At 37.8% G+C, this 288,358-nt stretch overlaps 7 protein-coding genes across 8 annotated transcripts in view; 3 read left to right on the plus strand and 4 right to left on the minus strand.

The window, feature by feature from the left end:
- Nucleotides 1–27,207: 27,207 nt before the first annotated feature.
- On the minus strand, nucleotides 27,208–50,582 carry LOC139730701 (protein dispatched homolog 1-like). The gene is made up of 6 exons (XM_071641567.1): nucleotides 50,480–50,582; nucleotides 44,939–45,611; nucleotides 39,164–39,287; nucleotides 38,392–38,629; nucleotides 34,928–37,374; nucleotides 27,208–27,306 (listed from the first exon to the last, which is right to left on the minus strand). Exons 1-6 carry the CDS (start codon nucleotides 50,580–50,582, stop codon nucleotides 27,208–27,210), a joined length of 3,684 nt encoding a protein of 1,227 aa, XP_071497668.1.
- A 4,572-nt stretch (nucleotides 50,583–55,154) lies between these two features.
- Nucleotides 55,155–63,945, plus strand: LOC139730702 (uncharacterized). The gene is made up of 4 exons (XM_071641568.1): nucleotides 55,155–55,299; nucleotides 61,116–61,705; nucleotides 62,716–63,166; nucleotides 63,485–63,945. Exons 1-4 carry the CDS (start codon nucleotides 55,155–55,157, stop codon nucleotides 63,943–63,945), a joined length of 1,647 nt encoding a protein of 548 aa, XP_071497669.1.
- Nucleotides 63,946–66,583: 2,638 nt separating this feature from the next.
- LOC139730710 (tubulin gamma-1 chain) lies at nucleotides 66,584–89,719 on the minus strand. Of its 2 annotated transcripts, XM_071641577.1 has the most exons (13): nucleotides 89,618–89,719; nucleotides 85,558–85,670; nucleotides 83,985–84,152; nucleotides 82,213–82,281; nucleotides 80,976–81,055; nucleotides 80,018–80,144; nucleotides 79,151–79,237; nucleotides 76,017–76,172; nucleotides 74,737–74,892; nucleotides 72,889–72,963; nucleotides 70,899–70,985; nucleotides 70,191–70,382; nucleotides 66,584–67,597 (listed from the first exon to the last, which is right to left on the minus strand). In XM_071641577.1, exons 1-13 carry the CDS (start codon nucleotides 89,664–89,666, stop codon nucleotides 67,574–67,576), a joined length of 1,383 nt encoding a protein of 460 aa, XP_071497678.1. In that variant the 5' UTR covers nucleotides 89,667–89,719; the 3' UTR covers nucleotides 66,584–67,573. The 2 variants fall into 2 exon arrangements, with proteins under 2 accessions (XP_071497678.1, XP_071497677.1); XM_071641576.1 differs by lacking the exon at nucleotides 66,584–67,597 and having other exon boundaries at nucleotides 70,145–70,382.
- Nucleotides 89,720–95,367: 5,648 nt separating this feature from the next.
- Nucleotides 95,368–223,153, plus strand: LOC139730717 (uncharacterized). The gene is made up of 14 exons (XM_071641583.1): nucleotides 95,368–95,509; nucleotides 139,789–139,924; nucleotides 142,365–142,482; nucleotides 202,749–203,371; nucleotides 207,717–207,872; nucleotides 210,181–210,340; nucleotides 211,345–211,469; nucleotides 212,333–212,548; nucleotides 213,706–213,816; nucleotides 214,897–214,995; nucleotides 215,595–215,766; nucleotides 216,402–216,559; nucleotides 218,118–218,171; nucleotides 220,819–223,153. Coding segments are annotated over exons 1-14 (4,362 nt in total). The 5' UTR covers nucleotides 95,368–95,507; the 3' UTR covers nucleotides 223,051–223,153.
- A 21,976-nt stretch (nucleotides 223,154–245,129) lies between these two features.
- LOC139730703 (uncharacterized) lies at nucleotides 245,130–251,752 on the minus strand. Its single transcript, XM_071641569.1, has 6 exons — nucleotides 251,578–251,752; nucleotides 249,513–249,578; nucleotides 248,674–248,820; nucleotides 248,242–248,346; nucleotides 246,934–247,029; nucleotides 245,130–245,254 (listed from the first exon to the last, which is right to left on the minus strand). The coding sequence occupies exons 1-6, from the start codon at nucleotides 251,750–251,752 to the stop codon at nucleotides 245,136–245,138; spliced, it is 708 nt and encodes a 235-aa protein (XP_071497670.1). The 3' UTR covers nucleotides 245,130–245,135.
- Nucleotides 251,753–259,388: 7,636 nt separating this feature from the next.
- Nucleotides 259,389–276,403, plus strand: LOC139730711 (ras-related protein Rab-18-B-like). Its single transcript, XM_071641578.1, has 7 exons — nucleotides 259,389–259,523; nucleotides 268,329–268,384; nucleotides 269,622–269,683; nucleotides 270,161–270,233; nucleotides 271,078–271,196; nucleotides 272,277–272,402; nucleotides 274,053–276,403. Exons 1-7 carry the CDS (start codon nucleotides 259,453–259,455, stop codon nucleotides 274,164–274,166), a joined length of 621 nt encoding a protein of 206 aa, XP_071497679.1. The 5' UTR covers nucleotides 259,389–259,452; the 3' UTR covers nucleotides 274,167–276,403.
- A 7,531-nt stretch (nucleotides 276,404–283,934) lies between these two features.
- The window catches only part of LOC139730705 (ceramide kinase-like protein), a 22,401-nt gene continuing 17,977 nt past the window's right edge, over nucleotides 283,935–288,358 (minus strand). Inside the window, 2 exon segments of the mRNA XM_071641570.1 lie at nucleotides 283,935–284,767; nucleotides 285,581–285,726. Of these exon segments, the coding sequence (XP_071497671.1) occupies nucleotides 284,686–284,767; nucleotides 285,581–285,726 (228 nt within the window). The 3' untranslated portion in view covers nucleotides 283,935–284,685.

The following is a 288,358-nucleotide window of genomic DNA, read 5'->3' on the forward strand; positions in this document are numbered from 1 at the left end:
GTTCAGGTAAAATCGATTAAGGAAGAAAGGTTTACGGTAAAACCACGTGCATGTCGTCCTTGAAAGGATTGTTGTTGTTTGGCGGAAGAAGACTATAGAAAGATTAGAGTGAAAGAAGGAAGCGGCATAGGGAGTGTGTAAGGAAGGCAAGTAGTAACAGTGGAAGGGCAGCGGTGAGCTGAAAGTTGAAGTTGCACTGAGCGAGATGGGGGGGATAGGAGACAAGGCCAGTTTTAAGGAAGAATGGAGTGAGAACCAAGTAAAGGTTTCAGAAGTCAGTGGGAGAAGAAAGATGAACAAGAACGACGGGAGGACAGGGGAAAGGAGGAAGTTGGAAAATTATGAAGACAAGAGTGCTGTAGGTGTGAACGGAGTACCAAGAAACGAAGTGAGAAAAAAAGAAGTCGAAAATTAAGATAAGTAAGAAAGGGGTGGATCATAATTATTGTCAAGAATGACTCCTGTGGGAAGCAGCTGCGGGAGGGAAACGATAGTAATTAAAAGTGTTATTTTTACAAAACAGTTTTTGAATTGTCTGTATAGGAATATGCAAATGAGTTGATGATGTCATCGCCTCACAACCTCGACTTTTTTTTACAAGCGCAATTATACCCCAGCCTCTAATCCTTTTATATCTGACTAATTATTATTTTTATTCAATTATCATTCGCCAAAGAATAACTCTTTCTTCTACTTTTTTTAGCATGAAAAATTGGTGAATTTTCGTCAATTTTTTTTTAACGACCAATGGAATATTATGAGGTGATGACATCCTCTGCTCACTCATATGGATGTCTACATCAACTGTTTTGTAAATACTGGATAATCTTTAATGTGTTCTTCCTCTGCCTTTCATTCGAGTATGATAAGGCTTTCTTTGTTGTGCTTGTAAAATATTTGTCTTTTTTTTGAAAATCAAGTTATTTCTGGTCTAAAATTTTCATGTAAGCTAACATGGTTTTGTATTTTATAATACCGAGATTACTTGATGGCTCTTCATCTTCTTCATTTTCCTGGTGATCTCAAGAGTACTCAAGTGTATTATCGTACTTTGTTTTGTGAGTTAGTGACCAAGTATGTACACAGAATAAGGGAAATCTTCTACAGATACTATATATATATGTGCACCTTAGATTCCGAATCTCTTGTCTAGACGATAGTGACAGCAGCATGGTTATTCAATAAGTGACTACATCATGACATCATGAATAAGTGACTACATCATGAGTTCCGTAGGCGACATACATCCTTGGTGTTTGCATCTATGCAAGCACAGACGCGACACTATGCATAGAGTTAGTTAAGCATACATTGCGTTGAGTTAGTGATTTTACTAAAAGATCTGACTACCTTTTCTTCTTTTTTCATTCTTCTCTACTTCTTCTATGATTTGATACATTCAATTTGTTATTATTGTTCTTAATAAGGAAAAGTATTTGAAAGCTGGCACGCTCCAAGAAAAAAAAAGGGGGGGGGAAACGAATGATGGGGTTCCAGTCAACGACGCGACTCCAGACGCGACTCGAAGCCACCTACTCTTTCCGTACAAGCCGATGGAACTTATACATGAACAGACACTGTACAGCTGTATAGGACCTAAATACGAGAGATAATTACCTAGTGCAGAGGGGATATATCGTTTCATACAACATAAGCTCAAAGCGGTTTTAGTATGGATTGCAATGAAGGGAATTCATACCGAATATATCCATGTATGTATGATGAAACAATATTCTAATTCCGTAGATCTCTAATGGACTTTGAATGTATGATTAGCATTTAAGGAACAAATCTGTGTAGTGATCTCGGACAAGAAAAATATTTTCAGCTAGCAGTTTAGTATTCGAAGTATCAAAAATACGTCTACTTATTATGCAATACGCGTTCTACTTTCCAAGGGCTCTTCAAACAGAGAAAATGCAGAATTGCCTTAAAGGAGCACCTTAAAAACGGTTGATATTGATATTCGCTCGAAATTAGTTATTTTTGGGAAGTTGTGAAGGGCCATCCTGTCTGGTAGAAAAAGAATGAATTAATCGATTTTTATGTGTTTGAAAGTTTGTGTGGTGATGTAAATGAGGAATCAGAGAGGTTTGCGGTAACACCATGTGTATGTAGTCCTTGAAAGAACTGTTTGGCGAAAAAAGACCCTATAAAGAGGAGAGTGTAAGGAGGGAAGCGACATAGGGAGGGTGTAAGGAAGGCAAATAGTGACAGTCAAATGGCAATGGTGAGCTGAAAGTTGAAGTTGCAGTAGCGGAGATGGGAAAATAGGAGACAGGGACATTTGTAAGGAAGAATTGTGAGAATCAGGTCGGAAGTCGATGGGGGAGGAGAAAGATGAAACAAAAAAAGAGTATGAAGGGGGAAGGAGAAGGTTGGAAACTCATGGAGAGGTGAAAACAAGATGTATCATGAAACAAAGCGAGAGAAAACGAGGACGAAAATTACCTGAAGTAAGAATCATTCTACCCCCTTCCGCCATGTACTCGTCACCAAAACTATCCGACACCTTTTTCACACTATCGCAAACCTACACATGTAATCCAACTCTACTGCAACCCTACACACGCCAACAACTATCTTCACTACCGCTCATCAGCTCAGTGACAAAGAGCACCTACAATACAACAAGAACTCAAACAAATAACAAGCATCCTAACCATAATCAGCTAATTCCCTAATCACAAATTCAACACAAAAGCATATACCATATACTAATCAAAATTCATATACACAACACTGTTGCACAAGGCACTGGACTTCTCATTAACCCCTGTCCATCTGGCTTGTTCTCATAAACAAACCATCCAACAATATCACACACTCTCTCGCTCCAAAGAACATCCCTCTCCTACCTTCTGTTTCTCATATCCCAACCCCAATTCCCCACAGCAGCAACCCGCACTTCGTCCACGCCGCCCACTAGGTACTAATCCTATCACTGGTTCCAGCAGATACCCCAATCATCCACAGCACCCATATCCACCTCATCCACTGATCTCTTCCCTCTTCGGGGTAGAGATCAGCATGGGCCCATCTACTTCTGGTTCTACACTCCGCCCACGAACCACCAACACCGTATTAATTAGTCCTCCCGGATGCACTCCCGGATCTACTTAACAATAAAAGCGTTCCAACAACAATGAACCACCTGGATCTCATCAACGATCACAACGTACCACACACTCATTTCTGACGAAAGACAGCCAATCTGCCTGAAAAGTCATGTACTTAGAGTTATCCATGTCGCCATAAACTTTTTGGGAAGTCGACTTGGCGAGGTAGTCTATGTCGCCACATATTAAAATTAATAAATCGGCATGGTAAGTTTATCTTGACATGTTGACATGATATGAATGTTAAGTCGACTTTACAGGATGAAGTAACTCGCCATGTTGTCCAGTAGAATGGCACTTAAAAGCTTTCGTGTCTCCAATGATCACAACGATCTATCAGCACACCAAGATTCCACCGGTTTCACATTCTTCTTGTTCCCTCGTTCTTTATGACACATCGACCGCTATGTACTATATTTGTATTTCTTTTTGTTTATATCCAAGCTGGACATTCTGTACTATTATATTTCGTTATATTTATGTATTTTCCATCGAGAAATACGAAAATAGTAAAAATTGAAATTGAACAAAAAATGAAATTATGGCAGGGAGGCCCTTTCTGATTATGGCAATGGTATCACGCCCCGATTGTGGTAGTCTAAAGCGAAGAGTGAGGGATAAATATTGGACGGAAAGAGAGAATGGTTGAGACATGGACCTACCACACACATGGACATTCATCGCTGGTTAATTAATTCGTGCACTTGTTTCTGTCAAAAGCGTCACAAAAGCATTTTGAACATGCTTTCCTACTTTAATCCAGTCTTGTCCACCGACAGCCAGCCCGGATAAAAGACAAGACGGCGCTTTGAGAAATCTAAGAACTACATGCGCAGAAGATAATAACTCTCTTAAATCAAGAAAAATGCATGTGCAGTTGTGGTGTATATTGCGAAATCATCGCTAAAGCAATTTCGTTTGCGAGATACAAGTACTTTACAAGAAAAAAAAATAATTAGGCAGGTTGACTGTGGTTTGAAATCTATTTTTCCCCATTTGTCGCACATTGTTTCAGAGTAAACATGGACAGTAACAGTTAGACGATATGCTTGTCTCGCCATCCAGAAAAGCATCTTGTGTCTCTCATAAATCTCAACATGCAAACTACGGACGCTTATATCTTCATAGTGGAGAAATTAAACAATAAAGTAACAAATAACAATATTAGTCTTGTTTGTAGTGAGTAAAAATTAGCTCTATTTACCGGTTACATCCAAAACTTACTTGCTGTCAGTCATGTCTGTCAATGACCTTACCAACACCCAGCAAGGTAGCGTGGGCAAGACTTCCAACGTTCAAATCAAGAAATGGATAAAAATTCCATCTCACGGAGCAATCAAGAGCACTCTTATGTAGCCCTCGGCTCGACTCGTCTGCAAACTACACTACCGACTGTATATTCGGAATCGCACAATCTCAGACATGTTTAGTCCAGTATTCATGTTGATGATAACGTACAAGCTTCTCTTCATGTAGAATATAAGTCGAGGAAAATGTCAAACGTAATGCCAAACTGACTGTCTTGACATATTTGATCTGAATAGAAAAAAAAAGAAGCCAAGACTCCAGCGACACGAACCCTTCATTTGATGAAGTCAAAGAGTTTTGGGGAAAAGGGGTCGCCTCTCTTGTCATGCAGGGACACTTCTTGAATTATTAATTAAACTGAATTCAGTTGAATCGAAATGAATTATTTCATTTCCATAGGGCACAAAATAGTTCTTTTCACAGGTATGTATCATAAACTTATATGCAAAAGAACAAAAAACAAACGGACAAGCAAATGGAATGCAGCGTTCTTTCCATTAACTGTTAATAACCCCCCAAAATGCAATTATAAAAGACAATACAAACATAATACGTAAGTCGTGGAGCCCACCCCCTCCCTCCCTGAGAATAATGGAACAATAACTTGGTTAACGAACATGCAAACAAAACATACTATAAATAACCATAATGAAATGAAATGAATATAATATGATCCAAAACTGCATCGTAGGCTTCTTGTCCAGACTATATATATATATATATATATATATATATATATATATATGTGTGTGTGTGTGTGTGTGTGTGTTTATAAATATTACGTTTGTGGGATGTGAGTCGGTGGGGAATTTGATGTGAAGATAGTCTTTTAAGACTTCTTAAATCTTGTACAATTAGAAAAAATAAACCGTTAATGCTGATTTAACCTGGCGCTGGATCCTGATTATCTTTCCAATAAGTGTACTGGGCTTTTTGTCACTTTTATCACGAGAGCGTCAATCATACACTGCAAAAAGTCCGGTGTTAAATAGTGAACACCGAGCTGGTGTTAAATTTTCGGTGCTCATTTCTGGTGTTGAATTAACACCTCCGGGTGTCATTTCCAAATTTTAAACTGTTTTTTGAAGAGTCTCTTAGTAACTGCACTTCTTGTTGATTTTTAATTCAAACAAGACGATCAAGAATTTTACATTAAAATACTAGATTTTTGAAAAAATGTGAAAATAAATTTACACCACAGTAACACCAGCTGGTGTGGTCTCTTATTGAAGCTGGACGGGTGCTAAACCATTGATATTAACACCAACAAATATCAAATCAACACCATGTGGTGTCATTTTTGAATTAACACCAGTACAGTGTCAAAATAACACCAGGTACAGTGTCAAATTAACACCACGAAGTGTCAGGTGTACACTTTTCAACACCATCACAGTGCATTTTCAACACCTGTGGGTGTAGTCTCCATTCCAATGACGGATATAGATGGGAAAAACAATGTCCGTTTTTGTCTCTGTGGTAATTATGAAACGTTGTAACAAGAACTATACGTTGTACGAGAACTATGTATGACATTTTTTTTTCCACGCAGTAATTGTGGTGACGGAAAGTAAACAAATCTATACATAGACCTTGTTGGTCGTCAAGGAGAGGTCCATTTCTTCCGGCACTGTTGTAGAGAATAAGAGAGATAAACATGTCCTGACTGCAAAATGGGCAATACCATTTTAGCCTGATATCACCGATACAGACGGAAAATCAGACAAATACGCACATCTTCATGAAGATGTCTAATCACGCTGGTATAAACGCAATCTTACTTCGAAACCGACTCCGGAGGAACAGTAGCAAAAAAAACAACAACAAAAAAAAAAAAAAAAAAAAAACACACACACCTCAGCTCCACATTAAGTTTCGTAGATAAAGATGAAAAAAAAGGAAGGTTATGTCTAAGTTCGGTCTAAGATATCAAGAGTTACATCGTATTTCACCTTTAATCCCCGAAAAGAACCTTTTTGGAACATCAATACTCCGCTGACACAATACAAAATAAGAATTAGGTTAGGCTGATTACAAGAGATATTTCATCCGACACAATTATAACCCAAAATATCGGTGCTTACAGTTTTAAAAATGGAAAGACAAAATGGAAGCCAGGAAAGGAGATAGTAGGGTGTTCAATGTATCAGAAAGAATTTGGAAGTGAGGAATAAGAGAAAAAAAATGGAGGCCAGAGAGAGAGACGGGGGGGGGGGGGGCAGTGAGAAAAGGGAACCAGCAAGATGATGGGGGGGGGGGGGGGGGACAGTAGAGGGAAGGAAAGCTACTATATGTACTCGTGGTTGAAACGCATTCTTCTGATTCACAGGAATTATCATTTATTTTACTCAAGAAGGCAGACAAATTCAGCCTTGCAGTGACGTATTTGTAATCGTGATACAGGGCTAAAAACATTAATTATTAAAGAGGACATCAAGATATTATAATAGGTTATTTTGATATCTCTATACGCTAGTATCTTGGTATCCGCTTCGAAATTATGGCTTGGGTCTGTTTTGCATTTTGCCTGTGCCAATAAATTGTATCTTTTGGTTGTTATTACAGGTGACAGCCTAGGCTTTGTTACCTATTTTTAGGTGGCATTATAAAGAATGTTTAACAACTCACACACACACTCACACACGCACACACACGCACTCACAAACACACACACACACACACATATATACACACACACACATATATATATATATATATATATATATAATTTCATGATCATTGTACACTACATGTATAGTAGTGGTGCTGAACCTGCTCCTGCAGCCACAAAATAATTAATTCTTCGGGTGGGATAAGCTATTTCATGGGTCGATGAGAAAAATTTGCCAAAACAGGCATGTTGGTTTAATTTATTGAGATATAAGCATTGTAGTGGTGTGTAATGATCATTCACGCAATTTTGAATAGTGCTTGACAGCATATCCACCTGACAGCAACAAAGTGTTCATCAAAGTCTAGTATTTGCCAACAATGATAGATATAGTTTGTTACTGCATACAATGCATGTGAAATGGTGCTTCTCCGATTGTTGATTGAGAGATGTCTGTGGTCACCTATTCTATTTAAATTATTTCTTTGTTTGAACATGAATTCTATGAATCGTTCCGTAGGGCAAGCTTCTGCATTACGTCTCTTTGAAAAGGGTGAAGTTCCTAAACAACTGAGAAACAAGAAAAGTCATTTTCCGAAACGCGCACATGAGTTAATTATACGGAAGGGCTGATAGAAAGTTATAGAGCTGAGGAAATCTGTGCAGTAAGAGCGCCACGTGAACGGACGACACGACTGCCACACTCACCGACACACACGCGTGATTGCTGCAGGAGAGGAATCACACCATAATACTTCTACCCAGACGCAGACACTCCATACTGCAGACCAATGTTTGGTTGTACGAATTAAGTAATGTAGGAATGTACTTTTAGTCCTTTTCAAGCATGCCAACAATCTGTATGAAAAAAAAAAAAAGGTTATTAACAAAGCATACATGCAACATGTTCATGTACTCATGAATTACCAGTATTCTTAATAATCCCTAAACACATTCGGAGAAGGTATATTATTTACCGTAAACATAACCTCCAGCTCTACCTTCAATAATGTGCTTTTAAAAAAATGGCTGCACATACACCTCCGTTCTAGTGAAACCGTCGCGTCAGTCGCGAGCAACTTACGGTTCGGCCTATCACGCGGTTCGAAGTGCTTGGCTGAGAACCTTATGGAGTCACATTACATGTATTTACTTAGCCACCTAAAGGCCGTGTCACACCTTTCCGGGCAAGCCTTGCGTGCGACTTATGAAGAACAATTTTTACGTGTCCAGATGAGATACGTACAAGATACCAACTGCGGAGAGCTCCGGGGAGTAAATTTGTTTCCCGCAAGTCAAGCCGCAATATTTCCCCAGATACGGTTTGACAAGGCATGAATGAAAATTGTAAACATTCTTGTTCGCCCGCTGAAAATCTTCTAACGTTACGTGCTGGAAACTACCTCCTCGCCACAAGCCCGCGTAGCTTGCCCGGAACGGTGTGACACGGCCTTAAAGGTCCCCTCACACCTGAGCGAATTGCCTGAAATATGACTTGCGATGGCTGGCGAAAGGCATTTTTGGAAAAATCGTTTTCAATGGTAATTGATAGTAAATCATATTTACCCTTCGTGTTTGGGTTCGTACACCTGAACTAACAGTTGCGATTATTCAAATTCGCACGGGATTTTTGAACATGTTTAAAATTTCCCGACGAATTGAAAAAACGTCTGTCATTTGCATCTCTTATTTAGTCTGCGGTAATCGTTCGTTTATCGTTCGTGTGCTATTGTCACGCATAGTCCCTCATCGCGCTTTTGCCAAGGTGGACCGATTTCGAAAGGACCCTAAACGAAGCAACACGATGACTAAATATGACTTGCGCATAGAAACGAGGATACTATGACAAACGTATTTTCGCTTGCCATCTTCTATGCGAAAGGAAACCAAGATTGACTTTTACTAAATTTGAATAGCGATGCATACACGAAGGCAAGTCTAAGAGATACTATGACAAACTATGGATTGCGATGTGATACAAATACGAGCGAATGACCTGACGAAAATATTGGCGAATGCTGAGCTGCTCTCTGTGACCAGCCACTCACCACGCTACTCATATATAAACATTCCACCCGAAAATGTCAAAGTTTCTTCAGAAAAATGGAAGATGCAGCCCGCCTCATTTTATGTTTCTGTGAATGTATACTGCTCAATGCAATTACTCATGATGTGTATCTATGTGTGTTCTAATATAGTTTTATTTGAGTGCACTTGTTAATCTTTGTCTTTGCACTTTTAAAATTTGTATTCAATTTGTATTAGATTGAATGCGGAAATAAATCAAATTAAATCAAATCAAATCAAATCAAATCAATATAAATGAAACTTGTTCATTTTTGCAAGTTTTACTTTTGTGCTTTGGGAGAGAAAAAAAAGTGTTCACTCATGCGAACAATTTCCCTTTGTATTAATTCACCAGGTTGACAACCAATTAAATAACCTTGAATTTGGTATATAAAACACCAGTACTGTATTAGCCAAATAATCCATGAGAAACATGAGCTTGAATAAGTGTTTACCTTCTTTTTTTGCTGAGTGTATATATACACTCAGCAAAAAAAAAAGAAAAAAACACTTATTCGAGTTCATACTTTTCATAGAAAATTTTGATGAAAATTAATGTATATTACATAATACCAAATTGAGGTAATTCAATTGGCTATCAAACTAGTAGGTCAATATAAAAGGGAAACGTTATGCATGAGGAAACGCATTTGTTTTTGTCCTCCAAAGGCAAAAATTGACCTGTTGGCTTTCATTTGGAAATGCCCTTCAAGATAACAATGATAACAAAAGACCAGTTTAACAGAGTGGGAGACATGAATGAAATAACAAAAATAAGTTTTGGTTCTCTTTATGTCTCTATAACCTCAAACAAAATCAAAGTTAAAAAAAAAACTAAAGTGGGAAAATAAGACTTTTCTGTCAATTTAAACTTCAAATGACATAGGAAGTAAGGGCACAATGATGATTAAATGAACAAAATATCTTCATTTATTTCTTTTAATGTCGTAATTTAAGAATCCATGAGACAAATTCAACAAAAAATATGATTTATGATTTTCCTAATTTGAGAAATTGTTGTTTATATTGCTTCTGTTCGCATTTCATCTTAATTTGGATATGATAGAAAATTCTTCAGTTTCCTTTAAAAGGTATAATCACCGGATGATTTCTCTGGCTGCACTGAAATCTGGACAGACGGACGTGGCCCCATTTCATAAAGAGTTGATTTGATGACAACTCTTTGCTGGAATGACAATTGTCATGGTAACGACAAGAATACAACTTCCTGATTGGCTGTTTGCTGTGGGAAGTTGTCATTCCAGCAAGAGTTGTCATCCTAACATCTTTAATGAAATGGGGCCCTGATCGCTTTTATACTCCCCGAGGAGCGCATACAAACGTACGAGAACGCCTGATCTATTCTTTCGTCTTCGTTTCCAATCGCACGTCATATCAAACCATTGCTCATTGTTCGTTCGTCTTATCGGGTCATATCAACCCTTCGCTCGCCTTCGGCCGCAATTTACTCAAAAAAGTGAACTGAAAAATCGTTATCCTTCGCGTGCTATACTTATCCTTCGCTTACCGTTCGTTAATTATACTTGACTTTAGTTTATAATCGGATGATTTGAAGGCAACTTTATTTGAAATCGTTGAATTCGCGGGCATTTCGTGCGTTTTACCCACTCGTCCCCCTTCGTCCCCCTACATTCGCTCAGGTGTGAGGGGGCTTACGGTATAAGATAATAGATACACCGATGGCTTGTCTGCACGGGCAATTTACTCCGACCGGCTAGTCGTGGTAGCGAGATACCCTTAGAAAACTTAGGAGTATCTTGGTCGGAGGAAGAGGTCGTGGTAAGTTCCCCCGACCGGAGGAAGTTACTACCACGACCTTGTTCAGACGGGCATTACTCCGACCTTTCCTCCGACCTTCCTCCGACCAAGCTTCCTCCGACCCTTTCTCCGAAGATACTCCGACCAAAACTGCCTTCGTCTGAACACAGCTCAGGCTGTCAGCTGATTGTAATACACATAAATGCATATAACAGAGTCTGCGGCATATATTCACCACCATCTAATCGAAGGTGAACACGGAACATAACAGTCAACAAGTAATTGCTAGCTTTCCAAACTGGAAAGCTTTCTTACTATACATGGTTTCCAAGAGTGATAGAATGCAAGGAACTTCATCCAGTGCTTGGCGTTTGCTTGCATTAGTAATTATCATTTATCAATCATCGAAGTAATTATAAAAAGAATGAGAACTTTTCACATTCAAACATTTCACATTCAAATTACAAGTCGGCAATAAAGGCAATATTACAGTCGAGAAAACTATCAATTATACCAGAATTCAGTTACCGATACTGCGCAGGAAATAAAGCATGTTCATGCTCACTTACGGTTTGTTGACAAGAAGCTCGCAAATAGCAGGATCAGCCAATATCCAGAGTAGACAATGCAGATGCCAAGTTATAAGAAGGCGTGAACTGCCACGACCCATTTAAGATTCAACATGCTACCTTCACCCACGCCATCAGATGCCTAGTGAGGGAAACTACAACAAGCTCGCTGCTGCTGCTGCTATACTACTAATAAAACCAGACGAACAAGATCTTTCTTTCCTCTAATGTTGAGCTTTTAGACACTTAAATCTACTGCAGCTCTGCCAAGGAAAACTCGATGAATACACTTTAGTCGAAGAAACCCTTTCACCGCCTTTAGATCAACTTGACATTAAATCTTCCTGAGAACCCAGGTTTTCCCTCTCACTTTCCTCGAAACCCATCGATGCCGAAACAACAAGTTACCCAGAGACTCAGTTTCATTAGGTATAATATTCCAAACTGGTATTCAACCTGTTAGTCTATCGGGCAATAATAGAAACGGTAATGCCCATGCTTTACTGTCATGCACCTGTGCCGAAATACTCGTGCGGTTTAAGAGCGAGGAGCGCTGGCTCTAGATGTCGCATGCTCATTAGCATGCAACTGGGATAGACAGGACTTGTGACAATGATAAAGCCATGAAATGCTGGAAGAGACGCACATAACGACAGGGCAAGTGCAGATGTTGCTACCAGTGAATTGCTAATCTATCTTCGCTAACTATAATAGAGGTATATGACTAAAACATTCCGGCAGATTCAGTCCCGCATGGCAGTACTAGATAAGAGTTTCTCGAGGAACAGCAAAGGAGACCAAGAAAATGTCTGCGAAAGTTAAACTTTGTATATTTGCTACTATCAACGGTTGACACATTGACACATAACACTGCACGCAGGTTCTAAGGTATATTGTATGGAGACTATCCTTTCCTGGGCACTCTCAATGCGGTCAAACATTTTGCTGAATACCATGTAATCGTATCATTTGTAATCATATTGGCTGTTAACATGTGGGAGTCTTGGTTATCAAAAACAAAATGGCAAATCTATTTTTTTACAGATGATGTAGCTCAGTAAATGCTTACCTCGGTTAGGCAAGGCGATGCCACATGTCAACACAAGCATCAGATGAATCTTAACACCTGGAAGATCACTGCTCGATTCAGCTGAGTCAAGGATCACTGCTCGATTCAACTGAGTCAAGGAAAAAAGACATGGTTTTCAGCGTTTTGGTATTTATCATAGAACAATAAGCTTTGGAAACTGACCACCAACTCTTCACTCAGTTTCCATGCCGTTTGTTCGGAATCGGCAGGTTTTAAAGAAGGGAATTATACAGAAATTTGCAGAAGGTTGAGAAAGTGTAATTTACACTTGGGAAAGGCAACTCACATAGTCAATGGCAAATCCTATCAAAGGAAGTGAAAATATAGAATGATAGATACAATGATGACAAAAAAGTGCTTAATCAACACTGAAAAAAATTATTAGAATTCTAATTCGCTGTAATTCTAGTTTACCACAGAGATAGCAGACTGAAACCCTTGTATATGTCATATGTTTTACATGACACATTTAAGAAACATGAGGAATGCAAACACGCATTTTGTCTCGAAGTCTTATCCCACAAATGTAGGTATATTTCCTGACCTTATCCCTTTATAGTACAATGAATTACCTTTTTATGGATAAGGTATTGGACGTTTGTTTGTCTAGTCGGTTATTTTTTTTTTTTGCCTCAACATGGCATGAAAACTGCAGGTCATGACACCACATGTCCTGTCTCCCCTATCCTTTCATGATCAGCTGTTGGTACTAAACAACACAAGGGAAATCTTATATTCAAAATGATTTCTTTTGTGGGAAATGTAGGACATAATATTTTCATTATGCTGTTCCTTCTTAACATCATTGCTCAGTGAAAACGGTATAACACTGGACTATACCACAGCTTTCTTTCTTAATGTACGATTTCAAGAAAACGTTTATGCTTGTTTCCATTTATTTTGATTGACTGAAGTCAAGTTGAAGAGAGAAATAAACTGTACTCCATGTCTAAGTCGATTGTAATTAAACAGTTTGAAATCACACGAACCAACCAGTGAAAGTTTCATTGCACTTGACAAACAAGTTAAGATTATAAATGTCAAAATTTCGAGCTGCACATACATGCATGGAAACATTGACATCAATCACAATAAAGTATTTATGCAGGTGAAATAACGGAATTATCATTTTTTTTTGTACGTGCAAAACATAATATTTGTTTTGGAGTTAAATTCTAAGAGAAGGAAGTATGTTCAGATTTGTTGTTTTCGCAGGTCATCAGGAGATTCCTGATTCTGTGTGACAATGAATAGCATCTAATGCATCAAAAAAGTTTCCTTCAAACGTCCATTCCGTGCCAGCTGTATTCCCTCTCACGTAATAATGCTTTTAACACCAATAAATGATATCACATGGAACTAGCGTTTACCTGACTTGCAACGACACTTTCCATAACGTTACCTGTTGACCACAATTTGACAAGTACATGCGGAACGTCGACAACAAAAAGGGAGATTTTCATTAACAACACACTTGAATGTAAGTGCATGTATCATGAAAAAAATTTGCCTTTTATAACAGATCATAGTGTGAAATGCCAAAAGGCAATATTGATGGGAAATCGTATCTCCCATAAATCAGTCATAAGTTTCTACATCTGTCATACTAAGTTTTCCTCCCCTCCACTCCTATACCATACCCCTATCTCAAGCGTCACCCATCTCGCTGTATAGTCCAATATCGTACCCATAGGAGCAAAATGTACACATAATCATTTTAAACATTAGAGTTGAAGTGAGCATTGTATGTGTTAAGAAAGGATTCTAGACCTACAATTTTGTGGTGAAAGTGCGATATGGTATATAATCGTTAAAAAAAAAGATCTGCAGCAAATTGTATCCTTCCGGAAATGGGATCTCTGTTTTAATAGTTATATACATGAAGAAAGTATTTTTGAATAAAATCTCCATAGCTTTCTATTAATTCCTGTTATATCATACGATATTCCTGCTTAATAACAATTTAAGATCAATATCTATAATGCAATGATTCATGTCGTACATAAATGAGGACAATAGGAAAGGAAACGTTTCTGCAACTCCTTGCTCAATCAACGAATGGTTTTGATGACAGATGCCTAGAATATTTTGTTAGTTTCTTGATGACGCGGTCTCTATCAACATACGATCCAATTTGGCATCATATTATTGTGAGGTTCAACTTTTCAGCCGCCTTCAACACACCATCCTTCAAAATATCACTGACTGTGGATGAAGTCATTTCCTTTCCTTCGATTTTCTATTGATCAATATCATTACCTCCTGATATTTTTTTCATCACTATATTCCTCCATCTGTACATGTGCCATCCCACCCTTTACCCCTCTCCCTTGTTTGTGTGTGTGTTTTGTTGTTGTTATTGTTGTTGTTGTTGTTGTTGCATTAATTATCCAATTTCCTCTTTCGATATCCTTACCAAATGCTTGTATACATTGCCTTAAAACGTCCATAGTTATTTCTCATAGTAACGCGGCTGGATACTATGTGAAAACCAGCTGGGGTTAATCCCAAACTCACAATCATGCCTTATTTCAACATCTCAACGACATCATGGAGGTATTGATGAAAACCGTAGAGGACGGTTTGCAGCAAACTCTCTCCTTATCACCGATAAAGAGGTAATGCAAAACCGCCCCACAAACTTTAAACCTTTATGTCTCGCCTACCACTGCCTGGAGATTGGTCTTAAGAGAAATTCTGGCACTCGTCCTCATTTCCGTTTGGGAGAAATTGAGGCAACGTGGCCCTGTACACCAAAATGGATGCCGGAGTCACTGTACTAAGCAGTCGCTGTAACCTATTATCATCAATCCGCAGGGCTTCCGTAACGCAACACCCGCGATAAGCGACATTTGAGAATATAAAAATGTAAATAACGTTCGTGTTGCATACCCTGTGCTTTTCCATTATTTTCCTTTGTCAAATAAGGAAATTTAGAGAGAATGCCTTGTCCGCATCTTCACGAATATGCTCCCAAATCTGCGCTCTCACAAAACTCTGTGTACATTCTCTACCGTTATAAGCAGCCATTTTCTACCTTCTTCTAGTAAGTTGGAATGCAAATACCGATCCGCCTATTTGCATACTTCTTGAGTATCATACTCTATTCTCAGTGAATTGCGATGATGTATATGAACAAATCAGTTATATAACGAACACGTTCAAAGAATCTACTAGTATGTCCTAGCGGTGATACATCTGCCTACATCAGAGAAGAAGAACCTACCTTGAAATCTACCTAAACACCGATTAAGGTGATGAGTTAATCTATCAAAATTATAAATCGCCTGCTTCCAGAGAAAGGATATGGGTTCTACCATTGTTATGTCCAAGGCCTACTCCTCTTTGGAAGATAAGAGGGAGCACTATCACCGATTACCAGTTATGCTGTGTTGGAGTTTGAAAAAAAAAAATAATTTGTTATTCTGTACTCCAACTTTTTTTTTTTTAAATCTACGCTTTACGCTAATAAACTGTTTTAATGGTACATACAATTTTGATTATTTTCTCTATTCTTCATATTTTTTCCTTTTCTTGTGGGTTTTCCCGCAATGATTGAAATTAAAAGCTATACTTGTGTGCATCTTTTTATATTTTTAACTGTACTGATTAGACGTGTAACTCAAATCAAAATAACGTTGTGTGGCTAAGTTTTGTGGCAAACTACAGCTGCCAATGGGCCCTGTCCAGAATTTTTAGTGACAGTACTAAGCAAGCGTTAGCGCCAAGGGGAACCAGTGCATACAGCACTCTACCACGGAATCAAATTTCCCCTTTATTACTTAATACTTGGTAACAATACTAGGGGACTGCTTCAACGCTTACGACGTTTTAATGTCCCTTGTTATACTGAGGTTGGGAAACTCAGCTAAAAGGGATACACGTGCAGTCAATTAAAGGACGCATTTTAAGGTCTTTAAAGACAGTTAAGATCACGAAAGGTAACAGCACGAACGCTCTTTGCCTATGTCTTATTTGCGGAAGACATCCAGCTTCCAAACTGTATGTACGTCCTTGTTAAACATTCAACTCTATAATGCACTTTCCCACTCTCTTCGTCCCCTTTCCTTTCCGCATAAAAGTAGGGCTACCCACTAGCTACATTGAAGTGATTTTTTTTTTTATAATTGATCTAAAGTTTCGACTTACGATGATAATGATCATATCTCAATAGCAATCGCTCATTTTGCTCAACAACAAGAGTTTTATATGAGAAAATTCTGACCCCAATCCCCTCGGACTGGACAAAACTGAAAAGTTGTGCTATATTTGCAGTCTTCAAGATCATTCACACTAAGAAGAGACATCTTTTGATCTAACGACGTATGACAAAGAAGGTACATCGTATCTACAAAATGTTGTATCTCTATTGCGAGCACTGAGACGATTGTACCGAACAGAATATTTGTATATCAGGAAAGTTCATTATACCTGATTGTTTTGGGGGTGTTTTTTTTTTTTGCGAATAGATCAGGAGAGTTCTTAGTCTTTGAGTGAGACTACGTGTCACTTTGTAGTTAGTTCTCTAACGGCTACTGACAGACCAAACAAAACAAAACTTATTAATCGGTGTACCAATAACAAGAAACACGCAAGCAATAACAAATTTTATAGTGCATTGATCAATTCAATTCAGTTAAATTCAATTTTTATTTTCCACTCAAGGGGTAGAAAAGTAGCAAATCACAACTAAGATTTCATTAATTCTAATCAGCTTCGTGATGCAACAAATGAAACAAAGATGAAAAGAGATCATATTTACAGCTTAAATACAAGTTATGAAATTACAGATTAAAAACAAGTCATGAAATTATGTACAATTATGCAGTATTCTGTTCCTCAGAATCCTCTAAATCTTATACTAGTATCATATGTCGTGCTAGTGAATGTTCTATATTGGGAACCTTTTAAAATATACTCTCTAAAAAAATCGAGTGAAAATATTCACTCTTAAAAGAGTGAATACAAAAAAAGAGTGAATTTAGAGTGAAATTAGAGTGAATCTTGAGTGAAAATTTTCATTTTCACTCATTTTGGAGTGACCTCAGGGATCACTCGAAGATTTTGGAGTGATCCCTGAGGTCACTCTAAAACGAGTAAAAATGAACATTTTCACTCAAAATTCACTCCAATTTCACTCTAAATTCACTCTTTTTTGTATTCACTCTTTTAGGAGTGAATATTTTCACTCGATTTTTTTAGAGAGTATATCAACGATATTGTAAGTTCATCTGTGCTTCTCAGTTCTATACTTTTTGCAAACGATAAAAACATTTTGCATTCCCATAAAATTGTTGAAACTCTTATCACAACCACTTAATTTAGGAGACTTTAAAGTATAAATCTCAGTGGTTTATTTGTAATAAATTATCGTCAAATATTTTAAGACAAATATTATAAGATTAAGATATCATAATTTCTTAGATGTTGATTGTAGGCCTACTTACTATTGTATCATTTGTGTTGACAAGTATCCAAGTGTCGAAAAAAGAGGATTTCTGTTTTAACGCATTGTTATCAAAACAAATTTGTTGTGGAATGATCACATGCGGGATGTGCGTACCTCAATCTTTAGAGGTGTCGGAATTGTTTGTACCGCCTGAAGGAGAAAAAAAAACAACTTTGTTTCTAACAAGTCCTTGAATATTTTGTACTGTTCCCTTATATTACTGTGTAATTATTACCTACCGTCACATTGTGGGAAAATTGAAATGCGTATGTTTGTGGGCTCATGGAGTAAATCAAAATCAAATCAAACTTTTCTTCACTTTCGGATTTATGAATTCTATTTCATTTTCGGATTAGTGCAACAAATATTCGAACAAACGAAACATATTCCATATATCAGATAAACGAACCTACAAGTGTAGGAATTTTACTTGTTCTGACTCACACCTTCGAAATGATGAGCATCACTGCTTTACTAGCTTCTTCAATTTTTTCCTTAACTGCTTTACTAGCTTCTTCAATTTTTTTCCTTAACATTCTAGGACATGGATGATAAACATACAGAAAAAAATAGAGGACAGAGATATCCTTTCCCCATAAAAAAAAAAAATGCTCACAGCCCTCTGATGACGTCACTCGTTTGATTGTCTTAACTTTTCGACAACGTAGCTTTCTCTTATTAAACACGACTTGTTGCTTTCATAGATCCACTCTGTCTTAAGCATGATAAAAGAACGGTGACATCATGATTTGTCTATACATCATTTAATCATGATTTGTCTGTACATCATTTAGATCACTATCTAAATGTAACTATTGGTTTTTTTTACCCCAACAGGGTATTTATTGCCTCCATAATTCAACATTTTATATCACATTACACAAAAAATTGAAAAAAATACAATGAGCTTCAAAAGGGGTTCCTGAGATCAAAAGGAAACCACAAACTATTTACACAATATACTTCATTTGCTTTGGTAAATTATAATATGTTTTCTTACTATTCAGATCTTCCTCTATTCTTTTACAAATGTCTCTTCCAAACAAATGTTGCAAATTAGTTTCACGACATTCTTTTCCGGTTTTATTTCTTAACAGTATATATTTATAAATACACCAAAAGGCAATTGTCAAAAACAAATCTAATTCAGTCTCTTTATGGGCTTTTAACAGATGCATTCCTGTTATCTTAAAATCAACTTTGTATATAATTTTAATTATAACTGTTAGATACGAAAAGAAAAACTTATTCAATTTACACTCAATAGACGCATGTAGATTATCTTCATCTACACCGCAATGCTCACATTTTCCATCTCTTTTGATTTGCCATCTGTACAAATTCTTTTTTACTGGTAGTAGATTATATAAAATCTTAAAATTAAATTCTTTCAATTTGTTTTCTTTACAATAGCACAAGTTTCTTTTGAATATATTCATCCAATCAAATGATGAGTCGAATATCTTTTCCCAGTATATACAACATCTGATACTATCGGGACATTGTGTACACAATAGTTTGTAAAACTGTTTGGTTGAAACATCTTGAATGCTTCTTTTCTGCTCTCTTCTTCCTATTCTTATTTTAGGAATTTCCAATAACCTGTTATGAAACTTTATACATGATTCCGCGTAATTACTTATCCATGCTTTTGGGATAGCCTGGCGTAATAAAATATAATCAAAAATTAGTGTTTGCTTACTTTTCTGTCGTTTAAGTTGATACAAAATGTCTGGAATGGATATAAACTTACCATTCTTAAAAAAGTCTTTAAAAAATACAATTCCACTTTGATACCAACCATCATAAAATAAGGTCTTTTTATGAAAGGTTACATTTTTATTATGCCACAAAATTTTATATTGTACTCCGTGTGCCATGGGTTGAAATTTTAAACAAATATCATTCTTTAACATTAACCAAGCTTCTAATATTTCAATATAAAACAATGGGAGTTGATCTTTACTTATTCTCTTCATATTCAAACAATCCAAATTAGAATTTAGTAACAATTCTAATCCACCGAAAAAGTTATACCAATAAAAACACATTTTACCCCATGTTCCTTTCGTTGCACCTATAGTGCGACCAAGCCATCTCAATCGGAAACTGAGTTTTTGCTTAGAAAGATCGATCACTGTTTATTAACGCCTCCTTTTTCAAACTCTGTAATCATAATAGTTCGTTTCACTTTTTCAGTTTTTGCTTGCCAAATAAAAATATATAACAGATTATTCAATCGTTTCAATATTTTCTCAGGAATTGTGTCAACCATAAGTATATGAACTATTTGACTTAAAGCTAAGGTTTTTACAATAATCAATCTACCAAAAAGAGTAAGTTTTCTTTTTCTCCAATTATCCAAAAGTCTTTGCAATTTCGTAAGTTTGTTTTCCGAATTCAATGCTCGTGCTTTATTCATATCAGGTGAAACATGAAACCCTAAGTACTTTTTGGGTGTGTCTGTCCACACTAAATCAAGATCATCGAGTGACCATTTTGACTTGGCAGCTCCCAGCCACATAACAGATGTTTTACTCTTATTCAGTTTTGGTCCTGCTACATTTCCAAATAATTCCAACTCTTCACTTACTTTTTCTAATGATTGTTTATCTGAAACAAAAAATAAAGTGTCGTCTGCATATTGTAGTAATTTTACTTCAAAATTTTCCTCCATTTGTAAAACAGAAATACCATTTATACACTTGTTATTTCTTATTCGGGTCGACATAAATTCTGCAGCAAGCACAAAGAGTAAAGCTGAAAGTGGACATCCTTGTCTAATGCCTCTTTATATTGAGAAAGACTCAGATATCCAGCCATTTACTAACACTGAGCTGCGAATATCTGTATACAGTATTTTTATCCATGTCTGAAAAATATTACCAAAATAAAACTTGTTTAAACACAATAACACAAAATCAAAATCAATTACATCAAAAGCTTTTGAAAAATCTGCCATCATTATTGCACCATCTATTCCTTTTCTTTTCATATATTCAATAATATCGATTGTCATTCGTATACTAAAAGCGGATAATCGATTTTTTATATAACCAGTTTGATCTTCATTTACAATTTCACTAATCACTGATTGCAAGCGTGTGGCTAAAACTGCGGCAATTATCTTGTAGTCGCAGTTCAACAGTGTAATTGGTCTCCAATTTTCTAAATATCGCTGATCTCCTTTTTTATAGATCAATGTTATGAGTCCATGAGTAACTATTGTTTGTTGTGTCGCGGAAGATCCATGTTTCACAACGGTATAGTAACTTGAATATTGGTATATTTACGGCCATATGGTGTCACTCTATAAGATTTCCCGGCCAACTTCGTAAAGTCGTTATTTATTTAAGTTTCATGTGCATTGAAATTCGTATGTCACGAGCGGTGTTGTTCAAACGATTTCACGTCTAATGATTTCAAATTCGTTTTTAGTCACCCAAATCAATGGCCACGAGTTCAAAATCGGATGTTGGCATTCAATTTCGTGTTTGAGCGTGAGTTTCCAAGTTTGTGCATTTCAATTATTGAGATGGGCTCGACAAATAGATGAAGCACTTTCAATTTCGTTTTTGAGAGAGCAATTTTCACAATTGAGCATTGAATTTCGTACTACACGTATACTTATAAATAAGCAAGAGTGGATATGTCCAGTTAATCATTGACTGTGACTTTTACTTTTTTATCTTAAACTCATAATCATGATTTCCATTTATTTGAACATCCAATTCATTTCTTTTCGCAAGACTTGTTATGTAAACTTCATTATAAAATCCTTATTTCATCGTGTCATCAGATGACTTTCTTTATCACTGATTTATATATTCATTTTCTTTAAGATCTTCATATTGTATCTGTAATCTTCGTTTGACATCTTTAGTTTAGGTATGATCATACTGCTTTGTGATCTTCAGATTACATACTTTGCATCATCATGTGTGGTCCACATGTAAACAATTTTGATATTACATTTAAAACACAGTACAAGCAATGTAATATCTAATGGACATCGTACAGGTTTGATATGAATGCTCCTTTTATGGACTAGTTTGCCCACATGCCAGTTTGAATTTGAATACTCGGAAAGAGCTGGCAACAGGTGCAGACGAAGTTGAATAACCATTATGGAAAATGAAGGCACATCCAATGAATTAGAATGCGCAAAGTAATGCGAAGTCGGTTGCCATATTAGTCCATTTGAACGAAGAAACACGATTTTGAATAACGGTATTTCGATGCCTGAGTAAATTTGACGAAAATGAATGCTAAACTGAATGACAAAACAATAAAATTGGCCGGGAAAATATATAATAAGCAGAACGCGGAACCGTAGTCTCGAAATAAACTCTATAATGATACCACTTTAGTCTCTTTACGCTCGTGTTTGACAGCAAAATATGTTATGTTTTAGGTTCAAATACTGTCTGACCGTGTATGATATCACCAAAGGATCAAGTGTCTCATATTTTGTCCCCCGTTGTATTACTCAATCAAGACACGCATTGTCATTACTGAATGAAAAATCGGCAGATGTGGTATAAACACTATTCGTCTTTGTAGAGCTGTTTAGATGTTCTTATATTATGCTCAGTGTGCAACACGAAAATGGTTTCACTTGCCAAGTTATTAATTTGTGAAGATCATGGCGAATGTTGCAAAACACATTTAGCCATTAATCGTCAAATCAATAAAACAATATTGTAAGCACTATCGAAGAGCTCCCACAGTAATCTTGTTTGTTTGTTTGTTTGTTTGTTTGTTTTTAGGGGGGTGGATAAAAAGGAATTGTTTTCTTTTATCACCTTTGTTTTCCATTGGTCCATTCCTAGTGTGCTGTTTCATAATATACACCACTGCATAATAATATTACAAAAGCGCTGTTCCTTCTGTCCAAGTTTAGAGTATTTACATATCAAATACTCGAGGGCGTGCTAACCCTTTTCAGAGTACCGACTGGGCCGTAACCTTAGGTTTGCCTAAGATGTTCTTACTGCCTCTGATGTTCTTCAAATACATTGGCATTGTTGTAGATGCGCAAATTTTGCTCTGTAAATAAAAAGATATTGACACGGTCAAATTGCATGTCTACTGGGTATTATGCGAATAAAGAAAAACTGAAAACGCTATGTATGCAGGAACGCCGAAAAATAATTTTACTGTATCATACTTCTACTGTATGTTGGAACTCGGTGCATGTTATTGACAACTCACACTAGTTAACATTACAACATTATTTAATTTGGCTCAAAGAGTTGCCTTTACACAATCTAAAGAACAACATTAGATGATTATATAGAGGGGGTATCTCACCGGGCTTGAAACTAGTTCGCGACTAGCTCGCGACTCTAGATTTTGCTAGTTGCAGAGACGTCTCCGCGACGTCTCCGAGACGTCTCCTAAAAATTACAGAGTCTCCGATTAGTCGCCTGTTAGTCGCAAGAAATTTGAACAGGTTCGATTTTTCGCGAAGTCTCCGCGACGTCTCCGAGACGTCTCCATCAGTCGCGGAGACGTCGCGGAGACTAATCATATCCGCGACTGCTGAGACGTCTCCGCGACGTTTCTGCGATGTCTCAGAGACGTCTCAGAGACGTCGCCGAGACCTGCTGGAGACCAGAAAAACTGGTGAGGTCGCGGAGACGTCTCCGCGACGTCTCCGCGACTCTATTTGACGCTGTTTGACCTACTTAAAAACCACGTGACATATCTGCTTGCTGACATCCTGCCTAGATCAAGCCAGGTGATCCTGCAATGGCTCCCTCATATTTGAAATTTTTTTGGCACCTACCATCTCGTCTCAGAGACGTCTCCTTGGTGAGACCGCAAGACATTTTTATGTTGGAGACGTCTCCGCGACTGCTGCGACTGATAAGTTGGAGACGTCGCGGAGACGTCTCCGTTGGTGAGATACTAGCTTAAGATAAATAATTTTCTATTCGTGTGTTGTTTATGAATTTTATCTTTAGTATGATTTTGTCATAACTGTTTTATTTTTGTAACACTAATTCTGCTTTTAGGAAAAAATGACATTATTTTGATGAAGTGTGAAGCGTTTTTCTGATGATTATTTCATAAAGTAGGATATATTTCCAGTCGAAAACTGATAGCGTTAAATACAAAAAGTTGATATAAATACTACAAATATGAATACCGCGACGAGTTAATACAAAAATATATTGACTGACTAATTGAACTCCTAGATTAACAAAAGATGGAATCTAAATCATTATGGACTTAGATTCATCAATTTCTCGGTTATAGAAATTGTCGCGTTTTCGGAAGTGCGTACAGATTTGGTTCTTCAATTACTTGACATTAAAATGGAAAAATCATTTAAATAATTGTTAATCTAAGAAAGAAAGGAAAGAACACTCTACGTAAGGTTGTATTTGCTGAGATTTGGATTATTTGTTATATAGGTTCTATGCACATCCACTTAAACAATCTTATACTGATAAAGTTCTAAAGTAGAGAATGCTACTTGTAAAGTAAGACTAGAAGCTAGGATCCTATTACGTGTTCTTTCTGTACAGTCATTGTTAAGCTGCATTAAGATAAAGATAATATGATGAGATGTAACCACTATAGTGACGCACTCATGAAGATTCAGTAGTAAAACATTTCGTCCATGGGAATGCTGTCAGCGCTCTGCGCTGCGCTATCTACAAAATACACAGACTTTGTTCCGTTCCCATTGCCGATATGGGTGACAATCTGAGGGTCCTGCGTAGTGGAAAGCACATTGCCGTCAGTGTACAGGTTTCCGTTGCTTATTCCGTTCTCTTGAGGATCGTCGTTCAATTCCTTTGCCAGCTCTTGGTCACTTTCTTCCTCCATGTCTTTTTTGGAAACACCGTAGTCCACCCAGGAGTTTCGTTCACTCATACGAATGCAAACACCCATGAGAATCACAAGAAAGGAAAGACCACCTATACCAATCCCAACTGCCATAGGTATGACATAGGCTGGACGTGACTCTCCCTCTGATGGTTCCGTTGGGGTATCTGTTGACGGTCCATTTGTAGGGATAAACTCAGTAGGGGGTTGAGATTCCGTCTTAACGTCGGATACGGGACGCTGAGAGCGTGATGTTAAAAGTTGTGTTGTTGTCAATGTATCTGTCGTCGGTGGAGTAGTAGGAGACGATGATGCCGTTGACTTCATTGCAGTCAATACAGTCGGGGTTTTTGTAGACATTGCCGTCGACGCCATTATGGTCGTTGCACTTGCAGTCGATGTTGCTGTTGTCTTATCTGGTCTAACATTATTGTCATTTGTCAAAAAAGATAAAGTTGTTGTTCCACTTACAGGAAAAACGGTCGTCTGAGACGGCATCTGACTCTCTTCGGTTTCTGTGGACTGTGAACCTGAAAGTGTTGTCCTGGAAAAGTTTTCGCCGATCGTTGTTCGTAGAGAAGTCAGAAGAGTCGGAAGAGATGAAGTCAAGTCTGAGGAAGGCACCTTTGAGACAGTAGGGGTCAGGGTATCAGTATCAATTATCTGCGTACTCCTCGAATCTTCTGTTTGATTTCCTGCGGTAACGGTATCGAGCGTGGACGGATATGACGTAACTTCTCCTTCAGTAATATTAGACTGATCGCGGCTTACGATAATGATATTGGTATCCAAAGGTGTTCCAGACATATCTGTTATCTCAACAGTATAAACTCCCAGATTTTCATCAGTGAGGATTGATACAAGAAGGGATCCATCTGCGTTTACAGTGTAAGGTTCGACTGTGTCATTCTGCTGCAAAGTGGAGCCGTCCGGTGTAGTCCAGGTGATCCTGATATCAACACTGAATGGAAACTGTGGTTCAAGAATCAGCTCCTCCTGAGTGCCAATTACTACATCAAAGTTATTTCTACTGATTATATTCGTTGTAAGTACGCTTACAAAAGCTGGGTTAGTTTCTTGATTGTCTGTTACCATTTCGGTTCTGGGTTCAAGTGAGGGCGCGGTGCTTGTGTCAGAGAGTTCGGTTGCAGCTGTCGAGTTGGCTGGAGTAGAGATCTCTCTTTCACTGTCGGTTACGGGTTGAGTAGTCAGCGTTGATTCGTTTGCCTGGTCTTCAGTTATTTCAGTTGCTGGTCCTCTTGTGTCAATAGCTGGTTCTTGTTCGTTAGTAGTTGATTCCGCTGTGTTACTAGAGGGGTCCGTGGTGTCAATAGCCACTGCTGTTGCGTCAGTTGCCGGTTCTTCTGTGTCAGGATCGGGTTCTTCTGCGTCCATTGTTGGGACCACAATGGTAGTAGCGGAAGCAATGGTGTCAGTAGCACGTTCTGTGGTATCGGTCGCTGATTCTATTTCGTCAGTAACTGATACTATTGTCTGAGTAGCAGATTCTGCGCTGTAAGTTGCCGGTTCCGCTGTGTCAGTAGTGAGTTCCGTCGCCGTGTGAGTAGTGAGTTCTGTCGCCGTGTCAGTAGTGCGTTCTGTCGCCGTGTCAGTAGTGACTTCTGTTGCCGACTCAGATACCAGCTCTGAGGTGACACCTAAATCCGACGTTGTAATTGTGGTCAAAGTAATCTGCGGCATTGTCGGTCCCGTTATATCCACACAACCAAGGTCATTTGCCTGTAAAGAAGATAATGTCATTCCAGAAAGTCCTGCAGGTGTAGAACACGTTGCTGATGTGCTACCGCTGTTTGGCAAAAGCCATTGTAGTGAGCAATCACAAACTAAAGGATTATTGACTAGGGTGACTTCAGGCCTGTCGATGACGTTTGTTTCCCTACCAAATACTTCGGCATTTAGTGTAGTGAGTCTGTTAAAGTTTAGGTTCAAAGTCATGAGAGCAGACAGATCAGAGAAAGCATCCTGAGCTATGTTAGAAATTCTGTTTCCTTCGAGGTCGAGAACGGTTAGCGTACCAAGACCTGAAAATATTCCGTTTGAAATTGATGCTAGGCTATTAAAGCCTAGATGCAATTCCGTTAAATTTGTCAATTGAGTAAACGCGCCTTCAGTTATCCTTCCCACGCCCGTGATTTCGATGCGCAATAGTTCCAGAGTAGAAATACCACTCAGCATGCCTTCGTTGATTTCAGTAATTCTCGAAGCAGATTGCAGGGACAAATCACGAAGATACTGTAAACTGCTGAACGCTCCTGGCTCGATGAATTCCAGATTTCGTGATGCAAGACTAAAACGACGGAGGTTCGGCAAATTTTCGAAATCCTGCGAGCTCAGGTTCCGTATACTATCAGATACTACATCCAAGATTTCCGTTGTCTCTGATATGTCGGCCGGTAATCTTCCATCTGGAAAATTGGTTTGACAGAGCACGCGAGGAGGAGCATCAGGTTCCCCTGTTGGAAGACAAAGACATATGGAAGGACAAGTCTGACCTGTCGCCTGAGACACGAAAAGGAGCAGAAGAACCAGGGAAGCAGCGGTACAGCACAGTCTAGTTGGGTACGACGCCATCCTCAGCCACAATTCACGAAGGCGCGCAACAAGAATGTTGATTTTCACACCTGTAACAAAGTAATAGACAACAAAGAACAATAACTAATAAATGTGTGGTTGTTTGGTGCATTTTAGTATCAAAACTGCAGCAGCAGGGGCAAGTAAAATATACAAGAGTAATTCTTCTTCCTAGCGCCTAGGTCTATTCATAATTCCCCTATGCAATTAATAAGTGGTTGATGTCAAGTATGTGTAATGTTAGCGTCAGGATTAATGAAGTAATGCGTGATAGCAACGGCGACACAATACCTGATGAATCTTCTGATTCAGAGACAGTAAAAGATGTCAAACACTCTGAATATGGGAGTTTTACCAATGGAAACAAGGCAGATCAATATTGGAAATATGATATCTACGGAGCAAATGCCCGCGGAGCATAAGATATGTTCTTCTTTGTCACCATTGAGGGAAGTTGTAAAAAGTGCCCCTGTCTAGAGAATTTTACTCTTCATGGACACTATCAAAGTTCAGGGTGTCGGCGACGGCCTGCGATAAGAGGTAGATTCTAAGACTGCAGACAATTGTTTAACAAGAGGCTCGAGCTCAACACTGTCTAAGAATATTTTTTGACACAAACGTAATGCAGTGGGAACAGAGAAAATACATGACAATTTTTAGTTTGGAGCAGTGAAATGTTATTGGACTGCTATCACGAAAAAAGAACTTGACAGTATGTTTATCAGAAAGATAAAGCTTCATTTCAGACCTATTAGAATTCAATACAGGCATGATTGATCGTTATTTAAAATTTTATAGCATATCTTCATCATTCTCTGATTTGTATAGAGAATATTTAGCTTCATGTAGATTGCCAAGTCAATATTACAAAGTGTTTATTCATCCAGAATATCGGAAATAGCTCAGATTTGAACGGGAAGATCAATTATGAAATTACTAAAGTCAGTACTTGGATGCCCCAAGCAACAGGGTAACTCAGCTTTAGTTTTTCTTGATAATAGCCATTGTGGGGAAAAGCAAATAAGATGCAGAAGATGTTTTTACTGCTACCATAGCTCTCCTGTCTAAATTAGGGTTTATTGCACACCCTTGAAAGGCAAGACTTGAGCCTTCTCTATAATCAGAATATCTTAGATTCAAACCAAACACCCCTGATATGAGAATCGTGATTTCCACAGATTGAAAAAAGAGGTTGTTAAGAGTCGTGCAAGCGGATGACCAATAGCTCAAAGTCATCCGTTTGGATAGTTGTAAGATGTTGGTAAAACTAATTGCTACGTGACAAGGTATCCGAAATGGATCTTTCTATCACTGTCTATTGCCAGGCTTTGGAAACAGCAACGCCTGAGTCAATGAAACGTACCGGTAATAGTGACCATTTTGAATGACACACTCAGAGAATGCAAAGTGTGAGCTGGAAGTGTGGTATCGGGGTTTTATATTGGCCCATCAGACAATTCCTTCGTGAAATAATAAAAAAAAGAATGACTCTAAAAAGTACGCAATGGTGACAGTTGAGAAATTCGAGGGTTATACATATTCATCTCGACTCTATGTAGCACAGGGGGCATATGAATTGATGCTCACGGAACTTGAACTTGAACAATTATCGAGGACTGTTAGCAGTTCGGTACGGACTTTCAAAACCTCTGTTGGTTGCATGTATACTCTCCACAATTTTGTTCGACAATGAACACACACACGTTGATCATTAGCTACGTCTACGAATGCTCTTCTTCTCGCACTGGATATAAATAATGAAGGAGCTACACTGGTGCTGTACATGGTCGGGACCCCTTTTCGCACTCTATATATAAATAGATAAATAGATAAATATATGTATATATATACATATATATATATATGTATATATATATATATATATATATATATATATATATATATATATATATAATATAATGATAATATGGTCCTATTTACCCAGGGTAGCCTCTTCAGTGTTGCCACTGTTCTACCAGAGGGCCCTGCTATTATAATTACCCTAGCGTTGCCAGGGTATATATATATATATATATATATGTATATATATATATATATATATATATATATATATATTATATACATATATATATATGTATATATATATTATATATATATACATACATATATAAATATGTATATGTATGTGAATATATACAAAGGAATATGTGATCAAATTATCATTATCAATAAGACAGTAGGATTTACACATTTTTATCAGAGTGACAGTTATCTATCAAACTGTATGACATGGAGATAGGAAAGCAGTGAAGAATCGATACTTACTGTACCATGTGCTCTTTATTCACTCACTGAGACTCGTAGATGAGCGAGACCTTCGATGGAAATGAAATGAAACGGGGTTACATTAATTTTCTTTCATTAAGCGTACACTTGATAGGAGTTGAATTGTGATCAATGCCACATGATAAACTTCGTGCTATCTATTTTCTGATTGCAGAGCAGTATGATCGTGTGATGCAATTTATGTTTATCAGTAATGTTCATGAAAATACACAATTAATATTCGTTCGTTTATTGGCAAACACATCAGTCAAATACTGTTAAGATATTCACAATAATATTGCCATAACATATCAAGTCATCTTCAGATAGTCGCACGCTATAAGACATGATTCGACGGGAATTACAGTATTCACGTAGTCTTATGACCTTGGACTCCTAATGCATGTTACATTTTTTCGTTTTTTGCGATCCCTTTTTTGATGGCTTCGAACAGAATTTTCCAAATCAATGTTTATTTAAGTAACGTTTATTTCCAGATCTGATTTAGAATAATAGAAAGAATTATTACTCCTTACCTGATGACAGAAACATCGATGTCATTGATGGCGGTATCCACATCAGATTTCAACGATTCGTTCCAGACGCGCAGAGCAAACTTTTTCAACGATTCGTTCTAGACGCGCAGAGCGAACTAAGTGATCAGTACTCTGAAGAATGTCAGAAAGGCGTTGTCAACGCTCCTCCTATTTAACAAAGAATATTTGTGTTTATATTCATCTTTTTTTGGTAGTCTCTCTCTCTCCCTCTCTTTTCTCAGTGTAAATCTTTTTTTTTTTTAGTGTCGCTGTCTGTCTTTCTTTCTATCCATCCGCATCTTATCTTAATGTCTTTGATATTTACTTCTTCAGTGGCAACGCAGTGTTTGATCGGTCAATAACATACATTCTGAGAGCTTGGCGATTATTGTAAAAAAAAAAAGGCTCATGTAAACATCATTTCAAAGACAAGTTCATAAGGGGTGGAGCCACAATGGACCTGCTCTGAGAGTGAAATGTGTCTTTGGGGATTTGAGCAGGGTTGCCCATGAGGGCTATTTGATCGCTCCCCCAAGTTGTAATACGACTGCATAACAGTCCTATCACTCGTTGATTTGTATTGGAGTGTCTCTATTTACTCGTCGTGCTTTCAGCAGATCCTGAATGTAAAGCTCTTACATCCGAAAGCTTCTCAGAGGTGTCCGACCCAAAATTATTTTTTTTTTTGGTCGCCCATCTTGTACAGATATTTTACGCATTCCACACAAGAGCACATCGACCTCTATGTTCGATTTGATGAAGATTACAATTACCAGAATTTATTGTACTAAATTCAAAGAGGTATTGTTTAGGACAAGTTAGATACTGAGTTTCACGTGAACGGCATTGAAATGACAAAAAAATGTATCTTCAGGTTGAATCTCATTCATGTCTGTAACATCTGTATAGCTAGCAAAAGTGTTCGCATACTCTTTTTAGTGCAATGTAGTGTGGGTCTTCATCTTTAATGTAAGTTGCAGTACGTAGGAAACAAAGAATTCTACAATGTTTGGAGCACACATAATACTGAGTATACGTTATAAAACTAGTACACCTACTTCATTTGATATTTTCCAACAAAATTGCATCTTGGTGCAAGGATTCGTGAATGAAGTCGTGCTGATCGAATCACTTTGTGTGTGTGTGTGTGTGTGTGTGTGTGTGTGTGTGTGTGTGTGTGTGTGTTTGGTTATGTTAATGGGAAGTGCTGAGAGTCACTATCAACATAATATGTTTTATTATAAGTCTTTATGCCTACATAGAGTGCGAAAAAGGGGTCCCGGCCGTAACAGAACCAGTGTAGCTCCTCGAACTATAGCTACGTCCGTTAAATGCTTCACCTTGTCGCACTGCATGTATACTAAGTATTGACTTTTTACACATCCCATCATGCCCGCGCAACCATTAACCATTAACAACAATAACCCATGTTGTGAATGTAGGTTAGTATTAGAAATTCAGTTCCCATGTTAGGCTTGTTTCTAGATTGTTATTCTAGTAAAATTTATTTCATGATCACAATCATGTTATCACCTTCGAGGAAAATTCTTTATTTGCATGCGCTGCACTAGCAGCATTAATAAAATCATGCTATACCTACTACACGTGGACATTCATCGCTCCTTGATTTATTCATGCAACTATTCGTGTCAAAAGCGTCACAAAGTATGATAGGATCATGGTCCTACTACGCACATGGAATATGAACGAAGGTTTTTCTTTGATTCATCACCATCGCCACCAACCGATTATGCGTACATGTATACCATACTGAGTACTTTCAGATGTCTGGACAATGACGATTGTGAAATTGTGCATCGTCACTGACAAAAGCACCGTTTCCTTCATTTCGGTTTTATTTGGCTGAGGTTCCTTTTCAAACTCAACTGCATTTGAATGAAAAGCAATGATGGGGAGCAGCAAGCCTAAAAACATGACAATTTTTGTGTTAAAAATAGTTATTACTGAAGTGGACACGCGCGGACACGCAATGTAACGTTGCTTAATGGTGAGATATACATGTCGTCTGCCTTTACTGGCCATGTTTACTCTAAAACAATGTGCGAAAAAAGAAAAAAAAATAGATTGCAAATCTCAACTGACCTGCCAAAATATTCGCTTTCTCTTGTAAAGTACGTGCATTTGGCAAATAGAATAAGTTAAGCAATGATCGTCCAATATATACAACTGCACATGCATTTTTTTTTCATTTTAGAGAGTTATTAACCTCTGTGCATGTACTTTTTTTTATAGATTTCTTTAAACGCCGTCTTGTTTATAATTCAGAATACCTGTCATGATGAGATCAAAGCAGGAAAGTATGTTTAAAATGATGTTGTGACGCTTTTGACAGAAAGAGGTGTTTGAATTAACAAACGAGCAATGTAAGTGTCCTTGTGTATTTTTAACAACTCCGTTATGGGATCAAAGACTTCTGTTCATAATCCAGAAGTGTATAGTAGGTCCATGATATTGGGAAGTAGGCTACTTCTTTTCCTGTTAGTGTTGTTCACTGTTTATTTTGTTTTATTTCTAGTCATTTTTGGTTTCCCTGCGGGTGTAAAGGAGGAGGCAATTGAATCTGCATTCGGCACATTTGACTTTGAATGCAGACCTGCATAAGGTTAATACCTGTATTTGGCGAATAATTGTTCGGTTACATCTGGTAAGTTTTGAAAGTTGATAACCTATTGAGAAAAAAAAAATAATTCAACAAGTGATTTCTGGACTTAGTAGCACTTGAAAGCAAGAAACATACAAGTGTAACAACCGATATCTGTAGAGTTAGCTTACTGTTAATAATCCATTACACGCAAACAGGCTAATAGACTTCTTCATTAAGGTGTCAGTATAAAATCGTACAATAGTTATTACCACATACCAAATACACAAACAAACACATATACACAAACAACGAGATTGAAACCATTCATGTTTTAGATGATTTATTACATCGCACATAAATTTTAGTCCATTATGTCTTAAATTCTTAATCGACCAATATATGACATAAAAACGACGTATATTGTGGTTAAAGGTTTGATCGAAATGATAATAACTTTCACACTGAAGAATACAACAAGCATATCAAAGGATAACTAGACAAATATGAAATCGGAAACTACGAATATAATGAAGCCCCAGATGACGTCGATGTTCTGTAAGCTGTCAAAATGTTTACATGAAAGGAAACTGACTTTGTAAAAAATAATATTAACAGTGACAACATGGAAAACATAAATTCAAGCATGAATTGGCTGTTAAAATATCACAAATAGCAGGATCGATATGACATCATTTTGTAACATCGAGTTCCATAAAGTGATCTACAGCGATAAATCATTGGCATTGATATACTATTGCTACAATGTAGATATTGACAAAAATATTGCACTAAGATTATTTCTCGTCGACTTTGATATCTAAATATATCAACTTTTTAAAACAAAATCAGTATTACGATTTCAATACCTTGACTTAAACAATAAATTGGAAGCACTGTATTGTCATCGATCAAACTGCAAATATTGTTAATGTGAATGAATTTGCGTATGACATTAGTAGTGTTAATGGAGAGTTGATGATATACAATCATGTAAATAGCACATTATGCTTAAAGCACATTATACTTTTATCTAAACAAAAATAACTTCTGTACCTGTCATATATAGTAAACCTACATGATAGTACGGGCCCGTAACTAGGGGGTGTTCGGTATTTACCCCCCCCCCCCCCCCCCCCATCCTCTGTGAAAATGTGAAAACTTCTCTCCACAGTTCCAAATGCTAATGAGTACATTAATTTGCAGATTTCGTAATGAAAAATAATCACATCGATTTAAATAACCTTGGCAGGTTGGACCTAAACATTGTCAAATGACGAAATACTAAATCGTCTTACTTTTTGGATTTAAAATTTCCCAAATATCCCACCAAAGGTGGGATTTCCAAAAGAAAAAAAAAATAGGCAAAAGCTCCCTCGTATGGGAGTACGGTATCCCCCCCCCCCCCAACAAACACACAACATCCCCCGCTCGGTCGCTGCACCTGGATATTACATTTTCACAAACTTGATTACTTCATGAGAAATCATGTAATTTGTTTCGGCGCTTTTTCTCACAACTTGAATTAGTAAAGTTTACAAACATACCCCACCCAGACTATGCCCTGCTCGGTTGCTTCACTCCACTCAGAAAGTTCTATTTTATCTGATTTTGACCCCCTCCCTCCCCCCCCCCCCAAAAAAAAAAATTGCTACAGTGTCATAACATGGGTACCGAAGATTTTGTTCGGTGCAAGAACAGTTTTCTCATGGCAAAAATATATACAATAGTACTTAAGCGGAAATATTTGTAACTTCCATTAGAAATGTAGAATTCATTTGAAAGAATAGAGTTCCATGAAGAATCACCATATCAGAACTCCAGGGTTGCAGATTTGAGGAAGGAGTAGTCAAGTAGCTTCATTTCCTACCCCGACGGAAAATCGTCGCTATACCAGGGATCGATGTCTTTACTGCTCTTTTAAGCATCTGCTGTGAAAGCCCCAAATCACCTTTTTTTCGTGTTCACATTACTGTCGGAATATTGGAAAGTGTAAGATGGCTTTACTTCTTTCCCCATGCGCCTATTTTCATTTACCCCACTGCAACAAGAGTGGTCTTTTCTGCTTTGTAGGTTTACTTGCAAGCAGTTATTTTCGGGGCCAATCACCCTGCAGAGAGACATAAAAAAGAGGGTGGAATAGGCTAAACTTACCGTCATTACTAACATTAAAAAAACGCCGATTTGCTGATATGAAAGAACAGTGGCTGGAAGCATGCATGCACCTGCGACAAAGGTGGAAAGTGCCGCAGTGGATATGGCAGACGTTAGTTGTTTAACTGCGTACGTGGAGCGGGAGATGCGGTCACCAGCCGGCGCGATCCTGTATGCTACGCCATAATGAATCGTGAAATCCACAGACAGCCCTACTGCAAGGGTCATCACTGTGGACTCCACAATATTTAGTTCCCAACCCATGAAGACTAAGGTACCAATTGTAACAAACACTGTACCCGCAATGGACAACATAGCATAGAGTGTGATCAAGATATTCCACGTGGTGAGAAGAAGGACGAGGGCTGCTACGCCAAGGGACATGCCAATGGAGAAGGGTGTCCCGGTAACAAGACTGTGCTGAAGGTCGAAATAAAATAGTTGGTTTTCTGTGAAGCTGGCAAACCAACCTCCGGCAAGAGACTCGGGAGCCTCATTCATTGTTTCCTGGCCCCAATTATCAACTGTGGAATAAAAATTGTCAATACTTGCATAGACCAAGGAATAGCCAGTGGTACTTGTGAATGACAGCAACAATCCTTTGAGTTTATCGTCTTCCCCGAAACGAGCAGCCTGCTCCAGATTTCGTTGGGACAGAAGAACAGCTGAGCACTGTTCGAATAGCGCACTGTCATAAGGAAATTCATGCTGGTTACAACAAGGAAAAACATCTGCACCCACGACCGGACTGAAACATGGACCCTCCATCATTGATTTCAAAAGATCGATGAAACAAAAATCATTGGTAGTGTCCTCCTCGGAATAAAATGACTGGTTTCTTATTGAGGAGCAGAACTGTAGAAGCCATTCTTGTGATTGCGGGGCTGATATGTTGAAGGAATCATCTAATACAAGATACCCCCTGTCATTTGGGTCCCACTGATTACCATTGTCCTTGGGTTTGACACCCCACAGAAACATGATCGGCATCTTGTTTTGAGCAACGCGTTCAAAATCAAAGACAGGTTTAAAGACTTGATCGTACTGTTCAAGGTAATCAGAGGAGACGAATACTTGAAATTCAGGATGGGATGGAAGATTTAGTTTCGGGTAAACAAATATGGCACACCCACCGCCAACACCGATTAAAATGAAGAGCACAATCCAAAGGTAGCTTAACTTGAAAACCAACTTCGGTATCATTTCCTCAAAAATGAAGCGCGCTGCAGTCTTAACCCTTTTCTGAATTTTACGGAAGACAGTAATTTGTGATTTAGGTGTTTCTCTTCGACAACATTTTTCAAAGTATTTGGCCTCAATTATTACAATGGCAGGGAGCCAAGTGACGGTGAACAAGAAGTTGACGAGTACAGCACAGCCTGCGTACACCGAAAAGCATTTGATGGTGGTGATGGAGCTTGTAACGCTAAAAAAGAGAGCGGAAGAGGTTGTGAAACTCGTAACAAACATGGTGACAGAAGCATGACGGAGCGTCTCGTGAAGAACTACCACCATGAGCTCCTCCTTCTTGCCGTGTCTCTTGCGTAAAGACCTCCAAATGTCAATGTACACAAAAGTGTCATCTGCGCCTATACCTAGAAGCAGGACACTGGCGAGGACGTTAAGGAATGGAAAAAAAGGAAGCCCAATGACCATGACATACAGAAAATACGACACGACTAATGACATAGCGATGTCAATTATGGTCATGATTGTAACGAAGAACGACCCAGTATAAAGCCAAATGATGCAAACAATCAGACCAACCCCAAATGCAATGAACTTCATATCTGTAACCAGGTAGTTTGATAGAAGGTCGAATTTGAGCTGGCTGCCAACAGCTCTGATTTGTGTTACGTTATCCCTCAGGTCATGCCCCTGAATATTGTTGAGAATGAGAGTCTTGGTCAAATCGCTATATCCAGAAATGGGCGTAATCATCAACGTGAAAGGCAGCAGAAAGTCACCGTGTGCTATGACAGAAGCCGATTCAGACGGTAGGAGGTAATGGAAGATATTAAAGACAGCGTTCGTTTGCAAACATTCTCTCGGAACCGTTGGACATGATACAGGTGAGCAGTCGTAGGACAAGGATCGGTCGCTGTAATGTGGCGCACAACGGCGAAGGAGAGCTTTCAGGTCATCGACGTCGCCTGCAGTGACGTCAAAACACGAGGGTTTGTCCTTGATGGCGGCTGTGATCTGACCGAGCGAGACGGGTTCGCAGTTTTGGGCCACAGTGCTAAGTAGCGAGGAGTCATTGACATGCTGGTCGTAGAGACTGCACATAGAATGGAAGGCATCAGCAGTAAATAGCTCATCCCCACTACGCAGTCTGGAGAAGACGATGCGAAGATTTCTGGACAGTGATACTGGAGAGAGCAAAACAATGGAGAGAATAAAGATTGATATTAAGAAACACAGGCCAGCACTGTAACATTCTGACATCAAAAGGCTGTATCTTGAACATGATCAACTTTGGCTGGTGGCATGGACTTTACAAAGTAGTACATGGTTTAAGTGAACATTTGTTTGTACTAAAATGCCTCTGGCGGCCAATTGAATTCTACTTTCAGTATAGAAGGGTTAACCAGTTGTCGATAATGCAATTTATTCTGTATATTCGAAAATGATATAGTAACTTGGTCAATTCATTGAATATTGCTTCTGGATCGCCGTCTTAAAACATTGGAAATAAAGAATCATAAATCTGAAATGTCCTTGTTTCTGACATTCAGTCTTGCCTTTTCCGATTTCTGTCTATTTACCCTAGCTAATTTGCATTCTAACATGCATTTTGGCCATTTCATTCGGTTCAGTCGTTCCCATTTACAGAGAACTCAACACCACGATATGGGTAGTGTCGGGGGTCGTTATGCATAGAGTATAACAATAATAATAAAAAAAGAGTGGTTTAGGTTTTATCAAAATCGTACCTAAAAACGAGGAAGTTATACTTGTATGACTATTAACTTCTGCACGCTTCTAAAGAAAAATAACAACAGCAGCATAAGCATTTTAATTTCTCTTTTGTTGCATTTATCAACTACATCTTCCACCGCAAAGACAGTAATAATAATAATAATAATAATAATAATAATGATAATGATCACAATTATAATGAAAATACCAATTTACAAAGCAAAAAACCTATATACATATTCTGCGTCCCAAAAGCTTCTGATATACTTGATGATAATTGACAATTAAATGGAAAAAATATAACCTTTTAATGAAACTGCTTAAAAACGCACTCTATAGACTAAAGTTAAATTCAAAATGGAAAGGAATTGCTTTTCCTTCATATTCGTTCTTTGCTATTGGTCCATTTTTACAAACAAAACTTCGGCTTGGTTTGCTTTTTTCAGTGGGTACATTCCTTTTCCTACCTTGAGGTACACAGGAGAGAAGAGAGCTGTCATTACTCGCTGGCGGGCTAGTATTAATCGAACCGCTGTTGTCTGGTGGAGAAGTAGGCAATGTCTCGTTAGGGGCACCAGTCGCACTTCTATTGGACGCAATGCCATGATGAGACGCGACGTGGAAGTTTGGATCGTCTTGATGACTGAAGAAAAGTTCTAGACCGGCCGTGCGATCACTGATCAGAGTGTGTCGAGACTCGAAGCCCTGCAATCAAGCATATCGATAGAAAACCAAAGACTAAAGATTGTGCATTATCTCTCATTTCCAAGTTGACAAAGACTTTTTATTTCGACTTGCAGACTATCACCATTGATATCAAAATAGCAGTTTGTTGTTCCCTAACATGTCTTCTCACGTTTCACAGATATTTCATTTCATGAAAATATCTTTATCTTCCTCTTAAGTACAGCTCACTATTGCCTCTTCGTTTTCCCCTCCTTTTCGGAATTTTACAGGAAAATAGTTAAGCATGTGTCACACGTGAATTTGCGACATACATGTACACAAGATTCAATGGCCAAACTGGAGTCTCTTCAGGTACAAACACAGGAAGAATTGTACCAATTATTGGGCATAACGGTCAACAATTTCACTATGACTACAATTTCTTCGTGAGCACGTAGGTCTTGGATCTGAAAAAAAAAATTCAGTGTTACAGTCTCAGCGCTATGGTGTCAGGCCTTCCCATTATGAGACAGATAAAGGAGGAGTAAAACTTGCCAAGAGTCAAGTCCTTACCTTGAGTGGGTCGTCGAACGAAGGCAGATCGTTGAGAAGAAATGAAACAGCGCCAGCAGCGACGGTAAGAACAAACAAGAGGACGCAGAATGACACAGGGAAGCGAACGAGGAACTTTGCGTACCTGTATGTACCAAGACAAACAACGAGTGAAGATTAAGAACACAATTTTGGGTCAATTTACATCCAAAATTTTATAACTAGTACTTGTGCAAATTTCATGACTTGGTAACAAAATATCGAACTTCTTCGTTTTGTTGCCTAAAAGATTATACTGTATATATTTATTCACATACATTTATTTGCATACTTCCATTATTAGAATTCTAGATGTGCATGATCAGTTAAGAGGTAATTATATCAGACTACGAGACTGTCATGTGAACACGTTTATCAGTTCTTGTAGTGGAGTTATGCAGATGAATCTCACCCTGCATCTGAAACTATGCTTTTACCGATACATTGAAATTTTATCTATATTCACAATGTTCGAAGCACGAAATACAGTGAAAGTAAACATTAAAAAATGCACTTTTTTGCACAGTGTGTATATTTCGGAGGGATAGGGGATGCGCCGAGTGCGTTGACACCCTCCCCCTCCCACACATACACACACAAAAAAAACAAATGGAAAACAAAGAACAAGAAATAGGAGGTTACAAATAGAAAGTTAGATGTTATAGAATAATTAGACTAAACAAATAGTAAGTGAAAATCACGTTATATATAAAAGAGCATCTTGCAGCCAATGGTTAATTCCCTCATGGTATTACAGTGATCATCTTGTTCTAGATCCATACTTCTCAACCTTTTTCAATCCAGGTCACACTTTGGCTCCCATAATTATTGTTTTGAGCCCCAGTTAGAACTAGATCGATTTTTTTTAAGCTTTTTACTTATTGCCGACATCGCGGCCAACCGGCTGAGAAGCGCGGTTATAGATGATTATCTACCTCCCTCAATATACTCGTACTATTGGCTAACCACTGGATAAGAAGACTACAGCAATTCGTGAGGTCATAGTAAAACAACGATATAAAGAAATCATGAAGAAACTTCATCATATTTTCATTTTTGTTTGCATAATGAAGGAGCACTTTGCTTTACCTTTCCCAGTAGGAAGGGGAATTATCACCCTCAACATAATTACGTCAGTAACATGTGTAAGGAAAGTGTACGGGGCCTTTTCATAAAAAAAGAAGAAATTATGTTATCTTTTCCAGAGATTGGATGATTTGTGACTGGCACATTTAACAGCACCATATGTAGAAATGATATATCCTCGTGAAGAAAGAAAAAGTAATTCAGGGAGAACAAAACAGACTGTACATGCGTTTTATTCACATCTCTCACTCTCCCTCTCTCTCTTTGCGTTATCAGAAAAAGCCTTCGTGGAAAAGATTAATTCTTTACAACGCATTCCTGTGTGTGGGCGGAGGCAGTGTGTCTGTGACGTCATTCTATTTTTTCTTAGGAAAAATTGCTGTGAGATTTCAATAAGAGATGACTGAAATGAAAAATTTTGTCATTAAGGTCAACCATTCTTTATTTGGAAATATCGCCAGGCGTTTTCTCGTGATTCACTCATGAAATGAATGAAGACAAGGCTGTATCCAAGGTGCTTTCATAACGCAACGACCGTGACAGATGAGACAGCTTAACGGAAAGTGAGTAGGAATTTTCAAAATTCCATGCTTTTTAAGGTCTTTTGATTTGAAAGCTCTTCAGGGGCACTGAACGCTGTTGCTGGGGTAGAATATACCAGCTTAGTACTGCTTCAAATACACAGATATTGTTCCTTACTGAAAGTATACTGCTGGAAAGAAATAGGAAGGACATTTCATCAATAGATAAGAAATGTCATTGATTTATTGAAATAAACACTGCTTTGCAGGAGAATAACGCACTACAGGGAATGCATGACAAGCAATTCTGATGAGTATCTTATCCGTCATTATAATCCGAAAGTCAAACAGCACGTCCAACTCCTACGAACGTAGTACAGAAATGTGCGGGAAGCAGAGGAAAAGTTATGAAAGATGAATTTAATAGGAAAGGTCGTAGCCTTTGCGAAATAATAATGCCCGATGCAGTGGACTAAAGTTGAGATGTCCCACTGAACATGTAGGGTTAAGGGCATGCATAAATCTGTCTTTTATCAAACTATTCAAAGAACGTTTAATCATCGGATGCCATATGCTCTTATTCGTTGCCTTGGTTGATTACCTGGTGTGGAGACTATAACACATTTAACTATAAACCCGGGTATTGTCTGGAAACTATATTTGATGAGTTTACCCTATTTTAGGGGTGCTGAATCCGAATCTGGATGATGAGACTCTTACAGGCAAGTTTAGCATATTTCATAATTATGTATATGTGGCTTATATACACACACACATACAGACTTGTATAATATACAAGTTATATTATAAAATATGAGTTTGATGGCAAAACGAGGTGACTCCAATTTTGTTGATTTGATATGATATATTTGATTTGATATGATATATTTGCGATTATAAAGCTACTAAAATCAAAACAAAAGAGAAAAATGTGGAATTTTTAAATCGTGACCTTAATAATACTTTTTGTAATGTAACGCGTGAGCTAGGTATCACTTGAAAGGTTCAATTTTGCTCTGAAAATGGACTAACTCAAAATTTTAACAAAATTGACGCTAAACCAGTTTTGCAATCAAACCCTTCACATATTAGATACAAATACATTATAAGTCCACAGTGAGCCGTTCACATTATGTTCACGCTCTGAACATGATTTTATCCAAAGTCGATTGATATTTTTACACTTTTGACCTTGAATGGTTAATTATCTGCATCTCGTGTAGCTGGCAATTCTAGGCACCACGAGGAATTAGTCTCAAATCGCGACTGACTGTCAACCCTGACGTTATACCTTCCCTAGCATGCACACAATCATTCTGCATCTGTCAAAAACACTTATGCTTTTTTTTTTGCATGTTGTCGCAAGAATTGTGGAGGAAAACATGACCATTCGTGACGCAGTGCTATAAGTTAAGTGTATATACCAGTGCATTGACATGTTACATGTTGTCGTTTGACAATCCACATAAAAAGCAGACCAATGACAACTCAACAAATCGGATGTCAGAAAAATTCATAAACTGTTGCGTTATATTGAGTGTGAAAAGTGTGATGTGTCTGAACAACAGACGAGGGTAAAAAAGACGTATGTGACCATAATGCGAATTAGTCAGCGGTTTTACGTTTTTGGGTTTTTTTTTTTTACATTTCTGATCACATTGGAAATATCACTAACATTACGCAAAAGGAAAAAAAAATGTAAGAAGTTTCGTAACGCATGTCTGCGGGCATTAAGCTAGAAAGAAAGTGTGTTCACAGGGAGCGGTCATCCTCACACAAACACACCTTTCCCAAACAATAGTGAGTTGTGCCATGGTATTTCCTGGCACTATTGTGGCTAATCTGGTGTGTCAATTCTTTCCCCTTCATGTACACAAGGATGCTTCACGCTCGCTCTCCCTGTACGCCTTGTAAGCTAGCACGTGTTTGGTCAACGCATTGTATTTCGAGAGGAGCAACGCAAGAAAAAAAATTCACGTATGCCTAAGACCATGAAGACACATACGAAGCCGGTCCAAGTAGAGTCAGACTTACGGTCGGGAGTTAGGCAGACAAAGAGGTACAGGCGCTAATTTTACTGTGGTGTATTGTCAGCGATAATGCCCCCTTTTTGTAGAATCATGTCAATTCCATTCTAATTCATTTTTCATTAAATTCAAATCATACATGTGTTAAACGGTTATAAAGTGAATATGATTATTAAGGCGATATCATAAATGCCGGTATTGTGCTGTATTATATCATATGCACACACAATAACACAAGCATTTGAAAAGCGTTAAAGGGATTTAACAAACAAAAATATTGCCTTAAAAGTGTCGATGAAAATGCGTTGAATGCGAACCATGCAGTAATATAGAAAATTTGTACACATCTCACAGGCATGGATGCAACCGGTAAATAAGAAATTATCTCCTTCCTGTTAATATATATATATATATATATATATTTTTTTTTTTTTTTTGGGGGGGGGGGGGTGTTCTCTGTTTACTTTTACAATACAATTCAAGAAATGAAAAACAAACCAACCCAGCTACAGGTGCAGTAATGTATGATCTCGGCCATTACAAACCATCAAGATAAAGGTTCAAGTCTATCTAAAGAGACAGCCCAGAAACTCAATTTAAACATCGGCAAAAATTCCTGATTTTCGAGCATTTTCATAGGTAGGAAAAGGGAAACATTTTCGAATGTGTTTCTTTTAAAACTTTCTCGTCTCGTCCTCAGGATTCTTTCTCTATTCAATGCATTGTTGATGACGTCTCATCGCATAGGAAGGAAAATGTGGACTTATTTAAAAAATAAAATGTACAAATTCAGTGGAGTTGACTGATATGCCTGAATAAACTTGCTTTCATTTGCCCTATCAATTATGCAGATGACCAGCTTTCACTGGGTTTATAGAAATACAAAAAAAAAAAACAACAACAACCAATAATCAGTGCGTGAAACTCTGCCGTAGGTTAAAATGGTAAGGGAGGGGATAAGGATGCCAACATCGATCTTTTACAGAGCACTTCCGTTACAACGAACACAGTTATGACGAAAATTCGTTGCAACAAAGTTAAAATTCAGGTACCAGAATTTCATTATTAATGTCTATGGTGCAAGAGTCGCTTGCAACGAACATGGTTATAGCGAAATTCTCGTTTTAACGAGGCTATTTCCAGTGCCAGTGATAAAGAAAAAAAAAAGAATGCGATCCGTTATAACGGAAAGCGGATCGCTCAAGAAATTACATAGCAGAATGACCAGAGAGCATCTCTGCATTTAGTTTCCAAACTAAGCATGAAAGTACAAACAACATAGTGCTCTCTCTTAAATGTGAAATTGAAATGAAATTGATGAGATAGCATTGCATTTAACATTGCTTTTCAGTGTGTGATGGGTATCTTATTAACAACATACAATATCCGCATGGTTTGCGCGTGTTCATCATAACAAACTGTTCAGTTATAACGAAATTCCGATATAACAGAAAAAAAAAAAAACTACCGGTCTCGACGACTTCGTTATAAGGGGAGTGCACTGTACTGATCCATGTCAGTCCAGCACAATGTACTGGCACTGTCTTGGCAGGAAGTTAAAGATATTGAGGTGAATTAAAAGGACAACTCCCTCCCTCCCCTCCCCCTACCCCCCCCCCCCCTCTCTCTCTCTCTCCCCCCCCTCCCCCCTCTCCTCTCTCTCTCTCTCTCTCTCTCTCTCTCTTCTGTCTCCACAGGGTTTGACCTTTATTTCAATGCAATGGTCCGTGTCTGCCTTGATTAGACGCGTTTTAAAGCTCCTACAATAACGATGATTTCTGTCAGCGAAAAAGAAATCATCCGTGACACTCTATAATCTAAACATTAAAAGGATAAACTATCAAGCATATTAGATCTTAATCAGAGATCTTGTTCGGAGACATTACTTGTTTTATATCAATATCTATAAATGTTTGTGCATCTCACTCTGTCTTACTTTTTTTTTGGGGGGGAGCAAGGGATGGATTTAGAAGCTATTCAACAGTTTTGTTTCATTTCTTCTTTTTGCATTGTTTTGTTTTGTTTCTGTGGAAGATGGGGCGTGGGGAGGAACTACATTAGGCGTGGCTGTTGTAAAAAGCAGTTAAAACTGCCACGACATGAGACAAAAAATGAGCACTTACCAAAAACGAAATCCATTCGGCTCAGGAAGAGTTTTCGATCTTTCTGTATTTTCGCAGTTCATCTCGTCAGATGTCGATTGAAGACTCTTCTTCTGGGCGTCATGGAAACCAGTGGAACCAGAGATGTTACCACTTACGGTCGGAACTTCTTGCATCCAGTAGTAGTTACTATCTGGTAAGGGTAATCTCTCAACTCTCCCACTAACACCGTCTCGATGAGACATTGTACTGTTGACCTCATCCTTCATGATGTCTACTGCCTCGAGAGTTACATCCTGATCGTCTGGATGAAATTCACTGACGCGGTATGCATAGGGAATGCTGCTCAATGATGTGGAGATTCTGGCGTTCAGGGATTCTGGCAGGGAAATACCCGAGCCTGACAAAGGGACCATACCTCTTGTTAGGGCGTGTTTCATTGGTGAAGGGTAAGGAAGATGATAGTCAATTCGTCGACTGTCTTCGAATAGCAGCCCGTTGACGGGTACATGACGTTCATTGCCCTGTAAGGGTAGTCCACTCGACTTGGCGTACTTGCCATCTGATTTGGTATGTCTCAGGGACTTTTCGCTCCTGGTGGTCTGCGAACTTCTTTCCACAGTGTCCTTGTTCACCCCATTGTGCTCACTAACGACGACGAAGCCTTTCCCTTCCCACGTCTGCCGATTCAAGTCTGAGGTTTGCGTGAAAAGAAAAGAACGTGCAAAATTTCATGTCATTATTATCTTGTACTTACTGGCGCAATGAGACACACATATAACTGTGAAGGGGAATAATTATCGTTTACTGTTACTTTGTCAGAAAGTTATCAGGGTGCATGTATTGAGATTACTAGTATGTAAAATGCCAAACGTAATGACAGATAACTAAAACAAACAGCACGAGATGCACAGCTAGAAACATGTTTTCTGTGTTTTTATTCAAATGTAGATGCGTTAACTAACCGGAAGCATACTTTCAACGCAAACATTTAATATGCCATTTCATCGTGTTTTCAGTGAGTAAGTCTGAAGAATGATATTATTAAGATACATTACTGCTAGGAGATTATAAAATGAAACGAAAACACATTGAATAAGAAATGCTGTATGTCATAATAATTCATGAAATTCTTTCTCATGAGATCATATGGAATTACGGATGATACTGAATTGGACGGCAAGACGATGTTAATACACCGTCAACTATTTAAATCGTTTTCCTCGAGGCATACAGACACGGTACCTGTTTTCCTCGATGTAATTATCATTATTTTTTGTCATTACTTATTATAAAGCCTTTATACAAGATTTGATTATAAAAAGTACGAACGGTGATGAATTCTGACATACATTAATTCTGATATTATGTCAGAGATAGTGACGATGTGTGTAAGACATATTACAATTGGGCTTTGTCGTTTGAGATGCTCATTTCCGCGTCTCGCCAATGCGGAATTGATCAATTACTGTTACCAGCTCGACTATATGTGTATGAAAACATTGTCATCTCGGACCCATTGCTCCAACGGGCAAGTTTTGGGGGCATATACCTCCCCATCTCAACTCAGCACCACACGCAATACCACCAAACTTTCCGCAACTCTCATGATTTCGCCCAATATCAGCATCTTCTGTCCGTGCGTTCGATCAGTGGACTACACAAATTAACTATACGCATGGTCAGGATTATAGGGAAACGTCTGATGAGAAAACTATGACATTAGACTTCCATCATCTCTAGATAAATAGTCAACACTTTGACTTCATTACTATTTAAAGTCGGCTACGTGATGAGACAAGACAGAATGATATCAAAGGTATATCTATCATCAGCGTGATACAAGCAAACCCATCCTCCATACAACCATTCACAAAACGAAGTCCATAGGAGAACTCTACACCACCGAAAGAATAAAACATCTCGAGAAAGAAAAAAATAGAGCTGTCTGAGAATGAGAGTCTGTGAACCGACATAAGATGAAAGCAATAACATGGTCAGACAACGACGTAGACCTACAATCTCTGTGCTCTTAAACACAAATCCGACGTGGAGGTTAAAAGCATAATAAGCCCCAACGTCATGCATAAAGACGTACACTCCACTCATCATTTTCTTTGTCTGGTGTTACAACCAGAATATCGTCTTGCACAAACACTACACCTTGTGTTTGTTTGTTCATTTTGTTTGATTGTTCACTATATCGGCTAGAAATATCAGCGTGCTTGAAATGCCTTGATGTTTCTGACGCTGTTCACAGATAATGACTATTGAGCATGACCCCTTCAGATATTACAAATATCTTTGGCTAGTTGGCTTTATTTGGGTACTATGTTAAAATTGTTCACATGCATTTAGAAGAGTATCTCCTGCAAAATTATTTCCAAAGTCCCACGTACGTGTCAAAGTCAGGTCAACACGTGATTGGAGGATTTCTTGGTCATTCGTTACTGTTAGCTATACAGTGGAAGACAATGTGACTGACTGAAGAAAATTATATGAAGCGTATTTGATTTTTCGATTTGTCACAGCTCGATGGCTCCTCTAAACAGGATCCATTAAGGAAATGATCTACATGGAACGTGACCAGTCACATGATATGCAGCCTGTAGCTCATAAGTCAGTGAAACATTATTGAACATCGTCCATCGCTTCATTACTCCCATGCTCCCAGAAGACCATTTCTTGACCCTGCAAGGTAAAAAGCATTGACGATCGCGAAACAAGGAGTCATGACCTTAACCTTCTCTAACTTGTGCAGACGACAGTATTAGCAGTGTTGGTAAACAGTAAAGAAAAAGAAATTCAAAATTCCGCATACGTCAAGTGACTTTAGGTTATCTCTGATGTCAGTCTAATGGGCTTCATCATCAAGGAAGATCAAAAACGAGACAAGCTTGCAAAGACTTCAATAACCATTTCCCCCGCGAATTGTTCATATCAATTTTTTTATAAAATGAATAAATGTATACAAGAATGATAAAATAGATTGGGACATTGGTCCTTACGGCATGTTTTCCATCTCCCCGGACAATCCACACAATGTACATCCGACCTTAGCTGGAGTTGGGCGCACCAAACTGGCTCCAGTGGGTGGAGTCGAGCTGGCAAGGGGCACAATTACTGGCACCTTTCCAGGTAAACATGTCGTCTTACACCCCTAGTATATCTCCTTCTTACGCATCCACACTCCACTGCAGTTTGGGTGTCTCGTTCCATTTTCTTTCTCCCTCTTCCATCTTCTATTGTTAATTCTCCTCTCTCTCTGTCTATTTCTGTTATGTGCTTTGTGATCACCCAGCATGTAAAATGAATAAAAATACTGACAAATGCGTATAATATTCTGATATGGGTATGATTTTCATGACTTTTTTATGCTACCAAATCAACCCAAACCAAAATCACTAGATTTTCAGTCAGATGGGATCTTTACAATACTCATATTAATGTGTGTGTGTTTTTTTTTTCAAATTGTACCCCGTGTAATATTTTTCTTGTTTCTTTGTTTTGAGAGTGTCTCCTTGGGGTGGGATATTATTTTCCTGACGACAGGCTGATTTTTACAGCTGCGAAATACATGGAAACCAGGAGTACACGCTGCAACTATATCAGCATACATGAGAAGGATACAGATATTGGTAAAATTACAGCAAACACAAGCAACATCAGAGTCGACAACGCATACGGAAGCAACGGAACGCCAAATACAATGGGCCTTGGTTGTAACAAAGGACGCACCAAAATTGAGCCGAGCTACGACAAACCGTTATCCCTCATGCAATTCAAGGGAAACCTGTCGAGAAGTCTACTCAAACAAGGACGCATGAAAGCGGTTTGCATTTTTACAATCGTTTCCCCTTTTTTTTTCATCGCTTTCTTTTTTTAGACACACCTGTGGAATGGATAGTTCCAGGCGCCCAAATTGTGGGGGTGGACGCCTCCGAATGAGAGGACTGAGAAAATGGAGCGATATGATTTTGAAAATGTATCTCTGCTGTCTTTATCGCTGAATATCCATCACGACAACTGAGACTGAGTACAATGTTAAAGCCCCGCCACTGTGCACGAGGAAGTGAGATCATGGAAGAGATCACATTATAAACGTGTCTGTATGCTACATGGAAGTGGGTTTGAAAACATTTCAAAGCAGCAGTGGTGTCAAGAAAATCCGGTTGATGACAATTATAGATAATTGCTGAGGACAACTAACTTTCCTCACTTGAAGGACAAGTCCACCTCTCATATACATAATTGATTGAGTGAATGCAGCAATGTTAGTTGAACACATCCGACATCAGTGATAGTTTAGGGAAAATGGAACAATCAGTTCAGAAGTTATGAACTTTTTAAAGTATCTGCGCAGTCACTGCTGGATGAGAAGACTACTATTGTATGATGTCACATCCGTTAGAACAATATAAGGAAAATATAAAGAGAATTTCACAAAATATTATTTTGGAAAAAATGCACATTTCCTCGACTTGTCACTGACATATGTTGAGGGTAATATTTCCCCCTGCCTTCTGAAAGAGGCAAGTCAAATGTCCTTTTCATATGCGATAAAAGTGAAAATATGTTGAATATTTTCTTTACATTTATTTATATCGTTCTACACATCATAAGCTGTCGTAGTCTTCTCATCCAGCAGTGATTGAGCAGAAACTTCAAAAATGTATAACTTTTGAACGGATTGTCCGATTTTCCTCAAACTCACACAGCTGTGTTTCTACTAATATTGCTGCATTCATTTAATCCACATGTCTATGAAGGTGAATTTGTCCTTTAAGGAGGGAAAATGCATGACGATACAAACAAAGGGAGTTTAAAACTTGGCGAGCAAGAAGCACAAGATCCATGGCTTAACCAGAAATGTCGCTATGGCGACTGGTATGCCTCCGCCATAATGCATTGTTCTCCCATCAGGTGTTTAGTACAATGTACTATCAATATGGGGGGAATAGCAAACATTTTTTAGCATTTGACCCCGACCTTCTGACCTTTGACCTCTTGCTAATTTCACTAAAAACTACTCAATTAATTGCCCTATCATACGTCATCCTTGGACCAAGTTTGATGAAAGTTGCTTCATCCAGTCTCGAATTATCGCGTAAACAGATACATTTTAGAATTTGACCTTGATCTTTGACCTTTGACCTCTGTCCGATTTCACTAAAAAACTAATCAAGTAATTGTCCCATCATACATCATCCCTCGGACAAAGTTTGATGAAATTTGCTTGATCCAGTCTTGAGTTATCGCGTAAACAGATACAATTTCATGATTTGACCTTGACCTTTGACTTTTAGCCTTGAGCCGATTTCACCCAAAATTCAATCAAGTAATTGCCCCATCATACTTATACTTGGACCAAGTTTGGTAAAATTCCACTCAATATTACTAAAGTTATCGCGTAAACGAATGCGGACGGACGGACAACCCGAAAACATAGAATGCCTCCGGCACCACTTTGTGGCGGAGGCATAAAAAAAGGAAAAGAAATCGACTGAACTATTTGTAAGCTGACCATGTATATCAAAATGTGAACGACTTGTGAGAACTTACCTCCTGTGAATATGATGTTGTCGTCCTCGTAAGCACTATTCGTGTAGAAACGAGATACGTAGTTAACGATCGCTGTCGACTCTTTTTTCTGGTAAATGAACATGTCGAGATAGGACCTGTCGTACGACACTGAAAGGGAGAACCGGCGAATCGGATGTTGAAAGTAACTTCGGCTGAGCCAGAGTTATTGCCGAAAAATGAAACATACAAATTGAATTAAAATACTGCAAAGATGGATTGAAGTGGCCCCTGTCATACACCAAAGGCATAATGTTCACCGGCTAGAAGTGAAAATCCTTATTATCAGTGCTAAAAGAGTATGACACCAATTCGCAAATGCTCCCTCATGTGCATCAGGATTATACCGTGTGCCCAGTGTGAGAGGTTTTTTTGTCGAGATTATTCCTCCCCCAGCTCCTAAAGGTACATGTATTGATTTTTTAGGTCGGATCTCCATTCTTGTCTGTTCATAGGCTCAGGGTGGGAGGGGCGTGCGGAGTGAACGAACTTTTCTTTCCATTCTCGTATATGTTCGTACTGTCTTACTTTCGAATGCAATATGCCTGCGTCATCGATTTGAATATTACGTAAGATATGTTTGACTTGTGGAATCTCCTAGGCTGCATTCTCGTTTCAGAACTATCGCATTTACCACAGTCCCACTGCCCTCTTTGCTCATAAATCAATCACATCTCCTTCATCTTTTCTCTTTCTATGAAGATTACCAGAACATTACAAATAACTGTCTTATTTCCTTTGCCTATTTCTGTCTACTTCTTTGAAGAGTCATACAAGTTCTGCTCCTAGCCGCGGTCACACTGACAAACAATCGAGAAGTTTGGCGGGGGTTTGGAAATATCCCTAGTTTGAGTGGGAGGTTTCACGGGGAGTTTCGCTAGAAGTTTCGCGGGAAATCTGCGGTCACCCTGGCAAAACTTCAAAATCTTATAGATCGCGATCTTAAAGGGACTGTACAGTACTGGTTGAGGTGGGGATTCAGGTTTATAACATTCCTAAGTGAGATAATGAGAAACCTCTTATGAAATATGAAAGAGTACGATGTAATCTTAAGAAGGATTCAACATTTATTTGATGAAAATTGGTTTTCAAATGGCTGAGATATCCAAAAAAAAATGATAATAATAAAAGGCGACAGGCCACGCCTTTTATTAGGATCTCTTTGTTTCACCTTGTTTTTGGATATCTCAGCCATTTCAAAACCGATTTCCATCAAATAAACTTTTGATACCCCTTAGCATTGCATGCTCTTTGACATCTCATAGAGTGGTTCCTGAATATCTCGCAAAACGTTAAAAGTTAAATCCTCACCTCAACCAGAACTGTACACACCCTTTAAACTTTTCGATCTTTTGCCAATGTTGCAAGCTTTAATTCAATAAGAGTTTGACTCTGAGGAATGTGCAAAATAATGGAATGTGTCCTTTTGTTCACAATAATCACACAAGCAAGACTATTTTTCTTTCCCGGCCTAGTGTTATGCGTACGGTAAGTAAAATATTTATTTTTTCATGACTATAAACACGTGGAAGCTGTAGACAAAGTGAGTGAAGAGAAAAACCAAAGTTCGGAAATTTAGCAAATTTTCTGTGCACAATGGGCTCTCACCGTACGTTGTGTGCTAGACGGATGCCTCTCCTCGCCTGCTTATTCTGTCTCCCTTCTGATATCCCTTCGTTAGCTTCTAGGGAACAGTTTTCCTCTCCCAGACAAGTATGAAAAAAAAATGGACAGTTGTACATGCTGTTCCATGACATCTCCTCCTGCGACAGTTACTCCCATAAAATATCTGCATGCTATTAGCCAAACATAAATTCTTCCCACAAACAAAACCCTAACCCTAATCCTAATCCTAACAATAACAACAACAACATCAACAACAACTAAACCCAAGCCCTATTACAGCCCTAACCCTAAGTCCTTGGAGAAAATGAAACCGGAGCAATTGTCGCAGGAGCAAATGTCGTGTTACCGGTACATGCATCATTACCATCAGAAATGTTAGATGGTATTCAGAGTTTTGTTCTATATTTTGGATTGAGAGAGAGAGAGAGAGAGAGAGAGAGAGAGAGAGAGGGGGGGGGGACATCGGGATGAACCCTAAAGAGAAAGAAAATAAGATGCTTTATAGTTATCGGGAACTGCAAATCAAAGGCTTCTATTAAAACTGTTTATAGTTATAAATAAGTCGGTTGTTGTTTATAAGGATGGGTTACTGCCAAGAAACCTAGTGAGAAAGGGACCAAGTGGGACATCGCTAATGTGTTTACCTGTGTATTATCGAACTCTGATATCTTCATTAACAATAATCTTTAAAGCCTGAAGACGGATGAATTGAAATGCCCACTCTTTACAGCACAATAAGAGTGTTGTTGTTGTTGTTGTTGTTCATTTTCCATCTGTGAAGATGGCTGGATAGCCCATATTCAGCTACACTAAGCTGGTCTTCCATGGGGTCCAGTTGGATGTGGGGTAGGACCACTTCACCGGGTTAGACACCCTGCTCTTTGCGATGAATGAATGAAGCGGGATCTTTTACGTGCATGAGCTGTGACTCTCTCATACACGGGACCTCCATTTTATGTCCTATCCGAGGGACATATTACTCTCTCTCCTTCAGTGGTGCGAGAGAATTAGGTGGTATGGAGTATGCGATTTTCAGAATAAAACGACAAATGCAACTGCCCTTTTTTCAGGGAGTGAGGTTGGGTTATGCTGAGAACGTGGACTGGGAATCTAGGGAACAGAAAGATGAGTGACATTATTATTGTGGCAAAAGAGGATCAGAAGATATGGCAAAGAGATGACAAAAAAGGAAGGACAGCTACGGAGATTTAAAGGTAGTGAAATATATCGGATAAAGAAAGTGACGTAACGGTAAGGCGCGGGTTGGATGTAATACGTGAAAAGACAAAGACGTGGCAATGTATTGGGAGAAAAGAGAGAGAGTCAACATTACACTTGGAAAGTTAGAGTGAAATCTACAAAGTAACGAAATTTTGTTTGCAACAAGCAGGAATTGCAAGTACAATGTAGTTGAATCTACGAAGGGAGGGGATAGCCCACAATAAGTGTATCGTTATCTTGAACTCGTCAGAACATAGAGTAGCATCATGTTATAGACATATCAAGAAAGATGAAAATGACGTGTCACTTATTATTATACACTTTAAATATCCTCTCAAATGGCATTAAACCGAAAAAAAAAACAAAAAAAATTCTCGGATCACCTAAAAACAAACAAAGTAGTAGTACTGGTGTCAGGATCCCGTAGGCCCTAGTTTCCGTCTTGCTTGCTGATATTAACATACTAATTCTTCATTATTGTCTCATGTATCTCACAGGGGAAATCCAGTCCAACTGTAAGTTAGTCTGATTAGAAAGGATAAAATTTTGATCGAAAATCGGATGAAAAATAAGGAAGTTATGACATTTTCAAGTTTCGCTATTATTTGGGGAACAATTCTTGAACAGTCAATATTAATATGCAAATGGCAAAGTGAGCATGTCATTCCCTTACACATAAAATTTTGACATTTCTAATTTTTCATTCAAACGCAATTATGTCCAAGGCTCAAATCCTCGTATATCTAACTGATCACTATTCTGAAGTTAATCAACCAGGAATAGCATCATGTTTCAGACTTTAAAGACGAAACATTTCATTTTCGTCAATTTTTTTTTTTTTTTTTTGTTCACAATCGACGGAAAATTGTGAGGGTATGACATGGTTAGCTCACTCATTTGCATATTCATATCCACTGTACAAGAACTGTTTTGCAGAAATTAGCAAAACTTCAAAATGTCATAACTTCCTTATTTTTCATCCTATTTCAGTCAAATTTTCCCATTGAACTCGTAAGATTTTACTCTTTTTGTATCAGACTAACTTAGGCCTATATTATTTGGTCTGGATTTCCCCTGTAATTAGGCTTAAGGCATAAGAAATCATCAGGTTCTGCACAAGGATTCGTAATTACGTATTAATGATCGAAACACTCACTGCAAACATAATAGATGGGTTACTTACAAAAAAAAATGAAATGTCACGATTCATCATGACAACAGAGTTGTACAAGAATATGGATTACAAGTCATATAGGCCAATACTACGACGACATCTTCTTACCTGCACACCGCGGATCTGCATGTTCCCATTATGGACGAGTTGAAGACGGTTCAACGAACTTTACGGAGCTGCCCATTAAGTCAACACACTTTCGCTTGCGCAACACCACAAGAATAAAACACGTCTACATTATTGAGCCTCCAAGAAAGAAGGAACTAAAATAATGTCTTACTTTGTAAGACACTATACTCAGGGACAGTCAAGCCAATCTGGTGCTTTGCATTATCGAGTCTTCAAAAAACGGGCTAGGAAAAAAAAACAATAGCGACGACACATAATCTGAGTTTCCTGCAATGTCTGTGAACTTTAGAATATTGATGAGTGCTATGAAAGATCTTTAGCACTTGTATCCCTCTGTGCAAATTGAATTGAAAAGTCGTAGCTGCTGATCTACTATTCTAACAAACATGTCTGAAAAAGGAACCAGTGCATGGGAATCAAACCTGTCACATACTGTGATTTCCGACGTTAAAAAAAAAGTGTATAGGGTCTATACAGCGTAAACGGCTAGATGTTACTGTCGATGGCATGGACTCTGCAAATCGGGATCAAACAGCTCACACCTCACACCTCACAGAGATGGTCCGAGATGTGCGGATAGGACCAGAGCTGGATGATAATCAACTCAACAGTAGAGCACCCCTTCTTCAGGAGTACATGAAGGCCATGACTGGTATGCCCAGATGGACGAAATAGGGTGATAAAAGGGTCCACAATATTTGGGTCTATCATTTTTTTCACCAGGCACCTTATCTCGCAGAGCATATTTGCGGTAAAGGATAGGCTTGTACAACTCTTGATTTGTTTCTTGTCAACTACCCTCCTTCTGAAGTAGAGAAGTAATTTTGTATGACATGAGACTGGTTGACAATCATCATCCCCGTAAAGTTGTGATGGTGAAGAAGCAAGGTGGCGCCATTCGATTTTGTCGTGACTACCGGAGATTGAACCAAGTGACAATGTAGCTGAAGCCGGGCAAATTCCTGACCACAACTAAATTTTAAAAACCGCCGAGACATATGATGGCATTTTCTTTGCACATCACATTTTCATTTGGCAGTTCAAGGGGGGGGGGGGGGGGGGGGGGGTTCAACCCCCAACAAAACGCACGCGCTACCACCTTTGTTGAGAAGGTTACACATGCGATAGGTACATTTTTTACGTACAATGGACATCTTCTTGGGCTTCTCATGCCCATGGCTTTTGACACAATTAATATCATACTTCTCTCAAAATTATCCCATAACGGCACACATCGTCATGAAAATGCACGTCAAAAGCTATAATTCCAGAATGAAAACAACTGAATGTGTTGTTCAACAAGGAAGTTCGCTCGGCCTATTGCAAGTAATCATTTACATCAATGACAGGTCCTCAGACAATTCGCGGATGACTCCAACCTTTTCTACTCTCATCCTGAACCCATTATTTCAATAAGAACAGTTACTGATGAATTAAAGAAATTTAACTAATGGATTTACGCTAATAAATTGTCATTAAACTTTGAAAAGACAAAGTTACACAGTATTGTATGCTTTTTTGTTTAATTATAACTGCAACCACCTCCCAAGATGATTCACAGTTTATTCCATCGAAATAGTCATGTACACAAAATTCCCATACGAAGATCCAATAAATTCCATCTCTCCTAAATGAGAACTGTACATATCCCAGATACATTGGACCAAATTTTAGATTAGCTTAGATAGCAGTTTAGCATAATCTTAAAAGTTTAAATACATTTAAATATAAACTGAAGAATATTCGTTCTCTGTACATAAAGCACTAGACAATTAAATTGTTCATATAATTATCTTCGTATCGTCACTTGTCCTGGCGATCGAGTGGCGTGTTCACAGACCTCGCTTCCTTTCTTTCCTGCTCCTTCTCCTTTCTCCTTGTTCTTCGTTCTGTTGTAATGTCATTGTGTTCTTTCTTTGATCTTGCTACAATATTGCATCTTTTGTTCACGTGATGTGCATTTTTTTTCTTTACGTCACCAACTGCGCATTCGCATGTATTTTTGTTTTTGTCATATTTTCCTGGTGCATATGGTTTAATGAATAGCGTTTATGTACAGTAACATTGATATCTTATAATGTACTTTCTCTGTACTTTAAAAACAAGTTTTGTTTACAATATGTTTTTATATCATTATAGCATCATATAATATATTGGTTATCAAAATGCTCTTTCGAGTGATTCATGTCTATTATTTGTCATTTCTATAATTTACTTTTTGTCGCCGCTGCAATGTAAGTTTTGTTTTCTCATTATGTAATCATTACTATGTCTTGCACTCCTTACAAATACAACAATGTGAATTGTCAAAAGTAGTATATGATGCTTTGTGTTATGTATTACTTCTTGTTGGACAGAGATTAATCATAATTGAATTGAATTAAGGCATGCACATGGAGAGATGGACTCGACAGCGTTCTACTATAGTCATTCTCGGTATTGATAAGGCACATTCTGCTGACGGTATACTAGTACGCCACTTGGGTCTTGATCAGGTACGCTGAGAGGGCGGAGAAACTACCCCGACATCACCGCAGGCCATGCTGATCGAACTGCATCGGCACACTTCTCCCTATGGGAACATCATCCCAGCATGGCACGTGGACACAGTGGCGTATCTAGGGAAAACAGCGCCCGGGGCAAGCGCGGAAATCTACGCCCCTAATTTCTGAAAAAGTGTTCAACCCCAACTCCATCCCGGTAGGGACTTTATGCTTTTTCATGAAATTATATGCTTTTTCAAGCACTTAAAAATTGGTCTTTTGAGAGTGATTTAAATGTAATAAATTGTGATAAACTTTGGCGAGCGAGCGCAGCGAGCGAGCCGAAAATTTTTGTATTTCAGATTACAAAAAATGGAATTCTTGTCATTTTTTGCTTACTAAATCTTACAATTCTAATCAAGATATAGTAACGGCCTTATAGATAACGATTTATACCAATAAACTAAAATACTCAAACTTAGCACGCGCGAGCGAACCGAAATTTGTATATTTCCGCGTCATCATCACGTTTTGTTCTTTTCTTTTTTTTTGTGACAAATTTTGGCGAGCGAGCGCAGCGAGCGAGCCGAAAATTTTTGTATTTCAGCTTACAAAACATGGAATTCTTGTTATATTTTGCTTATCAATTCTTACAATTCTAATCAAGATATAGTGACGGCCTAATAGATAACAACGATTTATACCAACAAACTGAGGAGTTGAAAAAATACTCTAAATTACTACTCGCGAGTGTGCCGAAATTTGTATATTTCCGCGTCATCACCACGTTTTGTTCTTATCTTCTTCTCTTTTTTTTTTTAATAAATTTTGGCGAGCGAGCGCAGCGAGCGAGCCGAAAATTTTTGTATTTCAGCTTACAAAACATGCAATTCTTGTCATTTTTTTTTTATTAAATCTTACAATTCTAATCAAGAATAGTGACGGCCTTATAGATAACGATTTATACCCAACAAACTGAGGACTTGAAAAAATACTCTAAATTAGTACGAGCGAGTGAGCCGAAATTTGTATATTTCCGCGTCATCATCACATTTTGTTCTTTTCTTTCTTTTTTCGTTGATAAATTTTGGCGAGCGAGCGCAGCGAGCGAGCCGAAAATTTTGTATTTCAGCTTACAAAACATGGAATTCTTGTCATTTTTTGCTTATTAAATCTTACAATTCTAATCACGATATAGTGACGGCCTTATAGATAACGATTTATACCCAACAAACAGAGGACTTGAAAAAATACTCTAAATTAGTACGAGCGAGTGAGCCGAAATTTGTATATTTCCGCGTCATCATTACGTTTTGTTCTTATCTTGTTTGATTTTTTTTGCGCCCCCCCCCCCATGTTCGAAACCGTTGGCGCCCTCCTTTGATCCAATCGGCGATCGCTTCAGAACGAAAGAAATTGCAGCCGCTGCTCCGTGTAACATTTTGCCTGTTGAATATAAAATGACATGTGTGAACACAATATACATTGTCATTTTGTCCGCATCATCATCATGTTTTGTTTTTATCTTGTTTGATTTGGTTTTCTGCATCCCCCCCCCCCCCCGGTCCGGGCGAGGGTTTTTCTTCTTCTTCTTCTTCTTCTTCTTCTTCCTTTTCTTACCCTTTTTTCTTTTTTTTTTCTTCTTCTTCTTCGTTTTTTTTTTCGGTTTTTTTTTTCGTTTTTGGCGCCCCAAGGAGTGGCGCCCGGGGCACGTGCCCCCCTTGCCCCCCCCCCCCCTAGATACGCCACTGCGTGGACATAGCTATCAACCACACGAGTGCTCATACTAAACTAGAATCTAGCTTTGGTATTATAGAGCTCACACCTGTAAATAAAATGGAGTGTCCCACACCCCTTCACAAATTCGTACCAAAGATACCAAAATAAATGAAGAAAAAAATTAATAAAAAATCAGTAATGCAGTTTGGCATAAAACTGAATAGCTGCAGATATTGAGTATGAATTCCTCTACAAACTGCATTTTAGTTTGAAGATGAAAGCTTTTCTCATGGAATTTGAAGGGAGTATTTTTCATTGGGTGCATGTACAGAAAATAGGTGATTTTTTTGAGTGAAAAGAACTCGTAGTCTGGCTTTGCGGAACCTTGGACAGAGTTTGAGCTGAAGAACCCGCCTTGGAAATTTGATGGATGACAGGGTATAACTCACTTATCCAGGTTAGTGAAGATGAAACACTTCATTTCTCCCAGCTATTTCACAGAACTTTTTGAATTTTGAATTTTAACAGACGTCTCTATGGGGAATTATTTACCCGTGTGAGCCCTATAATGCGGCGATCATATTCATGACGACAAGTCTTTTTCGATTTTTTTCGATTCTATTTTGTTTAAGGTAAACATTTTTGTTTTTTAAATGAATACATGTATACAACATGTGTTGCGTATTGTATGTTTTATGCTTTTTTTAAAATCTTGAATCGAAGTTTTTGATATTTTGATGTAATGGTTTTTTTTTTTTTGCGCGTAAAATGGATGATTGTAAAGAACGTAGAGAACACTGATAAATTTTGTTATAACGCTTTATAGAAGCCGAACTGTTGCTATCACTATAGAGCTCCATGTCGAATCTGAACAAAATCCGTCAAGAAACGTACATAGCGAGTGTTGCGCCACAAAATGTGACGCGGCGGCGAAGGTGACAGCGTAACACAACTGCTGAGACCGAAATATCATTCGGAACCATGGACCGCAGTCAGTGTGTATACGCCTTTCTCTGAACTCTTATCAAATCACTGTTCACGTTCTTTGCTCTAGGAGCGCTGAAAGAAGGAAATGGGGGCTATCAGATGCCACGAGCATCGACTTTCAATCGTGGATGTTTGTTATTATCACAATCATCCTGCGTCCATGATAATAACAATAATGATGATAATTATGACAAATCTAAAAAGTTTCAAAGCGCTTTACATATAACACCACCAATGAACACTGTAGAAGTGTCAATATGAACATCGGAAATAAACATATAACATTGTATAAATCAACTACAAATACAATAAAATCATATAGAATTATATATACTTCTTCAAATATATGGGTCTTTAGTTTCCTTTTAAAAACGCCAATGAAGGCAGAGTACTTAATATTGGTAGGGAGGTTGTTCCAGAGAAGGGGACACAAACGGAAAAAGCGCAATCACCATATCGGTTGTGTGTACGAGGGCCAAGTGTAAGTGGCCTAGGCTATTCTACTGCCTGCTATGAAGGGCTTTAACGTGATATTATTACATAGTACATGTAGATGTAAAATACGCTGTGATCGAATCTAATGTTAACTGCCACCATTTGGGTTAGATATTTTCCACTTCTCTTTTTCTTTCTCTTTTTTACCCCTCATCCAGAACACGTTCCTCTTCTATCGCGCTGCATTAATATAAGCGCGTATTCTGTAGGAATTGATGAATTGTCATAGTCTACACAATATCATTCAAATACAACTAGATTATAAACATCTACACAGACAGAAAATAGTTGCATTCTAGTAGAGGGTCACAATGACTCATCGTTAACGGAAATACAGACACGAAGAGGATTTCCACAGCGGAACAACACGATGTTCCTTTCTAATCGCAATGTAGGAATAGTTTGGATACGACCGCTCTGTAGTGTGGTATACTTTGCGCTGTTAAGAAGACTTGTTTGAACTATCCAGTCATTAACGGTTACTGTGATTCACACATGTTATATGATAACGGAGATATATCAACTATCAGAGTAAACTGAACTATTCTGACGCCGTCAGTTATTATTGGCTTGTTCATGGATTCAACAATGCTGAAAGAGATCACCTGTTCTCTCTGTGATCAGGTCGCGAGAGATCAGCGTTTACTGGGTTGTTTGCATTCATTCTGTCTCAGTTGTCTATCCAAGGGACTTAAAAGGAACGGTAGTATGAGGGAGAGAGTCGCTTGCATAAGTTGCTCAGTGTGTGATCACGTGACATATCTCTCATTCCCCGGTGATACAGATCCGACATGTGAGGAATATCTCAGCAGCCTGAAGGAAAATATTCTCATCAAACATCTGCCACACGAGATGCAAAAGGCCACGGCTGGTTCAATAGGAATGCAGATCCAACGAACAAATCGCTTAGTAACCAGTGATACGAGGAAGTTGGAAGACATCAGTAAGGGAGGATGCATCAGCGCTCGTGAAGAAAATGAAATTATTGGTGTGAGCAAGGCTTTAGCTGATCAGGTTGTAAAAGACCACGATGATGGGAATACCCACATTTCTACACCGGTTGTGTTAGAGCAATGTTCACTACACGGAGGGGACCACAAGAAATTCTTCTGTGAAACCTGCATGCGCCTAGTGTGTGGTTCGTGTGTCATTCTGGAACATGGGAATAGAGGCCACTCCTGCACTACAAGGGCAGAAGCGAGAGAAAAATTCAGAGCAGAATTTGGATCGCTGCTTGTCGAGACGGACTCTTTGTTGGGCATCGTGCAGAGGAAAGTTACTGAAGTTGACAGGAGCATTGAAAAAGTAAATTTACCGTCAGAGCGCAATCCACAAACATTCCTTATCATTAAAAAGTGTATACTGCATAACTTTGCAAGTCCTAACTTCACAAATTAAGCTACGGATTGCATTCAATATTTTGAATTCTGGTCAGGCAATACATGTATGTGTAGGCCTACTGAGTTTCATGAAGATACCTCAAGCCATTTCCAAGATATGGAGGGGGAAAAGAAGTTCAATTTTAGCATTTTCACTTGACTTTTGGCATGTGAACCTATAGAAATGACCCGAAACTTTCCCTAGAGAAGTTTTATTTTGTAATGCATGGCAGGGGCTGAGGAACGTTTTCGCAGGGGGGGGGGGGGAGCTGTGGACAAGGTAGGGGAAGGAGGGGGTCAAGGTCAATCGAAACCCCAGCAGAGACTGGAAAAATAGAAAACAAAACCCTTGAAATTTTCCGTCATTTTCCCCCCAATATTTCCCCCTGGTTTTCACTGTTTTTTTCTTTATTTTACTTTACTTTTCTTTTTTTTTTTACTTTACTTTTCTTTTTTTCTGCAGCCCCTTGAAATGCGCACTCTGAGTTTCATGAAAATACTTTCAGGCATTGCAGAGATATAGAGGAAACCATGAAATCTTAGAATTTGACCATGACCTTTTTACCTTTGACCTTGAGCACACGAGACCACAATTTGATAGGCGCGGCTTCATATACACATATTACGCAATATTTATGCCCATTGTCATCTGGATATGTCAAGCTGTTCGTATAAGTTGTGCCGTCCACAATTATGGACGGACGGACAACCGGAAAAGATAATGCTTCCAGTGACACTTCATGGCGGAGGCATATAGAAGAATAATGATCAGGATGTTGAAAAATGTGCTCCTCGCCCCCCCCCCCCCCCGACAAAGGAAAGTCATAGATACACACACCACACACACACATACACGCACTGACGATAGTGCCATTGATTTTGTCCAAAACAGCAATTAGATTGCTACCTTAATTTTCACAAAATCAATTACCTTCACTTTTTGAGCTATTTTTTCAAATCATTTGCACTAAATTTCTTCACATGTTTGTCTAAAATTCATATCAGGTACCCGTGACATTACAAGGTATTCGGAAAGATGTCATGGACGTCTGTGAGGAGGCAATGAGGAAGTTCACAGAGCGACTGCAAGAGAAAAGAAATCTGCTTCTCAAACGACTTGACTCAATCGAGAAATCTGGTATAGAACAACTGAATACATCTAGAAAAGAGGGACAGATGATAGAGACCCGTCTAAGCAGAGCAGTCGAGTACGGGAAGGCTGTGCAGACATTGGGCAATCCAGAGGAGATGTCGGATTGGATACAAGCTTTGCAAACTACCGTAGACTCCATCCCCGCTCGTGACTGGGAGCTAAGAGGCATAGACTCAGATATAGCTGCACTGGACCCAGAACTAGTCTTTACACAGAGAGAGGAAGAAAGCTCATCCATCAAGCCATGTTGGTGCCATATTGGACACCTTTTGCGACCAGGGAAGTGGAAGCTGGTAGAAAGGCGTAAGTTCAATCTGCCATTGGGGGACTCAGTAACTGCACTTGTTGCAAAGGAAGATGGAGAGATGCTCCTAGCATATCATATGAGTGGGGTACACTTGCTTGATAAATGTGCAAAAACACAGACAAACATAATATGCTCTTCCCTCGACACAGTGATAGACATGTGTCTTGTGGATGAAAAAAGTGTTGCTGTGCTCAATAGCCATGGTACTCTCAACCTTGTGCAATTACCCAGTGGCACCAAGACAGACTTTTATCAAGCAAACAGTTCAAGACTCACATGCTTGACTGCAACCCAAAGCGGTACTCTTGTCACAGGGTTGGAAAAGCAAAATGCCCTTTTTGTTTTGAATGATGATGGATCCACCAACATATTACGACTACAATCCACAAGCAATCCGCCATATCGTCTAGCAGCAACATCAAACCACTTCGTAATTGTGCATCACCCAGCTACTGTTTCGATCATCGATGCTTTTGGCAAGCTTCAGCATCAAATTCATGAAAAGGATTGGGCTTTCGCTTCCGTGTGCACATCACATGACGACACTTTCTTTGTGCTTTCATCTAGGGAGAACGATTTGAAGTCGATCTCGATTAGTCGATATTCTGTGGACGGACGGCTCAAAGAACGTGTAGTTGAAGATTTGAAGATCGAAGCACTGGGATGGCTGAATCCCCGGATGAGTGCTCCATCTTCTAAAGCTCTGGTTGTGTGTGCAGAGAATGAGATTATTCACTTTCACAGGGAGGTACTTGTCCTTGATGAAGATGAATAAATTAGGATCAATTAATGAAAGGACGAAAATTGTGATGACCTACGATGTACATATTATACATGTAGTCATACAGTGGACTTCGTTATAAAGAGGTCGAGTATAACAAAACCCTCTTTATAACAAGGTGATTTCACAGGACTCAACTCTTTATCTCCTTATTTTGTACCCTGATATAGTGAGAAACCTGATATAACAAGGCAATAGACATTGTTTATAGGTCCTCGTTAGAGCAAGGTTCCCCTGTTCACAATCATTATGCATTAAGAATCACACTTATGCTTTGTCTTATACATGGACAACACTGAATAATACCAATGCATATTACATGGTATCTGAACATCTGAAATTTGTTTCACTTCCCAAGCCAATTTCCTTTTTATATACACATGTACATTGTAGTATCAAATCTGACATATCTTTGCCAATATTGGTAAATATTTGCATTGAAGTTTCTTATTGGTCACAGTACTGTCACAGAAATCACAACTAATGACCTCTTTTAGTGCATTTTCTATTTATGTTAAGTCCCCCCGTAGACACACACACACACACACACTATACATGCCTCAAAGCTTGATAGCAGACATTAGTGACAATGACACAGCTGATCATTTGAGGTTATGGTGAATACTAGGCTGAGTAGAGCCTTTAGAGGGGATGGCTAGTAACTGATCAGTGGGAATCAGAGAGAATGCTGGGGGATGATTGTTCCAATCCTTGTGGGATTCATTTAAGAGTGCATTATATATCTATTATTCTGTGAAAATTATTTGCTTCAGAATGGTCTCATATTCAAGTAATGTGCAGTTCAATGTTTCCAGGTTAGCATGCCTGTACAGTGTCAGGATTAACGATCTCTCGCCAAATACAGTACAAACGATCTAAAAAAAAAATAAAATTACAAATGAGGACCATTTTCAGGCAGTAACTTCATGAAAACTTAAGTGGTTAGGGGTAAACAAATGGAAATTATTATTAAATAATAAATAGTGTCCATGTGAAGTGCCACTCTATATACTACACTAACTCTGTCTGTAGCCAAGAAGTTGGTCTGATATCATTTGATGAAACAATGCTGTCCTTCCAAAGAAACAAAATAACACTAAAAAGAAGATCACTGAAAGGTAAAAATACAGGAATTTATAAGATCCATGACTTTTCCATGATATACTTATAATTTTGCATTTCCCATGACTTTTCCAGGGCTGGAAAATTATTTTCAAAATTCCATGGCTTTTCCAGGTTTTCTATGACCGCAGGAACCATGATGTAGGCCTACATATGTAGTTTATTTTCACCTGTAACACCATCTGGTAGTTTGAGCCAGTATTGATAAACTCTCTAATACTACAGTACATGCATTTTCAAGGTACAATGGAAACTAAGAGAGCATGGTAAATCAGGACCGTTTTGTAAAGTCAATCGTGCATTGATTCACTGGCATGGTGAGCTGTATGTACAGCAATGTACTTTAGCATAGAACCCAAGATGGTATGTTCAAATCTACAAGAGAAAGGGAGTTGAGTGTCAAAGTGACAGAGTGGCTGTAATCATCACAAGAGACACAGATGAGCTTCATTTACTTCAAATTTCTTTTATTATACACTTTGGTGCACAAGTCACTTGAAAGCTGCATAGAAATGCAAATACATGTATGTACAAATATACAGAGTAGAGATGACTTCATATTTGCTGTAATGGTACAAGCATTTACTGCTGCACTTTCATGGTATTTCAAGAGAGTGTGTGTGTGCAGTTTCTTTTTTTTGTTTTGTTTCTAAATATGAAAACACTACCTTGTGTGGAAGTAATACACATGTACTCCAAATTTGTAGTACAGATGGGCAAACATTTTCAAACTTTTTTTGTGTACAAGCAAATAAAACAGACCACATGCCAGACAGACAGTTTCATATTAGTAGTTTTTCTTTGCATAATACATGCATGTTTGCAAATTATTACTCTCAGGTACTGTTCCTCTACATGTTTGGCATGAGCATTTTCTTTGACAGCAGTCATGGCACTTGCCTTCTGTATCTCACAACAGTGTATTAAAGCTTTATTGCATTTGCAAGCCCATGTGAACATAAGCTGGTAAAAGTGCACAAAAAGCGTCATAGATTGCAACCATGAACCTCTTGTCAACATAATCATCACTGTAGAGGAAGGTACTGTAATTATCTGACATTCATCTTTTCCTCTGGACATTACGGGTATTGCTAAGTATGGAATAAGATACTGCTGTCTCTCACATGGTTTATTTCTCATATTTCCTTGGAATATCATGTCTCCCACACATATGAAAGGATTGTTTGCAATTCTTTAACAATTACAGGATAATTACTTGTGAATGAGAGATTTTTCATGTGAATTCACATTGATAATGGAGTATCAACACATTTTGTATAGGTAATGGAAAATAGCTCTCATATGCTAAACCAGTAGACATTGAGCAGTCTTCTGTAAGAATGAGAAAGATGGTTGATATACTTGTGTGTACCAGTACTTTTTATACAGCAGTTTGGTTTCAGTAAGTACAATGGATTATTAACCCGTTGAGAACGAGTCCCGAGTATACTCGGGCAGGTGTCTATGGAAAATGCGTGTTGTAGCAAAATCAAACCGTCCTCAACGGGTTAAACAAGCTTCATGATACATGTATGAACTTCTGTTGTCAGTGCAATGACACAGAGTGTTTTTTTTAGGTAAAAGTAACATACCCACATACATAGTGTTTCCATTGAAACTTGCTTTACAACACTTATATTAGGATATTCATAAGTTACCTGTACTCTGCAGTGACGATAGATTTATTGCCTTTTACAGAACTGAAAAATGTTAGCAACACAGATGAATGTTGCTCAAGGATGTCCCACTGAGGGATATCATTACCGCCTATATGAACTTTAGGAAAAATCTTTTTACAGCACTGAAACCTGCCTTACTCTTATCAATGCAATACAGTAAAACTGTATTTCAAACAATGAGATAAGACTCCCGAACAGAATCTTAATACCTAAGATGATATATAATCTGTCTCTGCTTTTGTTCATCCCAACAACTAAAACTTACTTGAAGTGAAGCAATGATATTGCAATTGTTGTTACTTATTGTCTCTCATCAACACAGGCCACTAAACATGCAAGTTTACACCCATGATCTCAAATCAAACTTTATAATATGAATCTTCATAAAAAATAATGTGGATGAAGCTGCCTTACGTAATACTGACACTATGCTGGTATTAGTTGGGAGGACACACTACTACAACCTCATGCCATACCCCATAATGTGTTGCCACATTATAGTACACATACACTTGTACACTTACTTGAATATGACATCACTAAGAAAGAATGTCAGAAGCCTCCCATTCTACTAGCATCCTCTCAAGGGATGCATGCACTTCAAGGGGGGAAGAAATATCACAAGTCAAAGAGACCTCACTACACTGTACAGACTTTCAGGCACTTTGCGTACAAGCAAGGTATCAATGAAGACACACAAACACATACCAGTACACAAATGATATAAAGAAACACTAAAAGCATCCTTTAGTGGGTTGTAATGGTACGGGTGTTCTGCTTTCATGCCATGAAGCCATCAGCTTTTATCACTGGAGAAGGTTTCATGACTTTGTTGCTTCTGCAGCCTGCAGGAAGAGAAAGCATAATATGACCAAAAAAAAATTTCCTCATAACAACTGTTTCTTCATAACAACTGGTAGGGGTATCCACTATAACAACAGCAACAAAGCATCCCTCTTACCACAACATCCCCTGCATACCTTCACTATAGCATATCTACATGGGATGAACAATGGTCACACGTTTGATCAAAATAAAGGTAACATGATACCTTTTAATTTGGTTTTAAAGGCTAACCACTGTGGCTCACCATTGTCAATTTGAGGCATCACCAATACGCAAGTGACTCCCAGCCAGCCCTGTTTAAGATGCTTCATGCGATTGCTTGGTGGTAACATGGATCCGGTCTGGGTTGCATCTTGCTCACCAGGCCAGTATGCATACAGCGTACATACACACATGAGCGATATTTATACGCATATTGCATAGCTAACTACTGCTAAGGACTAGCGCTATGTAGGACTATGTGTCTGGCGCTGGCGCAATGCACAAAACATACCTATGCCACACTCACCGTTAACTTTAGCGTTTGCTTCGTCAGCCACTGTCGTGTTACCTTTTGAATTCATTTTGCTTAAATCTCTCACAGAAATTGAATTATTTTCTGATGAATTTTCAGTTACATACTTTTTAGAAATAAGCCAGGAAAAGATTGTCGTGAAAATAATTGGAGACATTTATTTGACAGAGAGATTTGTAAAAGAATTGAAGAAGTATTAGCAAGAGACAATGTCATAATCTACCAAAACAAACAATATACATTTCAAAACTGTTTTGTAAACTGGTGTTTTTAAATGTGAGAAAAGTATTTTGTTAACTTTTTTTTTTGCAGTGTGATTTAGAATGTTGAATTTTGGAGACAATGAATACTCAGCTGGGGAAAAAAAAAAAAAAAAATCTTTTGAATTTCTATGACTCAATTTTAAAGTTGTGAAGATGGAATGCTCATCTCAAAACTTTATCTTAATGACAGTCCCTAAGCTGAAAACATTTTTGACTGAGAAAGGAATTCCTTCTCTAGCAAACACAAACAAAACCTTTTGTATGACTGGCTGTGAAAGCAGCTGAAACATCCTACTGCGGTACAGCGGTATTGAGCCCTGTGACAGGGATGAGTTGGGGAAGAAGTGCCATGCACATGGTAGAGATTGCTGGACACTTCAAACAAGTCACATCTTTCATCCAGATGTACTTTTGGAGATTTCTTTGCGTATCATGTGTCCAGTACACTGAAGCTTCACAGTGATGACCCATGACTCTAATGGTTGCAAATCAGTCAAATTGAAACCTGTACACTCTTTCTGCACTAAATTCAAGAAAAGGAAAAAGCTAGCAATGAACAAAATGCACGCATTGATTGCACTGCATTGTATGTGAAAAAAGATGCGGGCTAGAAAGCCGGAAGCAACATTGCCACCAAGCTATCCTGCAGTGCATCTGTGACAGGTGTTCTGTGTATTGGCAATTTGAAGAACTGACAAAAGTCAGTAAGTGGTATTGGTATTTATTTGGTACCCCACGGTACCAAACACAGTGGAATATTGTTGTAACAAGACCAGATTTAACAAGATACCCTATGTAGAGCAACAAGTAAATTTTGCAGGTCTCATTCCTTTAAACATTCTTTGTTTTTATCCCTGGTCTATCGAGATACCCAATACGAGGAAATTTCAGTGGTCCCAAGTAACTTGTAAAAACAAAGCTCCCTGTACTGCATCACACTACAGATTACATTGTAGCTACAGACTAGCTACACATTATGCCCAACCTGTTGGTGAGAAAGTTATCTCATTATCATGTTTGTTTTAAATACAGAGTATGCTGAAAAGTCCATAATATGTAAACATGTGAAATTCTGAACTCGCATTGATACCACCCAACTATTTACTCTGAATATTCTGTTTTATTTGTGGGGATGCAAGTGTCATGGTAGAGTGGAGGGGGTATGTAATGATCATTTACAAGGACAAGTTTACTATGGATTCCTATCATCAATACAGGAGAAAAAACATACATTCACATATACATGAAATATCACTGGTACCAAACAAAACTTTAAAATACTGTACACTTCATCACAGCATCACCTCTTTGTCTTATGTGAGTCAAGGTGGGGCATACACCAAATGTTAGTTTCTGATGTGTAATCAAAGAATGTGTATAAGATGTAGACTGGTTGTGAATTCCCAAAGTATGTGTTCAAAAACAGAGCAAGGAAGGCAAATAATGACTCTTTTACTGGCAAAATTCTCTCATACTAATAAAGTCTTGTTGTGTGTTTCTAAAATCAGCTCGCTATCATTAAGTTGTGCCATAGATCCCAGGACGATTATCTTGCAATCAAAATGAAATTTTATTGTATCAGTATTCGTTATAACAAGGTGCATCTGTATATGGCTTCGGAATAGCCCTTCTGGAATTTCATACATTGATACCTTTCAAAATGAACAAGCCAGATTCTTACTGTCTAGAAGGCAATGTGTCTACACGTGTGGGGCTTTCCTATAGATTCCCCTGCCAAATCTAAAGACAGAATAGTTGTTAACCTCTAATAAAAGTGCAGTGTTACTCTTTCATCCTGTAGAAGACTTTGCTCACCTGTTGTGTGCCCCATGAAATGTAGTCTGGCTTGGTAGCAGCATGGTACTCATCAATCAGCTGCTGCACTACCTCCCGTGAGTCGTCCAACTCATCCAGGTTGTCACGGAAAATGGACTCCTTGCGGAATTGTTCGAGAAAGGCCTCACGTTTCCGCAGCTTGTCAAACTGTTGACATGTTCTTTCAAAGAGCTGTGAACCAAGAGTACGGGGGATATCAACAAAGATTATTCAACCTTCAGGCAAATGAAACAAAAATTCTCATGTGATTACAAAAGAGCAAAAAAATATCAATTTATCTACACATATATGTGTGATCTAAAGCAATGGTAGTCAATTCATTCTTTCCATACAAAAATCTTTTGGCATCATGGCACATCCATATCAATCAAGAGCACTGTCACAGTACCTGGAAATGTCAAGCATGCACTATAAAATGTCTATGAAATCATGTGAAAATCAGTACAACAAAGCTACCTCCATTCAAATATGATTGCAGAAGTTTAATGTAGGTGTCCCCATACTTAAACATGTCTACAAAATAATGTTTTCTGTCCACAATTTTCCCTCTAAACCATGATAATTCAGTTGTTTATCACCTAGGGATATCACACATAGTTGTTGGAGAAAATTTTGAACAGTGTTTTGACAATTGGAGCACCAACTACCATACATCTACATAAATGTGAGTTGAGAAAGAAGACTTACTGAGACAATACTTGTATGGTTAGCAAGCATGAGGCCACTGACTCTGTGTGCTGTCTGAACATATGGAGACTTCTTGGACAGAGCAACCTACAAAGAGATAAACATAACAATTAATATACACAATCAATGATACCTTGAAACAAGCCAGAGCTCTTCTTTATTCAAGTTCCTCAAGGATCTGTTCTTCTGGAGATGACTTTTAGTATCAGTCAGGTATGCCTAGAATTAAAACTGACAAACTATGGTCTTCAGGTATGAGAAATGAAAGTAGTTCTTGATATAATCTATACAAGAGACCCGGGGGTCACGCGCTCACCTGAGTATCGCAAGTTCACCTTCCATGCATTCTTGCAGACTCTTACCTGAGAACATTGGAAACTTATGGTGGGGGTAGCTTTGAGAGTGGGGGCATGGTGTCCATTTACATATTCCATCACACTGGTAAGAATACCTGCCAAGTACACTGTACTTTATAGAATGTTGGATTATGCAGCGTGGGAAAAAAGACTTAAGCCCTATCACTTTTGATTAGAACTAGAAAAAAACATTACTGAATATTCATTAATTTAGGAGGTGTGGATCCCCTGGGGCCCCAAAGGAAAGCATGGTGCCCATTCAAACACTTTGAGATCTTATCCCTATGGGAATGCTACTTGACAAGTTGGGTGAAAATCCATTGTTGTTTTCAGCAAGAAGATGAAAATTTAGGCCCGCATTTGGACACCCCCCCCCCCCCCCATCCCGCTTCCTTGGGTCCCAAGGGGGGGGGGAGGGCACCTCTGATTCTCCCATGAACAAACAGTCATCAACATACTGACTCATTGTATTAACTTAGCTCAATCACTTCCGGTTCTAGAGAAAATCTGAAAGATTCCTTGCAGGGGGGGGGGGGGGGGGGGGGGGGGGGGAAGGACCCCTGGGGCCCCCCAGGTGGGGCATGGTGCCCATTTGATGGAATTGAGATTCTATCCCCCTAGGGATGTTACCTGCCAAGTTTGGTGAAAACTAGTGATATAGGGTTTTCAAGAAAAAGATGAAAATTTACAATTTCGGTCCAAATTTACACCGGTGGGGCATGGTGCCCATTTGATAAGAATGAGATTCTTTCCCCCTAGGGATGCTACATGCCAGCTTTGGTGAAAATTCATAATGGCATTTTCACGAGAAATATGAAAATGTACAATTTGGACCCTATTAGGACCCCTCCCAACCCCCCTCCCCTGGGTCCCAAGGGGGGCACTCCTGATTCTGCCATGAACAAACTTGAAACTACAGTCATCAATGTACTAATTCATAGTATTAACTACCATTTCTGGTTCTAGAGAAGAAGATTTTTTAAGATTCCTTAATTCTGGGGGGTTTGGGCCCCTCTGGGGGCCCACCAGGTGGGGTATGGTGCCCACTTGAACAAATTGAAATCCTATCCCCCTAGGGATGCTACCTGCCAAGTTTGGTGAAAATCGGTCAAGGGGTTCTCAAGAAGAAGATGAAAATGTAAAAGTTTACGCACGACGGACGACGCACGCCGGACGCCGGACGAAGAGCGATCGCAAAAGCTCACTTGAGCCTTCGGCTCAGGTGAGCTAAAAATCTGACATCTCAGGATGTTATTTATGAGCCTAGATATACAGTCCAATGAAACATATATAAAGCATATGCTGTAAGTACAAGTTTCCTTTGTAATGTTGCCATCACAGTTTGCAATATGAAGTTAAACAGATATAAAGCATATTGTGTACAAGTTTTCCTTTGTAATGAAGTCAAATTCTTTTCAGAACCCTGCTGTAGTACTGGGATTTATGATTTACCACCTTCAAATTCATTACCTATAAGCCAGGAATACTACCCATATACTCACAGGTGAAGATGTATAAAACTTTGCCATACTTTAACGTATACACAGAAATATGAAATATACAATTTCAAAAAGAAAAAGAAAATGAAAAAGAAAGAAGCAAAATGTGATTTTCCAATGCAGTGAGATAGTTACCTGTATACTTGCCGGTCCCCAAGGTATGAAGTTTGCAAGTTTCCTCTCCCTGATCCTCTGCAAACTCTTATGAACCTAATCACATAAATGAAAATGATGCATGAGACAAAGTGCGACAAATGCACACACATAATAATTCTGCAGTTTCCTTCCAAATATATGCGTAAGCTCTCATAAGCTACAACACCATATCCAACTATTCTATCATAATTACACAACTTGCTCATTATCAACAATCTCCTTCACAGATGATTCAGCACTACCTCATAGATGTCTGTGGTGATAACTATGACATCTGCAGTTAGGAACTAGGAGAGTGTTAACACTATACAAAGTCATGAAAGCCAACCTCGCATTGTAAATGGCATCACAGTATTCTGAGGGCTATAAAGGTGTTTGTTTGTTTGTTTGTTTGTATTTTTTATATTTTCCTGCAACTGACAAGTATAATTAATACCATTTGGGAGAGCAAATTTTTCTATGAAACAGCTTCTTTTTTTTGGGGGGGGGGGGAGGGGGGGGGAAGAACTGTACAAAATACTGCACAAAAGTAGCAGTTGGCATCTTCGAAAGTTAGCCTACTTCTGGTTCTTACAGAGACCAACATTATCAAAACAGATGTATGATACTGGATTCATGATTCAAGTCAGATAAAGCTTAATTCCTGACAGCTGTACAAATGTATATCCTGTTCGCTGGCCTCCAGTTTCACGATACATACTTCAACCACGATTAGAGCTTGCTCATTGAGAATGAAGCTTTTTATGTACATATAATTACTCATGAATGACACCATCAAAATATTCAAGCATTCATGATTTCCAAATCTAAAATTGGGAAATGTCATTGTTTCATTTTATATTAAAAATATTAAAAATTTGTGCACTGAACACTCTCCCAGTTTACAGTATCTGAGTTTAGGTTTGATTTTTTATGTGGCTGTTTTCCTATGACAGTGCAACTTTTGTCACATGTCGGTGTTAGACAATGTGTTGCCAAGGCAACCATATTCTTAGGGAAAAAAAATACCAGTGTTTTGCTCACTCCATTGGTTGGGTTTCTGCATAGAGATTTGGGGAGGGATGTTGAGTTTTAAACTGAGCAGAATATATTTTTGATCATCCTTGGGCAATGTGCTGCTATGGTATCACAATGATACATTTGTTTGTTTGTTTGCTTGTTTGTTTGTTTGTTTTGGGGTTGTTGTTTTTTTGGAAAGAATATCATATCACCAGTTTTGCTGGATGAGCTAACACCATCAGGTCAGGGTAGGGCATCGGTTATATTCAGTTACAATTTTAGTCATATTTGTGTTTGAATTCAGAGCATTTTTGTGTAATAATGTATTATTTGATAATGTTTGTATCTGTTTTACATTGATATAGCTGATTCTGGGTGCATGCACTGGTCGGGGAGGAAGGTCTCGAGCCTCTGTGATTAAGTTTGCCTTTTCCTCCCCTGGCAACCAGCAGCATGCACCTGGAACCACCACAATTTTTATATCATGTAATACGATTTTCTGTTTGTATTTTATGTCAGCTTGTATTGTATATTGAATTGCCGAATAAATAATAATGATAATAACAATAAAAAGCACTGATAAGCAACCATGTTGGTGAGCATGGTGTATGACATGATTGGATGCACAAATATGTTTTGTTGCCACACCATTGCTTCATCCAAGGCTTATACATATTTTACATTGTTTTTGTCTGCCTCTACCAGATGCAAACAATTCTTTGTAACAGTCAAAAGTCAACTGTATAAATATATCACCAAATGTAACTATCATAAATGACCTTCCTGATGATGATGCACAGAGCTCCAACCAATCCAAGACTCTCTTACCTGTGTGGGATCCACTTCGCCCTGGATGATGTTCAGGATAGAGATGTAGCAGTGGTTGCTCTGCCGATCTCGCAGCGTCGTGGAAACCATGATATTCTTAGGTTGCAGCAGACGACGCATTACATCCAGTACAGTTGTCTTTCTCACGTTGGGTAGCTGGGATGAAAAGCAATAGAAAGCTCAAGGAAAGAATATTGTAACTCAAAAGTACCTGATGAATTGTCAGTGTTCTTTAGAAAGAAAGTTTTATCATTTTGTTGGAAGTACAAACAAAGTAAATTACCCCCCCCCCAAAAAAAAAACAACAACAACAACAACAACAAACAAACTCTAGCTCCAACAACAATTTTGAGCATCTGTCCTTTCCCCTGTAGGTCAGCAGTCTTCTCCCTTATTCCCGTATGTGTCTCACGGTATAAAATTTATGTTCTTTCTCCAATAGAGTCAAATTCCCATCAGACATTTCTAGACTACCCTTTCATGTTGTTCTTGCAATGCTTGCACTCTTGACTCATTCATAATAAGTACACCAAATTTCCACAATATTTCTCAACATATAGTAATACAATGGTGTGCACATCAACTGAAAGCAGTGAGATGCAGGTATGATGCTCTGGGCTTATTGATTCAACCAATATCTGAAATATCTTTGTAATTTTTTTTTTAATTTCAGCTTGTAATTCTTTACAGAACAAGCTGAACACAATGTCCTGGCTGTTATAAAACTTACAGCTGTAACAAAGCTTGAAACTTCCTGAATAAAGGGTAATGATAATTAACATTCACAATTTCATGTCTTTTTTACAAGGTATGAAATCAGACTTGAAAAAAGACATCTAAGTGTCTTGACACAGAGTCTGTACAATTCATTAAAAAAAAGAACAGAGAAATTAGTTTGCAAGGAGGGAAGCATCAACAGCAACAAGACCGTCAGAAAGACGCTCTCAAAATTTTACATTGTAAGGCGAATGTGTCACGTGCATGTGTGTGTGTGTGTGGGGGGGGGGGGGGGGGGGTTCTCAATGTGAGACTCAAAGGCACCAATTAACGAAGGTGGTTTAAACTTAGACCATGGTTTAAATTCAAACATTAGTCTAAAATAAGCATGAAATAGGCACACCTTTGACTTGCACGTATCAACATGCAATTGATGTTGGACGTCTGTTGGTGTATGCAATCTATCAGGCACATCTATGCAAAAGAAATTTGCATAAACCATGGTCTAAATTGAACACCACCTTCAAGGATTTGGGCCAAAGAGTTTTACCTCCCTTTCTCACCTTGGTGTCTGCTCCTAGTGTCAAAGGAGTATAGCCTGTCATGAGGAAGTGAAGCCTTGGGGTGGGAATCAGGGAAGCTACCAAACCTATCAAGTCATTGTTCATGTAGCCTGGGTAGCGCAGAGTGGTTGTGCTTGTTGACATGATTGTTGACACCTGCCATTCAAAACACATATAAGTTATATCATATATATATATATATATATATATATATAAGTTAGCACATTCAAATAAGTCTAGATCATAACTGTGATATCCTTAGTAATGTTCACAGTACAGTCCGACCTTGATTATACAGCCATCTATTAACCGGATCCCTGTTACCCAGATGTCGACTGGCTGACATTTGTTCATGTATTATCAGTGCCAAATCTCACTCAAAACAAACACACATTCAACCATTATCGTGTGAATACGAGACGAGACATATTCCAGTCATTGCAGCAGACTGTAAATTAATCCCACTACAACACTGTAGCTTACAGACTAGTATGATGATCATTTGTTTATAGACCTACCAGGGAGTGAAATAGATCCATGGAAATGGACATTAAACAATCAACACTTTGCTTTAGAAGCAGAGATGATATACATTTGTGGTTACCGCAAGTATTTCAGACACCATTATCAGCAGCATTATTGTAAACACACACAGCTGCTAGATATCAAGGGAGCAATAAATTCGTAATAACATGTATATACCCCTAGCATGATATGCTGGAAAGTGCTGTATTTGGGCATATCTCTCTTATTCGGCCAAATCGCTTTTGGGACACCTGCCTGTCCCGTGGCTGGTTGATCATGGTCAAACTGTAATACTATCACAGACAGAAGTTGCTATCCATGTATTTCTCTACAGAGAGCCATTGTTGGCAAATGACCTACAATGTATGTTTTCAATTACAGTAAACTTCACATCAGTCAAAGTCCTTGGAGGTGGAGAAAGTCTCTTCACACACACAACTACTCAAGAAAATGCCATGCCTTCTACAGACCTGCCAAGTATTACATTTTTCCTGGAAGTACTACATTTTTTTCCCCACAAAATAACAGCAGTATGTTTTTTTTGTCATAAAACATATCTAAGGAAATATATAGTATAAGGCCTATATCGTGGTAGAATGTCTGACGACAATACAAAACTGGTGCCCAGTCAGAGGTTGCTAACTTTAGGATAACACCCTAAAGCACTATAACCCTATTCTAACTGGGGGGGTCAATGACCCCCCCCCCCCTCAACGTTTCGCGCCACAATTTCGCAACGCGCAAAGCTTTTGCCGCGTCGTTTCACGACTTTTTTCATTGAAGTCTCCCGCATATTTTGAGACCAAATTTGCGACGTCCGGGTACACCATTTTGAAGTTACGTAATGTTTTGCATATGCATGTCAACCAAAAAACAGCTCAAATTCATGATATCGTGTGCAAATCCAATGCAAATTGTGTTTTTTGGTTAAATTGATATAAATTAGATTATTTCAACTTTTAACCATTGAAATTACTCAATTCTAGTGTAGATAAGCCTGAAAAAGTGCCTGCAACAAGTTTTGGCAAAAAGCAATAGAAAACAAAAGGTTAAAAAAAACAAGGAAATAATAGGAAATTAACAAAACAATATAAAACAAAAGAAATTAATTTCAATTGAGCTATTTTTTTACACGAAAATTGTTTGATGTGTCTTGAGGAATTCTGACACAAAAATTTAGCAATCCTCCAGTCTTTTTAATGGAGTTATCGGTGAAAATATGATTTCATGCACAAATTTGCATAATTAATTTATTAAATATAGAAAGGCAATATTTCTCTATTGTATGACGATGTAATCTTCAGGCAAAATATCGCGACGATCGCGCAATCGGCGGCCGAGATCTTAAGGGGGGGGTCAAATTGACCCCCCCCCCCCCCTCAGTAAAAACTTGGTCTCAAATAGCCCAGTCAGAATAGGGTTAAAGGGGTTTGAAATGGAAGACAATTGTGCAATCTCCTTTGATGGGATCATACCGTAACTTGTCAATTTCAAAAGCAGTAAATTTGTTGGTGTGCTCTCTCTGTGTACTCTTTGTTTAAAAAAAATGTTCACTGTACAATGTCCCACCCAATCATCGATTACATTAGTGTGCCGGGAAAGATGTGGGTGCGATTGGCTGTTGCAGAACAAGATAGCTATCAGCCGGTTGCATGGATGTATACCATACAAACAGTGTACACTGCAGCTGAGCATGCGACGATACTCGTTATCATAAAACCACTCTCTATACCATGCTGTCTATGTACACCATCCATTTGCACACATCATGTTATCCACTCACAAATCGTACTGTGTACAAAGCACTGTGATACAAGCACATAGAAATCTTGGTTTCTGTGCACTTGTATCCTGCATCATATGTGTACTACTCATCTTGGGAAAAAAATGTAAGGAGCTTCCTCACAACAAAAACCTTCACAGAGAAGCAGAAGGAAATGTTCTTGTCCTTCGTCAGGAAGTACTTTGTGTCTGTTTGTGATTATGGGATCAAAAAGTTCCCTTTAATGAGTTTATTGAACATGCCAGTGTAGCTGATCCTAAAAAAAGAATGGATGCAAAGTTGTTGTTTTCTTTTTTTCAGTACTGTATTCTGTGAAGAAGATCCACCTCATGGAAGAGCAAGTAGATCAGCTAGGGCCAGGGTTTGCTCGATACCAAGGGCCAAGGGGATAAACTTGAAGGGGCTTCTAACAATGTTTTCCTTCAATGACTGAACATATGAACAAACAACCTTACTTGAGCCAAATATATATTCAACTGGGATTTAATATATGAGGCTTCGAGGCAAATCTTACAGGACTAAATTTGATTGCCTCTGTGAAATTAAAGTTTCTAATGTTGATTATTGTTCATTACCGTTACCTACTTTCTGGATGGGCTGTATATTGCGCAAGATAAACAGATCATCTTTAAATATTCCTCATTTGATGGAAATTCCCTTTTTTTTTTCCTTTTGCCATTATGGTTTTTCGCTTGCACAAGGCTGGCAGCTCTGTTGGTTTTGACTTGGGTATTTTCAGATAGCATAGGAGCAGCATCTCTTCAAATTTAGCTTCAAATAATACCACTCTAAATCACAAGCGACTATGAAGTAAGAATGTGCCCACCATTTGATTGATCTGAGAGAAGTCTGGATTCTGGAGATGAAGGCGCTCAGTAGCAATTCTGTTCAATGCTGTGTTATCCAATACAACCTGAGAGGAAAATAAAGAAGGCCATTATTACGATCAACACAGTTGTGCTTTATTGACAAAGTGAACTACTCTCTCTTGTTTTAATGTTCAGTTTATTGATTACAATTGATGCTTGCATTTCCTACAAATGTACACTTAAATATCTAAATTCTATCTAAATATCTAAGTTCAATACAAATAGTAAATTAACAAACCTCATACCTGCTCAAAAACTTCATTGTACGTAACAACTTGAAAGCGAAATGTGACGTGTTCCATTTTGCCCAGAGTGTAGCAGTCTTGTCACCTAAACGGAGTACCATTTTGAGTGCAACTACTGTCAACCACCCAGATTAGAAAATTTGACAAATGTCAGAAGTTTTAAAGAACTCTAAATGTTTTAGGAATGTGCAACTTATCCGTAATGTCAGCTGTACGGTCTCCTGTAAGGCACTTATCAACGCAAAAAAATAAAATTGCAATACCTACTTCAATTCCAATATGTGAATAAAAAGACTTTAGTTGTCAAAGATGACACACAAGAAGAAACTGTCAGTGCTTATCAATGAGGAAAATCATAATTGTTTGAGATATTCAAGTTACTGCCATTTCATTGCTAGATGATGCCTGATGTACAAAGTTAGTAATATCAGTGATGTATGCCTCACGCCAGTCAAACTTTCACCGCTCTTTACTCTTTTAGCACTTCCATTAAAATAGGTCTATATTTTGAGGAAATATTCATTTACAATCACTTCTGAATGAATCCAAGAAATTATGAACCATAAAACATGCACTCACCACACAGTCACTGTTTTGTGTCAGTCTCTTCAATGTCAGCATAGAGTTATACGGCTGTACAACAACATCACTGATCTCATCTTGGTTGGGAAAGACAGAGTATGTCTGAATCAACTTCTTGGGAAACCTAAAGGTGCAAAGTGAGGATCAGAGAGAACCAATTTATTGTTAATCATCATTTGAGACCCTTACAAGAGCAAAACATCAGAAGAATCTAAGTTTAGAGTACAGGTACAGGAAGGGCAACATAATTAACAAATCTCTACATTTACAATACTTTCATCTAGCCAGCAAAGATCACAACTTTCATTGTAAAATTCTGGAGCATTTCCTGTAATTGGAGAATGCAATGACGATAACTTTATGCAATGTCTAGATACATCAAAAATCCAACTTAGAATGACTGACAATACAATTCAAAACTACTTCACTTCTATGACTATGTCAATTTGCTATAAACATTTGAAATGTATGTGTCCTTTATATGTTTTTACCTGACAAGGCTTTTTTGGGTATACTGAATGCTTTCAATCTTTATCTCTCGAACAGACAGTGCACCCAATGTAATACGAACGCCTTCTCAATATATCTGTTGCCAAATCAAGTTTTGGTGGATATCTAAGTTTCTTTTCAATGTCACTTCAACATGAAGAAGTAAAATGGACACAAACATGTACAAACAGTGGGAAACTGTGAAATCTTAAATGTGTCACAAACGTTCTTGGGCCTGTGTGTTGTTGATCTATTAATCAAATCAGCATAGACACAGGGGAAACACAGTGCAGTTACACCGGTATAATGATGTCACTCTGTATCCAGTTCAATCATACACTCCCAGAAAGATTTTGTTCTTGTTTCTTCAGCTTTAAATGTCAACATGTATAATTTGGTGAAAATGAGTATATCATCCTTACCAGCTTCACAAATAAACTCACTAGTTTGCCCATATGTGAATTACCTGTCATTGATTTTCTCTAGAATGTAGGATCCCATGCCAGAACCCGTACCTCCTGCAATGGAGTGACACAGGACAAAGCCCTGCAGAAGACAAAACACACAAGATCATGGTCAGGTAATGACTGGTAATTGCACTCATACGCTTGTGAAAAAAAAGACATTGAAGCAAGCATAAAAAAGTGGCAACGGTTTTCATAGAGAGATTCAGACCTTATAAGACAGGGTACCTTGTCTCTCCCCATGGAACAAAATACAAAATTCAATTGGTAACACATCTAGCATGAGAAGGAGCACTTTACCGACCTCCTGCTGAAAGCAGGGGGATTGATATTACAGTACTCTAAACACAGGGGCCCGAATTCACGAAGGTGGTACAAATGAAACCATGGACAAAAACCATGGAGCCCCAAGTGTCGCACAGAATATTTTGTTACGAAATTGGTCATTTCGTCGACAAAAAGACTGTTTCATGAATGAAATTATCATTTCGTGGACGAAATGTTCATTTAGTTACAAAATGTTGTCAATTTGTTACAAAATAATCATTTCATCGATGAAATGACTGATTTCGTAACGAAATATTCCATGCAACACTTGGCGCTCCATGTTTTTTGTCCATGGTTTAAACCATGGTTTCATTTGTACCACCTTCGTGAATTCGGGCCAGAGAGTACACGTAACAAGTTGAGGGTGCATGTACTCTTCATAAGAAATGAAGTTTCGTGGAATTCTCTTCACATATTTCTTTACATTATTCAGCAACTAAAACTTTACAAATTGTTTCAGCCTTCTTATCTGGCGATGAGAGCACATGGATTTTTTTTTAAATCAAAAACTAAAAATTCAATAACATTGAACACTTCATCTGGGCTGCCTAAAACTTCACTGATGTGTTATTGTAGTTTGAACTTTTTTTTTTTTTTTTTTTGGATTCACTGCATTCATGTACACATTTAGGGTAAATTTCCTTTGATTTTTATGCACAGCTTCTGCCTTCTGTCTTGTGTAGGTCTACTTTGTCTTTGAAAAAATGATTTTTAATGGAAAATGACAGTCAAACAGCAATCAAACTACCATGGGCCTCCATGGAGGCTGATTGGGTAGTGATTCTTTTCCCTGTTTAACTCTCTGTTGAGGTGCAACATACAGCAATATGAATCTCTTTAAAGAGGCCGTGTTCAGAGCAAAAGTTTCATCAAAGTCTGAAATTTATCTTAGCTCTGGATGACTTGACATACCTCAAGACTGTCACTGCCATCAGCCTCCCTGTCGATGATGTCAAACATTTCCTCATAGAGTCTCTCTCCCTGTTGATCACAGAACATTCGTCAGCACCAAATATACTTTACATTACATGATGAAAGTGACTGACAGATATCATTAAGACTAAAATTTTAGATTGTAATGGCTCAATATCAGAACTGTTACTATCATGATGTCTACGATAAAATATTACCATACCACTAAACTATTTGCAAAATAATTTATTCTCGTATTGTATTGTCTATAAATAAAAATGTGGGAATAATAATAATAATACAAAAAATATATATACAGCACCTACTACTATTGAAAATTTTCAAAGCACTTGACAGTCCAAGGTAAAAAAAACAGAAAAAAAAATTAACACAGGACTTACTTAAACAACAACATATCAGCCAATCAAAAGTTAATAATGGTAATCGTTGATACTGTTGTTCAAATGGGTGAGTCATGAGTTTCTTTTTGAAAGTGTCAAAATTGGTTGAGTCCTGAATATGGGTAGGGAGATTATTGCAGAGAAGGTGAGCACAAATAGAAAAGACCTGATTACCAAACAGTTGTTGGACCACAGCTGCTGGAACCTAGCTGCACAAGATTTCATGCTTTGCACTTGTGATGTGCACTTCATGAACATGTACATTAGTGCAGAATATCAAGATTTTTTTCCCCCATGCAACATGATAAACTAAACTCTTGCACCACCATGATGTACAATGTGAGACAATGAGGCTCAGAAATTAAAAACTTGAAACATTGTTAGACAATGCTTTGTAGCAGCAAAACATTTTGTACATACAAATTGTACACATTGTATGTCTCAGCGAATCAACATGGACACTCTACAGAAAATGTGGATAGTAATTTTTGCTTGTAACAGTATATATTGTACTGTAGAGAAGTAAATTCCAGGAATGGAACAAAGATTTGTCAACACCCCCATGACCTGATGCTTTACCAGACCCGCTAATATGCAAATACATGTACCTTCCGGCCAGCCCTTTTTCAGATGCATTGTGGGATATCTTGGTGGTAAAGTTGGATCCTACATGTATGTAGGCTGCATCTCATTCTGCAGGCTAGTGTGGGAACAGCGTACATTATTGTACGTACATGCAAAAATGATATTATGCACATATAGCTACCAACTGTTACTACTGGCACTATGAAGAACTATGGGTCTGGCCCTACTATGCACATATCACAATTGCAATGCTACTTGTACATGCAATGTTGACTTTACAATGTAGCTCTCGCTTTGTCTACTAAGGTCTTGTTACATTTTTTAGTTTCTATAACTCCATTTGTAACTTGTGAAGATGACCCATTCATCTCAGAACTTTGTGGAAATGAGTCCCTCAGCTGAAAGCATATTTTCTTGACTGAGAGAGGAATTAATACCCTAGGAAACATGACCTTGAATCAGTGGCTGTAAAAAACAGCTGAAATATACTAACAGCATCTTTGAGCCCTGTGACCGAAATGAGTTGAGGAAGAAGTGCCCCGCACATGGTAGAGCCTGCTGTTGCTCTGTATCAGTGTTTTGTGCACTGACAACACCAAAAATGGTTAATACCATATCTGATAAGAACATAGGTTATCTATCTGATGTGTTTTAGTACCAAATAACAGTATACCTTCATTATCTGACTTGCTACTGGTCAAGTTCTTAAATATCATTGAATATGATCAAATCTGTTACTGGGACATCTTAGCATCAAATGAATTGCAGAAAGGCATTCAAACCCACCTGAGTATACCCAGAGGCCCAGTTGTTTCCTGCACCACCGCCATGTTTTGAGAGGTAGATGTTCTCTGGGTTGTACAGGTTGGCATAAGGTGAATTCAGAATACCATGGATAACCCTTGGCTCCAGGTCAAGCAAGACAGCTCGTGGGATGTAGTGCTCATCATCAGCCTTTCAAGATCACAAGTGTGAGGGAAAAGCAAAACTAAATTAGCGTACTGTGCACTCCTGTTTCAACAAACAAGGTTATAACGAAATTCCGGTTACAACGAAATAGAAATTCAGGCCACAACATTATCCTCCGTATGTTTTTTATTGTTTATTTGTTCGGTTATAATGAAATTTCGATATAATGAAAAAACCTGCCGATCCCGAGGACTTCGTTGTAACGGAAGTCCACTGTATCACCTAATTACAGACGAATGACAAAAATATTGGGCAAAATTCAACTGACAACAGAATGAAGCAATATTAACATAAAGAAAAAATCTTTTTTGCGAAGCATCTTTCGGGAAAGATGTGTGAAGGCTGAATTTATGCATAACCTTAAAAACAAAGTACATATACATACACTGAAAAGTGTGGAAGAATTACGCAAAGGAACATTTTAATTAAAGGACTTGAATCTACATAGAGACAGCATGGTGGCATGGGAAGCCTAACAACAAGCAAATTTGATACTCAAATCAAAGACCCCTGTTCTGTCAATGGCATCAGTTATATTCACCCTGAAATTTAGTTTGTGTAAATAGAAGCAGGAAATTGCAGGAACAGGACAGTGAAAGTTTGAGCAAAGTCTGAGGAAAACCAAGAAAGTTTGGAGAAGACTGAGAAATCAATCAAACACACATTAACTGTTTTGTGATGTCACACGCAAGCCCACCTCCATATGCTCTATACTATAAAACAAAATACAGCTGTTTTAATTTCCCCATCAAGAAAATTTTCATTCACCAACACACCCTTAATTTGATTATTGTTAACACTTTTCTATATAACACCTGCAATCAAACAATATATTCGGTCATCAATAAAGAGAGGGAAAAAAGAGATTTCATGGAATTTCATGCACAGGGTATACAGACAAAAAGCGTATACAATGTAAATATGCTATATTACCAACTTGCCAATTTGTGCTTGATTGAGCATAACTTAAAAATATCAAACATGGCAACTTTCTTAGTTTTCATCAGAATTGCTCAAACTTTCAATGTCCTGTTCCTCTTATGTTTCTGCTTCTATTTACACATGCAAATTTTCAGGGTGAAATTCTCCTTCACTTGAAGAAAAAGAAGAACCCATTGACACTAATCATTACTAGGATTAACCCTGCCCATAAATCTGAAGTACAAATGCTGATATACATACATGTACGTAGTACATTAGTAGAGTCTACATCATTTAATCTAACACTACAATCCCAAAACCCTAGAACCAGCCAATTCAATTTAATCTTTAAAACCAAATCAATCATTACACCTCGAAAACCACCCAATCAACCAACCAACAAGGTAACAACCATCATCGAAACCACTTCAATTCACCTGTATTTAAAATTTCAATATTTGCTACAGACCTGATAAAAGAAGACATCTTTCCTGTCTGAGCCATCTGTTGCAAAATCTTCAAGGATCCCTTCTGGACTGATGCCATGCTCTAAGCACAGTTGCTTCCAAAACTCCATTCCAACTGAAAAAAAAAAAAAAATCAAACAAGGTCGAAGAAAGAGAAAAACCCAACACAGGTCTAATTTACAACACTACAGACCACTATACATTTGTACCCTACAAAACTAGAGTCTAAGCACCTTAACTATAAATAACGAGTGCAATTCGATGTCACTGATTTGGTTCAAATTATTAATACCACCATAGGGTAAACCTACCAGAATATGGTCATTTAAGCTTTTCTGCGGTACTTTTTCAAACTAAAATAATACATACAAAATCATCTACAATATATGTTAAATATATCAGGCTTCTTTTATCTCAATTTTGGTTTTGTTAAATAAAGTAGGACTTTGATTATCTGGCCATCGATTATCTGGATTCTCGATTATCCGGACTTCGACTGAATGACAATTTTTGTTTAATGTTTTCATGTATTTTCATAGCCTGACCAGATGCCGTGCGGAGCAGGGTGTCAGATGAGTGGGGCCTCGCCATCACATCGGGAAACCACAACACAACTACATAACTTATAAAAACTTATACGTTACCGGTATTTAAAAAAATTTATACATTACTCACCTAGAGTGCATGCTTATATTACAGAATGTACATACTGTAAAACATGATATATTCGCGGCATGAAATTTTCGCGAATTGGAGCTGACAGCCTTTTTCGTGGCATGAAATTTTCGCAAAGTGCCACTGGCGTTCAATGCATATAGTGTAAACAAGAACTTTCGCATGCATTTTAATTTCGTGAATCTTGGCGCTCGCGAAATTAAAGTGCATGGAAAATTCCTTGTTTTACAGTAAGTCCATCCTAGAGAGCCCTCGCAATAAGTCCATGGGACAAAAAAATGGCACTTCTAGCGCAATCCCTGACCGTCGAGGTTCATCGTTGCAGAATTCAAAATGGCGCATTGACCACTCGGCACATTATGTGCGCGCATGCATGGCTAAAGTACAGCGATCTCTTGCATGTGTGCGCGCGCTCTTTGGTAGCAGCACGGTCTACAGCGTGACCTTTAAAAGTGCATTCAGATCGCGTGAACTCTCGATTATCAGATGTACTGTTTGCACATGCTGCATATAGTCTTCATTTTCGGTAAGTTATGAAATGTGTATGTCAATATCGATAAAATAGCTATGTAGTGTCATTAATGAAGATTACAGTTAATGAGTTTGAGGTGACAAAAAAAGATGTCAAAGTATCAAAACTAAACGCCATCGTAAAATTCGCAGCTGGGCTTGCTTTGTGTTTTGGGCCGCTTTGGTACAACCCAGTCGCTTTATTTATACTGCGACTGGGCTGTGTATAGTTAGTATTTTCAGTACCAAATTTCACTCAAAACAAACACTCACAATCCCATGCATGCTAGCTGCACATAAGACACTGACTAGTCTAACGTTAGACATAAATTTATGTATAGGGTCTAGCAATAAAAGTTAGTACTATAGTAGTAGTACTAGCATTAACTGCGACAGCCGTTTTCGCATCAAGATCGAGGAGTTGTACAAAACGGTGCCGTTGCAGCGCTATAGACCCTGTCTATTTCCTTAATTTTTCAACAAAAACTACTGGGAATTATATACTTACATGGGTCGATTAAACCTAAATGATTCATTTCGGTGACTGTTTGATGCATTTCATTACTTATGATGCAGAAAATGTTGTCTTATAAGCGAATATCTTCAGCTCACCGATGCTCACTAAAACTCACAATCACTTGCACATATGCGCACAGCATGCATGCAGTGCAGTGCATTGACAGCTGTATTGCTCGCTACATGATACATATTCATTTCACCTTATATGCACCGTGCGATAGTGCATGAATATTCATATCCTTGAGCGTCCGTAACGTTGACGTCATTGTTCACACATGCGTAGATGCATACTAATGGATAAAGCACCAAGTCTCTCCACTTAGGGCAGGCCGCTTATTATAATCGTTACATAAATTATATTACTCCTAAAAAATGTGGAAATTTTGGTAATCATGTAGAAATGCACACCATGCACACCTACCATTTCCTTCCTTAATTTGTTAATGAAAACTTCTTGTGGCTGTCAGAAATGTCAAGATAGACCATATCTGACGGTTTCATGAAATTTCATAGCCAACTACAGAAGAAAAGTACGCTGATCGACGGCTGTGTGTAGCGTACAAACATAGCATGATGGATGATCGATTATGTGGAAGAGCAATATAATGATGATAATCGATCGTTGTAGTCTGTGATACAGCCGCTTGTTTGGTGTTTAACCACAATAATTACGTCGGCTCGACAGTAAAGTGGAAGAAAGAAAGTGATCTTGTTGCGTGTGTTTTTTATCGTTTTAGTTAATTTTCTCCTGCGTGTGACTGCATATCTGTCAACATTTTTTGCTGACTAAATGATGGAAGGATAATATGTATACAAAACAAAAGATATATGAAAAAAAATGAAAATTATCCATCATGAATATTGCACAATAAAATGAACCTTTACTACAAAACAAAAACAAATATTGGGGTTGCAGTTCTTGTATACATAGTTTTAAAAAAATGAAATGGAAAAATGAATACTCTCATAAAAACAGTTATTTATACTTCAAATCAAACTTATAAATTAAAAACATGAACCATGTCAATTTTGATATTCTGTTTCTACAGCGCCATGAGTATCTTTTTTAATAGGTAGAATGAGCACTTTATAAGAATTCCACTATATTAAAAATACATGATTGTACACTTTTTCCAACACTATTCTCATTAATCTATTATTATTAGGCCTATATGTACAGTAGATTACTAGAAACAAATCTCCTTTGAATTCAACTTCCTTCTCATCTTCTTTTCTCTCTCTCCCTCCTTTTATAGCCTTACCTTTTCCTTCCACTTTTCCTTCAACCTCATTCTACATGTATTCTCTTTATCAACTTTTGTCATGATAAAATCTTTGCCCCAATTTTTAAAGAAAGGACGTCCAAATGCTGGTATGAATAATTTCTGTATCAATAATTTGAATAGTGATAATCAGGATCATGAAGATAGTGGCAATGAAAACAATGAGAAGAAAAATACGAAAAAGAAAGTAGGGCCTACACATATTGCACAAGTCGTGTTCGATATTGTTAGTAAGTGGCTAATTAGAGACTATACCAGAATCGATTATAACCGTTGACATCGTTCTCTGCGAAATCGATGCACTACTTTCTACGTCGGAGATTATGTTCGCGACCGACATACTTTTCAGCTCCGATTTCTCATTTTTCTTACCTTTTCAACTTTCTAATTCCATGAAAATCTCTGATATGGTTCAATTTAGCAACTCCAATAGCTGCACAAAATTTGATTGACAAACGACGAAGCGAACGGTAGGTGTGCATTTCTACACGATTACCGAAATTTTTGCAGTGTCCAGATAAATGAGTGAGAAGAACCAAGTCGAAAAGGTAATGTATATTTCATTTTTTATTGTCACTGTTTTTATGATAGAAATTTAGCCGTGCTTTATTTGTGAAGTCGCCGTGAATGTGGCAATGGAGTTATTCGTGATTTTTGCTCCCGCTCAGCTGCGAGGTAGCCGCCAGGACCGCGCCTTGCGGCGCGGTCTCTGTCCGGGGCGGGGCTATAAATTCTAGCATATGATTGATATAGCGGCACCAAATGTGCTTTCGTATTGGCAATTCATCTTCAAGATTCTGGTTCTATCAGTCTATAGGAGTAGGTCACAGATCAGCATCAGACAATGAATTTGCTTCTTCTTGCTAACTGTTAGAGCTTAAACCATATTGACTGGTACACAGGTAGCAAAACAAACAAACAAACATACATACATACATACTTTATAAGGTGTGGGACTGAGCGATTAAAATTTGAAAATACGAGTGCAGTGAGCAGCTAGCAGTGCAGTGTAATCAGGTAGACTACATTGATTGACGGTTTTCGTACATGCAATTAAGCAGCATTGATTACTTACTCTGGTTGCCACATTGCCCTAGCTGTAATGTAATTATTTCTCGTGGCATCTTGACGGGTGATTTCTGGAACTGTTTACTCTCGATGCGTGATGAGTTTGTTTGGCGCGAGATAGAAAGTTTGATATCCGTCAATAGAGGGCAGCAGAGTCAATCGGACTCGATGGGATTTCTGCGCTGCCAAAAGATAGTAATACCAGTAGGGTCCATGGTAATACAGTGTACTCAGAGCTTATCGGTGGTGAAGAAGACGTACTAATTAAATCGCTATCTATAAAAATTATATAATTATATAAAAATGATAACATGGCCGGCAGAACCGGGGGGGGGGGGGGCAGGGGGGCTCGGGCCCCCACTTTTTGTGCACCATAAAAAGGAATACATAAGGTGTCATCACTTTGCCCCCCCCCCCCCCCACTTTTGTTTAATCCGGTATGTAAGTAAGTATGTAAGTGCATGGTACTAAAAAGAAATAGATACATGTAGAGATCTTGAAGTGTGAGCGCGGTAAGGTTATGTTTTTCCGCTGAAGACCCTTTTTTTTTTTTTTCTTTTTTTTTTTTTTTTTTGCTTGTCAGCTCATGAAACCCGGAAGTGTCCCCCCCCCCCCTCCCCACTTTTGCAAACGCTCAGTCGGCCCTGGATAAAACCTATAAATAATATTATACATTTATAAATCTTTAAGACCTCTTTTTGGTATATGATAGGGGCAATTATGAGCGTTCTCCTTAGTCGGTATAAGTTCTGTCTGTCTCCAAATATTTCAGAAAAATTATTATTATCATTTTTTTTTTTGAATAGCAATTAGATGTATACTCAAGAGTGCAGCGAGAAGAGGGTGTTTCTAGGGAGAAAATCCAAATATTTAAGTTTTCCTTTTAAAGGAAAGTAATGATAGTTATAAGACTTTAATTCCCTGAGTATATAATATCAGGGGCGGCGCAGCCGTGGGGGCCGTGAGGGCTCGGGTCCCCACACTCTTTGTGCACCATACAAAGGAATACATAAGGTGTCATAACTTTGGGCCCCCACACTTTTTTCAACCCGGAAGTACGTAAGTGGCACTAAAATGGGAGGGGAGAGAATGAGCTGAGTTTTTTTTTTTTTTTTTTTTTTTGCTTGTTAACTGAAGAAACCCGGAAGTGGACGGGGAGAGATGAGCTGAGGACCTTTTTTTTTTTTTGCTTGTTAGCTCATGAAACTCGGAAGTGGGCCCCCACACTTTTGAAAACACTGCGCCGGCCCTGTATATGTATCGTTCCCTGAGTATGTATCGTGATTTTGTTGTTGTCGTTCTGAATCGTGAGTATTTTTGATGAATGATAAAACAATGCATATATATCGCACGAAACATTTTTCGTATAATGTTCCTGTATAAAGAAGCATATTTGATATTGCTCTGAATGGATACATTAAACGTCTAAATCAATTAACGTTAAATATCGATTAATCAATTTCGTTCAAAACCATGAAGCGGATTACAAAATGGCTGAATATTGCTCATAGTGCTGCACATAGCGATAAACACAAACGTCAACAATACTACATATTTACCGTTCAACGAAAAAGAAAATACATGTGAGAGCGTGATTAAAGTGTTAAGATATATGGTGTATTTTGAACCCCATTTTATTTATTATTCATACATTCAGTAATAATTGTAAGACTTATCTTTGAAGGACGGCAAGTTTGTATGTTTGTTTGTTTGTTTTTCACATCGATATTTGTATAAACTCGTAGACTAGACAACTGCCAACTGTGTTTATGATCTGCATTCCATGCCCATAAAAGAGGAGTACAGCGTTTTGAAGACAGAATAGACAATTACAGGGCCGGCGGAACGGGGGGGGGGGGGGGGGAGCAGGGGGGCTCCCCCTCCCCCTTTGGAAATAGGAATACATATAAGATGTCACCACTTTGCCCCCCCCCCCCCCCCACACACACACACACACACGTTTTCACTTTTTCATTTTTTTTACTCCGGAAAATATAGAACCTTTTGAGTAAACGTTGCATGCGTCTGCCATGAATTAAAAGTCCTTGTGAGAGAAAAAAAATACTGGTAATATGCATAGGACCACTATGGTTAGGTTTTGTTTATTTCTTCATCATCAAATACAAATTCAACATAAATTTCAAAGACACAAAACTGACAAATGCAATGATTAAAATGATAACTTACAAAAATTGCACAAATAGACAAACATAAACAATATATTATTGTACCATATGCATATACAAAACATGTATAAAAGAAATATATTTACAGCGCAATGTAGGTAGTTTCCATGAGAGTTGATTGAATGCGGGAGACCGCCATCATGAGCTTTTATATTTCATTCATTCATTCATTCATTTATGTTTCCATTTCCAACAGAAATACTTTACAGAAATTGAATACATAAATTTCATCATAATACATAATAAAGGATAAGGTTGCAAAACATTGTAAGTATGCTACAAGCTGCAAATGAATCGCGTGGAGAGATAGGGTGAATGCTAAACCGAAAAATGTCATCTGCTATCATTATGCGTGAGTTCCGTGATAAGGTACCAATAATTATAAACAAGAAATGGAGGACAGAAATGCCCCCCCCCCCCGACACACATGGGTAATCACTGTTCTTAGTCCGAGGGTTTGTTAATCCGAAACACACAAATTCCGTTCACCTATTAATCCGAAAATGAAGTAGGAATCGTTAATCTGAACCTTTTCATTTTGTGGCGTTTTCCGAAGGTTCTCATTACGATTAATCCATATTCTGAAGGCTCGTTGGTCCGGAAATGAAATAAGGTTCTTATTCCGAAGGGTCTTTATTTCGAACATGAAATGAGGTTCGGTAATCCGAAAATGGAAAAAAAGGTGCATACTAACGGATTTTTTTCTTTCGGATTAACAAACTTTCGGAATAATGAACCTTATTTTATTTTCGGAATTATACAAACCTTGAAGATAAACGAACCGTCGGAATAACGAACTTTAACCACACACACACACACACACACACTCACTCACACACACACAAACAGATGCACACATACACTCACATACAAACTTACACGCTCTTTTGGTTCACAGAAAAATAACCCAAAACAAAATCGAACAAAATCAAATTACGCACAAGAAAACCAATGAAGGGGGCTGTGGTGGAAGGGAGTATTGAACCTTGACCCAACCAGCCATGAGCGTGGTATATCGGGTATCAGGATCCACCCCCCCCCCCCCCCCCCGTTCTGAAAAACGTTCCACAACAACTGACCTGGACATTGACTGTGTTTCTATTCTCCAAGATCAACATTAGGCGTACATCGATTTTTATTGTTTCACATCATAGCAAATTTGGCATCTCTTCAATCAGCTTTGGCGCGATTTTTAATTTTGACCCTTTTTACCATGATTCAAATCATATTCAAATACAGTATTTAACAAATCGTTAGCAATAATGATATATATTCAAACACTCATCTGACCTGAAAAGAATTAACTGTGGCACATGTATACCTCAAGGCTCATTGCTTGTCTCACTTTTATTCATTTTATATATCAATTACTTGAGATTACGGTCCTATAAATCATGTATAGCTCTCTCACTCTCTTTTTCTTTTGTGTGTGTGTGTGTGTGTGTGTATACAGATGACACAAATTTATTGTATATAGGGATGCCCTAGACATTAAAGGTACAGTTTACCTTTGGGAGTAGTGATTTTAAAAGTGTTCAAGATATCGCATTTCATGCATATTATGTGCAGGTCAGTTGCATCACAAAACATCCCACCACAGAACAATTTTGCAATGAAGCCTACAATATAAGAAGATACCACTATTTTTCTCATTAAGCCATAACTGTAGACAGTTTAGTTTAGAAACATTTTTATTATACTTATATATTGTTCACATTTTGTACATTTAACAATCATATTTAACATTGATTATACTGATTCAATTTTTTACATTGGTTGTTTCTATCCCCGACTTACATTTTAGAAGTAAATTGAAGCACTAAAGCTTGGTTTTTGTTTCATCTGCAAATGTTAATTAAATAATTCCTTTAAAATCTGATATACTGTGGTCAGTCACAATTTGGAAAAGCGTACAACCTGGTTTAAAGCAATACTGTTGTCTGTTAATTCAAGCAAATGTTGATTTTGTAACATAGGGAAACATAATTATTGAATTGGACAATTTACATATATTGCTGAATCAGCATAATGATTCCTCGACTTTATTGTTCATATAATCTCTCTCTCTCTCTCTTTTTTTTTTGGGGGGGGGGGGGGAGGGTATAGTAGATGAAAGACTGTCTGGCAACTCCACAAGCAAAGTCAGAATAATGCTGGATTGCTAAAAGCAATAGGTATTGTATTATTCCTCTTCACAGTTACATCTATAATATCCAATTACTGTACTATTATTTTGTTCTTTAGTTCTTAGCACACTTTTCATCAGTGTATATAATATGGGACAGTATACCCGTCATACTTACAGAAACTCACTGTCCCGTGAATATGTATCAATTATGTATATATATATATATATATATATATATATATATATATATATATAATGAATATATATAAAAATAGAACAGAACAGAAGTTATGTTATAATAACAACAATTTATTTTGACACACAAATTTTCGGGCGATTCGCCCATTCTCAAGCGTTCTTGATTAGACTTAGCTCCTGTTCACAGTAACATGTAGCCATTAGTATCCAATTATTGTACCATTGAGAAAGGGCGAATAACTCGAAGATTTGTATGTCAAAATAAACTGTTGGCATAAACAGCATTAACTTTTGTGTTTGGCTCCATGAAGATGAAAAGAAACAAACTGGTAATGCATTTTTGGCCATAAAGTATAAGTTTATTCGACTCAAATTTTTGACGTCCCACGCCTTCTATCAAATCAGTGTACTTCAGCAATGAGATAACGGATGTAGGCCTATGAATGTATAGATGAAAATGTACCTCCACAGTTTCAAGCAAGTGTAAATTCTAACCAGGCCACACACATGACTCTAGCATGTATTTACAGGCACCAAAAGTCCTTGATTAAAGTAACGAACCGTTCGTTACATTCGGTCCTAAACTGAGTAATATATTTTCAATTGCTAAAAAAAACAGCAACTATGAAGTCCTTTCAGCACAAAAATAGTTTACTCATTTGAATATTACTACATGTGACAACTGTACAATGAATAAATTCAGTTTGCAACTAAACAACATACGCATCAATCCTATCTGAATTTGTTTTGTTTTTGTGTGTTTTTGAAATACTATGTTACATTGTTATGGGCGTGCCCAATACAAAGTTGTGCTCCTGTTGCCACGCCCCTTAAAAGTTCATCGTAAAAATAGCGTATTGAAATTCAGGACAGACTCAAGACCACACGTAATCGTGTGCCAGCAAGTATACCCTTGCTTACTAGCGGAAGCTAGTTGCATGCAAAAGTAATGAAATACTATAATAACAACCTAAAATGGAAACAGACAGAAAGGAATTCTAAGTTGTAAACTTGGGTGTGGCGAGACCTTCATTGTGAACAGTAGCTACGACACCGTCGGCGTAGGAGGGGTGTTTGATGTGTACGCACGCCCTCACGTTTTGTGGATGATGATGAAAACAAAACACCAAATCAACCAACCCATGAGGCATAACTACCCATGCTACGATTTTCGTGAAGCAGTACACGGAGTGCACACAGATTCGCTCAGTTATTGTATCAGAAGGGTCCGTAAGTGCCGGTGGAAGTCCCCAAAAGGGTGACCGACTAGTATCGCTGGAATATTGTAAACATCTGATTTTACGGCAATTAATCACTGAATATCCGTAGATAATTGCATCTTCTGGAAAATTTTATGGTGAAATAGTGCTGACAAGACCACGAAAATGTAAGTTTTATGGCTTATTCATGTAAGTTTTCGTAAGTTTCTTGCATTTCACATTGCAGCGCAGCACATGAATACAAGTACTGACACTGTACTGTACCTATCTACCCGGCCAAGCCCATCGCCGTAGTCGTGCCACAGCGCAGTGCCTATTATGGCCTGGTAAGGCGAGTCGCATAGAGAATACTACAACGAGACAGTTTTGTTGATGATGCACGAGCCCACTGACCAAGCACTTTGTGAATTGTTGGCACACGTAACTGCTCAGACACTTTTTATAAAGTGTATAAAAGACAAGTAATTAAATGAATTAAAGATGAATATGAACAGCTTGACAGGTCTCATACCCCAGCTCAAGGCACAAATTTGCTTCCTATCTATGACCTGTGATTTGACGTGAGGTGGAGGTCGAGGTGGGAATGGGTTTTACTTTTAGCCATACCCCATCATACCATATGCTAGAGTAAGAGTGATAGAATTATTTGTCTGATGATTAGGCTTGCTGTTCAAAGTATAACTGTGGCACGCTGTTGTTCGTGCTGCATTAACCAAATTTGTCATGGTATTTGATATTGTTGAACAAAGAGAGACATTACGATAGCTCTGAAAAATTGTGATTATGCTGTCTTACAGTGTCAAATGCCACTTGTTGGCTGTTGCAATGTTATGTTCTGTTTGATTTGGAACCTTTTCTTATTGTAGAGAAAATCAGTAGAATGTTTGACTGGTTATGCTGTATATTTTGTGAGCGTGTATTATTTTGTGAATTGTGACTTCCAAACCAATTTTGCAAATGGTTGACTTTGCAATCAGAGAAGAAGTAGTTTGACCTAGTACTGCACTGATGGCTGAGAGTGAACTAGATCTGATGACAGATCCAGAGGTTGTCTTCCTTGCACACAGTCCTAGAGGGAAAGGGCCTAAAAATAAATGCTGGAAAGTCTCAAGTCATGCCATGGTATCTTCCACTGATGCAGAGGAGACAGACAAAACGGGAGAAAACCCTATGGAGTTTCCTATGCAGTTGTTGAACAAACTTGAATAAGATGTGACAACTGTACAAAACTAGGTCTACCACAGATTTGGATTTCTAGCAGCCTGCAGGCAACAATCAAGCAAGACATTCAGGGCATGGTGTGGCAGAGATGTACATATAGGCCTACCAGTGGAATTGTGAAACAGACTCGAACTTCAGGGCAGGAAGATTTAAATTGTGAATGGCTTATGCTTCGGGTACAATGTACCTTTGAGATATGCTGGCTAACTGCAAGGATTCAAAGTGCTTTGAAGAAGTTTTGTGAACTCTCTCCCTTTCTCACTTCAAGGGCAATCCCACTAAAAGACATGACCTATGATGGCAAGACATGGGCAATGAAATTGTCCAGTGTAGAATGACTTGAAAAGACTGAGATGAAGATGGCCAGATGGATGTGCAGGGCATCACAGTGCCAACCAAAGAAAGAAAAATGAAGACCTCCTCCGGTCAGTGGGTGTGGTAAGGATAGGGCAGGTGATGAGGAAGACCAGACTGAGATGATATGGACATGGGGATAGGAGGGAAGAGACCTGCAGGCACCATCTGAGAATAGAGAACTTCCCAGTTGCTTGGAGGAATCCTCATTGGAGAGACTTGAATAAGACAGAAGATTATGTTTTAATAGTAGCCACATTGATCCAACTGATAGGACAGCATGGATGGGAGCCATCAATCAGGGAGGTGGGTCTCTTCCCAGTTAAGTGATTAACTATCCAACCCAACAGACTAGGAAAAATAGACTTCAGATGATAATGCTAATGATCAGAGCAACCACTAGACACTTCAGATTGCTAAGGTAGCTGTAACAATGACAAAATTTACAAAATTTGCAATTTGTTATCCAACAACTGTGCAGTTCATAGCATATTCAGTGTACTGGTATGTGGAAAGTATGTTTTCAGCCCTTTTTTTTTTGCTGTCTTTTTCTCTCTATCAAGTTACATTGTATTACCTCTCTGTGATGGAATTTGATACATTCTTCTTGGTAGTTCGTGTTATCTTTTACACCTACCAAGTTGATTTCCAATATTTTAATGCAATAAAGGCATGATAAGTGGCCCCACAGAATGATTTGGCTGTTTGTAATGGTATTTTTCATTGATTGACAAGTTGAGAGAATGCAGAAAGGTTAAGCTCGTAATGGTGACAGTACAACAAAGGAGCTTAACAGACACAATACCTCAGTCACATCATTTGGCAGTTCCCACTAGATGAAATCAATCACCAGTGATTGTATGACCAGAGATCACAACTTGGTGCTTTTGAATGAATTATCATTAAGGAAAAGTAATCAAATTAGCTTTGTAATATTGCATCCTTGTACTGACTGATATTTCTGTTGAAGCAGAAGATAAAGAAACATTACAGAGAAAACTAAATAACTACTCTAAAATACACAGCAATTTGTAAAATCTTTTATCCAGAGAGATGTAGCTATTGTAACAGACCATTTCTTTTCATAGCTTTTCCAGTGATGAATTGATATTTTATTATGAAGCATAGTATACATATACGTGTAGCACATGTTGGTAAAATAGTAAAATAATAAAATAGACTGACGTGATGCAAACCTAAGGTGCTCGGAGATTTAAATCCATAACAAAACTGTTGATGTCAACATTACCAGCAAGAAGATCCAACTGTCAATAGAGAAATGGTTGAACTGGTCACTCAAAAGTTGACAAATAACCCATGTCTGCATGCTAACAATTACAAATTTCTTAGAAATTTGTTTGTTTATTTGAAAAAGAGATAAATGAGAGAACTTCACTGACAGTTGTTAAATTGATGGTGACTTGAAAAAAAAAAAACTTCTATTTTTTTTTGTTTGTTTGTTTGTAAAGCTTTCAAAAAGGGTATTAGCATTAGCCATGGCACCATGGTAGACCTTCAAAAACTAGGGCTAGAAATTGTTCAGTCAGTCTGTAATGTTGCTTCTTGTCTGTAGAAGTCTGGACAAAATTGTTTCAAGATGTCTGTTGGTGTACAATGTATGTCTGCATTGTTAAACTTTGTGTCTTCCATTTCCTAGATTATGAATAGATGTATTAGTGAATACATACATTATACTAATCATCTGCAATCTGGGGAGTATCTCTACATATGTAGGCCTATTTCAAAACTACAATGAGTCACATTGTTCTTTATATGTTTCGAGATTCCAATGACTTTAACATGATATGGGTAAGAAGACCAAACTGTGCAGACTGAGCAGCTGTGCAGCTACTTATCAGGGAGAGATATGATGATCTTCCTTCTTGTGATTACTGTCTGTTAAAGCCATTGGCTCGTCCGGCCCTAGTTCCGCACCAATGTGTATGTGGGCACCCCCACCCTCCTACCAGCCAGGTATTAATGAAGCTTGCAAGAAAGTGGTATGCGCACATCAAATACCAGAGCCCATACTGTTGTGATCAAAATGCTTTTGCTGTGCCTGAGAAGTGGCGGGTTTGCTTTCAGAATTGACAGTTTCCAAGCAAATATATGGATATTACGACAAAAATATATATATTGTCACTCACACTAATGGACATTTTATTTCGTGACCTAGGGCCAAGGAAAAAAATATTTTGGTTTCCGGTAACCCGACAGACCCGACCAAAAGGTGCCGACCCGTTAAATTTCATCCTCATAGATGCGCTGCAACCATCGTTCGGCCCCCTGTATTCATTGTTCGGCCCCATATGTCCATGCATCAACATGCACGATGTACTGCGCAGAGCGCTCACCCTGCCTACAATGTATGTGAATGTATTAGCGCGCATGGTGAAACTGTATACATACTGTAGTACATCGCACTATGAGAGCGCGGTACTATCCATGTACAGTGTACTCGCACGCTGTGCGAGAGATTCAACGCATTTACAACACGTTGCAATCGAACACTGGTGATACAGCAAATTCTGGCACGGGTGGCATGCAAAATATAAATATCGCGTAAACGCTCCGAAAGTTATCTCAGAAACGGCTGCAATCATGGCTGTGAGTGTGCTTGCTGTATAGATTCAATGCAGATAAATGGACTAGTAACTTCAAAACTTGGAATGAAACGAGTCTATATGTGTTGTTATGCAACTTTACTTACCTATTACTTACCCATTGAACTGCTTGTGCGAGTTGACGCAGGAGGGTTTGACAATGATTTCGGGGGTCCGGCAACATAGTCCACTGTTGTTCTCTTCGGAACATGTATGGAGATAGTTGCGTAGTTTGAATTTCGCACTTGATATGCGCCATTTTTTATTCATGAATTTCAGTGAATTTTTATTTGTAAGAGTGGTTGATTCATGGAACCCTGTTGAATCAAGGGCCACTTGCTTTACTGCACGCAATTTACTGCGAAGTACCGTATAGCGTACCTGACACATTTTTTACACAATGCAATGCATGTGTGTACATGTATGGTATAAAATGCATTTAGATGACTGTGTGTGCATTGCAATATTGTGCGACTTGCATACGTTCCTGTAACGTATGCTGCAGAGCTAGGTTGTACTTATACGATACAGTACATGTATGAAAGATACCGATACGTACCACACAGACATACATAAACATACATGGTATGCTCCGTAATTTTTCTATGGTACAAACACATTACACACGTACACGTTCACATTGAAACAGAAACCAAATTTTTCTATAGAAAGGGTAGAATTTTTTCGAAAAATAAACTTTTTCCCCTACCTTCCGACCCACTGTTCTTGAGGTCATGTTTCCAGAAACCAACATATTATTTACTTTGGTCTAGGATTGGGTCCAATAAGCATAGCTGATCTGTCTCCATTCATCCATCAATGATGACACATCTTATATTGTATCATGTTACTCCCAGTTTAAATTGGTTTGAAAATTGAAATGTTTATGAAATCTCATAGGATATGAAGTGAAATGCAAATGACATCTGAACATTAAAGCTTTTGATACCAAATAAAACAACAGAATAATATACAGAAGAATTCACTCTTTTATAATAATCATACAATTGTACATCCTTAAAAGAAAGCATTGTTGTGTGGTATACCAATAAATGCAATCCACAATTTGGCCTAAGAAAAACAAGAAGATTATACCTACATTTTGTAGTATTCCTGCTCCTTCATGCCAAAGCCTGTGGATTGCACATTAAACTGGTACACATTTTTTCCTGGGATATTTGTTCTTTTTTTCTCAACCAGGATGTTTGCTAATCTAATTATGGTATTCAGTAAATGTGTCCCTCAGAACAGTGTGTAATGTTTGGCAAATGACAAAGATGATAAAACACTGAATGTTAAATCTCAGCCGTGGGATTTGAGATTCTTTCAAATCCAATGTCATGTACACCATGCTGTTTATCATGCCCTGTAGAATGTATAGCATGACTGATCAGTATGCTTTCCTGATAGGTGGCTTGTTGAAACAATTGGTTTGCTGGTATTATTTGGATGCTTATTATCTCCACACACAAAGGATTAAGGAAACCTTTAAAAAGATCATACATGTGCCAAATGCAGCCCCTCTGTTTACCCTTCAGCTCTCACTGAGGTTGCTATGAAATCAGTCACACTGCTGTAAACAGTTGTCTGTCGGAAGTGACTCAAGTGGCATGATGTGTGTCTTGGGAAGTGCTGTTTGTGTTTTACTGTTATATCACTTTATTTTACTAAATCACACACACACAATCCATGTTCACATGTGATATCTTCAGGAAGTATACATTTGAGTTAAGAGATTATTATTTGAAGATGAAATTCAAATCAACTACATGTTTGTCATGCTGATTCTAACACAGATACAAATTTGTAGTGATACTTCACAGCACATCTTAATACACACTGGAAATTGTTTTTGTTTTTATCAGTTTTGTGTCTAGATGCATTATCACAAATAATTAAATATATAGCATTGTATATAGTACCAATTTTGAACAAAAGTAAGCAATTTTATTTTGGAAGTAATTATTTAATGATTATAGAACTTTGCAGAACTGTAATGTGTGCTGCTTGCTAAACTTGTGTAATTTCTTTACCAATGATGACAAAACAATCCAGTATTGTTGTATACAATTGTGTCATTGTGTCAATATTCTGGCAGTACTGCAACGGTATTGCCCTCTGTACAAACATTATGACCAGTCTGTTGCAAACATCTTTTAATACCCACCAATGACCAAAGAGCTAAAGAAAATCATATGCTAGAAAGAGCTGGAATGTCAGTTTGATTTCAGCTGCATTTGTGGTTTAGTAGAATGGTTATGCCATCAAATAGTGTTCTAGGTAGATGAAATTGAAAAGAACTGTTTAGCTGTGGCTTATTAAGTGTACACATAACTCATAAGGTACCAAAGATAGCATGAAAAGCATGTAGTCTGAGTGACTCAATGGGCCCTTGTGGCTGGCTGATACGGGGAAAAAAATAAAAACTTTCAAAAAAATAAGTGACTCAGCAGAGAAGCACTTTTTGCATTTAAATAGAATATGCTGTCATGAAAAGAGAAACACATATCAAGTTGCATTGTATACATGGTATGTATCTTGGTATATCATAGAAATGTGTCTTTTTTGTTTTGTTTTGTTTCGTTTTGTTTGTTGTCATGGGCATATATACAACTGGATTTGGATGACATGGATTTTGGCACATTCTGAGAACAGGAAGTATTCCTTATAGGGTCTTTAATTCTGTTATTTCTAGCCAACATTCTTCCAGAAGTAAGGTTGCAATCAACATTTTACAAAGACAATAGTTTATATTTCACCAATACTCTTGCTATGAACACATTTGAATTGTCTAGTACTATTAAAAGAGGTTTGCCTTATCTTGAGGTGTGCTATGAACACATTTGAATTGTCTAGTACTATTAAAAGAGGTTTGCCTTATCTTGAGGTGTTTTACACAAACCTTGTTACATGAGTTTAAAACACTTTAAGTGAAACATGCAGAATAAAGTGAAAAATTATCTGGAACATGTTTCCAATTTTCATGAATTCTAAATTGCTTTTACCATAGAAACATATCAAATAGTTTGAATTTTTTGTTATTTGATACATATCAATATGTAAATTTACACTGTACAGTGCATGTCCACCCCAGAGGTCTCTGCATCGATTTGTCTCAGGTGTAAAAGTTATGATTTTTGTATAGAGCTACCGGCAACATTATTTACATGTACAGTTCGACCTCGATTATCCGGCCATGTCGGGGCCGCACTCATCCGGATAAGCGAATTGGCCGGATATGGGAGACACAATGTTAATGTATAGCTGCCGTTCAAGCTGCCGTCCCAGTGCACTGGCAGCTAGGCAGGTAGCGTACCCCGCAACGGTGGTGATGACTGCTTACTTTTACGATGATAATGTGGTGTGAATTTATGTTAGTTCTGTCGGGAATATTGTAGGTAAATCGTGTGAGTTTTATAGAAATTTTAATTGAGTTTAAAGTCACGGTTTTTCTCAATTTTTGGATGAAAAAAAAAGTCCTTCACTGCGTGAACGTGTCCGGATAATAGAGATTTCCGGATAAAAGGAGGCCGGATAATCGAAAAAAAAGAAAAAAAGAAGGTAGTTTCTCTTCCTCAAGCGCATCTGATTTTTGGCACCATGTCAAATTTTTCACTATTTACCATTTTTTAATTCAATGCCATTGAAAATGTGAAAAAATCTGTTTTTCTCCCTGTTTGTATCTACTTTGAGTTGCCACATCAGCTTTTATGGTATTTTCTATGTTTGGGTGGCAAAAAAAAAAAAAAAAAAAAGATAAAAAATCTGATGTTCACCTGCTGATCCTGATTTCATGCACGCATTGCATTAAAATCTCTGATTGTGCGTATTTGTCACTGTTGATGGTACTGCGGCCACTAGCAAAGAATTCTACAAACCAGCCAGTACGTAATACCAAGGAGGTACAAGTGCACTAGGCGAACTTGCCTAGTACATAGTACCTCCTTGGGCTTGCCTGGGCAGCATGCTGTTGAGAACATTTCAGCTGAATGCACGTCTTGAATGGACACGTCTCCATACGCACTCATACTCGTGTATATATGCATCTCATGTGTGGCCATGGCTTGGTTTCAAACAGCAGTGATATATAACCGTGCTCTGCTATCCCACAAAGATCCCAGTGCCATCATTGCACAACGAATGGCTTTCAAACACGAACAATCTCACCCTAAATACTTCACAACCTATGAAAACACACTTGCATTTGAGTCTCCAAAGTAGAGTAGAAGACATTTTGCGACACTTTTACACATAATGAAATAACTCAATCGCTGGCTTTAATTGACACTCTCAGGGCTGTGCTGTACTCAAGCAATCAGTAGTTCGGTCCCTACATTCGTTTTTAGTCTGTCGCGATACCTTCTGTACATGGTAATGTGGTCGTTGGTACAGTATGTACATGCACATAGACAGCAGCGCTCTGAAGTCATTTTAAAATGTGTAGAAAGCGTCAACTTTTACCTGCTGTGGAGGCTCAAAATGCATAGGGTTAGTTTATACATGTTTGAAAATTATTACAGAAGGTGGTACAAAACTATGTGAGCACCATGTGTTGTTGTGCAGCAGCTTCAGATTTAAAAATATAATTAGATATGAAATAGTATAGTAAGGATTTCCTGCATCACATCTCTTCTGCTTTCTTTTTTTACTTGGCCTAATAGAAGTGCAAAGTATTTACCCAGTTTTGATATTAAGTTTTGGAACATTTGCAAGATCTGTAGAATTGACTTCAGTAACTAGAAAAGCACTCTGAGAGCGCAGACCTCCGCCTAGCAGCTACTTTCCACCAATGATCTTCCTTTTCCGTAGAGATCAGTGATCCGCCCACTGAAAAACCGCCCAATTTCCCAATATAGAAGCCTTTGTTACGTCATAAACCCTCATGCGCAGCGAGCCTTGCCTCAGCAGAAACTAGAGCATGCACTTTAGTGCGCGTCTGAAAACCTAAAAAATGTGCAGCTTGAACTCCAGAGTTCATTGACCCTACCTGCCAAAATATTGAAAATCCTTCATAAAATCCATAAAAATTTCTGGATCACTACCAAAATTTAACCATCTGTTCATTATGTCATTCTCAACCTTTCCTCCAAGTTTCATCCAAATCCGTGTACAACTTTTTAAGTTATTTTGCACATGGACAAACAAACAAACAAGCAAACAAACAAACAAACAAACCAACGGTAATGAAAACTTAGCCTCCTCCCTTGGCAGAGGTAACAAGGGGAAATATTCTGAATACCATGGCCTTTTGTAATTGATATGAAAAAGACCACTCCTTGCCAATAACATTATGGCCTGTGCAAGAGGTGGCACAGAAATTAATCAAATCACGTCTGCCTCAAACAACATGTTGCCCCTCGTACGCTCAATAATACGGATGTTCAAATGAGTTCAACTCTTAATATACATATGAAGGAGTTATGAATTAAAACTACATAATGATTCAATGATGTTTCATGTGTTATTAAAGTGACTGTGGGCCAAGGAAGATGCCAAACCATTGCTTACAGTGTACGTGACTAAATTAGTTATTGCAAATCACAAATATGCAATTTAGATCCTATTGCCTGTAGATGGTTAATCCATTTGTATCAGCGGCAACCCACCCCAGATTTCTGTAAATGAGTTTGTGGCATTGCAAGCTATATCCTCCCAAATCCTGATATATTTGTTGCTTCTTGCTACTCCATCATCAATCTGTAATCACCAGCATATTTTATCATGATAGCCGCTCGCCACAGCTTAATAAATGTAGCTGGGGCCCAGTATAGGGTTTCTTGTGGCTGACATTTTGCTGGTAAGAAGTGGCGATATACGATTACACAGGGGAGGCTATCTGCAGCTTATTTGTGGTGTTGTTTACCTACTCGTGCAGCTATCAAGCTGTTTGAGCATGTTGTACAATCAAGGACATGACAGTGAGGTCTGATTTGAGACTATATTTCTGACTCAGTTAACCCTTTCAGGATGCAGCATGTACATGTATGTAGAGATGTTGTGTGCAGTTATCTGTATAACTAGCATTATGTACTCTGATGTTAGTTAGACTTGCAACCAGTCAGAATTACCTTGCTCTATGCAGTCAAACTTCTTGTAGATTAAAGAGTAGAATGACAACCATGCTCTTTAACATGTGATATCTGTAGATTCAGGTTAAGAAAATGACTTGATGATTACATAATTACTACCATGGAGAAATGTTATGAAAATAAAAGCACTTAGGTCCTAAGTGTATTGTATCTCAGCCAGTCCTTTCGTAATAAACCCTATGATACCTTAAAGTCACAATTACACTGTATAGTATGTAAACGTTCTTGTGATGGTGCTTGAATAATGCATTATATACTCACTTTTTAATATTTCTATTGTAATATAATGCAAGAAAGTTATATGCTGTGGTGAATTCAAAGACAGGTTTTCATTATCAAATAACATGATATTCTAAATAGCAGCAACAATAGATAAGGTTGTGATGTCTCAGTGTGCATCTTCCACTGACATGAATGTAAATCTTTACTGAAAATCCCATTTATGACATGAATCCAAAAAGAGAAAAATCTACTATTCTGAGCAATTTGTGTGTGTGTGTGTGTGTGCTGCAATAACTTCACAATTACATAATTTTCATACTTCAAGTCCATTTGTATTTTAATGAAATGTCTACCATTCTGTTCATCTGATTTTACTTTACTATCAGAGTTACTGTGCACATGGTGTGTTATTGCACACTATTTTTACTAATTGGTTATCTGTTTGTATACGACTAGGACTTAGACATGTTTGAGCAAAAAAAAAGAAGAAAAAAAAGTGTCCGTAATATTTTTTTTTCCCCGAGGGGTGCTTATGTTGTACATGTAAGTATAAAGCTTTCCCACTTCAAGTTGTATCACATTGTTAAATGTACAATTTGTTTGGGTGTGTGAGGCATTGTCAATGACTATGTATTGAATGTTTAGATATGAATTATGTAAAATTATTACATATCTTTATATACTTTCAACCCATGGATGAATTGTCAGAGAAAAAAGAACAGATCCTTAATGGCCCCACAAGTATTTGAATGTGTTCTACAGTTAGTGATATTCTAGAGTGATGCATGTTCTAGCATTTAAGTACTAATATGAGAACAGCTGTTTCAGTGGTTCCATGATCATGAAGTTGATAGATAGTTTGCCAAGTATAAACCATCTGAGAGTTTCAAGAGTTGCCAAGTTTAGAGCCAGGATGAATATGGTTAGGCCAAGTAAAAAAAGAAAGTAGTTTCTCGTCCGGGTTTTTTGAGCAAGGCAATGAGGGAGGTCCTTACTATTTGATATCTTACTATTTTTTCGAGGATTGTCAAAATGAAAGTAATATGTGTTTCTCGTCCGGTAATTCTGAGAAAGGTAACGAAAGAGGGCTTCACTATTTTCTATATCCAATTCATGAAATTAAATATCACTCTGGTAGCTGTGTTATGAGAGACCAGGTCCCAAGTGTATGTCTTGCCTGCACTCTGTGCATTTTCAAACAAATAGATATATAATATGTACCATACTTGAAATGAAACTCCATACATGCAGAATTTTTATACATTTGCTTTTTCTTTCCACTACAGATGTCAAGGGAAAATGACCATCTTAGTACTGGTATTTATAGCGTTGTAATGGCATTTCTGATACCAGTGTACTTGCAATTCTGATGTATTGTGCTATTAATTGAAACAGGTATAAAACATTCTATCAACAAATGTACGACTGAAATTCCATGATATTCAAAACACTGCTTTATTTATCATTGGTGTTTGTGACTTTTTGTGTCCCGTGGCACAGCTGGTATGTATCTGCATCTCTTCACAGCACAATTGTAGCACATTCAACTGGAAACTGGCTGGTACAATTGCAGATGGATGTCAAAATGATACAGATATGGCATTATACGACTCACGGCCGTGTCCGTGAATTTACATCGTAAAGAAAAGTATCCCGCAGGAATACGAGACAAACCAGAATCCGTGGAAAAGTTATTTATTTTGTAGATAACCCATTTAATAATTCTACATTTGCTGGAAAAGCGCATTCATGTTCTCAAATACTCAGAACAATACTACATCGCCGTCAGATGCAACGTTACAGAGCAGAGTTCGAGTGTTTGAGCCTCTACACATTCTAATGTGTTCATGCGTGCGTCGCGTGCAGACAGCCAGGGGATGGGGACCCTGACATCTAGCTACAGACACGCATACGCGGCCGGCACGGCCACTGCACTGGCACCGTAAATTCCGACACTGCACACACATGCACAAAATGATTATAGTCACAATGACATGAAAATGTATACATACATACTCGATACAATCCTCACAAGCATTTGTACAGTACAATTCATCCGCTTAAAATATGAGAAACGGGGAAAAATACGAACAATGCGCGAAATATGCGTGGAATATCAGCGATTGTTCGCAAAAAATGTTGCCGCTATCGCGTTCACGACGTACCGAGTGCGCTGTACATCACAGCCCGCCAGGCCGGCCCGCGCGCCCATCCAACTACAGTTCGACTGCTTTGTGGGTCATTCCTTCTTGCCGAGCTCGCAGTGTGACATGCATGCGTTAGTACATACGCACTACAGAAGCTAGCTACAACTGTACTCCAGCTAAGTAGAGGACGCAATGCGTATTGCCAGAAGGCAAATCACGATTGGTAGGTGAATTGTCGATTCTTTTTTTTTTTCGGCGGCCGAAAAAATAGTAAATATCAAAAATGTCGATGCGGCAACTGAAAATCGATGCGGGCGGGGAGCGGGCTGGGACGAGAATTATGAATTTCTTGGTATTTTCAGCGCCATTTTGAAAATAGTAAATAGTAAAAAAATCGATGCGGCGGCCAAAATCGATGCGCGCGAGGACGAGAAACTGGTTTCTTTTTTTACTTGGCCTTAGTTCTCTCAGCACAAGTGTTCTGACGACAACTGCTTCCATGTAGATCAGGTCAAACAAAGCTGGTGATTGAAAAGGGAAATAAGATCATACTTTGATACCATGCTTAAAATATCATGATAAGAGGGACAGTTTAAAAATCTTCTGCCCTTCTTATTGATATTCTATTTTTGGCAAAAAGCAACCTTTGAGGTACTTATTTGCCTTTAACCCGTTGAGGATGAGTCCCGAGTATACTCGGGCAGGGTTCTCTGGGATATTCGTGTTGTAGCAAAATCAGTCCTTCCTCAACAGGCTAATAATACTTCAAACTGTTAAACAGGCCAATAAGCCCCTGGACAGTGAAAGAAAGGACTAAAGAGTTGAGATACATTTTGATGGTTTCATATTTACCAGGACTCCAAATGGTTATTGAAATTTGTGGTGTCTGTATGATCATTAGGCTATTCTTACAGGAAGATTTTGTGACATTAATAAATGTGATGTATATTTTGTTCTTCAGCTCTGTGGGCATAATTTTTTTCCCCAAAAAATACTGTCAGTACCATCCTTGCTGTGGCAAGCCTGGCAATCATCTTACTCCATGTATAATCATAGGGTATCAGTACAGTACATGCATGTAGCATACTTTCTTTTGGAGTGCAATTTGTTATAAAAAAGTCACAATTTTCATAATTTACCAAAATATGAATCATTATTGTACAGTAGTGTACAAATAGTACTTCAGAGGAAACTAAAAGCCCTTTGTCGTGTGGTTGTTTGCTTTCAGCATTCATACATTGTAGCTTCCTAAGCAGTCACATGACAACTAATCATTAATTCCAAAGCCAGATTAAGTAAAAAACCAGACCAAATACAAACAAGATCTTTGTTCTCGAAACACTTCAGTCTACTAATATCCTTTCTGTCCTGGTCCATGAGGGGTAAATGCAGATGGAAAGGTTTGAAACAAAGCAATTCTACATGGAAGTACATTAAAAACTGGTCAAGCCAACTTTTGTGTACAATACCCACATTATTTTCCCTTGAGCGGCCTTTGTAGACAGGTCAAATTCTACATTGTGTATTTTAATCAGAATGTTTTGTCATGCAGATCATACTCAAAGTTTACTAAGATCATCCTACAGCTATTCTTATGTATATTTTGCCTTTTTAATGTGTAAAACAAACAAATAAAAAGCAATTGCAACTTGACCTAAAATCACTAATGAATCTGATGAACACCCTTTCAATGTTTATCAGTTGTATTCTTGCTGAGTGAGTGCAAACAAGCACCTCACCAAGGGTTGGAGCCTTTATCATGCACAGAACTTAATATTTACACTAGAAATTTCCAAAAGAGAGGGGAAGGAGCAACGTGGCCTATGTTAAGGTGTTACTTTTGAGAGGAATCTTTTGGCAACCTCTTACACTATCAACCAGTTTCTTTGTTTTGTATGTTTGTTTGTTAGTTTTAGGTATAGTTCAAATTTGGTATCAGATTTATAGTCACAAGGTGATCTTCCCTGATTTTCTCTTGTTTATGTTTTCCCAAATCCTTTTGCTGCTTCCAGACAACCTCTGCAGAGGAAGAGTCCAATTCTCTTGGAGATTTTAATCTTACCATTAATGAATTATCATGCTATTTATTTCATATATTAATAGGCAGTTACAATGTGAAGCATTGACCTGTATTACACCTTTAAAGGAAACATGCAAACCTAATCAGAAAGCAAATGGTCCTCTCAAAAGGAACATGCTTATTTTTGGCATGAATTGTGAAAAAGCCAGGTTTAGTTGGGCAGGAAGTATTGATAAGAAAATTGACTTTGCACCAAGATTTTACCAGAAACCATCTGCTTATGAGGAAACAATTTAAGGATAATGTGCCAAATTAGATATCAGGGGGCCCAGCCTCCACGTTGGTCTGTTTTGAGAGGAAGCGATACGTGACCTGAGCATCGGTGTGGCAAGTGATCTCGCCTTCCTGCCACCTGAACTTGTTTTAGGGCCTGTTCACACCCAGGGGCTCTTTAGGGCTTTTTACACTTGTAAAATTTTGCTTAGCCCCGGACCAACGGTGGGGCTAAGGGGGGGGGGGGGCCTTAGCCCCACCGTTGGTACGGGACTATCCTTAGCCCACTTTCTGTTTACACTCATTTTTGCCAAAGTGGGCTAGCCCCACCGATAGTACGGTACTATCTGGCCCTGCAAAATAGCAGGGGTTAGCACCGCAATTGCGGCGCTAGCACCGCAATTGCGGTGCCAAGCAAGTGAGTATAAACAGAACGAAAAAATAATCCTGGGCTAAGCGACGGAGACGAAGGGGGTTGCATTTGTTTGTAGTTACGTTTCCAAAACATGTGTTTTAAACTTGAAGAGAGTCACTGAATGTTCAGACACTGAAGCAGTCTCCCTGCTGACCACTAACCACGAAAGACATTTCATACATTAGACATGTCACATCTATTATGACTAGTTGATCAAACATGCAATCCTCAATATACACTACATTGTACTTTTGTATCTGCAGGCATGTATAGGTATGTACTAACTGTATGTATGATAATGAGCATCCGAGTGGAGGTTAAGACAAGGTCAAGCCAAGTGCTATCTACTCAATCGGATTCCAGATGTCAAGCCATTTAGAACAGATTCTCATTCAGAATCAATTAACACTTGATTGCAAAACACCTGGCTGCGGGCGGAAGCTAGTTGGTCTTGTGGATAAGATACCTGTCCAGAGAACAGGAGGTTATAGGTTCGAATCCTGCTCGAGTATGTATGCCCATGATTTCTTTTGTCGCAGCTACTAGTAAAACACTAATCAATTCAGTGCTTATTTACGTTGATGTAGGGCAATTTGTCAATCAGATGCAATAAAGTTCAAACTAGCAGGCTATTTTGCAGTTTAGGAAAATAGCCTGATAATGTGTCTTCAGCTCAAAAACAGCTCACAAACAGCTCACTTGGAAAATTAGCCCAAAGTTGACGCATGCGTACTTTGCATTATCACACGGCTTGAATCATTCAGCCACAGAACTCTGCGTAGAGTTTTTTGAACTCAGCATACAGTTCAAATGATGGGATCAAGAAAATTTCTGGCTGATTGAGATGCAACCCAAATAGCGTACTGATTCACAAATTTGTGCGCTATTTCACAAACTAGACCAAGATTTTTTGGGAAATTTTCCTAACCAAATAGCAAACTATTTGCGTCTTCATTGCACAAAATTTAATAACATGTTAATTTTACATTGGGCTAATTTCCTTACCACAAAATAGTGTGCTATTTTGAAACTTTGATCTGGTGAAGACAGGCCTATAGAGCCATACTCAAAAGATAAGATCTCTCCTGACTATGGATGTCCCCAAGTTGCGGGGAAAGTCCTAAACCATAGTGCCAATGCTCACTCGGACTTGTTCTCCTGTCCTTGCGAAGCAGGTTGGGTCTGGGGACAAAATTTGGAGTGGAGAGTGACCTTGGGCCGTATTGATAATGCCCAGCTTTGTTCATCAAATGTGCGATGCGCACAGTAGGCCCGTTCACAAACAACGAAAATCGAAATTTCAATCGCGATCCAAATTTCAATTTTTTTTTTCGACCGTTCATACACAGGGAAAAATCGCACTTCGCAGCAAGGAAAGAACGATCAGTGGCCAAACTGCGCATGCGCGAATCTTGCATGACCGAAGACTGACCCCGCAGTCCCAATAGAGTTTCGCACGCGCTACGAACGATGGGATTAAAAATACCGATTTCCGAATCTCGATCGCGCTCACACACACGACGCTTGGCAAAATAATCGCGATTATTCTGAAAAATCGCACTAATAGTGCGAGTTGGATCGCGATTAGGATCGCGGTAATTAGTGAGATTTTTCTGTCCACACTGGAAAAAATTTCGAAATTTTGATCGCGATAAGAAAATCGATTTTTAAATCGCACTTTTTCCCTTGTGTGTGAACGGGCCTATTGTGGTGTCAAGTGGAAGGGCTTGCCCCAAGCTCTGATTGCTCCCACATCTCGGGGGACAGTCAAGATCTTAGTGTGGCCGGTTGGTTGTAATAAAGATGAGATCTCTGGTGACTGTCCCTGCAACCAGGGGTCTAGCATATGAACACAGGGAGTGTGAACACTGGGTAAGGGAGTGTAACTGTAGATTTCCAAGTGAAACATCCAGGTGTGAACAGATTGGTGTATGATCCCAACTACTGACCCGGATCTTCATGGTAGACAGAGATCACAGGAAAAAATAGAAGCTCAATTTTCTTATTCATGAAGAAAATGGTGGACCTGCAAGGTATCTTTCAGTTCTTACCTATAAGACAAGAATTCAGTCGTCAAATGTTATAACCGAGACAGGGGCGGATCCAGGAATTCCGTAAAGGGGAGGCGCCTTTACAAAATCAAAGGGATCGTATAGTTTTGGTTGAGACCTAATTTCAGGTTTCTAACATTTTTGGTGAGATAATGAGAAACCTCTTATGAAATATGAAAGAGCATGTAATTCCATGAGGAATTCAATGTTTACTTGATGAAAATTGGTTTTGAAATGGCTGAGATATCCAAAACAGAGCGATTCAATAAAGTATGGGACCCTCATTTTATTACGATTGCTTTGTTTTACTATGTTTTTGGATGTTTTAGTCATTCCAAACCCGATTTTCATCAAATAAACTTTGAATTCCTCTTAAAATGGTATGCTCTGTACTATTTCATAAGTGTTTACTTGTTATTTCACAAAAAGTTAAAAGCCCAATTCTCATCTCCACCTATACTGTACTATCCCTTTAAAGGGGGGCATGCGCCCCCCCCCAATTTTTTCTTTTTATTTCTTTTGTTTTAACAACACATAAAGGGGGGGGGGGGCGCCCGGTACCGACTTAGTGCCAGTGGTGTGCACACCACCAGTCAGTTACCAGGATGCCACGCACTGACCAATGAGATCACTCCCTCGTTGCTACATAGGGGTGGAGTCTTATCTGCGGCGCTAAATCCAAATCTTCAGACACATTTCTGTTCTGTTGAATTGGGCTGCAAGTCAGAAAATTATGGCCCAGAAAAACACTACTTGCTTTTCCTTTGATCATTTTGCTTTTAAATTTTGGCAGATGATAGATGATACATAAGACTTCAAAATTATGTAGAAAACAGAAATTTGATTGTTTTGACAGATTTCGATGATCTGACTTCAAAACTTGATTTTCTCAGCTCAGCCGTCAGTGACTTTAGGATCCTTTTGACGTGGCGGGTCATGTTTGTTCATGTGTGCAGCCAGTGGGAAAATTGCGAGGCCATGACATCATTTGCATACATCTGTATCTTTGATGAACATCTTTGTGTCTGGAAACTTGCCATTAAAGATATTATGTCCATGCTTAGTACATGTATGCTTTGGTTTACATGTCCATGAAAGTATGATTTTGACAGTGTTGTGTCTGAATTTGACGAGACTTCTTGTTGACGCAGGTGATAATGTTCCTGTACAGTGTATTGGTTGGCATACAGTGCAGGAAATGATTGATATGACCTGATTAAAGGGAAGGTATTTTTTTCTTTTTTTCTCTTTATACTTTTTATTTTTTGCTTCAAGCATTTATGTATGTATAGTATGTGTTCGTATATAGGCCTATTGTTCGTTAGTTTATTGTCTTATTATTTTCTGTGATACTGTTGTAACGTGACACAATATGTACTCTGTTCTATAGCACCTTGAGTATCTTTGTTAGGTAGAAATGAGCGTTTTATAAGAGTCTCACTATTATTATTATTTTTATCATTTCTCATGTCATATTAGAGTGCTTGATTCTCTTACTGACCATCGAAAGAAAATAATGTTTATAACTTGATGATGCTTTTTGTGTCAAAGTGCAATAACATTTGTTTCCAAACCAGAATTACATTTCTGACATTATTTCTTGAAAATAAAACTTACTTACACTGGTCCCAGGTTTTCATCTTATTCATGTAGTTTTTGATAGTTTGGAGTTCAGTGGGAGTGTAAATGAGGATAACATGGATTCTATGCATGACATTTATCCAGTTTATGATATAAAGATTTGTTTTGAATATTCAAGCTAGACCTTTTGAGTTCCCTCTTGTAGCATATCTCTTGTAGCATATATGGGACATGCTCCCTGGAATAAGAGAGGAGACTCTGAAATGAGAGCAGCAATCTCCAAAATCTGGGCCACAGTAAATTGGAAGTAGCTGATATGGGGCATCAGCAGAACAACAGTGATGCCAGTTTTATTCTTGAATCACTTTTTGGGTTTTTTTTTTTAAAAGCATTTTCCATCAAAATTATCTAGTATTTTCCATCACAATTATCTAGATTCATTTATTGCTGATGATCTCTTACTTTCCTTAATTTGAGAATAAGAGACATGTCTGAAACTTCACTTGGCAGAAAAATTAGGTCCGCTGAGAGATACACGTATAATCTCTGTTGGCATAGTATTAGTGCTTGTATACTGTTCTTGTATGGTGACATTTTGTGGTAATTTACTTTCAAAGCGGCATATACCAGATATGTTTAGATACATTTCTAGTAGATTTATTGACAAGATGAGCAAAGATCTGTAGGGTTTTTTATCATCTTCTTCTCATATACTTAATTCACATCCTATGACATGACTGTCATTTCTACAAGACTTTTCTGTGGCACAGTATCACTTCAAATGATTTCTCCATCTTGTAGGGATGAAATAAAATTGTTGAGCTTTCTGCCATACTTGTATGTAATGTCTCTTCTCCATGAATTTATAATGAACCTTAGGACACTGAAGTTATCAACTCCTCATTTGGCATTAAGTATGGTTGCACCAAGATAGGTACCAGTATAGTCAACCTTCTCTTCATGTATATAATTGAAAAGAAGCAAGGTTATGCCAAATTCAAAATGTTTATAATGAACATTGCATGTATGTAATGACTATACAAGTTATCACAAGGATGTGGGTGTATGCTGATTGGAAATGTTAGTGTGATAATGGAGCTACACTGCACATGGTGTGATCACTCGGTCCTAATTTGTGTATGTCCTGTATTACACCTCTTCCCTGCCTTGACTTGGAAATGAGTGGATGGCTTCCTCACGCCCCTTCCTTCTGGGATGACAAGAATTGTTAGGGTGAATTATGTGGAAAGGGGTACTTTTTCAAGGAGAAAGAGAATAACTGTCTCCAAGTGTAGTGACAGGACAGAAAGGTAGTAACTTCCCTCCGATGTTTCTCATCCTTGCAGTTTATCAATGGAACAGATATTTCTCTATGTTACTGTGTTTTCTAGGTCAATGACCTCATCCATTCTGTGTAATGCTTGTTTTAACATTGATATTCCAGCTTTTCCATGTCAGTCAAGGCCTTCCCAGTTTTTTTCTTCATACAGGCTTTGGCTAAAGACAAAATATGCTAGCAGTCCTCAGGCAATGACAAAGCATGGTTGTGGCAATGTGCTCAAAGGACATTTTTTTAGGTAACAAGGGTTAATGGCCATCTTGTGAACCACATATTTTCACTTTCCTAGCATAATGAAAGAACACTTGATTTACCTCTTTCAGAAAGCAGAGGGAATGATATCACCATTACATGTCAATAGCAAGTTGAGTAAATATGAAGTTTTCACCCAAAAAAAATCAAATTTTGTTGAATTTTGTTTATGTTCTCTTTACATAATTCTTCACACATGTATGTGGCATCACAAACTGTAGTAGTCTTTTCATCCAGTGATGGCTGCTTCAAAACTTTAAAAATGTATATGTAAAGTTTTAAAGGATTGTCCAATTTTCCTCAAACTTTCTCTGATGTGCTCTTCTAATATTGCTGCATTCAGTGAATCTGCATATGTTTTGGGTTTCATTCCCAATTAGAATTTACTGTCCATTGTTTACCTAATGGCCCCTACACTTGCTGGAATGTTCTCTTCTCCCATTGACACAGAAGGCTGTTAATTGTCAATGAACAGTTATAGGGATTGCCTAATCTCTCTAATCCCTGATGTGAGACCATGGCCTTCCTGTTGGAACTTATACAGCTATGGGTCAAGTTTGGATGGATTATTGAATGTTGATCAATGAAAAAGCTTAGCAAGTAACTGTAAAACAAGGAATGTTCGCCTGCATTTTAATTTCGCGAGAGCCAAGATTCGCAAAATTAAAACGCACACAAAAGTTCTTACCTACACTTATGCATTGAATGCTAGTGGCAATTTGTGAAAATTTCGTGCCATGAAAAAGGCTGTCAGCTCCACTTCATGAAAATTTCATGCCACGAATATATCGTGTTTTACAGTAAGCTTATACATAGTGCCTAGACAGTAGACACATTGAAGGGTTAAAGGGATAGTACAGTATTGGTGGAGATGAGAATTGGGCTTTTAACTTTTTGCGAGATACCAAGAAAACACTTATTATATAGTACAGAGCATACCATTTTAATAGGAATTCAAAGTTTATTTGATGAAAATCGGGTTTGGAATGACTGAAACATCCAAAAACAAAGTAATACAAAGCGAATGTGATAAAGTGTGGGTCCCACACTTTAGTAGAATCACTCTTTTTTGATATCTCAGCCATTTCAAAACCAATTTTCATCAAATAAATGTTGAATTCCTCATAGAATTACATGCTCTTTCATATTTCATAAGAGGTTTCTGATTATCTCACCAAAAAATGTTAGAAACCTGAAATTAGGTCTCAACCAAAACTATACGATCCCTTATAAGTAGCATGTTGATCACTGTGGTCATACTGGCTGCTAACTGTATTGTGCAGGCTGGAAGTGGTGATGGAAGGGGTGGTATCCCCTATCAGGATATCTAAAACTTTGCCATCAGAAAGCTTGAGTTTGTCATATTAAAGGCATAATTTACCATTTGTAGATGAAACCAAAACCCAGCATTAGTGCTTCAAAATAGTTCTAAAATGTAAATCACTGCCCCTAAAGGTAAACAGGACCTTTAATAACCTGTGTAAACTTTATAGACTAGGAGAATGTTTACACAGTCCCTGGCATAACATTGAAGTCTATTTTTTTTTTTTTTTGCTTCTTTCTCACTAATGATGCATACTTCAAGTTAACTTTTATAAGTCGAACCAGCCCAGTGTTAACCCAGTGAGGACAGTTTGATTTTGCTACAACATGCATTTCCCATAGATTGCCCGAGTATACTCAGGACTCGTCCTCAACGGGTTAAGTGTGTGCCCATTGTCACCTAAAATAACTGTTCTCACATGGCTTTGTATCTCAATGTCAAACAGTCCAAACTGTTTTTCATATTGATTATTATTACTATTTTTTTAAGCGCAGAGCCAACCCACGTGCCATTTGTACAGAATATTGTGTATTATATCTGTGTTGCAGAGTTGAGGTATACAATAATTGTTTGCTGCCCTCTAGGGTTTCAAGGTCAGCTGTGTGTGCATATCAATATCAATGTTGGTTTTTATTTCTCTTGTATGGTTGCATAGTTCAATGGATCTTGATATCTATGCAAACTGTGTTGCATGTATGATACTTTGTCTGTAAGGCAAGCGTGCCTGTTTTATAGATGACAGTTTCAGAGCTTTTAAAAGTACTGTAGTACTGTATCCTGACAAAAAGCATTAGATAATACAATGTGTATGTGTGTGTATATATGTGTGTTCTCGTAAACGGCTTTAGTTTGGGATATTGCCATTTTTCACTCCAGACAGCGACCAGGGATTCGTTTCACACTGGACATATGCCTGTTTGTTCAGAGTATTTTAAAACCTAAGTAAAAAAGCACCCTTTTAAGGCCCTAGGGGTACATGTACCTCTTGGATATAATGCACCTGCCCCCTTTTTTTTCATATTTAGGACCTGTGATGTAGGCAAATAGTTTTCACACTATTCAAATGGGGAAATTTGAAAATGTTTACATGTGTGCACCTATAGACTACATAAAGCTTGATATTTTTACAATACTAAACTGAATTTAAGTATCTTTTTTTTTTTCAGTTTCAATCAGTCAATTTATTAGGAAAAAAGAAATCAGAAACAAATAATGGAATATTATACATTGTATGCGCAGTTACCTTGAGCATCCTCAGTTGTAATCATCTTACGAGAATGTGTGCTTTTGTGTGTATGTATCTGATAAGATTTGATGAAGGAAAAATGTAACCTGTGGAATATACACACATATGCACATGCACACTCACACACACACACACACACACACACACACACACACACACACACACAAACAAATACACAAAATGAGAATCCTTTTTTTTTCATTTAAAATAAGTCCCCACTGGCATCTGCATATGTGATGCCCTCAAATTCCCATTCACAGCTCTGGCACAATTTTGGTTCAACAAGTCAAAATTCATTTACTTTTTGAGCATATAGCATTAGTAATGGATAAATATTACTGCCCTTTTCTGTATCCAAGATTTCCTTGACATGCACGCACTGTGGCTATTGCATTATTTAATTTTAGGGTGCTAGTGTACATTTTTGGCAAGCCCTGGCTACAGAGATCTGCATTTTTGGCCTGGTTGATAAGTTTGCAGAGATGTAAGAAGCCAAGTATACGCTGGAAGAAAACAGACAAACAAACACATTATACCCACACCAACACCCAGACCACACCACACCATACCACACATGTTAAATATCTTAGATAGAGTGTAGAAGTGCAGGATATCAAACATTTGCATGTTGAATACACAGTTCCTGTGCTCTGTTCATATGAATAACAACATATTTCAATACTTCCCCTTTTTTATGATACTACTACCGGTATACCTTTTTTCATTACATTGATCATTCTATCAAAATATTTTCTTCCCATATGTCACGTACACACATGCATACATTCCTTTTGTGCATTATTCAATAATTCCTTTCTCCCACTACAGTGTATATATGCATTGTATATCTCTCTTAATTTTCTCCCTGTCTTTCTTCTGTCATTATCTTTGTTCCACAGAGTGGAGTTTGTTTGTTTTTTTTTTTTTCAGGGCAGTTTCTTGGCTTTCAATCCATCCTTAACCTGTTGAGGACAGGCTGATTTTGCTACAACACACGTTTCCATAGAAACCTGCCCAAGTATACTTGCAGACTCGTCCTCAACGGGTTAATCCTTGTTCATCTTCTCATGGAACTTGGCTTATCATGAATTACCCCTGTCTCTTTCCTCTCCCCAGCGCACCATCCTTCCCCACTGTAAGAAGAGATGTGTATGGCAATGAATTGAAGCGTTCAAACGTGGCTAATGGATTAAAGATTTGATTTATGGTACAGTACTTGCCATGTCAAATTACATTACACTCTCTTAATTGAAAATTTGTAGGATGATGCTCTGTACACAGCTTTTTTTCTTCTTTTTTTTTTGATACTGCAGACATGCACCCAAACAATCACCACAAGGTTATTCTGATGAGTGCCAATAAATTCACATTGTAAAGGTGCACCTCCATTATTACAATTTTTGTGCACACATGCACATACTGGTGGTACACACAATACTCACACTCACACACACACACACACTCTCTCTCACTTCATAGTCAATGTAGCTGCCCAATGAAACCCTAGGAAGATGCACTTTCCTGTGTCTCTTGTGTCACACAGTGTTAGGCGAGCTTACACACATACACCTACTCACACATATTTTGGCTTTCAGACATTGTACGTACTAGTATACCAATAATCTGCAGTAGATTGTAACTGTCTGAGGTTTCCTAATGGGTCACGTACAGTGCAGTATGTGGTGTTTATATTCAGGGTCTGCTTTCATTAGAGTACACTTGTTTCATTTACCAGAAGATGATGCTTGTGATTCAGAAAAGATGAGTTATAAGAAATTGCCATGACCAGGTATCAAGCAGTGTCCATTAGAGTGTCTGCTTGAGTCATACAATGTATGTTCATGTGTCAGTGTAACTACTATTTAAATGCTTGGAGTACACATGTAATATAAACTTGTACTTACATGCATGATTAGTAAGTGACTGATTTGGTAATTACCAATACATACGTAGTAAAGATTTTTTATTTTTTTTTTTAAAGCCAATTAACAGTTTTATGCTATTCTTCATTTCCATGCAGAACATGAGCATGGTACAAATTTAAAACAAATAGTGTATGATCTAATCTCAGAAACTCTGAATCTCTGTCATTAATGTGCTCAATTACAAATCACAAGTGATATATTCATGCTTGTTGATGTAATTCTTTTATCTGTGTACAAAACATTATGTCAGTGGATAAAAGCCAGGGATTTTATATGTGTTTACAATGATGTAAATTCCCTGTAAATGGCTTTGCTTGCATCCATATTAGAAGTCTGCTGGAAGATGTCATATTGTCCAATGGTCTTGTTAGATGTTAATTTCATTTTCTTATAATGATGATGATTAGCATGGGAGGGGCCATACAGAATGTTCTAAATGAAGTCCACCATATGAGGGGTTATAAACCCCAAGAAGAAGTTGAGGGAAATTGTTATCTCCCTGAAATAACTTTTCAAACCATGAGATTTGAACATTATGTATATTCCTGAAAACCAGAATTATGTGTTATATTGTTTGGGTTAGTGAGATACTTCAAAGTATACTTTCAACTAGAAGCCATTTTAACAGCATCACGCCCAGCCACACACCCACAACATGCACTGTGCAGTTTTATCCCTTATTTGGCAGTTGATATTCAATTTCATTTCATGACAACTTCCCTTATCCATGACTGTGATATTTCAACATTGTATCAAATATGAATTGAAAACAATTGAAATGAAAATGTTTTCTCCCATTTGGTATAATTTGTCATTTGCATGCATAAAAATGGGTTCTCCCATGAGAGAACATCTCAAATTTTAATGTTCTGTCCATGAGAATCTAGTACAAATGGTTGACCATCATGTCATCAGGTTAATATCCATCTCTGACTGGTACTGATCATTATAGTGTAGTGCCTTCATAGACATGTGGATTGCAGTGAAGGCAGCAGTATTAGTAGAACACATCAGTTAGAGTTTGAGGAAAATCAGACAATCCGTTCAAAAGTTATGAATTTTTGAAGTTTCTGCTCAGTCACTGCTGGCTGAGAAGGCTTCTACAGCTTGTGATGTCACATGTGTAGAATGATATAAAGAAAATATAAAGAGAATTCAACATATTTTCACTTTTCTCACATGATTTATTAAAGAAAACTCGACTTGCCTCTTTCAGGAGACAGAGGGAATAATATTACATTTAACCACGTCAGTGAGAAGTCGAGGAAATGTCGTCGGGTGCCCGTGCATAGGCCGCTAACGCAATACAATTTGTATTGCGTTAGCGGCCTATGCACGGGCACCCGACGATGTGTACTTTTTTAAAATAAAAATTGTAAGATTCTCATAATATTTTCCCTATATTGTTCTACACATGTGACATCACACACTGAAGTAGTTTTCTCATCCAGCAGTAACTGCGCAGATACTTTAAAAATTCACAACTTTTGAATGGATTGTCTGATTTTTCCCCAAACTTTCAATGATGTGTTCTACTAATATTGCTGCATTTACTTAATCGACATATACGAAGGTGGAGTTGCCCTGTAATAAACTCACTTGACCTTTTCAGTGCCATTGAGTCAACTGTGCACAAATTTTATGCACAAACATAATTATGAACAGGTAATTAATGTGGCACACAGAGAGTCAATGATCTGTCATTCATTATTTATGAGTTTTTAAGTGTGCTCCTTCTTGCTAAAGACAGTCACCTAATCATAAACCTGCTAACCCCTTTTATCACGAGTATCTTTATGACATGACATTTTCACCAGGCATTCAATCGCTAAAGTCCTCTCTTGGAGGAGTCTGTACCTTTGAATGTTTTTATAACAGATATATGGTGCTATACAAATGCTGTGCAGGGAATAATTTTCCTGGTATCGCATCGCAATTTGCTATGCATTTTTACACCACTGCTACACAAACTATCTTTTGTGTAGCAGTTTTCTTCCATAGAAGTGTACAGGATATCATTTAAAATATTGTCCATCAGCTGAAATTGCTAATCAAATTTGAGTTGAAAAATTATTCCCTGCTGTGGATCATATACACAGTGGTCATATAGGTAGTTCATAGAACCACCAGAAAGCTGTACCTCATAGCTTTCTTGAATTAAGGAGCTGCTGTGCTCATCTCTTGTCAAAGTGACATGTGAGGCTCAGGGACAATCAATCTCTCACCATCAAGCTATGGTCTACTGCCCTCACAGGCCAAGTGCATACCATTGCAAGTGCGTAGAAATAATATAGGCCTATATCTGAAAGCTGTAGAATGCAAATGAGCAGGAGGAAAGGCAATGATGTGCATAGATGTGTACAGGATTCCCCATGCTATTTCCGTATGAAGTCTAGGAGTATGGTATTGTCACTATGCACATTTCATGTATGAGAGAAAACCAACCTCAGTATTATGAAAGCAAATATTACCAATTGAGTCATCATTTGCATCCATTTCACAAATTTCATGTGTGTGTTTTACATGTATTGTAAATAGAATTTATGGCTTCTCATCACTAATCTAAGATTTTATAGCCAGATAAACAGGCAAGTAAAACTCCCATTTCTTTTTTTTATAGCAGGTGTAAAGATTAGTTAAAGGGACTGTGCAGTACTGGTTGAGGTGAGGATTCAGATTTATAACATTCCTAAATGAGATAATGAGAAACCTCTTGTGAAATATGAAAGAGCATGTAATTTTAAGAAGGATTTAATGTTTATTTGATGAAAATTGGTTTTCAAATGGCTGAGATATCCACAAAAAAAAATGATGTTTCCAAGTAAGCATGACTGTACAGTGTCGGGCCGTTAACGATCGCCCCGGCACTGTACAATCATGCTAACGTGGAAACATTTAACTGCACATTACTTGAATATGAGACCAATCTGAAGCAAATAATTTTCACACAACAATAGATATATAATGTACTCTTATTGAATCCCACAAGGATTGGAACAATCATCCCCCAGCATTCCCACTGATTCCCAGTGATCAGTTACTAGCCATCCCCTTTAAAGGAGATTGTGAATTATTGTTGGCTATGAAATTTGTGATGGCTATGATCTCACTCAATGCGAGTATTAGTAAGTATTTGAAGACCTGTGAATTAATTAACTTCTTGTTCAAAAGGACTTGGAATACCTTCTAAGCAAGAACTTATTGATGAGAAAACAGGAAATACTGTAGATATATACCGAAGAATAGAGGAAATAAGATGGTTTCACTTTAGATTGCATTTCATTCTATTTAAGATCTAATGAACTTTCCCTCTACTTCATCAGAAGTATATGACATGATTGATATGTCCAGCTCAGAGTTTCAGACTTACAGAAGGAACATGTCAGTATGTGTCTCATGGTAATAAAGTTATTTATGTGAGTTTGAATACAAAGTTGAATGGCATCATACCCAAATACATTTTTCTAATCAATGATTATTGTCTCATACCTCTCAAATCTCATACCTCTCAAAGTGCCCAGTGGTGCAAGTGTGAACATATCACACCAAGTTTACTTGTTAAGGCCAGTGGCAAAGGTCAATGTACTTTGGTTATTGCCAGCCATTACTTCATGTAGGAATTTCCAGTGGTAGGGTAATTTTTATGGGAATGGTGGAAATATGGAGATAAACCATCATTTGCGTAAATATGAATATACCAGCGGTCACTGTACTTTGTTGAAATACTTCAGGCTAACTTCAGCTGGTCTTGTTGATTGGAAATGTACTTCATGTAGGATAAAATGTTATTTGGAAAGAAGATTTTAGTATGAAGATTATACAAATATCACGGTCTCAGATATCACAGTCAGGTTCACTGTACTTTTCCCCATGTGGCTGAAAGGCCAAACATTCTCTGTACTTACATAGCAGTGTTCAATAAAACATCTGAGGATACAGAGGCATCCTATAGTCAACTGCACATTGTGGCGATGGGTTTGCTGTTATAAATTTGCGACAGATTCATGAAAATATACACACTTGTTAACATTCCTGAAACTAAAGTAGTTTATATTCAATGAATAATTTCTCTATGTACTGAAGGACAAGACAGGGTTGATTTTGTGTTTGTGTTTGAGGCAATGCATAGGTACAATGTATAGGCTACATGTGCTATTTTCACCCAGACTGGTTTGGTTCTCTCCCCTCACTCCTCTGCTTCAATATTCTCTGTCATGGGATGAATGTTGAATTTGCATTGTGCAAGCATCGCGTAGTAGTGGTATTTGCGGCCCATGTGGTAATGTTGTTGAAACTACCTCTGTGTATTTGTGTACGCACAGTAGCTTGGGAGCAGCTTGAGTGCTAACTGTACCTGTCTTATCATAGTCCTCTTAGGATGAGGTGTCAGATTTGCTTGGTGTTTACACTGATGGTGTTTGAACTGATGGTGTTTGCACCTGATGTGTTTCTCACCCTATATCAAGTCCTACACAGTCCCGCCTATGAATCAAGTTATCATCATTTTCTCTGCCATCCAAGTACTGATTAGTTTTTAGAATTCTTGTCATGCCTGAGAGTGGGCAAAAGCATATCAAGTGTAAAATCTGAAAAGAAAAGAAGTGAGATATCTGCAAGTGCCTATTGTCTAGACAAGTTTACACTGTTCCTCTCATTTTTGGCTTTGGCAACTGATTCTCAGACATTTTGTCAGAGACTCCAACCCCTTGCACCTTCTGATCTGGAGATTCTCCCGCCTGAAACCCCTAGCAAAAGGGAGACTCCAAGATGATGTGCGCAAAGCGCTAAGTTCCTTGCAGCCGGGGTCCAGCTCTAGGGTTCTAGATGCTCTCTTGTGCTATCTAAGGCTTATTTTTCAACATACGATGGTAGTAAGAAATCCTTTCCAACGGGAGACACAGAGCCAGGGCGGGAGAAATCAAATCTCAAGCAGGAGAACGGGAGATTTTGCAAAAAAGGGCTTTCGGCGGGAGATCTCCAGTCAAAAGCGGGAGAGTTGGAGTCTCTGTTTTGTTTGTACCCATCCTAATTTGTGTGTTATTTTTTATTGTGTTTCACTGAAAATTGTGAATTTGCCATGAGGGTGCTACTAACCACTTGCCTGCTCACCCAAGGCAACTAAAGTTCATAAACTACAAGTAATGCAATATAAATAGATACTTCCCTATTATCTATCCCTTGTGCAAATACCCATTTGTGCATTTTTAGTGTATCATTAAGACTTTGTGGGCAAATATCGCAGCAATAAGCAGCTCTTGATCAAGTAACAGTGACTCTCTGGCAAGTGACTGCATTTAGATACTGAGGTCAAAAGGTGATCATCTTGAATGATTCATATGGAGTTTTAAATATTCATGTGTCTGGCTCAACGTCTCAGATGGTCTCCTGTGTATGGAGACCTTTCAAGGATGCATTAGCAATTTTCTTAGCTCCTTTGCAACTGAGCCAAGAAGATCAACACAAATATGTATCATCGTGATATAAACCTACAATGTACAGTCTGTAGGTATGTACAAAGTGTAATACTTGATGTATATGTTGATGGTTGAATCATATCACTATTTCAAGAGCAGACCAGTACAAACTCAAAGAAGTTGACACAGTGTTGACTCCTTTCATGATTACACATTAGAACATAGATGAGACGTCAAACAGAATGACTAAAGAATAGCCCACAAGGAAACTTACTTTTGTTTTCATTTTTGACTGAGGAAGCAGATTGCAGTAGTTCTTAGTTTTTCCTTAATTTTTAATGGCATTATTGTTTCTTCTTATAAAAAAAAGCAGTTGTACAAAAGGTAATGATAAAAAGAAATATTCAACTTTTGAATCCCACATGTGGCTTAAATGGCACTGTTACAACCTCCTGTGCAGCAGCACTGCTGAAATACAGAAAGAGCTGCATTCACACGTAGGAGTTGTAGAATGTTTTTGCGTTGAATGTATCAGGAGTATATCAGGAGTTGGTGTAGGCTAGTTTGTAATTCAACTTTGCGCATGAGCAGAAGAGGTCGGCGTGATAACAGGCATGTCAGTTTTTAAATTCACCAAGATAAAGCATCTATTTTGTAATGATTACTCATGTAATCCTTGTCAATAGCGCTTGCCAACACATCTACCTGACAGCAGCAAAGTGCACATTAAACCCTTGTATTTGGCAACTATTCAAACAATGAAATGGATGTTTCTCTAAGTGTAAGTTGAGGGGCCATTCTGCTCACCTGATATTTGCAAGTTTATTCTTTGTTTGAACATGAATTTCATACATATGTCAGCAAGCTTATGCATTAGGTTGCCTTGAAAATGAGTGAAATGCCTAACTAACTGAAAAAAAGTTATGTACATTAGCTCTGTCTCTTTGACGATTTGGCAGATGTATAAGTTGATGTGTTTAGGGAATGCAACTGGCATAGAGAAGCCAATCAAAATGATCACCACGATGCTTGGCTTGAAAGAACTCCTGAATATGACTTTTTTTCGCTGTTTTTGTTTTCACCTGTTACATTCCTGTAACCCTTGAACTCCCGTTATTTTTGCTAGTTTCCATAATATGCTATACATAATGCATTTTAAGTGCATATTGATGATGTGCATACAAAAGGAGAGTGAGGGGAAATTGATATTTATTTGTTGAATCTGCTGATCTCTCTGTGCAGTTCATTCTGCTCAGGAGCTCTTCCTAGAGTCAAGTGTTGCCATAGCTGCCACTGTTTTCCTTTCTGGATCACCAGGTCTGAAATCTCCGATGAAAATCTCTCTTGGGAGGGGGGGGGGGGGATATAGGGGAGTAAATATTTGAACAAACCCTCCCTCATCCCCCTCCTCACAAAAACAGAAGCTTCAGTGAAGACAGCCTGTGATGACTCATCTGTGATGGAGGAGAGGAGATGAGAAGGGATGATAGTTGGGTGTGGGGTAGGGGAAGAAAGGTTTGGTAGGAGGGGGACAGGAAAGAGAACGGCAAGTGAATATGTGTTTGTGTGTGTGTGTGTGTGTGTGTGTGTGTGTGTGTGTATGTGTGTGTGTGTGTGAATATGTACACACACACAAATAAAGATAGAAAATAATAAAAAGGTAATAAAAGTATGCATATGCATTGAAGTTTGTATATAAATTTAAGATATATGTTATGATTCACAGGTTATGTACTCATTGATTGTTTTACTTGTGATTAATCATTGTTGATTGAATATTGTTTTTATACATTCAGGATGAATGTTTTCTTGCGTAAAATCATAGTAATTAAATTCAGATTATTGAAAAACATTAAAAAAAAGGGAGAGTGAGACAATCTCGTGTAAGCAGACAAACACAGAGAGGAAGAGAAAGATAGTGAGAGATGGGAGGAAGGAAGTAGACAGAAAAGATGAAGTTAGCTGAAAGAGAAACAGACAGTGAAAGACAGACAGGGAGACAGTCTTGGAGACATAGAAATTAAGCTAGAGACTCAGTGCTACATCTCAGAGGGTCTGTTTACATGCAGATGCAACTGATAGGACTCATTAGGAGACAGATAGTTATTTGTATGAAGAAAGAGTACAGAGACAGGAACAAAGAGAGACAGACATGCAAGAGAGTTGATAGGGTCAGCAAACTCAATGCAACAGATGGATAGATATATGGATGAATGGATGGATAGATAATAAGATGGATAGATAGATGCATGGAAGAATAAATATATGAATAGATAATATAAAGATGATAGGTAGATAGTTGTATAAATATATGGTGACAGGTTGGTAGGTATGTAGGTAGATTGGTAGGTAGGTAGCTACACATATTGTAGATGGATAGACAGGTAGATAAACAGATGAATGTATGCATACATACACTGTACATGTACATACATACATACATGTAGGGTATAGGAGGGAGAAAGTTTTGTTTTGTTTTGTTTTAACAGTGCCATACAGATCATTAGGGGTTGGAAATTAACAGAAAGTATAGGCCTACATCAGATCCAAAATATGTAAAAGGAGTAACATTTTCTCAAGTGAAAGTTGTGTGTGATGAGAACTATGATAGATAAAAACAAAGTGAAAACAAGTTCCCCAGTGACATGTGTACAAACTTTTATTTAATGAAATGGAGCAAGTATTCAAGTCTATCCTTTGCACCAATTCACTATAGAGAACTTTGTAATAACTTCGAAATTATAACTCTTCAAGGAAAGGGGGTTTATTGTTTAGTCATCAACATAAACCATAATTTTTTCTGATTTCTTTTTTTTTTTGTATTAGCTAAAGAGAGATTCATTATGCTACTGCAGGTACTAATGCAGTTCATACTCTTGTAGATATTATTTCACTTATCGAGTTGGTATTATTTCACATATTGTCTGTATAATGCCTATATATCACAACTTCTTTTTTTTAATCTACAATGATAAAAGAAAAATATTTTGGCACAAAAATGGCAGTAGCTGAAGAAACTCTGCCATTTTCTGCTCATGATAAACTGTGTGTTGACAAATTCTCTTACACTGCCGGTACTGCACTAATGACAGGATATGGCACATTGTAGGACATGATATTGGTTAATAGCAACTGCAGCATTATACAAAGATATGAATATGATGGCATTTTTGGGGTGATATTTCTTTTTTCTCTCACTGCCGCCTTTTCTGCCAAAATGCTTTTGTTGTTACTGTTACTAGGGATCCAAAAGGGGTAAGAAAAGCATGTAGCGATGTGCGGGTATTATACAGCCGATTATATGAGATAATATTTATTAGGGATTATGAAATATATTGTCTTATTGTCTTGTGACGTCATTGCCTTGTCCTCATGACCCATATCACTGTCATGTTAAAGTTGAAATTTTAAAAAAAAAAATCTTAAAGGACAAGTTCACCTTCATAAACGTAAGGATTGAGAAAATGCAACAATATTAGTAGAACACATCAGTGAAAGTTTGAGGAAAATTGGACAGTCGATGCAAAAGTTATGAATTTTTTAAATTTTTGTGTTGGAACCGCTGGATGAGGAGACTACTACAGCTTGTGATATATGCGTACAACAGTATAAAGAAAATATAAAAGAAAATTCAACATACTTTCACTTTTTTCGCATAATAAAAGAGCAATTGACTTGCCTCTTTCTAAAGGCAGGGGGAATAATATTACCCATAACATTTATCGGTAACGAGTCAGGGGAATGTGTACTTTTTTCAAAAGATGGAATTTTGTGAAATTCTCTTTATATTTTCCTTATATTGTTGTACGCATGTGACATCTAAGTTATTCATACACTGCAGTAGTCTTTTCATCCAGCGGGTACTGCACAAAAATTTCAAAAATTCATAACTTTTGAACGGATTGTCTGATTTTCCTCAAACTTTCAATGATGTGTTCTACTAATATTGCTACATTCTCTCAATCCTTATGTTTATAAAGGTGAACTTGTCCTTTAAATGAAGTCCCGTCCTATAAACCTTCAACCTATCTTTATGTATATGTTCAAACTTAATATCAAATTTGGTGTCGAGGAGAATATTTTTCTGTAAGATATGCAAAAGTGATATGTGCATATAAATTATGATGATGTCAAACTGTATGTTATACTAAAATATTTTCAATGTATAAATCCATATCTCTGCTTTAGTATTTAAACCAAAAATTAATACATTTAGTATGGCATTACATCAAGATAATATTACCTGATATTTTTTCTTATAAACAGAGGGATATACTAGTAGACATCTCTAGGAGAAATGAAATCAAAACAGTACATGCAAGTTTGGATACACGTAAGTTACTACTGCACCCCTGCAAGTACAATGGAATACTCTGGTATCTGTGTGTCCCTGAGTGAACACTGTATGTAATGTCTATGTGTGTGTGTGTGTGGGTTCGTATACAATGTATATGGACTATAACAAGCGCAGGGATCATTAGCAAAGACAGAGCACTTTCCCCTCCAGGCTCACAGCTGTGCGAGTGGCCAGTATTTCCCTCACACTCCTCTTGTTCTGCAGGCAGAGGTGCACCTCCGCTGCAGCATTTATATTCCAGTATCTCTCTGTGGAGGCTGAGGAAGAGAATAATAAGGCTGCTGCAGCCATTCGCTGCATCTAGATAGATTCTACTCTGCTCTCTCCATCTCGGCACAGCTCCTCTATTGGAGGTGGTGTGTGTTCACCATTCATAGGAGGTTGGTATAGGTGTCTGTGTCTGTGTGTGTGTGTGTGTGTGTGTGTGTGTGTGTGTGTGTGTTTGTGCCAGTGTGTGCATATGTTTTGTGCATCAGGGTTACCCAGCGTTCTAGCTAGGGTATGATGGGCAAGCTTGTGAGATATGCTGCATATTTGCCATGCTCCCACAGGCCAAAATGGTATGCCTGCTTGCATGCTAGTTGTGTGAGTATTGAGCGCAGTGGGTTTGTGCATTCATAAACTGGTAGTTTGCGGCTGCTGTAAAAAGAGAAAAAGGAAGAAGTGTATTTCCGCATCACAAGTTGCCACAGAGAAGAAATGTGACAGTTATTGAAGAGCTATTTTTCTGTGCTAGCACCAGGTTGACACATCAGGATTCCCAATCATAAGCAGGTATTACATCTCAGTTTGTATTCCATTGTGGAATAGACAATAACTGCATCATTGTCTTACTGGATACCTCAAGCAAGGAGGACCTTGATGCTGTGAAAGAAATGTTGCAGAATTTCTGATATCAGGTGAGGGGTTTGAACATTGAAAAAGGAGAGTTTGTCTATCATTGGTAGAGATTAGTTGCAAATGAATGCAGGTCTATCTACTCCATCTCCTAGCACTTCTGTTTGTGATGAGCCCTGAGCCTCCGTCTCCATTGCATTGGAAGCCAGCAGTTTATTCAGTGGATCGGGATCGCATCACTGCTCTTCTACACCACTAGTACCTGACCCAATTCATAATGTGATTACTGGAGCTGAACCAAGAAGCAGATGCTACGTAAATCAATGGAAATTTGTCTCCTTGTGTTGACCGATTTTTACCATTTACATGGTGCATCTTAGTGAAGACAGGAGGAGGATTTGATCTTCAGATTGCATCACTTGCATCTCAACTGTTCTCTGACATAAATACAGCTGCCTGTCATTGCTGTGAAAGGATGTAGTGTATGGAACCATTCCTTCAGTATATGTATGTACTACTGTACCTACTATAGCCGGCCACTGGTTCCTCAGCTCCATCTCCCTCTCTCTCCCTCCATCCATTCAAATCAGTTCTGCCCCTGGTCAAGCCTTGATGGATATGCCTCATTGACTGCTGCTGTGCTTGTAAGATTTGTCTAATTCTTGAGCAGGTACTCTAGCAAACTTAATTCTGTCACATCTCAACTTGTAGTTGTAGTAATGTTTGCGAGGACAAACATGATTTCTGCACCTGCAAGACTGTTGTGAACCTGAGCTTATTTGTGAACTATGGATTACTAGCAAATTGCAACTGGAAGCTACCTTTAAAGAAAAAAAAAAACTACAACTACAAATTATAAGGTGAGTAAATTTTGGCCTGGCACAAGTTATTTGCTCTGACCAAAACCAATGTTTAGTATTAAATGCCCGCTAAGAATAGTAAGATGAATTTATTTGCTTTTATTGACAGAAAGAGAGACATTGTGCTTCTTCATTTGTAAATATATAAGGATAAATTCTGGTAATAATATTTGATTTATTGTGATATAAATCATATAGCAATGTGTATTTCCTGTGTAATATGTTCTGTTTTCCTGGGATTACCTACATTTGTAGATTGCAAAATATACTGTCATGGTAAGTCAAGACAGTATACATGTATTTTACAATAATCTCTTACTTGCTGGCATGGGTGCTTGGGCATGGACCCTTGGGCATGGACCCAATACTGTACTTAAATCAGGCAATCTTCCATGTACAAGGTGTATTTCACTATATAGCCAGACAGTGAATCTCACCTGCCTTCATAAAGCAGCCAAGTAGGTTAGTACTGGCACCCTGCAGGATTTGTTCATGATTTCCATTTGTAAAGTACAGTAAAGTTTACCTAGTAATTGCTGGCACCTTTATATGTGAGTGTATAGTGTTGAAAATGCACAAAAGCTGGGGACTTTGAAAGAAGAAATAATATTGAACATGTGCAGGCAAATAGGGAATGAATATAAAGTTTGCCTAATTTAAGTTACATATTCATTTTCAGCAATATTTTTGTAGATGATGAGCAGTATTAAAACAATGTTTGTCTCACATATCCTTATATGGAATTGTAGATGTGTAACTGTAGAGAGAATATTTGTTTTCACTCTATAGTTTAACAGTGTATGTAATCTTCCACCAGTTTTGTAATTTTGTATTGGTTATTCTGAGCATGATACAAAAATGAATGTATTAGTGCCGTTTATTCAACTATCGAGGACTGAAGTTTCACCGCTGGAGTTTAATTTTGGTGCTCAACTTCAAAATGTACTTGTCACATGTGAGTTAGGATTGTCTTTGATTGATGTTGTGTTCATTTGTGTGATGAGTCCTTAAAAATGCTGGTGTGCATAAAGTTCACAGTATACGTAGGAGTGAAATCTATACTGGTCATTGGTTAAGTACAACTTGGCACTATATGTTTTCATACTGTATTGATATTCAAGAACTCCCAGTTTCTTTGTTCAAGTGTTGAGAGTTGTGGTGTATATGGTTACAGAAGAAATGGAATGACCATTTATAGCTTTAGGACGCTTTACATCAGGTTGAAAACCAGTACAAACCTGTGGCCATATCAACAAAGCATACAAAACAGTGTTTTCCAATGTAATCTCAAAGAAAGTTCAGAAGCTTGCCTTATACTTGTGGTTGATTTTTTATATTTATTATACATGTGACTGGAGGTGATCTAAAAATAGGTTAGACAAAAGAAGGACTACAATTTATGCTTTGTTTACCTCTGTATTACCCTCTCCATATTAAAATTTACTGAAAATGGTTATGTACAAATTTCTCTGGGCTTGAGATTGTTCATACCTCAGTATAGCTTACATTGGAGAAAAAACATCAGAAACTGTACAAAGCATATCTGAGTAGTAGAGTCCTAGTATTGTGAACTTGAGAATAATGATAGTTACAAAATAATAAAGAAATATAGAGACTATTTAAACCTCCAGTATATAGAATTCAATTTTCAATAAATGTTGTGAAATAGAAGCAGAATAAAAATTTAATTTATTTTCTGAATATACTACATGCTGTTTTAAATTAAAACTTTATTAATAAGGGAAAGTGGCTTGCTCAAGATTGCAACTTCTTTCTATGCCTTCACAAGCCAATTTCATGTGAAATGTTTGTTGGCATTCACAACAGCTGTATTAAGTCATGAGTGCAATGTGATGTAAAACTCTTTTATCACATTGGTGTCCAACTCTTCTGTTTACATTTAATCTGATTAGATCACTGATTGCAGAAGGAAACACAGTGACAACCATGTGATAATGCAATCAGGTATCTAGAGCCTACAAGCTAATTAACACTGTCTACTTGTCCCATTAGTATGACATTGATTTGGTGGGTCACTTCCTGGCAGTGCCTTGGCCAAAGCCAGATCAGAAGTGTCGGATCAGAGTGTCTTGGAATCATGATTCATTTCTTAGTGTGAATGGCTTGTAGAGGGTGGCAGTGACCCATATTCTAAGCTTTTCATCGTCAAATAAATCTTAATTAGGTATTCCCATTGACATGTACATCTTTCTAGAGCCTGCCCATTGACATTTCCAAAGAAATGTGAAATAGAATCTTGGTATTTGTATTTCACAGGATGGGAGCAAAGACTTTTTCTGTCTCTTTCAATTGAAAACTCAGCTGAGAGCGAACCCCAAGACAGACAGTAAAATAACAAGGAATATTACCATCTGAGACATGTTTGTGAGACATTATATATATGTAGTTATTTCAGAAAGGGGGGTGGAGGTAGATTCAAGACATGAAATCAATTACAGTGTGAAGTATATTCGGAGAAAAGAGTTGTAAACAGAATGCTGTAGAAAGAACAGTTGGAGATGGTGAACAAAGTGGGATACACATGTTCTCCATTCAAGGGTGATGGAGGATCTTTTTATGTACAGTTTGAAACATACTATAGAATTACAAAGTCTCTTTTGTATGATATCTGCCAGAATGAATTTATTGGAAGCAATTTGTCAGAAAAGTGTTTCTTTCTGTGCTAATATTAACATTGTCAAATATCTTGACCTATTAAAAAGATTTTAAAATCACTAAAGTGTCAAGGAATAGGATGTGAAAAAGGCATTCTCCAGAAAGTTTAGACCATTCCAGTTGCAATCTTTCACACATCCCAGTACAGTGAGTAACTTTTTTTTTTTTTTTTTTTTTTGGGGGGGGGGAGAAAAAAATTAACCTTATTACCTTTTGATCTTGTGTAATGTTGCAAGGATTTAGTTCTGAGAAAAGGAAAAAACATACATGTACTGTGCTGGCCTATAGTATCATCTTATATGGGTTCATAGTTTCTGTGGCACTGTGCAACTATTGAAGGGGCTGGAAGTAAGGCAAGGTAAGTTTCCCTGAGGGACGAGGCATTGGAACCATGACAGAAAGTGACAGATGCAGAAATGCCCACTGGTCAAATCTGTCTTCAGTGTAGTTTGTTGACAGAGGACCTCAGTGACTTTTTAGGGTCAGCAGGAGCTTGTGTTTATCCCTCCCCTCCCCCCAAGTGATGGAAGAGATATTATCTGAATGCGATCTCCTGTTCAAGATTATCTGGACATGTGTCAAACTCAATTTCTGTCAAAATTCTGACATATCTAGATTTTTTTTTTAAACTCTATATGTAATCTTTTTTTTCTCACTGTAAAAAAAATGATATTAAATGGCACAGTATGTTATATTTTTCTTTGTGGTCTTTTGGTACTGTGCTTGAGAAGAAATTGTTATCTTTTTCACCGGGTGTATATAATGCCACTGGCTCTTACTGGCATATAGGCCTATAGCACACTACTCTCTGTAGTGGTATACAAAAAAATTTTTACCCCACAAAAAACAAGTGTGCAAATACGTGGTAATGCTCGTCATCTTGCCAGAAACAGTTTACATTTTGCAGGCGGTGATGGGTAATAATCTTGATATACCACAGAAATCAAGTACACAGTTTGTAAGTTTTCTGTAGTGAGGTTTGTTGCTGCAAAACAAAGGAGCAAACTTTGTGTGGGAGTTATAGAAATTGAACTCTGGTGTCTGATTTACTGTATTTTGTGATGTTTCAAGTCTCACTGCAGAGTTGTCATAAATTTGTATGTGTGTGTGTGTGCGTGTGATTTTTCTCTCTCTTAGTTTGACCAAGGAGGTACTAGGCGAGCTCGCCTAGTACCTCCTTGGTTTGACTATATGCTCGGATGCTACACTGCAGAGTTATGTTTTTTAGTGGTCTTTCTCTTTCTCTTAGTTTGTCTCCTGTAGTGTAGGACAGCTTCCTCTGAAAGGGAAATGAATGAGGGTTTTCCGATAAGTGGTATGAGTGAAATCTGTAGTTCACACGAACTATTGTACCTTTAAAGGATGGGGATGGCAGTTCATGAGAGGTTCCTATGCATGCATATGGTATACGAGCAGCTTGGGTCTACATAGTTTACCTTTAGTGGTTATTATGGAAAAGGTAGGTAGTGTGTAGGCAGTCGAGCATATATTGTAAAACGAGGAATGTTCGCGTGCATTTTAGTTTTGCAAATTTCGCGAGCGCCGAGTTTCGTGAAATTAAAATGCATGCAAAAGTTTTTGTGTACACTATATCTACATTGAATGCCAGTGGCAGTTCGCAAGAAAATTCATACTGCGAATATATCACGTTTTACAGTACTTTAGAAGGAAAATGGCAATTGCAGGATCAAAGCAAAAATAAATTGCATTTTAGTACTGCTCAGATAGCAACAGGCATTGGAACCAAAGAACTGGTCTTCAGCAAATATCATATTATGCCCCAGCTACATCTGCTTTAATAGAGAGTGGGGAATGGGATCTTTGAAAGATGCAAGTGTGCCCCAAATCCTTGATTTTTGTCACTGCCATTGTAAACCTTTTAAAGATGCCCCTGTTGTAGTAAATAAAATATGAAAGCATGTCGTGTGCATAACATCAATGTAGGTCTATTTATGCATAATATGATCAGATGTGTTTTTGAAATAATCTGTGGTCAAGGTGAGTATTTTTTTGAAGGTTATACAGTGACAGGAGGTGTCTCCCGGAAGCGCAAATATTTATTTTAAACTTTAATGCATTAGGTAGATTTGAGGTAAAACAGAGAAAAGAAGAAGAGATAAACAGATATCCATGCAAAACCAACATGTTTTCGAACACTGCCACCCACAGTCTGTTTGCATTATTCACAAGTGAAAAGATATTGTCATGGCATCATTTGTTTGATGTTGAGAATGATGAAATATTATGTCAAAAGCTCACTTGTCATGTGTAATAATAATATTTGAAATGATAAGGGCACTGGCAAAGAAGACTAGAATTCTAGGTGTGTTCTTTAATGCACTGCAGAAAAGGAGATGAGAAAGATTCAAGCGGGAGCTCATTTGCTAGTTTGAAAGGCATTTTTGTCGGCGTGATCCCCATTTGATTCCCTGTTGAATCTACTGGTTGCTTTTCTGAATGACATGCATTAACGGCGTATAGGATGCATAAACCACCTATAATGTGCAAAAAATATAGATATGCTACATGTAAATATCAAGTCTTGTAGTCCAGTTTTAAGAACTCTAAAAATGTGTGATAATTGTATTTTTTTTATATTGTTTGAATTTCAGTTAAGAATTAGATTGTGTGACTTCCTTATGAATCTGATTTTTTTTTCTTTGATTATATCTTATTGTTATGCGCAGTTGAGTGTATTTACTTTATAGAAACTGCAATATTAATTCACAATTATATGATTATATATGATAATTGCTGGTTTTTTTATTTAATTCATTATTTAATTTTTTTTTTTTTTTTTGGGGGGGGGGGGGGGTGGTCATAAAACAAGTTACCAATATTCAATTTCACTGTTAACAGTGTCATGGGAACTAGTAATAAAAAAACAAAAGTAGACATGACGACCATTTTATCTACAGATCATGTTGCTGTTACATATTGTAGTTAACCCTGGATGTCCCCAGGCACTGTGCTTAATTTGCCAAGCTTTTCTATCAGCATTCAGTAGTCCATCCAATTACTAGTAGACTAACTATTTGTAAAGTTAGCAAGCTCACTCAGATGTAGCAATGTACCTCATTCCAAGAGGAAGGCGATGGTGATGACACAATAGGAATTTTTAAAAAGGGCGTTGTGATTTCTATTCATTACCAAGTACAGACGTCCATGCCAATCGGCAGATGAAGAACGCACAGTAAAAGTGTACCAACTGTTATGCCAAACAAATCGTACATGTGGTATCTCCAATTTGTCAGCCATATATTTGTATTTAGATTGACAAACCACAGTTTATGGGGACCAAGTTGCAACAGGAAGAGGACAGGGGATATCTAGATACCAGTTAGTTATGTATCCTCTTAGAATTGTAAATATCCTTGGGTCAGCCACAGAGACCACTGCACAGGGTTTGTGATTAGTCATATTTTAACTGGAAGAACAAACAGTTTGTTCAGAGGCAGCAAAGAAAGAATTATGACAGGCATTCCTGCTGGAAATATAATTATTGTGGCCTACACAGTAAACTGCTGCATAGCTGTATTCATTCCTCTTCATAGTAGAAGAATCACAGAATTTAGGCGATTGTAATTCAACAGCTATTTTTGCATCTCATTTCTGTTGAAAATTTGTGTTGTCATCCGTGCTCATTGCCAAAGTTGGTAGCAGTGTTGACTGTAAATTTGAATGTCCCACTGTACACCGGTTGTAGTCTGCATAGCCCCATCTTTTTACAGATGATGTAAAGAAAATTCAGAGAGTTGTCTGCAGATATCTTGGGCAACTCTAGAAAGTAATTATCTCCCTTTGCATAGCAGTGTGTGTAGAAAGTAATTATCTCCATTTGCATAGTACTAGTAGTGTGTGATCCATGTCTGGAAGCAAAAATGCCATGCATAAATTGACATGTATACACGTTGTACATTTTTAAGGAACACAATGCTGAAAGCTACTGTACAAGTGGAAATTTTTACTAGAGTAAATACACGTATGTGCATTCAGTCGGGTAAGCTGAATTTCACATTTGTTGTTGTTGTTGTTCTGCACAATCAAAGCATAAAGATGCATAATACTACTGATAGTATTACCAGTACCTACAAACGAAAATGATTGTGTGCTTATATATTTGCACTGGTTTCATGTTGTGCGAAATGAGAGCTAAGTGTAAAGTAATTGTTTTCAATGCGCTTTCACACCATAATCATGCACTTCAAGTAGTGTACTGTATGTCTGTATGTAGCGAAAGGAAAACTTGTGGATCACTACAATGAGGAAGAGGTTCCTCTTGTGTCAGATTTCCTGAGCCATTAGTGGCATGGTCTGAGAGCATTTGTTTCAAATGTGCATGTACAGTCTAAAGCTGGATTAAATTATCATGTTGACGTTCAATTATAAAATGGTGATGAAGTGTATACAAAGTTGAAATGAACTGAAGAGTTGGCAGTAGGAAGGAATGTGCAATAAAACACTGTGTGTGCAAATCTTTATCAAAGCAGAGACAGGAAGAGAGAGTAGCAGACTGGGATAGCATAGGAAGTGTGGAACGGAATTCTCTTGCAATGATTACATCGTGAAAGTATTGTGCAATGGACTATAAACTATTTGGGGCTACCTGCATAAAAATTGATGGTACAATGTATCAGTATGCAGTCTTTCATAACATTCCTCTATGCAGCCAGAAGATGGAATGTCTGTACTATAAAAGTGTCCAACAACTATGAGCATATATGTTGTTACATGTCCCAAGTGCCACCAAATCACTCATTATCTGAACATTTGCATGTCCAAAATGTATTTTTGATTGGAAATGCTTTGCAGTATACTCTAGGTTGATCTTGGGAAGGACAGTTTGTTATGTAACAATTGTTTCGGGGATGAAATTTCAAAACAGAATGTGCAAAACACAGAAATGTGTGATTGTTGAAAATGAATTAATGCTCGAGTTTCTATCCATATCACTAGAAATTTGCAGTTCACTTGTGGAGTAGGTAAGAGCAATGAAGATGAAAGGAAAACATGAAGTCCTTTTTCCAAGATCTCTTATAAGAAATTATCATGTCAGTACCTCTATTGAAATATTAATGTCATCTCTGGGCTCGAATGTGAGAGGAACAATGATTTTACTAGTTTACTCTTCCTAAAACTGTGGCATAGATGAGATCACATTAATCCCCAAGTAAACCTTCAATATAGTTGAGTGATTCTTGAGCTCTTGTCTCCCATCCCATACGTACCTGTCTCTGCAGGACTGACACACCTGATAACTTGAGTGACACTTCAGGTGATATCACCGACATGGATGCCGAACCAGACAGCGATGTTGAGCAGGACTTGGACCAAATGCTTGGAACATGGCTCGGCGAACTGGAGACCATGACCAAGGTACTTACTGTCTGTTGAAGGAGAAATAAGCATGTATTTTGGTTCATCTCTTCACTTTTGCGTTAACACTGTATAAGCTGTTATTTTTGCGAGGATTTAATTTTCGCGAATTTCGCGAATTTGACCACACGCGAAATGTCTCCATGCGCTAGGGTAATAGCGCATTTACGTTAGCGTTGGCGTCAGTTCGCGAAAACAACATCTCGCGAAATTGTCTATGACCTCCTCATTCGCGAAAAATCTGTACGCGAAAATAACAGCGTATACAGTATGAAGCCTAGTCTTGGCTTCAGATTTCCATTATTGTGTGGCAAATCAATACTTAACACAGATTACATTACCATGATGTGAACTGTTTCCAGATAAATTTGAACAGCCCTGTACCAAGGCTTGTGAATAACTTTGTTTTAGTTCACCTTATAGATTGAATTGGAGGAAATACAGGGAAATGATGAATGGTTGTGGTCTGTGGTAGGAGGGGGGGGGGGGGACCTAACTCTGGGTCAACTTTAAAGGTATGGTATAGTATTGGTTGAGGTTAGGATTCAGCTTTTAACTTTTTGCAAGATACTTAGAAACCACTGTATGAAATGTTTAAAAGCATACAATTGAAAGAAGAATTCAAGCCTGTTTTTTTTTAATGAAAATCGGTTTTAAAATGGTCGAGATATCCAAAAACAAAATAAAATAGAGCGATCCTAATAAAAGGTGGGTCCCACCTTTTATTAGGATCACTTTGTTTGAGATATCTCAGCCATTTCAAAACCAATTTTTCATCAAATTTAATATACTTTAAAAACCTTTAAAAATTATATGATCTTTCATATATCATAACAGGTTTCTCATTATTTAAGAAAAAAAAATCATCAAAAATGTTGGAAACCTGAAGCCCCATCCCAATCAAAACTGTACCATCCCTTTAAAGCACTCCCTTTCCTGTGGTATCACATCCTATGTCATAATCGAATTCAGGTGGCTTGTCCCTTTGATTCACAATTTGACTTTCACAAAAGAATGTATTATTTAACTGAACAAAATTAAAACACAGACACGCACACATACATACAAATCCCCACAAACACAATCATGTGGAAGGCAGGCTAGTATCACTCAGCTTATCCCATTAGTTACGTTCAGACGGCAGGCCCTAACCTCGAAGTTAGGAAACCTCGAGGTTTAGCTCTTGCCCCCTAACTACGACGCGTGTCCACACGACGAATCTTAACCTCGAGGTTACGAAACCTCGAGGTTAAGCTTCTGCCCCCCCCCCCCCCCCCGTAACTACGAGTGGGTCCCACTCGATGTTAAAACCACAAAACCGGAAGTTTCAGTCCACACTGCTAACAAGGCGTCTATTTATTCTTTAGTCCAACCCTGTCGGACTCGCTTACAGGTACTCTTTATCTCTGTCATGGTACGCAGGGATAGCACTGCACTGATGACTTTATGCCTTTATGAAGATAATTCGTCGAAAACATTTTTTTTTTTTTTTTTTGCGTCGGAGAAGAATATAGAATACAGTAGCGAGTTCGACGTGTTCAGTTTCAGAGATCAAGCGCATGGGAAGAAAAGATGATGTTGTTGTGTCGTGCGTCATAGGTTTTTCACGTGTATATATAGTGTATTTGTGGTGTACGTTTGGGAGGTTGACCCGGAAGCAGATGGAAATTGTGGGGGCTGGAGTTTACGGCGAGGTCACTCTTAACTTCGAGTTCGTTGTTTTTTGTGTCCACACGGTGCTTAGCTACGAATGGGGACCCCCCGCGGCTCGTGGTTAGAGCGCTAACCATAAGATTTCTCGTGGCTCGAAACATCGAGCAAACCTCGAGGTTTGCTAACTACGAGTGCGTCTTCACGGTCCCTAACTACAAGCTCTAACCTCGAAGTTTCCTAACTTCGAGGTTAAGGGCTCCCGTCTGAACGTAACTATTGATGGTGTTTTGCATCATCCTACAACTTGTTTAGAGAAGGCAATGCCGGTCAGCTGTTCTGTACTATCCATATAGATATGTTAAGTGGAAGAAAATTTCAAAAAAAGATAATGAATATTAATTCAAACTTACGTTCTCACTAGAACAAGAATACCACAGTCATTTAGATAAAAATTGCAGCTCATTTTCTTGTTTAAGATATGATATGGAAGAAGTAACATCCGCTTCATATGCAAAATAAAGGACAAGATGATATCATTGCCTGAGAGCTTTCAGTGTGTTCATCCTTCCACATCAGTCATCTTTCCACTCATGAAAAAGTCAAAGTGACAATTCATGTCACTGTCAAGATTAATGTAACATTTTGATCAGACACTGATTCATTCCCTAATGCCAGTGCAAGGTACTATCATTAAGAAATGTTGTGATTGACATGAGCCATTTGTAGAAATTGTTCTGCCGAAATGAGTTTCTGATAATGCATTCTCTCTCCATCTGTCCACTCACAGTCCATTGATGGAAGTTCATTTGGAGAGGCCAGTGCAGCGCCCTCAACATACAACCCTCCTCCCATGCCCTCCATGAATTCACTGGATAACTTCAGCTTCTCGGCTTTCCAGTTAGCTCGTAAGTTTTCTTCCGTGTCGAATGAAGGAGAACTAGGCTCACATATTCTGTGTCTCAGGAAAATCCATAGACACACACAAGGATATCGGAGGTCCCTTCAGATTATTTAGAAATATTTCATTTTCTTGCATGCATATTCATTTTGCATGAATCATCTTCACACCAGCCTCATTTCCTATTACAGCTGCATTTCCAAATCAGTGTACCATGTCAACGCAATTTATTATTTCTCAAGAATATTCTACTTCCACACTAAATATTTCATGCACAATGCAATAGAACAATAATATTTTCATGAATTTTTCTACTTAATATTATCAATTTGTGTAATCTCATGTTTTACATTCTTTTCTCTTATTTCCTTTTTCTCTTCTCTTATCTTATTCTAATCTGAGACTTTTCTCCTCCTGTAATGAGGCTGATCTACTCTGAGTTCTATAGAAACTGCCAGATTGTTCTCACTACTGTAAGTGTCCTTAAAAAAACTGATGTGACTTGATTTTAATTAGTGATAATGCAAAGTCCCATATATTCTTCATTGTGTAAAAAGCAAAATAGCATACACATCATAAGTAGATCTTCACAACAATGACTGCTACAAAATGTTGAGTGTATATAATTATACCCCCGCCAAACGAAGTTTGAAGGGGGTATATAGGAATCAGCGGACGGTCGGTCGGGCGGTCGGGCGGTCGGTCGGGCGGTCGGTCGGGCGGTCGGTCCGTTGCAAATCTTGCGTCGCGAACTACTTCCTCAGTTTTCAGCCGATTCCCATAAAACTTGGCACAGATGTGTGCCTTGGGTTGTAGATGTGCAAGACGTATTTTTTGACAGTACCCAAAAGTACGTTGCCATGGTAACGGCATATTATGGGCAAAAATGGGTACAAATCTTGCGTCGCGAACTACTTCCTCAGTTTTCAACCGATTCCCATAAAACTTGGCACAGATGTGTGCCTTGGGTTGTAGATGTGCAAGACGTATTTTTTGACAGTACCCAGAAGTGCGTTGCCATGGTAACGGCATATTATGGGCAAAAATGGGTACAAATCTTGCGTCGCGAACTCCTCCCACAGTTTTTGATCAATTTTTATGAAATTAGGTACAGATGTTCATCTGAATATGTTAATGTGCAAGACACATATTTCTGCAGTGGCAAAAAGTGCGTTGCCATGGTAACGGCATGTTATTGGTAAAATATAGGGCAAAATGCTTCATGGCAAAACTGCTTCATCAGTGTTCTTCCAATTCTCATGGAATTCATATTGAATGTTTGTCTTAGGATATAGGTCAGCATGACACATTTCTTGACAGTGACAAAAAGTATGTTGCCATGGTAACAGCTCACATATTATGAGCCAAAATGATGGAAAATTTTGTGTTGCAAACTACTTCCTCAGTTTTTGCCCAATTTCCATGAAACTTGGTACAGATGTGTGCCTTTGGTTGTAGATGTGCAAGACGCATTTTTCGACAGTACCCGAAAGTACGTTGCCATGGTAACGGCATATTAATGGCAGAAGATCAAGGAAAGATCTTGCGGATTGAACTACTTCCTCAGTTTTTTGACCAAAGCTTATCAAATGTTGTTTTGACCAAAGCTTATGAAATGTTGTTTGGTGGGGGTATAACCAGTCGCTGTAGCGACATTTCTAGTTATAATAATAATACATACATACATACAATTTCTATAGCGTCATTCTCGACTCTGATTAAATGCTCAAGGCGCATGGGTCCTTTTGCAGTGATACTTTGAGTGTGTTTCTACTGAGCGACGAAAATTCGAGGTGATGCCAGCCAATGTGTGGTGATACCGGCCGATGCCGGCCGATACCGGCCAATGCGTGGTGACACCTCGAATTTTTCCTCAGTAGAAACAGATCGGGTAGTGGCCGATGCCGGCTGATGCGAGGTGCTCCGTCGTCCATCTATTGAGGTGGTCGATGCGTGGTGACGCGAAGGACGATTCTCAGTAGAAACACGCCGGGTAGCGAAATTCGTGGTGTGTCGGACGTCTAGAATTTCTCCCCGCGCTTTTTCAATCGGTTCATCGTACACACTCCTTCGACACATGTGTACACACAGCGACCGTGTTCGCATCATGCTTTGTTTGTACCAACTCGCTTGTGTATGTGTTATAGGCCCTATACGTTACGTTACATGTGAATTGTGGCATTCATCGTCTATTGTTCGCATGATTAACAGCCTAACTTATTGCATTACTAAGCCCTCATCACTTACTTGATTTTACACGGCGTTATTTCATTTTATATTGTCTCGAATCGCGAGAGTACCACATTAGTATGTCGCAGCCTTGAGAAAATCTCAAATGGACCCTCGATCTCCAAAGATTTCTCATCAGTCAGTGGCAGGATACCAGTATGTTAATTCGGGGTATATTGGATGGGAAGACGAAGAGAAATGGCTAATCAAAAAATAGCCGACGCAGTTGTAGCAAAGCAGGCAGGGTTCGGATCGTATTAACAGGCAGTGCGCGCATGACCCAAATCTGTGACTTAAAAATACCTGACTTCCGGAATCGCCGCATTTGCACGTCACCTTTGCATCACCTCGCATTTTATCGCTCAGTAGAAACAGCTCGAGTGGTCATAAAATACGAGGTGCTGCGTTGGACAAAATTTGTGGCGATGCCAGGGATGTGAGGTGCTCTTAGTAGAAACACGCTCATTGTCTCATTTACTGTATGTATACTTGGTATAGGATTGATTATATAGGAAGATGAGATAACATTAGTTTAGATATCAGAGTCTAGTGTGAGTCTTGTGTGATGCCTTCAGCAGCATTTTTGTGATGTTTTTCCAGAACCATAGTCAGGCTATCCTAGAGAATGGACTGTCATTAGTTGTGCTGTAACTTGTCTTCATTTCCTGTGTGGAGTTAACTCTGCCTCATTACAGAATTATTTTGTTGAGCACTTTCACTTGCACAATGTGGTGGACAGTGCTTTATTTTCAACAGCTATTTCCGAGATTATGGATTATCTTCTTTTATTGTATCTTCACATACTCAATATCCACAATCACATATGTTCTTTAGTTTGTAGTCATGATTAAAACAATTCATGAATATGGCATAATGCAATTTCTGCAGACGTCAATGTGTAATAAAGGATATACATGTTGCCTATCAAATTAAAACAAATATCTTGATGAATGCATTATGCCTGGATCTCATTATTTGGTATCTGTAGTATCGTATGGTTAAAATAGAAAATACTATGTCATACAATTTATTTTTGAAAAATGGAAGTGATCAAAATGCAAGACTAAGAGAGAAATTGTGACTCGAGTGGCTCAAGTATATAATTTATTATTCTACTCTGTTTGATGTTTAAAACAAGCTCTCATGAGAATATGATGTCTCTGCAAATGATTGCAGTACTTTCCTGTGCATCATTCTTTCACCATTTTATGCCAGATTGCAGTATTTAATTTGTGCTTGCCACTGTGAATAGCTACAAGGAAAGGATATGGCGGAACACACAGAACCGTTGCAAAGTTCTTCCTGGGTAAAATAACAAGTGCCTTGTGCTGCGCAGATAAAAATGTAAGTTAAGAGGCATGAATGATGTATGAAACATACATAGAATGCTGACTCTTTTCCTTCTGCTATAAAGGGCTTTCATACTTGTAGAAGAACTTGTTTATAATCATACTTCTGACACATTTCAAAGACCTGGCAGCATTGGTAGACAAGGTTGGCTCAAACAACATCAATTTTCATTTGCTGCCCACCGTGGTACATCTGAAAAACACAACTAGTGCAGGCATGCTAAAATAAAATATTGCCTGTCAGCAAATAAGTGCACAGAAGTTCACTCTAATTGGTAATGTTCAACTGAAGTCCAGATTATTTGGCTGTATGTGTGCTGTGTTTAAGACTGCACACAATTTGTTTCAGGGATTTCTGAATATTATATTGAAGTCAGGCCAGCTTCCTATATAGCATGGCCTCCCCATACTGCTGGGTCTTTCAACATGCTTAGAGGTTGACACCACGGATGTTCACAAACAAATATGAGCCTTGTTGGGCACTGCTACTGTCTCACAAACTCATGGTCTGTCAATTAAACACCCAACTCTCAATATGCTTACATTACAGAATATACATGATGTACATGTGCCTTTGTGAAAGTGAATACAATGTCATGCTAGGCTCATCATAAGCAGTTAGGATTGTATGTGTAACCATTTAAAGTACTGATGTACTTCCAGACTGAAGTAGAACTCAGCTGGAATAAACCTCCAGGCCATAGTTGGCCAATTGATATTTGAGGAATTTTTTGGGAAACTTTATTCAAGTTTGCATTTAGATAGAAAAACTCCATAGTGTTAAACATGTAGGCCTATAGAAGTGTGTATTTTGTGAGTTCTTGGTAAGTGTGAAAGCCCTCCATGCTTTGAACACTGTAACCTGACCAACCCTCACTTTATCTTCCTGACTTTCGATAGTCACAAGCTATCAGCAACTAGGGAAATCTTTTGGCAAACCTCTGACTATGTTCAAGAGTTCTTGCCAGTTGTTTTGCTTCCCCAGATTCAGGAAATGTAGCTGCTTTTTCAGGATACAGACCCAACAGAGAACTAAGACTAGTCCAGTGCTGGCTTCATTTTCAGCAGCCATAGGTGTTTAGATGTGGTCAGTAGATAGTTTGGCTTCTTCTCATTTTGTTCTTTTTTTTTTTAACAAGGGAGGGGACCAACATTTTTAATTCTCATCAACACACTTCATCTTGCTGAGGTGAGGAAGCACATCCGTGATGCATTGGGAAATGTTTGTTTGATATACTGACTGCAAAGCCATGTAGATTTACAGGAGGATTCACAAGGAAGTGATTGCTGGAATTAACTGAGTTGTCAATTTTCTGTTAGATGATTAAGGATGAATATGATGTTATGGTCAGTAATTCTTTTATTTTAGTTTATATAAACAAAGCTGTTGATCAAAATCTTGAGCAGATGCTGCTCCTGATCATATAATAAATGAATATTCTGTCTGTTGATGAATTTAGTTCACAACTGGTATCATTTTCACTGCCCTCGATCTTTTTTTTTCTTCTTCTTCTTCATCTTCTTTTCTCCCTGTCTGTTTGTTCTTCCAAATGGAAGTGAAACTGTATGTTTATGGCTCTGAATCAACAAGGATTGAGTGTTGTTTGCTTGCTCTAGTAACATAGATATAAAAGGATAATCCATATCATCTGTTCGCTTTCACATCGGTCATGTGGAGCATGTTCACATGTAACTGAATCACAAAGTTTGCATGCAAACTGTAAGCTTCTGTTTGCTGCGGTGTGAATATCAGTACCTTTATATGATTCTGGACACAGTATGAGTACAAAACTCTTCAGGCAATCCCTTATATACTGTTGATTTTGCTTCTAAAGATTTCAATATTTTCCAATATTGTTTGATATTATGGACATTTTGAAGTATGATTGAAGAATAATACTTTGGTGCAGTGTATGTCTGAAAATGTTTATGAAATCAAGGCAGGTTTGTCAAAGTAATTTAAATTCAGCCTTGTTGTATCCCATATTGTGTTCTAAATGTCTGTAGGGGGAGGGGGGGGGGGGAGAAGGGGGAAGAAAACTGTAAAAGGGTTACAGAGTGTTATGAATTCAGAATATGATAAACTCTTATCTGTTTTATTTCCATAATATTGTGAAACAGCTCAGATTTTATGCTGGAGCTGTAGACTAGGCAGGGGCTAGATTCCTCTGAAGAATTATAGACAGGATAGCAAGTAGATCATGTGAAACTTTCCCTACGCATTTCTTGTACGTCATAATACAATTCGGGTGGACTAGATCAGACTAGATCTGCCTGAATCTTGGAGATTATGCTGTGATGGGCCAATTGGGCCATAGAATTAAAAAAAAAATACCCACAAAATGTAGGAGCTATGTTTTAATGAATGTCTTTTTTTTTTTTTTTTAGTATCTATCTGTACAATATAGGGCCTACCTGCAACCCATTCCATGTAGCTCTTCATAAAGTCATTTTAAGTCATATGATACTTGTAGTGCTTAAAAAAGATTTAAGACATTCTTTAAACTGGTCTGTAATTCTCTTTTGAATCGTGTGAGAGTACAGGTTCTCCATGAGCCCAAGTAGACAGAAATGCTGTCATCAGCCTAATAGAAAAGTCACTTCTTTAAAAAACAAAAAGCAAACCTCATACATTACTTGGACTTCTTTAAAAATGCTGTCATCAGCGTAATAGAAAAGTCACTTCTTTAAAAAACAAAAAGCAAACCTCATACATTACTTGGACTTCTATGTCTAGGCTATGTTATGTATCCTGTAAGATAAAGGAAATACATAATCTTTCTATGGCTGCATTTATCAACTCATTTCTGGCACAGCATTAACCCATTGAGGACGGTTTGATTTTGCTACAACACGCATTTCCCGTAGACGCCTGCCCGAGTATACTCGGGACTCGTCCTCAACGGGTTGAGGTTTCAGGGAGTTGTGGGCAGTTGATAAACACAAAGCTGTTCTGATTATGGGGTCAGAAAGTGTTTCTGAAACACCGAAAAAAGTGTGATTGCAAACATGTTTGAGCCAGAAATGCATTTCTGTTGAGTTGATAAATGCAAAGTCGTTTTGAAATGCATTTATAGCTCAGACCTGCCTACACCAACCACTGCCATCTACACATCTCCACACCTTGGGTCAACGCCACATTGGAGCTGCGCAATGGCAAGACCTCCCAATCAACTCCCGACATAGTTGATAACACAACAACTCAGGAAATGCGATCACAAAGGCGTTTATTGTGTGTTAATAGTGAGTATTGAAACACATTTCAAACATGGGAAAGTTGATTAACACTGCCTACGTGGACTATGGTGACTGTTTGTGTGTAAATTTTAGGGAAGCTTTTCCTTTTGTAATGCTAAGAGCACCTTTCCGGGACCTCTCTTCTCTCCCACACCCCACAGTAGTTTCAGTTTCAGTTGGAGAAACCCTCATAGCAATACATGCATTGTATTCAAGTCAAAGCAAAAACAAGCAAATTATGCTAACTTGAGAGCGCTTCCAAAGCTTAGTTCTGTCTTTGTTTCTTTCGTGATGACCTAATATTCTCTTATTTTCATCTCGTGAATATCTCATAGTGGCAAACTGCACTTTAACTGTTGAAAGGAATGAATTGATGATACAGTGGTGTTGAAATGAATCACATGAGAGCAGTCGAAGATATCGTGGACTGGTGTAAAGTTACTTTAAACTATAGGCATGCTGAAAAGAGATGGAATACCGACCAGAGTAAAAGAGAGAGAGAAAAAAAAAGAGAAGATTTTGTATGATGCAGAAGGTATACATTGCATTGAAAAAAAAAAGTGATGATGCTTGTGTGTGTGATTTATTCAGGAAAGGGTGCCTGAACAGTCCTTTGAGACTTCAGCCAATTTAAAGTTTACATGTGAGGCAGTAGAAACCTGCCATTGGCCCCACCATCCCTAATAGGCCTGTTTGCATGATATCCAGGTCAGTGACTTGTGATGAAGGACCTCAGTGAGGTTCAGAGGGAAGAGACTTGCCTGAGCTAGTGGTGTCAACACCTGGCAAGGACCTGCATACATTTTTAAAGGGATTAATCAGCAGATATTATGGTTCTTTGATAGAATCAATCTTCATTCGCTGCCCACTGCGATACATTGGGTATCCACTATGAAGGCAGGTCTACTAGAATAGAATTGCCCATCAGCAAATACGTGCAATGAAGTACTAGTATATTATGGTAGGAATCCTATGTATAGGCGAGGAGATAGGCTGAAAGAAGTACATATTAACTGCTCCTATAATCTTCTCGGAATTGGGCCTCATACTAGAGCCAGTTGTGTGAGCGTTTTCCGAAATGTTGCAGGGATTCCTCAATACATTCCTGGTCAAGCCATCCTTCGCAATACATAGTCTCCACGCACTGCTGTAAACGAGGAATGTTCGCGTGCATTTTAATTTCGCGAATTTCACGAGCGCCAAGATTCACAAAATTAAAATGCATGCGCAAGTTCTTGTCTACACTATATGCATTGAATGCCAGTGGCAGTTTGCGAAAATTTCATGCCGCAAAAAAGGCCGTCGGCTCCAATTCGCGAAAAATTCATGCTGCGAATATATCATGTTTTACAGTACAGTCCATAAGATACACTAGGTTTGCGGTTCACCATGTATAGTCCTTAGAAGGACTGTTGGAAAGACAGAACGATAGAAAGAAAGGTCAGATAAGAGGTAAGAAATTGAGTAAGAGTATTCTTTCTGGAATGAGTGTAGTCCTGAAAAGGACTGTGAACCAAGGAAATAGAAGAATTTAGAAGCATTTAAAGTGCATAGTATTGTCTTAACACATAGGCCTATGGTTAGTCTTGTTGGTTTGCCGTGGGGGCTTGATTGAAGTAAAGACAAAACTGGCATATGGAGGGTAAAAACTTAGATCCAATGACGGACCATAAAAATTATGTGCAGCATGTAATAGTTATGTTTAATACATGGCTGTGTATATTGTCTATTCAGTGAATATCATAGAACTCCCATTAAAAACTCCCATCATAATCATTCATCTTATTCATCTTTGTAACAGCAAAATATTAGAGCATTTGTGACTAAAATTTTTATAACAAAAAGAAAGCTATCAGGTAGATTTCCCTAACTCTGTAATGATTAGTGGCTATTTTTCATCAGCTGGAAACTGGAGTTAATTCTACTATTGAGCACTTGTTGAGGAATTAAACTTCCTCATTCATTTGTTCACAAGCACTAGCCTGAAAATGATCTATTCTTGAAATCAGCTGAAAGGGACCGTACAGTACTGGTTGAGGTGAGGATTCAGCTTGTAACATTTTGTGAGATATTCAGAAACTACTCTATGAAATGTTAAAGAGCATACAATTCTAAGGGGAATCAAAAGTTTATTTGAAGAAAATTGGTTTTGAAATGACTGAGATATAAAAAAGAAGGTAAAACAAAGGGATCCTAATAAAAGTTGTGGCCTGTCAATTTTATTAGGATTGCTTTTTTGGATATCTCAGCCATTTCAAGACCAATTTTCATCAAATAAATGTTGAATCCTTCTTGAAATTACATGCTCTTTCATATGTCATAAGAGGTTTCTCATAATCTAACCAAAAAATGTCATAAACCTGATGTTACGTCTCGACCAGAACTATACGATCCCTTTAATTGGAATGTGCACAAATGGTGTGACATTGCAGACCCTTGAGATTTTTGTGTAAACTCTGCAAAAAAAGAAAAAGAAAAAGATGAAGAAGCAATCTGACTGGTTCTAATCTACCAACCTAGATTGCTCTTTTTAGACTAGGCTTTTCTTTGTATCAACATGTTAAAGTTTTCAGGAAGTCTACATAAAATCCTGCAAGCTTGCATGAAGTCGGCTGTAGATTAAATTTGATATTCCTATGTTGGCAAGTGTCCTGAATGCTTGGTGACCTGTGTAACTCATCCTTTCCATTTCAAGTTATTTTGTGATACCACCAAGAAATATTTGGGAGCTTCGTTATCTATAATAAGATATTTTGCCTGCATGCTGTGTCTGAAAATAGCACACAAATTTGCAATCTATGCTATAGGGGCACTCAGGAAATTTCTTGATATATTTCCTCCATTAGACACTGACTTTTCCTACGTCAGCAAATAGTACTGTATTTTAACTTGTTGCTATTTCCGTGCCCAGAAATATGACTCTATTTCCCATCTGTTAGCTGGTAAAGAAGAACCTAGTGCCACTCCCAGATATATTGTAATAATCTTTCTATTATTCAGAATAGTTGCTAAAGTGGTCAAGAAGTAAATGTGCCAAGTTTAACCCTGTGAAGACTAGTCCCGAGTGTACTCCGGAAGGTGTCTATGGGAAATATGTGTTATAGCAAAATCAGCTCATCCTAAACGGGTTAATGTTTCAACAAGTTGTCAAAATTCTAAGACTTCAGAAAGCATTAAGTGAACTCACATAGATATCAATTCTTTGAGTTGGAAGCATTCAAAATATGATGTAACCATAAACTCTAACATCTCGAAATGTTAATCCATGCAAGGAACTCCCCATTGAAATGTAGTTTTTGTCTCTGCTATTATTATTATTATTGATTTATAAGGTCATCACTAGCTCATTAAATCCTTGTAAATAGCATGTTTGTTTACTGTGCCAATCAAAGAACATCATTCATATGAGTGAGCTCTGTTATTCAGATTTAAAATGTTATTCAGGTCCCTCTTGTCCAACCAATCGTATATTTTAAAACTTAGTAACTTGTCTTAGCTTGTATAGTACTGTATTGCATGTATACACTCTGGCAGCAATTTTAGCACAAATGATTGAGCAATGTGGGGCCTTTTACTTGCTAAAGTGTCCATACCTACATAAGGTTGATTGAATAATCTTTTAAATACTAGGTGTGTATTTTGACTGAATTGACATACATTTTACAATATTGATTGGTGATCTTACATATCTAGCCCATGCAGTTTTTATTGATGAATTGCGTAGTGATATGCACATAATCTTTCAATGAATTTGAATGATTTCAACAGCTGTCATGTCACATAGACTAAAAAGTAGTGTGAAATGATTGTGCACAGCATGGAAGTGGAATTGTTTGGAGTTTTTACTTTCACTTTTGTGTATTGATCAAGGAGCCCCAGGTGGTTTAAGACTGCTGTGTGAGTCATGTCATGCTAGGATGAGGAATATGGGGAGGGGTGCTCAAGAATTGATAGCCTTGGTTCTAAACTGTACTCATGGTTTATTTTCAGTGAAGTAGATGATCATCAAATTGAAAGAATCATAAAGGATGTAATTATCAAATTTATGAGTTGAGAAGAGCCATTGGTCCCTATAAATTTGAATGATGATCATGAGGCCTCTTCACAGTATGCAATGTACCTGAAATTAAAAGTTTAATCGTCATTTGCAGTCCACACACACAGGGCGCACAATCATTGGATCCACACTAAGAGTTATATAAGTGAAACTATGGATCCACACCTATACCTCTGCGACACAGAGGTAAACTATAGCACGGAATTAAAGAGTGTGCGTACACATGAGCCATCACATGCAGTGAGTAACTCCAAGCAGAACTTTACTAATATCACCCCATTTTGTTGGCAGCAGGTATATGGGAAAACCATTGAAGCTAAATCCTCTGCATTGCTTCTTCTTGAGCAAAAGTTAACACAAGTCCAAATGTTGGAGTTTGGATTTATTTCATTTATCATTTGATAGTAGACATGATTTTATTTTAGTGGATATTTCATCCACTTTCTGATTTTTTATCTTGACATATCACAATTTTTGAGCTTCTTGTCTTTTGACACTTTGTATATGTTTATTCACTGATGATTTTCTGAGCTGCTGCAATGTGTTGATGCACAATGGAAGTTCTGGGAATATCGTGATATGGGTCTTCGATGTGTTCATTGAGAAATCGTTGGAGGTAGCTCCTCTCTGTGCTGCTTCCACTTGCGCAGAAATGAACATGAATCTGATTGTTAGAGGAGATCCTATGAGATATTATTACACATAGGTTTTAAAATGTTTGAAAAGAGGGCTGGTTGAAAACTTATTTGTGCTTCCAAAGGTTAGCAGCTGTGCTGACTTGGCATTCACTTTAAAACAGAGAATTGATTTTTAGCGTCAGTTAGTATTGTGCAGAGTTTATGTAACCTATGTGTGATTCATGACAGGATGTATGGCTGTGTTTATCCTGCTGCAGGCAAGAGACAGGTGTATCTCAAGGGAATCTCACCCATGCCAAGACATCCATCATATGATTCATACATGTCACATTTGTGTTCTGTGAGACAGAGCAGGGGCATTGTCATTCTGGCTTGAATGCATTTAGTAGGGCGCTTGGAGTACAATTGCGCTTTGATGATTCCTGCCAGACCTGTATCCATTTTACCTCATGTCTTGAAATGTTTAGGGTAAAAGAATCATCCCTTTCCTAGCACCAGGGAGGTCACCCCCTGCTAGCATTAGCACATTCCCTTCATACAGTAGAACCTGTAGGTCTTCATATAGAAATTGTAGAAGTGGATATTTTCGCGCGACTAATTTTTCACGCTCAGCCGGATAAGAAGAGTTTCATGTGTTTTAAATTCCGCAGTATCAAGACATCAACTACAGGAACGTATGGCAAGCAGAAATATTCGCGTGCTTTTATTTTCGCGCTAATTTCTGAATGCGCGAAATGCGCGAAAATTTCAATGCCTTGAAAATTTTCACTTTTACAGTATACATGTTTGAATGGCTGATGACTGATATTGGAATGATAACAACACAAAGAGACATGAACAAGAAAACTTTTGAAGTAACTTCAATGTTGTAGCCTGTGGCAAACTCTCCCAAGTAGTCTCCTTCCCTTGTTCAACCAATGATGGTAAGAAATGTGATATTGATAAGGACTGCAAGATGTAAAGAGCTAGCATCTTTCTACTTCTCAATCTACTGTCACACGGTATACATGTGGTATTTACTCATTCAGTTGGAATGTAGGCACACTCCCATTGTGTTACAGTGATGTAGAGGGTTGCTGCCCTTTGGGTTATTGCTGTGCATCATTTCTCATCTCTCTTCTCTCCTCCTCACTCTGACAAATGACTATACTAACAACATCGTCAGCCATTCCAGTAATGCTTGTGTGGTATGTGTCTTTCTCTACCGCTGCATCTCTAATGATCCTATCTTTGTACAGTGATCTTCCCTGTAATCAAACAGAGTGTATCCAAGACATCAGGGCCTGATAACGAACATCTCCCCCCAGTGATGCAATTCTCTCACTCCCTCTCTTTGCCTCTGTGCAGTGAACTCTTGAAAGAAAAGGACCCACCCCCTTTCCTATCACTAGTGACAGTCCATCAACCAGGTTGACTGATACATTGATAAAATGTTAGAATGTGAATGGTGCACATATTTCGTTTTATGAGATCATACACTGTAATACAGTCTCTGTAAAGATGATCATGATACACAAGGCTGTTGTGTGTGTCACATTTCTAAAAGTCATTTTCTCTTTAGTTGTTCGTCGCAACCTGTGAAGAAGCCATACTCTAACCTGGTATACTCTAAACAATGGCAAGAATTCATCTCTTTGCCTCCTTGGTGGAGACTAGTCAGTAGCAGGTAGTTCTGCTTTCCTCACCAGTTGTCAACAGCAACCAGGTATCTACATCGTGCATCTGTTCCAGGGATGACTCAAGCTTCAGATCTCTCTCTCTGGATTTTTCTCTCCCAGACTCTCTTCCTTCTCCTCTCCCTTGAATAAATTGCCTACTCTTCTCATCTTTCACACATTTCCTCTCATTGTGTCTGCCGCTCTTCTTTTTTGTTGTTATTTGTATACCGGTACTTTCACTAAAGGAAGACTTGTGTTACTTGCGATGATTAGTCCACAGGGCCAGGGTAAAGCCTATTTAAAGGAGAAGTCCGGACGATTTTGAAAAAAATTAACCAAAATCTACATAAATAAAGGACCATAATGACTAAGTTTCATTGAAAAAGACCCTCCCAACTCGCCACAATCGATTTTTTAGCATCACTAATTTTGAATCGTAACCGTTCGATTTCTGTACGCCAGCGAGAAAGATCACGTGACAGCGTGACGTTTCATCCTCACATTGCTTTTTGCTTGGAGCGTCAGCTGGCTCGGGGGAGCCCTGCTTGAGCAACGGTGATACGGGCCAAGCAAGCGGTAGTATCGTACCGCTCAACAGTCTCTGACCACACAGCGGATGCACGCGGCATGATCTATTGCTTCATTAAAAAAATGCCGATGTGTCAAGTGTTAGGGTGTTGTCAATACTTCAACTTTACTAGTAAGTCTTGAAATTGAAGAAATATTTCGATTTTAAATTGATATCTATCCACGATACTACCTTTACATGATCCTGAATGCTACAACACGCAGCCCGATTACGCTGTGTGTATTGGGCTGCTGGTCGTAGTTACCGGCGCGGCGCGGCGGCGGTACCAAGCTGGCGCTGGCGTTTCTTCCTCGTTTCAAGTTACATGTATACTGTCGTATTTTATCACCGTCAGACACACTTTTCAACAGTCTCGGACAACAAAAGAGGCAATAATTCTGACATTGACAGACTGATTTCAGATTGTTCACACTCAGAAGTCGAAAAAACGATCGCGGATTGTGATAGCACTTGGCAGCAGCAGACGTAAATGTATGCCTGCACAGCCCGACAACAGCTAATGCATTGTAAGTGATGGGGTGGACACTAATAAGTACGGCAGTATTATAATACATACATATTTCAATTTAAACGAAAATGTTATAGCATTGCAACTATTTTACATTAATCTTTGAAGATTTTATATAGATATATAACGAAGATTATTTGAATAAAGGAATACAGCGTTTGGCAACAGCACTCCTAAATCGGTGTACGGTCTCCTGCAGTAGCGCCGACAAGGCACACCTATGTAGGCATGCAGATACCGCCCGCAGTCAGCAGTGCAATGGGAGATCGATGCTTAGCTGGGCTTCGCTCGCGGTGCTCTCAGCTGAGGAAACTGCGCCCGATACGTCACGCGCAATGCATCCTGGGACAGATAGTACGGAGGGCAGCTCGCGACGGATTCGAACATGAAGAATTACCTTATTTAAAAAAAAAAATCATAATAAATGTATCTGATGGTCTTTTCTCGTCGGGAGAAGGGTGATAGGTTCATGAAATATTGTTCTTTACACACGAAACGGCTGATAATCGTCCGGACTTCCCCTTTAACACTCATTGCGTATGCTCTGTTGTCTTGCCTTTAAAGGCATTATTTACCATTTGCAGATGAAACAAAAACCCAGCTATACTGCTTCAAAATAGTTCCAAAATGTGAGTTAGGGATAGAAACAACCAATGTACAAATTTTAATCAGGATAATCAATGTTCAGTATTGTTAAATATTCAAAATGTGAACAATCATCATAATAAGATTGTTTCTGGACTAAACTGTCTACAGTTATGGTTTATTGGGAAAAATAGTGATGTCTCCATATATTCTAGGTTTTATTGCAAAATTTTCATGTGGTAGGATGTTTTGTGATACAACAAACCTACATATAGATGCATTAAAGGACAAGTTCACCGTCATAGACATGTGGGTTGAGTGAATGCAGCAATACTAGTCGAACACATCAGTGAGAGTTTGAGCAAAATCGGACAATCCGTTAAAAAGTTATGAATTTTTGAAGTTTCTGCTCAGTCACGGCTGGATGAAAAGACATAGCTTGTGATGTCACATGAGTACAACAATATAAAGAAAGAATAAAGAAAATTCAACATATTTCCATTTTTCTCGCATAACAAAAGAACACTCAACTTCTCTCTTTCAGAAGGCAGGGGGAATAATATCACCCTTAATATACGTCAGTAGCAAGTCGAAGAAATGTGCACTTTATTCAAAAAGTAAAGTTTTGTGAAATTCTCTTTTTATTTTCGTCATATAGTTGTACGCATGTGACATCATACACTGTAGTAGTCTTCTCTTCCAGCAGTGACTGCGCAGATACTTAAAATATTCGTAACTTTTGAATGGATTGTCCAATTTTCCTCAAACTTTCACTAATGTTTCCTACTAATATTGCTGCTTTCTCTCAATCATTATGTTTATGAAGGTGGACTTGTCCTTTAAATGTGATAACTTGAACATTTTTAAAAACACTGCTCCCAATGGTAAACTGCACTTTAAATGTGTGTGCGTGTTTTCATGTTGTGTATTAGAGTGCGGGCCACGAGCTGTGGTGTGAAATGAAATGGTGTGTGATTGATATTGGTTTCCCAAGGAATAGTATAGATCAACTTTCCTGTCTAATCAACATGCTAAAATTTGAGCCTGATTTCAGATGGTGTGTTTACTACTGCAGACAGTTGGAAGCATCTGACTGATGCTTAACTTTCTGTCTCTACTTCATCGTGCCTTGATAAAATAGCCCTCCCCCCCCCCCAAAAAAAAAAAAATAAATAAATAAATAAAATAAAATAAAAAAGAAGAAGAAAGAATAAAATAGATTAATGTTCAAGTAGATTTTTAAAAGAATTACCCTCTTAAAGGGGATGGCTAGTAACTGATCAGTGGGAATCAGTGGGAATGCTAGGGGATGATTGTTCCAATCCTTGTGGGATTCATTTAAGAGTACATTATATATCTATTGTTGTGTGAAAATTATTTGCTTCAGAATGGTCTCATATTCAAGTAATGTGCAGTTCAGTGTTTCCAGGTTAGCATGCCTGTACAGTGATGGGGCGATCGTTAACAGCCTGTTCACGATCGCAAAAATGTCACAGTGAAGTAGGGTAGGCCTTAATAGTACACCGCCATTACGATAGCCCCAATTTCAATTCGCAAAAACAACATTTTGCAAAAATGTCCAACACCTCCTCATTTGCAAAAATATCTGTACGCGAAAATAACAGCTTATACAGTATCACAAATCCTCTTCCTCAATGTGACCTTACTTATCACATTGCTCATATTCATGCTTGGGTGGTAGCCATATCATTGGGTGTAGGTCAGAAAATCTCTCAGATACCTATTCAGAACTTTTAAACAGCAAATCTTTCGATCTTCTGCGCCTGTAGGGATCCTCGCATCATTTTCAAAGAATGAGTTACTAGTAGTTTCAGTTCTCACAGTCACCAAGTGGTCATGAGAGAACAGCAGAGGCACATTTGAGACTGCAGTGTTGCAAGTTTCTGAACATACATGTACCTCTGTGCCAGAATTAGTAAAAACTCTGATGCCTTGTGAAGCAAAGAGAAGAAACATACAATAGGTTATGACAAACCATGCCATATGTCAGAGCATGCAAGAAACAGCCATATTGACCTTGATGATAAACATGTACAGTGTGCTTATTGTTACCATCTGGTAATTTCTAGGTTTAACAGTCTGTGGCCTAGTGCACGCATGGCATACATAGTAACAGATACCAGTATGACATGACTTCTACCAGGACCATGTCAGACTCACAGGGAGGTGGAAAAAAGTTTCTTTCCACCTCCCAGGACTCACTGTACTGCTACACCCAGTCCACCCATGCAGGAATGGAGAAAAGGTTCCAAACGTACTATACAACCAGAAATTTTTCACATGCAGTGACGCTTTCACAAATTTCACGTGGGTCTAAGATTTGCAAAAGTGAAATGCAACACGACAGGTTTGTCTACACAATGCATCGAATTCCAGTTGCCAATATTACAAAAGTTTCACACTGCAGAAAAGGCTCTTGGCTCCAATTCGTGAATGTTTTTGACTTTGCAATATTGAGTTGAACTCCATTCAAAGAGTCTTGTCTAAAAAAGGGAAACAAATGTGCAGTTAGTCATCTAACACACAGAATACAAATTATGCATCGTTTTCCAGATTGTGCAATATTATGGACCTTCACAAAATCACGATCTCACCACCCCAAGTTATCCTCTTTGACTGAGAGTTCCCAGTCATCAATGGCTCAAAATGACATTACAGTGTATTCATAAATGGTTTAAATGTGGACAGTATGTGAAACTGTTTTTTACAACTTTTCCTCATCACCAACTCAGACGAAGTCCCGACAAATTAGCCCTTATACAAGTATAAATGCCTCCCTGTCATTCCTGGCCAAAAGGTAGCTAGAAGTGGATTGTGTGTATTTCAGATTTATACTCCACTACTTTCGAGTTAAAGGAAGTGAGTGTTGTCAGTCAAGTTGTTCCATCTCTTGCTTCGATTAGTGTTCACCTGTCAGCATTGATCATGTCATTTGTGTCCCTACATAACCTTTCTGAGTCTAAGACCCCATTGTGTTGCTGTGGGAAACCCACCTTGACCTTCGGGAGGTAGAAGGAGAGGAGGAATCCCGTTGGTCTGCTCACAGTTGGAGATAATTCTTGATCTTAACCCTTTCTTGCTAACTTTTAGTGACCACTGTAAATAGGATTCTCTGGACTTCCTTCTGAGCTAAATCCACCAGCTACTGAAAGGCAATCTCCCCCCCCCCCCCCAATTGAAATGTCTCACTGACTTTGTATATATGATATCCGTAGTGTTATTCAGTATTGTTTTGATTGTGAAGACTCTAGTGTTTCCCACGTGTTATATTTCACACCCAACAAATGGTATTTTGTAGGTAGTACCAGTATACTTTGATACTTTGATAAATGTTTTTGAGAACAACATAGTTTGAAATAACCAACTGGAGTCATAGGCCTATATGGGTAACAGTGAAAAACTGCCTTGAACATTTCTTATTTTATGATTTTTCATGAAATTTCTGTGGAAGTTTTTTTTTTAACCATTGCGCAAATAATTTGTCCCAGCAAAACAGAGGATTGCAAAAAACAAAACAAAACAAAACAAAACCTGAAAAAAAGATCCAAGGTTAGTAGCACCATGCAGAATTTTTTTTTCTTTTAATGTTAGCAGTTGGTAGAGTATGTGATTATCAGCATTGGGTTATGCTGTATCAGTGTATGGTTTATCTAGATGGCTTGTCCACCAAATACCAAACAAAGATTTATATCTACTGCTTAGTCAAACATGTAGAACAAGTTGTAGATTAGGTAGGTTGTTCATAATACAATTTGTATAACTTCTTTCTTGTCAACACTTGCAGCACTGTTATCAATTGGAATATGTCCATGTGAGTACACTTGTATATTCAGCTTTAACCCAAAGAGGAGGAAATGTCAGAAGCAACGGAAATGGCAGAAGGCTACAAAAAGGGAAACAAAAACCCTGCACAAGAGACGGAAGAGACACATAGTAAGCCAAAGGAAATAGCTGATTTGCGCATCGGAAGAGTTCAGGGAAACATATCTGATGGAAGTTCAAACTGTGCATGTGGAATGAAATGTGGAAGCTAGGAGTGATTGGGTTTGTTGGACGGTCCCTGGGTTTACGTCCTCATCCGCCAAGGATCTCTCAGAACAAACTTGCCAACATTGATTAGCTTTGTTACCTTCCTCGATCCAATCAGCTTTATTCTCTCTTTCATGTTAATAGCAATTTGATTGTTGTGTGTACTTTTACCAAGTCTTGCTCCACTCCCCCTTTTCATGCTGGCTGCATACAAATTCATGGGCAGTTGCAAATTAGATGAACTGCCTCAATACAAAACAGCAGCATTGATTGATAAAACATGACTCTGCATATGCCATGATGTTTCATCCAACATACAGATGTAGACAACATTGAGCACAAGAGGATTTAAGTCAGATAATGATGATGTATCACTGAGGCCTGTTGAATAATTGTTTATTGCAACACACATGCATGATATGCTACCAGAGGTTTTGTTCCCTTAGTAGCAAAATTTCCGTTTTGTCTATGTCAGAATCACAGCTGTTATGGGTTTTTTTTTAGAAAAAAAAAAACAGGAAAGGGAGAATAAGGTGTTAGAAAGGAGAAATGGCATTTGCATGAACAAATTGAAGCAATGCAAGGTCGTGTACATTTGTAGTACTCACACATGTATGGGTAGTGATGGGTAGTTTCATGAGATGCATCGCTTCAATATTCATTTGGACATCCAACGTGAAATCAGTTTTATATCAGAAAAGAGGTGGAAACATTATGCTTGAAGAATGTGAAGACGAGAAGTTAGTGTGATTCTGCCTTTTGGTTGGCATATCTTTGTTATGGTACAGACCTTCTTGAAATGCCATGAACTATTTTTAGGCACATTGCAGTAATGCAGATGTGCTTTTAGCTGCTTTCTCAAATGTTTGGCAGTCAACAAAATTGTTTAGTACATTGTGCCAGTGTTTGTGCGCTTGTGTGTCCATAAATAGTGATGAGCCTTCCATTGCATTACTGCTACTCAGACTGTACTGTAGTGGTCTGTAGCCTGTAAATGCCCTGTTGCTCCTGCTTACAACTCACATCACCAAACATCCGTTGCATGCAAAGTTAGGATGTGACATTTTGATTTTATTTCGGAAGATTGCATCGCCATTCTTATAGTCGCAGAGAAATGTATTCACTGCCGTACACTGACAGTGAATATCTTGCCAAGTTCAATACTTCTGGTATACTGCAACCAGAAGACATTCTGGTTGCAGTTGCTCATTTTGAGCATTTGCTCATTTTGAGCAAATGAAATGTCATTTACATATACATCAGTGTAATGTAATGGAATCAGGACCTATTTCTCTCTTGTAGAAAGAGTGTTTCTGCTAATACTTTGGTATCCAAGGATTGAGAACAAGCTCACTCCATTTTGATACAGTGGATGGTTTGTTGCTTCATTCCTTATGCCAAAGTAAGGCTGTAGCATTTGTTCATACGTACCACTTTTGAATAAGAGTGTAGTAAAGGGAATGGATTGGCCAGTTAGCAGTCAAACATGCTACTTCAATGAATTTGGTATCTTTCCAGCATCCAGGCCAGTATTGTACATGTGTGCATACCAGGAATAATGGAACAGTTTGCATGTGGACAAGTGGTAAAGTTACACAGGGATATACTTAGAATATACTGGTATCCTCAGTACTCTTGCACTACCTAACCATGTATGTGAAACCTAAACATATACTTCTGCTTGATGACTCCGAGTACCTTGACAAGGCCATATCACATATGTTTGTTGATGGTATAAAGCATTTACACCTACTACTACTACTACTTTGAAGATGTCCATTTCCGGGACCAGGTTTATTTTCCCAAGCTGGGTAAAAATATCTTGAACAACATATGAAATTTTACCATCAAAACTACCATATTTACTGCTGTGGTGAAGGGGATTGGCCTTAGGAATATTATGGTATGGCTTCACCTCAGGAGTTTTGAATGTTTTGATGTTATCATTTTTTTTTCTGATGTGATTATCAATCACTTGACTCTATGTTTCGATTTTAAACTTTCCCAGAAAATATCTTGAAATCTTTTGGTAGTTGCATTAAGATAAACTTAATTATTCTTATCTACATGAGATTTCCCTCTACTACCTGTTGATAACTGATGGCTGACAAATGTCATCTTTGTATGAAGTGCAATTAGAGAAGTGAAACAGTCTGGATTGTTTACTGACAAAGAATGCTTTGGTTGTCCCACATATTGCTGTATACCCCATATATTTCGCAAGTCTAAATTTTCGCAAATCGGCAATCCCCGACGATTTCGCGAGTGGTTAAATTCCCGATCATGGAGTCCTGTACTGAATGGAGAAACGTACACGCGTACATCACATCCGTATCGGGATCAGAGTCAATATTTTTGCGTGTCTTTAATTTCGCGAGTAGCACCTGACTCGCGAAATTCGCGAAAATAAAAACCTTGCAAAATATTCGGCATATAGAGTATCTGAAATGTGTTATTGTCCCACATATCTCAAGCTTTTTACATGCATGTAAAACATTGGATAATGGAAACATTTGTATACCATATTCTTGTTATGACCCTGTAGACATAATTTGATTTTACGTTAGGTGATCAGATCAAAAGGTCAAGGTGTGATGGTCGAGATCAATTATATATTACACAGTTTGTCTGTGTTGGAATTTGACCTAGAGCAAGTGCATATCATTGTTCAAACATTCACAGCTGTGGCAAAATGGACTAAGGTTAAAAACATCAAAGTATAGCATGTCATATGGAAGAATATCGGTCCCACAATGGTGTGTCAAATACTGTGGCTTCCCTCTCATTTCTGTTCAATAGTAAACATACACTGCTTCTGTCTGGTCAGTTTGTGAGGAAGACGTCTAGGTTTGATTGCCACTTTACTGCCACGGAAATGCAAGACAGTCAGTCTCACATTTTATGCTAATGATGCACCAAGGCAGAATATCCAAAGAGAAGGACATCTCCTCCGCACAGTGTGTGCTAGATATATATGGATGTGACTTGCAGTAGACCTTTATAGTCGTTAAGTCAGACATGTGTTTCTTTCCACAGTGTATTCCAAAAAGTGTCTTGGGTAAAGTGTCATGCGTTGACATGTTACTGCCAAAAAGAAAAAAAAAAGGAATGGAGGTCATCCATTTTGTGAAAGGGGAGAGCAGAGAGCGGCCTGTAAACCATATTGTTCACTTTTATATGTTTGACTGTGAGGCACAAATGGGAATTTTTCTGATTTCCTGTTGAAGAAAAAAAAAAACAACCTCTGAATATTGCATCATGACCTTCCAATTTCTCTTCCATTGTCACTACAGTTCTCCTTTTTCTCCTCCTCCTCACATTGTAATTCTTGTTTTTATCAGTATCCAGAATCTCTTCTTTCTTCCTTCTCCCTTGCTCCCCCCCCCCCCTTCTTTGTCCTGACTTACTTTCACCATGTGAACCAGATAAGTGTTTCCTCCCTGCTGCACTTGTTGCTTGGTGTCAGTTTCATGTCTTGATAGAATAATGGAAGAGGAAAAAACTCACAGATGATATGGTCTGTAATTTTCCCTTGTTCATTTCTGCATTCACCACCACCACCACTATCACTCTGCCTACAATGCACTTCAAAATGTGGATGAAAGTCTTCCTCAATGAATTATATTGTCTGTATTCTCTTCCTTCTGTCCTTTGCAACCTCAAGAGACCTTTGACCCCATGGGGTCAACAAGACTCTTCCTGTGGGGAAAAGAGGAGGAATAGAGGTAGCAAATTACTGAAACAGGGGAGAGAGAGAGAACAAGGATGTGAAAGGGAGAAATTGGATAGAGATTGGAAATAAATGCGTGGTGAAATTAGATTTGCGGCAAGGGACTGGGACTAACCCGTTTGTTTTGAGCAGCTGAAGTTGCACAGTTTTAGAGGAATTGAATCAGAAGTACAAGAACCTGTGACACTGGTAACCGGGCACCATATTCACATTCTGCACATGACTCTGGGACTGCTTTGATGTCTGTCCGCACTTTGATTACTCCAGGTTAGACGGGCTGCCTGCAGAAATTGATATTCATACACTTGTACCTATAAAGGTTTTATGGAAACATCTGATGTTACTGACCCTCTCTGATATGATGGAGTAGGTTTCATTGCATGTAATTTTCAATAAGTGAAATATAGCACAATTTTTAGAGTCACCTGTCTTTTCCGAACCCAAATCACTCTGTACCATATTTTGTCTTTATGACAGATTTTGGAACAAAAGGAATGGGCAGAATTTGCACATTGACATATTAGCATGCAATATAGGGAAAAAGATTTTCTGAGCAGTAGCAAAACAAAAGGGAAAAAATTGGCAGGAGCAAAGATATTTAACCCATTTAGGATGAGTCCGAATATACTTGGGCAGGTGTCGATGGAAAATGTGTGTTGTAGCAAAATCAGTCCGTCCTCAAGGGGTTTACATTATAAAGATCCCAGTGGATTGCAAAGCAACCTGCTGGTTTTATTATTTTTTTTTTAAATTACGACTGAATACACGCATGCAATTCCTTTTGTTCTAAATTGCGATTGTTTGGACGTATCATTATTAAAAGCACAAGTTTTATTATAAAGACTATGTTATGAAAACTCCAAACTAACATTAAGATATACGGAACCACTGTATTTTTTTCTTAAACGAAATTATTTGAGTCATTCCTCAGTCAGAATATTCCATTCACAGAAATTTTCTGGTATTTCTGCAGAGTGTTTGTTTTATTTCTAATATGACCATGAAGGAATAAAAATTTATGAATTTTTCAAGTAATTACCAAAAATTATCCACAGACTGTGAGGTGTTGAAGCTGCCATAGATAGTGTTCATAATCTTGTTGTGTCCAGTGTGTTTAAGGAAGATGGCAGTATATTCATGCCTTAGTGAAAAGAGGTATGCTCTTCTAAGAGTGAATTGCCATTCAGGTCGAGCCTCATGGGACATGCCTGCTTTAAAGCCCTCATCAAATGAATTATGAAGTGCATTTTAATTTGATGCAAGAGTTAGTGTCCACGTCATAGGGCTCAGCACTTTTTGCAGTGTGATGGAAGCGGAAAATAATACAGCATGATGCTGTGATGAGTATAACAGACACTGTCACCCGACTGACCATGTCAAAGGGGATTCACACTTGCAGAAGAACTTGTTTGTATTAAATTGTAATTATATCTCTAAAATGAATTTTAAGCATACATGTTTAGAGTTACAGAATATGCATACAGAATGAGTCTCCTTGTTGACTGCTGTCTGCAAACAACATTCCATAATCCAAATCAGTCATCAAGGCCAGTGTGTGCTTGAAGTCCAAGTTTTTAGACTATCACATCAGACTAGAGCAAGGAAGAAAAGTAGGGTTTTGTATTTGAATTTGGTTCAATTTTTTTTTCCATATTGAGCATATCCGATGGCTGGTGAGGGCGTAATTATTTGCATCTGAGGGTGTCTATGTGAGTAACACCAACGAGTACCTATGGTAGTTGCTCTGCAAACTTGTTTTTCATCCAGTGATAAATGATGACACTTAAGCCACAGCAGTGGCAAAGAGCCATAGTAACTTTCGTCTTGGTCCCAAGCTGGCTGTCCTCCTCTCCTGAGTCTCTTCTCTGCCTCTTGCTCACTACACTCTTACAGTTTTCCACTATCATTCCCTACAACCCTTGCTACTTGTCTTACTCCTCATCCTCCATGATATATCTCATCTTCTTTTTCTCTGTCATGAGCCTCCTTTTTCTCTTTTCTTCAATAATCCTTGTAAGTCTCATTATACTCCTAGATGGAAACCTCTGACAAGTTTCCTGAGAATAAGATGCAATGTGATTGCCATGACTACTTTCACCAATCATCAAGGCACAATACTCTAAATTCTGACTTATATTATGGATTAGTCTGTCATGATGATCAGTGATGTTGTATTTATAACATAATGATCAGTCATGGCCTTGGTGAAAGGTGACTGAATAGCAACTCCTTCACCAATTTTGCTGACAATACTCCTCTAGAAAGAATGCTCCCCTTAATGCTTGCTTTTAAAGACACAGCTCTCATCAGTTACTGTGTTAGTGGAGCGCACTGCACTCCCTCTTCTCCTTTGGCTTTGAAGCCTATTCTATAGCATGTCTACCATTAGGGCCGCTTTTTGGCAGATGATTCAGCCACATGTCTGTGATGCGATCCATGTCCCTGATATTTCAGTCCCGCCCCCTTGGTCACACTCTGCTTGCATTCCTTGGCTGCCCTGATATCCAGTCTAAGTCAAGGCGAGAATAGGATCTGTTTGCAGCAGCGACCGCTGTTATGTGTGACGAGCATATGGCTTTCACATCGCGGTCAGATCTCCCCTGTCAAAGTGTGTCTTTAATCCCGTCGGCAACTCTTTTAATCTCTGGCTGTCCAAGTAGCAAGAAAACGACATTTCGGTGCGAAAGAAATTAATTTTATATCAGAACTAGTAGTGTGTTCACTTTTGCATTACTGTTATGTGCACCTGGTATTGATGAATAATGATAAATATGTATGTGTAGTATCTATAACACACTTGTTCACTCAGGTTGGACTGTCAAAATAAGGGGTATTTTGGATTTATGTGAATTAGTAATCTGAGCAGCATATTAAATTAGATGGGTTAAAAAAAGCATTGAATTTGCATTTGAATGATATTGACTAAGAAAATTGACATACTGCAGTGCAGGAAAATAGGCAGTGTGTAAATCATATTGTTGTCAAAGACAATTAAACAGTTGATGGAAAAGGAGTGAATAACTCTTAGTCAATTCGGGTGTAGCAATCACTGCCTTTCATGTGTAACTGAGCAATATGAAAACATACCCAGAGCGTTTAATAGATTTTACAATTTGTGTAAAGTGGCTGCTGTCATTATAATTTTTTAAATACTATTTTGCTTTCTCATTGATGGGCTGAAATTCATTTTCACAAATTTAAAGTACAACATAGTACCGTACTCTCAAGATTCATATTTGTTCAGCAGTAGTAATTTCACACTCTTTGTCCAGATTTGCTATCAGGTCTGCCACGATAACTTTGTTAAAGTTGTAAGCATTGTATATTAGCTCTGATTATTTAAAGCATTGTTGCTTTATAACCACCATTCTACATGCAAAGTGCTTGTGTAAATTCTATGTTTATCCATGGGAGTATATCTGTAGGGATGTTTTGCTACCTGTCAATTTTCTTTTATGTCACATGGCATGTCTTTCGTATTCTGATGAGATATATTGTTGTATTTTGTAGTTCTTATATCCTTTTGTCCTGTTGTATTTCTCATACTCCCAAAGGAATTATACTACACGCTATTTGACTTTTATGCCTTATGACATATCTTCGAAATATAATCTGATGTGATATTTTGTCATATTTCATGGTTCTTATGCTCTTGTTGTAATATTGTATATTTTAAAATGCAAAAGAGGTCATAAGAAATAAAATATAAAAGTTGGAAAAAAAGGTTATAAAGATTGAAAATGATCATGAGACATTAATCTGTATTGACTCTTCAGATATGCTGGTCATAATTTGAACAATACAATATTTCCTTCAATTATTTTCACAAAATCATGTGATGCCTTTCTACATATGAGAGCATCTCTCCTTGCTTCTTGTATGATCCAGACAGCAATTTCCAGAGGAATACATTAATGTCTTTATAACTTGGGTTTGAATAAATCAAAGAGACATTTCTAGTTTGCACCAGAATCATGAAAGGTTAGATTTCATGTGTGGAGCATAGACATGTGACCAGTCTGACTTCAGTTTTCATCAATCAGAATTTGATTCTGATTACCACAGTGCAGATTTGATAAGCAAAGGATGACAGATGATAATTTGCATTGTGGTAGATGTAACCCCTCATGCTCACAAGATATTGTCATATTTTGCAGTTGATAGGGGGGGGGATGCTTACAAATTCTGTACCACGAAAGAAGCAGCATCACCAGATTTGTTTTGTCAAAATAAGTGAGATGCAAACATTTGAAGGATCAGAGAAGAATTCACAGCTGGCATCTTCAGTTCATAGACAGATTTGTGTAAAATGTCAAGTGAGAGAGGAGGGAGAAAGAAAAAGAAGGATAGACATGCCTCAGTTTTATGAAAAAAAAATAAAACTTTGTATCATACCTTGGAGACTCTCTGGAATCTACAGAGTGGAGCTTGTTTTGGCATTAAAGCTTAAATCCATAATTTCTATATTTGTGCAAGAAAGAGTTTGGGATCAGGATAGAATTCCAAGACCAAGAGGCAAGCGGTATATCTGTTTATTTGCCAATCATACAACTAAATACATATTTTTCCCAGGAAGGAATGTGATGAATGATAATGCAAAATATTTTCCATTCATCCTGAAAATGCTTACATGGTATTTTTGTTTGTTTGTGTTGTGTGCCGTTGTGTATCGCCTCTTCTTTTTTCTTTTTTTCTTTTTTTTGGGGGGGGGGGGTGGTGGAGTGGCTCTGATATTGTAGCTTCATATTAAATTGTAGCACGTGCATTTTGAGATATAGAGCAATTGTCCGTATTTGCAAGAGGGTGTCTATTTGCGGCAGGGGCCTTTTCATTATTAAGGCCCGAATAAGAAGAGGATAAAATGCATGGAAGTTTTGTCTACATGATGCAGTGAATGCCAGTGGCCAGTTCTTATAAAAGTTTTGTGCCATGAATGTTTCTGGCTTTAGAGCACTTTTTGAATCAGTGAATAAAGAGTGTTCTTTTTTTAGTAGACTCTCCTACAAAAATTACTACTACGAGTATTACTATTAGTGTCGGATATGTCAAACTATATCAATGGTGATGAAAATGACAACAAAATTAATGATGAAAATTCTTTTATCTCCTCAACGACCCTGTTGGGGCATGGAAGAATGAAAACAAAATTACCGATTTTGTATTCAACTCTTACAATACTAGTAATACATGTACTAGTACTTGTAATTTTTCCATGGTTAGCAATTTGTGAAAGAAGCCATCGGCTCTCATTCACAAAAGTTTCGTGCTGCAAATGTTTCTGGTTTTGCTGTGTAATATTCCATCAAGGAAAAAAGTTCTGTGGAATTTCTCTGTGCCTTTCCCCATCCAGCAAAATTAGGCACTTTACATAAAGGTACAGTTTACTAGATTTTGCAGAAATGAATGAATAATAAAGTGTGTTGTGTATTCTCAAATGAGAGTCACTGCAACTATACCTCCTGTGAACATATATGTAGTTCAAAAAATGGTTTCATGATGACTGCATAAATATTGTGGTCTCAGCATTTTAGATTTGACTAAAGATTACAAAATAAGGTCTCAAAAAACTCAACAAGATAAGACAGAGTTCCAGCATAGTAAGTGTCTGCTGTTTATGTACATATATCAGTCTCTTTTTTTTTCTGTGGTATGAATTGGTATCTTGACAGTTGATTTATTTTTGAAAGAACTGGATCAAATTTCTCAGCCATAGTTATAAATGTTTAATGAGAGTGGTTGATTTATGCTGGTATCACATGACAGATTCAGCCCTGAAAGGTTTAACCCAGCCTCTCTGCCATCAGGGTTCTCTTTCCCTTTATAGTCTATATTCTTCCTTCAGAAGCTCTCTATACCCACTCCCTCTTTCTCTTTATAGTTTAGGTGTGTCATTTGCAGTTTTACATGCAATTGTCTGTAAGCTTTTTCTTCCCCATGTGCTCTCTCCCTCTTTTTCTCTCTCTCTCACATGTATGTTATATAGGTAGTATTCGTATTGTTCTTTTATCTTTTCGTGTTTTTACGTCTCCTTTTCTTACCTTTTGCCTTTTCTGTCAATACCTCTTTGTCATAAGATAGAAGAAGATAAAGCAAACTTTTTTACCATGAAAAACTACATCATGTGCACTACATCCTTGTACAAAGAGAAGCATGGCAAATACATTGATTGTCCACATCAGTACACCTTTATACAGATAAAACCGTTACAAATTTTCATATTATTTTCTGCACAAGTCACCTTCACTTTTTGTGCCAGCACTCATAAGCATGCACATAGACTGCATTACATCACACCCAAATGCAATGTTATGAACAAGGATCCTTAAAACACAAAAATAGTCATGGTAAGGTGTATTCACTTCATGTTGTCATGTCATGCACGCTTTTCAAGAATCAAGGAATGTAAGGTAGCCATGAAATCATGTTACTAATAATGTAATAGCAATATTTAATTAGCATTAGCATTTGCAACACACTCAAAATTTATGTTTTACCTATTTTTGGTTTTGGTGAGTTTAATTTCCTTTGCATCACATATTATTAACTTATTTGATTTTTGATTTTACTTTTTTATTTGATATGGCTATTTTCATCAAATATCGAATAACAACTGATTTGCCATATTGGTTTTATTTTCATTCATTTACTCTAGTTTGCAAATATGATTTGTTCTTAATGTTTAGTTTTGTTTGTTTCTCATTATGATCGCATAACATTATTTTCTCCAAAATTATTTGTTCCTTTAATCATCATTTTGCACCATATTTCACATCCTTTCTCTCACATTTCAGCTTTTGGCGTGGGTACCACAACAGCAGGCAACAGTACACTTGAAGGTAACATGTGCAATTGTGAATGCAGTGATATATGTCAGAGCTCTCATATCAGCCTAGCCTAAGTTCCAGGTACTGTACTACATTATTTAGAAGAGTGAATTTCATTCCCTCAAATAATCTTACCTCATTCAAGAGACTCAATAAGAGACTATTAACATTATAAAGTGCTTGGAAACAGATTATATTTCACTTTCTGACTGTTAGTCTTGAGGTAATTTTTATACAGACCCTTGCTAAGTTTTGAGATAGCTTCCCAAAACATGACAATTGCTTTGAATATCACATCTCAAGGGGTTAGAGGCCCTTAGTTCTGAAATAGTTACCAGCCGGTACATCTTTTCTACAAGACAATTATTCATTGTGGCCTGTATTTTACAGTTAAACTGTTCTGAATTGTCTTGTTATGCTAAACGGGATTATGTTGTGAAGACAAAAATACATTGAAGCAATAGCCTGGAACCTAGACTAGGAGTGACCTCAAAATATGTGACTCTGAAAAAAAAAATAATAATAATGCATTTAGCACCATCCAGCATGTATAATTGCATGTATTACATATCACGTTTGTCTCTCTTGTGATACTTGGTATGTTTATTTTTGTTTGTTTTTTTCAGTGTTGCTGAGTATAAGAGGAATTCGTTACATTTGAGTTTGTATTATCTCATCACAGACAGTACTGATTACAGTGTAACTATGTCAGTGTCTACCATTTTGTGTGTGCTTTTTATTTGTGATAAAAAAAATCTGAAATCCATATTCAAAGGTTTCACCCATAAACACTAATTCAGATTTATTCAGCTCATTAAAGAGATTATGCTTTTGATCATTTTCCTGCCAGAGCTTTCAAATTTTTGACAAAGGCACTGCTTGTGATATATTCTGGATTTTCCTGTGGTTCAAGCTGACTTCTTGTGTGATTCACATTTTGGATCAGCAACTTGTTGGTAGACATATATTGCAATCAGAAGTAGATATTAACGAACATAATGTGTCTTATGACTATTAGGGAAAACTTAGCAAATTATCATTGATCTTGAAAGCATGAGCATGATATTAGGATTAAAAACTTTGTCTGTTGTTCTTGTGTTCTGTTCATGTATTGTACTGGACATGAATGTGCATAATATGTATAGAAATTATATGTTTGTGGTCCTACCTGCTGCTGGTAATCTGACTTTCTACATGTCTTTGTTTTTACCTATATAATGTGTATTGCATAGCTATTTCACTGTGCTTCATAATATATGTGCGCGTTTAAATGTCTACATGCAAAGATGTATGTACAGGTACTTGTGTCATTGCTGCAGATATGACCATGCTCTCTTGTTCTCCCTCTCTCTCCTCCCTCTTACTCTCACTTTCTCTCTCCATTTTTCTTTCTATCAGTCTATCCCTCTTCCTGTTCAATGAGTTTAGCCATAAGCAGGCTGTATGCAGCTAAGAGCTGATAAATAGACAACTACACCACACATTATGCACAAACTTGAATATTCACAGTGACCTCAGGACATCAGGATGTGTTCAGTGCAGTCTCAAGAGTTTCAAGGGTTGTATTTCCTTCTCTTCAACCAAGTGATATTACCCAGGGCATACAGGCATTTCTCATTCTCGATCTCTCTTCCGTCCTTCTCCGGTCATTTTCTTTTTATTCTCTTTAGCCTTATCATCGTCCCTTCACTTTGGCATTCTCTGCTCTTCATCTTAAATTAATTTTCAGAATAGTCATTTACTAAATCCTTTACATACATGTAGGTATGTTCTTGCCTTTACACATTTCTTCTCTTTGTTTTCCTGATTTGAATATATCTCCATTGCCGTGGGAGTTTTTTTCAATGTTTATTTAGTCAGTGTTCTGCTTAAAGTTCACTATTGATGTCTTTGAAGCGTGTCCTTCGGTCAGACGAAAATCTGTAATTGATGTCTAGCGATGCTTTTAAATCTCTCAACAAATTTGTTTTCAGGACTGGATAATGCAATGCAATAACTTTAGAGAAATGAAAGTTTCAGAAACAAATCCTTGGCTGCAAACACGGGAACACATGGAGTAATTGGTTCTCTAGCACTTGCTAAAGTGAATAAAGTTGTAGCCCCATTAATCTTAGCAAAGCTTATTAGTTTCCCAATGTTTCCTGGTGAGGTTATTGCAGAGTGGAACATCTGGAAATTGGAGACTAATAAGGAGAGTTATATTGTTGAAAGAGATTGATCTATTAAACTCTGCTTCTCACAGCTTTTATCTAATTGAATTTAGGAGGTAATGATGGCGGGGTCAAGAGGAGAGTATGTGTCTGAGTCGCTAATGGAAGTTTCTGTTGCGTTGTTTTTCCAGGGTAGTATATTAATTGTCCACTCTGTAGCTTCAAACAATTTTGATATTGATAACAAGCATGTTATTGTCTACACAAATTAACCACACATTTATCAAATGTCATTAGCACTGTTTCTTTTTTACAGAAAATTTACATATTTATACAAACATTAATACAAACTATTAATATATTATAATTTTAATCACCACATACCATCAATCCCCAGACATTTTTTATTGATGTTGATTTCAAATGTCCTAGATATATGTATCAATTAGATTCTTGGGTTTTATTTTAATATATATTCCAAGAAAATTTCAGCTACTATATCAATCCAAATAGGTAACCTTTTGCTAAACTTTGTATCTATGAGTAAATCCATGCAGAGGTCAGTATAGATGCTCACATTGCTGTCAGACCATGTGTAGTCATTAGTACACTTGATCAGGTCTGAGTAACATCATTATCAGTGTCAAGACTGCAGTCCAGTTTATTTACCCCTACCTTGACATGTGAAGACATTGACAGATGACCCAAGTCCTCGTTTCAAGGGATCGTTTGTTTGAATATTTGCCTTGTGATTGTTTTCTGTCTGTGATTGTAGGCTCTAATGATGCACAAGTCTGTCTCTGTGGTATGCATTCATAATTATCAATTTTTATGAATGCCATTAAGGGTCATCTTTGTTTTGCTCATGTGTTTTCTTTTAGGGTTTATATGACTGGTTTAACATCATGTGATCTGATTGGCTGATAGTCAAATGTTAAATGAGAGATTCTAATTCTAATAGTTCTTTGTGTGCATCTTCGTCACAACCCCTGTTTTGATTTATTGCCAGTTTTATTGCAGTGAGGCGCAAAAATCATTATGAAGTCAGGCATACACACATGCAAGGGCATTAGTGTTTGATGCATTAGTAATATCTGTCAGTTAAAATGTTAGGTATGGTCTTGTCATCGCAAGACAAGGAAGAGAACCAAAGGCTTTCATTAACATATCAAAACCTTAGTGTAGACAAGATTATTCATTCTTTTTTTATTGTTATTTCAACATTTTTTGACAATTATTCAAGTCTGTTTTTTCTTGATTAAAGGGAATATCTGGCTGTAAAGAGAAACAAGTAAAGAGGTAGAAATGTGTAGGCCTATATGTGGCTATCAATTGCGATGAGTTTGTATTATGTTCATCAATATATATGGCTAGAAGAAGATCTAAAACCTCTTCTAGTTCTAAAATGCTTTAAACAAAAAGGGCAATAGGAGTGATGGATGGGAGACAAGGTGAAATGCGAAGGACCTAAAGAGGAATTTAGTGGCTTCCATATGGGATTTGACTTTCTGAGGGTTGGCTAGCCATCACATTGCCATTCAGTTTCATTGCATACATTTGTCATGCAATGTGCAATTGTAGACTGTAATCAGGATGAATTGTGGGCAGATAGCATCAGCAAGTTTTCTCTAGTTGGCAGAAAATCACTTAATGCATCTTTGCACCAAAGCGTGGCATGGTTTGTGTGGTATGCAATGCTAGATTGTATGTGTAATGTGGTTGATGCCCTGTCGTCTTTCATATAGGGTCTTTGACCAGTTTTGCATCTTGCTTTTACATTTTGATACTTTGCATTTTGTAAGCAGATTTTGTTCCCATGCATGTGTGGTATATTTATGTGTGTTCTCACTCTTTTTTTTTTATTATGTGGTTGAGTATGGAGGGGGCTATTTGTGTGTGCAGGTGTTGTTTTTTTTTCCAGCTTTGTAAATATTACAAGTTCCTATAATTTACCTTTTGTGTATGACTTGATCAGTCTTAAGTCAGTTTTTGGCTTTTCCAAAAATGGTAAGGAATTGAAATGGTGTTAATTATTGAAAACTAATGATTTATTTTCAAGGTGGTTAAATTTTCAATGACCTTCTCTTTAGGTGTCTTATGCTGTGTGTCTGTGTTACTTGTAAATTTTCCACGTAGGTAGTCTATGTACAGTGGTGTTTGTGTGCATATGACTGAGTTTATATGTGTGCATGTACTATATGCAAGTTGTGAAAGAGTGTCGTATTTGCAAATTGTATTCATCACATCCCAGAAATTGTGGTGTGATATTCTCTCATGTCTGTCAAAGGAGAGTTTCACTTTCCATCATCTTCTTTTTGTGCGAACCTTTTAGTTTGGTTTGAAGGTGACCCGAGTGTGTCCTTAGAAACATAATAGGAAATGTAAGAGGATCCTTCTGCACCATGGCATGTCTCATAGTAAAACTTATCTGTGAAGAGTTTTAGTTTTACAGAGGAACTCAGTTGTACTCAATTTCGAGGAGTGTGTTTTTAGATACGTTTAGAGTGAAGTGAACATTCAGAAACTTGAATGAGTCTCCCAATCTGAGTGCTTTCTGCAAATGACATCCCATGAAACAGATATGTCATGAACTTTGCGACCTGTCAATCAAATCTATAACTCCTGAGTCCTGACACGTTGACATGCAAGACTATGTGTACACACCCTGCAGGAAGTGAACAGAAGGTCAAGCTTAGATCCACCCCCTTTCAATAGCATTTTAGACTTTCAATGCACACCCAAATGTCAAGTAAAACTCAACTGGAAAAATCCTGGACTACTTTTGGCCAATCATGATCAGAGAAAGGTGTGTGGGACAAATGCGATTCACGTGTGCTCTACAGAATGTCAAAATAACTTAAGCGCCATATAACAAATGTTTGTAAACAGTGCACAAGTACAAACAAGTTCTTTTATAAGTGTAAACCCCTCAATGTTGGTAACAAATGTGGGGGGGGGGGGGGCTGTTAGTTGGAATCCTGCCCAAGGAATTTTCCCTTGTTCCCCTTAATGTGAAGGCTGCCAAGTTACCTGATGATAGAGTGGGACTGCCAGAAGGCAAAATGTGCAGCTGTACATCCTGTCTTCATATTCACAGTGACATGAAAGAGTCATCCCATTTCTGAGCTTGTGCTGAAAATGCACAGTATTTAAGATGTCTTCATGTTTTTGCAATTGACAATCAATCTTCAAATATCTAAAATATTTGGTGAACCTCCTATTAAATTTCCTATAGACCTATGTTTTCTTGTTAAGATAAAGTGTTATGACATTTTCTTCTGACATTTTCTTCTATTCCTGTCAGTATATGACATAATGGAAACCCATAATGGAAACCATACTCTGACTGAGTCCCCATGAAATCAAACTTTAAAGGAATGTCATCATGTATTTTCAGCGAAACCAGCTTTTATGTAGCTTTATTTCGTTGTTTACAATTCAAAAATTGATACACGCACACAACAGTTGACAATGGTCAGTAAGTTGATTTCATGATGAAACTTGTAAATTTTAAGGAGAATTTGAGTTTTTTAATTTCAAGTAGGACAGGATCACTAAGGAAACTCCCCAAAACACACATTTCTTTTTTCTTTTCTTTTCTTTTTTTTTTTGGGGGGGGGGGGGGAAGGGGTAATTCATAACCACATGGTGATGTGTAATTCAGAGGCACAGGGTGTTTTTGTGAAACCACTGAGAACCTTCTCATCTTTTTCAAGGTGATATGGAAGAAGACACCTTGTTGCTGATGAGAGAATATTTAAGACTATAGAAGAAAAAAGAGTACTAAATGACTTTAATTTCTCCTGAACAACTATCACCTTCAAAAGCAAATACCCTATACATATGTGATCAAATACTCTTTGTACATTAGAAATACATATGCAATTCCTGCATACCAGCAACATTTGCTCTTTTTTTTAATGAACTAAAATACTCAAGAGGAACTTCTGACATAATTTATCATTGGTCATTATTATGATTGACTTGTTCATAATTTTATTTTGGCAAATTTTCAACCAATCAGCTTTCGGAAAATGACATGTCAACATATGTGAATGCCTCATCCAGTCTGAGGATCCATTGACGAAAAGGAGAAAAAAAAAAGCTAAATGTCAAAATTTCTTCTCTGAATCCAACACTGTGCCATCATCTTGTCTTATGAATGTTACAGATATAATTAATGGATAATTCTGCCTGTCTGCCTAATTGAATCCTAAAGACTGGCTTGTTTCAACTGTCTTGATCAGTAGAGTCCTTGACCTGGTGGATTTCTTTCGATTGATTTCATTTTTCTTGTTGGTTTTTACGTGTAACAAAGTCAAGGAAGAGCACACACTGAAATTTTATGTAACATCCCAGTCAGATCATGATCAGGTCTGTTATTTTCAAATAGATTTGCATGGCAAACAATTTCTAAGATATTGTACAGTATATACTGAGGTTTGTTTTAACATATGTCTGCCATCAGCCTCATTTAAACAGAAGTGATGTGGGTTGAGCTTTACAAAGGATAGTCTCATGCCTTATACCATATATATAGCCTTGACAGGAAAAGTAGTAGAGAAACAAATTAGAACAGTGCAAAGTAGCATAAATGGATGAACTCTCCTGTAAGTAATGTTCACAGCATTTCATTTGTTACATTGAATATCACTCCCAATCTCCCATGGGCAAGTTTGTTTGTTTGTTTGTTTGTTTGCTCATTTTATCTTACAGATGAGACATTGCCTTTTTCTCTTAAATACAGTTGTAGCAAACTGTCTTGGAACTTTATCTTAACTTTGCTGAAAGTAATTCTTGTGTGAATGTACATCTCTGCATGAAATTTTAGTGGAAAGGGAGAGGCTTTTAAGTGAAAGTGATTCCCTGAGGTGCACGCTTGCTGTAAGGGATGCCATTAAATCATGGCTGAAGAGCACAGTTGCTGAAGACACTGCAAACTTTATATCACCTTCAGGCTTTACTCATCCAGTGCCTCACCTGGAGAAGCGTGAGGTGTTGCGGTGAGAGAACCTTTCACGTTGACGTGGGTGAGCAGTAATTGATGCTGACAGGAATAGGGGCTCATTGCGCATTTGGTAGATACCCCCGAGATCCGTGTCTTGATCCGTGGGAGGACGTGAAATGTTGATACTTCTCACATAACTGCTCAGGATACAGTTTCTCCTATAGATACAATGGAAAAGCAGATCATTCTGAACTTGTAATGTGCTCAGATAGTTGCAAGGCTTGTGCCAATTTACTTTTCTTAGTTTGTATTGTATAATATCACTAAGATTCAGGGAACCTTTGCCAGAGTGACAGACAGGTGCATATGCTACACAAAGTTGTCTTTTATGTATAGTGTAATCTGCATTCCATATCAGCAATTTAGTGTTTCTTTCTCTTTTTTTTCTAGTGTACATAAGTGTTACTTGGGTAGGATTAAATGTGAAAGCACTCAAGGCCTAACTCAATTGTACTGGAGTTTTTACTCACCTATTATAGTGATCATTAGAGTGATAAGATGCTTTCGAAAGCACACAGAATACCAAACCACTGTTGCTGGGCATAATGCAATTTGTCTATGATACCTGTGTATGGTAGATTTCATGCTACTTGGTTGTTATTTAATGTCTTGTGTTTTGTGTTATGTTTTGTTTGTTTTTTCTCTCTCTCTTTTATCTAGCTGTATTGCTTGTTGAGAAATACCTGTCATGTTTAAGCATGTGTGCGGCGAAGTGATCTCCAATGATAGGCACTGGAGCATGCGCATTAGGCTGTCCCACAGTGTCACATCATTGTAATATGGCATGACAGCAGTATTGCACAAGGTACCTTGAAACTTGAGTCACGGAGACAAAAGGTCTTATCTTCAAGTGATGGGGGGGGGGGGAGATGAAGAGAGTAAGTCAGTTGAGGAAGTTAGATAAAGGCTCATTCACACTGGCTGAAAAGTTTTGACATTAAAAAAAAAACTGCCACATTACAGTAAAAATTTCTTGCTAAACATAGCCCAAATCATTGCCAGGAAAGTACCTTCTGAAGTGCAATTTTGCTAACTTCTGTAACTGAATTTTGCCAGAAAAAAATTGTGCATAAGATTTAGCAATGTGGACCCTCGCCTTAGAAAACTTTTGAGTTTTGTCACAAGCAAATTGTGCACCTAGGCTAGTGATAAACATTATAGCAATATAGTTGCATTGGGCAGACCCTGAGGTACTCACATAGGTATTCACACTGCTGTGGCAAAAACTTGTCAGTGTCATTTTTCTTAAGTGCCACTACACTATGAGGTTTGGTCGCACTATGATTTAAGGGTCGAATATTACAAAATTTGATGTCACAAATTTTCCTATTAGAATTGGCATATAGATAGAGACATTGAAAAAGATATTAGAAAGAGATAAAACTAGCTATCTAGCTAGCTAGATACATAGATAGAAACACAGAGAGAGGGGAGGGGGAGGGAGGGAGGAAGGGGAAGAAGATGGAAGGGGGGATGAAAATTAGAGAAGAAAGGGTGAACATAGTGCAATGTTCGAAGGAGGTGAGTAAGCCACAATGTAATCTACAGCTTGCATCTGTGTTCAATATTCATCCTTGGCAGAGTCACCTGTCAGAGAAAGCTTTTTGAAATATCTTGAAATGTAACCTGGCTGGTTGTCTGTCAGTTCTGGAGCAGCTTTGTTACTAGGATGTATGTTGGTGTGTGTATACCATGTGTGTGGTGTGTGTGTGTGTGTGTGTGTTCCCTACAGTGCACACAGTGCTTGCATGTTGATGGCAGAATATTCTTCCTAAATTCATGTTTTAAAGGTGCAGAGTTCAGTTAAGACGAAGTTTTGATACAGATGCACTTGAATGAAGCTAGTACACGTTTACCATGTAGTATTCTAAGACTGCTTTCCTTTTGGATTTTGTGAAAGTAAGCCCATTTCCCTTCCTTGACTGGGAACTAGATTTATGGACAGAATTCTCCATGGGTGTAGGATGTTAAATAATGACATCAAAGTTTCATTTCTGATTTCCTTCCTTGTTAGGTGATTCTTAGAATTTTCAGATTGGGCAATTTATCTAGGAGAGAGAGGAATGAATTGGGCTAGGCATAAAACAAGGAAACATACTGCTGTCTTCTCTCCCACACTGTGTTTAGTCTGCATGGTGGACTGCTTACAAAGAATTGTTTAGCGTGTTTAATGCATGTGTAGCTTGACATGAAATGAAGGTACTTGTATGAAAGGAATGTCAAGAGTGTAATAAGGAATCATCCATTGTCCTCCATTCTCCGAGAACTGGCTGGAAGTATGGTATTTATCAGCTGATAAAAAGTTCACAAAATATTGAAATTAAATGATTCATTACATTCCAAGACTATTATCTAGTTGTATAGAGTTTGCTTAATCCAGATTTTCCTTATGATGATTATTTTGGTCATGAGATTATGGGGGATTAGCAGTGGCTTTCAACGTATCCCTTGAACAAAAAATAAAATAATAATAGAGGATTATCATGCTGGATCAATGTAAGGCTTCAAGAAGTACATCCTATGTGACAATGAGTTATTGAGGAAATTGTGTATATGAGATGAGGCACCGTAGCATGTAGAAAGAAAGTTAGAACTTCAGGTGACATTGATATCTCTGAATTGTAACAAATGAGCCTGTAACATGTGAGACAACATGTAAGACAACATGTAAGAATTTGGACATGTGAAATATTCCAAATTAAATGAATGATTTTTGAACACTTGAAGTCTTTCGTTCAAAACCCATATCAAAAGAATTCACAGATCACCTAATAATCCAGCAGTACTGTATTCTTTGACTTGCATTTCATGTAAACAACAATTTTGTTGGCATTTGTGATGTTCAGTGGTTATATGGATGTGGCCATGTGAAGCCAAGCAAATGGTAATTTTACATCCTAATCAGACGTGGGTTGCTATAATTCAGGGTGTTGCAGAATTCTGCTGAATGCTTCATTTTTTTTTCTTTGCTTTCATACATCTATGTTTGACGTAACAGAGATATTAAATGTTCTTCTCTTTTTATGTTTCTGTTATTGGTATCAAAGCTATCACACAATAGATGGATGGAGAAGGTCTTTGCAGTACACATGCCACTGTGAATGATAGAAATGTCTTTAAATGTCAGTAGCTGAGGAACTATATTATTGAGTGATAGGAAGGAGTAGGTGAATTTTTTTTTTCTTTTTGTATTCTTTATCATTTCAAAAGAGAGAGTAATGGGTTTGGCTCTTCGTTATTTATTCTGATGAGTGTTTAGTCACCTATGACCTTTTCCTATATCTGCATTTATGCATCAAGTTTCTGTTCGTAGATGGCATATTATTTAGAATCTTACGATGGTGCAGAAATAGTATAGTTTTTTAATTTTACCTTGTCTCTGTGTCTGTAGAGAAAAGAGACAAAAACAAATTCAAGCCCCTATATATATAAGTAGGAAGAAAACTGATTGTAGATACCATGTGCATATCTCAAGTGGCTTTTAGTTAAATCAGAACAGAGGCTGTTAAAGGATTGCTTAGCAAGAATGATGCCTGTTTTAATGCACTCTAACTTAATTGATTGCACATTAGCAATTCTTTCTGCATAACATTTTTCAAAAAAACCCATCAGAATAGAGAAGTGCATTGGTTGTGCTACACAAGAAAATTTGCTTTTTGAAGGATTTATCTACATCAGTCATTAACCACAGAGGATAAAATTCCATGTGATATAGGATGTGACAGTGTGAGATGACAGGAAATGCCAAGATTATTTTAAAGATTTTGTCAATACCAGGCATAAATATTCATTGAATGAGTTTTTTAATAATTCTAAATAAAAAATTCTGATGACCATTTAATCTGCAGATTTGAGTCAATCATTACTTGATCCTATTCCATTGTATTTCTCCCTGCCCTTCCCCTAAGATATATCAAGTTTTTCCAGGAAGCATGTGGCTGTCTTTCAAAGTCTGTCTGCCCTTCACCTCCACTCATTCCATATTGCCTGTAGTCCTATATTATCATCATCAAATGTAGGCTGGCCTGAAAGCTCCTTGATGATATTTTCCGTCTACGTGATAGATCTATCTAGGAGACTGAGAATCAAAAGATCACGTAGAGCAAAATTATAGAAATGCTAGCGAATCATAGTTGCAGTATTAATGTTTGAAAGACATTAGGTTCTACATGATACAGTTAACTCATTTTATGGCACTGACGAAATGCACTGGAAAACAGTACCTTTGCACAGAGTAGCATGAAAGCTTTTTTTTTTCTTTAATGTTAGGAGAGCTTTAACAGAATAACATCATAAATCTATCAAACAAAGTATGTGCAACAAAATAGTATGAAGCCTTGGAGCCAGACTACAAGAACATTAACACATGCATCGACTTCCAGCACAAAGAAATCAGTATATTAAATCATAAAGTAATAAGCAGTTCAATAACCCTTCCGTATCTTGTTATAACCTCAGGTTACACTTTGAAGTGATTTGTCCAGTCTTGGATTAAGATCAAATCTCTTTAAATCGTGTTGGGACAGGATGTATGGACTAATTAGTGAGACTGCAAGTGTAGACAGCATGAGGCCCTTTGAAAGAGTGATAGGCTCTTATGTAATCATAGCCTGTCATAAGTTCTCTCTCTCTCTCAGATGTGCTCTTTGTAAAAATGTGTGGGTGCCCTCAGATATATTCCAAGAAAGTTAAAATGTCATTGACAATCTATAGTTGGATATGTGTGTCGGAGGGGGGGGGGGTATTATTCTATTCTGCAGTGGTTGAACATAGCAAACCCATTATCTGAGTTTAAAACACTGGTCTTTTGCTTGTTTTATATTAAGGACTTTGGTAAATAAACAATATAATCCCCTTAACCCCACCACACTCTTAAAAACAACAAACGTCTCACTATCAGTGCGTAAGATTAGTTTGAATAAGTTTCCTGCACAATTTCTAAATTATTTATAATTCAGTTGTCTGTTTTGTAGTTCTTAAGATGATTAATGCATGGAGTGTGCTGTAAGTACCCCTTTAACAGAGTCTGCATTCTCACCATGCCACACTGATTAGAGGCATTGCTACCCTACACCCTGTGATACAGTATATGTGTGGGACTAAAGCAAACTTGTGAAATGATTGCGTCTTTCTACGTCACCTCCTCACTGAGACTGGCAGGGCTAGCTCAAGCTGTCTTTTTAGTATACCTTTACAAGCACTCTATCAAAGAACACAAAAAGGAAGACACACAAGAAAATAACAAACAGAAATTTAGATTGAAGATTGTAAACTTACACATGATTCTCTTTTGTATAGGATTCCTTGTAAGTGATTGTACAATAACGTAATTTACCAGTGTGACTTTTGTTAAATTCTAAGTTCTTCTGGAGCAGATCAATACAGTTATCAATAATTTTTAATCGACTAATCTTAGTACCGATAGTTTTAATCATGATCATGATCACAATCATAATTATAATAATAATTTTAATTATCATTATTGTTATCATCACCCTCATCATCATTGTCATAATCATCATCATTATCATTATGCAAGATTCCATGCTGTCACTTTCACATTGTTAACAATAACACCTGATAAGTTATTATCATTTAATTACTAGTATATGTCATCAGGTTTACTGCCCCTACTGATATGAGTAAACCCACTTCCATGTCACATTATGACAAGTGATCTTTGGCCTTGATAGAGCTAATGGTAGTAGACCTGGCCCCAAGTAGACGTATAGGTCTGACTAGATTGTTTAAAATCAGGAAGAACTTGATTAACAATGGGCTCATTTTACCTAAAAGACCTAAATGATAGCTCATTATGTATTCTTGAGAGACAAGTTTCTGCTCAAGGTTGTAGCATTACATGTCAGTAAGATATATTTATAAATTGGAATTTATTGACTGGTGTGATAGTCTGAATAATTAACTAGCTGGCTGAGTGTTAGCTATATTCTCAATACATTTTATGAACTCAATTGAGAATCAGCTATTCTGCTGGACAGCTTTTAAATTCAGCTAGGTGGCATATCATTCACTGGTAATTGGCAAAATGTGAATTAAAATGCTTCTGTGTACATAAAGCAAATTGTGTTTATAATTCCCTCAGAAGTACATGTGCAGTGTACTCCATGGCTTTAAGTCTCGTTCAATGCTGTCATACTCAAAAGTAACAATTCAGATTTACCCATTCCGGAAGAGTTGTTTTGAGTAGGCCCATGAAGCACTTGTGAATTTCATACTCCCTTTTATATCAAGACTTGAGAAGACTACAACATAGATGAACATGGAAAGTGAATGTACAAATGTTGATTGATGTGAAATTCTTCTCAATTGTCCTCATACATGTAGCTGTGAGGAAGTAATATGAAATAGAAATATTTCTAGTGCAGTATTAGCAGGAATCAGCTTTTTCTGGTCACTGTTCCTAATGGGGGCTGTCTTAGCACAGCAATGAGGAAGTGATATATATTATGAATATTTCTATTGCAATATTAGCAGGAATTTGTCTAGTCGCTGAACCAAACATGAAGATACCTAAGGCAGGACTCAACAAAGTTGGGTTCAGTGTTTTATATTTGTGTGTTATGATAACTTAACTTGATTTCATCAACTCGATTCACATTTAAGTCGTTAGGCCTAGGGAATTGCTTGGGGAATTCCCAGCTTCCCCTTAAACCACCCAAAGATTTAGGCTTTAAATAGATGTACAACCTGTACTATATCCTGGTTTCCATTTGCCATTGGCACTGCAGTAGTGTCAGAGTATAATCCTGATATTACCCTGTAGTCTCTCCATTGACAGCTTGTGAAAACTGATTTGAGTAATTAGAAACCAAGTCTAATGTGATGTCATGTCACTATGGCAACAAAGTGTTCATCATCTCATTTTCCAGGAAAGGATATTGAAACTCATATATGGTGGAGAATATAGATTCAGACAAGACACACACACCCACATGTATACTCACGTAAAGTAATCTTTAGTTCACTTTCATGTTTTCACATATCTGAATGTTGTCTCTGTATAACAATAGAGGCAAGCTGTGAATTATATTTTCGTGTTTTACACAGTTCATAACTTAAAGTCCATTGTGATGTGTACAATGCAAAGTGGTTGATGCTTTGGTCAGATAAGCTGTGTTTTCATTGGTGAGATTAATGTCTAAAAAATTTTTAATTATCTTGAAAGTATGAATGATACTTTTTTTGTAGGAAAGGAAGGGGATAGATAAAACTTGCAACATAAACATTTGCAATATTGTTTGTACTTCTCTGGAGCTTTCTCTGGAACTAGTGCTTTAAAAGAAACAAAAATCCAGAACAAAAATTGTATCTTTACATTGCCACATTTTAATCTCCGTTGGTCTTGTGCCATATTGTGCAAGCCATTTTAGTTCTAAGAAAAACACGAAACATGACAAATAGAAACCAAGTGGATTCATTTTTTTTTTTCCAGATAGTGAAAACAATGGATCTAAAAAACATGTTCTACGAAAGTGGATTTTTACCGGTATAGATTTGTTTTTCGTATATCAAGCTTGTCCATGTGTCAGAGGGAAAAAAGTGAGATTGTGCTAACAGGAAGGGGTGAGGCGATGTGATGTAAGAATGGAAGTCGTAGGTGTCATCAACTCTTGGAAGGGGAATGACTTATGGTTCTTTGGAGGCGGGTCCTTGGCAACTTTTCAAACTGCATCATTCTATTTCCATTTGATGACTCTTTGCAGGATTACCCATAGCTTTTGTGTAGGCATATCTGACCTCATACCAGTCAGTGAGCCTCTACATTTGTCTCTGTGTGTGTGTGTGTGTATGTTAATTTTCTCATTCCCAAGTTGTGACAAAGACTGCACTCGGCAGTGGTGCTGTAGACTGAATATTTTTTACCTTAGATAGTAGAATTTTGTAGGAGCAAATCAGGGTTTTTACATATTTATTCATTCATAGACTTGTTCATTTGTCTATCAGTCTGTTTTTCTTTTTATCTGTTCCAGGGCTTGCTTCATAAAGAGTCACAATTAATCTTACACTCAATTTATTGAGTGTAACTCAGCAAATTGAGCACAAGATCAATCCTGATTGTTAGTCTGTTTCATAGAGATACTTTGCTTGATTTAAAGCACAGATTTGATAGGAGATCGGACATAATTTTTTGAATTGTATCAATCGTAAGATCAATCCTTCGATCAATCTTCATGAAACAGGCCACAGGTTTATTCTTTATCAAATTGTGCATTCTGCATGTGTTGCTCTTGGACTCATGAGACAAACCAAGGAATCTATAGACAGCAATAGATATCTTTTATCTTTAAGGTCAAAACCAAAACAATCTTGACAAGTTTTCTCATGATAAACTTATCAGGCATAGTTCAATGCTAATGAAAGCATGCTTTTCTATCTAAACCGAGTCTTAAGTCCATACAAAGACCAGTCCATTCATGTGGCTTTGGGCAGAAAGCAGTGATGAGCATCCTGTCCAGGCAATGTACATCTATACATAGATTATGAGATAAGTTTTGGTGAGTTTTGCCAGTCTTGGCTCTGACTCAAATTTCCTACTTTGCTGATGATGTGTGGGAGTCCTGTCATGATTATCAGCTCCAATATGCTGAATCATTTCTAAGATGTTCTATCAGGATGCTCCAAAATGTATTATATGACTAACACCCTTTTTACATACTTTTGATTAAATCACTCACATCCTAATAAAGCAGTTGAGATGAAAAGATCATATTCACGTAGCCTCAGGAAAGCTGCACTCCTAAAGATACGGAGTGCCCATTCTACAATGTGATAATGTTTCTGCTCATACTCTGCTTGTAAAATCACTATTCATTATGAGCTGCTACAATTCCGTGATTACCAAAAAGAAGTATAAATTACTGTATACCCCAAGTTGTTGATTTTGCAAATTTCGTGAGTCCACTGCTATTCATGAATTTAAAGACACATGAAAATATTGACTCTCATCCCGACATGAATGTGACTTGCAAGCATACATTATTCCATCCATTACTGTTCTCCACGATCGTGAATTTAACCAGTTGAGATATCGTTAGGAAGCCCCAATTCATGAAAAATTAGACTCACTGAAATATATGGCAATATACAGTATTAGGTTTGTGTGTCTCTTAGTATGTTTGCTCTGTCAGTTGGTGTGACAATAAAGAATGCAGATTCCAAACAAAATCAGAGAATTGTGAATGTAAAGTCATCAGTATGACTAAGAGATATTGCAGAAATGAAACAAGTTAATTAGAATTTTACCAAACCAGACTGATACTGAAGGGAAATTATGATGCAGAATGTCAGTAAATCATCACTGTTATGAATTTCTGGTGAAGGACTGTAGTTCATATAAAAAAGAATGTACATGTATGTATTATGCACAAACAATTATACAGCTTCGTACATATTACTAGTACTACTCCTCACAGACCACAAGTGGGAAATGCTTTGTTAATGTAAAATATGAGGCAGTCTTGATTTTTTTTTCTGTATGTTGCACTCCATTGAACTACCACATATAAGATTTCATACAAGTAGTGTTGGTGATATGAAATCATTTACCAAAAATACTCTCATGATTAAATTAGGAAAATAAAACCAACAACTAAATTCACTAAGATATGCCCAGTGTGGAAAATTGATTGATTGTGCAAATATTAAGTTTTCTCTTTTCAGTAATATGATATGATTAGTGTCAACTCTTTAATTTCATTTTTTTTTTCTTCCTTTGTGACAAGTTTGGTACCTATCCGTTGAATGGAGTCATGGCAGAAGTGGCTGAAGAGAAACTTGGTTTTTAGTCTATGTTGAAGCATGAAATTGGAAGCTCATTTCAACATTTACATGGATGGATAGATGGCTCTTCCATTGGACTTTTACCCAGATGTTTTCTTCATTCTTCTAGACATGAATAGCTGCCATTTAATGAAATTCGATCTCTCAGCCTTGAGGCCTCACTTAATTTCTGTCACAAAGCTATTTGCCCCCATTCCCTCCCCCTGCCTGCAATATATTAGCAATGACAAGTGCAAATCTGGGCAAAACATTAATGGTATTCATTATCAGGGTTGACACACATTGTGAAGCTGGTAATTTCGGAGGCTATTTAATCTAATTCTCCACGACTGGTGCTCTGCGCAAAGAGGGAATGCACTAGTGCCAAGAATGATTGGATTACTGGCGAAATTTAGTATACGTAATGAATAAAACATCAGTTCCATTAGAACATTTACCACACATGATAGCTGGTTTTCTATGGCTATGTGTGTGTGTGTCTATGTGTGTATGTGTGTGTGTGTTGATGCTTTGTAATAGCACTGTAGCTGTGGCAAGGTAGCTATATATCCCAGGTATTGGAAAACTGCAACAATCATTTGCTGGTTTCTGAAGTTGCATCTCTCGAAAATGAGATTAGCATATTCATGAACTAATGTGTGCCTTGAAGGTTTGATAAGCTGGTTCACTAATGTATTCCATTTTATTGGTATTTTTTGCCTGTACATACCAAGTCGTGTTTAGTACTTGAAATCCTGGTTACACTTATATTTGTATTTTGCTATGTTGGACAAGCCTTTTACAAGCTTTCTAGATGCTAGGAGCAGCCTTTGTTTTCAAGGTGTATGTTGTATTTGAATGCATCTGCAAACTGCCAGCAATCCTGCTGTGGCTTACATGCTAATAAGGGACAAGTTTGCAATTGAATGAAAATCAGATAATCTGTTCAAAAGTTATGATTTTTTTAAGTTTCTGTGCAGTCAATGCTAGATGAGGAGACTACTACAGTTTATGATGTCACATGCTTAGAGTTATATTATAAGGAAAATATAAAGAGAATTCCAGAAAATTTGAATAGTGCACAATCCCAGGATTTGTTACTAATGTATGTTGAGGGTGATATTATCCCCCTGCCATCTGAAAGAGGCAAGTCAAGTGTGCTTTTATCATACGAGAAAAGTGAAAATATGTTGAATTTTCTTTATATTTTTCTGTGCATATGACATCATAAGCTGTGGGAGTCTTCTCATCAAGCGATGGCAGCACTGAAATTTCCAAAAATTCATAACTTTTGATTGTCCTCTAATGTTGTATTGTAGTTTGGTTTTAGAGTGCACTTCTTACAACACCACTCCTGTTTCATGAGGCTTTATGAATTTTCAGTGAAAGTTTACTGGCGTAGCAAAGTTTTTTCCTAGATGTTAATCAAATACCCACTGCTACAGTATCCACTATGGAAAGAATATTTAACTAGGGAAAGGCACTAAAGTATATATATATATATATTGCACCTTAACATGTTTTGTTGATAGGAGATAGACAATAGAATGAAATCATACAGTCAGCTTTGTAATTTAATTACAGCATGACTTTAATATTGAATGATAGCTATCTAGGATGACACACATTTCCCATGAGACGTCTTCACATTTCTCTCACAACAAGTGAAGAAGAAAAACATGATACAAAGGCAACAAGCAAACTGACCTGTATGTTTGTATTATGGTGTTCAATGGATATGCTTGGGAGGCACCTTCCCTTAAACAGCGGCAGATCCGGGGGGGGGGGGGGGGGGGGGGGGCTCTTTTATTTTTTCTTAAAACAAAGGAAATAAAAAGAAAAAAAATGAAATGAATCTCGGAAGTGGCACCAGAAATATTTTTGCTCCCCCTCTTTAGGGAATTCCTGGATCCGCCCCTGTTAAATGTGTGCATCAAATTGTGTGCCAACTTTATGTCTGTTGTCAAGTGTTTCAGAGCAGGTAAATGCAGAAGAATCATTATTTAATCTATACTTTATTTGTTGTTGGAACATTTTAGATATATATTTTTTGTTGATAAAACCTCACAACCCTTATCATTGCCTTTGCTGAGTTAAAGACATTAAAGGCACTGTTTACCTTTGGGAACAGTGATTTCAAAAAATGTACAAGATATCACATTTGATGATTTAGGTCTGGTTCCGTGTAAAATTTTCACAGTAAAGCCTAAAATGTAGGGAAATATCAGTGTTTTTCTCAATAAACCGTAACTGTAGACGGTTTAGTCTGGAAACATTCTTATTATAACTATTGTTCACATTTATGTTAACAACACTTAATATCGATTATACGGATTCCTAACTTCGAGGTTAAGGGCTCCCGTCTGAACGTAACTATTATTTTGTTGGTGTTGTCAAAGATACCACAGAAAACGGGAAATATGACTTCATAGCTCATAGCTCATAGCTCATAACATTATAATCTGAAGAAGAATAGAGGAAAAAGCAATATATACCCAATTGCCCTCCAATGTGACAAGTTTGTGGTGTGTGTGTGTGTGTATGTGTGTGTGTGTGTGTGTGAATGTGTGTGCAGGGGGTGTGTTGTGGTGAGTGAATGTGTGTGCAGGGGGTGTGGAAGTGTGTTTAAGTGGATGTGTGTGTGTGTGTGTGTGTGTGTGTGTGTGTTTAAGCGGATGTGTGTGCAGGGTGGGTGTGTAAATGGGTGGGTGGATGAAAGGTGGATGAGATGAGAGGTGGATGAGAGGGAGTGTGTCTGTCTCGGGTAAGGAGGTGGATGTAGTGTAGAGGGTGGGGAGGTGGTTTAGAGATGAGAAGGACGTTTTTTTTGGGGGGGGGTTTAAAGTTTAAAGTTATGAGTAGTTGAGGGTTGGGTATGGTGGAAAGGTGGGAATGAGGGTGGTTTATGTTGTTGTTGTTGTCATCGTTCTTTTGATATAATAGAAAGTTCATTTCCTGTTTTTTTAGTGTTTGGCTAAATTGCTCACAAATGCATATATGAATTCTGCTTGTTTGTTTTGTAGTTAAAAAGGAATGATCGGATAATTCATTCTATTTCCTCTCTTCTGTTTGATATCTGCCTTAAAATGAATTGAATGATTATTCTTGTTTTATGGATTATGGATTATGTCTCATAACTGTAGGAATATCTACATGATTTATGACAGATGTTATGTAGAATGTGTGTAATTTTTTTTGAATTGTTATATTCTCAAAGGAAATGGAATTAATAAAAAGATCACTGAAAACAAAAAAAGTGTTTATATGTGATTTAACAAAATACTGGACCATGTCTGTAAAGTTAACATCTGTCATGTATACAGGACTGCAATGTAAGCTGTCCAGTGTGACATGACAAGTCTCTTGTATATCATTTGGGCCTTTGATGACTTGATACTTAGTAACTGTGATTGTAAATGTTAGCTCTATACCAATCTATCATACCCAGAGAGTTGTAAAGTTAGGCAAGGTTGAGAAAAGAGTCAAGCATCTTGATTTATTGAGGTGTAATAAAAGTCAATCTGAGGTTTGTTACTTGATCATTTGTGTATACATTTAAGGCAACACTGTATTCCTGTTGTTGGTAAAGTGTGTGGTTTATAATATTTTTGGCATTTTTTTGTTTTGTTTTGATTTGTTTTGTTTTGGGGTTTTTTGGGGGGGAGGATCTTTAGCAAAAAGATGATTAGTAATTCACTGGATAAAAACATATGAAATGTAGGACTTCCATTTTCTCTTTTCTTGAGATATTTGAAGATATATTATGCACAACAGATAACAGCATTTTATCATTAGTACACCAGAATGAATATTTTATGCTTATAGTGGCAGGTTGTGATTGGTGAGCAATCTAGTGGCTATCTGCAGGTGAGTTTTGCGAGGAACGATGAGGGTTTGTAAGAGATCATTACCACCTTTAAAATCAGAGTCATATAATGTAGAGCCAAGCCATGAATCAACCTGTGTGGGGGGCAACAAATAGTTTTCATTCTGCTTCAAATCCGAGAGTAGAAGGTGTGGCTCAACTTGCTGTAATTGCTGATGAACTTGCAGTTATCCTGTTGAAGACTTATTACTAGTACTCTGGGTAGCTTTTTCAGATCAGATACCAAGGTGGATATCAGTGGACGTGTCCAGTTCTCACTGTCGTATAACTCCTGCAGAACAATGTTTCGTATAGAGAGCTGTCTGTTTTCCCCAAGCTGGTCATATGGTATGTCTAATTTGCTGTTACTGCGTTTTGTTTACTTTGGCATTTCTGCATCTGTGTCCTTGAGAGTATGAACACCCATAGAAGGAATCAGGATGATGTAGTGATTTTTTAATGGTCATTTCGCACTTGAAATGGAGATGTAATGGACAATCTGTGAATGACAAGGAAATCTCATGTAAGTCATATACTGTAAAACCAGAATTGCTAGCATGCATTTGCAAATTTTGCAAGAGCGAAGATTTGCGAAAATAAAATGCACATGAAAGTTCTTGTCTGCACTGTATTCATTGAATGCCAGTGGCAATTTACAAAAATATATGCCACAAAAAGGCTACCAGCTCCAATTTGTGAACATTTTGTGGTGCAAAAATGTCTTGCTTTACAGTATGTGATTTTCATAACAGTGGCTAGAAAAGAGTAGAGCTAATGCAACTATGTAGTACTTAACAAATCTAAATCTCAAAGAAATTCCTAAATCTGGTTATGTGTTACAAATATTTAGCATGTACAGTCAATTTCCTATTTTTATGATATTTTACAGTTTGTCAGTGACTGGGATCTCATATTGCTTTGTAATAACAGCAGCAAAGATTTTCTTAACTTCCTCGTAGTCCAGTAACACCTCCATTTACAGTGAAAAATGCAAATGTTTTTATTACAGAAGGGGTGGGATATGGCAATTTATTTTCACAAGCTGAGCTTTGGTTAAAAGGTGCTAATAGATTTGGCTGTTTTTCTTTTCATATTTGTGTGCATGCACTAATTTGTTTGTTTTATCCAATAGTTATTCAGTGGGGGCAATTATGAAAAAAAAAAGAAATAATGGTTATCAGTGTGTTTCTTTGGTTCATAAATGTGAGCATCCCATTGCTCTCATACACTTCTCCCACACATAACATGCACATATTTGTGTAAAATACTAGAAAACAAGGAAGTAAATGATTTTAGTATGCGAAAGTTCCCTGCGTTTCAAGACGAGAAGTGAGGGTGATGACAGAGACCCTTTTCACATGGGTTTAGAAAGCGTCATTTGGATGATGATTCTAGTGGTACATCACAAAATCGTTATAATGATGCATTTTGGCCATGTATACGCAAACTAGAATTACAGAGCATAATAGCAGTTGTGCAGTTCAACTGACACTCTGGAGATGTTTTTCAGTGACGATTCTCCCAAATGGAGGAGGAAACAGTCGTGTGTATGAATTGACCTCCCAATCGTGTTTTTAGTGGCAGAATTCATGGTGATCTTTCAGCCACTTCTATGGGGGGAAAAAATGTATGCCTCAAATGCACACACTGCATGTGAAGCTGTGCAGCTGTGCCTTATAACAGGTGTGGGAGACCAAGCTTGATTTTTGGTCTCATCAGATTTAAACACAGTGTGTATGTAAGTTAAATTTGTGCCTGGAAGCTTTTTTGTCTACCTCTTTATGAAAGTAAGGATGAACAAAAGTAGAAGTAACGACGTCAGTAAAGTCTGGGGTCCACCCGTACTGTGTACTGTTACTAGTACTGCTGAAAATAAAAAATAAGAATATAAAGCGGGCATTCATCTTAAAACCACCAAGTACTTTGTACAAGTTTTGTGGTTCTGGACCACGAGTGAAAAAGTGCAGTTCAATCATATACATATTAGTGCATGCAATATTTCAATTGCGAAATGTCCGTGTGAAGCATACTGTAAAACAAGATATATTTGCGGCATGAAAATTTTGTGAATTAGAGCCGACGGCCTTTCTCGCAGCATGAAATTCTCATGAATTGCCACTGGAATCCAATGCATATTGTGTAGGCAAGAACTTTCACTTGCATTTTATTTTCGCGAATGTTGGCACTTGCGAAATTCGCGAAATGAAAATGCACACGAACATTCCTCATTTTACAGTAGTCTGCTTTAAAAACAAGGCACATAAGTTTAAATACCACACAAATGAAGGCCAGACTGGTTGCAATGAGAACGCGTTCAGAACTTGTGCTGTGTTCAGTGGCCAGTGCGGAAGGTTGTGTAGGCTTTACCTTGTGTTTGATGGTCACTACTTGTTCACCCCAAATGCAGGTCTGTTGTAACATCCAGAGAAAGCCAAAATTAGAATGGTATTATGTTTTCATTTCTAAATTTGGTCGTAAATGAACTGCCTTGTATATAGCTATCAAACTACTCCATCCACAGAACCCATAATGGTCTTATCTATTTCCTTATTGCCATGATTTTGGTGCCAAAACCGCTTTTAGTACTTAGTGTCTTTTGTTGGTATGCTGCAACATGGTGATACAAAGTATGCTGTGGCTTGAAAGATGCAGATGGATATACACTTGCATGGCCGGTGGAACCGGGCGGGGGGTCTTGCCCCCCCCCCCCCCCCCTCCCACTTTTTGCGCACCATACAAAGGAATACCTAAGGTGTTATCACTTTGGGCCCCCCTCCCACACTTTTTTTAACCTGGAAGTACGTAAAGTGGCACTAAAAAGAAATAGATAGCTAGATCTTGAAGTGTGAGCACAGTAAGGTTATTTTTTTTTTTTCCGCTGAAGACCCTTCAGGTAAAGAAACTCGGAAGTGGAAGGAGAAAGATAAGCTGAAGACCTTTTTTTTTTTTTTACTTGTCAGCTGAAGAAACCCGGAAGTGGAAGGGAGGGATGAGCTAAGGAACTTTTTTTTTTTTTGCTTGTTAGCTCATGAAACGCAGAAGTGCCCCCCCCCCCACACTTTTGAAAACGCTCCGCCAGGACTTGTATTTATCAGTTCCTGTAGTCTCCTTATGTAATAGTATATTGCTTGCTATTTTATGACATTAACCAAGTACCTACAATGTGCAGCACTATGTACCAGGTAATCCCGGTATTAAAGCAAGATTGCTCTGCACAAAATTCCCACATGCAGTTATTGCAGATGATTAATGCCAATATTTACAAATAGTTGCCCCATGAACATTTAAAAGGAGGTAAACGCATCATGCTTTGTTTGTACCAACTCGCTTGTGTATGTGTTATAGGCCCTATACGTTACGTTACATGTGAATTGTGGCATTCATCGTCTATTGTTCGCCTAACTTATTGCATTACTAAGCCCTCATTAATTACTTCATTTTACACCGCGTTATTTCATTTTATATTGTCTCGAATCGCGAGAGTACCACATTAGTATGTCGCAGCCTTGAGAAAATCTCAACTGGACCCTCGATCTCAAAAGATTTCTCATCAGTCAGTGGCAGGATACCAGTATGTTAGTTCGGGGTATATTGGATGGGAAGACGAAGAGAAATGGCTAATCAAAAAATAGCCGACGCAGTTGTGTAGCAAAGCAGGCAGGGTTCGGATCGCGCGCGCGTGACCCAAATCTGTGACTTAAAAATACCTGACTTCCGGAATCGCCGCATTTGCCCGTCACCTTTGCATCACCTCGTATTTTATCGCTCAGTAGAAACAGCTCGAGTGGTCGTAAAATACGAGGTGCTGCGTTGGACAAAATTCGTGGCGATGCCAGGGATGTGAGGTGCTCTCAGTAGAAACACGCTCAAAAACTTTTTAAAAAATGCTTGAGGTTAAGATACTTCCGAACACAATGTCACCTAAGCCTCAGTCACAACCCGCCATACTTTTTTTTTTTGCCCCATGAACATTTCAAAGGAGGTAAAGAAAAACTTATTAAAAGATGCTTGAGGTTAAGATACTTCCAAACACAATGTCATGTAAGCCTCGGTCACAACCCGCCGTACTTGCAAGTGTGTGCTGTCTACTTGCAGAAACGTTGGCAAAATTTGAGGATCCGTACATAGTAAGTACCGCCTCAGTACAGATTTTGGAGCATGCAGACACGCCATAGCACTTTTAGGACTTGAAGAACTTTCACTGCATTTAGGCTACAGACTCACAATAAGTTCGGGTTGACGTACTCCCTCCGTGGTCTTGCCACTCCCTCCCCACGTTTTTTCAGAAAAATGTGAATGCCGTGGTCTCCGCCAAAAACTTATGGACTATAAACACATACGTGGGTCGTGACTGAGGCTTAAGCTCTATGAATACACTGAAGTTTAGCAAATAACTTTCCAACTTAATGTTCTGCCTTTTTTTGTTCTTTTTTACAATTCCCCTACATTGTTCAGTGATTGTGTTATTCTAATCAAGTTAATTGTTGTAAATAGTGTGATTCTGTATAATTTTTCAATAAAACTTAAATAAGAAAAAAATGACTTTCCAAGGTATGTGCATAGACAGTGATGAATTAGAGCATTTACATGTATAATCACACCTGAAATCTTGTACTTCTTGTTTTCAGTGAGTGAGATGTTTATAGTCTTCACAATGTCTTATAAAAAGTGACCTGAGTCATGTTTCCTCATCAGTTTCCTTGTTCCTTGGGTTTCACTTCCATGTTGGTAGCTGTGTGATCAGTAGCATCTCTGTCACAAAGCCTTGTGGATGAATTCACTGAAGCAGTCAGAACCCATTACATTGATGTGAATCAACACTGATAGTTCTGTGACTAATGTAGTTTGTCACACTGCTGCCTTCTTTGATATTTACATATGAGTACAGAAACCAAAGTGCATTGGCCAGGCAGACATTGTACAACAGGGATAATTCACTCGCATCTCAGCTGGCAAAACTGCTCAGTATAAATGTCCTGTCTTTTATATGTATTTAAATCAAATTATTGGCGACCACCATGACATGAACTTTTTGTGTGCCACTATTGACACAGTAACTTATGATATTCTTACGAGTCTCCTGCTGTTATATTACCAGTACAAGAGTTTTCTACATGGTTGTAGAATGTTCGAGATGTACTGTACAGGCTTACATGGTCTGTATCTTTGCACACACACACACACACACACACAAACAAAACTAGGAAATTTCCAAATTTGTGTGCAAACTATATGATAAGTTGTGAAGTGATGACATTACTAACTGACTCGTTTGCATATCATTCACATTGACTATTCAAGAGGTTTTTTTGTGCAAAAATAGTGAAACTTTTCAATTTCATAAGTTCCCTAATTTTTATTAATTTTCAATCAAATTTTCACGGTTGTGCTAATTTATTTGACTCCTTATTATCAGACTAGCTTTAAACTGATCTAGAATTCCCCTGTGATACATATGCAGTCAGTAAGTCACTGAATGTGAGAATCTCTGATGCAAAGTATATAATGATCTTCAGTCTTCCATTCCAGATTTATTAAGAGAGCTTTCAATTTATGGAAAAATTTCCATGTAAACATGCTGTACTGTATGTACATGCATGGTTCTCCTATATGTTAGCCCAGTGAAAGTTGCATGTTTGACTGGCTATGGAGTTTCTGCCAAAGCTGAGATATGAAATTTCGTTAGCAGTAAACAGTTAGAGACTCATTGTCATAAGTGCACACTCACTATTAACACATAACACTTTAACAAACATGTTTAACCCGTATCCTACGGGAACCTGGTGGCCTGTGTATTAAGTCTATGGGGATTTCATAATTTGGTATAGAACTGTGATGACAAGTAAATTCTTTTCAGTGTGAAAGTCTTCCGTCTATAACTGTAATCAAGTGGATTCTCAAAGTTTCACACTCTGTTGATGTGTTTGCAAAGTCATTGACGGTGACCAAAGCGAAGGGATGGTTAGCTGACCATGCAGTACTGATTCCTCTTAAATGTCACAAGGTGAATTATGGAAGTAATTTCTTTTTGATATTGTTATTGAAGAGAGGTGGGACATTGTCTTTCTTTATTACCAAGGAGGTATGTTATAATATTCAGCCCAATTGCAACACATCATACAAGAGCTCTGAATATTTCCCCATCTATAACATTCTGTGCATGTTTTAAACTCTAACAAAATAGAAGCCATTGTAAAACTTTACTGAGAATATACCGTAGTGTTGTAGATTGGATGTATAAGTGCAGGATTGTTTTTCTGTCAAAGATTTCTTTGACTAAAGCAATGTAAAACAGAGAATTGGTATCAAATGATGAAAGCGTAGGTATGATGCACCATCCATATCAGCCTGTTACTGTTTGCTTTATGTACTTTCACTGATTTTCAAAGCTAATTCACCATCACATAGCATATTTTACTCAACCAGCATTACAGTAGCTGACTTGGCAGGCAACTTGGCAGCTAATTTGACGGAAGAAATCATTTCAAACTCTAACCACCAGGTGCCATGTTGCATTAGTAAATTAACGATCAGTAGGTAAGCAAAAATTCTGAAAGCTGGGAGGTACTAATGGATTGCAAGAATTCTCTTTTTGTCACATCTTTTGTGAGTGGATTAGCTTGTACTTTTGTGCTTAACCGCACTCCTTTGGTTTAGTTTTGTTCATCTTCACTATCAAAAATGGAATATTTCAGCCAAGCTTATACTTTACTTTTGCAGAAAGAATTCTTAAGCATGTGTGTACAGATAAGGTTAAGATGGATAGATGCTGCAGGATGAAATAGGACAATGCAAAAGTGACAGTGGACACTTGGAAAAAAAACCTTTTGTCCTCAAAACTTCTCTCATATCTTCCGTAATGATCCACTGAATCATGAATTAAGAATCGTGAAATAAGAACAAAGCTAGATGTAAATTATTGCGAAGTATTGTTCAATTAACAAGACAATACAGAGGCATCAAGGACAGCACATTGTCTGGGAAGGGTTGCCACGTGAACGGAGGGAAGTTGGGTAAAGACAGTTAGACGAGATCGATGAGGCGATCTGCACAGCAGATTGTGCGATCACTCTCACTTCCTCCGTCTCCTTGGAACTCTGTCTTACATTGATCTCAATCTGGGAGGAAATGGCAAGTTATGTCACCGCTCGCCATCACCGCATCTCCAGCTGTCAACGGACTTGTCATGGTTTGTGGTAATTAGCGTGAGGGCTCCCTCCATTGCTTCCCTCACTAGCGATACTTCCCAAATAGGTAGCCACAGACAATTTCTTGCTCATGCATCACTGCTGATTGATGCTTTCCTCACTCCATCAAATCTCCAGGTTCTGCCATTAAAAGCTGGAGTGGACTTGCAAAGAGAGTGGTTATTTTCCTGGGGCAATAAACTCTGTGATTTTTATCATCCAGTGCTCGTGGTTCTTCTTTCTCAAAATGTTCAAAATTTTTTCCTTTTATAATGACTATTCGAAGAGAATTTTATAGCTGAATCCCATGATATCTTACCAAGATTATGCATACTCATCGTTCTATCAAGACTCAGTGGTAATCCTTATTCATAGCATGCCAGTTCATGGATTCCACCCCCCAATTGGATGCTAGTATGTAACTGTCCTAAATCTGTCCCATATTGTCCCATAAGGCATACATTATTAAGTATCTGTTCTGGTGATTCAAAGTCCCTCTTCAGTGCTACCAGTATTGTGTCTAATAGCTGGTATGGTTCTATAATAAGGAGTTCTAATCCACTGTCATCCCACCATCCAAGTAGTTATTGCAAAGTGAAAATTAAGCCTTAATACTTTGATACTGCAATACATGAAGGTCATTATGCTTGTGCACATTTTGTATTATAAGCGACATTTCTACAACAAAACACAAATAGTTTGGTAATCTGCTCACAAATGCACAGCATCTATTGATGTGGATCAATTTCATTGCAGCTGAACTCAGTACCAGCTCACTGTCAATTTTAGATCACAGTAGAGTGATATCTCCTTTGCGATTATGTCATTATTTCACCTGCCATGATACAATATAGAAAGTAAAAAAAAAATGATGAAAGGTTAATGGAGAATGTAAAACAGGCTTTTCTGTCAAGGAACTCCTGCTTCTGTGCTTGACAGTTGACATTGATAATACTTGGCAGCAAGCGAATTTGCCATGGTGTGGACAAGAATTACTTTATTAGTACAAGGTAGTCTTCCTTTCCAACCTTCAGATTGTGTTTCTTCTTGAAAGTTCCTCTGCATGTGTCCTGTTAAACTTCTGTTCCTGTCAGGAAGTCCTCCTTAGCGTTCTTCTCTCCAAGCCACAGGCAGGTCACCACGCTGGTAGACACGATCACCTCACAGAGGCTAATCAAATTAGGAAGGCAGGTTGATTGTACCAGCCACTAAATTACATGAACATGAACCTGGCTCACGTTTTTAGCGAGGGAGTTTATCTGAGTTCATGTGGTGTGTTTGCACATGAATGGCAGCTAGAGATGTGTTAATTTATTCTTACTATTAACAAGATTCAAGGAAATGTAACTCTTAGCTTACCAAGCCACAAACTTTGATGTGAAGAAATCATCATGATTTTAGTTTTTGTTTCCTTCTTGTGTATAATGTATGAGACCTGGGGGTGTTTCATCAATTTAGTCAGCGCTGACAAAGTTGTCAGTCACTGACAATTTCAGCAAAATCCTTGGTTTTGATTGGCTGAGATGCTCTGGTCACTGACTGTTACCATGGTGATTGTCAGAGACTGACAACTTGTCAGCGCTGACTAACTTAATGAAACACCCCCAGATCCATATTGAGTGAAAATTAGCTTTTTTTATAATAAATGATAATTGATGAATAATCTTTTTAAGCACTTTTTCATGATGTTGCTCATATCTATAACTTTTGCAAACATGAATATGTTGCACTAACAAATGCAGTGAATTGATATCCTGATTTGGGACAAAGTCCAGTCAAATAGAAAGTTACCTAATGACAAACTTTAAGAGCAATTAAAATACAGCAAGGCTATTATTGTGGTTTTTTTTCAAGGCACAAAAGACAGTGGAATGTGAAGTACATTTTCCCCATCATGCTTAAACTAATGATGTATTACCACCTACACTGCAAACCCATTTCATTTTCTTTATGATGCTTATGCTGCTGTTGTGGCTAATATCATATTGCATTCAGATTTCTGAGAAAATGCCCTGCAAATTTTATGTCCCGTGTTATTTCCTGTTTAGGGAATGTAATCATCAGTATCAGATACATCCCTGAATGTTTCCTTGTGTCCCCCAGCAAAGTTCAGTCATAGCAGAGTGTATAAACATAATTCCCACATATTGATTATTTAGAGTCACCTTATTGTCATAATGATTAATTGCAAGCATTAACTCTTAATGTGCATGAATATAAAAGTTCTGCACCTCAAATGGCATATAGAAAGCAATGAGGAAGCATTGAAATGAGTGGGCCATACCTTGTATTTGACAGAAGAATGGGTGCTAGTCCCCTCTCAGCATTGCAGCACATAATTATCATATAAACTAGCTTAAAGGTAATATAGTGTAAGTCAGATGCTTTGTCCTTTGTGGCATGTGTCTGATTGGTTGACTGAAGGGTTATAATGTGTCAGTATTTAAATATTCAGTGTGTTTTGTCTATCTAAATGTTATGTGTGTGTCATCATTTTTGTATCATACATCCTTGTTGATCAGTCAGAGAGGAATGTACAGTGTATTTCCCTATCAGTGTGTTTCTTGACTTCAATTTATGTGAATAATGCCCTTGCAGTAAATTTCATGTCATATCTATCAGGGGATTATTTAGCATATAAAAATGCTTTTCTTTACAAACCTTTGTGATCACAATCAGGTTTGATGTGTCTTGTTGTGGTTGTGCACTCTTGTTTTGTTGCAAGTATGAAACAATAACATTTTGTTGATATAGAGTAATAAGAAGTAATTTCTGGACCATGTTGTGCAACTAAAGGAAATATCTTTCTGGTCTTTCTTATCATTTCAGAGGATCAAGATGTGGACCTTGATGCTCTCCTTGGGGACCTCTGTCAGATGGAGCTTGACCTTCAAAAGAAAATTGATGATTCCAATGCCAAAGGCCCCTCAAAGTCAGCTGCACCAGCACCAGCACCAGCACCAGCTCCAAGTACCAAGATACCAGATAACAGTGATTTGCCACCACCGCCACCACCAACAGAAGGTTTTGGTGGAGATGAAGAGCCGCTACCACCTCCTCCCCCCATGGACAATGACATGCCATTGCCTCCCCCTCCTGCAGACTTCCCTGCACCTCCACCCACCAGTGGAGAGGTTGAGGAAGGTACAACTCCAGTGTCACCCACACCAACACTGACACCCACTGCGGGTCCCCCAGAATCTCCCATGACACCCACAACACCAATAGCACAGACGGTGCAACACACATCACCAGATGCAGCACCAGTGGTGGGTGGGGTACATCACCACTCGCAGCCTCCAGCACCTTTGAATCTACAAGGTACCGCTAATGGAGTTGCTAATGGCTCTAGGGCTCCCTACGGACCAGCATTTACAATAACTGCAAGTTCCCCCTCTCCAAGTCAGAGCCCAATGTCTCCCTCCGGTTACAGCATGTTTGGTGTCCCGCCGGTGAGTGAAAGAGCAACATTTTTTATGCGATTGTCTCCATTGACAAAGGGGCACTGCACTGGTAGCAGCATTGGTTTGATAAATAGGCTTATGTCAATGATATTACACGTTTTTCATCAGAATCTTGCAGAACGTAATGCTACAGAAGTGCTACAGTGTATCCCTTGGAGTGTTGAAATAGTTTGACTCTTATATATCATATATTGTCAGTGCACATATTAAAAATAATCGAAAGCCTGATATATCTGTCACAGCCTCATAGTAACCCAGTTACTAATAAATATCATGCTTTTTCATTTTTTCTTTGTTTACAATGAAATGATTCATTACCAAAAACTTTGTGCACACTTTTCAGATTATATTTGTTCACAGTCACTGGAAGTGACATATGGCATTAGATAGGTTTTGTCTTAAAAACGTAGGAGGGAGATATAGAGTCATTAAACTGTGCAGATGAGCGGCTTGTGCGGAAAGGGTGCGTTGGTACTTTTTCTCATGTACTATTAAAAGACGAGTTTTTAATTTATATTTAAACTTCAAACAACCATTTCAAAGAGGCTATCGTCCGGATCTGATATTTAGTTTGTCCAATGTTCATTTGGTCCAATATCCATTTGGTCTAATATCCGTTTCTGTTTTACATTACAGGGCATGGATCATGTGGATAATTAGTGGCTTATCTATATATAGTCCAGCTGCTGGGGGTGCTGGCCTGGCACCATGGGGGAGGGGCGAGGGACCCTAAACTTTACCCTAATCTTATTTCATGTGTATGAACATCTGTTTTTTCCCTCAATGCAGGGTCAGAGGGTAGTCCATAGTCGTAGAAAAAGGCCACCCCAAAAAAAAAAAAAAATAAAATAAAAAAATAGCCCAGTTGGTCATATAGACGAAACGATGATTGGACCAAATGGTACCTGATTAGACCAGGAGGCTGGCTGTTATACCAAATGACAATAAGATCAATGGTTATTAGACTAAATGGGTGTAGACTAAATTATGATAGACAGAGGCTAGACCAACTGGGCAATGGACCAAAATTAATGATGTGTACACCAAATTTATATTGGACAAATTTGGTTTTATTTTAGACCATTTGATGATGAGACGAAATGGAATTAGACCAACTCATGATAGACCAAATCGGTATTTGATGATATAAATTGGTGTTGGACCAAAAATAGACCAAATGGCTATTATTAGACGAATTGACTGTAGACCAAATAGTAATTAAACCAAATAACAATTAGACCAAACAGTAATTAGACGAAATGATGACTAGACCAACTGGTTATTAGACCAACTGATATTAAACAGTCTATTAGACCAACTGGCTGTAGACCAAGTGGTAATAGAGTGTAAACCAATCCAGACGATAGCCTCTTTGAAATGGTTGTTTGAAAGTTAAATATAAAATCAAACTCGTCTTTTCATATTACATGAGAAAAAGTACCAACGCATCCTTTCCGCAAAAAGGGGGGGGGGGGGCTTTGTCAAAGGGTGGTGTTCCCATTAACGCGACGCGCCACCACCCAACCCACCCTTTCGGCGCAAGCCCAGAAGAGCTAATAGTTGTCACACCAAATGATGGTTACCAGGCACGGTCAAAATGCCAAATGCTGATTCGCATTTGCTAGTAATCACCAGGAGAAACAGAAAAAGAAAACATTGTAACCACAAGTCAAGATCAATATACCTTAGGTTAATATTTCAAGAAACAGAAAATATTCCATGCACAAGTAAGATAAATACCCTGTTGACACTATGTAGTAATTAATTATACTTTTAGAATAAGAGAAAGGATTCACTGATGGAAGGTCTACATGAAGTGAGGCTGAAGAAGCATCTAGAGGAATTCCTGCTTTCAAGTACGAATTAAAAAGTACTTGACATGTTTGTAAAGGTCAAGAAAGTAATAAACTCTCTGTGAGCCTTGAAGGCAGACTGTACGTTTTGTTGTTGTGGCTGACTGGTCATAATTTTAAACACTAAGATGTCAATTAGGCAAGGTTTTCTGGCCTTAGTAGCAGGATTGTAGCAGTGAGTATGGAGTAGGAAATTATCATGCCTGCTTAGCATATTTATGACTGTGACTCACTGCTGAAAGCTGATGGTAGCAGCATCAACACATTCCCCCTGTTTTATGGTGTAACATCATGGGCCAAGAAATTCCTGGTCATATGGTTTCTTAATGGAGAAAAAGTCCCATGTAGCAGGTATAGCGAGCGGATCTTCTATGCATATGATAATAAGTAATGAGCCGACTTACACAGCATCATGGATGGGAATAGGGAGAGAGAAGCTCACACATTTGCCTTATGTTTAAAGGGTAGCTATGCAAGTGAATTTTTGTACACAACTCTAAATAGAGAATGAAATAGCAAAATGTATTACTACGCTACTGCATATATGTCTATTTACATATTTTGTTCTTTATCACGTTATGAAATTCTAGCTATTCTATTGAGAATGTAGACAGATAAACTGTATTTAAATCAAGTGTAACATAACAGGCAATCTTTTGTAATGACAAGTTAGCTCTAAAACATTAATATCTGAGAAAAATTGGTTTCAGCAGCAGTTCATGATCAGTAATCTGCTCATATTGCAACACATTTAGCCTTGTCACTTCAGTAATAATATTAAACTTAGTTTTTTAATCCGAGTGTGCGACAAATATTGTGAAGTGCAATGTCCTTATCATTCCCTGCGTTAGAATAAGATTCAGAGGAAACTTACTTAATTATTTTTTTTATTTTTCATGAAGGTTTGACGTGCAGAATGCTGTGTCAGTACTTGTAAAGCACACAATATTACAAATGTTCATGTTGCAAACACAAAGTCTTTTGCATAATTAACTCCTCATCTCTTTAAAACTTTTTGATCATAAATCAATTGTGACAATATATTAAATGGAAACAGTCTTAAGTAGTTTATCAACAATGACAAAGGTTAAATCAAAGATAATCAAAATTCAGAAGGGAATACTATGAGAGTAAAGTTCAAGTCTTTTTCAAACAACCTCAATCTGTAGAAGAAATGTAGTGAAATATTTGATCATGTGGTCTGCTGTGATATTAAAATGAGTGCCTGGATTCACACTCATTCCCCTGTGACAAAGAAATGTTCACCAGTAAATGACAGAGAGAAATACATAACACATTGAGCATGTTTGACATGAACATTACTGGGAACCCTGTACAGTCACTGCTTCCAAATATTAATTTGGGGGCAGACCGTGTATATTTTGAAAATTTAGCCAGTAGGTAACATGTAATTACAAGAATGATTTATAAGTAAGTGACATATATCATACTTGGAGTGTGGTGTGTGCAACCATGGCAAGTTTATTGTGGTGTGATCATTCACAAAGAGATTCCAAACAGCATAGAAGCATCTGCTTACAGTGTCTGCTTGTGCATTGATGATGGCCTATGAAAGACATCTGGCCTGATGGATACAGAGCAGGGCTGCTCAGTCTCTCTGACTCTTCAGGATAAACTTTATACCTATCATGACCTAATAAGAGAATATAAATGTCTCCCTGATTAGGTATTATTTGCACCTACTGAGATGTATGTTACACGCAAGTATTTTCCTGATTGCTCTTTGTAGCCTTCTTGATTATAATACATGAATGCTTTCAGCCCTTATACAGTATGATCAAACTCTTGTGGTTCATGAAGAGAGAAAAAACATTGATGACTTTTATCAAATAGTGAAATATCATGTTTGCAGAGCACAGATCTGTCCGAAATACAGATGAATGTATACCACTGGCCAAGAACAATTGTACAAGTCAGTATTTGTAATTTATGAGCTTATTCCGACAAAAATGTATGATGCCAGATATTCTTATAATTCTGTTCAGGCAATAGATTACCACAGAAAAGCAAATTGTATGATGAGAGGTACTCAAACAGTGAAATCTACTGGTAGTTTTTATCCAGTATTACAAAATTAACTTTTTTTAACCCATTACTGAAACAGTCATATTTGTATACTTGACCTGGTTATTAAAAAACTTGAGATATGTGAAAGAGAACAACCTCATCCATTCTCTTCTCTTTACTGATCTTTTTCCTCCCCTGTCCTCATTCTCATCCATTTCTTCTTCTCATTCTTTTCTGTGCTCTTTTTTTTCTTGTCTGTCTGTCTTTGCTTTATCAATCTATCTATCTGCCTATCAATCTATCTTTCTATGCATCTACCTATCAATCTATCTTTTTATCCATCAATCAAGTTATCTATCTGTTTATCCATCTAAACATTAAATAATATAGCCATCATTATATCTATCACACACACATTAACATATATTTCCATCCTTAAATCTCACGTACAGGACCAGTTGACCCAGAGTGTAAGAGTAAAACTGAAGGACCTAGAGTCACAGCTCCAGCAAGATCCTAACCTGTCTGAGGAGGAGAAGGTAGCCAAGCTCAAGTCGGAGAAAATCAAGATTGCCCTGGAAAAGTTAAAGAAGGCTAGAGTTCAGAAGGTGAGAATATGCTACAGCGAGAACTACAGATGTTTTAAGGAGAAGTCCGGACGATTTTGAATAAATTTCATTCACCATAATCTACATAAATCAAGGACCACAATGACTAAGTTTCATTGAAAAATACCCTCCCAACTCGTCACAATCGATTTTTTAGTACCACTAATTTTGAATCGTAACTGTTCAATTTCTGTACGCCAGCGAGAAAGATCACGTGACGGCGTGACGTATTAGCCCCACATTGCCTTTTTGTTTGGAGCATCAGCTGGCTCGGGGAGCCCTGCTTGAGCAATGGCGATACGGGCCGAGCAAGCGGTAGCGTTCCGCGTGGTTCTGGCCACGCAGCGGATGCATGCGACCTGATCTATTGCTTCACTTCGAAAATGCTGATGTGTGAAGCATTTTGGTGTTCTAATAAACTGGGCGATGGCCAGAAGAAGAGTTTTTTGCCATTCTGAACCCAGAAAATGAGCGGGAAAGGTGTGCAAAATGGCTCTCCAATATATTAATTGACAAGTTTGTCGTCAAAACTTACAAATACTACTCGATGCAGCCTTGTCATACTCCCCATCATGATCGGTGGCGTAACTGCAACCAGCAGCCCCGTACGCAAAGCGTAATGGGGCTGCGCACTGTAGCATTGAGGATCATGATAAGGTTGTATCGCGGATGAATATCAAATTGAAATTGAAAAATTTCTTTAATTTGAAGGCTTACCAGTGAAGTTTAAGTATTGACAACAGGCTTCGGGCAACGTTTGGTTCTGCCGATAGTCCCTTTCTGTTCGAATTAATGACTTCATGTGACTCGGTTGAGAGGAACCTGGGAGATCTACACTGAATTGACGGCCAGCGCACGCATAACTGGAGATGCGTGCACAGAGATGTCTCTTTGTGTGTGCGCCTGTGCTGGCCGTCAATAATTCAGTGTAGCTCTCCAAGTCCCATTACGCTATGTGTATGGGGCTGCTGGTCGCAGTTACCGGCGGCGGCGGTACTATGATGAAGCTGGCGCTGGCGTTTCTTCCGCGGTTCAAGTTATACTGTCGTAATTTACCACCGTCAGACATACTCAACAGTCTCGGACATCAAGAGAGGCAATAATTCTGAAATTGACAGACTGATTTGAGATTTTTTACACTCAGAAGTAAAAAAAAAACTATCGCGGAGTGTGATAGCATCTGGCAGCAGCAGACGGTATGTAAATGTATGCCTGATCACTCTGATGACAACAATAGCCATTGAATTTGTGATGGGGTGGACACTAATAAGTATGGCAGTATTACAATACATATAATATTTCAATAAAATGAAAATGTTATAACATTGCAACTATTTTACATTAATCTTTGAGGGATTTTATATAGCTATATACCGAAGATCATTTGAATAAAGAAATACAGCATTTGGCAACAGCACTCCTAAAACAGTGTACGAACTCCTGCGGTAGCGCCAACTAGGCAGACCTCGGCAGGCATGCTGATACCGCGCCGCAGTCAGCAGTGCAATGAGGGATCGATGCGTAGCTGGGCTGCGCTCGCGGTGCTCTGCTGAGGAAAGTGAGTCTGTGACGTCACGCGCAATGCATACTGGGACAGATAGTATGAAGGGCTGCTCGCGACGGATTCGAACATGAACAATTACCTTATTTTTAAAAAAAAATCATAGTAAATGTATCTGATGGTCTTTTCTCGTCAGGAAAAGGGTAATAGGTTCATGAAATATTGTTCTGCACATGGGAAATGGCTTATAATCATCTGGACTTCCCCTTTAATCCACTGACTGCTGATTCTTCATATGATTGTATTTGTAAACTAATTAGGATAGTTACTGTGAGTGGTATTTAGACAAGAAAGGGTTAAATGTGTGGCTTGTAATGGCTTTTGGAATGTTTTTGCATATTTGTTTGATTTCACCACCAGATGGCTAATCCTGAGATGTGCAGAAACACAAGGAAGATTTCTTTCATGTGTCATTGGCTTGTCACTTTTCACAAGTTATCATTGTTTAGTTGCCTTGCAATGTAGTATTCCTCAAACAAAAGAAGAAAAAAATGATCAGACATCAGTTCTTGCCTTTGCCTGCAAAGGAGCTATGAGGTGCAGTAGGTAAGCACAGCCACATCACATCTATTTATGCCTGTACCAGTACAACTAGGCAAAGCTGTAGCAAATGACATGTATTTTCAATCAGAAAACAGTGTCTAAAACAGTCATCATCATTACAGGGATAATCTCTCAGTCACACCCTAGAACTGTATGTGACATGCCATAAATCTATCCCTCCCCCTTCCCCATTCCCCATCACAGCTAATTGTCAGAGTGTACATGGAAGATGGAAGCTCGAAGACGATGTTCGTGGATGAGACGATGCGGGCACGTCAGGTTTGTCACATGCTGGTTGAGAAGAACCACCTGGATGAGAGACCTGACTGGGCCATCATTGAACAGATCCCTGAGTTGTTCATGGGTGAGGAAGGATGATAGAAACCTCTTCATCATTATCATATCAGATGACAGTCATGCTTACTGGGTTTAGAAGAGAAGATATATTGCAGAAACAGATCACAATGAATCCTACGCTTCTCTGGCTCTGTTCTCTTTGCAAACTGTGGTATCCATCCAAACCAATTTCAAGTGTACCCATTGTGATACATTGCCACTATATGTATCATTTTCTTCCACTGAAACCATGCGCTGCATAGACAGCATGATGCAGATTTAAATTAAAAAATTATGGAGCTCAGTCCCACATGTTGAATATTGTGTGTTGCCCAAGGATAGCAAAGGGAGCAAAAGTGAACTCCTGTAAGCACAGACCTACATCAGAAGTTGTAGAGATAAGTGTCACTGTGTGATTGATAAAGATTAAAGGGACTGTACAGTACTGGTAGAGGTGAAGATTCATGTTTTGAATATTCCTAAGTGAGATAATGAGAAACCTCTTCTGAAATATGAAAGAACATGTAATTTTAAGAAGGATTCAATGTTTATCTGATGAAAATTGGTTTTGAAATGGCCGAGATATCCAAAAAAAGTGATAATAATAAAAGGCGACAGGCCACGCCTTTTATTAGGATCTCTTTGTTTCACCTTGTTTTTGGATATTTCAGCCATTTCAAAACCGATTTTCATCTAACAAACTTTTGATACCCCTTAAAATTGCATGCTCTTTGACATCTCATAGAGTGGTTTGTGAATATCTTGTAAAATGTTAGAAGCTAAATCCTCACCTCGACCAGAACTGTACACCTTTCTTGAAAGGCAGATTACCTGATATGAGAAAGTCAAGCTAGTATCAGCCTTTAAGAAAAATTAAATCCCCACTAACAACAAAGTTATTGCTCAATCACTTTCCACCTCCTCTATCCAAACAAAATTGTTTCACATTTCCAATTAAAGGTGATAATTTTGAGAATATTTGATATAGCTGTGTTTGTTACTTACCTTGAATCATCTTCATTCCTCACCCAGAGAGGGCACTAGAAGACCATGAGCACCTTGTGACAGATGTGATGCTGAACTGGAAGAGAGAGACTACAAACAGGATTCTATTTAAGGAGAGGAGGGACAAGTATGCTATCTTCAAGAATCCTCAGGTGAGAGAGAAATTAATAAAACTCCTCTGTAAACACTGTTGCCAGTTTCTCCTTTCATATTTAATGCAAGGTCAATGGTTCCACCCATATTGTTTGTTCCTATACAATGTGGCATAAGTCTTGTCGAATACTTCACTGTTGTTGCCCTGCCCCCTTTTGTCCTCCTACCCCTCAAAAGAGGACAATTGTAGAGAGGACGTTGCAATCTTTAGGGACCAGTAAAAAATAAACTGCATTAAAGATTTTTCCTGGTAGAAGTGTTCCTAATAACAAGAGACCACTGTTTATCGCCTTAGCTTCCATTAGAACAGTACATGTACTGCAGTAAGCACATTATGATAAATGATGTTTAGTGAGTGCCACTTGCAGGTGTTGGTGCTCATTTGCAAATATTATGTGGCTCAAATTGACATATTGCTGAACATATTCTGAATGGAATGGCAGCGTAGAGAGTAGGCATGTGATTTAGATCCCAAGTTATATCTACCTGACAGAGAAACCTAAATTTGAAGTGCACTGAAGATGCATCAGATCTTCACAGAAAGTTAAAAAAAAAAGAAAAAAAAAGAAAAGGAATGATGAGTATATGCATATGCAGCTATTTGGTGATTGTAGTCTATGTTTAAAACTGGATGCATATCTCACCTTGAGTAGAACTGTGGTGACTGTGGAGGATATATAAAAGATGACATATTGCCCGTAGTTAATATTATGCTAGAGTTTGAACATGCCCATGTTTTGTAGTGGCCAATTTTGAAATATCACTTTGAAGCATAACTAAGAACATAGAAACAAAAAAGGAATAAATGGATATGAGATTTAAAAAAAAAAACACTCATGCTCCCTTCTCCCCTTTCCTACAGAATTTTCTCCTGTCCCAGCATGCATCTGAGGTGGCAACGCAGTTTGCTGAGAAGTCCAAGCAGTCGCTCATTGAAGAATTCTTCAACGCTGGCAACCGCATCCCTGAGATAGAGGGCCCCCTCTACCTCAAACAGGAGGGTAAGAAGTCATGGAAGAAGCACTACTTTGTGCTGCGTGGGTCTGGCCTCTATTACTGTCCGAAGGGGAAATCAAAGGTAAGTACAAAATTAACCCTCAGTGTGTATTATGTGCTTACTTTGAAAAAAGACAAACAAAAAAAAAAGAAAGGAAAAAGAGCTTGTACAAAATCAAGAAAGACGAAGTCAAGAAAGATAAAGAAAACAGAAATTAAATGCATTGCTGTTTATGTGATGTTTGTAATAAGTCACAATAGAAGCATGATTTCATTATGAAGCCACCAAAAAAAAAATATAATGTAGAACACAATTATAAAGGCACAATATATGTATTTCAGATGTTAAAGATGGACAGAATAAGATAATACCTGATCATAGTGAAAATCATAATAGATCTACTCAGGCCAACAGTTGCAAATCAGAATTTCCCTCACTCTCTTTAAAGGGATGGTACAGTATTGGTGGAGATGAGAATTGGGCTTTTAACTTTTTGTTGGATACCAAGAAAACACTTATGAAATAGTACAGAGCATACCATTCTAAGAGGAATTCAAAGTTTATTTGATGAAAATCGGGTTTGGAATGATTGAAACATCCAAAAACAAAGTAAAACAAAGCGATCATAAAAAAGTGTGAGTCCCACACTTTAATAGAATTGCTCTGTTTTGGATATCTCAGCCATTTCAAAACCAATTTTTATCAAATAAACATTAAATTCCTCATGGAATTACATGCTCTTTCATATTTCATAAAGAGGTTTCTCATTATCTCACCCAAAAATGTTAGAAACCTGAAATTAGGTCTCAACCAAAACTATACAATCCCTTTAAACATTGAATCATACAGCATGCCTATCTCAAAAATGGATTCATGGCTATGATGTAGCATGCACTTGAAAAAATTGGATCACAATAGGAAGGAAGGAAGATTGGAATATTAGAAAAAAGGAAAGAAGAATATGTTGCTATACCTCTGAAATTCTGCAAAATCTAGAATCAGTTTGATCTGCCATGAAACAGGCATTTAAAGAGCTTAGTGTCATTTCAGAGATGACATTTCTGGAGAATGGAAAGATTGGCTTGAAAATGGCGATCACCACAGAAGCTCTAAGCAAAGATGCATGGTAATATTGCTTGTGAATGTCTGGTGATAACCATTCTTGTGTAAATGTCACATTCCTCTGCCCAGTGTTTGTGCCTTCTGATCAGCTTCTTGTGTGTTCTTCTCCCACACAGTCATCCAAAGATATTGTATGTCTTGTACAATTTGAACACGTCTGTGTCTACAACGGTGTGGGCTGGAAAAAGAAGTACAAGGCGCCAACCGACCACTGCTTTGCGATAAAGGTGAGAGATGCTCATGAGGAAATTTGCAGAATTCATTGAGAAAGAAAGTCTTCGCTTTGTCTTGTTCATACATACAGGCATACACTGGTTTGCCATTTTCAAGTTAACAAGCAAGCATCATACATTACATATGTTGTTGATTCCTGCTGATAAGGGCATATGACAGTGCATAGATGATCTCATTGATTTTGCATATACCTCTTTCTTTTTCTCAGAGTGAAGAAAAGGAATTTGTTAGCAGGCAATTATTGAAGCGGTTACTTTTATATCTTCTATATCAAAATAAGCCTATCACTGTAGCCTTAATTTCTTGATACTATCCTTTAACTCTTTGGGTTCAGTCAGCACTAGAATAATGCTGATGGTTGTGAGCTGATCTATGTCTACTTTCAATTTCAGGCGTTGCACAATTTGAAAAGAAGTTGATCCAAATTCATACCCAAAAATCCGAACAAAGTCTCAATCTCTAATCCTAAAGCTGCACCCTAATCCTTATCCTAAGCCAATAAATCCTAACCCACATCCTGTCAACCCCGAGTGTGTAATTAGGCAAGACAGCATAATCTTAATGCAGTTTAAAAGACTTGATAGTGTTGTAATACTTGTTCTGCCAAAAGTATCCCTTATGAAGGATTGGATATTCTTACATGAAAAGAAGTTGAAGCAAATTTAATGAGTTTATTTCATGCAAGATCCAAAGTATGTTAGAAATGAATCACAGAGCTAATTTTTCTTCAAGAAACCAAAGATGTCTCTATTTAAGAAAAATGTACACATTGCAATCAATTATATTTCTCAGACCATGCGCCAGTTGGTACTTATACCTGCCTATGTGAGACCAGCAAATGTGAAACTAATGATATTACAACACGGCTACCACTATGTTTATAAAAACAGAAAATTAATGCATTTAAATTCGTGAGGTGTTTCTTTGGATTTGAATTCACAATATTGATGCAGCTAAATTACAAGTGAATTAAAAATTTCCATACCACACTGTTGACCAAATATACGCAGTGTAGCTTTTCATAGCTTGAAAAAGAAAGAGTTCTCAATTGCTTTACTTTTCCCTTTCTCCAGCACCCTCAAATCCAGCAGAAGTCCAAGTACATCAAGTACTTGTGTGCAGAAGACTACAGAACTTGCCAGAGATGGATCGCTGGTATCAGATTAGCAAAGGTGAGCTCTCCGTGCTTCTTCAAATTAGCCTCATTAGTGTCTGTTTTGCTGTTAAAGAAGTACTGCAAGGAACAGATGAGAGAAGGACAGACAAAGTTCACCTATTGTCATATCTTCTTAAAGTTATTGATCAGGCAAGCCAGTGAAGTGAATCAATCATGTGAACTTTTGAAGCATCCATTTTCACTAGATTTCCATATCTTACCAGAAGTAAATGTGATAGTTATGACCAAGATTAGTGAAATCAAGGGTAGATTAGATTTCACCCTGTTGTCTAGTCAGTGGTATTAAAGTATGGTGAATATATAGATTCTCATGGGAGATGATCACTGACAGTCTGAGGATATGGCACTCTGAAAATGTCCTTCCACAAAGCTGAACAAATTAATCTAATTATAACAGCAACAATTTTCATTTCTAATGGTATTTTTCAAGCATATGTATATATTTCTTGGTGCCATGTTTGTGTTCCTTCGGTAAGGTTTATCTCTTGTCGAAGTGAGGTTTCATACATGTATATTGTACATCTGATAAGAAAGACTCTACAATGGACATTATCCAATAATAAAGTTTTGTCCCAATCCTCAATTCTTCCACAGTACAACAACATCTTGCTGGACAACTTCAACGACACGCAGCGTGAGATGACGGAGTATGCCTCCAGTGCAGAGAGCATGTCTCAGTCCAGTAGTCTGACTGACACGGCTTCACTCTCCAGCATGCAGTCTAGCTCTAGCTCCCAGAGCTCTGGCAGTCTTCCCACAACACATGGTATAAAACTTTTTCATTTGTTTCAAAGAAACAGACATAAAGCAATATTGGTTAAAGAAATTAAGATATCAAAGTGCTCTGTCATTTATGCACAGTGTGTCTAGAATCTATTCAAGTTAGTAATTATCTTAAATTAGTAATATCTTACTCCTGATAGATATTCATGTTCATCACATCACCATGTTCATCACATACAGTGAAGCTGAAAAGTTGAAAATATTCAGAACCATTGCTGGTTATGATGCCAATAACCAGAATGTTCGTGTGTGTTTTCCCTGTTATCTAAATGTCTGTGGTATACAAAAGTTTGCCTTTTTTTCAAATTCATGAAACTTATTGATTTTGTGTTGCATCTAGTCATAAATTGATGTTGGAACATTTCCCTCAGGAAAGATCTTCATAAAATGTCTAGAGAATAGAGATGTTTTTTCTCAGCTATAAGAAGGTGAACATAAAATGATGGTGTTAAAGTGACTCCTAGCTCTATCCTGACACAAAGAGTAGGTCTTATGTCAGGGATGGAAGACTTAAAAGTAACATAATATATACATTCATTAGGGTAATTCTATTTGGGATTTTTCATTTACATATAACTGAAAGATTTTTTTTTTTGTGGTCATTCTATTCTATGTCAGGATCTAGTCCCAGCAACAGCATCACGGCCAACATGAATGCTGCGCCGCTGGTCCTGCCCCACATGACGGCTCAGTACCGCAAGAGCAGCATGGGAAATATGTTTTCTAATGCCTGGAAGAGAGGCCAAGAGGCAGAGACCCATCATGCCTTGCACAGAGTAACTATGGCAACCAACCTCCTCCTTCTCCTCAGATATCAATCAGTTATAGGAATGCAAAGAAACTCATACATCATTCAGCAAAATATGCAGTTATGTGATACTAGCGAGTCTGAAATGCTTCTGTGTCACTTCTAGAAAAAAAAAAACAACAACAACTAAAGAATAGGAAAGTCCAGATTCTGTTTGAAAATATATGCAGTATTACTTTTTGGACAATCAGCAGAGAAATGAGAGAGCTTAATATCAGTCATGTGCAGGAAATACTGCTCTAAGCAAGAGTCCTGTACATTCATGACTGAGTTGTTGAAAAAGGTAGGAAGTTAATTCTTTTAGGAAACTTATGGCTTATTGAATGATGATATGAATAAGCTGGACAAAAGAAATAAGCTGAAAAAAACAACAACAACAAATAACATAGTGAGCTAAATGTAAGAACCAACTGTGTAGGGTTTACTCATTGTTAGGCTGGGTGCATTGTATCAATACCTGACCATGTGATTGACTATGCTTTAGTAGATTTAGCATCAGTTCTTTTGTCTTTTTATTTTGTGCTGCATGCTGGGTGTTGGTTTTGAATCAGTCTGCATGTCATATGAAAATGACTTTGTGATATAGGGAAGTCATACAACATATTGTTAAAAGACATCTGTTTGTGGGCCATAAAATCTTTATTTCAAGCTTTCATTGTTGGACCTTATGAGCATGACTTCATTCTTATTATTGGACATGTTTAGTTCAACCTCCATTTGCATAAGTGTGACAACTATTATGCAAATTTATGTGAGACTCAGTTCATTGTAAAATGTCCTTGTGCTTTTTCAGTTCAAAGTTGTGACTGCATCAATGTTCGTACATTGCGCAAGTATTGCTTATTCATGCAAGATATGTATTTTTCTTTTAATTTGTTGTTTTATTCAGTCCAAGTTTCTTTGATTTTAAAAGTGGTTCTGATGAAATACTGAGAAGTCATATTGGCACTGTTAAATCATAAACAAGTGAGATGTAATCAATCCTTCAGTCCTTTGCAATCTTCTAAAGATGTGATACATTATCATAGTGGATGGTAATGATGGATGTGTGGTATTATTGTATACAGGAGGGGTTAGGGATCTGCTCATGAGTGTGTACTATGAAACCAATTTCCATGGAGTAATTATTCATGATGTATTTTTTACTCATTTTGGATTATTCAAAATCTGCACAGCAACTTTTTAACCAAGAGCTACCACCAAATATGATATGTTTGAAAAAAAAAGAATCAGTTTTGCAGCCATTAGACTTGATATTGTTCAAATACAATTTTTGATACTATGATCAAAACAAAAGAATCTGCAGGTATCTCGGACAGCACAACTGATATGGCCTAGTTACAGCAGAACCTCTTTGTAGTAACTTTTGCATATATATATATGTATACATATTTATATGTAATTTTTTTTTCAACATATGCCTATTCAATGTGATGTTTTTATTTGGCACAGGTCATATGTACATGAATGTAATGTTTGTTCTCCTGCATGCTGTCTTGACCTGTCATGTGTCTGTCATTGTTTAGGATCGCTACAGCACTCGTTCATCTTCCCTCCCTTCCGGCAAAATCCTGAACGAGGTTAGTCTGGCTTCCAGACTCTAATGTGTGGTGCTCAGCTGCAAATCACAGTGCTATGATAGCATTGCATTTTATGGAAGTGCATGAAGTGAATACTCTGTACATCCATTGGATGCTGCTAAGTAGATGGTTTTATAAATCTATGAGGCTTGCTCTGCATAAACTTGTCTCAATTGCAACTGTAGAATTCACAATGACGACTCCAGAACCCAGTTTAATCTTTTCCTTAGGATAAAATCAAAACCCCTTGACAACCTTTGAACATGTGATACATGTGCTATGTACACCAGTGCCAGATGTGGGCATTGGATGTACACATTGTCAATGCAAAGGATAGAAGAAGAGCTACTTCATAAATACCTATCTCGCTTGAGTTTGCAAGAGAAAACATCAATACAAATATTCTGTCCTTCACTGCTCAAAATGTAAATTAAAATGAAGCAATCACAGTGCAGGACAATGCAAAATCTCCATTCCTCAGATGGTGGCAAGAAATTTCAAGTAAGATTCCAGCTCATCTACAGGATTACCCAAGAATGTAATGGAAGAACTGTCTCTTATTTCACAGGAGAGATGTAAAAGAAATATATGGAGCTATGGGAAGCTAATTTAGAAATTTATGAAGGCAGAGATAAAGATTAGTGAAGGTTTGAGGAAAAAAAGTACAATTGTAAAAGTACAATTGTGAATATATTTTAATTTTTATGCTGATATGCTGTTCTGTTGAGACTTCTATTCAGGCACAGATTTTTGACCTCATGAGAAATATATTTCTACATGTGTATCTTTATATCTTTATATTTTTTTCTTTCATGTCCATTTATAGAAACAGTCTCTTTTTGTCCCCGCCGAACGAGTTCGAGCAGGGGACTATGAAACGGGCTCCGTACGTGTGTGTGTCCGTGTGTCCGTCCGTCCGTCCGTCCGTCCGTGTGTCCGTGTGTCCGTGTGTGCGTCCGTGTGTGATCAAAATCTTCAATTTGCTACTTCTCTGTCATTTATGAGCCAATTTTGATTCTGTTTGCTTTATATGATAGCACTACATGGGAGCTTTGAAACTTCTACACAGAATTTCAGTCGTGACCTTTGACCTTGACCTTTGACCTATATTGTACATTTTGCTACAAAATGCTACTCCTTCGCCATTTCTAACCCGATTTCGATTCCGTTTGCTTTATATGATGGCACTAGGTGAGGGCTTCAAAACTTCTACACAGAATTTTGACCTTTGACTTCTTTGACCTTTGACCTTGATTTTTGACCTGTATTGTACATTTTGCTACAAAATGCTACTCCTTCGCCATTTCTAACCCGATTTCAATTCTGTTTGCTTTATGTGATGGCACTAGGTGAGGGCTTCAAAACTTCTACACAGAATTTTGACCTTTGACTTCTTTGACCTTTGACCTTGATTTTTTACCTGTATTGTACATTTTGCTACAAAATGCTACTCCTTCGCCATTTCTAACCCGATTTCGATTCCGTTTGCTTTATGTGATGGCACTAGGTTAGGGCTTCAAAACTTCTACATAGAATTTTGACCTTTGACTTCTTTGACCTTCGACCTTGATTTTTTACCTGTATTGTACATTTTGCTACAAAATGCTACTCCTTCGCCATTTCTAACCCGATTTCGATTCCGTTTGCTTTATGTGATGGCATTAGGTGAGGGCTTCAAAACTTCTACACAGAATTTTGACCTTTGACTTCTTTGACCTTTGACCTTGATTTTTTACCTGTATTGTACATTTTGCTACAAAATGCTACTCCTTCGCCATTTCTAACCCGATTTCAATTCCGTTTGCTGTATGAGGTGGCACCAGGTGACGGCTTCAGAACTTCTACACAGAATTTTGACCTTTGACTTATTTGACCTTTGACCTTGATTTTTGACCTGTATTGTACATTTGCTACAAAATGCTACTTCCGGCGGGGACATATATTACGCACCGCGTAATTTCTACTTTTCCTTGTTTACTTCACAAAGATGACTACAAGTGATATTGCTCAAATATATATTCAACTTTTTCTGTCTTTCATAACATATATTACCATAACCTTCATGATATATCTCAAGTGGAATGAGGATGAATATTTTGTTTTGAGAAATGAAATGAATGGAAGTGAGTGAAAGGAAATGAGTAATAGCACATCATACTTTCAGTCACTTGACAAAGACAAGTTTTTCAAAACTCCAGTTTGAGATAGTTGGTTTACCAACATTTACATTGTAACTGGTCAGATCTCTGATATTTGTGATTCTCTGCAATCTTTCATTCTGTTAGATTCTCCTGTAATGATGCATGTAAACCTTTCTCAAAGTATGGCTTCTGGTAGTGAGGATGTGTCGATGAAAGCTGTGCTGAGCTTGATTATGAAGAATTTTACACCAACACTGCCACTGAAATTGACTGGGATATTTGCATGACATTGCTTGTAGCAGAATATTTATTAAGTGTATCATGCATGGTTTATACATGTATATATTGCTTTGAGTGTACATCACTGTGTTCAAGTGGTAAATACAGGTGGCTGTGTGTGTAATTACAAAATGATTACTATGTAAATGTTTGTTCAATGCTCAAGTGATATGAGATTTACTGGGATGTCACTTTTTTCCCCCTCCACACTTTCCCGACTGTTTCAGGAACCTCTTGACAACCGTCCTCTCCTGAGCAGCCAGACCAAGGCCAGCTCTGGCCACACCGTGGATGACTCTGACGTGCAGAAGGCACTGCTGGATCTCGAGAACGAGATCACGGGCCAGCCTCCCAACAACCCTGTAACCCCTCAACCTCCTCCTCCTACGCAGCAGGCAAGTAGTTCTAGGTTGCCATTAGATGCATCCTCTCCTCAGTCCTCACACACTGATAACAGCAATAACAGCCATGCTATAACACGGGTGCAGGTAGTTGCTTTGCATAATAATGCAGTCTCAGTGACAGTGTCCGACTCCAGCTCGACGTCGCCTGTGACGACATCCTCCTGCTCGACAACATCGTCGACCACAGTGACGGACGAGCCCATCTGGCAGTGCCAGGCGCCAATGCGTTCCAGCATGCGGCGGAGTTCGGACACTCAGCTTGGCTCGCGCACACAGGGAATCATGTCAGGAAGGCAGCGAGGGGGGAGCCTTGCTAGTGCATGTGTTAAACGGGTTCAATTCAAGGAAGATCTGGAGGAAAAGATTCCAGACAGCAGTCCGGACTACGAGTCCGAGCATGACTACTCCTCACCCCCATCCTCACCCCTCCAGCATCTGCCCTCTCCTAAACCATCTGCTTCTAAACCCATTCTTAACCACTCTGCATGCCTCTCGCCGCATGATAGCCTGGCACCTCAGCACGCCTCCCGCTCCCCCAGCCCTCCGCCCCTCTCCTTCTTCACCCAAAGCATGGCACAGACTCCCTCAACCACTGACTCCCATCCCTCCTATCCACAGCAGCTAGGGGCACATACCCAGGCCAAAGACTACCACCCCTACACCCACACCGTCACCGCAACCCGGGCCCAGCAGGATGGGTTGGTCTATGGCCGACCCATAACGTACACAGGTGCCGTCAGCAATATGCAGAGCCAGGACATCGCCCTGAAGCAACAGAAGCTGATGGAGTTGCAGCAACAGCAGCAAGAGTTGCAACAAGAGTTGCAACATCAAAAGCTGCAGCTGCAGCGCCAGTTGCAACACCAGCAAGAGCAGTTACAGCAACAACAACAACACAGACAACAACAGATTCAGAGGCATGTTTCTTTTGAAAGAACACACCAACAACTGCCACATCAGCAGCAGCAACAGCAGCAGATGCAGCAGATGCACAGACAGTTGTCAGTTGATAGGGTGCAGCAGCAACAACATCAGCAACAGATGTCAAGACAAGTTTCTTATGATAGATCGCAGCAGGAACAGCAGCAAATGCAGAGGCAAACGTCTTCAGAGAGGTCAATGCAGCCGGGGCAGAATCTGAGGCAAGCCAATCCAGTCTTTCTGAATGAACTAAACAATGCACTGAAACCCAGGCAGGCGCCTCCCCCACCAGCTAACCGCCAAACTGCATCCGCCCACTTTTCACAAAAGCAATACCCACCCCACAGCCAGTCCAACCAATCCCCACCCCATCCTCAGTCCTCGCAGCCACCGACATCCCACTACCACCAAAGCCCTGTCTCACAATCCAGTCAGCACCACCAATACCAGAGCCAGGCCTCCTATCCACCCACCGCCCACCAACAGGTGCAACAAACCCACTCTCAACCCATGACCCAACCTAAGCCCCAGCCACATCCTCACTCCCAGCTACAGCAGGCCTATTCTCAACCTCACTCTCCCAAACACCAGTCTTATCACCAGCAGCCACCCTCCCACCCTCATGTTAGTGTGAGAGACAAACCCCCACCATCACCAAAGCCAACCCATGCCAACAAAATTCCCCCGCCCATGTCACCCAAGCCTATGTCTCCAAGACCGAGTATGAACTCAAGGCCTGAGATTCCACGGCCAATCATGTCCCCCAAGCCTGGAGTCCACTCAGACAGGCCACTCCCCTCATCTCCCAAGCCATCCCCAAAGCCATTACCTAAACCAATGGCTAAACCCATGCATGTCAACAATATGCTCCCCCCTGGTAGCCCCCTCAGTCCCAGCTCTTTCAGCCAACCCATGAGCCCTGGCTCCTCCATCAGCTCCTCTTCTTCCCCCTCACCCTCCCCTTCCACCGCCTTCAGGTTACCCCCATTTCCTGCTAGCAACAATGCCCCTCCACAGAAGTCATCCCGTCCTCCGCCCCCTCCCAAAAGGAGCGAAACCACACGCCTGAGCACAGTGGGCTCACCAACTAAGACCAAGAAGGTACCCCCACCCCCTCCCCAAAGAACCACCTGATAAACTCTCACACTCCCCCTGCCTTCTCCCAGCCCAGTCCCTAACGCATTGAGTGCTCGCTCTCCTCAGGGCTCTATGTGTGCTGTTCTAGTGTGAAGTGATGTTCTATTAGACCCTGTTATTTACTGATTCTTCAAGACCCCAGATGAAACAGATATGTGTATATGGCAGCAATGAAACTTCTTTCAAGTTCAGAAAATTAGATTTTTTGCTCACTTGCCTCTTTTTGTAGCCATATTCATAAACTCTAAATTCCTGTATCAACCATCCCCTCTCCCTTTTCTGTCATATATATACCTTACGCTCCCCTTCTATACCCTCCCATTCCCTGTCACCCAATCATTTACAAGTTTGTCGCTGGAGTGGTCAACCGTTTTAGTGTTACGTGTGCTTGCTAACACTTAGTGGTACGTCAGTTGTGTAGAGTTTCCTTACAAATACTCAACACCTATAGACCATTGTATCACATTGCTCACAAGATTTGTTGACAAGATTTGATCAGTTAAAAATTTATACTCACAACAATGTGTTGATCCAAACTGTAAAGCAAGCACAGGCACAGACTTTCTTCTGTACAAATTAACTTCTCTATGTCTATGTTTATGTGTACACATATATTATTTAGAGTGCATTAAAAAAAAAAATGGCATGTGTTGTATATATACATATAAATGAATAGAATTATTAAAAGTATTATCTCCTTGTCCGAATGAGTAATTCTATGAGATCGTCCTCCTAAGAATTAACAAAGACAAGAACATGCAGAAAATATTCCATAACACTTAGAACTTTCTCTACTGAATGTATTTTCGCAGAATTTTTCAAAAATATGATTAATTGTTCTACTTTGTTATTTGCATATACTTACTAATGTGCAATTTTGTAGTTAAAGTTTATTTGCATGCTGTGCCAGAACAATGATAGTATATTGGAATTTGAAGAAATTATATCTATATCTATCTATATGTATAAATATACTACTAAAGAGGTTTGTTATTTTTGTCAAAAATTATGCACAATTCCACAGCTGGACTGATAGTTCCCACACACGCTGAAAAAAAAAGTAAGAGGACATGCTTCTTTTAACAGCTGTAAGGAACAGAATGATACTTGAATGAATTCTTTGCAAGTTATGTCTATTTCTGCACTTACATTCACTGTTTGTGTATACTAAATAAAGGTTCATTTTGATACTTCTACAAGAATCAGGGGCTTAGTGCAAGATTATAGAGACAACTATATATATCCAAGTTGAATGTGAATGTGTTTCTTGTCAGTCTCATTGAGTAGTAGGTTGAGATCTTCTTTTCTTTTCTTTTTAACCTTCATGTATACTGTATTGTGCAGAGAATTATTTTCAAACAACTTTAGTATTTATTTCAGCCAGAGAGGTTCGGTGTGAATGGTATTTTGGTTTTGTGAAAGTAACTGGAATATTAGTGGATTCTATATTTCTTTTTCTGTTCTTGGTTAGTGTTCACAGATAAATCATGATCTACAAATCATGTTCACATCCTGTCAAGACATAATGTCACACAGTACAAGAAATAATTAGTCTATTAGGTGAATTCATTTACCTGTAAAACAGTGTCTCTAACTTAGACCTGCATTTCTTGAAAAATCGGGCATAGTTTCAACAAGAAAATGAATAGTGGAAAAAAAAAGAGCTGTTTGCATTCATACATGCAACTTTTCATGTAAGTGTGAGGTTTATACCTACCGTAGATGTGTCAAGCATTTCGCTATGTTGATTTTCTGTAATGATTTATATCTGTGAAGCATGAGCTCCTTCACCATCATCATCATCACCATTATCATAATCATTGTCTTCATCATCATCATCGTCATCATCATCATCATCATCATTACCATTGTCATTACATTATGTCCTTCATCACCACCAAAAGTATCACAATCACACAACCATTATTCATTGTCATCATCATTGTCATCACCATCATCACTGTCATCAATCATCACCATCACCACCATCACCATCATCATGACATGTGTGTTGTACTTTTCATTAATTACCTTTCTCTGTATCTCCAGTGTAGATCATAATACACTATACTGCTTCTACTAGGTGCTATTAAGTAGTGTTAATAGGATGTAAAGATTTGGGGTGTCAGTTGGACCATGCTTGATAGGTGCTACCTCATTTGGAGATGAACAAGAACTAAAAAGGCAGATCATTTCCTAGTCTGGCTTTGAGATTCCTGAGTGATAGAATGAAACATTTGTGGATGCAAATCTAAATTGGGGGAAAAAACTGTAATAATGTGGTCTCTTGCATTGGAAAAGAGGACATGGCCAAATTCTGTGTGCAAAGTGCAATGTTTGACATATAGGCAGACAGTTACAATGTGTGAGAATGCTGCATCATCATAGATGTCCATTCATGATGCTTGATGCAGTCCCACACATGTTTATTTGAGGGAGTATATTTCACTAACAGGACTCCTCTGTCGGTGATGTGTATTGTGCTAACATTGTGGTCTTTGCATCACAGAGTTCATCCTTTTGAAGTGGCTATAGCATTGTCTAACTGGCCCCTTGTATCATATGGTAGCCGATGATTTTTTTCTATGTGTGTATATAGTGTGTAAATACTCTGTATTTTCTATATCCATGTACCCCTATTTTCAGAAAGTATATGTTTGTATAGTGAAATTATTTTTAAAATGCAAAGTAGAGATATGCTACAATGTACAAGAGATAAGTATCATGAGTATGTTGCATAGTTCACCAAGGTTTACATTGTTTGTGGTGAGTACAGTGATTTAGGATATCAAGACGAATGTTTTGGCAGTTCTGTGGTATTTTGACAGGGATGACAAAAATACAAAACAAAACAAAACAAAACAAAACATGTGCATAATGAGCTGCCCAAGGTGGGATTAAGGAGGGAATAGTAGGATTGCTTTCCATGGCCAACCTTGGCTTATTAACTATCACCTTCATCATGTAACATCTTCATTGTATAAAGAGTGAACACCAACATTTCTCATATATGCATAGCCTGCGTTTATTACCATTGCTTCTACTGAATATGTGACAATTATCCGGGAAAAGATAAGACTCAAGGATAATTTGTGCTGTCTGCCCAAAATAAGTAATATTTGCTTCACCTTGTGTTGAAAAAAAAGGATAAAAGCACAAACTTTCATGAGAAGAACTTGTGACCCACTGGCAAAATGTTTATGAAATAAGATTCAGCTCATGGTATCATACAGTAAGGTGTTTGTTGGCAATTTTTGTTGTCTGAGGAATGTTCCCCTGCTCCGTGTAAAATGTCTTTCTTATTAGAAAGTTTTATGCAAATGTTATTTTGGTATGAATGATTACAGCATTTTGAGTTTGCTTGATCCTTTTGTAAGAAAAACAAACATAAATAGAATTATGTACTGTACAAAGAAAGATACTTAATGTAAATATTATGATGTATGTACGTCAGGTAATAAGCCAGTTCATGGATGTGATTTGTGCATGTGCAAAACAAAGGTCATTGAAGAATGTTTTTGAACTTGCCATTGACTTCAAATCAAAAAGAATCCTCAGGCAAGCTCCATCTAGAATATTGTTAAGTATTGTGTTTCACACTTGTTGGAATGTGCAGGTGAATGTGATTCATCAACAATGTTTTTAAACAAAAGCTCTACATGCATTTCCCTTTTTACATGATTATTTTGATAATTACAAAGATGGCATGCAAGTGCTTCATCACAAGACTTTTTTGTGTTTCGAAAGTCTGTGGTGCAGACATGCACTACCTGTGAACTGGCTTTAATAGTTCAATCATTTATTCAGATTATACGACTGACTTGTAATCTCAGACAGAGAAGCTTATTTTGAGCTCTGCAATAGGAAAACTTCTCTTTGATATATGTTGAATAATGTCTTGCTCAAAGTGTACATTCTAATGTGTATGAAGGAATATTAATGCCTGTGATGAGGTTGAGAAGTACAATTGTATAATGACACTCCAGGCCTGTTAACCCTACACACCATACTGTTTGGAATTATGTCCACTCCATGAGGTTGCATACATTTTTGTAGACATGTTAATTTGTATCTCGTAAGTGAAGAGGTAACTTTACCTTCAATAATGTATGTCACCTGTAGAGATATTTTTCAATGGATTTTTCCGTAACTTTGAAAAAAAAAAATCTTGCATTTGAGACATTCAACATTTAATCCGCTAACTTTACTCAGTCTATATGTATAGTTTTTGCTTGCAGCTTTTACTGCGCCACATTTCTCTTCAAATATGTACATATTCCTGAAAAATTAAATTTGCCAAAAACAACAAAAGCAAATCCTCAAAAAGTGCTCAATTTTTTAAAGGAAAAAAGTATTAAAAAGTGAAGTAGAAGATGAAGACCTTTATCAGAGGATATGTCTGATGATAATACGGTTAAGTTCTGTAAGTTTCACACATCGTATCTGACTCTGGGTGTGTTTAGAGATGTCTGTCTGTATAGATGCAATTGTGGTGAGAACCAACGATCTGTTTGTCATTCACTGAGACCTCTGTCTGTCCATTCAAAAATCGGAAGTGCATATTTTTATCTTTGCAGCAAAGTAGAGGGCCACTGAAGATTAATGGCCATTAATTGCATGAATATGGCAAATTAAGGATGATCTAAGCATCCAACTTATGTTGAATATCAAGATCTGTCGCATGAACTGCTAAATTGTAATATACAAAAAAAAACAACAACAAGGAATTGTAGAATATATGCCTCAAAACCACTAATGAAAACAGAGCAAAAATTTCTGATGGTTCTTTTGCTTTCATTTTGTGCCTTTTGTCTTTACCTTTGTTTTTGTTCTTTGGTGTTTCTTCTGTTTCTGCCAGTGAAATATATGCTCCTCAATTTCTTTCTCTTCTTCATTTCTCTACTTCATTCTATTGTTACACCTGCCCAAATGACCAGAGCCAAGATTCTAGTCAATAGATCTTTCAGTTTCATGTCATTTTTCATTCCTATTGTGTGTCTGTCTTTCGTTTAGTTCTCTTAATTTCTTGTGTCAGTCCTGAATGTCCTCTTGAGTTTATCCCATCTTGTGTGAAGGTTTTTCCAACCCTAAACCTGAGTGAAATTGTGCACATATCTGGACCTTCTTGTTGTATTAACAGAAATTCTGTCATTTCCATTCCCTGAACCTCTCATACCTTCCCTCCTCTACTCTGTTTAGATAGTAACTGTCATTAACAATGACCAGTGATCATCATCTGTTCTGAAAATAATTCAAAAGGAATAAAAAAATCCACTTCCTGTGCCTTTACATAGGTTTTCATAGGTTTGAATATCTAGGTCAATTACTGTCTGTACAGAAGAGATGGTACAATGACAGAACAAATAAAAAAAACAGTTGTATGAGATGTGTTCAGTTGATATGTGAACACATCTAGAGTGAGTGCTGTATTCAGGATCTCTACAGCAGCTGTGAATTGATCAGTGTTTTTTTCTTTTTTCTCCCCATTCCATGCCTCAGTCTCGAAGGCTCTAGGTTTGTGCCACAATTTCACTCAAGCATTTCATCTCTGTGATGTACAGCACATTCTTTCATTTTTACTGGTTGATTCATGACAAGCCACATGGAGGTATAATTTAATTTCTGTAACATCTCAGACTATCTTGAGCAACAAAAATAATTTTTACAAAGTGATCTTTTTTTAAATGAAAGATAATGAGATGCATCAGACTTGCCAGAAGTATCTTAAATCTGTGAGAAATCCTGTCCTCAAAAGCTAGACTGTTAGTTCATTGTACTAAAAATGTGTTTCTGAACTGCCTGCTCTGTCAGAATTAACAGTGTACATACAAGTGTTGTAGCAGGGACAAATATATTTGTGTACAATTGAGCATGGCATTTCAGTCTCCAGTGTATTTATTGCTCAAGGGATGAGAGAAAGGAATTAACTTATGTGTTTAACCTTATGTGTGCCAGAGAGTCAAATATGCAAAAATTTTGCACACAGATCCTTGGACAGGAAATTAATGTGCCACACAGAGGGGTAAACAAAGGAAGGAGAAAAGTGATATACCTGGGTGTGAAACAAAAAATGATGAGCTCAAAACGATCACCAAGTTTGTGAAAGATAAAGCATGACTTCTGATTAAGAGACAAGAGCATTTGTCACTCTTTTTTGTTTTTACAGATTACTCTGGGAAATGTATACATGTGTACACTCCATTACCTACATAGAGCATTCTGCTGTACCTATGCCTTAAGATTGCCTCATGCAAATGTTATGAATTTTCCAGCCTGATGAAAGAATTGTGTTCTAAGCGTATCAGCTCTTCTATTTGTTCCTATATCACCCTGTTATCCAATCTATCTGTGTCATCATGTAGTCATTCAGTTATAATGTGTTATCCATAGAGTTGTAGTCACACACATACACAGACATGAAGACATCCGAAACGCACCTTACACTGAGTGTTTGATAGCAGCCATTTCCACCACAATCCTCAGTCATGTGCTTCTTTTGCTTCATTCACATTTGTTTGTAGACTGATAGCATTATGCTAAATGCCCACTTTCTCTTGTTTTGTTTTTTTGTCATTTACAGAAAGCCCCTCTCAATCTATTAGAAAAAAAAATAGGATGATGAAGATTATACCAACAAAAATTCAGAAGCCTTGTTGTTTTAAATGAGTGCTTTTCTTACCAAGCACAACAAAAGTGGCATTATTCAGGGCTCTGAGTGTTAATACTGCCCATCTGCTTTGCCTGTTTATACTGGTAATGAAAAAAATTGCTAAGAGACTCTTGGGGGGGGGGGGGATTAGGAACAGCAAAAATTTGTGATATTTGTAGCACAGTTGCCGTGGTGACACAAGCTGTGGTGGATATGGTTGCCATGTAACAAGAAACAAACATCATTTCTTAAATGTTCATGTAGAAGAGATGTGTACTGATTGTTATGGTTGTTGCTGTTTTACTGTTGGTGTTGTGACTTTGTTGTGTAGAATCACATGAAACAGAAATATTAACCTTCCAAATTCTAACTTTGTAAGCACATAAGGGGGAACAGTCTAACTTATGTCCTGTCCTGAATATTTCTCAGTAATAACCCTCTGTTGATTACAGGAATATCAAACAATTTGTGATACACACATTTACATAACTTGGCAGTTTTGTTTCAGGAGATTGTTTATTTGTGTTTTTCTGTAGGAGTAAAGCTTAAATGGCTATCTTGATGTGATAAGACTGTGTCTAATTATAGTTTCCTATGAACTCACTCTTCAAGTGCATATCAAAAATGGATGTTTCCACAACATTCAACCATTGCTCAAATCCTCAAGAGAAGACTCAGCTTGTAAGTTGTATAGTGCATCAGTGCAGATGCATTGTTTTTGTCCTACAGTATATACCACAGTCCCCTGTAAGCCAATTTTTGTTCCTTTTTTTGATAAGTGCAATCACGACAAAGAAAGTATTTATTCCTAAATAATTCTCAAAATCATGCAAACATGTCCAGACAGTAGGCCTAACCTCTAAGAAGAGATTTTGTAAGAGGTTTTGAAATGTTTTTCTCTTTCACTACCACTGCAATATATATGAGTCCCTTTCACTGCCCCATCCTGATCCACTGGTCTTGAATCTGATGCATGAAGGATGAATGGTATGACTTTCTTGTTGTTGTATTTGAAGAATGTGTTTCACATTGTAACCTGTCACAAATGAATGAGATCATAGTTAGACCCTTCATTACCATCACACCAATAAGTTCTCAATAAGTGTCCGTACTTTACTCTGCAAGTCAAACTCTCAGAAGACATATGGCACTATTTCATTAAAAAAAGAAGAAGACATACACACAAAATGTATGATATCTGACATTTTCTCAGGAATTTGGGTCAATGGGGAGGGGGGGCTATTGTCATTTTCTCCTCTTTTTTTCCCTCTTTTTTATCCTCTTTGCTCTTTTACCTGGACATCTGGTGATGGCATCAGTGTAGTGAGAGAGCTACACATAGAATGGCTAAGACTGAGCCAGTAAGCATAAACTGAAACTTACGAATGTGTACCATCCGAGCACTTCTTTTGAATACATTGCATCGCATTTGCTCACACACTTTGCACTTGATATATATTCATTTTGATATCTACATGTGTCATCTTGTATCTATATTGTGCTTGTATCCAAAGACGTTGCTGTGGAACACTTGCCTGGTTGTTTTGGAAGTCCACTTTAAACTCTTCATACCAAAATGAAAGTCACAGTGATAAATAAATGATTAGTTGATAAATTTGACAGTAATATCATAAAAGGTTTACATCCAGCATGTTGCACGTGTGGCATGATTGTCATAACTAGATTTATTTCATGCCAAGCCAGACTGACCCAATGTGAAATATATGAATACTCTAAATCTACAGAAATATTGGATGTCCAAAGATGTTTTAATAATGATCTGTTCTCGGCTTTTATAGAATTACAAGTGGTTGGAATGACTGCTTGATGAGAATTAGATATGGTGACATGTCATTAAATTAATTTGGTAGTTCAGTGAGTCTTGTGTACCCATTGACATACCTTTCCACTTATGAAAAAAAAAAAGGTCCCTTCAGTGTAGTATGCAGTTTCTTTATTTTTTTTAAATAAAAACAAAAACAAAACCTCTGGCACCCTCTGCATTAGAAATATTGATTTACGTTTAAGATCAATCATCCTTGTACTATACTTGTTAGGACATGCAAATGGAAAAAAAAAAAATGCGCTTGTCAGGTCTATACACATTCTGTAGAAGCAAGCACTCCTGCCTGATTGGTTCTATGCACACCTGCTCGTTTGTTGCACGTTTTCTGCACTCTTCAAATTCCAGTCACATACCTTGCATGCTTTCATCGTCAATGTGTGATGTAAGTTTTCTTTTCCTTTCTTCCTTTTCTGCTGTATGTTTATACTTCTTGCATGCTTATTATTGCACTGTGTTTTGATTCACTAGCCAAACAAGTTCATTGTCTGAAGAGATGACTAGAAATAATTGCTGAGAAGATTGGGTTTTGAGCTCTCCAAACATCTATTGGTGTTTATTAATTAATGAGTTCAATCACAATGAGCCATTTTACAATTAAATTAGGTAGCACAATGTAAGTGTGCTTGCCTTTTGAAATAATGGTTCAGATTATGAGAAAGACCTGCTAGTATGTTCAAACTAGATAAAAATATTTAAAAAGGAAGCAGTACATCAGCACAAAAACAGGAGAAATATCCCACAATCAATGCCTGTGTTAGTTCTTTAATACATACTGCTGAGCTGTAGCTTTGGTGCTGATTATGGTGATACTTTAATTAATTCGTTATTATGACATATTTCAATAACTTTACAAAATGTACTCCCTTAGAATTAATTTGATAGTCCCTGCACATTGCATTTGGTAACATTTCGTATGTAATTGGATATGAATTTGATTATATCTCCTTGTATGTGTAAGATAGAACCCAAATTTGAAATCAGGCATTAAGACTCCCTTATCCAAACGTAGGATTCAAAAAGTCCCAACCTCGGTCAGAAATAAACTAAGCTTAGAATTTGTGAAAAGTGAATTATAGACTCATTTATGTAGATATGTCAAATGTTGATGCGGTTTTTTTATCCTTGAGACATAATGCTTATCGTAGTTTTGGCTGAGAGTACCGTCAGTGTGAAGCAAACCACTTGCATTTGTGTCATTATTGTTCATTGTGTGCATTTGTGAAGTTTTATTTCAAATTGTCAAAGTGCAGTTATATTTGATCACTTGTATGTTTTTTATGCCTCAGCTTTTGAATTTTTGTTTGCATCAATTTGAGCAGCATGATATGACTGATATCTTTAGTTTTGATTGTAATGTCGTGTCTTTGTATGTATGGACTTAGTTGAAGTGAGGTTATTTTATTTAAGACTTTAGTTTCTCTTTCTTTAAACTTTACTCAGAATTTCTCTATCATTTTTTTCTTCAGTTCTCCTGTTTATTTCAATCTTGTCAAAGGCAAATCACAAAATACCAAGAAGTGAACAAATATGAGCAGGGACAAAGAAAAATGTTGTAAAATCATTGATGGTGATGCAGGAGATGAAAAGTATGCAGTTCTTGAATGTAGAGACAGCAGTAATTAGAATATAAGTTGTTTTGAGTGGCATTCCTGACATTGTAAAGTGGATATTTTGGTATTTCTCTACAAACAAGAAGCTTTGCTGGAATAATTTCATGCTGTCCTTTAGCATAAGTAGTGTGATATTCAAGCTGAAGTGATTATAAAATAGCCTCACTCATTTGACTCATCTGCATCTGTGCATTTTTCGTATATTAAAGTGTAAAGTTAGCCAGTGTTCGATTCAGACATTCATAAAACTGTTAGAGTGTGAACTTCTTGATCTTAACATTGTGATAAACATTTGTTGTATGTAGTAGTAATGTGAGGTCCTTTTCATTGAAATGTTATTAATCCTTGTGTAGAATGTGATGTCATTTTTGTTGATGGATTGCTAGATCAGTTTTGGTCTCAAAATTTTAGTGTAGTGAAGAGACTAAATTTATAGATATATGAAACTACTCATTTTTTTTTTCTTTTTGTTGTTTTTTAGTATTTGGAATCATGTATCATCTTTGTAAATTATCAATTCAAACATTTAGTTATAAAAAATCTTAAAAGGAGTGTGTAATTTCAAATAAAAGAGTGATGAAAGAGACAATATCACCATTTTTCATTGGTTGTGGCGTATTTTTCACTACGAATTTGTAAAATGCCAATGATTAAAAGACAAGTAGCAAAACAAAAATAAAAGTATACAAATATTCTGTAATACCTGGCAATATAATGCTTGTGTTCAAAGTTTAGTCTGTCACATAAATATTGAAGGAATTTGAGAGGGCAGCAAGACTGTACACATATACTGCTTGATGATCATTTCCATATTAATTATTTGCCACTCAATGCTCCTTTTTAAGTTGCTTTATTTCAGCCCCTCACAATTGAAAGCTTCAATGCCTTGATATTAACATTACAGTAGTTCTTAAGAATAATTGTGTGTATTGCATGAATTAAATGCAATTTTTGACTCATTTTTAGATCTCTAAGCATTTGCCTCTTTTCTGAATTCAATCTCACATGCTCATCCATTAACTCCACTCTTTTGGCTTTTCTCTTCACTTTTTTTCTTCCACAACCTATTCTGGGATTCTCTCATCTTTCAATCGACGTGGGGGAAAAAATTGCTCCTGTATAGGAGGAGGATGCAGACGCAGAGAGTGATGGGGAGGATTGATGTTGAGGTGGAGTCTGTCCTGCCGTCTCCAGAGTGGTCATCAAGATCCCTGAGTGCACCATCACTCCCACCGGTGTCACCGTCATCTTCTTTGTTGTCGTCATCACCACTTTCATCCCCTTCTGGCCAGTGGCATCACTTTCACTTTTCTCCCAGATAGTGGGCTGCCGTGATGGGATTGCACCACTTGTGAGACCCAGACAACACTGGCGGCTTGAGATGCGAGAGTGGCTATGTATTTTGTTGATTGACGTGGAATATGTTATTATGCACCGCATATCACTTTTTACAGTATTTACAACTCATTATGCAAATTATGTCATTGTATGAACATCAAAGGGCTGCTATTGATTGCATGCATTGACACATGGTAGTATTTCTGACCTGCTGACCAGAACTGTGTAATAACAGAAACCACACTTCTTTTGTGTCCATTATTTGCTGTACGACCTTTGACTCAATTAGCAACCACAACTGTGTTGACTTGCTTGGCAAGATTTCATTAATGATATTCCTTTGCACATGCATAGATCATGACATTTGTCAGTTGTGTATCTTTTCAAGTGCAAAAGTAATTGGGTGATCATACAAAACTGTGTAAGTGTCTTGTGCCAGATTTGCTGATTTCACAATTAAATCATGGAAGACTCTACAGGTATGTTCAAAAGATCTTTAGAATTAAATTTCTGTCTCAGTCTGTAGCAGAAGTTATTTATGGCTTTGTAATCATGGTATAAAATTGACTTCTCAAATGGCTGGCCACATTGATAGTGATCATCTCTTGCTCTAAACAGTGCCTCATAAGAAAAAAAAAATCTAAAATGAAAATGACCACAAGATATGTTTGAATTGTGTGAAAGTATTAACCATTTTCCTATACAAGCTATCATGATGTAATTGCCTTGTCTTTATAAGTCTGTAACAAAGTATCAGAAAGTGATACATGTATCATTATGCCTTCTACAGCTGAGGGGGTGATATCGCCATCTCCTTGTATGGTAGCTTTGGTTTTGTGTTGTTTTTCAGTTTGTGTTCACAGAGTTTAATAGTTTTTTGCCAGCCCTTCATGAAGTTTTGCAACCAGTGTAGTGATAGAGCAGTCTGAGTATTTCAGGCAGTGCTTCAAAAGTTGGAACTTTGTAAGGCAATGGAATGGCATTTTCATGTTATAAATGAAAGCTTTCCAATTGGATGCATTTTTTTTCTCCATAAATAAGTTTGCATGAACAGTAAACCTGGCATAAGGGAAAAAAGACAATCTGTTATGCCTAAAAAGTCCTGCCTCTAAAAATTCCTATATCCCTTTATATAGAGGGACTCAATGTGTCCTTTATTTACCAGTTGTTGCTGAATGCAAAAAGTGTTTTATTATAGTACCTGTCACTTCAAAATATATGCTGAGTATAGCATACTTGCCATACGTTAGAAAATATCCCTGATGATGCCATAGCAATTATATAATTAGCCCCTCTTTTCTAGAGTATCCCTTATACTTTTGTTGAAAGTTGTTTCTTCAGTTTAAGTTGTTTTAAATGGCATATGTCTATGACTTTGCCATTGAAGATACAATTAAGTAAGCTGTCATAACTTGCATTACAGAGAATGTTCCAGAAGAATGCTAATGATACTACCTGGACTACACCATCTCTGAGCTGGTTGCATCCTTCCAGGGTTTTGATATAGCAATGAATCAGTGGCTGTGATAGAGGCTATTTACCAATCTGATCATACCAGTATCGATCAACTAGTCTCTACTTCAGGCTTTAGCCATTTTGTATCCACCACAATTGCATAGCTTATCCTGTAATGAATTTTTTTTTTTAATATTATTATTTGCTTTAATTAAATTACATTTTAAGCATTCAACAGTTATACCATAATATTGGAGCTGCATGAGAGGTTTGTGATTACACCCTACATTTATGTCTCATTTAAGTTTATATTCTCTGCACACAAAAACACATGCAAAGTTACTTATTGATAGCTGTGTGTCAAAAACATAGATAGATTTAATCACAAGCAGCAGGTCAATAGCGGTCTAGATGATTTCATGTATGAAATTATTTGTGGGATTGAAACCCGAAGAAAGGTATAATACCAGTAACTTTAAAATCACAACACTTTATATGCAGGTGATGAGTTAGATCCTGAAGATAGGAAGCCGCACTATGTTTTTTCTCAAGAAGGTAAATGAACATCATATTCATCATACTATACCTAGAGGACATTTATATGTGTATCTGCATAAATTCTGTATGATATGAGTTGCTTATCTGATGCCACTAAAAATGATCAGACAATTTGATGAAGCAGGCCCAAGAAGTCCTTTGACAGTTGTGAATTACGTCTCCCTGTCGACCAGTGGACACAGCAGTCTTTGATAGGTAGTGTCTGCAGCTAGGATTCTACATTGGCAAAACACTTGGCATAGACAAATTGCATCAGCTTGTAGAAATCATGTTCTGGTATTATTTGAGTTTTAAAGAAAAATTTCTGGCAATGTGTCTTTTTATTCCTCACAGATGAAATTAAAACTGATGGTATTGACAAATATATTTAGGGTTGTGGGTAATTTGATTAAATCTTTGGTGCTATTTTGAAGAAAAAAAAAACAAACAGTTTTTACTGGAAACAGTTTTTGTAAAGTAAATGAAATAAAAGTTCTTGCCAGTGTTTGAAGATATGCAAGTAACTCAGGTGTTCAGGGTTTTTGTGATGCTGCACTGCCCTCTCTTGGTGGCCATCATTTTTAGGATTCTCTATGTGTACTTTCCGCACTTTTTATTCATTGTACACAGTAATAGTGTGCACATGTCTCATTTGTGCATTTTAATTTGGTTAGTTGTCTTGGTGTTTGTACTGGTCTTAATGTATTTCGCTTCAACATTGGAGTGTAGACAAGTGAATTTATTTTTTCCCCTTCTTTACACAGTACTCACATTTTTATATATCCTGTTTTTTGACATTAAGATGACATACAGTGAAAACAAAAATTGAAAAGGTGTCCCTTTGTTGTAAAGAAGTACTGTAAATGTTGACACTCATATCTCCCTGTAGCATCTCTTTTATGTAGAAGTCAGAGGGTGGTCCTTGGCGAAGGATATAAAAAATACTTTATAGTACAACTGTATTTCCCATATGTATTGCATGTGATCTTTGTGGAGATAGAATACAGTGCACATATCAAGGTGAGGTGTCAAAAGTGATTAGAAGACTGAAAGTTGTACAGTCAAGTACTAACAAAATTATTTTCAGTCATCTGTCGATTTGTATAAAATCTAAAGAGCATGTGGTCCTGGTCCTGTTTTTTTCTCTCTCTCTCTTTCTCTTTTTTTATTTTTTTTTTTTATTGTGTTTTCTCACGACTGGTAACAAGTCTCTTGCCATTGTACATATGTACAATATAATGGGAAATCATATACTCAAATGACTTTGAATGAAACCTTGTCTCTTGAAGTAGTTTATCCTTTCCAAAATGTTTCTGGAGCCTCAATAGTGGCCTAGAAAGACTCCTCTTCAAAACACTTTCAAAAAACTGTGTAACAGACCTTGTGTATACACAGTCTTGTGTTACCTCTTGTGTTAGGTATTAGTATTTGGTCTATTCTTGCAGTATTTGTCGGTTGAGAATGATAAGGGTGTTAAGTTGCCACTAAAGCCATAGTGTTCGAGGCACCTTCATGCCCTTATCATTCTCACCGGACAATATGTTCATGGTGGCTATTGTACAGAGATGTATAAGTGTATATTGACTTTAACATTGGGGAGAGGAATAAAGGTGTTATGTTAAGTCCATTTGATATATGGTACCAATAACTTCTATGCAAATATTCCTCTGCTCGCAGATTTATGTAAACATCTTGTTACAAAGATGAGCGAAATATAACCCAGTGGTGTAGAAATGTACCCATGATGGCAAGTTGATGCGAGTATCAGTTAAAGCAGAAATATATTATTGATATTACTTTGCTACTTTGGATTGCTTTTTGTTGTCATTACAATATACCCTTGGTATTGGATCACTGAGGATTTAAAATACAAGAAGAAAAAAAAGTCTGGTTGGATTTTGCATGTGAAGAGAATAGACCCAGTATAATCTTTGATGTATATAATTGGATCAAGCTGTGACTGAAAGGTCATGTCTGTGGAAGTTGAAAGCTAATCTTAATGAATTAGTAGATTGATATGACATAAAATGCACCATTGTCAATTATGATATTTATGAACTGTTGGTTTGACTGTATAAATCTTATCAAAATTAACTATTATGTTAAATGAAACACCTGTGTATCAGAGTGTTGTGCATCATTATTTCATGTGATTTTTGCCCAGGTACATGTACTGGTGTTGTGTGCACATAAACTACAGTGCATGTGGCAAATGATCGTGCACATTTATATAACACAAGTAGCAGTAGATATGCTGGCCATTGCAAAGCTGAAACATACATTTCAAAGCAAAGACAAGGACTGGAGCATAAAAACAAATTTATGCAACCTATGCAAGTTTTCAGTGATAATCAAAATGTATGAATCTTTTATTACTCAGTCTTATGTGATATTATGCACCTATTTGAAATGATGTAGTGCATATAGGCACGATGAATCCCATGTATTAATTTGATACATATCGCAATACAAATGTGTAGAATTAAATGAATGTCAAACTTAACATCAAGACTATTTGGTAAAATCAATTAATGTGACCATGTTGTACCTTACTCCCTCCCAAACCTTCCTCCCTACTATTTTTGTTTCTACCAATCCTGTCTTTTAATCAATTGTATTTCTCTACCTATATGATATACAGTGTACTTTCCATGTCTTCTCTTCTTTTCCATATGTCCTACTATTGTGTGTAAACATGAGAATCAGTCTCTCTTTTCAGTGTTCTCTTATTTTCCTCTCTCTCTTCTGTCTCTTCATCTGTCTACGTCTATTTCTCTTTCTGTCCCTTTAAACTCTTCATGGGTATTCTCTTGCATGTTTCTGTGTTCATGTCTCTCTGCATGAATCTACACATTACTTTTATAGGTAGAGGTGGTTTTTCTCATTGGCTGATGACATTTGGAACAGCAGGATGGCAGAGGCCAACAGTGTGAATGCAAGGCTAGGTTTTTATGAAATGCTTCAGAAGTTGTTTTGTTGCCAACAGAGAGGATACATGCACTACAGTGTTAGATGGAGGATGAAGCGTGTTATTTTATCTCATTATATCTAAGTCATGAGTACAAGAGGATAGTCTGGACATTCAATATCCAGACTTTGCCAGTGGTGATACATGAATACAACTTGTCAGTATTAAGTAAATGATATGTCACATGAAAGACAAAAAGGGTACACACATGGGATATAAATAGTATTATTATGCCTCTGCCTGAAGGGTGCTGGAGGCATTATGTTTTCAGGTTGTCCGTACGTCCGTCTGCATTTGTTTACGTGATAACTTGAGTAACATTGAGTGGAATTTTACCAAACTTGGTCCAGGTGTAAAAAGTATGATGGGGCAATTACTTGATTAGATTTTGGGTAAAATCGGCTGAGGTCAAAGGTCAAGGTCATATCATGAAATTGTGTCCATTTACGCGATAACTCAAGATTGGATGAGGCAAATTTCACCAAACTTTGTCAAAGGATGACATATGATGGGGCAATTACTCGATTAGTTTTTTAGTTGAATTGGCCAGAGGTCAAAGGTCAAAAGTCAAGGTCAAATGCTCAACATTTCACTATTTTCCCCTTATCAATGCAATTCCTGAAGGTATTTTCTTGAAACTTAGTGTATACATGTACTACCAAATGAAGATTCTCCAGAGAGAGTTTCAGGTCATGAGGTCAAAAGTCAAAAGGTCAGAGGTCAGGTGAAATCATTAAAGTTTCACTTTTTTCTTCATATCTTACAAATGGGTCAAGGTATCTTTATGGAATTTGGTACATATACATGTACTGACTGGCAGGGGTTATCGAGGGAATTTAGGGGTCAAAGGTCAAGGTCAACTCCTCAAAATTTCACTATTTCCCAGGAGAACCATGCATTATGGCGGAGGCATACCAGTCGCCATAGCGACATAGTTACATTATTGTAACAGATAAAAAATGAGATGCAAGTCTGCTGTGTGTTGAATTATCACCATGCTGAGTAGTTGCTGGCAAAGCAGGACTGCTACAATGTCCAAGTATTTGCACAAAACTGCAGGTGTAAAGCTTCAATATTGCTACATTCATTTTGCATGGTGTTTGGTTTCTAGTTCTCTGTTGAGTGCGTCAGAGGCAGTGGCTCTCTTTGTACATGGTATTTTATTTCAAACACCCTGTCAGAGACTATCAGAGGGCATTGTGCAAGCTTCTCATTTATCGTTAAACACACCCTACGCTGTATATTTAAGTTGCCTGTATGTTTCATCATGTAATGTGCACATACTTTGGAATGTTTCTGTGAATGACTGAACAAACCTTTAAATTACATAATATTTAAATGTATTAAAACATTGTGAGGAAAAAAGAATATTAATAGTGTCTGTCCACTCTCTGGTGTGTTCAGTTACTTTTAATTGGAGTGTGTGTGATTCAGCTTTCCGTGGCTCAAAGTTTGGTGATGTAGATTGCAAAAAATATGAAGTGTTTGCTAATACAGTCAACCTTGCCGAAGTCGAATCTATTTGGACTGAATAAATAGTTCCGACTTAGAGAAAATTTGACTTATGAGGGATTAAAATCAACAGAATATAAAGACAAGAGGATTTCAAAAGACCCTTGACTTTTGACAAGGTGATTATTCGATTTATGCAAGGTCGACTTAAGCAAGGTTGAAGATACTAGTGAAAAGTATGATAACAGAGATGATGATGACTATAATGGTGACAATAGAGATTATGTGTAAAAATTGAGAGATTGCAGTTTTGTGTCTTATTATGAGCAGTGCAGTGCATGAGAAATAGCTGCCTCAGGCGTATGTAAGACAAATGAAGTGTATTGCACAATACAGTACTGTAATCGTACCAATGGATCATCAATTGGACTGTAAGTGTGTTCTTTAATTTGGGGAATTTCAGCACGCTCACCCAACACTGTAAAACCACAAACATTCTCGGCATGAAACTTCCTAGAATCAGAGCCAGCCTTTTTTTTCGCAGCATGAAACTTTGGCAATTTGCCATTTGCATTCATTATTACTGTGTAGACAAAACTTTGGCTTGTTTAACTTTCACGAATCTTGGTTCTTGCAAAATTCACAGAAGTTTCATGCAGGCACAAATTTCTGATTTTACAGTACTAACAATGTATAAACCTGTTCATGCACACACAATCCTACCTGTAGTCAGTACACTGTACATTGTATCAAGGAGGTTTAAGAGATGGAGTTCTAACTGGGTGTAATTATTCAAACAGTTGTCACTTTTCTATTGATGTACAAAAGAATTCCACAGGTGGATCTGTGCCTTTGATGACGGGGTTTGATGCCGTCGTCTTGCTGAGCAATCTGAAGATTCATTTTGAACATTAACTTAATGTTGGCTATATTTTGCTGTTTATCTATTAAATGAAACGAAATCTCACTTAATGACAGAGCACATTAAACAAAGGTCAATCCCTTCTAGAAATATGTGCAAAAGTGTAAATCAGAGCTGTATCATGTGAAAGTGTTTAAAACTGTACACTCCGGGAAAGCCGGTTTTATTACTTTTCCACTTAATTCCCACAATAAAACTGATATGGAATATTCTTCATAATTAATAATATATATCAGATTATTGTCTAGGCATGGCCAGTCGAGTAATTTTCATTTTCATTTCATCATTTTTTTGCACAATTTCTATTCGCTCATCCCTGTGTCTTTACCATTTTATATCACCTATCTTTTATGAGTAGGGATGGTGAAAAGTAATTACCATCACAAAGACATATCTTCCGTAGAAAGTGGCTGATGATTATGCAATGAGACATGAGTCAATTGTCTTCCTATCTGCACGGCAGATCCAGTTTGCCACATGCTTCAAATACTCGACATCCTTACATACCTTACATCAAACTTGACTTCAAAAGGAAATACGACAGTTGTGACTCCATTCTTGTGAACCTCCTTGATTGTATCTACACAAAGGCAGTAGTGAGGGGAGAGTGTATTAGTGTGAAAGAGAGAGAGAGAAGGGGGTGATTGGAAAGGGGTCTTTTGTAATGTATAATGATCTGCAGACTATCAGGGCCCTGTTGTTGTATCTACACAAAGGCAGTAGTGAGGGGAGAGTGTATTATTGTGAAAGAGAGAGAGAGAAGGGGGTGATTGAAAAGGGGTCTTTTGTAATGTACAATGATCTGCAGACTATCAGGGCCCTGTTGATTAATTAAAACATAAAATCAAACATAGGTTTGAAAAATCAAACATATGTTTGAAACAGACTTATTTTTGATTTTGTCAAGAGTTTTATGCCACAGGATCCAGATCTCTGAACATGCGCATTATAAGCAAATGATACGATAGGTATAATAGCTAAGAAGAGAATTTTGTGGGTTTTTTCCTTATGAAACACGAAAAGTGACACAAGGAAAAAGCCCACACCCTGCATTGAAAGATTCAGTGGAAAGTGAACAGCAAAATGAATCACGCAACAAACTCTTTTTACTTTGGTCCTATTGAATTACATGCAGTTCTTTATTTCATTTTCTTTAAAAGTGATACTTCAGTGAAAATGAGCTCAGTGTAACAAGGTTTCCCTGTATGATAACATTTTAATGTCAGTCTTCAATGCACAAAGAACAGTGAAGAGCATTTCACATCATGTTAAGTGGACTTAACAGAGCAAAATCATACAAACAGAATGGTAGCGGTAACATAAAAATTGAATGTGAATGAACGTGGAACTCTAAATTTGATTTGTTTTCACCAAACGGTGATAATCCAAGATGTCATCATGTCATCATGTCTTGGCACTCCCATTTGTTTACAAAAAAGAAAAAAAAAATTGGACAGGAATCCTGTTTTGTCACTAATTCAGTAGCTACAACCTACCTACCACCCCACCCCACCCAAAGCTGTTACTGCTAGAATATCATTACATATCTATCTTACAAAAAGGATTAAAATTTTTCGTTTTTTTCAAAGAAGGACATTTTGTGAAGATTTGTAAATGAGAAACGTAGAAAATTTTGCAAATTTAACACTTGACTGAACTTTGGCACAATAAGTTAATTGCTAATATTAGAGATATTAAATATGTGTATTCCACAAACATAAAATTATTGACCAGGGAAGTTCTGAAGATTTTCACTGAAAATGTCCCAGTGCAATAAACTTGATTGTGACAAAGTATCCTCTTTTCTGATACACTCGCTACTGGTCGCTCTTCATGGCAAAAATCCCTACTTCATGTTGGGATATTACAGCAAAAAAGAAAGTAAACACTTTTTCCGGTTAATATTTTTCATAGAAGATTTTGATAAAAATCAATGCGTCATATACCATATCAAAGATTATTTAATTGGCTATAAACCTGGTTGGTTTATGAAAAGGGAAATTTCACGCATGAGTGAACACATTCGTTTTTGTCCTCCAAGGCAGAAAAGTAAAAATTGCAGAATTGGACATATTGAAATTCATTTGCAAATGCCCTCCAAGATAGCAATGATAACAAAAGACCAATTAAACGCAATGAGAGACATGAATGAAACAGCAGAAATACGTTTCTGTTCCCTTGTTTCCATTTATATTCAAAACAAAAACACAGTGGGGAAACCGAAGGTGGAACATTAGCATTTTTCATCAATTCTAACTTTAAATGTCATACATGTAGGGAGTAAAGGTGATAAAATCGAAAGAATTTCTTCATTTTACCTTTCAGTTAATTAAGGAATTTAAGAATGCACGAGACAAATTCAAGATAATATTATTTCAAATTTTCTTAATTTGGAATAACGTTTCAAATTTAACTTTCTTTGTTACCATAATTTTTCTCTTATGTCTTTTGACTGCGGATTTGACAGAAGATTCTTCATTTTCCTCCATTATTTTTTGCCTTTCTTTATCTTTGGAGGGTTACAGAGACATTATTGAGATCATAGGTTGAATTTTGCAAGTTAATTTGCATTTCTATTGTGTTAAATTTGTCTTTTGTTCTCATTATTATATGGAAGAGCAAGTACGCTTGAATAACAGCTTGTGCATTTTGCAATTTTTACTTCTGTGCCTTGGAAGAGAAAAACAAATGTGTTCACTCATGTGTAAAGTTATCATTTTCATTGACCTACTAGGTTGATGGCTAATTAAATTACCTTTAACATGGTATAATACAACACCATCTTTAGCCAGATAGTCTATGAGAAAGATAAACTTGAAAAAGTGTTAACTTTCTTTTTTTGCTGAGTGCACATGTACTTACAAACACTGCTGTACATGTACAATTGTAATTACAATTGCATAAAAATAATGAGAGTTGCTGCATTGAAGACAGGCGTACAAGAGGCAAGGAGTTTTACTGTTTATCAACAGATTGATCTAACGAAACCAGTTATATGTTTTCTGTGCCAAAGAATGCATGAGATAATAATTGTAAGATGCAAACTGTATTTGTAAAAAAGGGAGAAAAAGAAATACACTGTTCCTTGTTAAATATACATGAGCATGTATGCAATCTGACAAAGATACATATTACAACAGCAGCTTTACAAACTTGTATTTACAGCTATATACAACCACTATACACTTGAATAACATTGATTATTAGCCATAATCAAATCACAAAATTTTCCTCTGAGACTTTGACGCTAAGAAGGAGAAAAAAATATATATATGTATACAGTATATAAATGTCCTGTCTCCATTTCATGTTGCCAATTTGAACTTCTTCCTGATTTCAACAACAAACTTCATCAGGTTATTTGACTCGTTGAGGACATCAACCAGTGCTTGAAGATCTGTTATTTCTGGACAGCAGTCGGTGACTATGGAGGGAAAATGAAAACAGAAGCATTCCCTTACAACAACAAGCAAAGAAGATATAACACAAGGAAACACTGGGATTGGCCAGTGTACAATTCAACATGAAGACAGTTGCATGTAACATCCACATCTGTACATACATGCATCCCTTTGTCAAAATTATGTTTGGAATTAAGGAAAGCTATTAATGAACATCCCATTCCAACTCTTTCTGGTCAAATTAAGGCTCACATCCTGACATTTGCATAATTATTTTCATACATGATTTCACTAGAGTGGAGCCCCATTACAGAGAAGCTGGGTACAACAAAACCCTGTTTATATTACAAAGTTATTTTTTTCCTGTTCCCAACTCTGTGTATTGTATATCTAGATATCTCTGCCAAGAAAACCTGTTGGTTTTGCCAGCAATTGGTTTGTTTGTCTTTCTGTTGCAATATAACTCAAAAAGTTGTGAGAGGAAACTTACAGGAAAAGTTGATAATGACACAAGGAAATTGTACAATTTTTTTTTGTTGTTGTTGTTAGGACTACCATTGGCAACCTTAGGGTTAATAAATGACAGAGTTCAAGTTGCATGTAGACTGTATTTGAGGTGAGCACACACTCGAGGCGCAGCATGCAGTAAAGATTTTAAGCGCACAAGGTAGACTCTGAGACACTAGCATATGGAAATACAGTGCACTCCCGTTACAACGAACACGGTTATAACGAAATTTCGTTATAACGAAGTAAAACTTCTGGTCCCAAAATTAACACCACTAAAGTCTATGGTACAAAATTCGCTTATAACGAACACGGTTATAGCGAAATTTTCGTTATAACAAAGTCTTTTCTGAGCGCCATTGACAAAGAGAAACAAAAGAAATGTGCACGGTTATAACGAAATGCGAATTGCTTTCGAAACATAGCGGAACAAGAATTTTAGCGTCTCTGCATAGGCGAACGCTTCACATCACTGTGTATTCGCTCCTTGCGTCACGCACAGTTTCTGAGGGGAACTTGCGTTTTAATATTGTAATACAATAATCCCATCCCATTTCACATAGCTTTCCAGTGTATGATGAGTATTCAGCAAACAGAATATGATATATATGTGTGGTTTCCTTGTTTTCGTTACATATTGTATTTGTTCGGTTATAACGAAATTTTGTTATAACAAAAGAAAACTGCCAGTCCCGAGCATTTCGTTATAACTGGAGTGCACTGTACGGCAATTTTCAGCATGATTGTATGGGTGGAAATGAGCTGCTTAGGGGAGGTCTGTGCTCTCAGAGTGCTTTTCTAGTGTTTTTGTTATGTTCTTAGCCTGACATAACAAAGCTGGGGGGTGTTTCATCAATATAGTCAGCGCTGACTATTTCAGTAAAATCCTTGGTTTTGATTGGTTAAGACGCTCTTGTCACTGACTGTTACTATGGTAATTGTCAGCGCTGGCAACTTTGTCAGCGCTGACAACTTTCGTGAAATGGTGCCCAGATATAACATGATAATTTTCATACTCCCACGGTACTTGCTATAGTGGGATTTTACACGTACTTTAGTACTGGTTAAAGATCTGCAGTATGACATAAGTTTGAGAATTATGAGAAAGATTGCATTTCACAAAATGTTGATCTTTGTCTTCAGTACATACACATGTATCTTAATTCAAATTCACAATAGGTTTTCAGCAACTTACCCTGGTATTTCTTGTTGTCAATTTTGATGGTGATGTAGAAGCTGCGATCATGGGCCTTGGAGTCAATGTTGGTGAACACAAACTGAAGCCTATCACCTTATAAAAAACATGACATATACGGAGTCCTTGTTATGTTGCTGAAAAATGGTGCTCCATAGAAGGGCGTAAATTGTGATGGCAGTCATCATTTCACTAGCATCATTAATACCAAACAGTAGGTTTTCTGTTCCCAGAAATTATTTTCCTCACAGAATAAAAATCACACTTCATCCAGTCATGAGAAGATAAAAGCTGTGGGAATGAAAATACACTGAAATAGAAATACACTGAATTCTGTCATTCAAATAGATTTTATATGAAGATACATGTACAATCAATTCGAGCTTTACAAGCAGTTTTGTTTTATGGACACGTTCATTGAAAATAATCTCACGGCAGTGATGTGGCTCAGGTAGTAGTGCATCTGCCTCACAATCTAATGGCTTGGGTTCCATTCCCATCGAGTCTAGCTGAGCAATATTGCATATAATCATGCTGTCCATTCATAGTAAGAGGCAAAAACACTCAGTCCGTCGGATAGGACATTAAATGGAGGTCCCGTGTGTGAAGGAGTCACGATTCACACATGTGAAAGATCCCCTTCATTCATTCATTCATTCATTCATTCATTCATTCATTCATTCATTCATTCATTCATTCATTCATTCATTCATTCATTCATTCATTCATTCATCCATCCATTCATTCATTCATTCATTCATCACAAAGAGCAGGGTGCTAACTCGGTGATCACTTCAAGAAGTGGTTTGCCCTACAAACCCACTCTAGAAAATGGGCAACTGATGCCAACACCACATGGTTCACCCCAGGAGACTAGCAATACTCGGCAAACTATACCGTATCAACCAGGCACATTGTTCCAAAGGAAGAAGATTGAAATCTTCCTTCCTATCCTGCCCCTCATAAAAAAAAAGCTCCCTCCCACTCCCCACCCCCCCCCCCCCCCCCCGCCAAAAAAAAAGAAAAGAGGGCAGACCACCATTTTGTATAAAGTTTGTTTTTGATGGATGATCATTCCAGAAACAAAATATTTCCATGAGATGTAAATTTAGCCCAGTAGGTAATCATTAATATTTTCATTTAAAATATGTGGTTGTGTTTTTTTTAGAGAATGATGATTTTGCCAAACTTTGAGATTTGCAAACTTCGGTTCTTCTGCCGAGAATGAGTGCATATGCCTGATCACTTTTTTTAGCATGATTACGTGGTGTCAAGTTTCAATCATTCTCTTCAATCTCACATTCTTACCATCAATCTTTCTGAACTCCAGCCCCATTCTGTCCTTAAAGAAATTCTCAGCCATGTTGAGGGATTGCAAGCGCTGTTTGGTCGCCTTTTCCTGGGCAGCCAGCACTATAGAGGGTGAGACAGTGAGGATTGTAACATTGTGAAGGGAATTGGAGAGAAAGTACAAGCACATACTGTAGGTGTCATCCTCCATACTGACATATACAGAATAGCAGTGACTGGTCAGCGTATTGAGTATTACTTTTATGTGCAACAATCAATTTGTCAACAAAAATATGTGAACATACATGACATACATGTACATACATACAAATACAATCCAAACATCTTCCCTGGATTCTAAACATTAAAGTAAATCAATCCAATTCCTCCATATTTGGCCTTGGTATGAGATATACATGTATTAAGGTGTATGCCTAGATCTGCTCGTACATTCTTGCTGCTCCTGGCACTGCCTAGTCTCCTCCTCCAGCTGTTTTTCCCATTGCTCCTTCTGAAAGAGAAGCTGCTCTGTCTTGGCCTGTGCTTCCTTGATGGCTTGCTGGATTTCCCTGGCTTTGGATTGCTGGTTGGCCACAGCTGGAAGGGGCAAAATTTAGTAGAAACTATAAAATATTCACTTGATTTTAACATAATATAACTATTGCTGCTTCTTATGTTATGGCGAGGCAATGAGATTAGTTCTGCCATTGTTTGCTTTGCGACAACACATCTCATTTTTGCAACTGATTGACAAATTGCCCTACATCGACTTACATCTCAACGGAAGAATTTCATGAATTTGAACATCTCATTTTGGAGATCAGTGGCTAGTGTGCTGTAACCCACCCAATTATAATGTATAATTGATATTCTTGTTGAATACTTCAGGAAAGTTACATAGTATATTACAACCATCTTGAGTCTGCTCAATGCGCCTTCCAAATACAGACAAAAATTTCAAGCAGATTGCCATCCCATGATAACGATCACATACATGACATGCACTAATTTTCTCCATTTACTATTGCAGCAATCATTTACCAAAAATTGAGTTGGACATTGGACCTCGACCCTACTTTGTTCAACATCCAAGCAACATAATCCATGAACACACAGGACTGACAGCCTGAAAACATGATGCTTATAGTACCCATTGGTTTGAAGTCACCTTTGGTTTGAGAAGGCATTATTGACACAATGTAAACCAATGAATATGATTTGCCAATTGTCTGTATGATAATTATATGAATGAACATCTGCCTAAAAATTCAATCAGACTTTACACTTACCTAACTGATTATTTGATGCTTGCTCCTTAAGTTGACCAATTTCTTTTTGCGTTCTGTCAATTTCATCTGGAAGTAGGAGAGGGTCAAGTTAGTTTTTTCAAACAACATGAGAATGAGAAAGGAGAAACAAATTGGAGGCTTCAAGAATTAAAAAGCATGGGAGAGAAGAATGAGTAGACTACACTTTAAGGCATCTGAAATGTGCTTTTTTATTTGAAGGATAGCTTTTTTTTATGTGCAAAGAATAATTCATGTAAATGAGCAAACAAACAAGCATGCAAACACAGACACATACATACATGTACACACACAAGGAAAAACAAGTGTAAATTTACATAATTTGTTAACAACTTTAAATGTAGATCTGTGTATTGTACAGCTTCTGTACACCACAATCAACTATGATAAAGCTACACATTCTACAAAGGCCTATGACTTCAATGAACCTGTGTGTACATCAGACAGGTGCAATCAAACAGGGAGCTCCCATTACAACAAACACGGTTACAATTGAGTTTCATTACAATGACGTAAAAATTCAGGTCCCAAAATCATTATCATAACAGTCTATGGTGCAAAATTCCCTTCAGTAATAACAAAATTTCAATATGTTAAGAGAAAACTGCCAGTCCGGAAGACTTTGTTATTACAGGAGTTGTCTGTACACGTACTGTATACGCCATATATTTCGCGAGTCTACATTTTCGCGAATTGGGAATCCCCAACAATTTCGCGAATGGTTAAATTCGCGATCGTGGAGTCTGTACTGAACAGAGAAGTGTACACGCATACGTCACATTCACATCGGGATCAAAGTCAATATTTTCGCGTGTTTTTAATTTCGCGAATAGCACCTGACTCGCAAAATTCACGAAAATAAAAACCTCGCAAAATATTCAGCGTATACAGTATATCCAAACAGTTTTGTTGATCCATTTCAGTACATAGCAATATGGAGGAGATGGAGCAATGATAGGAAGGAAGTGATCTGAAGCAAAGGATCACCTATTTGGCAACTATATGATATAGTATTAGTTTTAGTACTTTGCTGCGCATCAAAATTGTTGATATTGTATACCGAAGTATGTAGAAGACATACATGTGACGCAAAGAATAAACCAGAATCAACTTAAAATCAGGTAGATATACCCAAACATTAAATTAACAAAATTGTATTTCATTGCATGCACAGCTCAGCACAGCACAGCACAGCATAGCACAGCACTCACCTCAGCACAGTATTATGGTAAAGAATGCCTATTGATAACAAATAAAAGAAAACTATTTTGAATTCCCCCTTTACTTTTGATTTCATAAACTATTACAATCTTTTGGATTTGACTATTGATTCTATTTTGTGGACACGTCCGTTATACAGATATGTAAATCGATTTTAAGTCTCAAATTTTACCTCGAGGCCTCAATCAATGTCAAGCTGCTGCTTATGATCGCGGTCTCCTGCTTTTCTGTTATCATAATAACCAAGAATTTTCAATTTTAAAAATCAATTTATTCAAATCCCCCTCCGTTATATTCTTTTTTCTAAAATTCGTTTCACGAAACGACGTGATATACTCTGAATGAATAATCAATTAATATCTACATAATCTAACACAAGTGTTGATTTAACGATTCGCCTCTGAACATTTTTTTTTTTAATGATATGCTACACGTCTTATACATCGAATACTGTCATGTTCACAGTGTGTGTGTATATGTACTTTGAATTAATTTGCAAGACAGTATATGCTTGCTAATATATGTCGTGTAATGTTAATTTCTAAATATGTGTATTCTTATGTTATGTGTGATTTGGAAAAAGGCAGTTCTAAATCAAATCAAATCAAATCAAATCAAACCCATTTCATGCATAATAATGAGAAACAGTTTTGTTTCTACACATTATATTACTTACCCTTTTTGAAAAAATGTTGGAAGCAAAAGAAGAAGAAAGAGGAGGAGGAGGAGGAGGAGGGAACTATATATGTAATACCTCTTTGTAATGACCCAGAAGCAATGTCTGGAAGGAAACAAATTGGGACAAGAACCAAGAAGCCATGTTCACCTTGAGCCTGCTTGATGAAGTGCCTGTGCTGTGCCTCATGCTGCTTTAGGTATTGCTGCAAAGTGTCCCCTGTCCACTGGCTGATGAATTTGTCGCTGACTTGGGAGAGCTTGCTGGCCAGCTGGGTAATCTCCTGGTTTGCCTCTGGCATTATGGGATCGCAGGCTCCTGCCATGTCAAGTGACATCACTCACTCCTTGCTTCTTTAATGCTTGCTGATAGGAAACACATTGATAAATCAAGGAGAAAATGATAAGACATCAGTATAGCATGGATAATGTAGTATGTTCTGCAACTAAACACATGAAATCATACACAGCAACATTCATTTATACATGGAAGCATCACTGTGTAGTTTTCACATTTATACAATAGCTGCCTTTACATCGAAATCATAGTATTGTCCCATTTTCAACAGCATAATCAAATCAATTTAAAAAGTACAGACCGTGTGAAGACTCACATACCATTATGTCAACATTACTGTGAGTACCTAAATTAGATCAGTAGTGGCAGTATGCTGCAGTATATGGAGCATGTCTGTAAGGGTTTATGAACTAAAGCAGGCATGCTAATCATACTCACACAGATGAGTTATGAAGGTGCATAAACTAAAGAAAAAGGAAGTAAATAAAACAGCTGCCAAAACAAACAAACAAACAAAATCATACACAACTCTTTGAAGACAGACCTGTGCTCAAGCGCAATCACTGTGTTTCTCAGACATTGTGCACAGCAGTGTCAACGATTGCTGTTCCTTTCACATGTACTAGCACTGTTTGTAGTGCCAACTGCCAAGTGATTACACTCTTCTCTTTCCAACGCTGTAGGATTACACGCCAATGTGTGGTGGATTATAGAGATGAACAGGTAAATACAAGAAGAGAGATTGAGGTCCTTTGTCAATCAAGAGGTTACAGAGTTGGAGAAGACAGCATGATAAAACAAACTGAATTGGGAACATGTTGAATATGATTAGTTTCTGCTCTTGATGCTTACTCTAGAAACAAAGTCTAAATTTGAAGAAAACAACATGTTCCAAGTTCACAGGGGGATGTTTAAAGATACTTTTTTTTTAAAGTAATTGTTTCTCTAGCTGTTTTCTTGGTGCTCCTTGATCTGTCAGCAGCTTTCGACACCATTGACAAGGATATTCTTATCACAAGGTTTTGTTCAATAGGTGTGAAAGGATCTGCCCTTGCATGGATATCTTCCTATTTGTGTAACCGTTCGCAGGCAGTCAGGATCAATGAGTGCATGTCATCCTTTGCTGAACTTCTGTATGGTGTCCCCCAAGGATCTGTTCTGGGCCCGTCATTCTTCAGCATTTATGCAAGTCCTCTCGCAGAGATCGCAAGGACCCATGGCATCCATATACATCTTTACGCTGATGACACCCAGCTGTACAGCTCATTCGATCCCTCTGATCCTTTAAGTGAGGCCTCTACCAGACATAGACTTGAAGCATGTATTGATGATATGAGGGCTTGGATGATATGGAACAAACTCAAACTGAATGATGACAAAAGTGAATTTATGATAATTGCATCAAAACATCTGGCAGCAAAGGTCCGTAGTCAGTCATTACGAATTGGATGTGTCAATGTACAATCTGTGTCAAATGGTAGGAATCTTGGAGTTTATTTTGACCCTGAAATGTCAATGGCGACACACATTACAAACACATGTCGATCTGTATATTTGCAACTACGCAATATTCACAGTATCAGAAAATCCTTATCAAACAAAGTTGCAGCCTCTGTTATTCATTCGTATGTTTTGTCTCGTATTGATTATGGAAATGCATTATTGTTCAAGGCTTCATCTTACCAACTGGCCAAACTACAGCGTGCTCAGAACTCTGCTGCTCGGGTCCTCAGTGGAACATCTCGCTTCTCCAGCATTACCCCAGTTCTAAAAAATCTTCACTGGCTACCAGTATCCAAGCGGATAGAGTTTAAAATTCTTATTCATACATGGAAAGCAGTAAATTCTTCAGCTCCAAAATATTTGCAAAACCTTGTTTCAGAATACGTCCCTGGCAGAAATCTCCGTTCATGTAATAGTAAACAATTAATAGTTAAAAGAACAATCTCGACTCTCGGAGAAAAAGCCTTTGTTTCTGCAGCCCCATCTCTCTGGAACGCTCTTCCACTGAGGATCCGATCAGCAGAGACCATTGAAACATTTAAAAAGCTTTTGTAATCACATATGTTCGCATCTTGTTTCGATTGAATTTTCAACGAATTGTTCATTGGTGTGTATATCTCTACTTATCTCTTTCTTCTTTTTCAACCTTCTTATGTACAATTATGACTATGATGTATGCTATTCTTTTCATAATTACGTCCCTCTTCGCCTCAGAATAGGATACTAGATCGAAGGCGCATTACAAATGCTGTACTTATTATTATTATTATTCTCTAGTAGATTAAACTGAATAAAGGAATATCAATGAGCACAGCAATTCTAGAGATGGAAATCAATTTTATATTTCATATTTCACTTTTAATCAGAGAGCAATATCAGCTCTAACTTTCTACAAACTAAGACAAATGGTGGTTGAGTCCCTGATTTGCATAAAGTTAGTCAGCTCATCAATCAGGAGGTATATCGAGTATTTTCTTCTTCCATCCTCATTTTGTATCTATATATTTTGTAGAAATGGCTACAGTTAAACTCCTACAAAACATCATTCTCTATCTAACGAAAAGAAAACTGTTGTTCATGAGCATAGCTCAAGAATACTCCCTAATATGCTGTCCAGCACCTTGCCAATAATTCTTAAGAACAAAGCCTGCACTGAAGACTAGTAAAGTCCTGCATCAATCCATCCTGTACAGGTCTTTGCATGGCAGCTCTAGGATGTGGAAGAGCACTTGTGACATACATTGTAAGCAGGGCTGCACACTAACCTATGTTTTTCTACTGGTCCAACCTGTCTTTTGGACCAGTAGGTACCTAGTTTCTTCATTTGTTTAATGGTCCATTCCTGAAAAAGTTACTGGACTGACAGTGATTTTCATTGGTCAGGGACCGTCGGACCAGTGCCAGTGTGCAGCCTTGTTTTAAGTTGTGACATGGTTCTGTGTTTGCACCAAAAATCTGCCTCTGATTTGACTATCGCTGAAGGAAAAAGCAGAAAACTTTGCCCACGGCATGGGTCACAATGAATTCATTACTTCAACCGGATGGTAAAACCGCTTTTAAAATGAGAAATGTAATAGTAGACATCAGCTTATGTTTGACAGTACACACAGTCCAACCTCTGCTCTGTCATCTGGCCATGTCAGTACTGGCCCATTCCGAATTCTTTTCTTTTTGTTCCTTTATCTTTCTTTTCTTCCTTCCTTTAATTCTTGGTTAAGACTTGTCCCTCCACACTAAATTTTATCACAGTCCATACAAGTTAACAACCATACAGACTAGACTAGCACTGGAGCAGCTGAGATGACAAGGGACGGTTTTAGTAGGTATGGTAGGGTCTATATCCAGATTCTATTTCTAGACTGGCCAGACCCACCCTAGCCGAGCCGAGCCTGGGCCTATTCAATTCAAACCTTCTTTCCCTCACTTGCTTACAGTGTACATACTGTCTGATGTCGTGATGACCGCGCTACAGGCTAAAGCCACTGGCACCTTAGAAATCTAGTTAAGTTACTTAGTTAGATCTAGCGCTGCTGCGATGGGGCCAATTTCATGATTTTGTCTTATATATTAATGGTGGATGTATTCATGTAATTCTATAAACTGCATCTATTCTAACGTTAGATCCAGATCCCCCCTCAAGCCCGGCCCTGGCCCCTTGGCTTGCCTTGAGTTGGACTGGTCACGGAATAAGTTTATCTAGAAATCCGATTTGCGCTGCTGATCGATGGCCATGGCCTGGCCAGCAGTAGTTCGGGGCAATACTGTAAAACATGATATATTCGCGGCACGAAATTTTCGCGAATTGGAGCTGACGGCCTTTTTCGTGGCAAGAAATTTTCGTGAATTGCCTCTTGCGTTCAATGCATATAGTGTAGATAAGAGATTTCGCGTGCATTTTAATTTTGCGAATCTTGGCGCTCGCGAAATTCGCGAAATTAAAATGCACGCGAACATTTCTTGTTTTACAGTACACCAATACTACTTACTACTAATACTAGGTCTAGATTTCTAGTCTAGTAATATAGTAGACTTCTAATAGTATTGCCCCGAACTACTACTGGCCAGGCCATGGCCATCGATCAGCAGCGCAACAAACTACACTCACAGCCCTATGGCTGTACATAAGTCATGACAGGCTTCGCACGGCGTCTGAGTACGTACTCAGTCGCCACGTCTGCACTCAAGCATTGCCGCGCCGCCGCGCCTGGCGACACTCACGCCAGTAATCGCTCGCATTTCAGCATTCGCATGGGTCGTTTGACATCGCATTTAAATCCATGATTTTAGATATGATGCCTCGAACCGATTTTGCTCAAATTTCGTGAGTAACTAGGAAACTTGTGAAGCTTTATGGACATAATCAAGCGAATTGCCGCAGTCCTTTCATTTTCGCGTTGCATTGCAAAAAAGCGTGGAGACTCCTTATAAGGGGTGCCCCGGGGGTTACTTATAAGGGGGACGGGGTTACTTATAAGGGGGACGGGTTACTTATAAGGAGGGGCCCCCCTTGTGAGTGGGTTTCCCGAACTGTGCTATATTTTTAGAATAAACAAGCTACAGATCCTTAGGGTGATGATAGGTGGTACCCCCAACCCTACTACTCATCGACCGCCTAATGTTTATTTGCTTGATAAGAATATTTAACACTGAAATTCATGTAAAAAACTTGACCTACGTGATTGAGAAAATCCAGCTCTATCAAATGCCATTGTTCCCTTTTCGATTCGAAGTTTCAGTGCAAAAATATCGCTGACGAACTTGCATGGCCTCGTTTCAGCTCCCCGCGGTAAAGCTCGTTATTAGGATCGACCGCTGTTTTTGCATTGACAATGCACACAAACCAAGTTGTATTGAACACCGTGTTGTAGAAAAACCTACGAAGCTTTTTAGAAACTTCCATAGACATTACATTGTGCTGTCATTACGATTCGGTGAAAACATTCATTCGAAATTTTGTCCTTGATTAAAACCATTAATGAACATCGCGTTTTCCCACACCATCCTCATCAACATTCAAAGCCAATCCATTTTTATGTGCTTTGCGCGCAGTGAAGTGCGTACTAAGCGTTACTGCGCCAATAAATACGCGGTCGGCTTAAAAGACGGTGGTCGATATGTAATAGGGCTACCATACATGGCCATGGGCGATGCCGATGGCATTACACAATTACGCACGTACGGGACTGTATTAATCAAACAGTGCTCAAATTGCTAGTTATCAAATTACACCGACTTTATACATCTTCATCATCCTCTTTCAAACAAACACTGTAAATTTACTTTATGACTGAACAATGTAACTGGCATTAGCTTATCCTCAAAATACTTGAAAGAACTCACCAGCTGACTTACTATTTGTTCAGTCGGTTGGTTGACGACAATCAATCAAACTTTAGCGGGCATCGATGGTTCAAGAATTTGGATGCGACTTTGTTCAAAACATTTTTTAAGTATTTTGATTTAATCTTATTATTGATCAAAATATGAGCTAGCAAAATTGAAGTCTATTTACATGATTTAATTTCACATTATGATTATCTCATTTAATCTAATAACTTTTACAAGGCATGGATCTTTATAGAGTGTCAAATTGGCAGAGCGTTAATGTTTCTTTTTTCACTATACGTTAGAGGAGGTCGTTATTAGAGTGTGCTCTGTGCAGCAGCTACTGGTAGTTCAAAGAGATTTTTCTCCTCCCCACCAGTGACTGGGGAAAAGCTCTTTTATTTGAGCTAGTTTGAGCTATGAGAGGAGATCGAGAGGCAATACCTAGCTCAGAATCAATGATGATAGACTGTTAAACGATGGGCACAGCAGCGGAATCGATGGGGATAGCACACTGCATTCCACCACCCCCCCCCCCCCATTTGCAGGAAATACAAAAAAAAAAAGAATAAATGAAAAAAAAATGACTGTCTGAGGGTCCATAGCCCCAGGGTCCTTCATTCCCATTGATCACGTAGGGGGTGGAAATGGGGGAAGGGCGGAGGGAGGAGGAATGAGAGGGGAGCGCCTTGACCTTACCGCGCACGTCACAAACCATAATGCAATATTCTACAGGGGCAGCGAACGTTTTTCGGACGGGAGCCTCGGCCAGGAGTCTAGGTCATAACAGGGAGGTGCGGTGGAATAAATTCCACCTCCCTGGTCATAGCACCACCCCTTTTTTTTTTTTCTTTTTCTTCTTTTTTTTTTATGAGCCAAAAAAAGGGGAGGGGGCTGCTGCTCCCAGCCCCCCATGGGTCACATGGGTGGCCCCAGTTCTATGACTTCCTACCGAGTTTTGCATATTAATATAGACTTACCGGTATTTGAAATTTGATCTATAGACAAGGTTCTTCTTTTTTTTTTTTAAAGATTCTTCTTTTTTTTTTAAATTTGATTTATATACTTCACTTCCCAATTCTGTCACATAGACAAGGTCCCTAAATCAGTGGCATCCATATGTCTGTGTCAGTTGGAAAGTAAATTATCTTTATTATTATTATTATTTTTATTTTTACTAATCATAGACAGCATTTATCAATTTAAAAAAATAAATAAATAAAAATCTAAATGATCATAAAATAGTGTTCAGTAGGTGCCTATGTAGAAGGCTGTCTGGACATCCCCCTCTGATCCCTAAACCTTCTCCCTCCTCTATACATGTAGGACCTATGGTACTGCTTTTAGAATATCGTGAGCAGGGCTGCCAGCTCTCACTCATTTTGGTCCTTTCTCACTCTAAAACTTTATTTCATTTGCATACATTTCTATTGATCTCACTCATTTTGAGACTCCTAAATTATAGCATTGGCCTATGGGAGTCTCACTCTCAACTAGTTTCCAGTGTTGGCAGCCCTGATAAATTACTGTAAAACGAGGAATGTTTGCATGCATTTTAATTTCGCGAATTTCACGAGCGCCAAGATTCGCAAAATTAAAATGCACACTAACGTTCCTGTCTACACTGTGCATTGAATGCCAGTGGCAGTTCGCAAAAATTTCATGCTCCAATTCGCGAAAAATTCATGTCGCGAATATATCATGTTTTACAGTACTGCTTTTACTGTTTTTAGAATAAAGTAGGCCCTACTGTTTTTATAACCATGCAGGTTTAGACAGAAAAGATAACAGTATCAACCAACCAATGATGATGATAAGGTAATAACAATTGCAATAAGTGCATAGGGCCTATTTAATCGTCACCTTTATCATCATCATCATCATCATCATCACCTTCATCATCCTCATCCTCATCCTCGTGATTCCCATCATCATCATCATCACCCCCACCACCACCTAACATCATAACCTCATCATCTAAAGCAGCTTCACACCATATGTGTGAACGTGTGTGCGTGTGCCCTGAGCTATGGCTCACAAGAGAATTTCCTCTGAAGTGTTTACGTTTATTCAGTCGCAATTTCGGAAACGTACATGTACGAACGCACAGTGCGGAGGTTGCTGGTGGGTGAAGTGATTCACAGCTCACAGATCCTAACGTACACTGTACCATGTAGGTATAATACGCTGTGCCCAGTTAGCTACGTGTATGCAGTGTGTCGATGTCATAAACGTCCCTTCGGATCAAGTTTTACGACGGAGCTAGTCGGCCTCAGATCAGATTGCGTAATCATACGAGTATTTTAATCACTAATTTCGGCAACGGACGAGTGATTTTTTTCCAGCCGGGAGCTAGCTACTGACGACCTTCCTCTCGAAATTCAGGATTGGAAAGAAACCATGGACGAAGACGATGTATTGACAACTCTAAAAATTCTCATCATTGGTGAAAGTGGAGTTGGGAAATCTAGGTGGGTAATTTAAATCCTAACGTTACTTAAATCTTTCAATAAACACGATAAACAATTAAAATATATTTTGAATTTCCGATCAGTACCATAATCTAACATTACCTCAGCTCATAATATAAATAGATATCGGTAAATAGTCCGACATTTATAGCATCTAGTCTAGTCTATAGTCAGCTAGTAGTGGGACGTAGAGTCATCATTCTGACATTCACAAATTAGCAAAGTTACAATATCTAGTATGGTTGGGTGTCCATAATACCGGACACCTAACGTTTTTCTATCAATAGAAACGTGAAAAATCTCACAATTGGCCTGAAATTTTACTCACGTGTGGAGAAAATACTCCGGATTCACAAGCGCGCACTGAAAATGCGATCTGAGGTACGCGCTCTTAAATGGCGGCTTCGAACGCGTGGGGTGTCATTTTTTCCGCACTCAGTTGCCCTGTTCATTTCCACCGACCACCCTGAGAATACGTATAAAGGGCACTTAAATGCGTTTTTTCGACAGGCCGCTGTTTTTTTCTAGCCGTCATTTTTTTCCCAATAATATTTGAATGGGTCAATCCACGTCAAATCATCCAATTTTCAGAAAAGTTGTCACCCGACCCCTCCGATTTTCTTTAAAATCGCACCAAATGTTCCCCAAAGTGTCTGACGGAAAATCCCAAAATATTTTGCCCCAAGGTCAATTGGTTGCTAAGATACAGCCTCACATAGCAACCAATGCGCATTCCAAAATATTAGTTAAAAGAAAATTATGCATTTTTGATCGATTGTGGTAGCATGGATATTTATGCAAAAGTGTTCATTATCTGGAAATTGAGAGAAGTTTATAGTCTTTGCAAGAAAAAGTGACTGTGACGCGAAATTGATTTTTCGTTAACGTGCACGAGGTCACCGAAAATGGTGTTAAATGTTAATTTTGAAAATTTCAATGCATATTTAGAGGCTAATATCTTCCATATTTCATCACCTCAGGTTCTAAGATATTATGCTGTTGAAGGCTTTGACTTGCTCAGTAATTTTGAAAAAAATCAGCGGATTCGTGCTCACCGTTTTTACGGAGAGCGCCCTCAAAGTTGACAAAAATGAAAAATGTGTCAAATTCAAGGTCACGGATCACCTTTCGTCCCACCTAGGAATGGCATCAATTTTTGTGTATTGATAGACATTTACCTATATTATCTTGGGTTACCAAAGAAATTTTGCTACCGAAATGTTAAATGGTAAATTTACCCCACTGAAAATGGTCGTAAATGGCCAAATTTCCATGTAATATCACATATTGGGTTTAGAGGACATTTCAAATGTCCATGCTTTCAAGATGAAAAGCCGTAGCCCTGTGATATTTGCTGTAGGGGTAGTCTGTAATACATATTTTAGTAATATATACCACAAAACACTTTCATTACATAATAATGACCTTGAAATTTAATCCAAAATTTGATAAAAACAATAAGTCGCTCTATTTTCCTCATTGCACTGCATGTAATATGTGTTTTGAATGACTTTTCACAGAGCAATATTTCAAGAATTATGAAAGCTGACAGCCTGCCATATTATGGTTCTAAAATATTTGTGCTCTTCTTTCTGATTTAGTGTCAATTTGATCATGAATGTTATACCCTTGACCTTGAAGTGCTTCTAAAAATAGCTGTAAATTTGTTAACTACAAATTACACACACAACAGGTGTTTTATGGCATAACATACTAGTGATTCTTTCGCAAGCACAAAAGTTTTTATGGTGTAAATGTTATATACTGGAATAACTATAGGTTCTTGCAAGATATGTCCGATTAATTACTTTGTTCTGACAATGACCCTGAATTTATGACCTTCAAAATCAGGAGAAATGTCTATTCCTGCCCATAAAGACCTGTATTTAGACTGTAAGTACATAATATATATGGACATTGTGCCCAACACAAGATTCTTATTCTAGCCTGTGAAAAGCACATTAAAAGCACTGAGAGTCTTCTTTTTTGGAGGGATTTGTTCTGTAACTTATGACAATTCAAAAATCATTTCCATTCCTATATATTTTCTTGTTTTTGGTAAATTTGTTATGTATTTCTTTGTTCTTTTATTTTCTACAGCATTTTTTTTCATTGGAAATTGTCACAGTCCACTTTTTCTACCATAATTTGAATAGAATTAATCAATCAAAGTGATAGATAGCAAAAATGGTCAATTTTCTATGACTTTTACCAAAAAGCACTGTTTTCCATAGGAAATGCACACGAAATCACAAAATATTACTGTACCCTTTTGTGATTGAAATTGAGGGTCATTGTCAGAACAAAGTAATTAATTGTAACATATCTTGCAAGCACATATAGATTAATTCCAGTTTATAACATTCACACCATAAAAACTTTTGTGTTTGTGAAAGAATCACTAGTATGTTATGCCATAAAACACCTGTTGTGTGTGTAATTTGTAGTTAACAAATTTACAGCTATTTTTAGAAGCACTTCAAGGTCATGGGTATAACATTCATGATCAAATTGACACTAAATCTGAAAGAAGAGCACAAATAGTTTAGAACCTTAATATGGTAGGCTGTCAGCTTTCATAGTTCTTGAAATATTGCTCTGTGAAAAGTCATTCAAAACACATATTACATGCAGTGCAATGAGGAAAATAGAGCGACTTATTGTTTTTATCAAATTTTGGATTAAATTTCAAGGTCATTATTATGTAATGAAAGTGTTTTGTGGTATATATTACTAAAATATGTATTACAGACTACCCCTACAGCAAATATCACAGGGCTACGGCTTTACATCTTGAAAGCATGGACATTTGAAATGTCCTCTAAACTCAATATGTGATATTACATGGAAATTTGGCCGTTTACAACCATTTTTAATTGGGTAAATTAACCATTTAACATTTCGGTAGCAAAATTTCTTTGGTAACCCAAGATAATATAGGTAAATGTCTATCAATACACAAAAATTGATGCCATTCCTAGGTGGGACGAAGGGTGATCCGTGACCTTGAATTTGACACATTTTTCATTTTTGTCAACTTTGAGGGCGCTCTCCGTAAAAACGGTGAGCACGAATCCGCTGATTTTTTTCAAAATTACTGAGCAAGTCAAAGCCTTCAACAGCATAATATCTTAGAACCTGAGGTGATGAAATGTGGAAGATATTAGCATCTAAATATGCTTTGAAATTTTCAAAATTAACATTTAACACCATTTTCGGTGACCTCGTGCACGTTAACGAAAAGTCAATTTCGCGTCACAGTCACTTTTTCTTGCAAAGACTATAAACTTCTCTCAATTTCCAGATAATGAACACTTTTGCATAAATATCCATGCTACCACAATCGATCAAAAATGCATAATTTTCTTTTAACTAATATTTTGGAATGCGCATTGGTTGCTATGTGAGGCTGTATCTTAGCAACCAATTGACCTTGGGGCAAAATATTTTGGGATTTTCCGTCAGACACTTTGGGGAACATTTGGTGCGATTTTAAAGAAAATCGGAGGGGGTCGGGTGACAAGCACTGGATGATTTGACGTGGATTGACCCGAATATATTTTGAATCCTTCGATATTACTTTTGAAGGACCGTTTGATGAATTTGAATTGATTTTCATAAGGAAACTTTTCATCGTAATTGAAATAAATTAGATGAGTCGGTTTGTTTTTTCACATTCATTTCTCGTTTCTGCATCAACTCGTACGGTCGTAGCGGGCGACAAAATGTTTATGTCATGTGTATGTGTAACGTACGTGTGTGCTCGATCGTACAAGCGGCGGTGACAATTTTGCGGTCAAAATCGTCAAATTTATTACGGAAGGATACTCTACATCTAACGAGTCAGCAAAGGTAGGCCTAGTTATAATATATGTAACGTTAGTTACACGATAAACCTTATTCGATTTTGCTAAATTTCGGTAATTTAGAGGGAATACTTAGTTGTTTTCGCCACATTTTACTCGGTAGCGTAGCCAAGTGAATAATCGAACACCGTTGCGCGTAGTCCCATGCGTACATTTTCTTTCTGTACGCGCAATGCCATTATAATGCGCGGCCGGTCGTTATGGACCCGGTCGGTAGGTTGGACACCTACCATACTGATAGATTCTGATTCAATTGATTGAGGGACATGTGACTTCCGATTGATTAGGATAAAGTAGCCAGAGTAAAACCCCCAGTTTTGATTTTTAGGCGGGCCTCCAGAATCCGGACACTTATTATCACTAGCTAATCACAAACCAGCACATTCTATTGTCAAAACACACGCATCGAGCATAATAACTAACGTGTGCGTTACACGCAGCCGCTGTCGCGACAGCGGCTGCACGTCTACCCTCTTTGTAGACGTCATTTTCAGCGGTGGGTGTACGTTTCCTTCATGAATATCTTTATTAATTGTAGAAAACTAAAATATAAGGAATCCCCATAGTCTATGAATGATATTCATTCAATAATCGGTGTGCGATTTTTTTTTTTAATTACGTCAAAAACCCACTGAAATCCCTGATTAAAATCAGGTCTGTAAGTAAGCATCCATTTCTTCACTCCTCATCTTCTGCGTGTTATTTGAATGGCAATCACTCGTATACTACAACGTAGCGAGTCGGAAAAGTTCATGACCTTGTTGGAGCGGAAGTGATGACCTTGTCGGAGCGGAAGTGACCCATGCAAAGGTCAAATCATGAGAGCAGCACGCGCGGAAATACATGTACGTAGTTGTAGCAGACGACAAGCTTTACGTAACACAAAAAATGCACAGGCGTACGTAAAATGCTACCACGGTACTTCCGGATGAGCGTTCGTGGTAGTTCGTTAATTTTGTGAATCATCGCACAATCTACTCCGAAAAATTCAACAATAATGTCAGGATACCAACAAAACACCAAATTCAACTCAACCATCAGCAAAATACGATGTAGGTGAGTGGTAAAAATCATCTATTGGTGAAATCAAACAAAATAAAATACATATTTTATGTGATTTTGCCGTCAAAAGCGACGGTCATATACAACGTAAAACACTAATAGATGTCAGACTGCTGTGCTTTGCACAGCGGTCTGGTCAGGCTAATCGAGCATATCACATCATTTCACATACTGTGTACTGGCACTGTTGTTCACAACAGGAAAGTGCCTTCAATTAGTCACCTCCAAAATTCCATCTAACGTCAGTTACCATTAAGTTGCCACTAGGCCCCTACCTAAAGCCACCAGACATTCACATCGCATGTAATGCGTGCCACGATAGGAGATCAGCTGGGGCGACGGATTTTCATCGCTCTCAGAAGACGTTACTATTTCACCTTTTTCCTCCATAAAAGCACAAATAATTGTAATCCAAATGTATTCTACCATATAACAGGTGACAAACCATTTTAATGCGAGAATGTTTTTGATTTCAAATGGATTTCAGGTGGCAGATTAACAAAGTTTTTCTAACGCGATAGCCAATGATGCACAATGCATCCTACATTGAAGTGTGTGTATAACACATGCGCTAATAAATCGTGGCACACTATGGGTGGCGAACTAATTCAGTGCCTATCATTAGTTCGCCAACCTGGGAGTGCATAGGAAATACATGGACTATACGGTAACTGATGTTAAAATCCCAAATTTTGCTGTCGAAAACACAGAATCGGTGCAAATTTTCAAAAGCGTGTGACGTGCAAATTATTAAAGTCCCGTTTTAAGAATCAGGGTCGCCGAAAAAGCACAAAAAATCGAGAAATGTGCCATTCTATTGCAAGATTTTTTGCTTATTGCAAGCTCAAAGTGTGATGGTATCCTCAAAAACACACACACACACACACAAAATCTCCGTACATGCCAATGCAGTGACTAAATGTACCGTAGGGGTTGAATGCAAGTGCCAACTCACCAGAATTCAGACACCAACGGGTGCCGCTGGTGCAACCTTGCGCCAACAAGGTACATGTATGGCATGACACATTTTTCAGTGACCTTACGCGCATTGACCCGTACAAATTCTGGAGAGGCCGGACGGATTCTGGGGGGATTATCAAGGTGGTAATATTTTGCGATTTTGTGAAATTTAATGATGTACATTGTATCTAACAATTTGTAATCAACATTGAGAAAAAGCAGTTTGATATTTAACATACATTGTTGTAGCTTTATAATTTTGTTTGTATTATTTGAGTTGAACAAATATTGCAGAAAAGCTCAATGTCCGAAAAGTGGTGGCTTTACTCTAGTAGTCTATGCTTGTTCTTACTAATGACGTTAGGGCTGGGGGGTTGGGGGTGTCCCCCATACCTGATAAAGTAGTGATACGGTGCAAGGCTTGTGGTTAGCACATATTTGAGTTTGCAAATCATGCACTTGGACTTTTGATACGACCTAATATGATAATTTTGATGGCATAAACTGTAATTTCTCAGTTTTTGTACATTCTAATCTAGACAACTTCATTTTCCTAAAATGGGTTCCACCCCATTCTCATTGTCTTTCCTCCGTCTCCAGTCTTGCCACAAGCATTCCCCTTCACAGGAAGCGTTGGGGCCTCAAAGTGCGGCCATTCATACTTACAACTTACCTCTTTCTGTTTCTCATAACTGTAAATTCATGAAGGGGGCACAGTTGAACATTTGAACATGAATGGCCTCCAAGAAAACACTGTGTCAGCCTTGACTCTGGATACTTTTGTGTCAAGAGTAAATAGAAAGTTATCAACCAAACCATAGAGAAGAAAAAGAGTAAAACAGGAGAGAGAGAAGGGGCAAAAAATGTAACCAGCAAATAATTCAAAGTGAAGGAAACACAAATTTTACCTGAACGACAAATAGTGCACTGCAGATTTAGTAATCAGCATATGATTGCGGGCATCACCGGCAAGACAAGGGACAGAGATGAATTCTTCTGGCATTTAAATCCCCCCCCCCCAAAAAAAATACAAATAAGTAGATAAATACTGTATACGCCGAATATTTCGCGAGGTTTTTATTTCGTGTTTTTATATCGCGAGTCGGGTGCTATTCGCAAAATTAAAGACACGCGAAAATATTGATCCCGATGTGGATGTGACATACGCATGTACATTTTCCGTTCAGTACAGGACTCTACGATCACGATATTTAACCACTCGCGAAATCGTTGGGAATTCCCGATTCACAAAAATTTAGACTCGCGAAATATATGGTGTATACAGTAGATAATAGCAAAATAATTTTTTTCCCAGGCTCTATGTTGCTTTTGCAAAGATACATGCTGCATCAATCTCGAACAAAATTTTGACTGCAACACATTAACATACAGTGTAGGAGTCACCATTGTCCTCTGTTCTTGCACTGTTGCAACAGTGGATTAGCATATAAATGATTAAACTGTAAAATATGGAAAGGAAATAAACTACATGGAACTTCACATTTCTCTTGCACTCAAGACATACTGTAAAACAAAGAATGTTCGCGTGCATTTTAATTTCGTGAATTTCGCGAGTGCGAAGATTCGCGAAATTATAATGCACGCAAAAGTTCTTTTCCACACTATATGCATCAATTGAATGCCAGTGGCAGTTCGCGAAAATTTCATGCCGCAAAAAGGGCTGTCAGCTCCAATTCACGAAAAATTCATGCCGCGAGTATATCATGTTTTACAGATTTTTTTACTGGATGACTTGATCAACAAACTACAAAACCATGTGGATGTTCTGGGGTTGTTTTTATGCCTCCACCAACGAAGTGGCCGGAGGCATTATGTTTTCGGGTCGTACGTCCGTTCGTACGTCCGTCCGCATGTCCGTCCGTAAGTCCGTACGTCCGTACGTCCGTCCCGTTTTGTTTTTGTCGATATCTCAAGAACCGTGAGGTGGTTTTGCATCAAACTTGGTATGAGGGTATATCCTGGGGGGATAATACTTTGTTTGGATTTTAGGGTCACGGGGTCAAAGGTCAAAGGTCACAAGTTATTTTGTGAAAAAAAGGTTGAAATTTCATGTTTTTTCTCCATATCTCGCAAATGGTTCAAGGTATCTTAATGGAACTTAGTATATATGCATGTACCGATGGGCAGTGATTATCTAGGGAAGTTGGGGTCATGGGTCAAAGGTCAGGGGGTCGAAGGTCAAGGTCAACTCCTTAAAATATCACTACTTATATTTATGCAATGCCTGAAGGATATTTTTTTAACTTGATGTATGCATGTATTACCCAATATATATTCTGTGGGAAGTTTCTTGCCAAAAGGTCAAAGGTCAAAAGGCCAAAGGTCAAGTGAAAGTGCTAAATTGCACTTTTTCCTCCATATCTCAAAAGTAACTCAAGGTATTATCATGAAAATTACATATTTATGCATGTTCTACCTAACAGTGATTCTCTTTGGAACTGTGAGGTCAAAGGTCAAAGGCCAGGTTTAGATAATACTATTTTACCATTTGATACTGAAATTATACTTTTTCTCAATACCTTGAAAATTACTCAATGCATAAACTTATAAAAGGGTAAAAAGTCAAGTAAAAATCATCAGTTCCCCCAAATACCTGCACTCTGACGTTTTAATCATTCATCCAATTGAACCTACAGTGTAGTTCTAGGAAAGTGAACATTCAGCACATTTGTGGCAAACCTGTCATTTTAATATTTTGCCAGTTGTGTGAAACTGTCATCACACATTGTCAAGACATGGTACTATAGACCTATTAGGAGAACCATGCATTATGGCGGAGGCATACCAGTCACCGTAGCGACATTTCTAGTTTTCTATTGATTTCTAGGACTCTCCATGCTATTGAAAATGTTCACTATTGTCATGAACTGGTTTGTTTGTTTTGGTTGTTTTGCAGTTTGCTGCTTAGATTTACAGATGACACATTTGATCCAGAACAGGCAGCTACAATAGGTAAGATGACTAGGTACCTGTAGGGGACCTACAGTTGTAGCATACTTCTTATGTGGATTACAGAATGTATGCACTTCTGAGTTTAATTATTTTCTATATTTGTGTAGATGTACAGTACAAGTTTCTTGATGAGAGGAGAAAAATGGGTCACCATATGGTATGATGGCTCTCAGTAGCAATGTCCATAATTTTGCTGCATAAATTTTGGTTTTTGAATGAAACTGAAAAAGCAGACAAAATCTCCAAATATGTACTAGCATATATAGGATTCTAAATCATAACAACTTCAAATGCAGTATTCATAAATTGTCACAATGGCTAATCATTCAGTTTTTAATATGATTGAATGTAGGAATTAACATCTTGTGGTATGAAGTGCAGTAAAAAATTTGCCAGAACTCTGTGTGTGTGTGTGTGTGTGTGTGTGTGTGTGTGTTTTCTCTTTTGAGTATGAAATATATAAAAGGTTTGCACGTACATGTTGAGATGATAAGACTGTTAGTGGTTTGTGGTGCATTGTGCTGAGCAATTTTTTTTTTTTTTTTTTTGTTGGTCTCTACTGATGATGGACAGTCATCTTGTGTGAAACTTCAATTCTTGGAGCATTTTCTAAAATCAATACCAGAATTCCTTTCTGAGACTACCCCACTTAGTGTACCACATACAATATTACAATTAGATATTATTGTTTCACTGTATTTTTTTTTTTATTACATTGCTGCTTTGATTTTTGTGTTTGTGTGTCATGTGTATTCAAATGTTTCATTGTAATTACATTCTTATTGGAGATAAAGTATGTGAAACAAAACGAAGCATCTATAAGCTAAGAAAAAGACATAAATTGAAGCAGCATATATCATTATTTTTTTCACTACCAGACAGATAGCTCCTGGTCATCATTTTGCTAGTTTTTAATTTCAATGTCATATTGGTGATGAATGTATGTGCAGCTATAAATATACAGTAACTTTTGACACCAAATTAGAAAAAAAATTGTGTGTCTAGACATCTGAGAGAAGTGGACCACTTTAGTCCCTGAGGGGATGATGTAAAATCAGTGTCCACAAACTCCAACCCAAAACTCAATCACAAAATGTATCACCACCATCACCATTTAATAATTCCGTCTATCTACAACAACAGCAAAAAAAAAGAAAAAAAAATCTTTTCTGATTTGTACATAGGATCATAGGGAGTGCTGTGAGTGACATTTTTCGAATATTATTTTTCCCAACAGGTGTGGATTTCAAAGTCAAGACCCTTACTGTTGATGGAAATAAGGCAAAGCTTGCAATATGGGTAAGCAGACACATCATATGTATGATAATGCAATGTTTCCCTCTTTTTACTGAAGGGGGAGGGATGTTAGGGAGCACTTTACTAGAAAAAAAAATAGAATGTAATATCAAGCCACACTTGCCTTGTGTAGAATGCATTCTGATACTTTTATACATTCATCCTCAACTTCATTGGGAACCCACTAGTGCACAAACATTATTCAAATGTATACAGATACCTTTGCCAATTCTGATACTGATTTAACTTCAAGATTGAAAAAGCATGACATAATTTTTAAGTTTGAGTCATTATTTGCATAAAAATGTTAATGTCCTGCCATCACAAAATTTCAAGAAAAGATGTAAAATATCCCTTTTTTTATTATGCCTATGGTTGCTATTCATTGCCAAATGCTGTCATTGTATCTTGTGATCACATGGCATGCAATGTGTAATGGTCAAATGAAAGTACTATGCTTTCCTCTTTTCTTCCATCCAGGACACTGCGGGTCAAGAAAGGTTTAGAACTCTGACACCTAGCTACTACAGAGGAGCTCAAGGTGTGATATTGGGTGAGTGTCATTTTTGTGTGTGTGACTTCAGACCTTAAGACAGTCATAAGTGAAGGATTAGCATATGATTACACAGTGTTTCATGTAATAGGTGGAATCAACAAGAATAGACAAGTCAAAGTGAGTGAATTTAAGAGAGCAGTTGCAAGACGGGGCAAATTCATACAATGAAGGCAAGTTTTGTGTTGCTTGAAGGCAAGTTTGTCAAGTTTCTATTCTTACGGTTAACTACTGTATTCCATCTGTGGTGTTTAGATACCTAAGGTCTCTATTTACCATTCCTGTTTGTAGATGACATCCAGTCATGGCCTGTTGTCTCCTAACCGTGGCATGCTGGAATATCTGCAGAACTTTTAAATGTAGAGAGGCATAAGAGAAAAGGCCTGGTAAAACAAAATTTGCAGATGACATTCACATAAACATTGTGCATTTGATCATAAAGGGTGTGGAAAAAGCATTGAGATAAGGAGTCATAGGGTGCAATACGCAGGGGTTATTTCCATATCAGTGCAGTTTTTGCAAGCATTCTTACTGTATCTAACTCCCTGAGGGTCACCAGCACAAAGTGTCATGAACACCTTTCATACACGGGTTGGTAATCATGATGACAGATGTAAGGGGATGTATTGTTGTTGATATTAAAATTGTTTGTAGATATTTCAAAGTTTAGATATACTTCAACTTGTAATATTTTGTTCTGAAAAGCATGGTAGTCATGATGACAGAGATAAGGGGTTGTGTTGTGGATTCCAGGGATAGATATAGGCCTACTTGAACTTGTGATATTTTGTTCTGAAAATCATAAATCTGTATTGTATGTTTCATTGTTTGTTTTCCTTATTAGTTTATGATGTCAGCAACCAGATGACCTTTGACCGGTTGGGGCAATGGCTGAATGAGCTTGACACATATTCCACCAAAGCTGACATCATCAAGATGCTTGTTGGCAACAAGATTGACATGGTAAGAGAAGAAATCCTGTCACTATTTGGCATCACCCTGACAAAGGGGAATGCATGGTGTTTCTATAAGACACTAGGAAAAACCCAATACCTAAAGTGTGTGAGTTGAGGTCTTTAGTATAATGATTACAACTGATGCTTGTTATGTCACAGATTGTGCTCATCTAGCATTGTATTCCAGATCAGTGATGCAACCAACTTTTATAGATCTCTTTAAAACATTGAAAGTAATGAGTAAAACATGTTTTTGGACTACTTTGCACAAATTTGGACAAATTTCTTTACCGGGTATTTTTGGACTGTTGTTACAATATTAACATGCTTTTTGCTAGCAGGCTGGTCTTAACTTTACCAAGGCCAAATTGTAATGGCTCTCCTTATTTGTGTTCAGTGGGGCCAGAATGAGACCAGAGTGAGAGATGTAATGGATCTATCTAAACCACACATTCATCACCATCGCTTAACCCGTTGAGGACGGACTGACTTTGCTACAACATGCATTTCCCATAGACACCTGTCCGAGTATACTCGGGGACTCGTCCTCAACGGGTTAATCTGTCTCTAGACATTTTTCTCTGACCACTCCCTCTCCTAACACCTTTAGGAGTCAGAAACAATCAGTTTGCTTCCATGGACATTACAAGAACAGTATTGTGGGAAATTACAGACATCAAGGCCCGAATTCACAAAGGTGGTTTAAATCTAGACCATGGTTTCTGCTAACTTCTTCTGCATAAATGCGTGTGGCAGAATGTGTATGCCAACAGATGTCCAACAACAATTGTGCGTTGATACACGCAAGTCAAAGCAATGCCTATTTCACGCCAATTTTAGTCCATGGACTAAATCTAAACCATAGTCTATATTTAGATCACCTTTGTGAGTTTAATGTGACTTGACGTGGCTGTTTTTTATAATTTTTTGTCATTAAAGCAGTACGTTTATCACGTGGGCATGCTTTTTGATACTTGCCATGTGAAGCCCACTGATGCTAAAGTTCTCAGTTAGATTGACTTGAAATATAAAATCCATCCCATGGGGCTGTGCTATTTTGATTTACCCACAATGCTTTGCCCTTTAGGAGAAGCGAGAGGTGTCGAGGGAGCAGGGACTGAAGTTTGCACGGAAACACTCCTGTCTGTTCATTGAGGCTAGCGCCAAGACAAGAGATGGGGTGCAGTGTGCTTTTGAAGAACTTGTGGAAAAGGTAAAATACATCACTCATACTACCCTGTAAAGGAAGGATTCATAACTTTAAAAAAGAGTGATTCTTTCCCTTTGGTTCAATCATTACTGTAATGATCATTGTACTTAAGGGGTAAAAATAACAATTGGGAAATGTGTTTACTTGATTGTATGTAATCACCCGTCATCACTCAAAAGGAATATAGTGTGTGTAGTTTGTACTACACTCACTACTGTATAGGATGTATGCGTATGTGGGCCATTAGTTGGTCATACTGCACTTATGTGTACAGCTAAAGCATCATTTACAGAAGGCCATCTGAGATTTTGATAACAGTCAATGAACACATGAGTCATACAGGTATCAGCAAGTTTCAGCCAAGTGCGGAAAGAAAAACAGAACATTGCATACTATGTCTTTTGATTATCTTCATTCCGTCAGGAGAATTGATAACATTGAGTGCAGTGTCATGAATGAAAGATAATAGTGTGCAAAACAATTGCCAAATATGGGAGATGGTAAGTTTAAATTAGGGAAATTTGTAGCTCTTTCAGAGCATGCTCACTCTCACTTTCTCTTTCTCTTTCTCTCCCTTTCTCCCTGTGCTCTCTCTCTCTCTCTCTCTCTCTCTCTTTCTCCCTCTCTTTCTCTTGTTTATTTCATGTCAGGAAGTTTCATAGGGCAGTATATCCTGAGAGGAAGCCAGATAATCTGGAGAGTTGTGCAATGAAACTTTTTTACATTGGTTCATGTGGCAAGATTTACAAAGCAGAGTGGATAGCCATTTTTTTTTTCATGTTTCTATATTGTAGAAAGAACAATTTCTGATTGTAGTCTCTTGAAATTCTGAATTGTTTTACGTATATGTGTATTTTTCCCAATGTATTGAAAAAGTTCCACAAAAACATTTGAAGATAAGAGCTTGTCATAAATCAAACAAAGTTTTTAGGTGGTGGCATAGAAGCTAAAAACCATGAGGCATGCAGAAGATTAGCCATTGCAACATAACAGATCAATTTAAAATACCATGGGACTTAATATAGTAGCTTTTCAAATCACACCCAAAGCATAAATTTTCCTGTGACATTCTTGACCTCTGAGGTTGAGATATCATCATTTATATGCAGTCTGAGGACAGCCACCAATTTTCTGATTGTCACAAGGTCAGTAATTAAGAAAATCAGATAGTCCAAAGGTATGTGACCCCCATCCCTAGTCTTGTTCCTACATGGATCCTCCTAGTTTACTGTGGTCCTCTTTTATTACAAACTGGGTGTCTTCCCCACATGGTCTGTGATTATTAATGTTTTGTATGTGAGTTTGGTAGATTTCTGTATTAGATTTGGCATGAGAACTGGTATTTCAACCACCATATCCTGGTGAAATTCTTCTGCAGCTATGATATCAAGTTTTGAATTTCAAAATATTGGAGTGAAGTGCATTTATGGATTTCAGTACAAAAGTGTGCTAATTGTCTTTTTACCATCTACTGATTGGAATTGAGCTACAAGTTTGCTATCACACCTCCTTGTTTAGAATACAGACCTTCAATTTTGAAAGGATTACAAAGTCATGGTGATTGGTTTAAAAGCAGGAAACAGTTATCAAATTATACTCCTCTGACATGTACCATGGATGATAACTGATCTTTTGTTTTGCTCTCACGACCAGATCATCCAGACTCCAGGACTGTGGGAGAATGACCACAGCAGGCAGGGGTTAAGGGTCAGAGAACAGGGTCAGATGCACCAGGGAGGATGCAGCAACTACTGCAGCCTAATATGAAGGGAAGGTTGCCGCATTCTACCAGAAAAATCCTTCAATAGACTGTAAAGACATGGCATGGACATTTGAAATGGAATACAATCATTCGTCTTCTTGATGAAAGAATTCTGCTCTCATGTCGTGATGGTGTCTGTCATCTCCATATGACAACATAGAGATTTGTATTATATTTTTCGTTTAATTTTATCCTAATCATTATCTTTTGCTAGTATACGCTCATTAAAACAGGTACCATAGCTCAACTGTCCGTATTGAAGCCACCGAGTACTGTGCAAGACAACCCCACTGAAACACTGGGTCTCTTGGGCAGGACAGAGTCACATGTCTTGCATGTAATGACTACATTGCAAGCAGACTTAAAAGAGTAATTGTTGAGTGCAAGAAAGCCTGAAACCTTCGATTCTAAGTAGATGCCAATCTGATAGGAAATGAGGATGATATATATCTACTTTGCCAGATGATCTCCCCTTCCAAGACCTGTGTGAGTACATTGATAGCTTTTTCAAGTTCTCTTTAACTTTGAGATACCAATTGCACTGTGAAAAGTAGAGAGTCAGTTGTGTAGTGCAGTATATGCCGCAAATGGCTTCATGATATTAAACCCATCTATATTGCACTTCCAAAGAGTAAGACCTGGGGCCAGTGGAGTGTGGCTGATGTCAACCTGGGGGGCATTTCATGAAGCATTTTGTCGGATATTTCGTCTGACAAACTCTTAAAAGCTACTGAAATCCTTGCATCTGATTGGCTGAGAGCAATTGTGCCGACAAAGTTGTCGGACGAAATGCTTCATGAAATGCCCCCCTGTACTGTCCTGGCTTTCATCCTGATTTTGTTATTGTTTTGCCAATCTTTGCATTGCGGGTGGGCATTATTGGGCATGCAATGTCATGTTTGCCCACATTGGCAGATAAACTGTTACAGCCATAACGTGCATGCCAAGCAATGAATGTATATGTATGTAATGGACATACTCCAATACTAATGAATTTGGTTTTAAAAGGGGAATATTTTATTTCATTGAATGAAATGTGTGCATGTGGGCTTGTATAAAAGGATTGAAATATTTTACATCACATGATTGTACTGCATATAGTCACCGTACTGAAATCACAGTTGTTGCTAGTACATGATCCCTAGGGTAGGATATGACTCATTTATGTATTTGTTGTATGATATATATGATGATATAATTGTAGGACCTAGTTTATAATATCATGCCATCGGGTAAGAATATTGGTTGTCTTAACATATTTGTTCTTCCATAAGAAACAATTTAAAGTCACTTCGAAAATTATTTAGGAAACACTCTAAAGTTTTCCCTTGGTCGTTTTGATATTAGCCCCATTTTTTTTAAATCATGCTTTAATGAACATGAATGACATGGTCAAGTCAATACTAGCTAGACAACTGAAAACGGCATTTTTAGCTCACCTGAGCCAAAGGCTCAAGTGAGCTATTGCGATCGCTCTTCATCCGGCGTCTGGCGTGCGTAAACTTTTTACATTTTCATCTTCTTGAGAACCCCTTGACCGATTTTTGCCTAACTTGGCAGGTAGCATGCCTAGGGGGATAGGATCTCAATTTGTTCAAGTGGGCACCGTACCCCACCTGGGGAACCCCCAGAGGGGCCCAAATCCCCCTAAAATTAAGGAATCTTAAAAAATCTTCTCTAGAACCAGAAGTGATAGAGCTAAGTTAATACTATGAGTTAGTACATTGATGACTATATTTTCAAGTTTGTTCATTGCGGAATCAGGGATGCCCCCTTTGGGACCCAGGGCAGGGGGGTGGGGAGGGGTCCTAATGGGGCCCAAATTGTACATTTTCATCTTTTTCTTGAAAATACCATGATGAATTTTCACCAAACTTGGCAGGTAGCATCCCTAGGGGGATAGAATCTCATTCCCATCAAATGGGCACCATGCCCCACCTGGGGGGGCCCAGGTGGGCTAAATTGGGGCCTAAATTGTAAATTGTCATCTTTTTCTTGAAAACCCCATTATGAATTTTCACCAAACTTGGCAGGTAGCATCTCTAGGGGGATAGGATCTCAATTTGTTGAAGTGGGCACCTTATCTCACCTGGGGGTCCCCAGAGGGGCCAAAACCCCCCAAAATTAAGGAATCTTAAAAAATCTTCTTCTCTAGAACCAGAAGTGATAGAGCTAAGCTAATACTATGAGTTAGTATGTTAATGACTATAGTTTCAAGTTTGTTCATGGCAGAATCAGGGCTGCCCCCCCCCCCCCCCCCCCCCCCCTCCCTCTCGGGACCCAAGGGAGTGGGGGTAGGATGGGTCTAAATGGTGATGTAAATTGTACATGTTCATAATCATTGAAAACCCATTGATGAATATTCACCAAACTTGACAGGTATCATGCCAGGGGGTTAAGATCTCAATGTGTTCAACAGGGCACCATGCTCCCCTTGGGGGACCCGAGGGGGCCAAGTGAAGTGTTCAATGTATGTCTGTCATCTTGGGGATTTTTTTTTTCTGATAGTTACAGATATGTTAGCAAGATGATATCTACAATTTATAATGCCAAAGTGACATGTTTTGACCCATCAAGATGTTTCTAATCCCCAGCTTTTTATCCTACCAGTGTTGTTGTTGCCATGGCGATTATGATTTCTCATTACTGTCAGTATCATTATTACTGAGATTTACTTTAGATCAATTAAAGAAATTGTTTGTTTGTACCTATAGGATTCATTGTGATGGTACTAAGCTGAAATTTAGTACTAAACAAATCACAAAACAGTTCTCATTCCCTTGCTTACAAGAAATGTTGCAAGACAGAATTGTAAACACGAGAGACAAGATCACTCATGTTTGATCAACTTTGTAGAAATTAAGATATTTGCTTTGTGACATTTTTTGTTCAATTTTGCCAGAGATGCAGAGTAGGAACCTCATTGTAAAGTCAGTTATTTTCAGGGGGGGGGGGGTGTTCCTCTTTTCACATTTCTTTTGTACAGTTTGAGTTTGCTACAGTTACAATTTTCATAAACTGTTGTGTTCCATTTTGATGTACATCATCAAAACTTAAAGATGAGTGCAACTGAAGTGTATTACAATGATTTTGTAAGGATGCCACATTGAGACCCAAAGGATGCATGCAAACTTGTTGTGTGGTATTCCACCACTTCTGTTGTGGAACAAAGGACTGTATTAAATGAACAGAGTTGTAAGTTTGACCAATTATGAAGTGTCAAATGATACAATGTTATTTCCATTGACTGTGTTAAAATGAAGTCTTGTCTGTATAACCAAGACCAAACTGTAGCATGTGGGACTATGTGGAGTTAAGTGTACAATAAGTTGCAACATTGATCATTGTCTTTGAATAAAACATTTTTTTTTTTTTGGTAAGCCTTTCATGAAACTTGTGCTTTGAAGAGCAGTAATAACTACAGACCAGTTTCTGAATTTATCCCACTCATGTGATTCCTTGGCAACCAGATGTTTGAAAAGAGTCAATAACCCTGTGTCTTGTGTTTATCTGTCATTATGCCACAGTGTGTTTCCCTGCCTGCAGGACACTACTCTAAAGTACAATTTTCACAAGCATGAATTTATTCATTTATACTCTGTAAAAGCTCTGGTTTTTGCGAGGATTTGATTTTTGCAAAGTTCACGAATCACTGTTGGGCTGTGAATTCAGCAGCACGCTTAAGTATCGCCATTTGATCTTGATTGTGGCACAAAAACATCACAGTGCTCATTACGAGGTACAAATAGATTTGGCACCTTCAAAGTTTGGCGGAACCATGATCATGGCTGGCTGGGTATGCACATGCTAGTATGTCTAATATTACATGCATCCTTGGCCCGTAAAGGTCTGTTTACCTTTGGGATCAGTGATTTACAAAAATGTTCAAGATATCACTTTTGATACGTATGTGTAGGGTCAGTTATATCACAAAACATCCTACCTTATAAAATTTTTGCAATAAAGCCTTAAATATAAGAAGATATCACTATTTTTCTCAGAAAACCATAATTGTAGACGATATAGTCTGGAAACATTTTTATTATAACTATTATTCACATTTTGTATTTAACAATACTTAACATCGATTATAGTGGTTCAGATTTTTACATTGGTTGTTTCTATTCCTAACTCGCATTTTAGAACTATTTTGAAGCACTAATGCTTGGTTTTTTGTTTCATCTGCAAATGGTAAATTATGCCTTTAACATCTTGTCGACAAACTTCATGCGCCATAGAGTGCAGTGATCTTGGTTGCTGGGTGTGAATGCTGGGTGTATAAATGTGTGTTGTATCCTCTGTGTCAAATTGCAAAAATAACATCTCGCTAAAATGTCAGTGACCTCCTCATTCGCAAAAATATCTGTACACGAAAATAACAGCTTTTACAGTAACACAAATCTCACAAGTGGCTTGGCAAACATGGACCCATGCATGCTATGTGGATGTGAATCCAGTAAGTGTGAAATATATTTATGTTCTCAATTGTAGAACGATTGATGCCTGTGGAAAATTAATTGCAAAAGTGACACCTCTTTTGGTAAAATAACTTTGAACATGTATGTGTAAATAAATACCATCAGAATTATCTCAAATTGTCGAACTCTTGTTGATTGAAGTTTAGCGTTCGTAAAAACAGAATCAGAAGTGTATGTGAAAGAGCTGTATACTACTAGTATTTTAATACATGTATGATATTCATATCCCCCTGTACATGTACTGTTTCTAAAACGGATATATGGCACTATACAGATGCTGTGGATTAACATCATCATCATCATCATCATCATCATCATCATCATCAAATTACTGAATTTCTCTTCACTTTGAAAATGACAAATGTCACTGCTTTTTGATCACGAAGAATAAAACATCAAAAGTTGTTTGTTGTTATTACTCATAGCTATTTATTACTTGATATATGCATATTTGGAGCAATGGGAAATTCACACTGAAAAGCAGATGATAGATAAAATAAGGTATAAAGCTGAGAATAGTAGTACAGTTGTACATACATGGATGGTAGCACTTTATCACACACACACAGAGTAAAAATCAAGGCATTTTTCTTAGATAAGTAGTACATAGGCAGCAGATCAAGTGATGACATGTTTCTCCTTCATTGAATCCCTCCATTATATCAAAAAGGTTTTTTTCCCCTTTTTTTGGAAAAAAAAAAATCAGTGCTACATGGACTTGGTTCACTTTTGGTGCATTTAGTCAGTCTCTGATATTTCCAAAGTAACCACCAGGTATGTTGGAAACTCTAAAGTGAAACATACAGAATTGTAAAGTTCATGAATCTAACTTGAAACTGTCAAAAATTTTATCAAATGTCTTTATGAACTCTGTGGATTTGGCACCAAAACTGTTAAACATGCATAATAGCTGATCACAGTCCACAGATGGCAGTCTTTTTACCCTGATCTCAATTGTATCAGGTTTTCATATGTTTTTGAAAGAGGAAAAGTTGATAAAAACAAAACATCCATGTCACTATACACTTATGTGTGATAAATGTGAAATGAAATTTCCAGAAATAGGAAAAATATCAAGGTGGTTGATAAACATGCATAAAATGAACATACGTGTACATTCCATCCATGAAGGCATAATCATATCAACAAGGACGATTCACACTTTGAATGGTATGACTGCATACTGTACAATGTAGTAGCTTACCTAGTTGGGCAAAAACTTAGAATCAACCACCATTTCATATCATGGGAGCAGCTGACAAGAACGACTCTAAAACATTTCATTCCAACACCAGTAACACATCGGTCCGACGCTGGTGTTTTGGCAAGTTTACTCTAAAGAACTAGTAATATTTAAGAAGAGCTGCAATTTGTACTTCAACATAGGTAAAAAAAAAGCTGCAAGGTTAGCATTTCAGATAAAGAGCAAGCGAGTAAGAACAGTATGCTGAACATATATATATTTAATTGCTTGCAAGACCATAAATTCACTAGTCTAACATCAGGACTATTTTCTTCTTACAAGAATTTATATCCAGGCAGTAAATTGATCCTAACATAACCAGATGAGTGATGGTGCCATCTGAGAGTTTACCTGACAATGTTTTAGTCAGGGACAAACAATCACAATTTCTGAGTTAACATATCCCAATTTTTATGTTTGGCAGGGAAAAAAAAAAATCTGTCATTGACAAGACAATTCAGAATATGGTTTGTTTGGATTTTTTTTTCTCTCTCTCTCTCTTTGCAGTAAAGCATTCTTTGCAGGTGTCTGAGATGATGAGTTTGTACTCAGATTGCTATACTCCTGACTTTTCTTCATGTAGTCGGTTTGAAATTAATATATATACCCACACTTTAAACCTTGACTAGCACACATCAACCTTAATTAGCACACATAATGTATGTCATACCTACATAAATTCTATATCAATATATAGGGAATGCATAGTTCACAATAAAGAGATAAAATATTAGTCATAATTGAATATACATGTACTTATTTTCTCACTTAAAAGCGAGCACACAGAAATGGAGTAGGAATTACAATAACATTCACAGTATAGATCATTCAAATTAGTGATGGCAAGGATTCTTCACAATGCGTATTCTTATACAGTATATAACTTTGATATATGTTTATATTGCTGTGACTATTAATTGCCCATGCAGTACCATATAATAGATATGTGTACATTGACCACTTGGCAAGAGTATATACCAGTAAACAAGTTTTGAGTTGCAACACTATTGATTTGTCATGGTTTCTGTGTGTGAACACAAGCTTCTGATTGTCTTGACTTGGCTATTCTGGCCAGGCTGACCTCTTTAAATCCTTTTGATTTTCTCCTGTATTTGGTCTCTGTGGCAAGATCAGCTATTAAGTCTGCCATTCATTTCATCTTGAAATGATATTGCATCATAATTATCATTCACCTTCTCCAATATGCTAATATGCTGAAAATTTCCATACTACCTCGTGTCAAAGATGATTGTATCAGAACATCTGACTACTGTATATGCCATATATTTACCTCCGCCAAGGGAGGAGGTTATGTTTTCAATACCATTTGTTTGTTTGACCGTGTGCAAAATAACTCAAAAAGTTGAGAACGGATTCGGATGAAACTTGCAAGAAAGGTTGAGAATGACACATGGAACAGATGATTAAATTTTGGCAGTAATCCGGAAACTTTTATGGATTTTATGAAGGATTTTCGCTATTTTGGTAGGTACGGTCAATGAACTTGACCCTACCTTGGGAGTTCGAGCTGCGTATTTTTGAGGTTTTCATATGCGCATTAAAGTGCATGCTCTACTGCGAGGCAGGCCGCACAGCTGAGGGTTGATGACATAACAAAAGCATTCGATATTTGGGAATTTGGATGATTTTTAACATGCAGTATGTAGGCCTACTTCTTCTACTTACTTCTATGGGTAGAAATCATCTATGGGTGGAAATCACTGATCTCTGGAAGAACAGGATTATTGGTGGAAATTAGCTGCTTGGTGGAGGTCTGCGCTCTCAGAGTGCTTTTCTAGTTTGGGGGGTTTCATTTTTATTTTTTTTTTTGATTCCCCAAATTTTGCAAGTGGGGTGCTAGCCACTAAGGTAGCAAGTATATATTCACTCTGATTCCAAAATAAATGTGACATGTATACATCCATGTACTGGTACACAGTACATGAACAAGGCGCATGAAAATACAGTTTAGTAGGCCTAAGTACTGACGCGCATACTGCATGAATTGATGTGGGAATTTAACCACTTGCAATATTGTCGGGCAATTTATACAAAATTAGAGTCACTAAATATATGGAGTATACAGTAAGTGGTGGATAGTCAAATTGGGAATACAAGGAGAAAAAAAATATGATGCACATTTTCACAAACCCATAATATTCAGTTGCTCATTTTGATTGATTGCCATGAAATACAGAATCACAGATAAAATGATGTATTTACCATCAAAATGATGCATAGAAATTGTATTTACTGAGCCATGTAACATAAACCACAGGTACCTTACTCTCAAAGTTTTGGTTTAAATGAAGCACTCCACAGTTACAGGAGTACAGAGCATGATATCCATTAATGGATATATGCAGCCATACATGCAATGCATTTGATTAATCCTTCCCATATGAGATTCCAAAATCCAAGCAGACTTGATACAGGAGCCACTACGGCCTGGTAGACAGCAGGTTAATATCCACATATTGGAAGTGAATTTGGTTCACTTATCCTGAACTCTTTGTGTGCTACATTTGCATGTCCAGCTCAGTCAAGGTTTGCCAACTTTGCATATTTGACTAAAACACACAACCGTGCACAAATGGATTGATAAATCCTAATATGCCACAGTACATTGAAAGCGTCATCGCCATATAGCTTTGTCATGAAATCTACATCACAGCAGCGCTTGCAATTTTCTCTACAATTTTGCTGTACTGCATTTCTAGCTAAAACGCTTCTATAAATACATTTGTAGTTACATGGCTTTGAAAAACAGACTGTTTTCCAACAGTGCTCATTCATCGCGGTCTCAGAATAATGTGGCACACAGGGAGCTCACAATAAGGCACACAAAGAGTTAATTGCATTCTATCATTAAACTTGGCTTGTCATTTATACATGTGGAAATTTTGACATTATCTCTGCAAAGACAAACCATTTCACTGACAAAAATCTCAAATACATCCTCAAATCCACTAATTATAGTGCCAAGGAAGAAATGTTACATTACACACATGTAGTGAGTTGTTAACTGCCACTAAACAGCTGATTTGTCTGTACTTACTGCAATGACTGTTGAGCTCATTTCATTGACAATCAGGCATAATGCTTCTTTCCCTCTAAATTGCCCATTTAAACACAAATGGGTGATTTTGGAGCTGGAATTCCATGTGTCTCAAATGAGTATATTGATGAGTCCTATCATTCAATCAACCAATCAAGTCAGGAAGAACTCCTGAGACCCACGGATAAGCTCTTTCCAGCAGACTTTGTCTTTCATAATCTCAGCAATATCTTTCTTCTCCTGGAGATGCATGTCTATCACTGATTGGACAAAAAATGTTGCAGAGTATAGAGACATCTTATAATCACATCAATATTTTTTTTAAATGTAAAATTGGATAGTTTGAGAGCATATTAGTTTTTAAAAAACTTCACTTTCCACCATTTCTCCTGTAGCCGGCTTAGATCAATGGAAGTCTAGAGAAATGGTTCAAAAAATGACCCATGAATTCATCCTGTCAACAGATGAGCTCTTAAAATGATGTTGATAAAGGCAACACAGTTATTTGCTGTTCTGTTCATACATCAAATCACAATGAACACAAAACATCCTTTCTGTGTTATAAAATACTTTCTGTTAGGAAACACTCACAGCATGGATCTCATGTCACACTTGTATACGACATCATGGCCAGAAGAAGTATCACTCGCTCTTCAAGCAGAGGAGCCAGATAAAACCACCTTTTGACAATTCAGTTTTTCAGCATTACTTTGGACATTAGCAGTATTCAATACATGTATACTGAATGTTGCTCAGCACAGGCAAAGTAAAATGCATTGGATATGTGAATTGTCAGTTAATGGGGATTTTGACCACTTTCTTTGAGCTCCTATCACTGACAGAGACACAATAGACAATAGGGACTTTTCAGTTGCGTCACTCGATGCAGTCAATGCATTGGCCACGAGAGATGTGTTGACGTTCAGCTGACACACAATGCTGACCGTACATGTAGCTCAAATTTAGCCTCTTTGACTTCACTCATGTATCCGCTGTGTCATCTGTGCTTCAAAACAACGCTTGGTGAGCTGAGAATGAGCAGCATTTAGGTCACTGGTGAAAAGCCAGGTTAGCACGTTAAAAAATCTGATGCTCACTACTCCACACATGTGCAGTCCTTGTACGAGACGGTCACTGCAGTCAGTGGCAAGGTAAATTCAGAAATTGAGAAGTCCCTATTGATATCAGATTAACAGATTTGCCTTAAAATACAGTACAGTCCCGCTATAACAAACAAAGTTATGACAAAATTTTGTTACAATATGGTAAAACTTCAGGCCCCCAAATCATTATCTACCTATTATTTTTGTATAATTTGTTTGTTGGCAATAATGAAAATTCCATATACAACAGAAAACTGCCAGTCCAAGCACTCTGTTATAATGGGAGTCACCTGTACAGATACAGCCACTGTCATTGAAACCAACTTCAATCTGGGCAATCTGCTTATCAACAACAATAGTCATGTTCTTGTGATTCCTGTGTTCTAATGTCATGTGTCAAGGTGATTATTGTTGACCTTCAGCTACCTTGACGATATGCCCAAGACGGGCTCTACAGCCTCTTTAACCCATTCAACACAGAAAGAATGTATGCTTGTCGTAAGCACATTAAGACAGAAAACTGTGCTTCTTAACCCAACCTGTATCAAAAATGAAATGGATCTGATGTGAGCCTATCAAATTCATATACTATCATGAAGTCTGGAAGCAATCGGGGTTGAAGATGTTATGTCCAGGATGCTCTCAAAGACACAAACAAGACGTGGTTGGGAAGTCATCATCAGTGATCCCCTCTCCAAAGACAGCCAGAAGCTGGTGATGTACTCTACAGGAAAGAGATACAAAGTTGAACAAAACAGATACCAGGTTAATGACAAATAAATGTCTGCTATACAACTTCTATTTGATGGATAGAAATGCTGTCGGTACAATTGTGACTTATCTCATTCCCTACATGACTGCTCATAGACTTTACATGGGACCAATATTCCCATAGGCTTTAGATTTATGAGGCTTTTTATTTGTTTGTTTTTTGAAATGAGGAAAACAGCACAACATAAAAAAATAACCCAAATGAAAAATTACATATAACTCAATTTCATGGAGTGACAGTTTGATTTGAAAAATAAAAGTTTCATCTTAGGGAAATTTAAGGACAACTAACTATCAATCACTCTTTCCATACCCGTTCACTGAGCCATAATGAAGTAAGCCACTTGTTTTTGTTGATTTTTATTCTCTTGATTTAAAGACAAACAAACAAACATACAAACTTGAGTCAGTTCAAACAAGCCACTAAAGTGCAACAAGGCCACAGTCTGGCTCAAAGGTCACTGTGATTTAGCAGGGATTAGGTGGATTTGAATAATCCCCATTCATGGACAGTTTGGCTTCCAATGTTCTCTGCCAAGGGGAGGGGGGGGGGGGCATATCAAGAGAACAGCATGCAGCCAGGGAAATTATGAAAAGAAGTTAATTCACTTGCCTTTTGATCTAATACAAAATATCACACTCTACAGAATATAATCATAATCAGATCTAACTCTTGTGCAAACTGGTAGTATTTGCAAAAATAAAAAAAGAGAGGGAGAGACAGAGAGAGGGCAAAAACATTTCCCAAATTTGGTCCTTTGCCAACCTCATCTCAATGGATCTGGCCTGGACCAGGTCCATGTCAATGTTCCAAGTCCAGAACTTGGCACCACTTTTGAGATCTCCCTGGTCTGGCACGGGACGAATCTTGATTGCCTTCACCTCGTGAGTCCACACAAAGGGGAAATCAAACTGCACAGGGTGGAGTGCAGTCAAGTGAGACACGCCCCACGTACGAGAAACACCAGCCAGGAAGAGACCAGAAATAAAAAGAAGAAGAGCACATCAGAGCAAATCATTGCATTCCACTGTGCACAACAAGTGATAATTGAACACTTAAACACACAGGTGTAGGTAGCTTCATGATCAATGCCACTGAATGTCCCAGTTGACTTTAACCCGTTGAGGACCAGTCCCAAGTATACTCGGGCAAGTGTCTATGGGAAATGTGTGTTGTAGCAAAATCAGCCCGTCCTCAATGGGTTTACACAAAGAGTGAAATCCAGCATAGAGAAAGGTGGGAGTTTCATTTAGAATACAACACAGAAGAAGAAAATCACAGGATTTTAAGTTGCCAATGTCTTCACAAAACAGTGATTACAATTAAAAGCATATATCATTGTTGGGGTGACATAACCTCGTATCTCAAAAATGCCAAATGTTCAGAAAAGCAAAAAAAAACTAGAAATGTCGCTATGGCGACTGATATGCCTCCGCCATAATGCATGATTCTCCTAATAGGTCTATAGTACAAGTGGACAATGTGTGATTACATTTTCACAAAATTGGCAAAATATTAACTCTTAACGTGCCATGGTCGCCGAACGGCGACCTTAGTCCTGACGTGCCATGGTCGCCGATCGGCGACTAAGAAGAGCTAGAAAGGCAGCGATCATTTAAGTTCTTGTGGTACCGTAATGTGTCACACCAAGAAACTGCTAATGATATATACTGGTAGCTGATCAGTATGACCATCATTTCCACTATAAATATGACCATGCCTACATTGGAAAATTTTGAGTAAATACATGATTTTTCAGCTAGATATATTTTTTTCGCGTCGGGAAAATCCGCAGTGAGCGCACCCTCAGCGAGATGTGTATGGACCAAAAGTCTCATTGGTAAACCACGCGTGTGTATGCTGTTGAATCAGCGTGTATTGTCTATGTGGTTCCACTCGCATTGTTCCGCGTGGATGATGTCCTTCGGGAAGCTGTTTTGATTTTGTCCCTCAAAAAGGGTCATCTTTCGTTCATCGGTCAAGTCTTTCATCCTTTTGTTTTGGTAAACGTCACTAATCGTCCCCCACGCTAGCATAGGAATTGCGCGCGGACAAAGGCCAGCCGATTTCAATACAGTACCCCCCCCCCCCCCCCATCCCCCCCCCGCCCACAGTCCGCTTAGACAAAAAAAGGATTAGTAGGTTCTTCCCTCTGAAGTGGACAAAAGACACTCTTCCAGGGCCAGGGACAATTACTTTAGTTTCAAATACAGGATCTGGGACTAAAGGAATCACATTTGGGAATGCATTACTGAGGCAGAAAGAGAAATTGCTAAGACAAAATAAACTGCTAGTATCTTTGGAATCATACAATTCTAGAAGGCAATTTTGTTATCATTTGAAAGAGGAGATGTTGCTCTAAAACTTTCTCACAGAGTCAAGGGAGCGTTCTATTGAAGAAAAACCACCACCGACTCTTTTTTCCATACTGCACAAAAATTTCTAATAATTTTTTTTGATGTATCAATTATTTCTGCAATATTTCAGGTTCAGATCAATATTATGGCAAACTGACTACATGACATGAAAGAACAAACATTTCTTGATATATGTTGTGTAGAACTCAATTCAAAACAGTCAATAGTTTCAGAGATATGGCAGTTTTAAATTTCATTGTCAGTCCAGTTTCGAAACGTTCTGACGTTAGGTAAAAACCTCTGGCACGTTAGGGGTTTTGGGCTTGGCACATTAAGAGTTAAAATGACATGTTTGTCACAAATGTATTGAATGTTTACCTTCCTTGACCTATGTTTAACTGGATGAATAGGAGAGCATGTATTTGGGGATTTAAGAACTTTAAATTGACTTTGACCCTTTCATAAGTTTATGCACTGAGTAATTTTCAAGGTATGGAGAAAAAGTGCAATTTCTGTATTGAACAGTAAATTGTTATCATTTTCATCTGGCCTTTGATTTATAAGAGAATCACTGTCAGTCAGAACATACATAAATATGTACTAAGTTTCAAGATATTCTTGAGCCACTTCCGAGATATGGAGAAAGAAGTAAGTGGCAGCACTTTCAATTGATCTTTGACCTTTTGACCTTTGGTCTTCTTGGCAAAAAAAAAAATCACAGAGAATCTCTACTGGGTTATACATGCATACATCAAGTTTTAAAAAAAATAATCCTGCTGGCATTGCATAAATATAAGGAAAATAGTAAAACTTTGAAGTATTGCCCTTGACCTTTGACCCCTGACCTTTGACCCCATGAACCCTTAATTCCCTAGATAACCACTGCCAGTCAGTACATGCATATATACTATGTTCCATGAAGATACCTTGAACAATTTCCAAAATACAGAGAAAAAAGTGAAATGTTAACATTTTACTTGACCTTTTGACCTTTGACCTTTTGACCTCATGACCCCAAACTTTCACCAGAGAATCTTAATTGGGTAATACATGTATACACTAAGTTTCAAGAAAATATCTTCAGGCATTGCATAGATATGGGGGAAATAGTGAAATTTTAAGCATTTGACCTTGACCTTTTGACCTTTGACCTTGAGCATGTGCACCCAAAAGTTGATAGGCACAA

The sequence above is a fragment of the Diadema antillarum genome, unplaced genomic scaffold (assembly GCF_040938485.1).
Source record: "Diadema antillarum isolate AM-2024a unplaced genomic scaffold, OU_Dant_1.0 seq00000329_RagTag, whole genome shotgun sequence".
NCBI lineage: Eukaryota > Metazoa > Echinodermata > Echinoidea > Diadematoida > Diadematidae > Diadema > Diadema antillarum.

Bases quoted from the DNA above. Each gene is read 5' to 3' on its own strand.
- LOC139730701 (XM_071641567.1), bottom strand. From the start codon at position 50,582: ATGTTCATTTACCAGAAAAAAGAGTCGACAGCGATCGTTAACTACGTA. The intron at 39,288-44,938 runs GTAAGTGCTCAT...TGGTACATACAG, and splicing joins CCGAATGGATTTCGTTTTTG to GTACGCAAAGTTCCTCGTTC. The intron at 27,307-34,927 runs GTAAACCTACAA...GTCTTCCAACAG, and splicing joins CCGAAAATAACTGCTTGCAA to GGGAACCTGATGCTCCTCCT.
- LOC139730702 (XM_071641568.1), top strand. From the start codon at position 55,155: ATGGACTCTGCAAATCGGGATCAAACAGCTCACACCTCACACCTCACA. The intron at 55,300-61,115 runs GTATGCCCAGAT...CCGGTGATACAG, and splicing joins GTACATGAAGGCCATGACTG to ATCCGACATGTGAGGAATAT. The intron at 63,167-63,484 runs GTAAGTTCAATC...CTCTTGTCACAG, and splicing joins GTGGAAGCTGGTAGAAAGGC to GGTTGGAAAAGCAAAATGCC.
- LOC139730710 (XM_071641576.1), bottom strand. From the start codon at position 89,666: ATGCCACGAGAAATAATTACATTACAGCTAGGGCAATGTGGCAACCAG. The intron at 79,238-80,017 runs GTGAGTGCATGT...TTTTCCTCTCAG, and splicing joins CACAAAACAGTGACTGTGTG to GTTGTATTGGATAACACAGC. The intron at 72,964-74,736 runs GTAAGAGAGTCT...TTATGTGATTAG, and splicing joins GCGAAGTGGATCCCACACAG to GTTCATAAGAGTTTGCAGAG.
- LOC139730717 (XM_071641583.1), top strand. The intron at 211,470-212,332 runs GTGAGAGAGAAA...CCTTTCCTACAG, and splicing joins CTATCTTCAAGAATCCTCAG to AATTTTCTCCTGTCCCAGCA. The intron at 215,767-216,401 runs GTATAAAACTTT...ATTCTATGTCAG, and splicing joins CAGTCTTCCCACAACACATG to GATCTAGTCCCAGCAACAGC.
- LOC139730703 (XM_071641569.1), bottom strand. From the start codon at position 251,752: ATGGCAGGAGCCTGCGATCCCATAATGCCAGAGGCAAACCAGGAGATT. The intron at 248,821-249,512 runs GTAAGTGTAAAG...TGCCCCTTCCAG, and splicing joins AGCATCAAATAATCAGTTAG to CTGTGGCCAACCAGCAATCC. The intron at 248,347-248,673 runs GTACGAGCAGAT...CACCCTCTATAG, and splicing joins GTGCCAGGAGCAGCAAGAAT to TGCTGGCTGCCCAGGAAAAG.
- LOC139730711 (XM_071641578.1), top strand. From the start codon at position 259,453: ATGGACGAAGACGATGTATTGACAACTCTAAAAATTCTCATCATTGGT. The intron at 259,524-268,328 runs GTGGGTAATTTA...GTTGTTTTGCAG, and splicing joins AGTGGAGTTGGGAAATCTAG to TTTGCTGCTTAGATTTACAG. The intron at 272,403-274,052 runs GTAAAATACATC...TCTCACGACCAG, and splicing joins TTGAAGAACTTGTGGAAAAG to ATCATCCAGACTCCAGGACT.